We start from the raw sequence: 276,265 nt of genomic DNA, 5'->3' as shown, positions 1-276,265 counted from the left end.
AGATAGCTTGAAAGAAGGAGAACACTTGGGATTTCAGTTTAATTCACAGGAAGAAACACGGACACTGAAGTTGATTTACTCAAGGAAAATAGACTATTCACTTTGCAAGAGAATTTACTCCAGAACTTATTGAATGAGGAGGAGCTCTGCCGACTCCAGTCATCCAATGATGTGCAAACAAAAATGCTGTTTCTTGCTTCTGATTAGGCATTCTTTAGAAAGTGGAATCTCACCACATTCACTAAATTCTGAGACAGGTTCCTTTGCAAAATGAACAGCCTGTATTTGTTTTTAGTATATCAATTTCTGCATCGCTGGCAAAATCCATATTTTCTGTACGTAAGGATTGGTATGCTGCAAAACTTTACATTTGTATTCTTGGTTTTAGATATCCTTTAACCACTTGCTCAGTTTTACTGCTACAGGGCCGCAGCTCTGCGCAAGATCATATAATTAGTATAAATCAGTTTACATACCCTGGCAGAATTTATGATTTCTTGGCCATTTTTCAAAGAATATGAATGATAACACAAAAACGTCTTTCACTCGTGATTACTGTTTAGCTGAAGCCATTTATTATCAATCAACTGTGTGTACTCCCTCTTCCTTTTTTTTTTTTTTTTTGTCATAATCACTACCCAAATGACCCTGATCAAAAGTTTACATACCCCAGTTCTTAATACCGTGTATTGCCCCCTTCAACATCAATGACAGCTTGAAGTCTTTTGTGGTATTTGTGGATGAGGCTCTTTATCTTCTCAGATGGTAAAGCTGCCCATTCCTCTTGGCAAAAAGCCTCCAGTTCCTGTAAATTCTTGGGCTGTCTTGCATGAACTGCACGTTTGAGATCTCCCCAGGGGGGCTCAATGATATTGAGGTCAGGAGACAGAGATGGCCACTCCAGAACCTTCACTTTATTCTGCTGTAGCCAATGACAGGTCGACTTGGCCTTGTGTTTTGGATCATTGTCATGTTGGAATGTCCAAGTACGTCCCATGCACAGCTTCCTGGCTGATGAATGCTAATGTTCCTCCAGTATTTATAAAGAAAAGAGAATGTTGGCACTTTATATGAGGCAACGACTATTATAGTACATCTGTCTCCATCCCTGATATTTGTAAAACAAGGGGGGAATGGGGAAAGGGGGATAGTGGGATTTTATATGAAACACACCAATGAGGTAGAATCAATCAGTATTAGTAAATAAAATATTTATTAATACAGATGAGTATAATGCAAGGTAATAAAGTACCAACTCAGTAGATAACATAAAGAATTATAATAAACATGATTGGTAAATCACATATGAAAAATAATTGCATATTATAACATTATTCTACGTAATTCATAATAGAATAGCAATATACCCAAATATGCACAAACATGATTGGTAATATATAACTGATTCACGATTCAAACAAGTGGAAAAAAAAAAACACATGGTAAACACCTGATTGCTGTGACATAGCATCGGTAAAAGCTTGACGTGTTTCGTGGATAATTTCCACTCATCAGGAGCAGCTGTACACTGGATATGCCTGTAATAAAGTATAAATTAACTAGTTTTCTACCTGCCCATAGACATATGACGTCCGCAGATCTCCCATCCTGGGCGGGCGTCGTATGGTGTCCTTGACTTCCCAGCAGTATTGGGGTCGCGTGCGCCCTCCGCTTCAGAGGAGCCGATGCGCATGCCCGCCGTGCACTTGCGATTGCTCATTACAGAGCAGGACCGTGGATCTGTGTGTGTAAACACACAGATCCACGTCCTGTCAGGGTAGGGGAGATAGATCATGTGTTCATGCCAAGTGTGAACACCGATTGGTCTTCTCCCCTAGTCATTCCCCTCCCCCCACAGTTAGAATCACTCCCTAGGTAACACATTTAACCCATTGTTCGCCCCCTAGTGTTAACTCCTTCCCTGCCAGTGACATTATTTTTATAGCACTGATCGCTATGTGAATGGTCTCAAAATAGTGTCGTGTCCAATATGTCTGCCGCAATGTGACAGTCATGATAAAAATCGCAGATCGCCGTCATTATTAGTAAAAAAATGTAAAATTCCATAAATCTATCCCCTATTTTGTAGGCGCTATAACTTTGGCGCAAACCAATACACGCTTATTGCGATTTTGGGTTTTTTTGTTTGTTTTTTTTTTTTTAACCAAAAATATGTAGAATACATATCGGCCTAAACTGGGGAAAATTAATGTTTTTGTTTTTTTTAAATTGGGATATTTATTATAGCAAAAAGTACTATTTATTTATTTATTTATTTATTTATTTATTTTAATTTGTTGCTCTTCTTTTGTTTAAAGCGCAAAAAATAAATGGTAGAGGTGATCACATAGCACCAAAAGAAAGCTCTATTTGTGGGGATACAAATTTCATATGGGTACAGTGTTGCATGACCATGCAATTGTCATTCAAAATGTTACAGCGCTGAAAATTGGCCTGGGCAGGAAGGGGGCAAAAATGCCCTGTTTTGAAGTGGTTAACCATAAATAGTAGTTACTATAACGGGAAGAGAGGGAACAAAAATCCTATAGTCCCAACACTCTTACCTATGGGTAGAATCTAGGTAGATATTTTTTTTTTTTTTTTTTTTTCACAAATAATGTGGTGTTTTTATTTAAAGAATAAAGACATACAGATTTTATACATTGACAGTGCAATTGTGTCAAGTCCAATATCTAGAAGAAAGTCCATGCAGTTAACAAGTATTACAATCCGTACATGTATATTGTTATAAAGTCTAAATTTGATCAGTTGCAACCCATGCAATATCAAAGGCCCAGACATTAGGTCTATGTAAAGGAGAAAGTATAATATATAAAGATCAGTCAGGTAACACGTCTCATGTGGCTGCATTTCCCAGCCACATGTCAAAAATGTTGCCATATTTGGCAGGGCATCCCCTATGAGTATAAATCTCTTTCTTGTATGGTAAGACATTGTTTACAGCCAAGATCCACTCCTGGAATGTCGGTGGTGTGGCCTGGAGCCACTTTCTTGCTATGAGTAGTCTAGCGATGAACATTGTCTCCTGAAGAAATATTTTATGGGATTTATCTGAGTCTGGATCAGGGAATACCCCCAGCAGACACTGTTTAGGACACAATTTCAGAGGGGATCCCATCTCATCATGGATAAATTTCACTATATGGGACCAATGGTCTTGTACTGCTGGGCAAGACCAGAGAAGCTGGAAAAGGGTACTGGACGGACTATCGCACCGGGGGCATAGTGGGTTTTGGTCAGGTTTGTATTTAGCCAATCGGAGAGGGGTTAGATAAGATCTATGCATAATATAGAGTTGTGTGAGATGGTCCGACAGTTTTGTGGAGACCCTTTTGCAGGTATCTATTGCATCCTCCCATTCATCATCCTCCAGCTCCCCCCACCACATCTCCAGACCAGCAGTCTTTCCGTTTATATGCAAGGGTAGTCGCTGTAGGGAGAAGTAGTAAATTGTAGAATCCAGAAATACGTTTACGAGAATCTAGTCCCATTATAATATATGAGATGTCTAGACGTTCTATATTGGGGGGAGTGTTACCAAGCTGGGCCTGAAGAGCATGACGGAGCTGGAGGTAACGGAAATGCATAGAGTTGGGGAGGCCAAACTCCACCCCAAGTTGTTAAAACGATTTTAAAGCGCTGTCACAGTAGATATCTGACAGGTACTTTATCCCTTGTTTAAGCCAAAGGGCATGGTCCGGTACAGTTAGCAAGGGTTATCCCATAGGGGTGTGTGGGTGGTATCTGCAGTCTGCGCCCTGTTATCTTCCATATTTTACAGTGGTGATACAATAGACCCTTACAGTTACCTACCCATATGTACCTGTAGTGTCCCTAAACAAAATCTGAAACGGATGAGTAATCTCGCGGCTATGGGGAGAGCATATCAGGGACAGGTAGCGATCCTTCTCATGTTTATTGATATGAAAAAAATGGGACAGCTGCGCCACCAGGTAATAAAGATTAAAGTCGGGCAATGCCACTCCCCCCCAGTCAGTGGGGTTTTTCAGTGTTTGCCAGGACAGCTTGTGTCGACTTGTCCCCCAGACAAAAGAGTTGAGGAGAGAGCTTCAATAGATTTGAAGACCTTAAGGGGTAAATAAGCCAGAGCATGCCAGAAGACATACAAAAACTTGGGGAGGAGAACCATCTTAATCAGGTTTACCCGACCCATTACCCCAAGGGGCAATTTGGCCCACGTTTGTGTTTTGGATTTTAAATTCGCTATTAGGGGTTCTATATTTAGCCTGGTGAAGTCTTCTGGCGAGCGGGTGATCACGATCCCGAGGTATGTCATAGAACTAACTCTAAGGAGTGGGGAGGGGACACTGAAGTTCTGTGGGGACACTTACATCAATAGGGAAGATCTGGGATTTATCCCAGTTTATCTTCAGGCCAGAGTATCTACCAAAGTGTTGAATAACTTCAAGGGCAAATTGTAAGGACAGGCCTGCGTCTAAGTACAATAGCATATCGTCCGCATATAAGCTAATCTTTTCTATCAGATCTCCTCGTCGCAGCCCGCAGACTCCTGGATGCGTCCTAAGTATGGAGGCAAGAGGTTCTACTGCAAGGGCATATAACAAAGGGGACAAGGGACAGCCCTGGCGTGTACCCCTAGAGAGAGGGAAGGGGTCAGAGACTTTACCATTGACCGGGCGCTGATAGAGGAGTCGGATCCATTTGATGAAATTTGGTCCGGGTCCGAATCTTGCAAGGCATTCCCAGAGGTAATCCCACTCAACTGAATCGAACGCCTTTGCGGCGTTGAGAGAGACTACCACCCATCTTGTCGTGCTCAGCCTGCATATTCATGTGAAGCCTATGCAGATTATATGCCATGTTTTTAGCTGGCATGAACCCAGTCTGATCTGGGTGGATCAATGTAAGGATCACAGTATTTAGGCGTATCGCCAGAATTTTAATATCTAATTGGAGAAGGGAAATTGGGCGATACAATTCTGGAAATTCTAGGTTTTTACCAGGTTTGGGTATTAACACAATATAGGCCTCTCCCATAGAGGAGGGTAGAGAACCATGTTCAAATATAAAGAACAGCTCATGTAGCCTGGGGATGAGGGTCTCCTTGTAAGTTGTGTAGAATTCAAGAGGTAGGCCATCAGAGCCCGGTGCTTTGGATGGATTAAGCAAGGATATCGCCTTTGTAATTTCGTTTACAGTGATAGGAGCCTCCAATAACTCATTTTGGGAATGTGTGAGCGTGGGCACTTCTATATCTGCCAGAAAGGACATTATCTCTTCCGTGGAATTATTAGTAGCTGAGGAGTATAAGAATGTGAAGAAAGAGCGAAATTCGTCGACCACATCATCAGGGTCAGTCAGCAACTCGCCATCAGCAGTGCGGCGGGAGACCACCGTGGGGGGGGGTTTGTGATCTAGGTGGGTTAGATGGTGGGCTAGAAGACGGCCCGCCCATTCTCCACATTCATAATGCCTCTGTTTGGTATAGTATATTTTCTGCTCTGCCTTCTCAAAGAGAAGATTTACTACCCTTGTTTGTAGCTTTAGTTGATCTGCAGTAGATGTTGAGGGACTATCAGTAAAGTGTTTCTCTGCATCCGCAAGAGCCTGCTCCGCCTGTCTAAGTACTGGAGAAGAGGTCTTCCGATATCTAGCTATACGATGAGACAGGACCATACGGGCATGGGATTTAAATCAGTCCCACATCACATCAAGTGGTGCAGTAACTATTAGTCTGGAAAAAAAAATCCCATTCAGTAGCAGCCTCCCCCAATGCGGGGACAACCGTCAACCAAAATGGATTGAGTCTCCAGGTGTAAGTTGTGGGGAGGGAGTTTAGTCGGAGAGTAATCCAGTATGGGGCATGTTCAGAAAGAACACGTGAGTTAAATCCCACCTTTCCTAGTAGGGGAAGAAGGGTACGAGAGATTAGGATAAGGTCTATGCGTGACATGGAATTGTGTGGTTGAGAAGCATGAAAATGCCCTGTCTTGGGGATATCAGTCTACCAGGGTGAGGTCAGAGAGGAGTCTACCAAATCTAGTGTATAAGCGAGGGGGATGGTCGTGAGGTGTTATGGAGAGTCTGTCCAGCTTGCCATTCACAACATTGTTGAAATCGCCTAGCCAAATCGCAGGGACAGTAGGGAATTGGGACATAAAAGCTTTACCTTCGGTGATAACATTAAATTGGAAGGGGGGAGGTATATAAATTGCCAGGATCAATAGTTCTAGGCCATTTAGTTTAGTGTGTAAAAATAGGAATCTACCCTGAGGGTCAGATCTAAGTGTTAACAACACAAGTGCCATTTGGAGTTGGCCCGTAAGATGAGTCTCCACTAGCAATATGAGGTCCGCCCGTTGTGCTTTAAGGTATGATAAGACTGCATTCCATTTAGACTTTGCTCTAAGGCCACGTACATTCCATGTAATACATTTCAATTCAATCATGGTGGCAAGCAATAAATCTCTGTACCCAGCGCCTGGAGACCCACAAATCGCAGGTTGCATCGCCTGAGACGATTTTCCATATCGTCCTGTTTAGCTAACACCATATTCAGTTGGTGTTGTAAGCGTTCAGTGTGAACCTGCAATGGCGGTAACTCATCCTCCACATGGCTGAGGCGGGCCTCCGTCTCCGTGACCCAGTCCCTGAGTTTCTGCAGATCTTGGCGGATCAAGGAGACATCTATTTTCACCTCTATCTTACTGGTCAGGGTATTTTTACAATCGGAGATAGCCTCTAGGACTCGCGCTGGGTCTTCTGCAGCTGCGTCTGGAGGGGAAGAGGAGCCAGCGCCATTTTCCTCCCCAGCCTCCTTGTCCACATGTTTGTATTTGGCCAGCTTTACAGCCGAATCAGTGTTTTTTTTCGGCGGCGACATGATCTCCGTGGGCAGGGGAGTCAAGGTATCCGACAGAGGGTGAGTAGTGTGCAATGATCAGCCCCAAGATATAAGGATTCGGATATCGGGCAAGCAGGGCTCCCGTTCAGTGCTTCCTACACCATGCCGATCCAGGCCACGCCCCCAGGTAGATATTATTAACGATTGGAGGCACTGTGGGAACATCCCCCCGGGAGCTGAGGTAATGGCACTGCGGCAACAGAACAGCAAAAACCACCGGTGAATGAACATCTCATAGAACACGGAGTTCCTCCAGTATTGTTTGGTAACATACTGCATTCATCTTGCCATTCATTTTGACCAAATTTCCTGTGCCTTTGTAGCTCACACATCCCCAAAACATCAGCAATCCACCTCTGTTTCACAGTAGGAATGGTGTACCTTTCATTATAGGCCTTGTTGACTCCTCTCCAAATGTAGCGTTTATGGTTGTGGCCAAAAAGCTCAATTTTGGTCTCATCACTCCAAATGACTTTTGGCAGAAGATTTGAGGCTTGTCTCTGTGCTGTTTGGCGTATTGGAAGTGGGATACTTTGTGGCATTTGCGTAGTAATGGCTTTCTTCTCGCAACTCGACCAGGCAGCCCATCTTTCTTTAAGTGCCTCCTTATTGTGCATCTTGCAACAGCCACACCACATGTTTTCAGAGAGTTCTGTATTTCACCTGAAGTTATTTGTCGGTTTCTCTTTGCATCCCGAACAATTTTCCTGGCAGTTGTGACTGATATTTTAGTTGGTCTACCTGACCGTGGTTTAGTTTCAACAGAACCCCTCATTTTCCACATCTTGATTAGAGTTTGAACACTGCTGATTGGTATTCTCATTCCTTGGATATCTTTTTATATCCCTTTCCTGTCTTATACAGTGCAACTACCCTTTCGACAATTCTTTTGCTTTCCCCATGACTCAGAATCCAGAAATGTCAGTGCAGCACTGGATGAAAGATGCAAGCATCTGTCAGGAGTCCAGAAACTCATTGACCTTTTATACACACACAAATTACGAGCAAACAGATCACTGGGGAGAATGGTTACCTTTAATAGTCATTCAAAACCCGTGCTGTCAACTTGTGTGCATGTTATCAGGCCAAAATCACCAGGGTATGTAAACTTTTGATCAGTGTCATTTGGGTAGTTTCTGTTGTCATTACTATTTAAAAAAAAAAAAAAAAAAGGAGTAAAACATAGTTGATGGATCTTCCAGAGGTCAAGTGGTTAAAGAAAAATGGTAGTTTTAAATTGAATTCTGCAACACGCATACAATGTCTAGCAAACATATAAAAATACTGGATCTTCTATTTAGAAACCACTATCTGTCTTATGGGGGCCTAGTGAAGGGGGGTACTGCAGTGATTTCCAAAGGATGGCACCACGGTCTCCAGCAAATCCCAAATTACACAAACGTCTTAAAAATCACCATTAAAACTTTAATATATATTTAATTTAGCATGCCTCAAATGTGGGGGAAGCTTTGGTTTTGTTTTTTTCACCTGTTGATCTCGACAGTATGGCTGGCTATACATTATACTTTTTTTTTTTCCCCCTTTTTAGATTTACCAAAACCCTATAATAAATATCAAACCTAAAACACTTATCAGGCAGGCCCTTGCACTACATAGTTGAAGGTAAATTGAAAGAAAATTGTATAATGTATGGCCCAGCTGAAGTTTATATTTATTTTATTAACCTTAAGACCAAGCTGTCCAGCAAAAGTGGTATCTCGAGGGTTGAGACAAACCATTTACACTGACAGGGTTTACAATGGTCAGTTTTTATTTAATGTAAAAACCTTTTATCCCAAAAGAGGGGAAAAAATGCTGTAACTCAACAAGTTATCTAGAGTTCAGCTTTGTTAATCAAGCCCATAAAAATCTGCTAGTAAATCAAAAGCTACCCTCTCCCTATAGTAATAATGATGCTGTCCAAGGGTGTCTATGTAGCTCCTCCATCCAGAGTGGAGACAGCCTAAGAACAGGAAGTGGATTACTGGCTGCATTACCTGGTGGGGGGAAAAAAAAAAAAAAAAAAGCTAAATACAGCTGAAGATGAGGTAAGCTACGTTAAAAACTTGTTACAAGAATTTGTCACAAGCAGGCTTGCATGTAACAAAGGCATACAATGAAACAGTTGTGACATTAACAATTTATTGGCCTATGGGACTAGAGTGGAGTTTACATCTATGGTATGCAGAATGAACCTCAGGGGAACATAAGGGAGGGGCATGTGTCATTGTTCTCTACCAGCCAGTTTAAAAGGTCTTTGTCAATGAAATGTATTAAAAATCAGTTTAAGATGCTTCGGAGATCATTTAGAATTCATTGAGAAGGTGCATTTGCCCAGGTTCGAGAGATTTGCATTCATTTACACTCACCGGCCACTTTATTAGGTACACCTGTTCAATTGCTTGGTAACACAAATTGCTAAAGTGGTCAATCACACGGCAGCGACTCAAACAGAGCATCAGAATGGGGGGGGGGACTTGGACATGGTTGTTGGTATCGGATGGGCTGGTCTGAGCATTTCAAAAAATGCCTTGTTAATGTCAGAGGAGAATGGGCAGACTGGTTTGGGATAAAAGAAAGGCAACAGTAACTGAAATAACCAACTGTTACCACCAAGGTATGCAGAATGCCATCTCTGAATGCACAACACATCGAACCTTGAAGCAGATGGGCTACAGCAGCAGAAGACCACACCGGGTGCCACTCCTGGCAGCTAAGAACAGGAAACTGAGGCTACAATTCACACAGGCACCACCAAAATTGGACAAAGAAGATTGGAAAAACTTTGCCTGGTCTGATGAGTCTCGATTTCAGCTGTGACATTCAGATGGTAGGGTTAGAATTTGGGGTAAACAACATGAATCCATCCTGCCTTCTATCAATGGTTCAGGAGATCTTTTCTTGCCACACTTTGGGCCCCTTAGTACCAAAAGAGCATTGTTTAAACGCCACCTGAGTATTGTTGCTGATCATGTCCATCCCATTATGACTACAATGTACCCATCTTCCGATGGCTCCTTCCAGCAGGATAATACACCATGTCACAAAGCCCAAATCTTCTCACCACTGGTTTCTTCAACATGACAACATGAGGTCACTGTACTCCAATGGCCTCCACAGTCACCAGATCTCAATCCAATAGAGCACCTTTGGGATGTGGTGGAAAGGGAGATTTGCATCATGAATGTGCAGCCGCAAAGCTGCAGCAACTGCATGAGGCCATCATGTCACTATGGACCAAAATCTTGTTGAATCTATGCCACGAAGAATTAAGGCAAAAGGGGTGCAACACAGTACTAGCAAGGTGTACCTAATAAAGTGGCCGGTGAATGTATATTTGTATGAGAATGCAAAAGCTGCTTGAAGCAAACAAAAGCCAGTTGACACCGGCCCTTAAACATGCTTTCTCTACCCAATGTACTCATGTGAAGTTAACTGCCAGCCTCTGACGACTCTATGTCCAGCTGCCAGGCCTAGAAAGTTTTATGCTGGACCCATACAGCCCAAGTAGTTTAGATTTAAGTACCCTATCATAGTAGCTGATAGACACAAAAGTCAAGGTTTGTTTTACAAGTACTGCTGGTAAAAAATAAACACTACGTATATGGAGTGTCCTATTATACACTTTCTGAAAATCACATGCACAGGAACAGCACTGGGGTGAAAACTGCCAAGAATGAAAAATATCTGCTGAATGAATTTGCTTCCAGTGAGTTTCTCATTTTTCAGTACAAAGCAAATCAGCCCCAGAAATCCAAAGTGGATTTAGCGTGGCCATCATTTCTCACCATTGATATGCATAGACTTGTCTGTGTCATTTAGTTTTAATAACAGATCACCAACAAAGATAGATGTGCTTTTACCTCCTGTGGACTATGGGATTACTGCATTGGCAATAGCCAGTATGAAGACAAAATACCAGACAAACCACTAAGATGACTGGGTGAAACAAAGCTACAGTTCAGGCAGATTTTGGAGCTGGGGATCAAACATTTAATAGTTGTTTATAGGCATAAGCACCAGACTACTACTAAAAACCAGAGGGAACAGTTACTGTGACCGTGCGCTGAGCCGAATTATTACTTGGGCAATGCTGATATATGAAGCACACTGGTGATATTTTTCTGTTGCATATTGAATTTTAACCACTAGGTGGTGTAAGTGCATGGCGAATGTCAGTGGATGTGGAAGATATTGGTAAGGATAGTAGCTGGTTAGTGCACACTTCACCATTTAGATGCTGTTCCTTTAAAGAGAGAAGAACATAAAAAGTCATTAATTTTTTTAATGTATTTTATTACAAATACCAAAATATAAAGAGGGTACACTAAATGCTTGTGTGTCGCTGTATCCATGTGGTGATCAAATCTAGGAAAACAGAAGAAAAAAAAATATTTAATTTGCGAGAAACTGTGCAAAAGAACGGCCTTTCTGATCTAAGAACATATTTTATTGCCTATAACATATAGTTAGTTCCAAACTGGGCTCCTGGGGTTGTTTTTTGGCTACACAGACTACCCAATACAGAATACATTTTTGGAATAATGACAAAACAGTCTCAGAGACCAGCATGATTTATATAGACTGTTCACTGAATGTAGAGTGACAAACCTGAAAATCAAGGAAAGCTATTTTTTTTTTTTAATTATTATTATTTTATTTAAAAAGTAAACATATCATGAAAGAGCTACCATTGATGTGCTACTTTTGAAAATGCTTAGTTGTCTGGCGTTGTCCACTGGCTATCATACTTTGAGACATTGCCCTGAGACAATTACACCGATCATAAAAGTCAGACGAAAGTCTCATGAAGCAACCCAATCAAAGGAAGAGGGTCACATGACAACCAGGCAGTTGGAATTTTTATAATTATAGGTCAGCAAATGGCAGCCACAATTTCTTTTACAATTTGTTTGTTAGGGTGTGCATGTCTGTGCTTGGACTGTAAAATCTAACTTTTCTTATCCGTTTATTTTACCTAAAACACATGTAAAAGCCATGCTGCCTATCTGAATTACTGAAGTAGGAGAAAAGGCGCAGTACACACTGTGTCCAGCAGGGGTCAGCATAGCATAATGCTTTTTCTGTAGGTATTTGGAAACCCGTGTTTATATTTTGCTTGAATGGAGGAGAAGATTCGGACGCCGCACACCGGATGTAGTCAAAAAATTTTCACTTTATTGAAAAAATGGGATCATCAAAATAACAATACTGTCATGCAGAAAGTACAGATAAGCTGACGCGTTTCGCACTCAGGACTGAGTGCTTACTCATAGTCAGTGTCAGCCTGAGCGGTGGAAATATTTTCTTTATATTTTGCTTATGTAGGGTTCCATTTGCCATTATAGAAGATATTTACACACATGGCGGATATGAGCCCATACTAGGCAAGATTTGAGCAGTGAATAATGAAATTCCACTACTGATCAATATCCATTCATCGTACTGTACTGCAGGGATAGAATTATGGGCTTCTATTTCTATCACTACCATCTGTCGCAGCCATCCTACATCCTACACTGATCTAAGCACTGTCGCCAAAACGAATTTTAAAATCTTGCTTGATCTTGAAACTGGCTTCCTAAAAGTAATTTGTCATCAGAGAAACTTGAAGCTGCCATTGCTAGCCTCTCGTTTTAAAAATTCTAGTTGCCTGGCTCCAGTGCTGACCCTCCTGTTTAATACTTTAATGCGTATGTAAAGCCAAAACTTATTTGGATGGAGTGTAGAAGGGTTAGAATCCATCAGGTTTTTATTTGTCCCTGCTAGCGAGATTTATCCTTTGTATGTTTCTCGTGTTGACCATTGTCTCCAGTAAAGAAATTGTCACTGGAACAGGAGGTGAGGGAAAATCTTTCAATGGGGACACCTGTTCCAGTTACAGCTGTCCAATAGGGTATATCCTTTTGCTTTTAAGAGATCTCATGGACATGAATTGAAGGGAAATCTCCAACAGTACAGAGACGAAAAAAAAAAAAAAAAAAAAAAACATTTCATCATCTCCCCTAGTGGGTCATGTGCATGTATGTAGAGGACAGGAGAGCTTTTAGCTGTCACGTCATTAGCAGTAAGCTTACATGAGTTCAGGAGGTAGAAGAGGTGGGCTGTGTAGGCTGTTCTTTGTCCTTTGAGCAATTCTTCTTACATCCCTCAGTGCATTTCTTCTTGCATTCATCACAGTGGTGGTGACAGTGCCTGGTGAAAAGAAAGGTCACAGTATACAGGAATAAAGTTTTGATCTTTTTTGTTTTCCCTTTTCCCTTTTCCAGTGTGCATGTGCAGTAGAACCCTATAGATTTCTATGGGGCTGGGAGATAGATCAGGCTCTTGGCCCCATACAAGTCTATGAGGCTGCTCGTGTTCAGTGAGATATCCAGAGGTTGTTTTTGGGAAATAGATGTACGATTGCTGCAGAGGTTGAAGGGGTGGGGTGTCAGCCTGTCAGTGCTCAGACCATACGCCACACACTGCATCAAATTAGTCTGCATGGCTGTCATCCCAGAAGGAAGCCTCTTCTAAAGATGATGCACAAGAAAGCTTGCAAACAGTTTGCTGAAGACAAGCAGACTAAGGACATGGATTACTGGAACCATGTCTTGTTGTCCACTGAGACCAAGATAAACTTATTTGGTTCAGATGGTGTCAAGCATGTGTGGCGGCAACCAGCTGAGGAGTACAAAGACAAGTGTGTCTTGCCTACAGTCAAGCATGGTGGTGGGAGTGTCATGATCTGGGGCTGCATGAGTACTGCCAGCACTGGGGAGCTACAGTTCATTGAGGGAACCATGAATACCAACATGTACTGTGACATACTGAAGCAGAGCAGGATCCCCTACCTACTGCAGGGCAGTAGTCCAACATAATGACTCCAAGATGACCATTGCCTTGCTAAAGGAGCTGAGGGTAAAGGTGATGGACTGGCCAAGCATGTCTCCAGACCTAAACCCTATTGAACATCTGTGGGGCATCCTCAAAACGGAAGCTGGAGGAGCTCAAGGTCTCCAACATCCACCAGATCCGTGATGTTGTCATGGAGGAGTGGAAGAGTGCCCAAGAGGGTTAGGGCAGTGCTGGAAAATAATGGTGGCCACACAAAATATTGGCACTTTGGGCCCAATTTGGACATTTTCATTTAGGGGTGTACTCACTTTTGTTGCCAGTGGTTTAGAGATTAATGGCTGTGTGAGTTATTTTGAGGGGACAGCAAATTTACACCGTTAAACAAGTTGTACACTCACTACTTTACATTAGTAGCAAAAGGGCATTTCTTCAGTGTTGTCACATGAAAAGAAATAATAAAATATTTACAAAAATGTGAGGAGTGTACTCTTTTGTGAGATACTGTAGCTTAAATTGTTTGACCATAGGAGATAAAATTATGCCACCTACTTTTGATGTTTTCCAAAAAATCCTGGACCGAATCCACAACCAATGCCAGGAACAAAACCAGCTTGAAACATTTTATCCATACCGGTGTTTTGAAACTTTTTCTGGCAAGCTCCCATGTATGAAATCTTTCCGACAGCAAAACCCAGGACACCCGCCACTGTACATAAGGGTGACAATTCATTGTATTACCATTGAGTGCTCTATAAAATGTGCTTTAAAACATGGGACTGCACGTGCCCACACAGAAGGTGAACTAGACATTACACTAGAACAGTGATGGCGAACCTTGGCACCCCAGATGTTTTGGAACTACATTTCCCATGATGCTCAACTACACTGCAGAGTGCATGAGCATCATGGGAAATGTAGTTCCAAAACATCTGGGGTGCCAAGGTTCGCCATCACTGCACTAGAATGTCAGCAGGTAAGATCTTTAACAGATTTGGTCATAACACAGGAGACATACAGTGTATAAGTCCAGCTCCCAAATCGACAACAAATGTGGTCAACAAACAACAGCCTCTACCATCTTAGGTCATCTAAACTGATATTGGATGATCATTAAAAATATTTTGGAATATTGTGCACTTATCTGAGAATTAGATCTAAAGCGGAACCCCAAGTACATAACAAAATCATTGCAATTGGCATTTTCTATTAAAAGCTAGTTTAGTACAACAAAAAAAAAAACTTTAAGGGCAAGTTCCCATCAGATGCAGTTCCGTGCGCTTTTTTTCTGCACAAAATGCATGCACAGCTTTTTCCATGTATTCCAATGGCTCTAGTTCACACCATGCAGTCAGTTTCTGCACTGGAAACTGACTGCATGCTGTGAACTAGAGCTATTGGATGTGCACTGTGCATGCATTTTGTGCAGAAAAAAAAAAAAGTGCACGGAACTGCATCTGGTGTGAACTGGCCCCAAGGAAGTATAAGTTGCCAAGGTAGTGTTGCCAAACACTGCTCCTGAGGAAATCTGGTTGTAATGAAACATGCTGAGCACTTGTCATACTGGTGCTCAGCACAATTTCATAAGAGTTTGCTTTTATTAAATTTATATTTAAAAATAAATAAGTAAATAAAAAAAATTTAGATTTATATTGCTCACACCAATTGTTTTGTGAATGATGGTATGGGCACTACTAAGAACCCAGTAAACTTTATTGGACTATAGTGGAGGAAAAGCTGAATAATCTCGGAGATCAACTCCCTATCTGTGAGGGATACATTGGGTGGAGTGGAGATCGTGAAAGGGAGAAATTGAACAGTTGAGTCCTGAGAAAAAGAAAAGGCGTTTGGGGAGTGAATAGACATTCATTTGAGTCTGACTCATCCTTGAGGTGAGCAGATTAAATAGCTGGTGGTGGTTTCCACAAGCAATAAGAATTATTGAGAAGTACGGTAATATGATAATAACACTGGAGCACTACTATCAAGATTGATATTGATTTATGGGGCATTATGAATTTTTTCTGAATTTGAATTTTATTGTATGTATACATAGCACTGAATTATCACTATCTATCTATCTAAAAAATCCAAAAACAAGGGATTGCGGCACAAACCGTATTTATTTTGAAATCTTCAAAAGGACATCACCACGACATCCATAATAAACGTTTTCGGGCTATTGTAGATAACGCCCTTCATCAGAAGATCATTATCTACAATAGCCCGAAAACGTTTATTATGTATGCCTGATTTTATGGATGTCATGGTGATGTCCTTTTGAAGATTTCAAAATAAATACGGTTGTGCAGCAATCCCTTATACACACACACACAGGCTTTTTTTCAGCGGGAACGCAGTTCTGGCACCTCCAGCACTGAATGTATTCTATGGCAAGGTGTGCTGGAGGGTCAATTGATGCTGACTGCTGGGGGATCTATTGTCACTGGGGATCTATTTTTTTTGTGGGGGTCTATTGTTGCTGGGGTGGTATTTTGTTGTGGGGGGGTCAATTGTTGCTGGGAGGAGGTCTGTCTTTGTGTGTGGGGGGATCTATTGTTGCTGTGATGGGGTCTGTTGCTGTTTGGGTGGGGTCTATCAAATTCCATACAATTTAGTAGCACAAAATGATGCTTGGTTCTGTACTCTCTAAAAGGGGTGGTACTTGGAGGTGGGTAGGGGATGGAGCCAAGAGACAGTGGTCGGAGGTGGATAGGGGGCAGAGACGAAGGGTGACTCATAAGGGGGGAGTTCCTGCGCCTATTCTCTGAGAAAAAAAGCCATGTATGTATGTATGTATGTATGTATGTATGTGTATATATATATATATATATATATATATATATATAGTGATGGCAGAAAGTATTCAGACCCCCTTAAATTTTTCACTCTTTGTTATATTGCAGCCATTTGCTAAAATCATTTAAGTTCATTTTTTTCCTCATTAATGTACACACAGCACCCCATCTTGACAGAAAAACACAGAATTGTTGACATTTTTGCATATGTATTAAAAAATAAAAACTGAAATATCACATGGTCCTAAGTATTCAGACCCTTTGCTGTGACACTCATATATTTAACTCAGGTGCTGTCCATTTCTTCTGATCATCCTTGAGATGGTTCTACACCTTCATTTGAGTCCAGCTGTGTTTGATTTTACTGATTGTAGTTGATTAGGAAAGCCACACACCTGTCTATATAAGACCTTACAGCACACAGTGCATGTCAGAGCAAATGAGAATCATGGAGGTCAAAGGAACTGCCTGAAGAGCTCAGAGACAGAATTGTGGCAAGGCACAGATCTGGCCAAGGTTACAAAATAAATTCTGCTGCACTTAAGGTTTCTAAGAGCACAGTGGCCTCCATAATACTTAAATGGAAGACGTTTGGGACGACCAGAACCCTTCCTAGAGCTGGCCGTCCGGCCAAACTGAGCTATCGGGGGAGAAGAACCTTGGTGAGAGAGAGGTAAAGAAGAACCCAAAGATCACTGTGGCTGAGCTCCAGAGATGCAGTCGAGAGATGGGAGAAAGTCAACCATCACTGCAGCCGTCCATCAGTCGGGGCTCTATGGCAGAGTGGCCCATCGGAAGCCTTTCCTCAGTGCAAGACACATGAAAGCCCGCATGGAGTTTGCTAAAAAAAAAAAAAAAAAAAAAAAAAACCTGACGGACTCCAAGATGGTGAGAAATAAGATTCTCTGGTCTGATGAGACCAAGATAGAACTTTTTGGCATTAATTCTAAGCGGTATGTGTGGAGAAAACCAGGCACTATTCTTCACCTGTCCAATACAGTCCCAACAGTGAAGCATGGTGGTAGCAGCATCATGCTGTGGGGGTATTTTTCAGCTGCAGGGACAGGACGACTGGTTGCAATCGAGGGAAAGATGAATGCGGCCAAGTACAGGGATATCCTGGACGAAAACCTTCTCCAGAGTGCTCAGGACCTCAGACTGGGCTGAAGGTTTACCTTCCAACAACAACTCCATGACTGTTCTTGAATGGCCCAGCCAGAGCCCTGACTTAAACCCAATTGAGCATCTCTGGAGAGACCTAAAAATGGCTGTCCACCAACGTTTACCATCCAACCTGACAGAACTGGAAAGGATCTGCAAGGAGGAATGGCAGAAGATCCCCAAATCCAGGTGCGAAAAACTTGTTGCATCTTTCCCAAAAACACTCATGGTTGCATTAGATCAAAAGGGTGCTTCTACTAAATACTGAGCAAAGGATCTGAATACTTAGGACCATGTGATATTTCAGTTTTTATTTTTTTTAATAAATCTGCAAAAGTGTCAACAATTCTGTGTTTTTCTGTCAATGTGGGGTGCTGTGTGTACATTAATGAGGAAAAAAAAATGAACTTAAATGAATTTAGCAAATGGCTGCAATATAACAAAGAGTGAGAAATTTAAGGGGGTCTGAATACTTACCATCCCCACTATATGTTTTTTTTTTTTTTCACTGTGGATTATACAAGGACTACATGAGGACACATTTATAGGATTCATAACGGAGCCATCATTGCTTATAAACTCACAAGTACTTTTTAATACTTCCCTTTTTTTCTTTTTTTTTTTTTTGATAACCCAGTTTAGTAGCTAATTTTGCTTGAATTTGGATTATAGATAAGGGGTTTTTTTTAGTGCAGAGGTTTACTCTAACTACACTAGAATAAGAGAGGGGGAATCTCTTGAAAGGGACACTTTTTCAATGACATCTGTCAAAGGTGGGGTCTGCTGTTTGGGAAAGTTTCTTTTCACTTCCAGTGGTGCCTTCCTGGGGTAGGAAGCTGAAAGAAATCTCAGAGACAGCAATAGGAATTTAACAGAGATTCTAACCCTTTCACACTCTATCCAAAACTAAAAGAAACATTTTGTCTAAAGTGCAAAACAATAAATAGAAAAGTATCACAGACAGTACTCAATTGTCTAAAGTTCGAATTTTAAATGATCAATAATTACCGTTCCTTGCTCATTAATGATCCTATAATATAGAAAAATCCACCACTCCAGATTATGAGCAGTATTCAAAATAGATATTTTGACATAAGAAATAAGGGCATATTGAAAGCAGATCTAGCTACTGGAAAACGTAGAAATTGAAATCTGCATGTAATTGTATACTTACAAGCAACTTTTGGCAAGGATCCAAACCTTTTGTTTGCCGACAGATACCCTGTAAAAAATAAACAAACAAACACCACACAAGACAAAATGAGCTACTTTTCATTACGGAATCCAGACATTAAAGCCAGAAATCACTTTGTAAGTGCTTACATTTTTTTGTAAATATTTTATTATATCTTTTCATGTGACAACACTGAAGAAATGACACTTTGCTACAAATGTAAAGTAGTGAGTGTACAGCTTGTATAACAGTGTAAATTTGCTGTCCCCTCATAATAACTCAACATAGCCATTAATGTCTAAACGGCTGGCAACAAAAGTGAGTACACCCCTAAGTGAAAATGTCCAAAATGGGCCCAAAGTGTCAATATTGTGTGACCACCATTATTTTCCAGCACTGCCTTAACCCTCTTGGGCATGGAGTTCACTAGAGCAGTGTTTCTCAACTCCAGTCCTCAAGGCGCACCAACAGGTCATGTTTTCAGGATTTCCTTCAGAAGAAAAGGCTGTGGTAATTACTAAGGCAGTGAAACTGATCAAATCACCTGTGCAAAATAGTGGAAATCCTGGAAACATGACCTGTTGGTGCGCCTTGAGGACTGGAGTTGAGAAACACTGCACTAGAGCTTCACAGGTTGCCACTGGAGTCCTCTTCCCCTCCTCCATGACAACATCACAGAGCTGGTGGATGTTAGAGACCTTGCACTCCTCCACCTTCTGTTTGAGGATGCCCCACAGATGCTCAATAGGGATTAGGTCTGGAGACATGCTTGGCCAGTTCTTCACCTTTACCCATGCTTGACTGTAGGCAAGACACACCTGTCTTTGTACTCACCTGGTTGCCGCTACACACACTTAACACCATCTGAACCAAATATCTTGGTCTCATCAGACCACAGGACATGGTTTCCGGTAATCTATGTCCTAATGCCACGTACACACGAGCGGACTTTATGGCAGACTTTGCCCGGCGGACAGGATTTCGTCGGACAATTTGATCATGTGTTGGCTCCAGCGGACTTTGTTTGCTCAAAAGTTGGACGGACTTAGATTTGAAACATGTTTTAAATCTATCCGACGGACTCGAGTCCGGTCGAAAAGTCCGCTCGTCTGTATGCTAGTTGGACGGACAAAAAGCCATGCTAGGGCAGCTATTGGCTACTGGCTATGAACTTCCTTGTTTTAGTCCGGTCGTACGTCATCAGGTACGAATTCGACGGACTTTGGTGGATTGTGTGTAGGCAAGTCCGTTCATTCAGAAAGTCCACCGTAAAGTACATCGAAAAGTCCGCCGGGCAAAGTCTGCCGTAAAGTCCGCTTGTGTGTACGCGGCATTAGTCTGCTTGTCTTCAGCAAACCATTTGCAGGCTTTCTTGTGTATCATCTTTAGAAGAGGCTTCTTTCTGGGAGGACAGCAATGCAGACCAATTTGATGCAGTGTATGGTCTGATAGGCTGACCCCCCACCGCTTCAACCTCTGCAGCAATGCTGGCAGCACTCATGTGTCCATTTCCCAAATACAACCTCTGGATATGATGCTGAGCATGTGCACTCAACTTCTTTGGTCAAACATGGTAAGGTCTGTTCTGAGTGGAACCTGTCCTGTTAAACTGCTGTATGGTCTTGGCCACCATGTTGCAGCTCAGCTTCAAGGTCTTGCCAATCTTCTACTAGCCTAGGCCATCTTTATGAGAGAGTGAGAGCAATAACTCCAAATTTAACACACCTGCTCCCCATTCACACCCGAGACCTTATAAAACTAACGAGCCACATGACACTGGGTAGGGAAAATGGCTAATTGGGCCCAATTTGGACATTTTCACTTAGGGGTGTACTCACTTTTGTTGCCAGCTGTGTAGACATTAATGGCTGTGTTGAGTTATTATGAGGGGGACAGCAAATTTACACTGTTATACAAGCTGTACACTCACTACTTTACATTGTAGCAAAGTAATTTCTTCATTGTTGTCACATGAAAAGATATAATAAAATATTTACAAAAATGTGAGGCTGTACTCACTTGAGAGATACTGTAAAAAAAAAAAAAATAAATTTTTCTTCACAAATTTAGGCCAATATGTATTCTGCTACATATTTTTGATAAAGAAAATTACAATAAACATATATTGATTGGTTTGCACAAATGTTATAGCATCTACAAACTATGGGATATATACTGGAATTTAAATTTTTTTATACTAGTAATGGCGGGGATAAGTGACTTATAGCAGGACTGTGATATTGCGGTGGACAATTGGACACTGACACTTTGACAGTTTGTTGAAACCAGTGACACGAATACAGAGATCAGTGCTAAAAATATGCACGGTCACTGTACTAATGACACTGGCAGGAAAATGGTTAAACGTCTAGGGCAAACAAAGGTTTAACTGTGTACTTAGCTAGTGTTTTTTAGTGTACTGTACAGTGCCTTGAAAAAAAGTATTCATACTCCTTGAAATTTTCCACATTTTGTCATGTTACAGCCAAAAACCTAAATGTATTTTATTGGGATTTTATGTGATAGACCAACACAAAGTGGCACATAATTGTGAAGTGGAAGAGAAATGATAAATGCTTTTCAACATTTTTTACAAATAAATATCTGAAAAGTGTGGCGTACATTTGTATTGTAATTTGTAGAACCACCTTTCGCTGCAATTACAGCTGCAAGTCTTTTTGGGGATGTCTCTACCAGCTTTGCACATCTAGAGAGTGACATTTTTGCCCATTCTTCTTTGCAAAATAGCTCAAGCTCTGTCAGATTGCATGGAGAATGTCTGAACAGCAATTTTCAAATCTTGCCACAGATTCTCAATTGGATTTAGGTCTGGACTTTGACTGGGCCATTCTAACATATGAATATCCTTTGATCTAAACCACTCCATTGTAGCTCTGGCTGTATGTTTAGGGTCATTGTCCTGCTGGAAGGTGAACTCTCCAGCCTTTTGCACGCTCCAACAGATTTTCTTCTAAGATTGCCCTGTATTTGGCTCCATCCCTTCTTCCCATGAACTCTGATCAGCTTCCCTATCCCTACTGAAGAAAAGCATCCTCACAACATGATGCTGGTGTTGAAACTATCTTTCATAGTTGGGATGGTGTGTTCAGGGTGATGTGCAGTGTTAGTTTTCAGCCACACATAGCGTTTTGCTTTTAGGTCAAAAAGCTCAATTTTGGTCTCATCTGATCAGAGCACCTTCTTCCACGTGTTTGCTGTGTCCCCCACATGGCTTCTCACAAACTGAACGTCTTATGGCTATCTTTCAACAAAGCCAATTTTTCTTGCCACTCTTTCATAAAAGCCAGATTTGTGGCGTGCACAATAGTTGTCCTGTGGACAGATTCTCCCACTTGAGCTGTGGATCACTGCAGCTCCTCCAGAGTTACCATGGGCCTCTTGGCTGCTTCATGGTCTCCTTGCCCAGCCTGTCAGTTTAGGTAGACAGCCATATCTAGGTAGGATTGCAGTTGCGCCATACTCTTTCCATTTTCAGATGAAGGATTGAACAGTGCTCCGTGAGATGCTCAAAGCTTGGGATATATGTTTAATTTAACCCCGCTTTAAAAACTTCTCCAGAACTTTATCCCTGACCTATCTGGGGTGTTCCTTGGCCTTCATGATGCTGTTTGTTCACCAACAAACCTCTGAGGGCTTCACAGAACAGCTGTATTTATACAGAGATTAAATTACACACAGGTGGACTCTATTACTAATTAGATGACTCCAGAAGGCAATTGGTTCTACTAGATTTTAGTTAGGGGTATCAGAGTAAAGGGGGCTGAATACAAATGCACGCCACACTTTTCACATTTGTAAAAAAAATTGGAAAACCATTTATCATTTTCTTTCAACTTTGTGTTTGTCTATCACATAAAATACATTTATGTTTTTGGTTGCAACAAGACAAAATGTGGAAAATTTTCAAAGAGGTATGAAAACCCCTTCTGCCTTTACAACCACTTTATCTTATTGTATTCTATGCATTAAAGTGGTTGTATACGCTTATTTTCAATTTTTTACCTACAGGTAAGCCTATAATAAGGCTTACCTCTAGGTAAAATGAATATCTCCTAAACCTGTACGGTTTAGGAGATAATCACTTTGCATACAGCCTCTGATGTCAGCGGCGCATGCGCTGTGAATGCCCGGCAGATACTGCCGGACCTTGCCGGGAAGAAGACTCCTGCGCACATGCGCGGGACTGAAGTAATAGCGGCTCCAGCCACTCACAGCGCCGGAGCCGCAAACCCGGAAAAAACGCAGATGGCAAAATGTCAGCTCCCTCTGCGTGGACCGGGCTGCGATACGGGGACCGCGTTCTAAGATAAGCATTTCATAATGAGCTCTAGTGCATACTAGCTCATTATGCCTTTGCAGGGGTTTTTATTTATTTATTTTTTGTGACATGTGTGGGTATACAACTGCTTTAAGATAAAAAGACTTCCGTGTGCAGCAACCCCCCTCCCCCATACTTACCTGAGCCCATCTAGATCCAGCGATGTTGTAGGAATGTCTCGGCTGCCCAGGACTCCCCTCATTGGCTGGGGCAGCAAGCCCTCCAGGCTGGACTGAACCTCTACAGGAAAAGACCCCCCAATTCAGTGTGCTCAGAGGATATATCTCCCAGCAGCCTTCAGGGCCCTGCTACCTGGGACTGGCCGGGGCTGAATAATATTAATGCTGCCATCTGCAAAGCTCCATATGTGTAATCCAGAATGTTCTACTCATTTCTGGAAAGCAGAGGGAGCCATCAGTCTGGCAGCAGCTGAGAACACTGAACAGACCTAACAAATTAATTGCAGCCACACTGGATATGGTGAGGCAAGCTAAATTTACCTCCGCACAAGTAGGATTTCTCATGCGATTTGACAGTTCAAAAATTGCATGACAAGTCGCAGCCCATTGCTAGCAATGGAACCAAAGAGGTGCAACTCAAGTCGCAGAGACTTTGAAAAAGGTTCCTCCACTACATTCCTGCGATTTCATTGCATTAACTTGTTAAATGAAATTGCAAGCCGCAGTGAAATCACGTTGATCTGTGGTTTTGAAATTGTGCTGAAGTAGAGCGATTTCAAAGCCGAACTGGTGTGAACCAGGCCTAACTAAAACACACGCAGCTTCACTGAACACAGTGAACCAGCACTAAATCTAACTAATCCTAGCACCTATCTAGGAAGGTGCTACAAACAGCATAGCATGTAGTCCTATTTTCATTCATTCTTTGCCTCATTCATGCTCTTTTCGCTGGGTGAACGGCTATCCAAATTCTTTATAAATCAACCCCCAAGAGAATACTTCACCCCCTCCTTCTCATCACTATAACATAAGGGGGATATGTTCTGTGGTCTGGCATGGCTGATAACACAGAGATAAAACATCGAGAAGAATGTACGGATTTATTAATTCTTTGATTTTGGCCAAAAATATACTTATGAGTGATAGATACCGCCTGTTAGTCAATGTGTGCTTGACACCCCTCCAAATACAATGACGACGTTTTATTGCACATGATTTACTGACCTTTGTAAACGAGGCCCTGAGTGGCAAGCATGCTACCAAGAGACAGAGGCAGAGCTGTTAAGAAAAAGGAGGGATCTATGAGAATTAAATAGCCACAGGAATGTAATATAAAACAATGAAATGTAATTTGCACAATCATGCACTCACCAGTATGGAGTACACTCTACAGCTCACCTGACCCCTACCAGTTGGTCTGACAATCGTTAGGTTTTACCCCCATAAAATAATCCCCCACAAGTAATTAAATTAGAACTAAATAGCAAAAAATAAATAAAAAAAATTCCCCCCCATTTTGGATGGTGTAAGGGAGGGCTATACCCCCCCCCCCCCTTCAGCTTTATTTTGCCATCTGTGTCTCACTTAAGCTGGCTATACATTATACAATTTTCTTGTACAAGTTTCCTTTAGATTTACCAAAACCATATAATATGAGGTCAAATCTAAAACACATTCAATTTTTATGCAGTCAAACAGGCTCTTGCACTACATAGTTAAAAGAATCTAAAGAATATGTAATACAAGAATTGTATAGTATATGGCCAGCTTGAGGAGATTTTTCTTCACTCCCATCAGCAAAATAGGAAGTAAGAGGGAATCCCTCCAAAGCGAGTTGCCACCAATGGAAGATTTCCCATATATTTCTGTTCTGATAACAACCTAAAATTTAGGATTCTCTTTCACTTTTAGTAATTACGGTTAACAAGAAAAAGAGAGGGGGTGAATCCCCCTAACAGGGACACAGAGAGCCATAAAAACCTCAAAAAAAAAGAAAAAAAAAAAAAAAAAAGAAGAGAAAAAAAAAAAAAAGGGAAGAGTTTTGCCTTTAGTTACACTTTAACTGTCAGTAACTGGAATATTACCCCTGGCTGATCTGACCATTAAGTTTGTTGCTGAACTTGTCAACTATGCATTAAAACATACTAGATCACGTGTGTGAATTACCTCTGTACCAAAAGCTTTCCTCTTTGCATTCCTTCATGATTTTTTTAATTTCATGCCTTTGTTCAGGTGTAAAAGGACACTTCTGTGCAGGAAAAAAAAAAAAAAAAAAAAAAACATCCAATTAATACACAATGAATTCATAGTATGTAATCATAGTACATTGTGCTATTCTTTGCAATACTGGCATATGCTATAAACACATCATCTCCCCGAGTATGTAAAGGATAACAATCTTTGGCACAATGTTGCACCCATCTTTAGGGTGTAACATGATGCAAATGAGGCCCCACCACCCCTCAGGGGTTCTTCTACCCCACAGCCACTTTTTAAACCCGTGTGGCTGAGCTGGGCCTGTGAACTAGTAAACTACAACCTTATTCCTAGACCATCGACACTTCCACTGAAATCTCGTACCTCGGTATGGACAGAGAGCTGGAGGAAGAATCTGCAGGAGTCGGGCATTGGACCCACAATTCACTGCAATGCTTTGCAGGCTCCCATGAAAAAATAAATAATAATAATAATTTTTCCCTGCAAAATACGTTGCTTTATTTTTTAAGGATGGACTTTAACCTTGTTCCACCTCCTATGCTTCTGTGTAAAAATTACATTTTGGAAGACACATTTTCCTAATGACTGAATCCAAAACACACTTTATCACACTGTATAATCCACAGAGCTAGTACAGATAGTATAAATGGTATGTTGTATTGTTAGAAGGCAGTGTTCCTTTGTGATGAGGCAGATCATAGGAGATCCAAGCCTATATACCAGTGATGGCGAACCTTGGCACCCCAGATGTTTTGGAACTACATTTTCCATGATGCTTAACTACACTGCAGAGTGCATGAGTATCATGGGAAATGTAGTTCTAAAACATCTGGGGTGCCAAGGTTCGCCATCACTGATTTTATATATTATATATATATATATATATATATATATATAATCTCATTAGGCTCGGATGCATCTTGCTGCATGTTAGATGGCTGCTTGTAGCAGAAGATATCACTTAAAGAGGATCTTCACTGCATCTTCTGAGCACCACAAACCAATAAACACGATTTAAGTCATTTTTAATGTTCAAAGCAAACTCCTCCATTCATCTGTCTTCATGCTTTATTTTGTTAAGAAATCACTTTTATATCCTGTAAGATGGGAGTCAGAGGGGAGACATTATGGAGTGGGGAGGGGTTCTTTTTGTTGTTTTTGTTTGTGTCTTTGTCTCATCATATGTTTGTTAGTAGGGGTGATTGAAAGGGAAAGAAATAGATACCGTATTATGAATATACTATTAGACTATTAGGCTCCATTCACACTAGCGCGTTTTTTGATGCATTTTGCATTTTGCAGAAATGCACGGGAATTTTTTAACATGGGTTCCTATGGAACATGTTCACATCAATGCCTTTTTGTTTCTCTGCATTTTTGGAAAGGGTCAGGGACTTTTTTTCATGCAAAATGCAGCGTTTTGCATGTAATACAATTCAATGGACAAGCATCAAAAACGCATGTGCACCGTTTTTGCAGCGTTTTTGATGCGTTTTTGATGCGTTTTTTTTTTTTTTAATTTTTTTTAAGACTGTAAAAAAAAACAGTAAAAAAAAAAAAAAAACGCAAAAAGCAAATCGCAGCAAAAACGCCGCAAAAACGCTACATAAACGCTGCTCAAAAACATGGCAAGCATGAAAAAAAAAACCTCCAAAAACGCCCAAAAGCAACATGCATAGGTGTGAATCGAGCCTTAGAGTCCTTAAATGCATGACCAAAGGGAGATGAATACTTGGAGAAATAAGCGTGTTTATGAATAAAATGAACTTAAGATTTGCAATGTAATCATTATCTTGTTGGAGGTGGTATGTCTATTATGTTATTTTGATGATGTACGGAACATGTCTTGAGATTCTCTTTGTGAAATAAAGAAAAGATTTAAAATTCAAAAAAGGGGAAAAAAAAAAAAAAAAAAGGAAATCACTTTAAAAAACCTCCTAGCATCTCTGGCCATGGCCATCTTGAGTAGGGGCAAATGATTCATGTAGAGTTTCATTCCTGGAATTCATCTGCCCTCAGCCCAAGCATGCACGCAGGAAAGCGTGTTTTCTGCTTAGAAACACCTCTCCTGAAGACTCGTGGGATGTATGACATAATTTGCTAAGGCAAGAAACCAGGAAGTAAGTGAAGAAATGTAAATGAAAAAAGTTTAAAACAAGCAAATATGATATACTTTCCTATCCATTTACTAATGCTAGCAGCATAAGGGTTAAAAATATTCAATGTTGATTGGGAGAGTGAAGTTCCGCATTAAGCTGGGTATACATCGTTCTTTTTTCGTTCAGTCTGGGAGGCCAAAACAAACAATGAACGCATTCCCCCATCCAAACAAGCAAGAGATGGAAGAAATCCTCCCAGTTGTGATATTTTAGTCCATATTTAAACTGCCTATATGTGGCTCATATTTCATCCGATCCAGTGAAAGGGTTGAAAAATCAAGCCATGGGTGGCCCTGCCAACTAAACCCAGCTGTCCATACTTTGAGAAATTAAAGGAGCTGGGTGAAAAAAAAAGACCACTTCAATCAGTATCAGTCACTGTTTGGGTATTCAGACAGCCCGGGATGACGGCTGTCAGAATACAATGGCAAGCAGTGGAAGATGCTTTCATTCATGCTTAAAGGACAAGTAGGGCCAAAGCTTATTTGGCTTCTCCTATGGATCACAGGAGTGCACTTCTGTGACCCATTTTCAGCGGATGGAAAGATTCCGACTTTATAGTCGGGATCCACCCAGATGCCTGGACCGACAGCTGGCTCAGCCTCTCAGCTGCTCTATCCGCTTCCCAGCCCAGCTCTCCAGAGAGAGCTGGAGGGGCAGAGCAAAGAGCTGGTGACTGACAGTCACGGCTCTCTGCTCAGAGCGGAGAACTGAGTCATCAGCGGTGTTTGATCACTCAGTTCTCAGTGCACAGCTGGCGGGGGACAGATGCAGCATTGAATCTATGTTGCATCCACCTAGGTAGGTTTTTATTTTTTTAATACCCCACACTTCTCATATTTGGATTTTTCACGCTAAATAGGCAGGGCTGAATGAGAGCAATCTGTAAGTGTATTGTTAGCTTTACACAGCCCTGGTCAGAATGTAGCAAGGTCCCAGGCCTCCTCTAGTCTAATGAGAACTTTTAGAGCCAAGAAATGCTGACATACTTCCATATAGAGTGGGTTGTAAGGCATAGTGGTTGTAATGCAAGTTAGATTCATTGGGCACCAGACACTTCTTGAATGCAAAGAGATTTTTATTTCTCTCAACAGAACTTTGGGAGAGAGGGTTAGGGCCAGGACACATTTAGGCAGTTGCAATATTAACCGGCAGACTCAGAGACTTCAACAGGAGGACAGCCATGCAGGGAAAGGCATCCAGCAAGACACCACATCTGCATGTGTAGGAATGCTGTCTCCTATGGCAACAGTCTTTACATAGTAGGTGGATTTGAAAAATGACACAAGTCCAGCCTGTGTGTGTGATTATATGTGAGTATTCATTGTGAAAAAGAAAAAAACAATCAGTGCCAAAATAAAATTGCTAACTCCTATAACAGGGTAAATGTGTGAAATCACCAATATATGTGACTGCACAGCTGCTGAACACTTACAGTGATACACCAAATTCTATATTGTTTTCTAAATAGTGCAGCACTGTGTCTCATTAAATAATGTGCATACAAAATTTATATTAAACATTTCATGATCAAAAAAATATTTTAAATTCAAAAAGTGAAAATGTCAAAAAAAAAAAAATTGAAAAAAAAAAAACTGTTCATCTGTGTCAAAGCTTCCAAAACAATCACTGCTGTGGACCAATATCCAGTGCACACCTCCACCAGCTAAAGTGCCTGCTCACCTCAAAGATGAATGTAAAAGCATAGACAAATCACTCCTCGTGTCCACCACAATGGATCAACTTTCACTCTCCAATGGTAATGCTACAGTCTCCAGACTGCTCCTCTGTGTGGGTAATCAGCGTTTGTATTGCCATCAGACAAACATTCCTTCACTTTCTCATAAGTGGTCAATCACGCTATTACTTCCGTAGGTTATGAACATGAAACAACAAACACAAGTGCCATAGTGCTCTCTGTTTGCATGTTTATTAAAAGCCACCAAAACAAATCCACTTACAAGATAAAAACTTTAAAACAGCAGGTCTCAAATCATCACTTCATTCACCGCAAATCTACACTCACGATGCTTCAGATTCGGCTCCTCCCCTCTAAACGCGTGTCGGCATCTCATTGGCCTTCATCTACGATCTTCACTGTAGTATCTTTCTCAAGCATCACCCCTGCTTCTCTGCTCGGTCCCTAGCTTGGCACTCCAGATACTTATCAAGCTTCACCCCACTGGCCTGCTCGGTCCCTGGCTTGTCACACAAGGCTGCTCTGCAAGCATCACACCAGCTGGCTGGGACCCTGGCTTGATACCTGCTGAAGTTTCCAGATTCTTCACCGTCCCCGGTTGGTGAGAATTCTGCTCCGGTACTTGGTTCAGCCACTCACTGTGCTCCCTGGTAATAAGGTGGATGGTCCCCCAGTGGTGACAGCCTCCCCTCTACCTCAGACCATGACAGGCTCCTCGGCCAGCAGGACCGTCACTTCTGGCGAGACTGCAAGCCGCAATCCCAACCCCGCGCCGCTTTCCTGCTTCTGGATAGGCCCTCAGACATTCTAGCAACCAGATGTGCCTGGGATAGGCCCAATCTCCAGCCTAGCAGCCCGGGCAGTACAACACATCCACCCAGCTGTGTCTGTACGATCTGCCTGATTGTCCTGTATTTTTGATGATCCAATTTTTATAATAAAGAAGATTTTTCAACTTTATCCGGTGTGCGGCATCCAGATTTTCCTGTTCTAAACCCCAACACATCCACCCAGACAGCCGTCCAGGTGGCACAAAACACCAATAACCTGACTCCACCCAAATATATAAGGTCAGGCCAAGGGATTTAAGAAAACCCCTGCCCATTGGCTGAGATACCTCATATACCCATAACCTGACCTTGCATTTCCCTTTGCGTATCTAATGCTACCAGGTACCCAGCCACCTAGCAGCAAAAGAGAGAAGTGTAGCAATTACAGACTTCATGTGAAATCAATTGATCCCTAACAATAGGCCAAGGTAGCTATACCTGGCAGGTAAATTTAGGAGCAATCCTGCCTGAACACCAGGGTGCTACAAGAAGAAAATCCAAAAAGGGCCATCTTTATGTATACTGTAAAGCTCAGCTTTGGGAAATCTGAAATTCCTTCCTTGCTAAGGGTTAACTACTTGTTTATTCTAGGAGCGAGTAAAGCCTGGTACACAAGGGCCGAATATCTGCCGGTGTTCCGTCAGATTAGACGACCTGTCAAAACTTGTAACGGAAGTTACAGTCGGTCACAGCCATCTTGGTACACCCCGCACTCGCCCACACTAAGGCCCCATACACACCATTCGATTTTTTGCAGATTTTTGTCTTCAGATTTACCAAAACCGTGTAGTGCAAGGGTCTGCCTGACTGCATACAAATTGAAACGCTTAAGGTTTTGATCTCATATTATATGGTTTTGGTAAATCTGAAGAGAAAAACTTACAGAAAATCTAATAGTGTGTATGGGGGTCTAATTCTGAAGTCACCAAGCGGACATCTTTTTACACCCACGGAAATCTTGCATTTCACACTAAACTGAGCAGTTATCGTGAAATACAGTATTTGGAAGTCCATGACACGGTTTTTAATGTTAAATTTTAAAAGCAGCAGTGTTCTGTCACATTAGCAGGCTTGCCGCTGCTCTTAAAAAAAAAAACAAAAAAAAAAAAAACATCAAAACAGTGTCACGGACTTCAAAATACTGTATTTCACAATATAAGCTCAGTTTAGTGGTAAAAATAAAAGTGTGAAATGCAAGATTTCAGTGTAAATAGATGTCCGCTTGGCGACTTTAGACTGTAGGCGAGTGCGGGTGTACCAAAATGGCCGTGACAAAACGTCACTTCCATTACGAAATCTGACAGAACACCGGATCAACAGAAACTAGCTGACATTCAGACCTTGTATACATCAGCCTGTCTGAAAGTATCCATTGGATTGCCAGCTTCTGTGGAATGGGCATGCTGGAAAACCAGGCTATTGGCATCCACTGAGCGCTTATAGCCAATGGCCCCCTGTCAGAACACAATAGCTCAGCGGGGAGATAGTACAGCAAGCTCCTCAGTTTTTTCTCTTCAGCCCGCTGGCTTAAATTAAATAAATATCTGCTTTCCAGGTCAGTATTTTGCACCAGTGCACGCAAACAAATACTTATATTTAATAGATTTTGCCTAAATAATGTACACGTGTGTAGCAGGTGTCTCACTCTATATCCCACGACACCACCAAGCTGGCCGGAACAATATACACAGGCTTTCCAGCTTGAGTTAGGGAGAGCTGCCTGCCAGCAGCTGCAAGGGGGATTTTCACCCTCGGTCCTTCTCCCTGTTCACTGACTGAGTTTGATGTAATATGAGCTGACACACACAGAGCTGTGCATTCAGTAGCCTATCTTGTGCCCCTATTGGCAGGAAGAAATAAGCCAATTAAAAGGCGCAGTTACAGCAGCCAATCAGAGAGACTGTACTAAGCTGCAGGAAGCAGCTACAATGGATTCTGGGACATGCAGTTCCCTCAAAGTGGCTCTGTAGCCTGGTATTCAGGAAGGAACTACAAAATGCCTAGTATGCTCTGCTGACAGGAAAGTAAAAGACTCCATTTTGCGTCCTGAGAAAAAGTTCAGTCAGCGAGGAGGGAGTAGAGAGACCAGACATTAGGGAGAGGTTCTGTCTCTCAGATGATCTCTCTGCGTGGATTCTGGCCTCCTCCGCCAGTCGGGACATCCAGTCTGAGATAACTGCATAACGAGGCGCACCTGCACCGACGGTGAATCGTTCCAGTGTAAGGTGACCAGTCGGGTTGCCAAGAGAGCCTGTCTGTTCCAGGACATTCATTTGGGCCTTGATCACATGATTGGGTGAGAGGGCATTTTTTCCCCATCTGCAGGGAACACTACACTACAGAAGGAGTTATTTGAACACTGTATACAGAAAACATTGCTGGTAGTCATTTTGCTGACACTTGTAGTACCACAGGGATAAGGCTATCCATTTATGGGGCACTGTATACAGACACCATTGTCCTCTCACCTTGAACAAAATCCTGTCTGTTTCACTTGATAATCTGGGCCAGTTGTGTTGTTTGGCCCTACTACCCAGGAGTTAAAGTGCACCAACAAAAGTGGCTAGCTGAAGACACGAAAGCTTATCTTTTCTTCAAAAGGACTGAAGCTGTTAGTACCATATGGATCCGCACACACATATTCAGGGCTCTGCATATGCATTGGGTGTGTGGGACAGTTTATAGAAAGTTAAGCCATTACTTGTTGACTTGAATAGGTGTGTAAAGTTGGGCCTGTGGTGTCAGGGGACAGTAGAGAGAGGCCTGACACAAAGGGAGACATTCCTCTGCTCTCCTCCTGCCTGGACTTATAGAGCCAATCTGGGTAAAGATAACCAATCTAATTTGATGTGCCATATTGTGCTTTATTTACCATTCAAGTGTGCCTCTGCTCTTGGGGACATTCTCAGGTTTGGGATCCCCTGAAAGCAGCTTAATTATCGGATCAAGAGCTATATTGCTCTTAAATCTCAGTTATTGATCTCTAGTTGATTACTTGATTTTATATATATTGTTACTGTCTGTTATTCTTCCACAAAAATATTGCAGTAAAAACAATTTCTGCATTTTATCATAACCTGTGTGTTTCTCATTGGTCATTGCAGTAACACTATTGCCAGGTGTGCCAGAGGGGGCTGAGGCTGTTATTAGGGTTGAGTGGCAGAGTAACAGACTGAAAATACTTAAGCAGCCCCTTCGGGGGTATCGCTACACAAGTGCAACACAAACACCTGAAATTACTTCCAGTAATGCTCAAACATCAGTACTGTGTGCGCGAGAGGCCTGCAAGCACTCCCCGGCAGATGGTGCTCTCCCATGCTCCTGTGGTAGACTGTCCTTCTGCATCATTGCATCCAATGCAGGGCCATGTTAGCATGGGGGAACTGCATGCCAATTGTATTGTACTGTGAGTTCTGCGCCCCTCATGGCCAGAGGCAAACCACTTCCCACAGTCCCCACACATGGAAGGATAAAATCCTTTCACCTGGCAGTTCCGGCACGGATTACAGAGTCATTTTGAGGGGGAACAGCACTGAGCATTGATTTGCCTCCATCAGCACTTCAGTACGCACGCCTTCCACAATTCAGCCTTAAAGCAAAGAAGGGAGCCACTGCACATGCTCTGGCCAGGCCCCTAAGACTGGTTCAGTTCTGCAGTGGGCCTTAAGATAGGGACCCTACCGCTAGGTAGGGTGCATCATGCGCCAGACCAAGATTCATCTATGGAAGCTCCATCACCAGCCACCAAACATTTGCTGTCTTCTCAGAAACCAGACCACACAGGGACAGTCCATCCAAATCAGGGACAAGGAAGGGAAGGTATGGCTTACATGACTCGTTTACATATTTCCAGTAGACAGAGAAGATTTGTTCTGGGATGTTGGGAGAATGCCAGATATATAGTTATAGAAAGATCTAAACACTAATGCCCTGTACACACGACCGTTTTTTTATGTCGGAATAAACGCTGAAGGTTTTTCAGACGGAGTTCCGACAGAATTCCGCTCAAGCTGTCTTGCATACACACGGTCACACCAAATTCCGACCGTACAGAACGCGGTGACGTACAACACGTAGGACAGGATTAGAAAACAGAAGTTCAATAGCCAGTAGCTTCCGTCTTGTACTTGCTTCAGTGCATGCGTCGTTTTTGGTACGTCGGAACAGCATACAGACGAGCGTTTTTCCCGATAGGAATTGGTTTCGTCTGAAAAATTTAGAACATGTTCTCTTTCTAGGTCCATCAGAATGTTCGACGTAAAAAGTCCGATGGGGCATACACACGATCGGAATATACGATGAAAAGCTCCCAGACTTTTTCTGTCGGACATTCCTCTTGTGTGTACAGGGCATTAGGCTTTATGCACATGGACCCTTTTCAGATATCCAATGTAATATAATTTTCCCACTTGGGAGAGCACAGGTGTCTGTAGCCTATTGCATTAGGGTGTGCACCCCAGAGCACAAACACATATGCGTGTATATCAGCAGAGCAGTGGACGGTGTCTGAATGTCAGTTTTAAAATGCCTCATGGGACATGTAGTTTTGCAAAAGCTGGAAGGCCGTAGTTTGGAGATCCCTGATGTCTTACTTTTGAGACAGAGAAAGAAACTGAGGACAGAGATTCCCCAGTCCATTTCTCTGCAGCAAACAGTTTACTATACTTCAGTTAAGAATAAAGACAGGAGCGATCAGTAGAGATTACTCACCGTGTTCATTCAGAAAAGCAGGCTGGTTAGTGAAATATTTACCAGCATCTCCCCCACTCAGGAGAGGATAGATGGGAAGCAGGGGAACGACACACCCTGAACGCACATCTATGTGGCAGAGACAGCTGTAGCTGTACAGCCGTCCATATTAAATGGCTATTGGTGGGTTTTATGCTGCAGTTGTATAAATCCCAGAATCCTCAAGGGCCACACTTTGGAATGTACACCTGTGCATGTGAGCAGGTTTACGGAAGCATGGCATATACATGCATACAGCCCGCAATTTACATTGGATGCCTAAAAAAAAAAAAAAAAATCATCCTTGTGCACGTGGCCTAAAATGTATAAACATAGCATGACTGGTGTTGCTGCGATATTAGGATGTTGAAGCAAGACATCTCATCACAAAATTAACTGTAATTTTTCAGATGATGCATAAAGTTATGGATCACAGCCCTGGAGGGACAGGTGGTTTGCAACTCCTCTCTCCGTGTTAAGCTGGATACACACTATTAAAGTTTTGTTGTTTGATTTCCTTTAGATTTACCTTCAACTACGTAGTGCAAGGACCTGCCTGATTGCATACAATAGAAAGTGTTTAGGTTTCACCTCATATTATATGGTTTTGGTAAATCTGGGAAAACAAAAAAAATTGTATAGTGTGTATCCAGCTTTAGGAATAAGCAACCTAGTGGTTAAGAATTAAAGTAGTATATTGGCGCCGGCAGCTGTCTGAATACCCGAACAGCAGCACCTATTGGCTGCAGCTCTTGGTCGGTTGACAGTTTGCTGTCTGGTTCAATGTCAGGTGGATGGGTGTCAACAAGGCCACCCAAAATTTTGTCCAATTTTTTTTTTTGGAAGCGGCTGAAATTTACTCAGTGTATGGCCAGCTTTATGACGCGTCAGATTATGGTTGAATGCTTGCCTTTCAGCTCTGTGTATAAGGACACTAAAACACAAAGGACGCTTCACACCCTTTACTACAGTGAGCTGAAGTGTGTAAAAGGTAAATACATAACATGAAGAGGCACCGACTGCATTTAACCCAGTTCCCGCATAATCATTGTACTGGTTAAACATTTACACCAAATGGAACAGCTTGTTTCCAGTTTTCTAAAATATACACTCTATGAAGCTAACTAAAATATAATATAATATATTTCAATAATAACAAATTAAAAAAGGGGGAAGAAGGAGAGATCGGGACTGATTGGTGATATTTTAAAAAGATAGCATGCACTAAGCTATCACATAACACAAAAATGTTAGAGTGGACCTTTCAAACTGTAAGGGTCGGTTCACACTGAGGCAGCACGAATCACAGCGCGACTGCCTCAGGCGACCCAGGACACGACTCAGCGGCGACTTGCAAAACGACTTCTGTATAGAAGTCAATGCAAGTCGCCCCTAAAGTCGTACAGGAACCTTTTTCTAAGTCGGAGCAACTTGCGTCGCTACGATTAGAACAGTTCCATTGCACAGAACTGGACGCTGCTTGTTAGGCGACTAGGTCGCTTGACAAGTCATCCCAGTGTGAACCGAGGCTAAGGCTAAGGCTGAGTTCACATATGCGCACGTAGCGGCTCTCAGGAGTCTGGTGCATCCTCGTTCACAGTTTCAGATCGAAATTCAGCTTGAATTTTTGGCTGAATTCATACCTGAAACGGACCATAAGACGCACAGGACTCCTGTGCCAATCACACCGGAGCCACTGCGGAGATCGTGGAGAGCCGGTCACAATTTCCTGCTGTGAGAATTGGATGTGAGGAAAGCCGGATCCAATTCGCACTAGTGGGAACCCAGCCTAAAGCTCAGTTCAGCTGAGCGTACATGTATACGCCTTTCGGAGGTACAAAGGCAAGCTGAAGTTTAGGTTTGGCCTTTTTGCATTACTTTTACTTTCCCACTCCCCCCCCCCCCCATCTTCCCCTCACTCAGCTCCATACCACACACGGGGAAGGATCTGATCGCCTCTGCCGACGGCTCCGGTAAGCTGCGGAGGGCACCGGGAGGCCCCTCTCATGCCACCGATAAAAGTGATCTCGCGGCGAATCCGCCACAGAGATCAATTTTATCTGAAAGCCAACCGTCCACTCTTAAAGAGGATACTGGGGTCATAAGAGGGCGTGGTCATGTCATCCTATGACCATGCCCCCTTATGACCTCACAGTCCCAGCATGCCCCGGGACTGTGATGTCATAGGGGCGGGGTCACCACCTATATAAGTCCGTTGCAGAGCGCACAGAGAGCATTCCGGCTGGAGAGAGCGTTGTGTCAACATCTCTGGAAGAGAAGAGGGAAGAAGACGATCCAGAAGTCCGGGCCACCGCTGGCAAAAGAGCGCCAGAAGATAGCGGTGGAGCCGGCAGTAGATGCGGATGCTGGAGACCCCCGAGCTGCCTAATAAATTACTTTAAAAATCTGTGTACTGTGTTTTTTATTGACACTTTTTTCCCCTAGGTGAATGGGTAGGGGTACGATGTACCCCATACTCATTCACATAGGGTGGGGGGCCGGGATCTGGGGGCCCCCTTATTAAAGGGAGCTTCCGGATTCCAATAAGCCCCCCGCCCGCAGACCCTGACAACCAACGGCCAGGGTTGTCGGGAAGAGGCCCTTGTCCTCATCAACATGGGGACAAGGTGCTTTGGGGTGGAGGGCCCGCAGGGCGCCCCCCTCCCCACAAAGCACCCACAACCCATGTTGAGGGCATGCGGCCTGGTACGGCTCAGGAGGGGGGGGGGCGTTCGCTCGTCCCCACCCCCTTTCCTGACCGGCCAGGCTGCGTGCTCGGATAAGGGTCTGGTATGGATTTTGGGGGGACCCCCACGTCGTTTTTTTGGCGTAGGGGCTTCTCCTTAAAATCCATACCAGAACGAAGGGCTTGATATTCCCCAGAGGGGAATTCCCTCTCACGCCTGCCGCAGTAGGAAAATGTGTTTTTCCTATTGCAGCTAGCGCGAGATGTACAGTACCCTGCCGCTGAGAACCAGCGCGATCCGATCGCGCTGGAAACATTCTCACGGCTGCGTACTGTAGTTTGTACAAAAGTCCGATGGCTTTGTGTACACACGATCGGACTTTTGTTGCAGGAAAGTTTGTCCGTTCACACAGTCAACAAAAGTCCGATGGAAACTGAAAAAGTTTGTCCGATGGAGCGTACACACGGTCGGATGTTGCTCCAAAACAGCTAAATTTGCATGTTTGTTGTCAAAAAGTCCGATCGTGTGTACGGCCCTTTAGACTTAAGCTGGCCACACGGATTGAAATTCAGCCGGTTCAGAAGGAAGGAACTAAATCAAGTCAGTTTTTTTGTTCAACATGCTGGTATGGGCAGCTTTACCAAAACTATCTACCAAACTATCTACCAAACTATCTACCAAACTAAACTACCAAACTAAACTACCAAACTAAACTACCAAACTAAACTACCAAACTAAACTACCAAACTAAACTACCAAACTAAACTACCAAAACTATGCAGTTGTTTAGGACAGACCTAAACAACTAATTGCATTTGAATCAAATAAGGTAGGCCCTTTGCATTGTATACCGAATGATAGCTCTATAGCAGAGTGTATGTTGTAAGGTTACCCCTGGTATGGATTTTATGGGGGACCACCACGCCAAAATAAAAAGTTGTGTGGGGTCCTCCCTAAAATCCATACCAGGCACGCATCCCAGGAAAGGGGGGGTGAGCTTGATGGGGACAAGGGCCTCTTCCCAACAACCCTGGGCAGTGGTTGTGGGGGGTCTGCGGGCAAGGGGCTTATCGGAATCTGGAAGCCCTCTTTAACAAGGGGGCACCCGGAATGAGTATGGGGCATATTGTACCTCTATTCATTCACCCAAATAAAAAAAAGTGTCAAAAATAAATGAACAGCTCAGTTTGACAAGTCCTTTAATAAAAATAAAGAATGTCCTCTGTCGTAGCTCCAACGGTTCTTCTCCCTGGGTTGATAACTTCTTCCTCTGATTCTCCCTCTCCAGAAAAGTAAGAGGGGAAATCTTCCAATAGGACACTTGTTCTGGAGACCAGGGGGTCTCCAAGGAATTCCTTTAATTTGCAGAGATTTCCTCACTTCCTGTTTGAATACAGGACAGGAAGTGAAGGGAAATCTCCGCAATGGGACACAGATGGAGAAAAAAAAAAAATTAAATCTGACAGAAAAAAAAAAAAAAAAAAATTGCCTTTAGTGCTACACAAAAATACTGGCTTCCACCTAAATTGGTTTGCTGTGTGTAGGAGTGAGTCAAAGTTCTAAGCAAAGCGTGAACTTCCAGATCCTGTGAAATCTACCTACTAAAGAACACGTTTTAGGAGACTTGTGCATATGAAAACATCAGAAAAAAAAAAAAAAAAGGGAAGAAGGATATTCGAAAAACATCCTATAATAACCATAAACATAGCCATTTTGATCTCATATTCCTATGAGAGTCTAGCATAATCAGAATTGGTATCAACATTTTAGTTTACATTGTTGCATTTCCTAATCATCTAATTTGTCCATAAACTTGAATCATAATCTAAAAAAACAGGTAAAACAGAAAAAAAAAAGAAAGAACAAGACAAAGTGTTTCAAGTTTTAGTATTTTAGCCTCTTCATTTTCCCTCACGTTCCGGTATAAAAATTAGAGAACAATAGCACATGACTGCACGTTTGCACTCACATAGAAACTACGTGTGTGAGTGCAGGCTTGTACAAGATTGTCATGACTTTTTAAGTGTGGTTTGTTTTTCATAAATTTTGACATGACATTTTAGACTTTAACTTTTTTTTTTTTTTTTTCCCCAGTACATCTAAGAAAAAAAAAATCAAATGTATGCACAAGACTTTATATGCAGATGGCATTATATGTATGATACAAAGTGCTGTTCACATTATTGTAGTGACTTGTTACTAGTTTAGTAACAGCACAGGAGCGCATAGACCTTAGAAGTTTCTTTATCTGGCTAAAAATGATCTAAAATCTGTGGGGTACCAGCAGACACGGTGACTGTCCAGTCGCTATTGATTGACCCTGATAAATCAATGTCAGAGGTGTCTGTGGAACTTAATCGCCATCTCTATCCGACAGGCTAAACACAAATAGTTGCACAATGTAATCAGGTTTAGGAAGCATTCAGGTGATTAATGGCAGTCAGCTTTTGAATGCATGCCCAACCGTGCCTTTAGGTCTACAGCGCCCGATTGTGTGTGTCCCCCCCCCCCCCCCCAACTATAGATCTAGGTTTAGCCCAAGCATGTTTAAATTCACTTACCATTGACTGACTCTCTAAATTTCATTACTTTAAGGCCTCATTTACACGAGTCTGAGACCCACAGTCCATGAGTGGGCTGTGTGTTTATGCGGCATCGGCCACCAGGTACAGTGTACAAGCAGCCCATGTATTAGGGTGCAGCTTGCCCCAATTTGAAAGGTGTGCAGCCCTAAAAACGCAGACCATGTGCATTTGTGGCCACACACCTGTATGTCTATCAAATTAGGACAAGCGACTATGTCTGAGCAGCCGCTGTGTCCCCAAAGACTTGAACAGGCTGCCTGCACACAGCACTTGGCGACTCAAGTCGCATAAACACATGGCCCATTCACACATTACAGGTCTCAGCGCCTGTGTGAATGAGGCCCAAACATCCAAAGACAACAACAAGATGCAGATAAGCAAATGAATCCAACGAAGAGTTTTAGGCTGGAAAGGCCATTTTTTCAGGCAGATTTCAAAATATATGTGAAGTAAGCCTATTTGTCTAGTCTACTTTGTACAACTGCATACAAATAGAACGGAGCATCTATAAAAAGTAATACTTACTTTAGGGCCCTGGGGTGCAGGGTCTGTTCCCTGGGATGGTACTTGCTCTGCCATACTTCTAGTAGATTCGAAACTATGAAACGATTGTAGGACAATAAAAAGACCTTTCCTTGTGTTCTGCTAATGGTGAGCTACAGACTGATTTTTAAACTCTGGCAGCTGCCTGTGTTTACATGTGGGAAGTGAAGGAGGCTGTCTACGCCCAGTTCTCAATGACGCTTATAAACCGAGCTGGGGGCCTGACAAGGGAAATGCCAGCAATCTATAACTAATACCTATAGGTGGATTTAAGCCTTGTACACACGATTGGATTTTCGGCAGGGAATTGTGTGATGACAGACTGTTTGTCTAAAATCCGACCGTTAGTACGCTCCTTCAGACAATTGTTGTCCAACTTTCCGCCAACAAATGTTGGATGGCAGGCTAGTAAATTTTCGGCGGACAACAGTCTGTTGTCAGATTTTCGTATCGTGTGTACACACGTCTGTCACACAAAAGTCCAAAGTATAAACACGCATGCTCGGAATCAATGCTCACCAAACAGGACACTAGCAGAAGGGGCCCAAAGGGTGGCGCTCAAGAACTGAAATCCCACGTAGTACATCACTACGTTTATGTTTGTTGGCCAACAATTGTGTGCCATTAGTATGCAAGACAAAATCCAGGCACACGCCCTTCGGACAAAAGTTTGACGCTTTGTCTGCTGAAAATCCGATTGTGTGTACGAAGCTTTAAACTGGCCATACGATATACAATTTTCTTGTTCAATTTCCTTTAGCTTTACCTTCAACTATGTAGTGCAACAGGGCCTGCCTGATTGCATACAAATTGAAAGTGTTGAGGTTTGACCTCATATTATATGGTTTTGGTAAATCTAAAGGAAAACTGTACAAGACAATTGTATAATGTATGGCCAGCCTTAAGCCTGGTACACACTATAAATTTTTTTCATTCAACCCAGTGGACTGAACAAAAAAAAAAACTGAAGAGCTCAGGACGAGCTGCTGTACTAACAATCCAATGTCAGTACAGTGATCTCCCCCGCTGAGCTATCGTGTTCTCACAGGGGGACAGCCCCCCCGCCAGAACACATTGGTCAGTGCTCCCAGCCATCGGCTGAGAGCGCTGATCGGTTGCCAATGGGCGGACCTTTTCCAGTCATGCCCTATTCTATTGAACCGCTCAATATTTGTCCCATGTATATGGCCCTTTAAAATATATTTGTTTGCCCTTTAACCACTTGCCACCCAAGCCAATTCTGGTTATTCTCTCCTACATGTATAAATCATCATTTTTTTTTGCTAGAAAATTACTCAGAAACCCCAAACATTATATATATATATATATATATATATATATATATATATATATATTTATTTATTTAGCAGAGACTCTAGGGCAGGGGTCTCAAACTGGTGCCTAAGGATGAGCTCCGGCGTGTTCACACAGCCAATGTGCAGAGCCCACCAGGAAGTCGGCATTGCGCTGCGCTAATCACAGGTAGTGAGACATTTCCCGATCTCTGCAGCCGCACATCGGGACAATGTCTCACTGCCTGTGATTATCACAGCGCAGTGCCGACTTCCTGGGGGGCTCTGCACATTGGCTGTGTGAACACGCCGGAGCTCATCCTTACTGGTGGCCCTCCAGCTGTTGTGAAACTACCCCTAGATCCATGAGGCATTGCAAGTCTGACAGTTACAAGCATGACTTCCACAGGCAGAGGCATGATGGGACTTGTAGTTTCGCAACAGCTTTAGGGCCGCCAGTTTGAGACCCCTGCCCTAGGGAATAAAATAGCGGTCATTGCAATTTTTTATGTCACAGTATTTGCGCAGCAATTTTTCAAACGTGATTTTTTGGGAAGAAAATTCATGAATTAAAAAAACTAAAAAAATAAAACACAATATTTACCCCAATTTTCTGTATAATGTGAAAGATGATCTTATTCTGAGTAAATAGATACCAAACATGTCACGCTTTAAAATTGCGCACACTTGTGGCATGGTGCCAAACTGCAATGCTTAAAAATCTCCACAGGCGACGCTTTAAACATTTCTACAGGTTACCAGTTTAGCGTTACAAAGGAGGTCTAGTGCTAGAAATATTGCTCTCACTCTAATGATCACAGTGATATCTCACGTGTGGTTTGAATGCTTACATGGGCAAACGTGACCTACGTATGCGTTCGTTTCTGCGTGCAAGCATGAGGGGATGGAGGTGCTTAAATTTTTTTATTATTGTTTATTTTATTTTTATTTTTAAACTTTCCCTTTAATTTCTAATTTTTTGATCACTTTTATTCCTATTACAAGGAATATAAATAGGAATAGGGCATGACAGGTCCTCTTTACAGAGAGATCTATAAGTCCCCACATCTCTCCAGCAGAAAAAAAATAGCAGTGTTTACAACTGCCGGCACCAGAAGTGATGTCATGATGTCACTTCCGGCCTCCAGGGGTCTGACCTCCAAGGGTGGACCATCTGTTCCATGGCCAGCTCTATGGTAAACCACTGCCGCCACTGGATTTATTCTCCGGATCCCCAATCGCATGGGAGAGACCAGAGGAGCACCGGAGGGTGGCGGGAGGGGATGTAAATGAAATCAAGCAGTTAAACAGCCATTATGATGGCTTTTACATTGCAGGGAATCGCCTGCTGAAAAAAAGATATCTGGATGATGCCTGCAGCTGCAGTCATTATTCAGATATCTCCATCTCAAGTCCCTGACATCATATGACGTCAACCTGGGGGATGTAGTTAAAAACGTAATTAAAATGACTTTAGATATGGGATCAATTCAATTTCTCTTGTTGCGGTGTTATTATTTTACAACCACACCATCTCATATATTAATTTGCAGCGTGTACCTCCCACCGTTTCATTACACGTGCGAGGGACAGCAGCAGCACTCAGCTCCACTGCAGGCAGCCTGTCAAAGTCTATGGCTGACTGCAGCTGGATGGGGCAGAACATTGTACCAAGTGGCACACAGGGCCCTGTGTGTATAGAAACAAAGCTTACACTTTATTTACCTTTCTGCAGACATGTGTTGCAATTCACTGATGTGTGTTGTGACGCATTTGATGTGCTGCGCTACAAAAAGATGCAGTATGTCTGTACTTTTCCTCAACGCACACCAACACATTTGCTTGGTGTGAAGTGGGCACATAGACAGAAAAAGCATTTGCTGCATCCTTGTATTGAACCTGCATTGATCAATTCAGATGAATGTAGTTTGACATACCACGTGCGAATAAACCCTTATGCCGCGTACACACGGTCGGCTTTTCCAATGGGAAATGTTGGATGTGAGCTTGTTGTCGGAAAGTCAGACCGTGTGTATGCTCCATCGAACATTTGCTGTTGGACTTTCCGCCAACAAATGTTTCTTAGCAGGTTCTCAAATTTCCCGCCAACAAAACTTTGTTGTCGGAAAGTCTGTGGTGTGTACACAAATCCGTCGCACAAAAGTCCACGCATGCTCAGAAGCAGAAGTGGCCGGTCTTGTAAACTAGCATTCATAATGGAGAATTAACATTCGTGACGTGGCAAATTAGGAAATCTCCAAATGCAGCGCACATTCTCTTCTTCTTTAATGGGATAATAATGAAGCGGCTTTGTTGGTGATACTGATGGAGTTATTGCAAATGAATTTTCAAAGGCTTTTTTTTCAAGTGATTTCAAGATTAATAATAATAATAATAATAATAGTGCAAAATAAAAAACGCAAAAAGAAAAGCGCGAATCAACACTCACCAAACTTCTACTAACATGAAATTAGCAGAAGGAGCCCAAAGGGTGGCGCTAAAGAGCTGAAAAAACACGTAGGACGTCTAGTACGTCACTACGTTCATAATTGTTGGCCAACGGTTTTGTTGGCGGAAAGTCCGATCGTGTGTATGCGGCATTACTTCCAACTTTGCTCCAACAGTGAGAATGTGGATAGGGAAAGACAAGACGGGGAGGTGATTACCTGCACCTTTTCTCTGACAAGAAAGCCCAGTGTAAAACACAGCTTATGGAATGCAGGGATCAGGAGTAGAATACACAGCACAAGATACAAATACAAAGGTCAGGTGCATGTAACATAGTGCCATCTGCTGGTCAGTGGGAGGAAAAAAATGTCCTGACCTCAGTAAAACAGCTGGCATTAAAGATGCAAAGGCATTGTCAGTGAAAGGAACAAATAGAAATACCCATGGTCAGTGGGTGTAAGGATTCACCATCAGTAACTGCAGTGGAAAAAAGAATTCCATCAGCATCAGTGGAGGAAGAAACCACCCTCCAGCATCAATATCAGCGGGAGGAAGAGTCCCCCCTCCCAGCATCCACAAGAGGAAAAAATCACCCCAGCACTAGCATCAGTAGAAGAAAGAATCCCCCTTCCAAGGCTTTGTTTGTCAGTGGGAGAAACATGCTCCCAGCCGACTTCCCAGGCATTGATGGTCAGTGAATCAATCCCACTCCCTCCCTTCTTAGGCATTGGTGGTCAGTAAACCCCCCATTCTCAGGTATTGATACATATGGGGTTTTCCCTTCTCCACGGTCTCCATGGCAATAGTAATCAGCAAGAGGTATAGCAGTAGATCGCCTACTAACCTGCATGCTGCTCTTTGTCGCATGGCACTGCCTGTGCTATGACCACACCACCAGAACTATGTGCATAGGCTTAGTGGTCTCCAAACTGCGGCCTTGAGGCCGGATGTGGCCCTTTGCTTGCCTTTATCTGGCCCTTGAGGCATTATTCCTGCCACTGACACCAACAATGGGGCACTATTGCTTCCACTGACACAGACGATGGGGCATAATTCCTTCCCCTGACAAGAAAAATAGGGCACTATTCCTCCCACTGACACCAACTATTTCTCCCCCTAATGCCAAAGATTGGGCATGGTTTACTCCCACATTTTGGCCCCCCTAAAGTCTGAAGGACAGTAAACTGACCCTTTCTTTAGAACATTTGGAGACCCCTGGAATAGAACAAAGAACCCTTTGTTTGGAGGAGGAGTAAAGTCTTCACTTTTTTTAATCTAAAACATTTCTTCCATGAGGCAAATTCAGACTTTCGCTATAGATGGCACCCCTTAAGGTCAGTACTGTTTCTTGGCTCCAAGCCCTTGTGGATACTAAAAAAATCAGGCCAGGCTTTGGATAATACTATTTTCTCAGGGTTTGTGAACAGCCTTATTTTTTAAAGTTAGCTTATAGATAAAATACATTTTTGTTGCCCTTTCAGTGTAGGTTTAAATTAGATTTGTGCAAGAGTAGAATAAAGATATATACCCTTTTTGAGATCTACTGTCAAATAAGGGTTAAAGTAAGGTATGGCAGCTATGAAAAGGGGTGTTGGCTCAAGACATGGGCTTGGCAACATAGGGGGCAATTTAAAACAAACCTTTAACAATGTAAACTGTTCTAAGCTAACACAAGCATGACAAAGTTAACAAATATGACTTGTTGGGACATACCTTTACTTGCTTGCTTTAATATGGAGGCCTCCAACATTGTCTTTGCGGAATATAATCCCCGTCTACATTCCTTTAAGCTAATTCTTGTGCCACAACAGCCATTCATCAATCAAGGCATTTGCCACAAATATGTTAGCTGGGAACATCATTCATTGGTTTACTTTGTGAAAATTGGGGATTTTACATGTTATGCATGCAAATGATCTGCTAAAAATAACCTTTTTTTCTTCCAATTTGTATCAATGTATTAATTGCCAGAATAGATTGACAGACATATAATAACAACATTACAACATGTAACCTATTGATCAGCATTAGATCACAAATGTTAATTCTTCTTCCTTCTATCATTAGGAAGAGCTCTACACATCATATTTCCTTTGCCACAATGTTCTAGGCCAATACAAAACCCTCTTAATTTACAACACACCGATATTGATGTACCTGCCTTTTGGATCACTGTCTTCAGCAGGACAAAAACCAGACATGGACATTCCAGCAGTACAGGTTAGGGCTGCGCATATGGAAAAGCAAGGAAGTGTATGTCACTGGGCAGCATAAAAAAAATTGTGTAGCACAATGCTGTTGTGTTATTCAAGGCCATTTTTAATTATGTGGCAAAGGGGGGCTTGGGCTGAACCCAAAAGATAGAAGGGTCACCAACATTTTTTTTCCTAATATTTATATCCAAGTTGCTGAAAGAGTTTGAGAGATATTAAGAAGAAGAAGAAAGTTTGAGGTAATAAATGAAACCTTTATTGAGAGAACATGGACGCTACCATTGCTGACATGAATCTTCTAAAAATGTTAATTGCCTGGTTGTTATACCAATCCAGTGGTTTTAATATTGCCTAATGCCTTGTACACACGGGCGGACTTTTCGGCAACAAAGGTCCGACAGTCTTTCCGACGGACTTTCGACGGACTTTTGATGGACTTCCGACGGACTTTCAAACGAACGGACTTGCCTACACACAATCACACCAAAGTCCGACGGATTCGTACGTGATGACATACACCGGACTAAAATAAGGAAGTTGATAGCCAGTAGCCAATAGCTGCCCTAGCGTCGGTTTTCGTTCGTCAGACTAGCATACAGACGAGCAGATTTTTCGACCGGACTCGAGTCGGACAAATTTGAAACATATTCCAAATCTAAAGTCCGTCAGATTTTCGACCGAAAAAGTCCGCTGCAGGTCCGATGGAGCCCACACACGGTCAGATTGTCCGCCGGATTCAGTCCCTCGGACCAGTCCGGTCGAAAAGTCAGTTCGTGTGTACGCGGCATAAGACTCTGATCTGGTGTAAGTATGCAGGTCAGGAGTTCTGATTTCATTTTGACCTTTTAATCTGCATGCTAATTTCATCTCTGGGAACTAATTGAAGATTGTGACAGCTAGGCGAATAGTATTTTAAGAAGGTTGCCTGTTTTATTTTGCGCAGGTTTCATTTACAATAGAACTCCAGACACACAACTACATACAGAGGGAACATATGAGAACTATTTACCTGACAAAGGATTTGTCAGTTTGTGCAGCCTGTCTTGTGATTCAGGTACCCTTGCCAGCCATCACAGCTAGATCCTTTGATCTCTATTGCAACAGCAGCACAGCCCAATCAAGAATAAATCCTGGGCCTGCTGACTGGACATTGAAGGAGTAGCAGCAAACTATTTTTATGCTCACTTTCTTTCCTCCTGGTAACCCATATATCCTGTAACATAAATGGCTTTCTCCTACTTCTGTCTCTCTCTCTCCCAGTCTAAACAAGACGCTGAAATAAAGACAAATGTAGGTAGTAACATGAACTAAATTTAAAATTGCTTGAAATAAAAGACATAAAGAAGATGGCATTTCTTACTTCCTTTGTAAATGTTAGACGCCTGGCTGTTTCCATCACTGATCTGGAATGAGCACAGAGATCATGAAGGTCAGTGTCAGGTCAGAACGTGTTCCAAGTCAGTGCTATAGATATTGAAGTCACTGGGTCATCAAGGACTTAATGACAATGTCATTGACCAAATATGATTATGTTGCCATGTTCGATCAATGTTGTCACCAATACCCCCTCTTCTTTGACATGTTTGGCTATAGGGCATGGAATTCCACAGCCACATCTGATTGGGACGGCGACCTGCTATCATGTGACAGTTTCCCAGGGGCTTGGGCTGAACTGAGTACGACCTGAACCTTAGCTCCTCCTTAGTCATCAAACATGACAGCCAGCTAATTGGTAGTTTCAGAAGAAGTTACAAGTTTACTTTTGCAGTTGTGCTACTTTCTTGAGAGATGTCTTCTAGGACATGAATGTCTTTACATCTATAAAGGCGGGTCATATATGCTGATCATTGCTTGGGCATTGGGGCTACAGCCAGCCTGTTTCAAAAATACCTTAGTTATACACTTATAGCTGCACTAGATGGTCAATAAAAAACAATCTATATACACCAAACCTTACATAGGCAATTGTGTATATATAAAATAAAAAATACCTTATTTAAAAAATACAGAAGCTGCATACTGCCTATTTCTTTCAATTGCATCACTGGTTGTAGTTTAAAGATAACTTATAGTCACACTTCACTCTGGATTTGTAAAAACGTATTACTTTCATTGCATCATTCCAAAGACAAACCTTATGAAACCAGAAGCAATGAGAAGGACAAGAGGACAGCATACACTGCTATTATTAGTAAGTGTTTTCTCTTATCACTGTCAGTGCTAGCAGTAATTCTTTATACCAAGCATGACAGGAGACACTGCAACACCAATGTATTGTGTCACTGTCCTAAAAACCACTCCATTACTTTTGTAAATGTATGCTTAGAATATTTCTTCCCCAAAGTATCACTGTGTCAAACAAACATAAGAAAGCAGGTCCTGCAAAAGTAGAGGCTTTATACTCACCTGTTCTGTTCCTCAGATTTTTGTTCTGTTCCTCTGTTTGTTCTGTTCAAAAGCAAAATAGCAATGGCCACCTGGATTTTTATATTCCACATGTCTGGAAGTGTCGGATGTCCACATCCCCTGCCATGCAGAGGGGACATGGACAGAGCCCACTCTACTCTATGAGCAGCCGGGAGTAAACAGACCCCACTGTTTACACCCGATTACTGTTTGAGTCTGCCCAAATGGAAAAGGATGCAGTCCTCCATTTCTTCTAGTGGGCCTAATCAGATCTGGAGGTAGGCGGGTGTAAACAGACACAAGTCCGTTTAAACCTGCTGGTCCATAGGATTTCATGGACTTTCTGTTCAGGTCCGCCTGAAAAACTGAGAGGCGAACCTGATTGGACCCTTCGTGTGAAAGGGCCCTAAAGGATATCTAAAGGCAACACTTTTGTTTTAGTTTTGGATACAGTAAGGAAAGGTTACAGCCCCTGTCATTTTTTTTATTGCTATTTGTGTCTCTGCTGTAGAGATTTGCCTTCTTGTGGTCTGTCCTGGTGACCATTGAAAATGAGGGAAAATCCAAACATTTAAGTTGTTACTGAAACCATGGAGGTCAGAATAAATCTTCAAGGGGTACACCTGTTGACTAGGGACTAGTTCATTCAAGGCCCCTGAAGATGCACTCTAGTGTGAAACGTGCGTAGGGAAGCTAGACACGCTGCGCCTCCATGCTGGATGTCTCGGTGGCGGCGATATATATGAGTGTTAGCGTTTTGTGGCACATATCTTTATTTACTTTTATGTCATTTTTGGTTATGTTTTTATGAGGCTCTTACTGCATTGGACCTTGTCAGTTTTTAATAAATACTACACCATATGGCACCTTTTGTCTATGATTTATGACATGTGATGAATGAGAGCCTCAGCGCTGTGCTCCCTGGAGAATATTGGAAGGATACTAGCACGATCTGCATTACTGTTGGAAGGATCTCTGTGACACCTGCATTGCTGTTGGAAGGGTCCCTGTGACACCTGTATTATGTTTGGAAGGATCTCAGTAACGCCTGCATGGTTAATTCACAGTAGCCTTATTGCTACTTAAAGTGGAGTTCCACCCACTTTTACAACTCTTCAGCATCCCTCACTAAACTGTGCACTGTAAACGAATTGGATATTTTTAAATTTTTGTTCTCAGCACCTACTGTATATCTGCTGTATTTATTTTTCACTTCCTCCTCCCTGGCCGCGGCCGATCGCATCATTTCCTGTTTGCAATGCCTTCTAGGAAGGGGCGGCAACTTCCTCTGACACTGCCGTTGCTATGGAAACCTGACCTGAAACCTATTACACTGCTTGTGCTGCACTGAGCATGTGCGAGATTTGCAAGGATGAGATCTAGGAAGAAATACAGTCTGGCTTCAGATGCCCAGACTTAAGATGGCCACGGCCTGCTGTAAGTTTATAAAATAACAAACTACTGCTATAAACTAACAAAACAGACATTAGTTTACAGACTAACTTTACTAGAATACATTAAGCTTGTGTATTATAGGGGTATTTTTATTTAAAAAGTATAATTTTGGCCGGAACACCACTTTAACCCTTGGGCAGTATATGTGACGGTGAATGCGCACTACATGTGGGTGGTGGTTGGAGTGGTGATGGCTTTCACTGGTGTTCATATGTCTCACACTGTTTTGTGACTGACACTGCATGCATGGTTGTGGTAATATGGTAATTTCATACAATATTACACTATATAGTCTTTTTTTCTTCCTATGCCATATCTGGAGTCCTAAAGACCATAAAGAGGTTCCAGTTATCCTGGAGGTTATGGATAACTGGGTTATTGCTGCACTTAAGTGAGCAGCCATGATTTCTGGTGAGTGAGAGATTCAGCCATTTTGGGAGGATTTGAAGACCGTTTGCATTTTAGGAATCACAGTTTATAAAACGTTTTATTTAACTTTTTAGCGCTGATAAATTTTATACACATTTGTGCCACGAAGGTTACATATATATATATATATATATATATATATATATATATATATATATATATATATATATCTCACCTTATTGCCAGCAGCTGTAGGATAGGTGTTTAGCGCTGACTATTTTTGTTGTACATTTCACTAGATCATACTAGCCAGTAGCCACACAGGAAAACGTATCGCTTTCCTATGCACGATGGTTCTCATGCTCAATGGAGTTCAAGTGGTGGTACCTTATGTTTTTACACTGCAAGGCACTTTTTAGTTTTGAACAGTTTTTTGACAGTTCATTCATCTCTTCACACTGCAGTAAGGCGTGATAAAGAACTGTGGAGTGATCCAGAAAAATGTATTTATTTGTTTATTATAGTTACTAAATAGCGCCATTTATTAATGCAACACTTTACATATATACTGTATTGCACATTCACATCAGTCACTTAGTTTACAATCTAAGGATCCTAACTCATATTCATACACATACTAGGGCCAATTTAGACAAATGCAATCATGTTGCATTTTTCCACAGAGCAAATCTGTAGCTGCCTTCTTCAAATCAGTGTGAACAGAGCACATAGAACACAATAGTATTCTATGTGCCCCTGTGGAGACTGATGCTTTTCTAGTGCACAATCTCTGCACAAGTCTGAGCAAGCACTAAAGGCTTTTTCAGGTAGGTGGCAGTGTGTACCGTCCACTGAAAAGTGATTGGTGGTTTGCTTTTCAGAGGCAGGTAGAGCAGCAGCTGCCAGGTGTTCAGGAGGTGATCATGTCACCTTCTGAATATGTTTATTTTTTTTCAGTCCCAAGGGAGATTATGTATCAAAATACCATACCGCAACGGCAAGTCGAACATTTGGCTTGCGGGTGTGGCACCCTCCCATTGGCCGGTGCCATCCGTCAAACCCTGCAAACCAAGTTAAAATTGCCGTGGCAAGTGTACAGTTTTATCCGGCTGCAATAATAGAATTTAATTGGGTGCTCAGGGGGCAGTAAAACTGTGGCTCAAACACCTGTTTTTACAACCCTCTGGCCTTCTGTGTGAAAGAGCTTCTTAATTTGGAAGGATATCTTCACGAATTCAAAAAAATATGACACAGGTTTTATCCATTCTCTACTCTATCTTAAATAATAATAAAATTAAGTGGTGGCTTTAGTAACATCATATAATATATTTAATAATGGGTAATGTGAGCGGGACAACTGGGTCCACAAATCAGCGGAAATTGTGTTACATTTATATAGTAAACTGTTTTTACACTGTTACGCCCAATACGCCCACCTGGGCATATTGTTCATCCTCGATTCGAGTTTAAGTCCTGGTTTACATTGGTGCTTTTGACATGCGATTTGACATGTTATGTCAAATCGGCGGCAAATGCTGGCATGGGATTGTAGGTCGCACTATATATTCATAAATAAGTACACTACAACAGGTTGGTGTTGAAAATGGCCGCGGCACCTTTATTGGTGTTAGAATTAAAACAAATAACTTTATTCAAATAAATAATGAAATATCAATAAATATTCTTTCAAATTCAAACCAGTTCTAACTCGCTCAGTCATAGGACTTGAGCTATAAATAAATCATTTAAATAAAACCAAGTCCCCACCAGCCGGGTTTTGAAAACAAAACCAGGCTACCCCAGCACCGCGGCCTGTTCGGTGCAATTTTGAAGACCTAAATTGAAAATGTCAAGACCAACATCTGAAAGATGTACGCCATCTTGTCTGTAAAGACCGGGAAAACCTCCTTCCAAATCTATGTGACGGAAGGAAATCCCCCCAATTGATTAAACATTTTTCAATTGAATGATTAATTCTCCGTCTTATCTTTTCCAATGGTCTGCTGTCTTTAGAGTACAACCAATGTAAGCGAGAGACCATCTCAGAGAAAACAACACAAGTATTTGGAAACATTACTCTTAAACAATGCAAATCTTGCTCTATTAGAAACATTAAATCCAAAGTTTTTAATCTACCCACATCGTTACCTCCAATGTGTAAAATTATCATAGTTGGATAAGGCCAAGAATAAAACAATTCAGAAATATGAAGAAAAAGATTAGTCCATTGTAAACCACAAATTCCTTTCCATAAAATAAGAAACTTATCAGAAGGTAAAGATAGGTTGGAACCACAACAACGCTGTGAAGCTCTCTTATGAGCCCAATAAATGTATGAATGGCCAAATATCCATATGCAAGATTTGGCACCTAGAATCAAACAGACAAGTTAGGTTGGATGTAAATGTTAAATCTACTAGACTCCCATCTACCCAATCTCATATTGACCTCATCACTCAAACCCAATCTAGTAGCTTCTGTAGCAGCTCCAATTCTGAAAGAATTAGTAGAAAATTTAAAAAGCGAAAGGCCTAAATGAGAAAAACAACGTCTTAATACTGCTGAAAACTGAAATTTTGTCATATGGGGAATCAATATGAACAAAAAATTGCTGACCTGAAACTGGTCTGACAGCAAGGTATTTTTTTAGAATTAATAAAGGACAGAGGATGGAGTCCCCAAAAGCAAATAGATTGAGCCATTGACCTTTACCTGATCTATCTGTTTTGGATTTTCTGACAAAAACAAGGACCTTATCTTCCGACAAAGACACTTCTGATAAAAACAAACCTTCTAAACTGTATTTGTTATTTGGTAAAATCTCAGATATACGAAAAGATATACGAAAAGCCGCAAAAAACATCAAAACAAAAGCAGCATGAAATAATATAGCCTCATACTCTGAGATGCAAACAAAAGGAGTGGCCAAACACAGCTTTGATAATATCTGGAGTCAAGTTTTTTCTTCCGTAAACTCTTTAAAGCTTGTCTAACAGAAAAGAAACAAGCTGGAAAATTATTCAGCTTCAAGAAAAAAGAGACTCCAGCTAATATTTTATTAATGTGGTTAAAGGAAAATTCCGATTGAATTAATGAACACAGAAATGCTAAAATTGACCTCTCAGAAGGTGGTAGACCCGTAGAGCCCAATTCTTTATTGAAAGTCAGCCACCTTTCCCATGCAACTGAATAATCAGTCCATGTTTTAGGAGCGATTGAATGCTTAATAACCTGAATTACTGGATTTAAATTAAATCCCAAAGATGACTCGGGCAACGGTACCCAACCAGATCTGCATGAGGCAATAGCTGTCTGAAGCGAGCCATCTGGAATCGAGATAAGGCATCAGCGATGACATTAAGATTGCCTTAATCCAAACGTTTAATTTTAAGCATAATAGAACTAAATAACGCAAGAGTTTTATGACTAATACAGATTTTGAAGAAAGGCAGTTTAAAGCAAATAATACACCTCTATTATCTGTATTGATAATAATTCTTTTGTTAGTGAGCTGATCACCCCAAATTTCCAAAGCAACTAAAACTGGAAAGAGTTCCAGCAAAACTATGTTCTTTGTAAATCTGTTAGCAATACAAAGGGGGGGCCATGAGCCCGAACACCAATGTGAACGAAAAATCGCAGCAAAACCTTGAGAACCAGCAGCGTCTGTGAATAATTCTAAATCTGATGCGAAAACAAAGTCTTCCTGGAAAAAAGATCTGCCATTAAATTCTTGTAGAAATTGGGACCATACCAGTAAATCCTCTTTAAGAGCACAAGTCAACCTAATGTGGGAAAAAGGGGATTTGAAGCCTGACATAGCCAAGGATAGCCTTCTAGAAAATATTCTTCCCATAGTCATAATGCGGGTAGCAAAAGCCAGAAGACCCAGAAAAGATTGAAGCTCTTTTAATAAGATCTTTTTTCTGCGCAGGAAGAATGAAATGAAGGATTGTAACCTATAAATTTTTTGAGCAGGTAATTCAAACTGGAATAAGTGCGTATCAATCTTAATGCCTAAAAATTCAATGATTGGAGATGGGAAAGTAGTTTTTTTCATTGCTAAGGGAATGTTGAAGTATTTTGTTAAAAGGAAAAATAACCTGAGGATTTAGGTGCATATTAAAGAATTCGGTGGGCCAATGAACAGGAAGTCATCTAGATAATGAATAATTCCAGTATGACCAGATTCAAATTGTAGTACCCACTGAAGAAAAGAAGCAAAAACTTTGAAATAATAGCAGGAAAATTAGCAGCCCATTGGAAGGCATTTATCATAGAAAAAATTAACCTTCAAAACAAAAACCCAGTGAATTGTAAGATTCCGGGGCAATGGGCAATAATCTAAATGCTGATTGGATGTCTGCTTTTGCTAATAAAGCACCCCGACCAAACTTTTGAATGATTTGGATAGCATCATCGAACGTAGCATACTTGACCGAAGTCGATAATGGATCAATTTCGTCATTTAGAGATTGACCCACAGGAAACGATAGATGGTGAATGAGCCGGTAGGAATTCGGCTCTTTTTTAGGTACTAAACCCAATGGGGAAACTCGAAAATTAATAGACGGTGGTGAGATAAAGGGGCCAGCAATCCTATTGGCTGCAATTTCTTTTAATAATTTATCCCTAACTATTTCAGTATGGAGAGAAACTGATTTTAAATTTTTTGATAAATGACAGCCTGGACCTGTAAAAATAGGGAGTTTAAAACCTGTTGCAAAACCTTCAATTAGTAATTGAGCTTTCCCCTTGTCGGGGTATAACATTAACCATGGATGCATTTTGATTAGCCTCACAGGCGTGCAGGCCTTTTGTATGATCCCTGAGGACTTGATTGCTAGATGTTCTTTTAAAGCATCTTGAGACTGGGTGGCTACCAAAACAAAAAGAACATTCATGACGATAACGACATGATTTCAACTATTTGCATTAATTTTCATTAAATGCGTAACATGTTCCTTTTTAATAAACTGATGCTAACGCATTTGAGGTCAAGTTTGACTGGGGCTGTGGTCTGGTACATATCGGCTTCTGTGGGATAATTAAGTTTAACCATAGCCCCACATCTTTGTTACCCCATTTTAATTTAGGATATATTGCAATTTTTTGACGGAAAGATTCATCATAACTAAAACCATCCCAAACCACCGAAACTTTTATAAGCTTCCAGAATATGTTCCAAATATTGAAAAAGCCCAGTACATTTCTCTGGATGCTTCTCCCCCATTATTGCAGAGAATATACAAAATGCCTGCAGCCAATTAAAAAAGGATCTGGAAACAGGACGGCGTCTATCCTCCGTACTATCCTCAGATCTTTTATCCGTTTTTATGAAATCTTTCGCAATAGGTAATAAAGATAATAAATCCAAAAATTCGCCTTTCCATATTTTTTCTTTAACTGTTAAAGGCAAATGGAATCCTAAAGGAGACATTTCACAAGGAAGTACCTCCTTGAAACATGTCTCCGAAATAGAATTAGGAATGCTTACCGGAATGCTTGAATTTATAACAACAGGATTAATATTAGCAGAATTACCAGACCAAACATTAACTGGAGAAGGAGATAAATTTGTGGACGCAGATGTAGGATTATTAGATATATGCTCATTAAATTTATTTAATGAAACTAGTAATTGGTTAATTAATTCCTTTTGAGCAAACTCACCGACTGGACTGTATTCAGAATGACTGCATCTGACTGGAATCTGTATACCTGGCGCTGCTTGACTAATATCACCTGTAAGGGAGAAAAGAGACATAGGGGCTCTCACAGCATCCAGCCTGGATGGCCTGGATGCAAGTGATGCCACATTTGACTGAGGTATCTGCCTGGACTGACTACCAGCATACTGTGGCGACTCCTGTATTGTAGGTAAAGCCAAGCTTGCAGTGGGAGAGTCCGGAGAAACATCTGTTAAACTAGGCAAAGCTGCTTCATTCCTGGGCTGAGTTTCCCTGAGTGGTGTGGATGAGCGGTGTGTTCTGCCCCTGCCTCGGCTATTGCGACTTTCAGAAGGGGATAAAACTCTCCTACTTCTTTTCCCCCGCCTGTTGCCTCTGCTAACCCCTTGCACTGACTCCGCTTGCTCAGTTATAGCCGCAATTTTATCTTCACTCACCACTGCTGTTTCTAAAAAAGAACGCTCTGAGGGTAAGCTCCGCTGAATGCTGCGAGCCGGTGAGCGCTGTGCTGAGTCAGAGGCAGCTGGCTGAGATTCACAGAGCGGCTCCATAGCTCGCTGTTCCGCTACATTACCCACAGGAGTGTCCGTTTCTGAGAGAGCTAAACACCGCTGGAGCCATTCGTCGCCTCCTCCAGCTTCAGCCCTTTCAAGGACTCTTCTTACTAGAGACTTCATGCCCAGATACAGCCCAAGCCAGCCAAGTTAGCGCAGCGGAGCTCAAGCTTAAGCCGCCTCTGGGCAAGTGTGAGCAGATCTGTCACGCAGAGGCTTATATAGCCTCTCAGTCTGAGGAAAAAACATTTTTCCCGCTCCTTGCCTCGTGACCAGCCCACCCTCTTTTTTTTTAGATTTTTTTTTTTTTTAAATAAAAACTTTATAATTAATTTTCTTTTTTTGGCGATCACAATCCCATGATGCGGGCGCTTTATTGTGCCCACTATTCAATGGCACCGCCCTAATCGGTGTGACGCCACACTTGCGGCGCCAAACCGATTTCAAAAAGTAGTTTCTGTACTACTGTTTGCAATTTCGGGGTGCGATTTCCATTGACATCTATGCAGAAACCCGCACAGATGTCTGTAAAATCGCAGCCGAAATCGGAGGCTTCATTCCCACAGCTCAGTGTGAACCTGGGCTAAACACAGTTAGTATATCTACTAAAACTACCTACTACTTGTGAATTCTGTTTTAACTTTATAAAGTCGGTTTGCAAACCTCACTAATAGAAACATTACCTAAGGGTTTCTATACTAAAGCCCCTTTCACACGAGGCGGACTCCGCTTCCACAGAGTCTGCCTCGGTCCGCCAGCTCAGCGGGAGATCTCTCCGTTGATCTCCGCTGAGCCGGCGGATGACAGGTCCCTCTCTGCTCACTGAGCGGGGAGGGGCTTGTCAAGCGCCGCTGCTGCCTATGGAGGGATTGGACGAAAACGGATAGCATGTCCATTTTCATCAGATCTCACCCGATCTGATCCGCCAAAGACGGATGCGAACGCAGGGGCATCCGTCTGCTTTTAGCGGATCGGACCGGTTCGGATGTCAGCGGACATGTCTCCGCTGACATCCGTCGCTCCATAGGCTAACATGGAGCGCCCATTCAGGTCCGCCGTCAAAACTGACAGGCGGACCTGAACGGTACGATTGTGTGAAAGGGGCCGGAACTTATGTTACAAGAAACACTGTGTTGAAAAATGATAAGAAACCTTTAATTCTACCTGTGCTTTGTTTATTTCAGTTTGTTTTCTATATACTTTTATTTTATTTAGTATTTCACTACATTAATTTACTCTGGAATACTCTGGAATTACTTTATAATTCTCTTTGAAAATAAGAAATGTTAATTTAAAAAAAACCCAAAGGGATGTTTGCTTTAAAGTGACACTAAACTGGTTAGCAAAAAATGCTAATTTTCAGAGAGAATTGTCAGAATTGGCCCAGACAGGAACTAGTTAAGCACTTCACACTAGAAAAGCAATGCTTTCATGGTCGTTTATCAAGCATTCTTCAAGGTTTTTCAGCGCTTCATAAACACAATGAAAGCACGTCATACACACATCATAAAAGCTATAAGCGTGTTAATGAGGAGCGTTAATGAGCACTGCTTTGTTCTTCATAATCATCACACATATGAATGGGCCCTTACCTTCTCCTGAGATGGACCAAGGACTATGGGATTTGTAGTGAGCAGAGAGCAGTACACATGACCACAACTAACATGCCCTGCTCATTCCAAACAAACAGAAGTGCGAGGGAAAAGAAGAGGTTCAGGAGCTCACAGAGGACATTCTAAAGAGGTAGTGGATGTGTATGGATTATTTTTAGAGAATAAGGATTTTGTTTAGTTTAATTTAAGTTTGTCTATGTTTGCAGGATATGGAATTCATGGAAGAGGAGCTGTGCTGCTGAGGTATACAAGCTATTTGAGATGTCAGTGGGTACAGGCAGAGGTTGTGTGCAGGTCATGTGTCCTTCTCCCCTTCAGAAGACTCACAGTGGAAATAGAAGTAGAATTAAATGCAAAACTAATTAGATTTGCCTTCACTTCCTGGCTCAAAGCAAAAACAGGAAGTGAGAGGTAATACCTCCAAAAAGAGAATCCCTGGTTGTCACCAGAACTAGTAACCCCTATTGGAAGGTTTCCCCTCTATCCTGTTCTGGTGACAACCCAAAATTTGGGATTTTCTTTCACACTCAGTGATAAAGGTAAACAGGATAAAAGGAGAGAGGGGAACACAGACAGCAATAAAAACCTGACAGGTGTTGTAATCTCTCCACTCAAAACTAAAAAAAAAAAAAAAAAATTTACTTTTAGTTATACATTAAACAAAGGGGGATCGTTCATGAAAAGTAGAAAACACTTGTGCAAAAATGAGCTGTTGCCTATAGCAACCAATCAGGTTTCTTCTTTCATTCTCTGTGTGCATGAAAGAGATTTCCGTGAGAACTAGTTCCAAGTCATGTTATCAGCAGAGCATACATGCATTCGTTGGGACCAGCAGGAAAAGTGCAAGTCATGCTGCCTTGTAGTGTGTAGGGGGTGTGAGTAGGAAGTGAATACAGTGAAGGACAATATTTTCTGCAACTCTTGTAAAGAAATGAAAACCCATAATTATATATCCTCACCTGAAATAACCCGATCGCTGTAAACAACATAACACTGTGATCATGATATACAACCTGACAATATTACATCTTGAATAAGGACCACACTGTTATTAGAATAATGTATAACCAATTGATATTGAACTTAAAGGGGAGCTCCGCCCAAAAGGGGAAGCTCCTCTTGTCTGCCTCGTCCCCACCTCTGCTGCCACATTTGCCACTTTTTTTTGGGGGGGTACCTGGTTTTGACAGGTACCCGCTCCCACTTACAGCCCAGTTTGCCATGGCGAACTGAGCCAAACATTCGCCCTCCTTCCCCCCTAGCCTTCTGGGACACTTCACAGATCCCAGAAGACTACGGCCCATTCACAAAGCGCAGAGCACTTCGCGCATGTTTCCCTTAGTCAAGATATCGACGCCAGGACCTGATAGCCGATGGACGATTTGGCTCAGGTGAGGACACCGCTGGATGCCTGGACAGGGAAGTGCCTTAATATTCAAAGTCAGCATCTACAGTATTTGTACTTTTTTGGTGTGGGGTTTGGAGTTCCTCTTTAAAGTCCCCTTAATGCTGGCCTCACTGCCCCTCACCAGCGCCGTCATCTCTGAGGGTCTGGGACATGTGGAGATATGCCAAAGGGACCTCTTTACCTGTGCCATCTTCTCACATGTGTGCCAAAAAACCCACACGTATGCAGATATGCTGAAGGTCTCTGTTGGTTGCCGAAGGCCAGGCAAAGCCCTTCAACACATCAGCACAAATAAGTAGAAGACCCCTTAAAATGTTTTATTGATTTAACTGTGGGAGAAGGAGGTGGGCTGGTGGGTGGAACAAGTAACGTGTTCCCAGTGCTGCAGTTGCTCCCCACTCACCCCCCCCCCCCCCCGGTGGGCAGCAGTACAGCTGCTTTAATAATTCAGGCTGGGGGATGTGGAAGTAGTGCGCCCTAATATTAGTGCATGCTTTTACCTAATATTAGTGGTCAGTGTGAAAAGATGTGCCCTCCTGTATTGGCGTTCAATGAAACAAAGAAAAATCTCCTTAAATTGGCGGGCAGTAGGAGAAGAGTCCCTTTATATTGATGGTCAGAGGAAGGAGTGCTCACTTAAACGGGTCAGACACAATTAGTTTATTTTCATTCAGCCAGCTGGGACATGGTATTCTAACAGCTGATTGGATGCAGCCGCTGATCAAGGAACATTTTCCAAAATGTCCCTTGACAGAAGTCGATCAAACTGTCAACTGTTTAGCGGGAACAGCCACACACTGACGGAAATTAATCTGGTCCCTGCTGAATTTTTATAAGTGTATGGCTAGCTTTAGATTGGTGATCAGTGGGATAGGAAATATTGCTTACATTGGTGGTCAGTAGAGAAGGTTCCTACTTACATTGGTGACCCTATGAGAGAAGTGTCTACTAACATCACTGGTCAATTCAAGAAAGTTTATTGGTTCCAATGCTTGAAACAGGGGAAATAAAAATTTAAAAAAATACTAATATTGATGCTGGCTATGGTGGGTGATGTGCTGCTGGAAGTTGATTACAAAAATACTCAACCCAGAAAAAAAACAGGGTCTTGATGCCCACTGGGCTTAGGGTCTATGATGTTTACATGCCCTGATCAAATTTTGTTGATTTATTTCCTAATGTTTTCTTATTGTTTTACAGCAAGCTTAAATCGCTTTAGGAAGACAGAAGTGCAAAAGGAGGTCTTTGTAGACCATTCAAAAACACACATTTGGAGACATTTAATATCGCTGTGGCCCAAGCTCCCATATTACCTAGAGCAGACAATGCTTTATACCAGGGATATGCAATTAGCGGACCTCCAGCTGTTGCAAAACTAGTCCCATCATGCTCTGCCTCTGGATGTCATGTTTGTGGCTGTCAGAATCTTGCTATGCCTCATGGAACTTGTAGTTTTGCAACAGCTGGAGGTCCGCTAATTGCATATCCCTGCCTTATACTGTACAATGGTAAGCATTTTAGAAAAACTAACCTAACACTTCACTGGATATTTCTTCAGATCTTTTAACTCCTGCCCATGGTAAGTGAACGTTAATCACATAACACACACAGGTGAATGAGCCAATACCAGGCAAAAGCTGGTATACTGTAGTTATAAAAGAAAGATAATTTCCCATTGCCCGCCCTTGATAAGGTTATATTTGTCAGGGCTTGGCTGCTGATTTATTTCTTTGAAAATCCGAGCTGTAAAATCAACCTTTGTTCCTGCTAATTTGTTCCTTTGTTGGCACAGGTAGAATCTACCGGGCATTTGTCAAACTGTCTAAAGTCTGGTTGCTGCTCTTCAAAACAGTTCTTATTATGGGGGTGTTATGGGGGTGTAGGTGAGATTAACTTTTCTTGCATCTGAAGAGCATTTTTTCATGTCTTTATGTTCAAATCACATTTTTAAAAACAACTTTCCAGATTTCAAAATAGAATAGCTGTCTGAGTAGTGTCAAATAAATAATGTAAAATGTCTCATGTCATGAAAAAATGGTATGGATTTTTTTTGCATAGGTACATTGATCCAGCCTGGTAGTGGGGAATCACTACAGTTACCACCGCTATCTTCCGTGTCCCATACTGAGCGGCTGCCCTGCTTCATAGTGAACACATGGGGGCACACAGACGGCAAGGGCACAAGTCACATAATTTTTTAATTTTTAATTTTAATTAATGGAGGGTGTTCTTTGATTGGACAAGAGAAGAGAAGAGGCAGGGTGGTGATGTCACAATCTCCACCTCACCCAATCAGAGAACGCTTTCCAGAAGACAGTGTTTTTGCAGTGATTACTACAGTGATTATCCGCTTCCCACGCTCCCACAGGTATGGCATATGCATTCCTACATTGATCCACACCAGATCAATGTAACTGCAAAGCATTCATACCTAGAAATCAGCTTTAATACTGTTTGAGTTTATAAACCAGAAAAAGAATAGAGATAAGGCATTTGGACACTTTTCTGACACTCATTTACAGCATGCTAGTTCAGGGTCTGTGATTTGAAAGTATTGAAGCAAGACACAGCCAGGCCACTAGAATTTTCAAAGATTGCCAGTAATGGCAGCCCCCATTTTGCTGGCAGATTCACTTTAAAGTGGACATTGCTCTAGCTATCCCTTCAGCAAAACCCTCTTAATGGAGCATTCTATGCATTAGAATAAAAAGCCTTCTGTGTGCAGCAGCTCCCCTAATAAAAAAAAAAATGAACAAAGTATAGGAGAGTATTCTCGCAAGATTTAGGATCCTCAGCATTCCAGGATATCGATGGTTCATGATATCTCCTTTGCTGGGTGAAAGCCAGAGTATTAGTTAAGTACTGTATCTTTTCAAACTTTTCTCTGCAGTTTTTTATTGACAGGTGAAATGCAGAGAAATTTACATTTACTGATGGCATTTAAGTGCAAGGTCCACTTCATGCACAGCTATCAGTTTATGAGTTAAATATGTAAAAGCATCTCTCTTACACAGCGGGAGGGCTTTTTTTGAACTTCCAAAGGGAGGCAATTTTTGATCCCCCTAATGTGGGTTTTCTAGAGTATGTCTGGATTTTAGATTTTCATTATATACTCAAATATAGGGATCTGCTGCCCTTTACTGTTTTCTACCAATATCACAGTGTTCTGTATAATTATGTATCATTATTTCCTGTCTCTGGGAGGCTGGCTTTGACACCCCAGAAGGGGAAAGTGGAAGTGACAAAGGGAAAGTCTCAGTCACATGTACCGTCCATGCTGCTTAATTCAGGCCAGAAGTCATTACTAGACAAGTCCCATGTTTAATAGTTTACTATTATTGCCCATTGCTTCTGGGTGTATATACAGTATCTCACAAAAGTGAGTACAGCCTCACATTTTTGTAAATAATTTATTTAATCTTTTCATGTGACAACACTGAAGAAATGACACTTTGCTACAATGTAAAGTAGTGAGTGTACAGCTTGTATAACAGTGTAAATTTGCTGTCCCCTCAAAATAACTCAACACACAGCCATTAATGTCTAAACCGCTGGCAACAAAAGTGAGTACACTCCTAAGTGAAAATGTCCAAATTGGGCCCAATTAGCCGTTTTCCCTCCCCGGTGTCATGTGACTCGTTAGTGTTACAAGGTCTCAGGTGTGAATGGGGAGCAGGTGTGTTAAATTTGGTGTCAAATAAAACCAAAGAATTTCCAAGCTCAACTTACCAACCAGCCTGCGACCAACCGAATTAACCTGTCTAACAGTATGCATTAAAAGCAGGGGTTTAGTTGCACATATTTGCAAATACATGCGTAAGCTGCAGGCCACGGCAAGGCACCCTGTATCCTGCAGTCCCTAGCTCTAACTTTGAAGAGTCTCCACAGTGGGAGCACATGTATTCTGATGGATAGATGAAGGGCAGATGACTGCAGGGAGCCCAACCCTTCTTAAAGACGCAGGAAGACACTGAACACCAAGCACATTGCACAATCGCAGCAAAGGTGTCAGTGCGTTGCCTGACCAATATGTCAACAATACAAAAAAAGGAAAGTGGGGGAAGATGGTAGTTGCGCTGTGATGAAGGGGAAGGTGGGGGGAGGGGGGAAGCTACAAAGATGACTAAAGTGGCAAAGTGAACTAAAACAGAGATGGGCCAATGCATATATGAATCCTACATGCTAAAGGAACATGGTGAGGATGCAGTGCAGTGCAACGTTGCTGATCAATATGACTATAATGTTGCAGGCAGACAAAGCCTAATATATAAAGGTAATAGTGAAACAGTGACTTGCTTGAATATAGCAAAGAAAAAGTGCATATACTAACACAAATAGGATAAATAATGACACAATGCAAAAAAAAAAAGAAAAATATGATGCAAAAAAAAAAATTAAATAATATACAAAAATATATATATGTGGGCTAATGCCCCATTAGCAAAAACGTGCCAAATCCTGGTGGACTACAAGTGACAAATCCCTAGGACAAACATGAATATTAGTCCTATCATCCAGTCCAAAAGATGCGTGGCCCGTCTCTGTTTTAGTTCACTTTGCCACTTTAGTCATCTTTGTAGCTTCCCCCCTCCTCCCCTTCATCACAGCGCAACTACCATCTTCCCCCACTTGTGTCTCATTTGTCCTGCTTTGGATCAGTACTTAGGGGACGCAGTAGCGGCAATTGATGGGCACTCTGGCAGCATCTGATGGGGCACAGTAGCGGCAATTGATGGGCACACTGGCAGAAATTGATGGGCACAGTGTCAGCAATTGATGGGCACAGTGGCTGCATTTGAAGGGCACAGTGGCTGCGTTTGATGGGCACAGTGGCTGCATTTGATGGCACAGTGGCTGCGTTAGATGGCACAGTGGCTGCATTTGATGGCACAGTGGGAGTGTTTGATGGGCACAGTGGCTGCGATCCCCTCCCTTCAGAGACTGGGCCACAAGGCAGTATTCCAACATGATAACTACCCCAAACACACCTCCAAGACGACCAATGCCTTGCTAAAAAACTGAGGGTAAAGGTGATGGACTGGCCAAGCATGTCTCCAGACCTAAACCCTATTGAGCATCTGTGGGGCATTCTCAAATGGAAGGTGGAGAAGCGCAAGGTCTCTAACATCCACCAGCTCCGTGATGTCATCATGGAGGAGTGGAAGAGGACTCTAGTGGCAACCTGTGAAGCTCTGGTGAACTCCATACCCGAGAGGGTTAAGGCAGTGCTGGAAAATAATGGTGGCCACACAAAATATTCACACTTTGGGGCCAATTTGGACATTTTCACTTAGGGATGTACTCACTTTTGTTGCCAGCGGTTTAGACATTAATGGCTGTGTGTTTAGTTATTTTGAGGGGACAGCAAATTTACACTGTTATACAAGAGGCATGGAGGAGCTCAGCTTTGAGTAAAGATTAGAGGAACTGAATTTATTCACTCTTGAGAAGAGGAGAATAAGGGGGATATGATCAACATGTTCAAATATATAAGGGGTCCATATAGTGACCTTGGTGTTGAGTTATTCACTTTACGGTCAACACAGAGGACAAGGGGGCACTCTTTACAACTGGAGGAAAAGAGATTTCATCTCCAAATACAGAAAGGTTTCTTCACAATAAGAGCTGTGAAAATGTGGAATAGACTTCCGCAAGAGGTGGTTCTGACCAGCTCAATAGATTGCTTTAAGAAAGGCCTGGATTCTTTCCTAAATGTACATAATATAACTGGTTACTAGCATTTATAGGTAAAGTTGATCCAGGGAAAATCCGATTGCCTCTTGGGGGATCAGGAAGGAATTTTTTCCCCTGCTGTAGCAAATTGGAGCATGATCTGCTGGGGTTTATTGCCTTCCTCTGGATCAACTGTGGGTATAGAATTGGGTCTATTGGATTGTACGATATTTTTTTTTTTTTTTTTATGGTTGAACTGGATGGACTTGTGTCTTTTTTCAACCTGACTAACTATGTAACTATATAACTATGTAACTATGTAACAAGCTGTACACTTACTACTTTACATTGTAGCAAATTGTCATTTCTTCAGTGTTGTCACATGAAAAGATATAATAATCTGTGCTACTGTATACATGCATTAGTCACCTTCTAGTATATCAGTAGCAGTATCAGTCTTCAGAAGTCTCGCTGTAGTAAAAGGGTGGAGACTGTGATTTTAATGACACCATCATGCTAATGGGTGCTTGGGTTCCATGAGAATAGTGGTGAGCTGTGAAAATAGTGCCATCCATTTGGTTCACATATATTGGATTGATTTAACATGTGCTTTTACTACTCTGCTTGTGAAAGTTTGTAATCTTTATTATTGCTGAATAAAGCATTCAGAGAGCACTATGAGAGTTTTTTTTTCTTTCTTATTGATGCATATGCAGTGATAAGTATTATGCAGAGGAAGTTTTGTTCTGGAAAAACTAAAAACAACACTTGATCTGGATGACTGAGTAGTATTTCATCCCTGTGGGGATACAAGCGTGTTCCTTGCAGAGGTCATAATATGATGGTGAGCAGGTTGTAGTGACACTGGTGATCAGGCTGTACTTCACAGTGTGTAATTTAAAGGAGTATGCACATCTTGTGTACTCACCTGGATTGGGACTTTATTATTTTATTGTGCACATATATTTGTGGAATGTTCACAGGATTTTGGTTATCTAACACTTCATATGTGAACTCTGAGATGTGGTTTACACAGTAGCACATTTGTTGCATTCATTATGATTTTTGCCTTAGTTTTCACACAGTGTTGGTTCGTAATATTTACAGCTTCACCATTATTTTTATATCACTTTATTATTTTTAAAACATTTTGTGAATTGAGTTTAGCGACGGTAGCGCTGCACTACATATTTTGTTATTGGTACACACAGGAATGGCGAGTTGTTACTTTCAAGGTGTGATTGTGAAAATTGCACAGTCTGACATTTTATATTTAGTTTTACACACTAGAGTGTTGCGAACACTCAGGTATGATTATTTTATAGCAGAAGAGACATGGCATGCCTCTTTTGCAAAAAACAGCCTGCCTGTTTGAATTTTTTTGTATTTTTTAATTCAGTTCACACTCCATAATCTCTATATAAAATGTCTAAAGACATGATGCAGGGGTTGTTCTGTAAAACAAAAGATCGTATCCACGAGGCCTGCTTAGATTGAGCAGAATATACAGTATGTGAACAAGGTGACTATCAGACGCGGCATATATTATGTGCCCTTTCTAGAGGGTACCTTATATGCATTTATATTTACAAGTTTATACTGACTACACTGTACTCTATACTAATACTGGGGTTTTAAAAATCTCTGCCAGAAATTTTTGACCCTGGAAATATTCCTGATTTTAAAAATTGGTTAACATTTTAATTAGTTATTATCAATCAATTTTACATTAAGTTCTTACACTCTGTTTAGGTGTGTTTTCTTTCTTTATTGATATTTTAAAAAGTGCATTTAAAGTGTTGTTTAAAGTGTTTAACATGTTAAACATGTATTTCTTAAACCAATCTAATAGCTGTTTGCTGATATGATTGTTAAGTACCATGGTCCTCTGATATGGTATAGCCAGTAAATACGTTTATACTCCCAAAATTATTAGGGCCCGTTCACACCTATGCGTACATCACATATCGTCCGAAGAGTAAACCTTTAATCACAAGCTGATGGCTGCAGTAGCAGCCATCAGCTGTAAAAAGAAGAATAGGCTGCACATCACGATTGTGATCCAAAATACTTTATTGGGACATCCCAGAGTAACACCAAAAGAGCAGAGTGCACGGTAGATGCATTTCATACTGTTATAAGTGCTTAATCATTACTCAGGTAAGTCCAAATGATGTTTCTTATATAGCCCCGCCTTCACCTACAACAGATGTTCCGGGGTATTCATTATAGACTTCTTGTTACTTTTAATTCACATAAGAAAACGTGCATATAAAGTACATCACATATATCCACATACCATACAAAGAGAAAAAGAGAAAGAAAGACCCCCTTAAAGGAGAAGTCGAGCCTGAGCTTGTTTGGCTGGGCTTCTCCTATGGGTCACAGGAGTGCAATTCGTTTTGCACTCCTGTGACCCATTTTCAGCGGAGAGCGGTCTGAGAGCTGACGTCACTGCAATCAGTCGAGGCAGAGCGTCATCCCGACTCTGGAAATCTGGATCCGCCAGGTGCCTGGACTGATGGCAGTCTCAGCCTCTCAGTGAGCTGCTGAGATGGCCGCTCCCCACCCCTCTACAGTTTAGCGCTCCAATGAGCGTGGAGGAGCAGAGAGGAGAGATGCTGACTGACAGGCAGCAGCTCTCTGCTCGGGTAGGTGAGAGAACTGAGCCATCGGCGATGGTCGGTGGCTCTGTTCTCAGTGCAGAAGTGGCAGGGGGACAGATGCAGAATCAGCCGATGTTGTATCCACCTAGGTAAGTATGAATCCGCAAAAAAACAAAACATACTTCTCTTTTAATATTCAATATAGCCAAATAACGTATAAAAATACATAAATATAGTATTATATCAAATATGTAAACCATTAGGAGGAGAACCAACCGGTGAAAAGAAAAGAGATAAGGCCCTATATAGAACTATAGATAAATATTTAAAAAAAAAATCTAAAGAAACTAAGAAAATTTCCAAATCAATCTAAGGAACATAAACGTATTATAGGTAAAACCAAAATAAATAGATCAAAGCTGATAAATATATCCAATAATGAATCTCCAGCCAACCCCCATGAACATTGAGCATGTCCGGAACACAGCAATATAGCAATTTGGATAGTTATAATTCACAAGGTCTCTAGTCCTTGCGCTGGTAAAAGAGGACGAAGAATAAATAAATAAGTAAATAAATGCATGTATATACATACACATACTGTAAACAACAATCATATACATAGCATCATAATAATATCATAATACCACATCCTCTCTTGGTGTGCATGTTTGAGGGTGACACAGAAGATGCCCCCCAGTCAAAGAGAGTAAAGCATATCATTATTCGTAAAAATGACTCACATCCCACTCGAAATTTAACCCGCGAGGGATGCGAGTCTGGAGGTGAAAAATCCAGTATACTTCTCTCCGACAGAGGAATCTAAAAATGTCACCCCCTTTTTTGGGAACCTCGATTTTATCAATAACCTGCACACGCATAGCTGATATATTGCCATCATGACACATATTGAAGTGTTTTGCCACATTGGTCAATTGATTTTTTGTCACACTGTAAATATGCTCAATGAAACGATCACAAAGGCGTCTAGTGGTTCTACCCACATAATGGATGTGACAAAGATCACAAGTAAGCAGATAGACCTTGAAGTTCCCCTTAAAATGTATCCACGTAACTGATTTCATTATGTTTTTGCTATTATTAAAAAAGCTAGGGGACAATGAACGACCCAATGTAGGGGCCCTCTCAGGTACCACATTGATGCCATTCCCCAGAATGTTGGCACAGATCTCATCTGAATAAAGCATGGGCAAATGTTTGTTAATGATATTCCTTATCCCCAAATTCAACACTGTATGGGGTAGAAAGGGTAAGTTTAGTTTGATGTAAATTATTGCCCTGGATCCTTTTTTCTAATAAATCTTTTCTATCCTTACCCCTAGCAATGGCCAGGGTCCTATTGATCATCCATTTGGGATATCCCCTATTTAGGAACCATTGATATAAGGAGGTTGCTTCTAGTTCAAACTGTTTAGCATCACTACATATCCTCCTTACCCGCAGGAACTGGCCTACAGGTATGCCCTTGATAGTATGTCTCAGTATGCCCTGATTGTGCCAATAGGAGAGAATTGCCCAACAAGAGCTTTCTATATAGAGTAGAATTGACCTTAGAGCTGACTTCTGTAAGACACACATCTTAAAAATGAATTTCCTTTACATTCACTTCACCGATGAATGCCAGATTTTTATTGTTATAATTCAAATAATCTAAAAATTAGTAGCAGCCGTCAGCTTGTGTGGGTTTTGTTTAGCAGACTCCCTGCCTCAAAGTGAAGGTGATGTGGCAGATCCATAGCTGCTGATCACTATCACAGATCTGGCAAAGCTGTGCCTTCCCCCTCCTCCTCCCATGGTTCCTGGGTTCTCCCACTCTAACTGGAGCCTGGGAACACAACCGGAGCCTGTGTGACCGAGGCAAACTCATGCCTCAATCTCAAATAAACACAATGAAGTGATGTCACTCCCAGGTTCAGATGCACCTTTTCCTGCCCAGTACAGCCAGGGGACACATCTAAACAAGTCGATCTGTGCTTGGTTAGATGGTGGGAAGGGGAAGGGAAAAATTGGGGTCTAGTAGATCCCTATTGTCTCCATAAAGAGTACCTGTCACCTGCCCAATGCTATCACAGAGGGGTTTATTAAACCCTTGTGATAGCAATCAAGTAAAAATAAATAGAAAAAAATGAAAGAAAAAGTAAAAAAAAAAAAAGATAAAATATCTAAAAATTGAAAAAAAAAATTGCCGTAACCCCCATTGCCCCGCACACCTGCGCAAACGCAAGCCCAGGGTGCGCACGCATGTAAACCATGGTCACACCACACTTGTGACATATTGCCACGAACGTCAGAGTGAGAACAATAGGTCTAGCAAAAGAGCTCCTAGTTAACGCTAAACTGATGAGCTGTAAGGACTTTTAACCACTTGGCGACCAGCCGCTGTCATTATACTGTGGCAGGTCGGCACGTTCCCGCTAGCCGTCATAGCTATACGTCGGCTCCTTTAAGTGGGATAGCAGGCGCCCCCGGCTCCGCTGCAGGGGTGCCAATGCTCGTGGCCGGCGGTCATCAGGATCGCGGACACGAGAGGCAGAACAGGGACGTGTGTGTGTGTGTAAACACACAAATCCCTGTTCTGTTCTGAGAGGAGAGACAGATTGTGTGTTCCTAATAGCTAGGAACCGCGGTTTGTCATCCCCTGTAGTCAGTCCTGTCCCCCTACAGTTACCCTGTTTCCCCGAAAATAAGACCTAGCATGATTGTCAGTGATGGCTGCAATATAAGCCCTACCCCCAAATAAGCCCTACCCTGTTTCCCCCCAAAATAAGCCCTACCCTGAAAATAAGACCTACAAAGACTTTAACTAGGGCTTATTTGGGGGGTAGGTCTTATATTGCAGCCATCACCAATAATCACGCTAGGTCTTTTTTTCGGGGAAACAGGGTAGAACACACAGTCAGGGAACACAGTGTTAATCCCTTCCCTGCCAGTGACATTTATACAGTAATGAGTTCATTTTTATAGCACTGATCACTGTATAATTGTCAATTGTCCCAAAAATGTGTCAAAAGTGTCTGATGTGTTCACCATAATGTCGCAGTCACGATAAAAATTGCAGATCGTGGCCATTACTAGTAAAAAAATAATAAAAATGCCATAAATCTATCCCCTATTTTGTAGATGCTATAACTTTTGCGCAAACCAATCAATATATGCTTATTGCAATTTTTATTACTAAAAATATGTAGAAGAATACATATTGGCCTAAACTGAGAAAAAAATTAGCTTTTTTAAAAAAAAAATGGGGATTTTTTATAGCAAAAAGTACAAAATATTGTGTTTTTTTTTTTTCAAAATTGTTGCTCTTTTTTTGTTTATAGCGCAAAAAAACAAAAACGCAGAGATGATCAAATACCACCAAAAGAAAGCTCTAATTGTGGAAAAAAAAGGATGTCAATTTTGTTTGGGTACAGCGTCGCACAACCACACAATTGTCAGTTAAAGCGACGCAGTGACGTATTGCAAAAAATGCTCTGGTCATTGAGCAGCCAAATCTTCCGGGGCTGAAATGGTTAAAGAGTCACCTATGGAGATTTTTCGGCAGCATTTTTTGGCGATATCGCGGGAGCACACAATTATAAGACACTAAATTTTTGGTAGCTATTTACTCGATGTGACCTCCTCTTTTATATTTTAACCAAAAATGGGTATTATATTGTGTGTTTTTGCAATACAATTCTTTTTATTATATTTTTTCCTAAAAATTTGCGTTTAATAAACAGTTGCGCAAATGTCACGTGACATAAAAATTTGCAACTATCACCTTGTTTATTCTACAGGGCCTCTGCTTTCAGAAAATATATAATGTTCTGGGAGTTTAAGAAATTTTATTGCCAGAAATTAAGATTTTTACATGTATGCGAAAAAAGAAAAAGAAAAAAAAAAATCGCTCTGGAGCCAAAATGATTAAAAACACATTGGAAATTATTGGATTTCTACTTTTCATGCAATAAAAAATATTTAAAGTTTTATTAAAGGAAATGGACAAATGGGAATAGGCCTTAAAATATTGCAAACAATGAAGTCAATTTCATAAAAGCAGAATACATCATTCACTTTGCACACAAATGCAGTAAAACACATTATAACAGCATATGTCCAAAGTCTGATACATTTTGCTGATGTGGTGTCAAATTCCATACTTATGACAGGCAGCAAAACTGATGAAATACTATGAAAGAAGATTTTCGCTGTAGATTGGTTTGCAAATCTTGCTGCTCTGCTGCCACCTAGTGGTTACTATGGAAAAGATTGATGGCAAATACTTATTGAGGTTAGTTACCTTGTGTTTAAAGGAAGGCTAAACTTCAGTTTAAAAAGAAGTATATTTTAAACAATAAATAAACAAACGTATTTTCAAGTATGTATTAACTCTATAAAGTACCTTCTATTTCTCTCGGCCTCCTCCAAATCTGCAAATTCCTTTTTTTGGCTGATGTTAAATAATTACCTTCCTTGTAGGCGTGCTGCCCCATTTCTTTACACTTGATCAGCATTAAGGATGAGCTCCAGTGTATTCGCACACTCCACGTGCAGAGCCCGCCAGGAAGTCGGCACGGAGCTGCGCTAATCACAGGCAGTGAGACATTTCCCGATCTCTGCAGCCGCACATCGGGAAAATTCTCACTGCCTAGGTTTCTAAGATCACATCTAATCCACATACGCAGATGTAAGCCTGAAGACACACGACTCATCTTCCTGGTCACCTCTTTCGTTAACCCCCCATTACCTGGAGAATCTCTATACATAGGCAGCATATGTTTTCCATGATCCAGGTTAGCACTGTGGGAATCCATCCAAACATCCGAGGCCCATGTCACTGGGGGGGGGGGTCATCTGGTGTGTGCTACATGAAGGTAATTTTCTCTCACTGCCAGTAGGGCGATTCCTGTCCCCTAATCACTACATGTTCTTAAGCCGACCTTATTTGCACCGTTAGTTAAAGCGGTAGAAAAGTCCACTTTGCAATTTTTACCCACAGGTAATTTTATAATAAAGCTTACCTGTAAGTAAAATATCTCCTAAACGTGCACCGTTTAGGACATATTCTAGTGAGCAGCAGCTGGTGACGTCACTGGCGCATGCGCTCTAAAGGGACAGCAGAATGTATACTCATGCCTTCCCTTCAGAGCTCAGTGCTGCGTCCATGACTTCTGCATGCATGTGTGGGAGTGATGTCATGGTGGCTTGGCCATTCAAGCGTCCAGAGCCCGCGAACCCGGAAGGAAGACCAAGTGAAGATGGAATGCCTGTCAGCAGTGACAGGGCGTCGCTGGAGGGATCTGTTCTTTAGGTAAGTCTGACATAATGTGCTAGTATGTGGTGCCTTCTAGCACGTTATGGCTTAAACCTGCAGGGAAGACCTTTTTTTTTATTTGTTAACTTTACTACTTACTGTTTTAACATTTGAACTCTTTTTCTCTCAATAGTTAAAATGAACCTGTAAATTATTAAGCACAACACCTTGGATTTGCTTTACTTGCACTTTTTTTAAGGATATGTTTTAATTGAGTTTGTAAAAAAAAAAAAAAAAAATACAGCACAAGATTGTACAAAACCACAAAACAATAAAGCTAAAAAGAAACACCACAAGATGTCTCCCATGTCTCATTAATGCACAGCTGGTGAGTGAAAACGACAAAAAAGCAGGCTTTTCAAAACGGGGCAAAATTAGTGCTGCAGTGTAGAATAAAACTTCACAAAGTGAATACTGGAGCAAGAGATGACAATGTAAACGGGCTAGACACCCATTTACTCCAAACTTTATCAAAAAGAGCAGACTTCTTTCTAAAGTTCAAAAAACTTTAGGTAAGCTTGAACAAAGGAAGACTATCATTAATCAATTTTAACCAGGTGGGCAATACAGGGAGCAGCGTTTTTTCCAGGATAAAAGTATGTTTTTTTTAACAAAATACTGTACGTAGCAAACTTTTTACATACTTGAATGCAGTTAGATCACCAAAAATACCAATAAATGGTTCTTATGCTGTGTACACACGGTCAGACTTTTCAACAGCAAAGGTCCGACGGAACGAATCCGCTGGACAATCCGATTGTGTGTTGGCTTCATCGGACCTTTGCTGTTGAAAAATCAGACGGACTTTAGATTTGGAACATGTTTCAAATCTTCCCGCCGGAGCCAGTTTCTATCGGGAAACCCGTTCCTCTATATGCTGGTCCGACGGACCAAATACGACGCAGGGGCAGCTACAGCACCTGCCCACGAGAATGTTTCCAGCGCGATCCTATCGCGCTGGCTCTCGGCGACAGGGTACTGTACATCTTGCGCTCGCTGCAATAGGAAAAACACATTTTCCTATTGCAGCGAGCGCGAGAAAGAGGCAACAATGTCCCTTAGGTCTGGTATGGATTTTATGGGGAACAGCTACAGCACCTGCCCACGAGAATGTTTCCAGCGCGATCCTATCGCGCTGGCTCTCGGCGGCAGGGTACTGTACATCTTGCGCTCGCTGCAATAGGAAAAACACATTTTCCTATTGCAGCGAGCGCGAGAAAGAGGCAACAATGTCCCTTAGGTCTGGTATGGATTTTATGGGGAACCCCCTATGCCAAAAAAACGGCATGGGAGTCCCCCCAAAATCCATACCAGACCCTTATCAGAGCATGCAGTCCGTCCGGTCAGGAAAGGGGGTGGGGACGAGCGAGTGCCCCCCCTCCTAAACCGTACCAGGCTGCATGCCCTCAAGATGGGGGGTGGGTGCTTTGGGGAAGAGGGGCGACCTGCGCCCCCCTACCCCAAAGCACCTTGTCCCCATGTTGATGAGGACAAGGGCCTCTTTCCGACAACCCTGGCCGTTGGTTGTCAGGGTTTGTGGGCGGGGGGGCTTATCGGAATCCGGGAGCCCCCTTTAACAAGATCCCGGCCCCCCACCCTACATCGTACCCCTACCCATTCACCTAGGGAAAAAAGTGTCAATAAAAAAACACACTAGACAAGTTTTTAAAGTAATTTATTAGGCAGCTCCGAGGGTCTTCTTCCAACTTCGGGGGTCTCTTCCGACTTCGGGGTTCTCTTCTGACTTCTCCGCTCTCTCCGTTCTCTTCTCTCGCTCTCCGGCCTCTTCTCCCGGTGTCCGGTCCTTCTCCCGCTCTCCGGTTCTTCTGCCGGGCTCCTCCGTTATCTTCTGCTCTTTTGCCGCTCTCTTGCTAGCGTTGGGCCGGTCTTCTCCATCGTCTTGTTCCCTCTTCTTCTGATGTTGACACAACGCTCTCTCCCGCTGTAATGCTGTGTGCCCGGCAGAAGAACCGGAGAGTGGGAGAAGAACCAGAGAGCGCGGAGAAGAACCGGATACCAGGATAAGAGGCCGGAGAGCGGGAGAAGAGGCCAGAGAGAGCGGAGAAGTCGGAAGAGACCCTCGAAGTCGGAAGAGACCCCCGAAGTCAGAAGAAGCCCCTGGAGCTGCCTAATAAATTACTTTAAAAACCTGTCTAGTGTGTTTTTTTTATTGATACTTTTTTCCCCAGGTGAATGGGTAGGGGTACGACGTACCCCATACTCATTCACATAGGGTGGGGGGCCTGGATCTGGGGGCCCCCTTATTAAAGGGGGCTACTGGATTCCGATAAGCCTCCCGCCCGCAGACCCTGACAACCAACGGCCAGGGTTGTCAGGAAGAGGCCCTTGTCCTCATCAACATGGGGATAAGGTGCTTTGGGGTGGGGGGGGCGCAGGGAGCCCCCCCTTCCCCAAAGCACCCACCCCCCATGTTGAGGGCATGCAGCCTGGTACGGTTCAGGAGGGGGGGCGCTCGCTCGTCCCCACCCCCTTTCCTGACCGGCCGGGCTGCGTGCTCGGATAAGGGTCTGGTATGGATTTTGGGAGGGCCCCACTTCGTTTTTTTGGCGTAGGGGGTTCCCCTTAAAATCCATACCAGAAGTAAGGGCCTGGTATGCTCTGCGCTGGCTCCCGCGACGGGGATCGTGAGGTGTCAATCTCGCTGATAAAAGCGGTGAGATTGACTTTCTTTTCTAGTCCCGTCGTACCTCATACTGTTCAAAATGAACTGGTATATAGTGAAATGAACCACTGAAGGTCAGATATGTTGCCTTCAAAAGGTTGCCAACATCCCGGATAGGTACAAAAAATAAGACCCTTCGGTTAGGGAGCTTATATACCCCCCAATATAATGGGACTTTGTAGGCGAACCATACGATTGAATTAGATAAAAAATATTTTATTTATTTGAAAAAGCATAAAAACAGAAAACATTGGACATGAATCTCAACAGTAGTATTTATACAGTAGATTTTGCTTTCATATAACAATTTTGTATACTTCCATTTATAATAGGATATTTTCTCTAAAGGCCTGACATGTTTCAGGACGATGTCCCTTCTTCAGAGGCGTATTGCAGAGAGAAAAATCGTATATGTAGGAGATACATTCAGTGAGAAGTTATTCAAGAATGAAAGATATATGCATAGGTATGCACAGGCATCCAATTTTGGATGGGGCAGCAATTTATATCTTTTAGATAAAAAACACTGGCTGTCGGCTGACCAACCAGTGTAGAATAATGGTTATCCCTCGGCTTCAGGAAAGACCTCGCAAAGGCCCCCAGGTGAAAGGACAGCCCTGGTGGGTCGCAGATTAACTTTTTGGAAGCAGAAATGATGCACGCTGACCTCTGAAGAAGGGACATCGTCCTGAAACATGTCAGGCCTTTAGAGAAAATATCCTATTATAAATGGAAGTATACAAAATTGTTATATGAAAGCAAAATCTACTGTATAAATACTACTGTTGAGATTCATGTCCAATGTTTTCTGTTTTTATGCTTTTTCAAATAAATAAAATATTTTTTATCTAATTCAATCGTATGGTTCGCCTACAAAGTCCCATTATATTGGGGGGTATATAAGCTCCCTAACCGAAGGGTCTTATTTTTTGTTCAAAATGAACGGACTTTAGTCCGTGTGTGGGCAAGTCCGTTCATTCGGAAGTCCGCCGTAACTCTGTCGATAGTCTGTCGGGAAGGCCGTCGGACCTATTCTGCCGGAAAGTCCAGTCGTGTATTGGCAAGTCCGTTCGTTCAGAAAGTCCGTCGGAAGTCAGTCGGGAAGACCGTTGGACTGGTCGTGTGTAAGCGGCATTAGGGTGCAGGATATTGGGAAATATCCTGCACAAATATGTCGATATCGGGGTGAGCTCCCGTGAAGCTGGTTTTACATCAGTTACTAGGTTGAGGTTGAGTTTTCAGGCTTATTGCCTATTCACCATGTTACCTGACTTTCATTTTTTACCTCCCGTATTCTATGTTTACTTGCATGGCTGTTTATTATCTAACTTGTATATTGGTCAAGTTGTGATAACAGAGCTGAGGTTCTATAATTATATCCGCAGATCTACTGCTTATTTCTTTGCTCGCTTGTATATTCCGTGTTGGATATTTTGCTGTATACTGTGACACAGATGTTCTGGAACTCTTTTCTGTGCTGGTTAATAAACTTTGTCTTTGATTAAATTAAATGTATTATATTACTCCATTACTTCCTTACAACCTATTAAAAGGTCATTTGGTGCATTTTGGCTGAAGAACGTCTGACCTACATATGCAACTTATACAGCAGAGCCCCTCATACACAACCATTGAAAAGGGCTGAATTTTTAAACTAGAAAATGACTTTTAGGACACTTCTTACACACATAAATGGGCATTCGCATAACTTTTTTCAGGGGGGGGGGCATCATTTCAAGGTCACTTATGCTTAGCCGCCTTTTGACAATGTCATGAAGGGGAGGGGCTTAGTCATTATCACATAAAGCACAGGCCAGGCCAGGGTCCCCATATAGATCCCCCTTTAGAGCAGACCAAGCCAGGGTCCCCCATATAGATCCCCCCTTAGAGCAGACCAAGCCAGGGCAGGTCCCCCATAGAATAGATCCCCCTTTACTTAGTCTTCTTGCTCTTACCTTTTTTTCACCTCACTGTGCCCATCAATGCAGCCTCACCAGTGACCATCAAATGCAGCATACCAGTGCCCATAAAATGCAGCCTACCAGTGCCCATCAAATTCAGCACCATCAGTGCCCACTAAATGAAGCCTTATCAGTGCCCATCAAATGCAGCTTATCAGTGCCAATCAAATGCAGCCTAACAGTGCCCATCAAATGCAGCCTAACAGTGCCCATCAAATGCAGCCTCACTGTGCCCATCAATACTGCCTCACTGTGCCCATCAATACTGCCTCACTGTGCCCATCAATGCAGTCTCAGTCTGTGCCCATCAATGCAGGCTCGGTCTGTGCCCATCAATACACACTACATCTGTGCCCATCAATACACACTCACCAGTGCCCATCAATACTGCCTCACTGTGCCCATCAATGCAGCCTCACTGTGCCATGCAGCCTCATTGTGCCCATCAATACTGCCTCACTGTGCCCATCAATGCAGCCTCGGTCTGTGCCCATCAATGCAGACTCAACAGTGCCCATCAATGCAGCCTCAAAATGGCCGTCAATGCAGACTCACCAGTGCCCATGAATACTGCCTCACTGTCCCCATCAATGCAGGCTCGGTCTGTGCCCATCAGTACTGCCTCACTGTGCTCATCAATGCAGACTCACCAGTGCCCATCAATAATGCCTCACTGTGCTCATCAATGCAGACTCTCCAGTGCCCATCAATATTGCCTCAGTCTATGCCCATCAATGCAATCTCGGTCTGTGCCCACCAATGCAGTCTTGGTCTGTACCCACCAACGCAGTCTTGGTCTGTGCCCACCAATGCAGCCTCGGTCTGCGCCCATCAATGCAGACTCGGTTTGTGCTCACCAATGCAGACTCACCAGTGCCTGGATCACACAGCGGGTTTCTTCTGCTGTGTCACGGAGCTTGCGTCTGAATTCTTCAGGTATGCTGTAACAAAGTCCCGCCTCCTAAACCTCCTGTTCCGTCTTTAACAGGAGGAACCACCAGGCTAGGAGGCGGGACTTTGTTACTGCACTGCTGAAGAATTTAGACGCAAGCTCCATGACAAGAGGAGGAGGAAAAGGAGAGGGAGCTGTGGCATCACTAGGGTTGGTGCCACCTGGTGCGGTAAAACATGGTGTCACCGCCCCCCGGCACTAAGCAGACCAGTGCGTCAGTGTGGCTCTCCCCCCTTAACCTGCCATAATGGATGGAGCCGGGGTGGGATTGGGGGGGGGTGGATGGAGCCGGGATCAGATCGGGGTGGTGGATAGAGCCAGAATGGGATCGGGGAATGGGTGGAGCTGGAATGGGATCGGGGAATGGGTGGAGCCGGAATGGGATTGGGGGGATGGATGGAGCTGGAATGGGTTTGGGGGGATGTATGGAGCCAGGATGAGATCAGGGGAATGGATGGAGCTGGGATGGGATCAGGGAATGGATAGAGCCAGGATGGGATCAGGGGAATGAATGCACCCGGGATGGGATGGGGTGGTGGATGTAGCCAGGATGGGAAGAGGGTGTTGGATGGAGCCAGGATTGGATCGGGGTGGTGGATTGAGCCGGCGTTGGATCAGTGTGTTGGATGTAACTGGATGGGATCAGGGTGTTGGATGGAGCCGGGATGGGATAGTGGGGGTGGATGAAGCCAGGATGGGATCGGGGAATTGATAGAGCCGGAATGGGATCAGGGGAATGGATGGAGCCGGGATGGGATGGGGTGGTGGATGGAGCCAGGATGGGAAGGGGGTGTTGGGTGAAGCTGGGATTGGATCAGGGTGGTGGATTGAGCAGGGATAGGATCGGGGTGTTGGATGTACAGGGATGGGATCGGGGTGTTGGATGGAGCCGGGATGGAATCGGGGGGGTGGATGTAACCCGGGATGGGACTGGGGGGGTGGATGTAACCCAGGATGGGATTGGGGGGTGGATGTAACCCGGGATGGGATTGGGGGATGGATAGAGCCGAATGGGATCTTTGATTTGGGGGGGTTAGTTGATATGTGCTAGGAGTGCTTTGGGAGAGGAGAGGAATTGTGCTGGGAGGGTTAAACGTCAAGTCTGCCCTCTCCTGCTACTTCTAGCACAAGTCATTTTAACCCAAAACAAAACACCCCCTAGTACATATCCTCAACCCCCCCCTCCCCTAAAATTACTCCTGGCAGAATGGATGTTACCTGCCAATGCCCCCCCATCATCATGCCCCCTCTTCTACAAAACCCATGTTATTACATACCTTAGCCCCGGGCAGGTGCTGTGGCATGGTGTCCCTCTTCCTCCCAGCCTGTGTACTTGAAACATCAGAGCTGAGGAGGAGGTGGATGCAGCCAGCCGGGAGAAAGATAAGATTGCGGCATGTGGTACGACCGGACCCCAGGCACCTTTGTCTCCCCACAAGTCACTCCCTCCTCCCCCACTCTCCCATCACTCACATTGCATGCAACTGAGAAGATCCTGGAATGGCCAGAAGGGAAGGAGGGAGCCGTGGTGCCGATGCCAGTCTGAGCCTGGTGTCACCCTCTGGCGGGTGTCACCGGGGTGCGGGCTGCACCCCCTAGCCTCTGAGAGGGAGAGGAGGACTCTGCACTTAGATTGGCCCTGGGTGCCGCTGCAGCCACAGCTCAAAGTGGCCCCAAGGCAGATGGCCTGCTGATCCCTGATTTCAGGGGGAGCACTTGACTCCCCTTGCGGACGCCCATGGGTCTGGGGCTGCATGAGTGCTGCCGGCACTGGGGAGCTACAGTTCATTGAGGGAACCATGAATGCCAACATGTACTGTGACATACTAAATCAGAGCATGGTCCCCTCTCTTCAGAGACTGGGCCATGGGGCAGTATTCCAACATGATAACGACCCCTAACACACCTCCAAGATGATCACTGCCTTGCTAAAGAACCTGAGGGTAAAAGTGATGGACTGGCCAAGCATGTCTCCAGACCTATACCCTATTGAGCATCTTGTGGGGCATCCTCAAATGGAAAGTGGACATCCACTATCTCCATGATGTCGTCATGGAGGAGTGGAAGAGGACTCCAGTGGCAACCTGTAAAGCTCTGGTGAACTCCATGCCCAAGAGGGTTAGGACAGTGCTGGAAAATAATGGTGGCCACACAAAATATTGACACTTTGGGCCCAGTTTGGACATTTTCACTTAGGGGTGTACTGTTGACAGCGGTTTAGACATTAATGGCTGTGTGTTGAGTTATTTTTAGGGGACAGCAAATTTACATTGTTATACAAGCTGTACACTCACTACTTTACATTGTAGCAAAGTGTAATTTCTTCAATGTTGTCTCATGAAAAATATATAATAAAATATTTACAAAAACGTGAGGGGTGTACTCACTTTTGTGAGATACTGTGTGTGTGTATATATATATATATATATATATATATATATATATATATATATATATATATATATATATATATATATATAACAATATAGGTTGACTCATAAAGAAAGAGATCAATAGACAAATTATTTTACAAACTGTTGCATGTTTTTGTTTTTATTTTCAATACAAGTCAATACAATTCAGCTTAGTTCAATTCTGTTCCTGGTTCATCCTATTTATTGAAGAGGTATTAAACCCAAAAGCAAACATTTATTATATTGCAGCTTATCAATTCTTAGATGTGATGGCTACATGTTTCCTTTTTTAGGCGTTTTTCTTCTATTTTCATCTGGTGATCTGCCCAGCAAATCTGTTTTTCAACAGAACAAGTTCTTGCAGCTACAGGGATGAGATAAACCATTTAAAAGGGCTCTTTCAAAGCTTTTATTTATTTATGTAAATCCATTATCCCAAAAGAAAAAAAACAGTTTTCTGTGACTGTGTAACTGATTATAAAGTATTAGCTGGAGTTTGGCTTCAATTTGTTTAGTGTATTTAAACCTTCTAGTACTTCTAACACTCCCTTCCCCCAAACTGACAATGCTGCAGTCCAAATCTGCTCCCTGAGCTCCTTCATCTAGAGTGGGGGCGCTCTAATACAGGTGGTGTGTTACTGGCTAGATCACCAGGTAAAAACAGAGAAAAAAAAGCCTAAAAAAAAAAAAACGTATGCAGCCACTACATGTGAAGATTGGAAAGCTGCAATATTTTGCATTTTTGGTTTTAGGTTTAATACCACTTTTAAAGAACCACTATAGCTCATGATGACCATACAAATTAGGATAAATGTCCAAACACCAGTTCCGCTGGTCAAGGATGGATAGTCCTATTTTTTTTCCTTGCAAGACAGCATGTCATGTTATCAGAGACACTGGATGTGATAAATGCAGATTGGTAATGCTGTCAAATAGTGTTGCAGATTCAATTTGTCAGATCAGTGCAATTTATCAAGTGACTACGCAGTTTGAGGGTTTGGGTAAAAATTATTTAGGTGGATTGTTTAGGTAGGCCCTCATAATATATAGCAGTTGTAGGTGTAGGCCACCTAAAATCCTCTGTATAATTACAGCTCACCTCTAGCACACAGGGAAATTATGTTAATCTAGAGCCATCCATTACACGCTAAATGGGTGGTGTCCATAGAACCAGCTTCCATCTTTGCACACGTACAGCATTGGAGTGAAATTTAACAACAAATGGGATAACTGGGCAGCCCAGGTTGGCTCCTCTGTTTGATAGTAAAGATTTAGTCCAGCTGAAAATATCTCTAAATCTGTCATTTAACCTGAGTACAAGTCCAAGGGGATCTGGAACCAGATTTGGTATAGTAGATAAATTAGTTCAATTCTAGTGGGAAATAGGAGGCACATCCCTATATAAGACACAGAAAACAACAGAAGACCCTCTAGCGGGACTTCAAAGGGCAATGACTCCAGAAAAAGGCGTATGCAAAAATATATAGATAAAAAGTTACAAATTTAGTAATGCAAAATTTAAAAATAGACACAACTTTTGCTGTATCGACATCTTACAAAATAACAATTGATATAACATGTTCATGATGATATAAAAAAACACTCATTTACATCACTCATGTATGAATCGACAGAGTGATACTCAACGCGTTTCAAGGTCATGTGTATTCCTTTTCATCAGGAGAAAGTGGTATGAATATTATATGATATCTACAATTCATAAATAAAAGCAATAAGTAAAGAATATATGCATACATATAATTAGACAAAAGTTTTGTCTTCAGACAAGCAATATATACATTAAGTACATTGTCTACTCACCATATAGAAGCAGGTGTCTTGATATGTCACATCAAGAAATTTTGTATGAAAAATAGGGGGGGGGGGGGGAGATATGGCTGTGCTAGCCTCACAGCGCCCAAGGAGGATGGAGATGGGCACGGCCAACCCAGCGACGGCCAAAAGGGGGGGCAAAAGAAGGGAGAATCCCGACCAAAGACCAGGCAGTCCGCACCAGAATGAAGATGTCGTAAATCTGACAATAAGTATACAAATAAATTAGTGGATGGTAATATATGCACATATAAATGACATGCATATACAAAATGTGTACAAAGCCCCAAAGCCACTCAAAGAGAAGGACAAAGGGAGGGAAAGGGAGAGAAGGAAATTAAGGGAAAAGGGGGGGGAGAAGAATAGGAAGGGGGGAGGGAAAAGGGGGGAATGGGGCGGTTTTGGGAGGGGAAAGGAAGGGAGGGAGAAGGAAAAAAAGGGAAAAGATGATGGTTTTGTATTCATTTTATGGGATTTGGGTTTGCCCCCTTGTTTGGATGGGCCTTTTTAGGTTATCCTTTTAAATGTTTGACTTTGGAGGTTTTGTATAGCTATTGGATGTTCTTGTGCATATTGATAGGTCTTTTGAACATGATATATGCACAGATTGTATACGCATTAGACATGCATTTTTTATAACAACTCACCGTCTTCCACCTCCCACTATAGATATAACTTACTGACTAAAGATATCCATACTCTCAAAGGCGATCCTCCAAGCAACTCCTTCAGTGGAGATTGTTCCCCTGTAACATCAACTCTGAAGTAAGCTGATTTATACATTCTTTTACAGTGGAACCTTGGATTACAAGCATAATCCGTTCCAGGAGAATGCTTGTAATCCAAAGCACTCGCATATCAAAGCGAGTTTTCCCATAGAAGTCAATGGAAATGAAGATAATTCGTTCCGCATTGACTTCTATTGCATTCAATACAGCATGTGGCCAGAGGTGGGGGGGCGCCGGAGAGCCTCGGAAATACTCGGGTACAGCCTGGCTGAACTCGGAAACCTGGGAAAGGCTCGGAAACACTAGAGAACTGAGTATTTCTGAGTGTTTCCGAGTATTTCTGAGTGATTCCGAGTATTTCCGAAAGGCTCCGAACCGTTCCGAGTTTCGCTGGCGCCCCCGCACTTCTGGCCAAGTGCGGTACTGCACACCACATTAGCTTGAATTCTGCTTGTTTTGCGAGACAACACTTGCAAACCGAGTCAGGATTTAAAAAAAAAAAAAGTTTCTCGTCTTTCAAAATGCTCGTTAAGCGCGTTACTCGTTAACCAAGGTTCCACTGTATTTGTTTTATTCTCTCATTTTCAACTCTGATATTATAGATTATTAATGTGCATATTTATGTACATTGCCTTTTATATACCAATATTTTACTGTCTTTATTTGTAGACTAGACAGACTAACAACAAGTCCTTATCTTTTCCCTCCTCCCTTCCTATTCTTCTCCCCCTTTCTTCCCCTCCCCTTTTCCCTTCCTTTCCTTCTCTCCCTTTGCCTCCCTTTTTCCTTCGATTTGAGTGGCTTTGGGGCTTTGTACACATTTTGTATATGAATGTCATTTATATGTGCATATATTACCATCCACTAATTTATTTGTATAGTTACTGTTAGATTTACGTTGTCTTCATTCCGGTGCGGACTGCCTGGTCTTTGGTTGGTATTCTCCAATCTTTTGCCCCCCCTTTTGGCGGTCGCTGGGTTGGCCGTGCCCATCTCCATCCTCCTTGGGCGCTGTGAGGCTAGCACAGCCATATCTTCTTGTTTTCCCCCCCCCTTTTCATACAAAAATTCTTGATGAAGAGGAATAACGCATGACCTTGAAACGCGTTGAGTATCACTCTGTCCATTTATGTCCATTAGTGATGTAAATGAGTGTTTTTTTTTATCTCATCATGAACAACATGTTATATCAATTGTAATTTTGTAAATTGTTGTTACAACAAAAGTTGTGTCTATTTTTAGATTTTGCATTATTAAATTTGTAACTTTTTACCTATCTATTATTGCATACACTTTTTTTATGGAGTCATTGCCCTTAAAAGTCCTGCTAGAGGGTCTTCTGTTGTTTTCTGTGTCTTATATAGGGATGTGCCTCCTATTTCCCACTAGAATTGAACTAATTTATCTACTATATCAAATCTGGTTCCAGATGCCCTTGGACCTGTACTCAGGTTAAATTACAGATTTAGAGATATTTTCAGCTGGACTAAATTTATTATCAAACAGAGAAGCCAACCTGGGCTGCCCAGTTACAAACCAGACTGTTGGAATTCTTATTTCCAACTTACATTAAAAAGTAACTAATTAATTAAACAAATAATAACTAAAAAATAATAATAAAAAAAAAAAAAATTAAAAAAAAAAAAAGTAATTAAAAGTAAAAGTAACTGGGCTGTAAATGTAATCTTGAAATATTTTTTTACTTACATTTGTTATATGTATTTTTTTTTTTTAACAGACGGAGCATCAACAACTCAAAATGATGTCATCTCACTGTTCCTATAGTGTGTACGCGAATACCCGGCTGTCCCTGCAGTCATCAACTCTCCACCAGACATTCCCTCCTCTGTTCCTGCAGTGCATGTGGACACCCCTGTAGTGATTGACTCACCACCAAACACTCACTCTACATTCTCTTCCTCTCTTCCAGTGACAGCAGAACCTCCACGTGAAAGCTTGCCATTGATGTCTCCTAGCAAAAGAAACAGGACTAAGAAGGATGCAACATCTGAAAATCCTGTCAAATGGATTTGTTCTGCATTCTTTTTCTCTCTTGCAGGGACAACGGGACCTCCACATGAAGACCTGGCATTGGTGTCTGCTAGCCAAAAAAGAAAGAGGATTTAGAAGGACGCCACATCTGAAAATCCTGCTACAAGGATTAAAAAAGATTTTTCTACAGAGGGTCAACAGAAAACATCCCATCAAGCTCCACGTCATCAGCTGAGAGGAACGCCTTCTACATGCTAATCAGTAAGGCCAGGTTCACACCTATGCAAATTAGATGCAGGTTTCCCCACCAATTCGCATAGCTGGAGAATGTGACTGGCTCCCTATAGAGCCGGTTCACATATCTCCGTTGCGGCTGCGGAGCGCACTGCACAAAAACGCTGTGCGTCTTTGATTCCGTTTCAGGGCTGAATTCAGGCATAGTTTTGGCCCTGATTCGTCCCTGAAACGGGGAACAGGGACGCACAGTGCTCCTTTGTGATCCGCAGCGGGTTATAGTGTGAACCCGGCCTAAGACATTTTACTTTTTCTATTACCAATAGTACTTCTACAGACAGGTGTTTTCTTTGCATATATTTATGAGTCTATTATAGGATAAGTTCACCTTTTGGAACATTTTACATGTTCCACCTCTATTTATGGTGGAACATGCAACATGTTCAAGCTCCTGCTGCCTCTCCACCTGATCAACCCCACCCCCACACTCAGTGTGACAGCGGGCAGAGCATCTATCTTCTCCAGACATCCACTGTGACAATTAAAAAACAGTGCCTTATTGTGGGGCTCCACCCATAAGGCTACATCATTCATTCACAGTTTGATGTGAATACGTGAACTACAAGTACCATTACCCATCGCGGCAGATGGCTTGTGGTTTTGAATGAACTGCAAGGGCACTAATGAGAAAGTAATATGGAGGTACAGGCTAAAAGCTGCAGGGCTTGTTTGCAAAAGAGAAAAATTTTGCAAGCTACCCAACGTATCAACCAAAAAAATTTAATAAAAAAAAAAAAAAAAAATTATATATATATATATATATATATATATATATATATATATATATATATACACACCAGACCAGCTGCCAACACTGATCACAAAGCCGCACATCCACTATCTCCTGATCGGCTGCTAAAACTTCATTAGAGCCCGAGTGCCTTCAATGTCCTTGCCCCTACCTTACGCGTGTCGACACAGGGTCACGCGTCTTCCTCAGGGGGATCTCAGAGAGTGAGAGATAGTGGATGTGTGGGTTTGTGAGACACACATACAGCCTACATGTTTGTTACAGTGTGGTGCGCTGGAAGCACCTATACTATGTGAGTACCCTGTACGTTTTTATTAAACATTTGCAAGTTTAAAAACAATTCAAGCACTATTGGAGTCTTTTCTCTTCATATACCCCGTTGCTGACAACTGAGGAGGAGATTGCAGGAGGAGCATAGGAGCCAGCTGATCTGGATTTATCTCATTGAGCCCTGAGGTAGATCACAGGTGTATTTTGACCCAACTTAGCTGGGGGGGGGGTCACACTCCTAGAGGTGAGCCTACACCCATCTGGGGGGATCACGAGTGAGGTGACCTGGCGGTGGTTGAACGTTATTATTTCCATATATGTGATCAAGTTATTCATCAATCACTTGTGGGAGATTTGTGCTGCACATTTATATGGACTTTGTTGCACTTTATCTATTGCATGAATTTTGATGTATGCACGTTTTTTCAATTATCTGTTGATGTATATGATTAGGGACTGAGTATTCTGATTTATATGCAGATTTTTTGCTGATGATACAGTGCAACACTTTGTAAGAAAGCACTGCAGGGCTTGTTTGCAGAAGCCTGACATTGCAGCCTGATCCACTGATCATGGGTGTAATGCTTTCCAGTCTCCTGCAGTGGACTATATTACTATTTTTGCACATTTAACACTGTGTCATTTGGGTGTGGAGTTTATATGTATATTTTGTACAATTGTATATGAATTCTATTTTTATTGTTTATTGAGCATATTGTGACACCATAGGTGTGTGCAGCCTATTGCATTAGGATGTGCACCCCAAAGCTCAACACACACAAGCCTTTCTATGCAGCCTCAACTGCATGGGACAGTGAATGAATGGGAAGTGCTCTGTGCTGAGCGGCTTCCTGTTCATACACAAACTGAAGCATAGTAAACACAGCTGACTATGCTTCAGTTATGAATGAGCACAGTGCGTGAGTGTGTTCATTTAGAAAAGGAAGGTAATGGTAAATAACATATTTACTAGCCCCTTCCCCCATTCTCCAACATGAAACACCCCCTGTAGCAGCTGGGGGGAGAGGAAAGGAGGGAAGCCAGTAGAACTGCGGGGGGGGCAAGGGGGAGGCCTGGGTAGTAGGGGGAATTGGCACATAGTGAACCCATTTAAACTGAGAAAATGTACAGTTTTAGGAAAAAAATTAGGTAATTTTGAAATTGATGGCAACACATCTCAAAAAAGTTGGGGCAGGGCCATGTTCACCATGGTGTAGCATCCTCTCCAGGGTGGATTTGATTTAAATCAAGTCATGATTTAAATCACTAATAAAAAGGTTGAGTTAAATCATAATTTTTATAGAGCAACTTTAATGGGACGGCTGGATTCCCGCTAACAGGCGCTGCCACGATGGATCTGAAATGACAGGTGCTCTTTAAATGACTTATTCTTGCTGGTAGTTAGAATTTTTAATATTTGCAAACAAAAGTAAGGTTTCATATTTAGAATAATAATCTGTCAGGTTAGTAAAACCGCGATATCAGAACCGATTCAATCATACAGTTTGTAGTGTACATAGATTTGCAAAACAATGGAATAAAGGAATATTTCGAAACTTTGTTTTATCTCATGGTTACTGTGAAATTGTGTGAATGCATCAATGCAGTGTATGTTATCTCAGTTTGCAGAGCTTGGATTCAATGAATTTACCAAAAATTTAAATATTGCAGAATATACAGCCTCATGCTACATAACTAAGCTCTATTTCATGCGGAATAAACTAAATTATTATTGTATCTTAAATAGAAAACTATCTTTAGATAAAATCTGATTTAAAGTGGAGTTCCACTCAAAAATGAAACTTCTGCTTATCCGTCTCCTCCTCCCTCCAGCGCCACATTTGGCACCTCTCAGGGGGGTTAGGGGAAACAGGTACCGTGCCCCACTTCCGGGAGACAGAGCCACGGTGCCACCTCTCTGAAGTTCGCCCCCCTTCTCTTTCCTCCGCCGCCGGACCAATTAGAAAGTGCAGCACGCTTTGCGCATGCACAGTAGGGAACCGGCTGTGAAACTGAAAGGCTTCACTGCCGGGTTCCCTTACCAGGAATGGCAGCAGTTGCTTCACCTCACAGCCGATCAGAAGATCGGCTGGAGTGCCGACATGGCTGGCTCCCTGGACAGGTAAGTGTCCATATATTAAAAGTCAGCAGCTGCAGTATTTGTAGCTGCTGACTTTTTTTTTTTTTTTTTTTTTGAGGGGGGGGGGGGGGCTGGACCTCCTCTTTAAATTAAAAAAATCTAATTTAAAAAAAAAAAATCAGATTTTTTTAGATTTTTAGAAAAAAAATCAATTTTATCCACCCTGATCCTCTCTTTTAACAACACTCTGTGAACATCTGGTAACTGAGGAGTTTTTGGGAGACGAATGTTGTCCCATTTTTGCCTGATAAAGGATTTTTACTGCTCAACAGTCCTGGGTCTTCTTTGTCATATTTTTGCTTTCAAGATGCACCAAATATTTTCAGTTAGTGAAAGGTCTGCACTGCAGACAGACCAGTTAAGCACCCCGGCTCTCCTACTACGAAGCCATGTTATTGTCATTGATTTAGAATGCGGTTTAGCATTCTCCAGCTGAAATATGCAAGGCCTTCCCTGAAACATTTGTACATGTCACCACCTTGCATGTAACACTGCTGATCAAGTACCCCACCTTGTCACTGAAGACTTTACCCACGGTGCGTTGGTCTGTCTTATCTCTGTCTATCATCGCCTCTCCTATCCTTGCCATTTAGTTCCCTAGTCCTAAAATATTCACCACTTATTAGCAACTACTATACGCTAGGATGTACTTTAATAAGTAATATCTCAGCAGCGTTTTTTAAAATTAAGACAACAACAATGTTAACTCCATTTGATAGGCCGTAAGGAACAACCAATTATTCTTGATTGGACAATATCCCTTTGACTGCCTTTTAAGATTTTTCATTGGCGCTAACCACCGAAAAATACACAATAAGAAGGGAGCGTGGTTAACCGTCCAATGATCGTCCAAGATGAAGCTACGTCAGTGAACCACGGCGAAACGTGTTGACGTCACAACGCTGCCCGGTCCATGCGTTACGGGCTTAGAGGAGAGTGTACGGCGGCTAATCGTAGCAGGGATTCTTTGATCGCAGTGGGCTCCAAGAGCGGCGGATACCATACGGACATCACACTGACTAAGGAACTTTATAGTACCGGGATTACCGCAGCCGAAGTTTACCGAGGAGCCACTATACTAGCACTGACGGTCTTGCCCACCAGCCACCTAAAGGACTCCCAATGTGGGACAGAGGAAGCACTGACACCCAAGCTTAGAGGATCACACCGCCCAGGAGTTTTGCAGCTATGATTTAGATGGTAACGTACAGCCACTTTAATGTGATTGATCATTTTGCAAGTTACAATACCACACTGCATAGCGTAACCGTCTCCAATAACATCCACTAAGATGTCCTGATTAAAAACCTATGATCCTACTTTCTGCTTGATATTTGTCTGAATCAGGAACCTGTATACCTTGGATAAGGATTGACAAATGACTTACTAATCGCTATTCAGCCACCATTCACACACAGGAGGATCTGTTATTACCCCCCCTCTTACCTGATTTTGAATAGTATTCAAAGATAAACCCCGGTCCAAAAATGTGAATATGCTTAGCACTTTGTTACCCAGGTCCATCATAGGTGCCTCCTCTTTATTGCACCCTCCACCCTTAATTGCATTATGCCACGTATGACCGTAAAAATATGAATTCAAATGATATAATACAATTAACCTAGGGGTAACTATACACCACTTTTTGGCTAATTGACGGCCCTTAATGGTCACCGAGGCATAATACAATACGCCCTGACCGGGCAGCTTTATATGTTGTCTTTTGTAATGTTTGTCCTGTTTGTCTTGTTACTAGCGGCCGCACATATATATATTATAGTTGTGTCCATTTATAGTATTTGATCTTTAGATGCGATTTTATATGTTAAGTTGATTGAATAAAACTGAATTATTTTAATAACCAAGATCTTTGACTACATTGTTGCACAGAGTAACCCCTTTCAAAACCCACCTCTACAGGGTTTACCCCTTCCCCCAACTCCCCTCCTTTTTTGTAATAGCTTCCCTGAAAAGACATTGTCTGGATGGGAGTATATGCTGATCTAAAACCTGGATATATCTTTCAGCATTAATGGTGCCTTTCCAGATGTTCATGCTGCCCATTTCATAAGCATGAATGCACACCCATACCATTGGAAAGGCAGGCTTTTCAACTGAGCACTGATAATGAGCTGAAAGGCCCCTCTCCTCATTAGTCCGGAGGACGCGGTGCCCCTGGTTGCCAAAAAGAATGTCAAATTTAGATTCATCTGACCACAAAACAATTTTCCACTTTGCAACAGACCATTTTAAATGAACTTTGGCCCAGAGAAGATGGTGGCATTTCTGGATCATGTTCAGATACGGCTTTTCTTTGCATGATAGAGCTTTACCTCGCATTTTTGGATGACACAGCGAACTGTGTTCACTCACAGTAATTTTTGGAAGTATTCCTGAGCCCATGCAGTAACGTCCATCACAGAACCATACCTGTTTTTAATGCATTGTTGTCTAAGGGCCAGAAGATCATATGCATCCAATATTGCGTTTTGGCCTTGTCCCTTGCGCACAAAAACTTCTCCAGATTCTTGGAATCTTTTGATGATATTATGTACTGTAGATGAGGATATATTTAAAGTCTTTGCAATTTTATGTTGAAGAACATTATTTTGAAATTGATCGACAATTTTCAGATACAGCTTTTCACAGACTGGTGAACCTCTGCCCATCTTTACTCCTGAAACACTCAACCTAATAAGTTACAAAATGTTCTTCCTGCTCTTCCTTGTTAGTACCACTTTACCAGCTTTTTGTTGCTCATTCCCAACTTTTTAAAGACATGTAGCTGCCAATTTCAAAGTTACCTTATTTTCTTCTTAGAAATTATACATTTTCTCAGTTTAAACATTTGATATGTTTTCTATTTTCTATTGTGAATAAAATATGGGTTTATGAGATTTGCAAATCATTGCATTCTGTTTTTATGTAGATTTTACAAAGCGTCACAACGTTTTTGGAATCGGGGTTGCACTGTGAGAGTCACGATAAAGGTTGATACAGTATATGATCATAGGCCCCTAGATCATAATTTTTCAGTTAAGGATCAGCCACAATAGGTTGCTCATTGAATTTTATGAAGATGTCTTATACCTGTGATTTTATCTTTCATCAATTTTGTCAAATAAAACGTTTTGGCTTTTAATATATACACAGCAATCAGCCATAACATTATCGCTGTTAAGGCATGGACTCTACTACCTCTGTAGGTATGCTGTGGTATCCGACATCAAGCCATCAGCAACAGATCCTTTAAACTCCCTGGCGGTATGATTATGTCAGATTTTTTATGCTGAATGCAGTACAATTGTTTTGAATGGAAATTTGGCATTTTATATTGTAGGCCTGTAATTCTTAGGAATAACTCACTTAAATCTGTCCAAACCAGAGTCTAGTAGACATCCTGGGTATGATAAAAATTGAAACACAAAATCATAAATTATAATATAATAAATAACTATAAATAATAACAAGTAATAATATAATAATAATACATTTTATTCAATAATTTTTAGTCAATAATATAATCAAATCAAAAACACTGAATTTTTTAAGCATCCCGGGTATGATAAATTTTGAAACATGGGACTGCACAAAGTCCGACGTGATAATCAGGAAAATAGAACCTGGTTTCCTTTTGGATTTTCCTTGCACTGTCATCACGATTTGAGCAACAAACCACACACATCCTTGAGGGTGCTGACTTTTTTTCAGATGGTGGGATGTGGTCCATGAAGTGACGACCATTCATGCGTTCCGGGTTGACAACGCCAGCAGCACGACGTCCATATTCACAGCCGTTGGTGTTTGGTGGTGCAGAAAGATCAGTTCTGCAACTTTCCAAACAAAGTCAGCATGGACCACAGGCTTGCCACTCTTTTTTCTTAGCAGAATGTAGGCATTTCACAAGCATTGCTCAAGAAATGCCTGAAGATCTTCTTGTAAAACTTTTTTTTTGTTTTCTTATTGCTGGATAAAATGTCATTGCCTGGTTGGCTCTGTCAACACCTCCCATGGTGTTGTTGTAGTCTATCACTACCTATGGCTTTATGATGTCTTTCCCACCTTTTGTGTGTACCATGACAGTGGAGATGTTATGGATTGTGCTCATTAGGCACACATCTTTTTGCCATCATTTTGCCTTTTTGCCAGGCAACCATTTCTCCTGTCCTGAGCTTCTTATTACCAGATTGGCGGCATGTCACACTGGTTAGCCCTAACGGTTCCATATGCATCCGTTTTGTTCTGTAGAAGGAACTCAAAGTTCAGGAGATGTGTAAACATTGTCTGTAGTTACGCAATAGCCCTGATTTAGCAATGGCTCAATCAGTGAAAGAACGGAAGATGTTGCCATTCCATAAATACTATATTTTGGATTGAATTTGGTTCCTTTCCCAGTGTATAGGACAGAATTCCAAATGTAACTAGTGCTCATTTCACATAGCATAAAGGATTTTATGCCAAATCGTACTCTCTTTAATGCCATGTATTGTATCCAGCTGAGCCTTCCCTTGTAGGCCATTAGACTTTCATCTATGCTGATGTCTCTATCAGACACATAGCTCTGTTGGAAATTCTTCTGAATCATTTGATATACCTCCCAAATCTTCTTGAGTTTTGGTGCTGGATGAGTAGTTTCATCAAATTCTTCATTATTTTCAAAGTGCAAATACTTCATTATCAGGGAAAATGTGTACTCCGACATGACCATGCCAAAGAATGGAGTGGTTAGCAATTTATTGGTTGTCCAATACCACTTCTGCAAGGGTTTCCCCACCACTCCCTGAAGAATTATTAGGCCCAGCAATTTCCAAATGTCCTCTTTGGTCACTGGTTCCCACTTTCTGCTCCTTGAAAACCACTGATGCGTAGCAGCTTGTTGCTACTGGTACTGGTTTGTCTCCGTAACTATTTTTTCAATAACCTCATCAGTCAAAAATAGTTGGAGGCATACCAAGGGGTTGTCATCCTCAACATCCACTTTGATACCAGCTGCTCCAGTAAATGGGAATCTTGGGGGAGCTGCATGATCCATACTGCAGTCAATAGAGCACCAAGTCCACACATCACTGAGCTCAGTTGCAGGATCGTCGCTGAAATCACTTTCTGTGTCTGATGACGAATTTCCGCACGAATCGCTATCACTCAATTCTGCAAGTGATTCTGTATCGCTATCGCTGTTTTCCAGCAGGTCATAAACCACTTTTGGGGTAGAGGCACGCTTTTCTGATGCCATGGTCGTTATCCAGTTTCCAGGCAGAAAGTACAGTAAAACTGCAGGTAAGGGCACTGGACAAAGCACTGGGGGCAAACTGAGGTCAAATTATTTGATACAGTAATGTAATCCAATAAGATTACAATGTATTGTGTGTATTGTGATTTATACATTTTGAATTCGCCGCCGGTTCCACCCCCCTGCGTAGTGATGCTCACAGGGAAAGGAAGCCAGAACACACAGAGCATCGGGCGGAAGATCTGGCCGCGGGACACAGTGGGAGTACATCGCAGGATCACGGGGACAAGGTAAGTCAGCTCTTCCAGGATCCAGCGATGCAATCCCGAGTGTGGCTCAGGGTTACCGCTAATGGTACTGAATTTTCACCCCGAGCCACATTTGGGAATACCGCCAAAGAGGTTAAGTACTGTAAGTTGCGGGGTGGGGCCTCCATGGATCTGACTTGTTTTTTCAGCACATTCCACAGATGCTTGATTGAATTAAGACCTAGAGAATTTAGATGCTTAGTCAACATCTCGCACTTGTTGTTGTGTTCCCCAAATAATTCTTGAATTCATCAGGCCAGGCCACATTTGTCTATTGCTCCGTGGTCCAGTTCTGATGCTGACGTGCCCATTGTAGGCACGTTTGGCTGTGGACAATTGTCAGCATGGGCACGCTGATTGGTCTGTGGCTACGAGTCTCTAAAATCCTTATGCTTGCTTATTTTTTTTGCTTTTAACACAACGTCACGGACAACATGTTCACTTACTGCCTAATATATCCCACCCACTTTCAGATGTCATTGTAATAACATAATCCCTGTTATTCGCTTTCACCTGTCAGTGGTCATAATGTTATGGCTGATTGGTGTATGTGTTCATTGCTATTTGAGGGACAACATCAGTGAGCTTAGGTTCATACCAATGTGATGCAGGAAACGCTGCGATCTGTGTGAGTTTCCCGCACCGCATTCCAATTGCACTGCCTTTGTGATTCACTGCAGGTGTCAATACAAAGTTAACTATACTCCAAATGCAGGTTGCGTACATAACAACCATGCGATCTGGTTGCGGTGTGGCTCCAAAAAAGGTGCATGCATGCCTTGCAATTTGAGCCTACTGCACTGAATCGCATGTGAATTGCACAAGAATGTGGTGCAGTTCCCGTGCGATTCACATGCAGTTCATAGTGAACCAGGGCTAAAGGTCCCATTTTTTGGCATGTTATTGCACTGTGCATTTGAAGTAATTTGTGCCAGCAGTAGAGCAGTTTGTCCCCCAACATTGTTGGTTGCTAGGATGCTGGTGGCCTTGAGGCTGCCAGTGTCCCAGCAACCAATGATAATTGGACACATAGGGGGAGATTTACTAAAACTGTAGCACTCAGAATCTGGTGCAACTGAGCTTAGTCGCCAATCAACTTCTAACTTCAGCTTGTTCAATTAAGCTTTGACAATAAAACCTGGACGCTTACTGGTTTCATTGCAAAGCTGAACCAGATTTTGCACTCTCCCAATTTAGTACATGTCCATCACAACGTCATCAGTTGCTAGGACTTTGGTGGCCGCCAGTATCCCAACAACCAATAACACTTAGCCACACATCATTGGTTGCTAGGACTTTGGTGGCCGCCATTGTCCCAGCAACCAGACACTTAGCCACACAATGTCATTGGTTGCTAGGCCTCTAAAGGCTGCCTGTGTCCCAGCAACCAGTGACACTTAGCCACATGTCATTGGTTGCTAGGACTCTGGTGGCTGTCAGTGTCCCAGAAACCAATGACACTTAGCCACACAACTTCATTGGTTGCTAGGACTCTGGTGGCCACCAGTGTCCAAGCAACCAATGACACTTATCCACACGTCATTGGTTGCTAGGACTTTGGTGGTTGCGTGTCCCTGCAACCAATGAAGTTCAGCTGCATGATGTTCTTGAGACATTTGAACAACACAGCCTTTGCGACAATTTCATGTACAGGTTTCTGACATATATTTGAATTGGTCGGATTTACTGACATTTGTCCTATGGTGGTGTTTAAGAATTGAAGAGAGTTTTCCTGGACAGGAGTTTAAAGATGGTGGTGCAGAAGCAGAGTGATGCAAGGAGAACTTTGGCTTCCAGGAAGACAACTCTGGGCTCCATAAAGTGGTCTTTTTATTATCATTCAGGGACAATTATTGGACAGGTATGGGGACATTCTTCCCGATAATTATACACAATAGGGCTGATTTACCAAAGGCAAATACTTTGCAAGAGCAGTTGCATTCTGCAAGGGCATTTGTTCCAGAGCTTAGTAAATGAGGGGGAAGCTCTGCTGACTTCCATCATCCAATCACGTGCAAGAAAAATTGCAGTTTCTTTTTTATTATTTCCATGCATGTGATTGGATATTTTTTGCAAAGTGAAGCATCACCTCATTTACTAAGCCCTTGTCTTGCCGAGAAAGTTCCCTCGGCGGATAAGTTCCCCCCTGTACTGCGCAGCGCCTGCGCAGTACGAACTACTGTCAGCTGCTGGAGATAGCCGAAGCTCAAACTTTTCAATCAGCTGTACACGGCGCCTGCGCCCTAGGTCCAGGTTCCTTCCTCACCATCCAAGTGGACCTAGAGGGGGGAATCAAAAAGAGCCGAGTGAAGCGAGGCCGTGCCCGAAGCGCGGCGAGCGAAGCGAGCCCACGAGGAGCCCTCTTACAGGCGCCGTGTACAGCTGATTTTCAGCTATTCACCTTCGCCAAGCAGAACTTTCTTGGCAGAACAGCCCTGGAGCAAAACTCTTGCAGAATGCAACTTCTCTGGCAATGTGCACAGGCTATATGTCTTTAGTAAATTCCCCCATTGAATGTGAATTCATCCCTGCTACTAGTAATTCATCACACACACACTCTCAGACACCCCTGACAAAAACAAGAGGGCGGGACTCACATCCCCGCCCACTTTCCCTACCGACCAATAACACGGCTTCCACAACAGCTGCTAATGACGTCACCTCAAGTTAGTCTAGGGACCTTTATCAGAGGAGCGTCCATCAATGGCCGATTTACCAATAGTTTCATCGATTCCTGACTACTTGTGGGCGGTCCGTCCTTAAACCCGATGATGACGTCATCCAGAAATTGGCTCCCCTATCGAAACAATAAGATCCGCCCCGGGTTCCCGCAACCTTTCTAACCCCGCCCCGTTCACCCGCAGCCAATCGGGGAGACAGAGGGGTGGGGGCACTGGAACCGTCCGCCAATCCGAAGCAGCGGAGGGCCGGGCTGAGCGGTGTGCGTGTGTCCTGCGAAGTGAGTGCGGGTCGAGGAGCTGAAGTGGGGGGACCGGCTGCTTAGTGGCTGTGTGTCTGCGTCACACGAAAATGCACTCGGATGCTGTCAGTAAGTACAGGCCGCGGCCGGCTCCCCTCCACCCGCTGCCTGTCATTGTAGGGGGACGTTGTAGTATGTAGCTCCGAGTCCTGAGTCTTACAATGGGGGGAGAGGTTGTGCGGCTGCTGCGTAATAATAGCGGCCGCCATGGCCGTCTGCCGCTTCTCCCCTCCCCCCCTGTGTGGGATATGAAGCTGGCATCCTCACCCTCCTCCACCCCAATGACTGCCTCAGGGTACCTCCTGGGGGAGGGGCGAGACAAATGGCAGATGTTAGTGCGCCTCCTGGTGGCGGGGTGCGGAAAGGCTTCTGCTTCAGGTGTATGGGATGGTACTGGTATTATATATGATATACATGCTATGGTGTCTATGGAGGTCAGTCTGCTCTGATTTATATACTGGAACAAGGAGTTAATTCAGTAGGACAGTGTAAATGGTGCCGATATACAGGGGGGCCACGTAAATGGTGCCGATATACAGGGGGGCCACGTAAATGGTGCCGATATACAGGGGGGCCACGTAAATGGTGCCGATATACAGGGGGGCCACGTAAATGGTGGTAATCTACAGGAGGGGCCTCGTAAATGGTGGTAATCTACAGGGGGGGCCTCGTAAATGGTGGTAATCTACAGGGGGGCCTCGTAAATGGTGGTAATCTACAGGGGGGGCCACGTAAATGGTGGTAATTTACGGGGGGCCACGAAAATGGTGGTAATTTACGGGGGGGCCACGAAAATGGTGGTAATTTACGGGGGGGCCACGAAAATGGTGGTAATTTACGGGGGGGCCACGAAAATGGTGGTAATTTACGGGGGGGCCACGAAAATGGTGGTAATTTACGGGGGGGGGCACGTAAATGGTGGTAATTTACGGGGGGGGCACGTAAATGGTGGTAATTTACGGGGGGGGCACGTAAATGGTGGTAATTTACGGGGGGGGGCCACGTAAATGGTGGTAATTTACGGGGGAGCCACGTAAATGGTGGTAATTTACGGGGGAGCCACGTAAATGGTGGTAATTTACGGGGGAGCCACTAAATGGTGGTAATTTACGGGGGGCCACGTAAATGGTGGTAATTTACGGGGGGGCCACGAAAATGGTGGTAATTTACGGGGGGGGGGCACGTAAATGGTGGTAATTTACGGGGGGGGGGCACGTAAATGGTGGTAATTTACGGGGGGGGGGCACGTAAATGGTGGTAATTTACGGGGGGGGGGGGCCACATAAATGGTGGTAATTTACGGGGGGCCACGTAAATGGTGGTAATTTACGGGGGGGCCACGTAAATGGTGGTAATTTACGGGGGGGGCCACGTAAATGGTGGTAATTTACGGGGGGGCCACGTAAATGGTGGTAATTTACGGGGGGGCCACGTAAATGGTGGTAATTTACGGGGGGGGGCCACGTAAATGGTGGTAATTTACGGGGGGGGGCCACGTAAATGGTGGTAATTTACGGGGGGGGGCCACGTAAATGGTGGTAATTTACGGGGGGGCCACGTAAATGGTGGTAATTTACGGGGGGGCCACGTAAATGGTGGTAATTTACGGGGGGGGCCACGTAAATGGTGGTAATTTACGGGGGGGGCCACGTAAATGGTGGTAATTTACGGGGGGGGCCACGTAAATGGTGGTAATTTACGGGGGGGCCACGTAAATGGTGGTAATTTACGGGGGGGGGCCACGTAAATGGTGGTAATTTATGGGGGGGGGCCACGTAAATGGTGGTAATTTATGGGGGGGGGCCACGTAAATGGTGGTAATTTACGGGGGGGCCACGTAAATGGTGGTAATTTACGGGGGGGCCACGTAAATGGTGGTAATTTACGGGGGGGCCACGTAAATGGTGGTAATTTACGGGGGGGCCACGTAAATGGTGGTAATTTACGGGGGGGGCCACGTAAATGGTGGTAATTTACGGGGGGGCCACGTAAATGGTGGTAATTTACGGGGGGCCACGTAAATGGTGGTAATTTACGGGGGGCCACGTAAATGGTGGTAATTTACGGGGGGCCACGTAAATGGTGGTAATTTACGGGGGGGCCACGTAAATGGTGGTAATTTACGGGGGGGGCCACGTAAATGGTGCTGATATACAGGGGGCCACCTAAATGGTGGTAATCTACGGGGGGGGGGGCGGCGAACATAAATGGTGGTAATCTACAGGGGGGGGGGGCGAACGTAAATGGTGGTAATCTACAGGGGGGCAGGTAAATGGTGGTAATCTACAGGGGGGAGACGTAAATGGTGCTGATTTATGGGGGGGCCACGTAAATGGTGCTAATCTATGGGGGGCATGTAAATGGTGCTAATTTACCGGGGGGGGGGCATGTTAATGGTGGTAATCTACAGGGGGGGACACGTAAATGGTGCTGATTTATGGGGGGGCCACGTAAATGGTGCTAATCTATGGGGGGCATGTAAATGGTGCTAATTTACCGTGGGGGGCACGTTAATGGTGGTAATCTACGGGGGGGGGACACATAAATGGTGCTGATCTATGGGGGGGGGGGGGCGCGCAAGTGTTGCCAATCTAGGGATGCCTTGTAAATGGTGCAGATCGATCTCAAGGAGGACCATGTGAATTGTGCCCATTTAGGAGAGCCTCATAAATGATGCCGATCTAGGGGCCTTGTAAATGGACTGATAGTTATTGGGCCAATCTATGGTATTGTGTAAAGGGACTGATCTAGGGGGGTACTAACGCATACCAACTTAATCACTGGTCCCTGATGTAGGCTGGAGTCAGTCAATGTCATCCCTCTTTTTTGTTCTTTGTCTCCATACACATTGATTGTAGTCAACTCGTTTTTGGGTTCAGATTGTGGGGGTGCATTGACATCTCATACTGCATTAAAGTCAGTTTGTGTATAACAGGTGGTGAGTATTGCATCCACTTTTCTTCTGGGTAGCTATCGCTGCAAGTAGCGCATATCTGGTCTTATTTCCCTAGTCGTCTTTAAGGACAGCTACCCAGGAGACAGTTGGCTTTGCCTTTCATAGGAAACGAAAACAAAAAGATTGAGGCTGGGTTCAGACATGCTGAGACCGCAGCTCACATCAGGGGGTCTGTTGCAAAATTTCTGCCTGAATTTGCAACTGATTTGGAGCTAAAGACACACAGGACCCTTTCCAGTCTGAAAGTCCCTTCCACCCTTCTTGTCCTTGGTTTCATTGTGTATCAGACTGTCCAGGTGTACACATCGTAATCTTTATTGTTTACTTGAGTCTGGTGATTGCGGCCATCAGTCCCACCTCTTTGTAGTTTGTTTCCACCACACTGTGTCTTATCTTCTTACCTGAGGATTTCCCTTTCTGATAAGCTGGACCTCATCCCCTGCAAAAGTGTTGGGATCAACTCCGGCAGCCTTGCTGGCTGTGTTCCGTGTGTTCTCACCAGCCTATGGATTATGCCTGGAGAACAAAGTAGTGCGCCTTGCGTGACTTGACCTTGGTGGTCCCTAGTCAGAGGCTAGATAGTGCAGACTGGGGTGAAAGATGGCTCTTTCCTAGCTGCTACATCTTTTCTATCTAAGATAAGTCTGTGCATTTTGGGTGAATATTGGGATTTTTCTGTGCAGCATTCTTGGCTTGTGCTTTAGTTTAAGCAGGCATAGCCCTCCTTTTTATACTTGGTGGATAACATTTTTAAGCCTAAGAAGACTTGTAATGTGGTACGTGTAATTTTAAGTTTTAAAACTTTTATACACCCTGACCTGGTAGCAGTTCTCAGGTCCACCCTCTTACAGGGGAGCCCAGCACTGCTTTTTAAATTACTTTTATATAATGAAAACCTTGCGCTCAGTTATTATAGATATCAGACTGCTGCAATATACAAATTCTCAATACTGGAATTAAACCATAATCTTAAAGTGCACTTTCTCTTTAAATATCAAAATTATAAATTCGTACCAGTGATTGAAAGACTTTTCAAACTATGTACACAATTCACAAAGGTGGAAAACCAATTAAATTCCGTATTTTATATTTGTCATTGACTATGTGAATCAATACCCATAATTGATAATTATAGGTGCAAAAACCATATTTTAAATACAAATGTATTTATTATAAAAATGTTTATATTAATCGATTAAAAAAGCTTAAGTTCATATTAAGTATCAGGGTGGATAAAAATCAATAATTCAATAAAATCTGATTATTTAAAAAAAAAAAAAAATGCTTTTGGCGTAAAAATCGATCTAAAGATAGTTTTTTTTTTTTATTTAAGATGCATTAATAATTTAGTTTATTCAGCATGACATTGAGCTTAATTATGTAGCATGAGGCTGTATATTCTGCAATTATTTACATTTTTGGTAAACTCATTCAATGAATGCAAGCTGAGCTAGCATGCACTGCATTGATGTATTCACACAATTTCACAGTAACCATGAGATAAAACAAAGTTCAGGAATATTCCTTTATCCCATTGTTTTGCAAAACTATGTACACTATAAACTGTATGATTGAATCAGTTCTGATATCGCTGTTTTATTAACCTGACAGCTTATTCTAGATGGAAAACCACTTATTTTGTTTGCAAATATTAAAGATGCTAACTACCAGCAAGAATAAGTCCTTACATTTAAAGAGCACCTGTCATTTTCAGATCCATCATGGCAGCACCTGTTAGCAGGAATCCACTCACCTGCTGCCACCACGTCCCTCACCTTGTTATGTCACTGCCGCATCACCAGCCGCCCCATTAAAGTGAATGAGACTGTTGGTGAGTCAACAGCGGGTCAGAGGAGGATCTGCATAACTATGATTTTAATCTAGTCGATTTAAATCAAGCCTTTTTACTAGTGATTTAAATCATGATTTAAGAACAATTTCAGAGACCTCTGTGTGGGTTCCTGCACAGATCTCTATTCAAATTGCCTCCAAAGTCTCCAAAAGTAGTGCAGGAACTACTTTTGGGAATCGGTGCAGCGCCGCAAAGCCGGCGTCGCAACGATTCAGACTGTGCCGTTGCCGGCAATAGCTGACGATTTGACATGTCAAAGCCGCTCGATGTGAACGTGGGCTTAAAGTGGTTGTTAAGCCTTTCTAACCTGTATACACCATCAGCACTGCCTCCTATTGTATAGGGCTGCAACTAACGATTATTGTCATAATCGATTAGTTGGCCGATTATTGTTTCGATTAATCGGTTAATAACTTTAAAAAAAAAAGTGTGGTGTATAATTTAGTTAATATGTAAAGTTTAAAAAAAAGGCAATTTATTCTTAAATATCTCTATGCAGTGGTGAATATAAGTAACCAACTATATGGTTAGGGAGCAAAATATCTAATCCACTCTGAGAATAACAGACAGAAGAGAGATACTGTATATACTATTAGAGGAGATATACTGTGTATATACTATTAGAGGAGATATACTGTATATACTATTAAAGGGTGAATCTGGTAAATATCATCAGACTCAGAGATCTATTTTTTATTTTAAAAAAACAAACAATGTCTTCCCCGACAAATGACAAAAAATGTCATTTTAAGAACGTTCGTTCAATTTTCTAATTGTTAGTGGGGTCAAAATCGAATTGTCAAAGGATCTGCGGGAAAAGGTAGTTGAACTGTAAAAAAAACAGGAAAGAGATATAAAAAGATATCCAAGGAATTGAGAATGCCAATCAGCAGTGTTCAAACTCTAATCAAGAAGTGGAAAATGAAGGGTTCTGTTGAAACCAAACCACGGTCAGGTAGACCAACTAAATGTATTTATTTAATTTATTTACAGTAGAGATTATTTGCTCTATTTGTACTATAAAGAGCTCATTTTAGTTTTTTTTTAACCCCATTATGTTATAGGCCGATTAATCGATTATGAAAATAGTAATCGATTAATTTCATAATCGATTAGTTGTCGATTAATCGATTAGTTGTTTCAGCCCTACTATTGTAGTATCCCCCTCTGTGATTTATAAAAATAAATGCTGTAAATACCTAATTTCACTGCCGAGATTGTGATCACATGACTGGCCAGCTTTCTCCTTTCCTGCTCAGAGATGCAGCAGGCGGGGCTGAGATCCCTCTGCTGATGTCAGTCTGGAGGGGAGGAGGAGAGCCAGTCGGTCATGTGATCGCAATCTTGGCTCTTAAATTAGGTATTTACAGCATTTATATTTATAAATCATTCACAGAGGGGGACACTGCAATAGGAGGCAGTGCTGATGGTGTATACAGGTTAGTGTTATGAGAACAGCAGGAGGGGGGAGGGGCGGCTCACACAGAGAGGGGAGGGGGAGGAGGACACAGGAGCAGAAAGGAGAGCAGATAGCAGGCTGCTGATGATGGAGGCATGTAAACTGACCACGGTGTCTGGTCTCAGCAGCCATGATACACCGCGGTCAATTTACAGAGGGGTGGGCAGAAACTGGCAGGATCAGCCAGGTTTTTTTTTTAGCTGTTACAGGGGGCCAAATGTCACAGGACAAGCACTGTGTCATATAACATGCTTTAAAGGAGCAGGATCTATGTCTGTTGTTATTTTTTTTTGGGGGGGGGGGGTTAACAAACGCTTTAATTGTGATTTAATCGACTTGTTTTAAATCAGATTCACCCTATTAAGTATATACAGTATCTCACAAAAGTAAGTACACCCCTCACATTTTGTAAATATTTTATTTTATCTTTTCATGTGACAACACTGAAGAAATGACACTTTGCTACAATGTAAAGTAATGAGTGTACAGCTTGTATAACAGTATATATTTGCTGTCCCCTCAAAGTAACTCAACACACAGCCATTAATGTCTAAACTGCTGGCAACAAAAGTGAGTACACCCCTAAGTGAAAATGTCCAAATTGGGCCCAAAGTTTAAATATTTTGCGTGGCCACCATTATTTTCCAGCACTGCCTTAACCCTCTTGAGCATGGAGTTCACCAGAGCTTCACAGGTTGCCAATGGAGACCTCTTCCACTCCTCTATGACGGCATCACAGAGCTGGTGGATGTTTAAAGACCTTGCGCTCCTCCACCTTCTGTTTGAGTATGCCCCACAGATGTTCATTAGGGTTTAGGTCTGAAGACATGCTTGGCCAGTCCATCACCTTTACCCTCAGCTTCTTTAGCAAGCTTGTGTGTTGCATGACCACGCAGTTGTTATCAAAGTGTGACGATGCTAAAAGCTGAAAATTGGCCTGGGCAGGAAGGGGGCAAAAATGCCCAGTAGGCAAGAGGTTAAAGGGACAGCACACTTTTTTGTTAAGATTACTGCTTCCTTAATGGACCTTTTTAAATTCTAAGCAGGGGGAAATGGTTTCTGTCTTTTCGCTCCTTCAGACCAGTTATCTCAGATCTAGGGCACTCTATATTGTATCAGATCCTCAGTTAGGGACACCTAGCCAGGTTACTTTTGAGATCCTAGTCTCAGGTTTAGAGGAAGAAGAAGATTTGACTCTTCCATGAGATGGCATATCTGAGCAAATTGAAGGTTTCATGTCTGCAGTCTGTACAAGATGTAACATATGGGGGTTTACCAGGGTGAAATGCTAGGAATTTCCTTCCATCAATCTCTTAATCATGTGTTTTTTGCTTGTTTTTTGATATGGGACATGGCACACTCTCAGGTTCTAAAGACATGGATCTATCATTTGAGAATTCTGGCCTAAGTCAGATTGACAGAAGAACTGAATCTTTGCTTAGAAGAGCTTGAGATGCTTCTACTTTTTGTCTAGGCCCTGCTTTGGCTTTCATCTGGTTAGCAATAAACCTGAGCATTTGGGATTTGAGTCTTAACAGTCTTTCCCCCTTGGTACTGCACCTGACCATAGCCATGCATCTATTGCTTTTGGATGCTTAAGCAGTAGATTTTTCTAGTTTTTGCTGCAGTCAAATTGGCTAATGCTACAGCAAGAGCAGCAACACTCATCATTTTTGCTAAAAGGGCAATATTGCTTAAAGCCTGGCAAGGTAACCTGACCTAAAAGGCCAGGCCCTGTGGAACCCCATTTTGTTGTTCTGGCTAAGACTGTTTCTTTTTTCTTTGTGGAAAGGAAATAGAATTTCCTTCTAAAGATGAAGGGTTTCACACAAAAAAAAAAAAAATATCTATCTAGCTAGATAGATAGATAGATCAGCAGAACAAGTGTTTTGTTTTATCATATTTTTTCTGTTCGAGCCAGTACACTGAAAAGAAGTCTTTTGACCAAAAAAAGAGGTCTACTTCCAAGAGAGCCCAACCCCCCCAAAACAATCAATTGATGCTAGGCCAGGGGTAGAGGTAAATCTCTCTTTATGTGTAATGGGAGGACATTTAAAATATCCCTTTTATGTCTTAGGTCATATAAAAACGGTATTGTTTGGACTTTTATTGTCCTCCGCCCCAATATTTTAATTTTTATTCTATCATAAATCTTCCAGGAGACCGAGGGAACCTAGGGAAAGCAGAAGCTCTTGAGCATCATATCACATCTGAATGAGGAACGGGTCATTCTGCAGGTTCCAGAGGACCAGCTATTGCGGGGGTTAGAATCCCACATTATCCTTTTCCAAACACCCTTATGGGGAATTTAGAATGATTTTTAATTTTGAAGAAATTTCTCATGGGCTCACTGGCTGTGATTGGCAGAAGCCAATGGCTCCCACTGCTGCCTCAGCCAGTGAGCAGTGATTGTCTCTGGAGAGTGGAGGCTCTCATGCACGTCGCTGGATCGCGATGGGGCTCGGGTAAGTATTGGGGGGGAGCAGCACAGAGAAGGTTTTTTTGTTTACCTTTTATGCATAGAATGCATGGAGGTAAAAAACCTTGAGCCTGTTGAACCATTTTAACCTCTTCTTTTTGGGTTTGTGTTTCCAGTTGAAGGCTTACCTAGAAGACTCCTAGAAAGACTTAAAGAAGAACTCCATTTTTCTACACCCTTTACATAGTATGTTTGGGCCAAGCTGGCCAAAATGAAGGATGTCCCTCACTAACCTGTGAGGCCGCTGGATGTGCGGTATAAACTGTATGTAGCTCGGGCCACATACAACGTACCGAACATACCGCACTGTGTTTCGGGTGCAAGCCAAGACTTTGTCTCATACCCAGAACACAGAGTAGTCTACCGCAGCGTTGCCCAGCCGCACACAGCAAGCAATGTATTCTGTCAATGAATAAAAAGCTTTCTCTGATTGGCAGAGGTTGTGAAATCAGCCGCCTCTCTGACTTGGACCAAATGAACGAGTTCTTCTTTAACTATAGTTTTCATACATCTCTGAATGTTGCTTAGTGCCGGTTCACACAGGGGCGGCACGACTTGCAGGTCGCCTCAGCGAGGCGACCTGCAAACGACTTCTGAGGCGACTTGCAAAACGACTTCTGTATAGAAGTCTATGCAAGTCGCCCCAAGTCGCCCCCAAAGTAGTACAGGAACCTTTTTCTAAGTCGGAGCGACTTGCGTCGCTCCTATTAGAACGGTTCCGTAGCACAGAACGGGAGGCGACTTGTCAGGCGACTAGGTCGCCTGACAAGTCGCCCCTATGTGAACCGGCACTTAGAGAAACATGTTGGTTATGTCTGATTTTATATAAATGCATAAAATCTAAGCGTTTGCCAAGAACCACTCACATTTTTGTTTTGTTTTTGTCGTAACATATCAATTGGTTGTTTTTTGCTTACTGGGGAGTCCCAAGGTATTGTGTATGGACATGGATAACCCATGCCAGTCTTGGTCTTTGTTTCAATAGATTTTCAATGATAGGAAACTGAAATTGGCCGCATATTTGCCATCCTGTCATAAGATTTCCTGTTTCTGTCAGTTTTGTATCTGGTTTGCAATGTGTGTGGTTAAGACCCCTTTCACACTGAGGCGCTATAGCGTTAAAAATAGCGACTGCAAAGCGCCCTGAAACAGCGGCTCCATTTACTCTAGTGTGAAAGCCTGAGGGCTTTCACACTGGAGCGGTGCGCTGGCAGGGCGCCAGAAAAAGTCCTGTCAGCAGCTTCTTTGTAGTGCATTAGGAGCGGTGAACTCACCGCTCCTAAAGTGCCCCTGCCCATTGAAATCAGTGGGCAGCACCGCCGGCAAAGCGCTGTGTAACAGCGCTTTGCGGGCAGTTTTAACCATTTTCTGGTCGCTAGCGGGGTTTAAAAGCACCCCGCTAGTGGCCGAATAGCGTCACAAAAACGATGGTAAAGCGCCGCTAAAAATAGCGGTGTTTTACCACCGACGCCCGGGGCGGCTCAGTGTGATAGGGCTCTAAGTTTGCAAACAAATCCAATCTGAATTTCCTGTTGGATTATTTAATGTAATGCAGGGCACTAGACAGTGTAGTGCATTACCTGATATTGTGTTAACGCAACACAGTGTGAACCTGGCTTTAAAGTGGAACTAAACCATTGATTAAATCCTCGTGCATGGCTGTATTAGACTCATACAGGTCCTTGCTGGCAGCATGATCATATTGTCTGTACTGAATGTGAACTCGTACAGATATAAACCCACCCATGTCAGTAGTGGAGATACATGCATTCTGTGCTGCCACTTATTCACTATTGAAGTAACCACCCCCGTTAAATGAGTCACTCATGTGGCGCAGGTGCAGAATGATCTTAGCCATTAGTCATTCATAATGACTGAAGGTGGCGATCATTCTGCTCTGTGGCTGCAAGGATGACTTATTCAAGGGAAGATGTAAGCATCAATAGTGTATAAGCAGCGGCAATGCTACAGAATGACCTCAGCCTTCAGTTATTCAGAAGAGCTGAAGGCCAAGGTGCGTCTGCGCCCCCTCTGCTGCTGTTGCTGCCTATACCTTGTTAAAGTTTGATCTTGCGGCCTCCTGGGACCTACAATGTGTCCTAGAAGTTTCTGGTGGGAGGATGGGGTTCTGAACTTCTGCTAAAACTAGGTACCTGCAAACCCCCCCCCCCCCCCAATATGGGGGTGGGGGGGTTGGGAGGAGGAGAAAGGGGTGGAACTTCCCCTTTTTGGGTGAAGTTCTGCTTTAAATGTTTTCTATTGGGCCCCAATATCTCCCCTTGCCCTACAAAGTAACTAATCAAGCACATATTGTGCTTGGTTAGCTGCTTCCCTGCTGTAACAGCCAGGGAGCGACGGCTCTTAAAATCAGAAGTGATAAAATCATTGTCCGCTTTAACCATGAACTTGTAACAACCACTTGCTGACGTGATGTTTTTAGATGTATGTCGGTCAGCAAGTGGTTAATAAAAGTTGGGGGAAAATATATATTTACTTTTATAAAAATTGGCTCTACTTTAAGGGAGTGTTTAATTGCTGTGGGAAAAACTGGCAGCTCTTCCTTCAGATGATTTCACAATCTCTGTGGATTTTTAAAAATTTTTTTTTTTAAGCTTAACTCTGGAAACAAAAAAGTCCCCCCTCGCAGTGCTTTCACAGTAAAGGTTGACTTCTAGTTTATATCTAGGGGACCCATGAAAAGCACTTCCTCGATCCTCATCTCCTGCAGGCTCCTGCTTGCTTCTAGCCTGGCCCTGGCTGCCTCTTATTCCCTGCACTCCAGCGGTCTAAGGTCCTCTGACATCATTAAGGCTGATTCAGGGCTCATAGCCCTGAATTGGATATGAGGATGTTGAGGGATAGTCCACTGCTGGAATGGAGGGGAGCGCCATTTGCCAGGGGAGCAGAGGATGAGGTAAGTAAGAGTGCTTTTCACATCCATTGGACTAAGCTAGCACATTTTTAGTTTTCCAGATTTTCGCTTGAGTTGTCCTTTTGTCTTCTGCAAAGTGGAGGTAATTGAAGTAATTTTTCAAAATGCACCTCAACAAAAGAGACAAGAGGATCCATTGAAATGAATGTTCTTTTAAAATTGTTTTCCTGTGGTTAAATACATTCATTTTACTGCTGAAAAAACAAGTGTGCGCCCTCTTACCATGGCCTTTATACCCAGCCAAGTTCTAAGGATTTTTTAATTTTTTTAATAAAGTCTCATCAATGTGATTCCTTGGAAGTGAGGCAAGGCAGCTTATGGCAGTATTAAACGCAAAACCTAAAATGTAATATATTGCAGATTACCAATCATTACATTAGTTTTATTTTCTCTTTTTTTTTTTTTTTTTTGTCCCCTCTGGTTCACCTGGTAATGTGGCCTGTAACGCACCTCCTGTATTAGTAAGACACAACTCTGGATAAATGAGCACAGGAGGCACAGCAGACAGCAGCATTGTCAGTCTTGGATAGGATAGTGTTAAAAGTATTAGCAGATTTAAATACAGTAACAAATTAAAGCCAAACTCCAGCTCAAACTTTATAATGTTACCACAAACGGTTTGTTTTTTTTTTTTTTTTTTTTGTTTTCCTTTTGGGATAAAGGTTTACATGAATAAATAAGAGCTGATCATTTTAACCACTTGCCGACCGCAATATACATACATGCATGCATGCATACATACATACATACATACATACATACATAGCGGTTTGCAAGTGGCTTACTGGGGTTATGGCTGAAGCTACTCCAGGTACTTTTTTTTTTCTCCACCCGGTGGTTGGCTTTCTTATGAAAGTGGTCAGAGTGGCTCATTAGCCACTGAATCTCTTTCAGAAGCAGTAGGAGGGGACATCTTACCGCTGTTTCTCGGGGTTACTGGTCTCGCCATGCCAGAGAAATGATCTGAAAGTGCGACCGGCTGGTAGGGCTGCACGATTCTCAATAAAATGAGAATCAGGATTCTCACGGCGTAACATCTTTCACATTATACAAAAAAATTTGGCTAACTTTTACTGTTTCATTTTTTTTTTTTGTTTAAATTCATTAACCACTTGCCCCGGGAGATTTGGCTGCTCAGTGACCAGGCCATTTTTTCCGATACAGCACTGCGTCATTTTAACTGACAATTGCGTGGTCGTCAACAAAATTTACGTCCTTTTTTTCCCACAAATAGAGCTTTCTTCTGGTGGTATTTGATCACCTCTGCGGTTCTTATTTTTTACGCTACAAACAAGAGTGACAATTTTGAAAAAAACACACTACTTTTTTAAGTTTTTGCTATAATAAATATCCCAATTTTTAAAAAAAACAAATACATTTTTTCCTCAGTTTAGGATGATATGTATTCAACTACATATTTTTGGTTAAAAAAAATCGCAATAAGCGTAGATTGATTGGTTTGCACAAAAGTTATAGTGTCTACAAAATATGGGATAGATTTATGGCATTTTTATTGGACACTTTTGACACATTTTTTTTAAAACCATTGACATTATACAGTGATCAGTGATATAAAAATGCACTGATTACTGTAGAAATGTCACTGGTAGGGAAGGGGTTAACACTAGGGGCGATTAAGGGGTTAACTGTTCCCTAGGTGTGTTCTAACTGTAGGGGGAGGGGACTGACTAGGGGAGGAAAGAGATTGGTGTTCATACTTAGTATGAACACACGATCTGTCTCCTCTCCCTTGAGAGAACAGGGATTTGTGTGTTTACACACACAGATCTAGTTTCTCGCTCTCACGAGTGATCGCGGACGCCTGGCGGGCATCGGCTTCGGGCACACGCTGCGGCTGCGCGCCTCCTACAGCGTCTTAAAGGGCCAACGTACAGTTACGGCGGCTTGCCCAGGGAAGCCATTCTGCCGCAGTATAACTGCGGCGGCCTAGTCGGGAACCGGTTAAAGTATATTTTCTCCCACAGAGCTGCGTATGAAAGACCGCTGCACAAATACAGTGTGACATAAGATATTGCAACAACCGCCATTTTATTCTATAGGGTCTCTGCTAGGAAAAATTTTTTTTATATATATAAATACATAATTCGTCTATAAAGTCTTTCAGGCTGGACAGACCGAGATTAAAAAAAATGTCTCTGCCTTTCCAGCCGCGTCCCCGGCAATGTTTACTTCCGCTGGCCCGGATGTGACGTCCATAACGTTGCGCCCAGGCCTCCGAGGGTCATAGAGATGACTGGGGACCATCTGGTCACCAGAAATCTCTATGCTCAACTTCTGATCCATTCTCTGGCAAGCCAATCGCACGGGCACGCCGGTAGTAGCACTGGAGGGCTGGCGGGAGGGGACTGAACTGCCACTATGATTGTTCTTACAGTGCACAGAACATTGGCTGAAAAAGATGATATCTGAATGATGCCTGTAACTGCAGGCATCATTCAGATACCCCCACTCAAAGTCCAGGATGTCCTTCGCCTGAAAGTGGTTAAACTGAAGTTTTATTCCTTTGATCTAAAAGAACTGAGAGATGCATTGTATCTCTTCTCTATCTCTCAGCGCTGAGGAATGTTAATAAACATTTGCCGGTGTTCTATCGATATGTGCCCTCCGCCAAAAAGTGCCCGCGCAGGACGGAGCCGCACTCCAGCTGATTTGGCGATCAGCTGGAGTGACGTGACCATGGCGCATGCACACATCACAGGAGGCATTTTTCAATGGGAGAAAGAATATGACGGACACTATTAAAAGCTATTCACTGAGTGGAGGGACGCCGTAGTTGTCATATTGTGCCTCGCTGTTGCGGGGCCGGGCTTCAGTCAAGGTCACCTTTTGCCAGTGTTGCACGGCGGCTTTAGTGTCTCGATCAGCGCCTGTTGCCTGTGTCTAAGGGCGGGTTGCAACACAGTCAAAACCCGCCCTTCAACACAGCAGAAGCCGTCCTGCAGCAGCGAGGCATAATGTAACTACGGTGTCCCCCTCCGCTCTGTGAATAGCTTTCAATTGTGTCCGTGAAATTCCCTCACCCGTCGAAAAATGCCTCCTGTGATGAGCGCATGTGCTGTGGTAAAGTCACCTTAGCTGATTGGGAAATCAGCTGGAGTGTGGCTCCATCTTGCACATGCGTGGGAACATTTCGACGGAGGGCACATATCGATAGAACACCAGCTTTTTTTTTTTTTTTTTTTTTTTTTTTGACAGCTTGGCTCTGCACTGTTTACATAGAATCGTGGAAATAGTGGATTAGGATCGTGAGGGGGGTTTGAATCGAGATCAGAGGCCAACAAAGACTAGATTGTCTCTGATCACCTCATTGGCCTTGGAGGACTGAAGCAAGGCCATCACGCCACTTCCAGTCTAGGGCGGAAGTAAACAAATTTTTTTTTTTTTTTTCATCCCTTATTTCTATTACAAGGGATATGCACATTCCTTGTCATAGGAACACAACTGATTAAAAAAAAAAATTAAAGGGACACTCTAAAAATATAATTTAAATAAAAAATAAAATGTAAAGCTTCCCATCCTAAGTTGTGCAAAAATATGTAAACGTTGTTCACACCACACGTGAGGTATTGCCACGAACATTGGAGTGAGAGCAATGATTCTAGTGCTTGACATCCTCTGTAACTCTAAACGGGTAACCTTAAAAATTAAAGCGTTGCCTATTGAGATTTAAGTATCGTTGGCTGTCACCATTCCAGGAGTGTGTGCAATTTTAAAGCGTGACATGCTAGGTATCTATTTAATATACAGTATGTATATATATTATTCTTTAAAGTGTATTTTGAAGATACTGTGCAAATACTGTGTGTGCAATGTTCGCCATTTTATTCCCTAGCGTCTCTGCTAAATTTACAGTGGATATAAAAAGTCTACACACCCCTGTTAAAATGTCAGGTTTCTGTGAAAAAAATGAAACAAAGATAAATAATTTCAAAACTTTTTCCACCTTTTTAATGTGACCTATAAACTGCAACTCAGTTGAACAACAAACTGAAATCTTTTAGGCGGAGGGAAGTTGAAATAAAAACCTAAAATAATATGGTTGCATAAGTGTGCACACCGTTAAACTAATACTTTTGTTGAAGTACCTTTTGATTTTATTACAGCACTCAGTCTTTTTGGGTATGAGTCCATCAGCATGGCACGTCTTGACTTGTCAATATTTGCCCACTCTTCTTTGCAAAAACACTCCAAATATGTCAGACTGTGAGGATATCTCCTGTGCCCAGCCCTCTTCAGATCTCCCCACAGATTTTCAATCGGATTCAGGTCTGGGCTCTGGCTGGGCCATTCCAAAACTTTTTATCTTCTGGTGAAGCCATTCCTTTGTTGATTTGGATGTATGCTTTGGGTCATTGCCATGCTGTAAGATGAAGTTCCTCTTCGTGCTCAGCTTTCTAGCAGAAGCCTGAAGGTTTTGTGCCAATATTGACTGGTATTTGTAACTGTTCATAATTCCCTCTACCTTGACTAAGGCCCCTGTTCCAACTGAGGAAAAACAGCCCCAAAGCATGATGCTGCCACCACCATGCTTCACTGTGGGTATGGTATTTTTTTGGTGATGTGCAGTGTTGTTTTTGCGCCAAACATATCTTTTGGAATTATGGCCAAAAAGTTCAACCTTGGTTTCATCGGACCGTAACACATTTTCCCACATACTTTTGGGAGACTTCAGATGTGTTTTTGCAAAATTTAGCCGGGCTTGGATGTTTTCCTGGGTGAGAAAAGGCTTCTGTCTTGCCACTCTACCTCATAGCCCAGACATATGAAGAATACGGGAGATTGTCACATGTAACACACAGCAAGTACTTGCCAGATATTCCTGCAGCTCCTTTAACTACTTCTGGACTGCACATATACTGCAGCAGGGCAGCCCGGCTGCGCGAAAAAGTGTACCTGTACGTTGTTTGCTTCTTCCGGGTCTGGGGCACCCGCTGCCTGCGACCTGCTCTGATTGTACACCCAGCGGTCGCGGTCGTTCCTCAAGGCAGATGGCCGTTCTGTCAGTGAGGAAGAGCCCCTTCCTTGCCAGTGTCCTTTATACAGTGGCAGCGCATTTTTTAAAAATTTTTTTAGAAGTGATCAATGTATTGGTTTCACTGGTCCCCAAGAAGTGTCACTTAGTGTCAGCTTTGTCTGCTGCAATGTCGTAGTCCTGCTAAAAATCGCTGATTGCTGCCATTACTAGTAAAAAATATTTTTTAAAAAGTCCATAAATCTATCCCATAGTTTGAAGAAGCAATAACTTTTGGGCGAACCAATCAATATTCGCTTATTGGATTTTTTTTTTTTTTTTTTTACACAAAAACATGTAGCAGAATACATATTGGTCTAAATTTATGAAGAAATTAGATTTTTTTTTTTTTTTTTTTTTTTTGTTATTGCGCAAAAAATAAAATACCACCAAAAGATAGCTCTATTTGTGGGGGAATAAAAGAAGAAATTTTGTTTGGGTAGAGCATCACACGACCGCGCAATTGTCAGTTAAAGCAACGGCCCAGTTCAGGAAGTGGGTGACACCTTCCAGGGCTGAAGTGGTTAATGTTGCTCTAGGCCTCTTAGCCTCCCTGACTAGTTTTCTTCTCGTCTTTTCTTCAATTTTGGAGGGATGTCCAGTTCTTGGTAATATCACTGTTGTGCCATATTTTCTCCACTTGATGAGGACTGTCTTCACTGTGTTCCATGGTATATATAATGCCTTGGAAATACTTTTGTACCTTTCACCTGACTGATTCTTTTTAACAATAATATCCCTCTGATGCTTTGGGAAGCTCTCTGCAGACCATGGCTTTTGCTGTAGGATGCGACTAAGAAAATGTCAGGTAAGACCTACTAGAACAGCTGAACTTTATTTGGGGTTTCACACTGGGGCGGTGCGCTTGCAGGACAGGAAAAAAAGTCCTGCAAGCAGCATCTTTGGGGCATTGCGGGAGCGGTGTATATCCACTATACACCGCTCCCGCAGCGCCCTGCCCATTGAAATGATTGGGCAGTGCCACCAGATGGGCGCTTTTAACCCTTTCTTCAGCTCCTAGCGGGGGTCAAAGGTGCCCCGCTAGCGGCCGAAAAGCGCCGCTATAACAGTGCTGCTAAAACTAGCGGCGCTTTACCGATAGCGCCAGCACCGCCCCAGTGTGAAAGTACCCTGAATGTGATTGCTTAACCACTTAAGGACCAGCCTCGTTTTGGATTTTAGGTGTTTACATGTTTAAAACAGTTTTTTTTGCTAGAAAATTACTTAGAAGCCCCAAACATTATATATTGTTTTTTTTTCTAACACCCTAGAGAATAAAATGGCGGTCATTGCAATACTTTTTTTTTTTGGCACCGTATTTGCGCAGCGGTCTTATAAACAGCTGCTGCCGTTACCGAGATATCCATCTTTAAAGTGATGACGTATATATACAGTGGCTGGTCGTTAAGTGGTTAATTCTGAACACAGCTACATCTCCAGTTATTAGAGGGTGCACACTTATGCAGCCACATTATTTTAGTCTCTTTATTTTTAAATGTTCTGAAATGATTTATCTTTGTCTACTTTTTTTACATCGCAGAAACCTAACATTTCAATAGGGGTGTATAGACTTTTTATATCCAATGTAAATATATAATATTTGGGGTTATAAGTAATCATCTAGCAAAAACTGATTTAAACTTGTAAACAAAGTGCCAGAAAAGGCTTGGTCTTCACCCCTGTCAGTGGCAAATGGTTTGGCCCATCCATGTAAACAAATAACATTCTACTGGAAAACTTGTAATTTAAAAAAACATACTTGCTGTCTGGATCACCAGATGAAGATACAGTGAGGGAGAAAAGTATTTGATCCCCTGCTGATTTTGTACGTTTGCCCACTGACAAAGAAATGGTCAGTCTATAATTTTAATGGTAAGTTGTTTTTAACAGTCAGAATAATATCCAGAAAAACGCATTTCAAAAAAGTTTTATAAATTGACTTTTGCATTTTAATTAGTGAAATAAGTATTTGATCCCCTATCAATCAGCAAGATTTATGGCTCCCAGGTGTCTTCTATACAGGTAATGAGCTGAGATTAGGAGCACTCTCTTAAAGGGAGTGCCCCTTATCTCTGCTTGTTACCTGTATAAAAGACACCTGTCCACAGAAGTAATCAATCAGATTCCATTCTCTCCACCATAGCCAAGACCAAAGAGCTGTCCAGTGATGTCAGGGACAAGATTGTAGACCTACACATGGCAGGAATGGGCTACAAGACCATTGCCAAGCAGCTTGGTAAAAGGGTGACAACAGTGCGATTATTCACAAATGGAAGAAACACAAAATAACTCCATCGGTCTGGGGCTCCATGCAAGATCTCACCGCATGGAGCTTTAACGCTCATGAGCAGTGAGGAATCTGCCCAGAACTACACGGGGGAATGTTGTCAATGATCTCAAGGCAGCTGGAACCATAGTCGCCAAGAAAACAATATGTAACACACTACACCGCGTAGGACTAAAAACCCGCAGAGCCTGCAAGGTCCCCCTACTCAAGAAAGCACATGTACAGGCCCGTCTGACGTTTGCTAATGAACATCTGAATGGTTTAGAGGAGAATTGTTGTGATCAGATGAGTCCAAAATCGAGATCTTTGGCATTAACTCAACTTGCCATGTTTGTAGGAGGAATGCTGCCTATGACCCCAAGAACACCATTCCCACGGTCAAACATGGAGGTGGAAACCTTATGTTTTGGGGATGTTTTTCTGCTAAGGGGACAGGACAACTTCACTGCATCAAAGGGACGATGGATTGGGCCATGTACTGTCAAATCTTGGATGAGAACCTCCTTTCCTCAGCCAAGGCATTGAAAAGGGGTCGTGGATAGGTATTCTAGCATGACAATGACCCAAAACACATGGCCAAGGCAACAAAGGATTGGCTCAAGAAGAAGCACATTATGTCCTGCAGTGGCCTAGCCAGTCTCCAGACCTTAATCCCATAGAAAATATGTGGAGGGAGCTGAAGGTTCGAGTTACCAAACTTAAACCTTAATGACTTGGAGAGGATCTGCAAAGAAGAGTGGGCCAAAATCCCTCCTGAGATGTATGCAAACCTGGTGGCCAACTACAAGATTGCCAACAAGGGTTTTGCCACCAAGCATTAAGTCATGTTTTGTGCAGCAGCCAATTACTTATTTCACTCATTTAAATGCAAATCCATTTACACCTTGAAATGTTTTTTCTGGAAATTGTTGTTATTCTGTCTCTCACGGTTAATGAACCTACCATTAAAATTATAGACTGATCATTTCTTTGTCAGTGGGCAAATGTACAAAATCAGCAGGGGTTCAAATACTTTTTCCCTCACTGTAGAATAGAGAAATTCTAAAAGAAGAAAAATGAATGTAGCCATCACATCTAAGAATTGGCAGGCTGAAATACAATAAATGTTTGTTTTTGGGTTTCACAACTTGCCGACCGGCCACAGTACATATATTGTGGCAGGTCAGGTTTATTGCGTGAAACAATGTACCTGTACGTTATTTTGTGCGCTAGAGAGCGGGGCGTGCGCGCGTGCTGACTAGCCAGAGGGGGAGACAATCAGCATGTCCGCCGGCCACCAGTGATCACTCCACAGAGAGGCAGAACAGTGATCTGCCTATGTAAACAAGGCAGATTGATTTTCTGACAGGGAAGAAGAACACAGTGATTTTGTGTTCCTGCTAAGCAGGAACACAGATGTCGGTGTTCATCCATTGAGTCCATCCCCCACACAGCAAGCATCCCCTAGGGACACACTTAACCTTTTGATCACCCCTGGTGTTAACCCCTTCCCGGGTCATTAGTACAGTAACCATGCATATTTTTAGTGCCGATCACTGTATTAGTGTCACTGGTTGCCAAAGAAGGTGTCAGATGTCCAATTTGTCTGATGTAATGTCGCAGTCCTGCTAAAAATTGCTGATTGCCGCCATTACTGGTAAAATAAATAGAGAAATATACCATAAAAATCTCCCATAACTTTTGCGCAAACCAATCAATATATACGCTTACTGGGAATTATTTTTCTTTTTTTTTTTTTTTTTTCTTTTTTTTACCAAAAATATGTAGCAGAATACATATTTGCCTAAATTGATGAAGAAATTTGATAATTTTTTATCTATCTATTTAATTTTTTTGGTGTTTTATAACAGAATGTAATATATATGTTATAATTTTATTAGGGCTGGGAAAATTATAGATTAATTCCTCGATTTAATCGTTAATTTTTTTTGATCGATCAAAATTCTTTTGATCGATACTCACCTCTCTGCCGGCTTCCGGGTCTTCGGGGAGTTCCGTCGGAGATCCGGTGACGTCACGGACATCGACGTCACCGGACTCCTCTCCCATCCCCCAAGTGCCTCCGTCTGCTAACGAAGGGGGGAGGAGTCTGGTGACGTCGATGTCCGTGGAATCATAAATTGAGGAAGACGGATACTAACGATTTGATTGATCTCACTGGTCAAAGTATTCAGATAAACATCTATGTAAATCCTGGACTTGGCTATGAAAATCAACATATCTGAGGGCTTTCCTGGCTGTAAGTCAGTTTGACGATGAACTGACATTGATTGGTTATCCAGCAATCAAACCTTTATGATGAGGGCACTTTTTTTCCAAAGAGCTGACACTTTGCTGTCTCAGCAGGTGATGGATGTCTCTGGCTCTCCATCGGTCCCCCGGATGCACAACGGTGCTATTTAAATAGACTGTAGGGTGACGCCATATCCCCGCCCTGCTGAGGAAGTTCTGATTGAATGTAACGCGTGCGGGGGAGGAGCTACGCATGACGTCAGCTAAAAGTAGTTGGATCTGTATGTGTGTTAATCATAATTAGTCGATTAATCGATTTTAAAAAAAATCGATTAATCGAACACGAAAATTTTAATCAGTAACAGCCCTTATATATATATATATATATATATATATATATATATATATATATATATATATATATATATATATATATATATATATATATTTTTCAAAATGGTTAATTTTGTTTGTTTTTTTTTGTTTTTTTTTATAATGCAAAAAATAAAAACCGCAGATGTGATCAAATACCACCAAAAGAAAGCTCTATTTGTGTGGAAAAAGGCAGGCAGTTCCGTATTGCAAAAAATGGCCTGGTCATTAAGGGGGTGAAAACTTTTGGGGCTGAAGTGGTTAATACCACTTTAAAAATTCTTTAGAAAATTGACCTCTAATACCTGAAGTATAATGGTTTCTGTTGTGCTTGGTTGCAGTTATAAACAGAAGTGGGTAGTATGTTTGTTTAGGATTGTCCATGGTTGGTGCTAGCTGTCTACAGTGTTTGCTTATGTAAATTTTTAGAGTAGTTGGGCTCAGTGCTCGGAAGCTGTATTTGTCTGGTAACTTTAAGGTTAACCTGAGATCTAGTGCTAAACTTCTTCTTTTTTTTTTTTTTTTTTTTTTTCCCCAGATGAAGGTACTATTGTGCAGTTAACATTTTGCTACCTGTCTTTTAAAAATGGCAGTACTTCTGACTAAAAAGCATACAAGCCAGTATTGCCATCAGGGCCGTCTTTATTATTGACTGGACCCTGGGCAAACATTTTCTTGGGCCCCCTCTTCTATGCAATTTCGCTCTCCACATGCTCTGAGACATACAATAAATAGCAGCTAGACTCAAAATCAGTTTACTGAATAAGATCAGGCTAGCATTGCGATTGGTTGTCAGAGGTTACAGTGTATCGTTAATGCTCACTGACTGGCTGCTAGAGGTTACAGCACACATTATGGCTCACTGTCTATTTTCTAGAGGTTACAGCACATGACTTCTGCTTGTTGATTGGTTGCTGGAGATTACTGTACATCAATCCTGCTCACTTACTGATTGTTAGAGGTTACTGGACATCTATACCACTCACTAGCTGGTTGCTAGAGGTTACTGCACATTATTACTGCTCAATAATTGGTTCCTAGAGGTTACTGCATATCCTTACCGCACAATGACTGTTCATTACTGTTATAAAGGGAACATCAAATGCATTGGAAGATGCACCCTTGGACTTTGATGGCAGAAGTAAGATATAAGAAATCAAAATAAATAAAAGAAAGGCACAAAAGTGCCAACTTTATTGAATACAAAAATGGTTATAAAATGTATAAATATTATATCACATATAGACATGATTTAAAATGTATTGCAATAATGCATCAATGAATAAACATAAACAAGAAATAATTAGTACATGTTGACCCAAACTAATAGTCAGAAGATCACTGGCCAGACTGAAAGGAGGTTGGCCAGCTGAATTCTCTAGACATATAAACCCGACATGTTTCGGAAATTATTTTTGCAGTGGTATGCATATTCCTTCTTCAGGGGTAGTTATAGAGTGGGTAATTATGTTCTTGTATGTCACAGATTCACTGCAAGTATAGCAAGAGATGCTGGACAATACAAAAGATTATACATGCTGTCTGTAACATCCACACACTGGCACGATAGGATTAATAAAGACGTGCATCCACAGCCCATTAGTCAAGACGTGTTTACAAAAGACGCCTGACAATCGCCAACTGGTTGTGCACTTCAAAGAGTAGGAACATGGGAGATGTGGACACCAAGTGAGCAGCTGGCACACATTATGGCTCACTGTATATTTTCTAGAGGTTACAGCACATGACTTATGCTTGTTGATTGGTTGCTAAAGATTAATGTACATTAATACTGCTCACCTATTGATTGTTAGAGGTTACTGGACATCTATACCACTCACTAATTGGTTGCTAGAGGTTACTGCACATTATTACTGCTCAATGATTGATTCCTAGAGGTTACTGCATATCCTTACCGCACAATGACTGTTCATTACTGTTCACATGCACCAAAAGTCAGGGTGCTGTGGCACCATGTTATTTTGAAGAAGGGTTCCACCTCCAATTTGCTTACCTTTGCAGAACAGGCTGATGTTTGGCTTAATGACTATAGTTGTGGGCAGGACTTTCAAGCATTCAGGGAGGCAGGACTTTCAAGCATTCAGCAGAAGTGATGGTAGATATCAGGGGGACATGATGTACATATGAATGGTGCCTCTATTTACATATCAATGCTGTGGTCCACGACTATTTACATATCAATGTAGGTTATTTACATGTAAACACAAGGTCTGCAGGTGAGACATCTGTACATGGCAAAAGGGCAGAGCTGTGCAGCAGCAGCAGAACTTTACACTGAGATATTGGGACACAGCACGGGACTAAAACTTCAAGGGATAAGGGAATTTAAATGGGGATAGTTGGCAAGTATGAGGAAGCTGCTTTGGGCCCCACAACAATGATGGGGCCCAGGGCAGCTACCCCTTTTGCCCTGCCTCAAAAACGGTCCTGATTACCATATCACGTTATTATTTTGTGTGGTCTAATTTTGAGTCTCTGGAGAACTTTGGCTGTTTCATACAATTGTAGACTACAGAGAATCTGTTTTGCGTTGGACTTGCTGGTCTCCTTGACATAAGGCTTCATGTACACTGCTGCTGGTAAACGGAGATTTAGGAGCAGTTGGGCATTTTTTTCAACTGCTCCTGAACTCTCCTCTATGTTATCTTATCAGTACATGTACACAGGGTCGTTTACAGTCGTTTCTAGGCAGTTGAGTTTAGAGGCTTTTTTTGGAATGCAAAAAAAGGGTTCAGAAGCTGACCCGCATTTAGCCACGTTTCGTTTACAGGCGTTTTTCATTTTTGGCTATTTTTTTTTTTTTTTTTCTTTTTTAAACTCTTCTAAACGCAAACGCGGCATTTAAATGCGGCAAAACTGCCGTTTTAAATGTGGATTACTATCTGTCAAGCTGCACTGAAAATGAATGGAGAGGAGACAGCGGCTCCTCCCCATTCATAATTGAGACATCGTGAACAAAGGTTACGATGTTTCAGTTATGTGATCACTGACTCTGTTCATTCGGAAAAGGAAGGAGCCGGATTTACTGGCTACTACCCCCGCTCCATCCTGATAGATCGGAGACAACAGCATGGAGGAGGAAACGGAGCATGGAAGAGGACAAGGAGGGGACTGGAGGAGGATACGGGGACAGTCAGCGGTGATCGGTACAGTGGGGCAGTTACAAGCAGTTCACTAAAGCAGCTGAAAGCCACGGGAGGGGGGGTGGTCCGGGGAGAAGCGGCTGTCAGGCTTTAGTGAAATCTATACAGGGTGATCGGTGCTTGTAACTCTTCTCCCCCCCCCCCCCCCCCCACCGCACCGATCATCCCTAACTGTCCAGGTATTGGGTGAAGGATCGGAGCATTTGCCCGAGTGCAAGGCATCGGGCAAATGCTCAGTACCGATACTAGTATCGGGACAACCCTAATAAGTTTTATACTATGCTTAGAAACCATGTTCTTAAAACATTAAGGGCCAGTTCACACCAGATGCCGCTCCGTCCGCTTTTTTCTGCACTAAAAATGCATGCGCAGTGTTTTCCATGTATTCCAATGGCTTCAGTTCACACCTTTACAACCACTTTAAAATGTCAGTAGATTACAGATAATCCCCAAAAGATTGATTTTTGGAAAGTAGACAGTCTAAGGTATTTTAGTAAGAGTCATGCAAGAAAGATCCCTCAATATAATGGGATTATCGCGGCCCAAAAAGGAAAGGTTATGTGTAGACAAAAAGTGTATATATAAGTATAACAAATTTATTAGTACGTTTTAAAAACCGACATACAAGAAAATGCTGGTGTGCAATAGAAAAAGGCCATAGGTACATAACAAAGATGCGTATATTAGCATGATGGTATAAGCATATTACAGCTGAATGACAACTGCTATGAATCGTGAAATCCCAACGCGTTTCGAAATAGATTCCTTCTTCAGGGATTTGATAGAAGCAGGGTAATTGTTCTATAAACAGATATGTAATAATCTACATCCTCAAAAAAGGTGTAAATATATATTGTACATGTCTTTGTAATTTTGCATTATAGTATACACACACACACACTACACTTACATGTCCTAAGATGGTATAGAACAGTGATGGCGAACCTTGCCACCCCAGATGTTTTGGAACTACATTTCCCATGATGCTCACCTACACTGCAGAGTGCATGAACATCATGGGAAATGTAGTTCCAAAACATCTGGGGTGCCAAGGTTCGCCATCACTGGTATGGAGCGTACGTACACCAGTCAACATAGATTTAAAAGCCAAATGTGTCATCCATCACCCCAGATTGGTTCCCTGTATCTGACCCAAGAAGCGGACCGCAGCCTCATAATATTGCCACCCCCAGGTCTGAATGAGGCCGTGGCCCATGCACGCCGGGCATTAGCCTATAAGAGGACCAAGAAGAGTAATGGCAGGCACGAGAAAAAGCCCCTTTTTTTAAAGAGTGTGGACAAACATGGTTGGCTGAAAAATATTAAATATGCAGTACAGAGATCATAATACACATTAAAGAGGACACCATGAACATCCATATGTATGCAGCAACAAATATGTACTTCTAAAAAGCATTGCGGCGATACAACATGTCTAATTGGACAGGAACGACAAGGACAGGAATGGGAAAGAAAAGTTTACAAAGAGAAATAAGAGAATTATCCTGTATATTCTGAACCCCTGGATACAAAGCCGTCCAAGAATGGTTTATAATCTGTGGCCTCGTTGAAGCCAGCCAGCCACCGCAATGAAAGTTGCCTAGAGTTTTGCAAGGGTCACCCCTGCTGGTCCACCTGTATTCGCTATGCACCAGGCGATTGCAAATAGATTTCACGCGCCTGTAAGTGAAAGTAGGGCGATCTGGTAAAGGGTCAATAGAGGGGTCAATGTTGAGCAAATGCCAATATTTGGAGATGATATCCCTACCTGCGAATGTTGATTGCTATAACGCATAATAATGCCTAATCGTTCGGGTTTTTGCGAGTTATGTAGTACTAAATGTCTTGGTTTCGAGAGGACTCTTTCGTATCCTTTTTCAAAAAGGTGGTAGAACAGCCATCAGCAAGAAGTCTTTCTCTAAGTTTGTCCGCGTCCTCTTTAAAAGTATCTGTCATCATTGGAGCAATTTTTCCTAGTACGCAAATATTGGCTGTAGAGAATTGAATTTACAAGAGGTTTGGGATGAAAACTGGAGGCATTGCCCGTGGTGGGTTTATGGTATGATCTGCTAGACAATTGTCCGTCATGTTCCTTGGATATTGTAATATCCAAGAAGGAAATTGAGAAACTATAGTGAACTTGAGGTTAACCACTTAAGGACCGGGCCTATTTTTCAGATTTGGTGTTTACAAATAAAAATCTTTTTTTTTTTGTTTTTTTTTTGTTTATTTTGCTAGAAAATTTAGAACCCGAAAAAATTGTATATATTTTTTTTCTCTCACCCTAGAGAATAAAATGGCGGTCGTTGCAATACTTTCTGTCACACCGTATTTGCGCAGCGGTCTTACAAGCGCACTTTTTTTTTTTTTTGGGAAAAAATACACTTTTTTTAATTTAAAAAGTAAGACAACAGTAAAGTTAGCCCATTTTTTTTCTATATTGTGAAAGATAATGTTATGCCGAGTAAATTGATACCCAACATGTCAAGCTTCAAAATTGTGCCTGCTCGTGGAATGGCGACAAACTTTTACCCTTCAAAATCTCAGGTTACCAGTTTTGAGTTACAGAGGAGGTCTAGAGCTAGAATTATTGCTCTCAATCTAATGGTCATGGCGATACCTTGCCTTGTTTATTTTACTTTTTATTTTGTTATTTTGACATTGTCCTTTTTAATAAAAAAAATTGGATCACTTTCATTCCTATTACAAGAAATATAAACATCCCTTGTAATAGAAAAAAAGCATGATAGGAACTCTTAAATATGAGATCTGAGGTCTTTTTGACCCCAGATCTCATATTTATACTAAAATGCAATAAAAATATAAAAAAAAAAAATTCCTCCTTTTTAGGAGCATTGGGCAGAAGTGACGTTTGACATCGCTTCCACCAGTCAATGCTATGGAGCCGAGTGGAAGCCATCTTCCCCTCACTCGGCAGCCAGCCAAGCAGGGGAAAGGACACGAGCATCTCCGCCACTACCGGTTGAGACCAACGCAGCGCGACGGGAGGTGGGCCCTCTCCCACCACCGATTAAAAGTGATCTCGTGGCAAATACGCCGCAGAGACCACTTTTATCTGAGAGAAGCCTGCCCGTTGAATAGGCTACCGGGGTTATGGCAGCTAGCTGCTACCATAATGATACCCCTCTTCAAAGTGCCACCGTGTAATGACGGTGGGCGGTCCATAAGTGGTTAAAGTCGTTGAAGTTCATTGCCTGTATGCATTGTTGTAGCATATCCTGGGGCCTCCCAAGAGTCTTCAGGAGGGGAGGAGAAGAAGGGGTTTTCTCAGCTAAGCAGACTCTCCTGCCTGCATGCTTGAGTTGAGGATGGATTCCAGGAAGTAGATGCTACATGAATCATTTGCCCTTACTCAAGATGGCCAGGGCCAAAAATGCTAGGGGGTTGTTTTTCAAAGTGATTTCTCAACAAAATAAAGCATGGAGACATGGGAGGATGGGAGAGTTTGCTTTGAATATTAACCACTTAAGGACCGCCTAACGCCGATTTACGTCGGCAAGGCGGCACGGGCAGGCAAAATCACGTACATGTACGTGATTTGCCTCTCGCGGGTGGGGGGTCCGATCGGACCCCCCCCCGGTGCCCGAAGCGGTCCCGTTCTGTTCCCCGGCGATCCGAGATGAGGGGGAGGCCATCCGTTCGTGGCCCCCCCCTCGCGATCGCCGCCGGCCAATGGGAACACTCCTTTGCTGCTGTATGCTAAACAGCAGCAAAGGAAATGATGTCATCTCCCCTCGGCTCGGTATTTTCCGTTCCAGCGCCGAGGGGAGAAGACATCAATGTAAGTGCACAACACACACACACACAGTAGAACATGCCAGGCATACAAAACACCCCGATCCCCCCCCCGATCGCCCCCCGATCCCCCCCCAATCACCCCCCCCCCCTGTCACAAACTGACACCAGCAGGTTTTTTTTTTTTTTTTTCTGATTACTGCATAGTGTCAGTTTGTGACAGTTACAGTGTTGGGACAGTGAGTATCACCCCCCTTTAGGTCTAGGGTACCCCCCTAACCCCCCCCTAATAAAGTTTTAACCCCTTGATCACCCCCTGTCACCAGTGTTGCTAAGCGATCATTTTTCTGATCGCTGTATTAGTTTCGCTGGTGACGCTAGTTAGTGAGGTAAATATTTAGGTTCGCCGTCAGCGTTTTATAGTGACAGGGACCCCCATATACTACCTAATAAATGTTTTAACCCCTTGATTGCCCCCTAGTTAACCCTTTCACCACTGATCACCGTATAACCGTTACGGGTGACGCAGGTTAGTTCGTTTATTTTTTATAGTGTCAGGGCACCCGCCGTTTATTACCTAATAAAGGTTTAGCCCCCTGATCGCCCGGCGGTGATATGCGTCGCCCCAGGCAGCGCCAGATTAGCGCCAGTACCGCTAACACCCACGCACGCAGCATACGCCTCCCTTAGTGGTATAGTATCTGATCGGATCAATATCTGATCCGATCAGATCTATACTAGCGTCCCCAGCAGTTTAGGGTTCCCAAAAACACAGTGTTAGCGGGATCAGCCCAGATACCCGCTAGCACCTGCGTTTTGCCCCTCCGCCCAGCCCACCCAAGTGCAGTATCGATCGATCACTGTCACTTACAAAACACTAAACGCATAACTGCAGCGTTCACAGAGTCAGGCCTGATCCCTGCGATCGCTAACAGTTTTTTTGGTAGCATTTTGGTGAACTGGCAAGCAAGCACCAGGCAGCGTCAGGTTAGCGCCAGTACCGCTAACACCCACGCACGCACCGTACACCTCCCTTAGTGGTATAGTATCTGATCGGATCAATATCTGATCCGATCAGATCTATACTAGCGTCCCCAGCAGTTTAGGGTTCCCAAAAACGCAGTGTTAGCGAGATCAGCCCAGATACCTGCTAGCACCTGCGTTTTGCCCCTCCACCCGGCCCAGCCCAGCCCACCCAAGTGCAGTATCGATCGATCACTGACACTTACAAGGCACTAAACGCATAACTGCAGCGTTCGCAGAGTCAGGCCTGATCCCTGCGATCGCTAACAGTTTTTTTGGTAGCATTTTGGTGAACTAGCAAGCACCGGCCCCAGGCAGCGTCAGGTTAGCGCCAGTACCGCTAACACCCACGCACGCAGCATACGCCTCCTTTAGTGGTATAGTATCTGAACGGATCAATATCTGATCCGATCAGATCAGATCTATACTAGCGTCCCCAGCAGTTTAGGGTTCCCAAAAACGCAGTGTTAGCGGGATCAACCCAGATACCTGCTAGCACCTGCGTTTTGCCCCTCCGCCCGGCCCAGTCCAGCCCACCCAAGTGCAGTATCGATCGATCACTGTCACTTACAAAACACTAAACGCATAACTGCAGCGTTTGCAGAGTCAGGCCTGATCCCTGCGATCGCTAACAGTTTTTTTGGAAGCTTTTTATTGAACTGGCAAGCACCAGCGGCCTAGTACACCCCGGTCGTAGTCAAACCAGCGCTGCAGTAACACTTGGTGACGTGGCGAGTCCCATAAGTGCAGTTCAAGCTGGTGAGGTGACAAGCACAAGTAGTGTCCCGCTGCCACCAAGAAGACAAACACAGGCCCGTCGTGCCCATAGTGCCCTTCCTGCTGCATTCGCCAATCCTAATTGGGAACCCACCACTTCTGCAGCGCCCGTACTTCCCCCATTCACATCCCCCAACGAAATGCAGTCGGCTGCATGAGAGGCATTTTTATGTGCTCCCGAGTACCCCTACCCAACGAACCCCCCCAAAAAGATGTTGTGTCTGCAGCAAGCGCGAATATAGGCGTGACACCCGCTATTATTGTCCCTTCTGTCCTGACAATCCTGGTCTTTGCATTGGTGAATGTTTTGAACGCTACCATACACTAGTTGAGTATTAGCGTAGGGTACAGCATTGCACAGACTAGGCACACTTTCACAGGGTCTCCCAAGATGCCATCGCATTTTGAGAGACCCGAACCTGGAACCGGTTACAGTTATAAAAGTTAGTTACAAAAAAAGTGTAAAAAAAAAAAAAAATATATATAAAATAAAAAAAAATAGTTGTCGTTTTATTGTTCTCTCTCTCTATTCTCTCTCTCTATTGTTCTGCTCTTTTTTTACTGTATTCTATTCTGCAGTGTTTTATTGTTATTGTTATTGTTATTGTTATTATGTTTTATCATGTTTGTTTTTCAGGTATGTAATTATTTATACTTTATTGTTTACTGTGCTTTATTGTTAACCATTTTTTTGTCTTCAGGTACGCCATTCACAACTTTGAGTGGTTATACCAGAATGATGCCTGCAGGTTTAGGTATCATCTTGGTATCATTCTTTTCAGCCAGCGGTCGGCTTTCATGTAAAAGCAATCCTAGCGGCTAATTAGCCTCTAGACTGCCTTTACAACCCGTGGGAGGGAATGCCCCCCCCCCCCCCCACCGTCTTCCGTGTTTTTCTCTGGCTCTCCTGTCTCAACAGGGAACCTGAGAATGCAGCCGGTGATTCAGCCAGCTGACCATAGAGCTGATCAGAGACAAGAGTGGCTCCAAACATCTCTATGGCCTAAGAAACCGGAAGCTACGAGCATTTTATGACTTAGATTTCGCCGGATGTAAATAGCGCCATTGGGAAATTGGGGAAGCATTTTATCACACCGATCTTGGTGTGGTCAGATGCTTTGAGGGCAGAGGAGAGATCTAGGGTCTAATAGACCCCAATTTTTTCAAAAAAGAGTACCTGTCACTACCTATTGCTATCATAGGGGATATTTACATTCCCCGAGATAACAATAAAAATGATTTAAAAAAAAAAAAAATGAAAGGAACAGTTTAAAAATAAGATAAAAAAGCAAAAAAATAATAAAGAAAAAAAAAAAAAAAAAAAAGCACCCCTGTCGCCCCCTGCTCTTGCGCTAAGGCGAACGCAAGCGGCGGTCTGTCGTCAAACGTAAACAGCAATTGCACCATGCATGTGAGGTATCGCCGCGAAGGTCAGATCGAGGGCAGTAATTTTTGCAGTAGACCTCCTCTGTAGATCTAAAGTGGTAACCTGTAAAGGCTTTTAAAGGCTTTTAAAAATGTATTTATTTTGTTGCCACTGCACGTTTGTGCGCAATTGTAAAGCATGTCATGTTTGGTATCCATGTACTCGGTCTAAGATCATCTTTTTTATTTCATCAAACATTTGGGCAATATAGTGTGTTTTAGTGCATTAAAATTTAAAAAAGTGTGTTTTTTCCCCAAAAAATGCGTTTGAAAAATCGCTGCGCAAATACTGTGTGAAAAAAAAAAATGAAACACCCACCATTTTAATCTGTAGGGCATTTGCTTTAAAAAAATATATAATGTTTGGGGGTTCAAAGTAATTTTCTTGCAAAAAAAAAAAAACTTTTTCATGTAAAAAATAAGTGTCAGAAAGGGCTTTGTCTTCAAGTGGTTAGAAGAGTGGGTGATGTGTGACATAAGCTTCTAAATGTTGTGCATAAAATGCCAGGACAGTTCAAAACCCCCCCAAATGACCCCATTTTGGAAAGTAGACACCCCAAGCTATTTGCTGAGAGGCATGTCGAGTCCATGGAATATTTTATATTGCGACACAAGTTGCGGGAAAGAGACAAATTTTTTTTTTTTTTTTTTTTTTTTTGCACAAAGTTGTCACTAAATGATATATTGCTCAAACATGCCATGGGAATATGTGAAATTACACCCCAAAATACATTCTGCTGCTTCTCCTGAGTACGGGGATACCATATGTGTGAGACTTTTTGGGAGCCTAGCCGTGTACGGGACCCCGAAAACCAAGCACCGCCTTCAGGCTTTCTAAGGGGCGTGAATTTTTGATTTCACTCTTCACTGCCTATCACAGTTTCGGAGGCCATGGAATGCCCAGGTGGCACAAAACCCCCCCAAATGACCCCATTTTGGAAAGTAGACACCACAAGCTATTTGCTGAGAGGTATAGTGAGTATTTTGCAGACCTCACTTTTTGTCACAAAGTTTTGAAATTTGAAAAAAGAAAAAAAAAAAAAGTTTTTTCTTGTCTTTCTTCATTTTCAAAAACAAATGAGAGCTGCAAAATACTCACCATGCCTCTCAGCAAATAGCTTGGGGTGTCTACTTTCCAAAATGGGGTCATTTGGGGGGGGTTTGTGCCACCTGGGCATTCCATGGCCTCCGAAACGGTGTTAGGCAGTGAAGAGTAAAATCAAAAATTCACGCCCTTAAAAACGCTGAAGGCGGTGATTGGTTTTCGGGGCCCCGTACGCGGCTAGGCTCCCAAAAAGTCCCACACATGTGGTATCCCCATATTCAGGAGAAGCAGCTAAATGTATTTTGGGGTGCAATTCCACATAGGCCCATGGCCTGTGTGAGCAATATATCATTTAGTGACAACTTTGTGCAAAAAAAAAAAAAAAAAAAAAAAAGTGTCACTTTCCCGCAACTTGTGTCAAAATATAAAATATTCCATGGACTCAATATGCCTCTCAGCAAATAGCTTGGGGTGTCTACTTTCCAAAATGGGGTCATTTGGGGGGGGGTTGTGCCACCTGGGCATTCCATGGCCTCCGAAACTGTGATAGGCAGTGAAGAGTGAAATCAAAAAGTTACACCCTTAGAAATCCTGAAGGCGGTGATTGGTTTTCGGGGTCCCATACGCGGCTAGGCTCCCAAAAAGTCCCACACATGTGGTATCCCCGTACTCAGGAGAAGTAGCTGAATATATTTTGGGGTGCAATTCCACATAGGCCCATGGCCTGTGTGAGCAATATATCATTTAGTGACAACTTTTTGTAAATATTTTTTTTTTTTTTTGTCATTATTCAATCACTTGGGACAAAAAAAATAAATATTCAATGGGTTCAACATGCCTATCAGCAATTTCCTTGGGGTGTCTACTTTCCAAAATGGGGTCATTTGGGGGGGTTTTGTACTGCCCTGCCATTTTAGCACCTCAAGAAATGACATAGGCAGTCATAAACTAAAAGCTGTGTAAATTCCAGAAAATGTACCCTAGTTTGTAGACGCTATAACTTTTGCGCAAACCAATAAATATACGCTTATTGACATTTTTTTTACCAAAGACATGTGGCCGAATACATTTTGGCCTAAATGTATGACTAAAATTGAGTTTATTGGATTTTTTTTATAACAAAAAGTAGAAAATATCATTTTTTTTCAAAATTTTCGGTCTTTTTCCGTTTATAGCGCAAAAAATAAAAACTGCAGAAGTGATCAAATACCATCAAAAGAAAGCTCTATTTGTGGGAAGAAAAGGACGCAAATTTCGTTTGGGTACAGCATTGCATAACCGCGCAATTAGCAGTTAAAGCGACGCAGTGCCAAATTGGAAAAAGACCTCTGGTCCTTAGGCAGCATAATGGTCCGGGGCTCAAGTGGTTAAAAACAAATTAAATAGTGTTTTTGGTTTGTGGTGCTCAGATGCAGTGAAGATCCTCTTTTTTAAGTTGAAAGTTTTTGCAAAATGAAGAAATAAAATAAAATGCGTGTGGTGTTTTTTTTTTTTTCTTAACTTTACATACCGTCACCAGCGCAGTATAGCATCATGATCTAATTGGTGAGGAGGTGATCAGGGATGCTGACTGATGATAGCATGTTATTAAAAAAAAAAAAAAAAAAAAAAAAAAACGTTTTCTTGAAATTTTATATTTAATATTTTAAATATTTTTAACTTAATATTATTACTCTTAGTATTTTTTTTTTTTTTTTAGAAATGATCAGGTATTTTTTTTAAATTTATTTTAAATCGCACTATAACGGGACCAATCACAGCAGCCCTTTACCATTTGATCTGCTGTGTCCAATCACAGCTGATCACATTGAATACAGACTTGCTGGTTATCAGCAGTACTTTCCTCGCTCGCTGTCACAGCGTGAGGAAAGGAGAGGCGGTAACTGGCAAATCTGACATAAACACTGATAATCACTGCTGCCTCATCAGCGCACATCAGTGAAGAAGAAAAGTTACTTATTTGCAAAATTTATTTTCATAATTTTCGGTATTTTTTTTTTGTTTAGTAAAAAATAAAAACCCCAGATGTGATTAACCACTTCAATACCAGGCACTTAGACACCTTCCTGCCTAGGCCAATTTTCAGCTTTCAGCACTGTCGCAATTTGAATGACAATTGCGCTGTCATGCTACACTGTACCCAAACAAATTTTTTATCATTTTGTTCCCACAAATAGCGCTTTCTTTTGGTGGTATTTGATCACCTCCTGGGGTTTTTATTTTTTGCGCAACAAATAAAAAAAGACCCAAAATTTTGAAAAAAAACAAGTTTTTCTTTGTTTCTGTTAAAAATGTTTTTAAATAAGTACGTTTTCTTCTTCAATGACGGGCACTGATATGACTGCACTGACGGGCACTGATGTTGGGGAATGATAGGTGGCACTAATGGGCACTTATAGGTGGCACTGATGGGCACTTATAGGTGGCACTCATAGGCGGCACTGGGCACACATAGGCGGCAATGATGGGTACTTATGGGTGGCACTGATAGGTGGGCACTGATGGGTGTTACCGATGGACACTGGTGGCACTGATGACAATGGGTGGCATTGCTGGGCATCACTAAAATATAATGGTGCCAATCAGTGCCCATTTGTGGGCAATGATTGGCACAGACTGGGCACATGTTGATGGCCATGGGGTACACACCTGGCCATCCACATGTTGCCCCCTTCCCTGGTGGTCTAGTGCGGGCATCCGAGGGGGGGAGGGGGGGCTGCGCTGATAAACAATCACCGCAGACCCCCCCTGTCAGGAGAGCCGTCGATCAGCTCTCCTCTACTCGCGTCTGTCAGATGCGAGTGAGGAAAAGCCGGTCAACGGCTCTTCCTATTGACATCGTGATCAGCCGTGATTGGACATGGCTGATCTACCAAGATCGGTGGAGCGGTGTGTCAGACTAACACACCGATCGCCGCGATGCGCGGCGGCATGTTATCCTGCTGGACGTCACATGACACCCAGTCAGGATAACTGAACCACCGCCCGGCCGTCAGATACCACCAAACAAAGCTCTTTCTGTTTAAAAAAATGCTAAAAATTCATGTGCAAAGCACTGAAGTTGTGTTTTTTTTTTTTTTTTTTGTTTTTTTTTTCACATATTGGCACCTCCGTGTATTCTGTGTAAACCCGTGTTGTGCATCTGTCACAAATCACATCAGGGCTACATAAGAGAAGGGATTTTTTTGAAAATAAAGCTTTGTTAGTTAAAATAAACTGGCTCCTAACTTTTTTAGGCTGGCTCCTAGATTCAAAGCAAATTTGTCAAGCCCTGGTTTACTTGCCTTCAAAGCAAGTGTCATTTCCCTCTGCTGTCTAGTTCCTCTGCTATCAGCATGAGTCACTTCTTACAAGTTTTCCTGACACCAAGATAAAAATGGTGACCTGAGGGATCTCTAGATTGACAGCCTCAACTCCTGATCCTGAGTGCTGTGTGAAGGGGGGTGTCCCTTCTCTCCAATCAGCTTTAAGAGCTCCTGTGCAGTGTGTAACTGCAGCTCCCCACCCCTGCTTTGTGGGCCTGTGAAAAATCCCTTATATCTCAAGAGTTTTGCAAAGATGTACAGGACACATTGCTGCAACTAAACAGGTACAAATTATGTAGGAGGACTTGTTTCATCTCTGGGTCTATCACTTGAGGCCAGTCACTTCAATGGTTTACAACCACTTTAAAAATCTGTTGGTGGTATCCAAGGATTGTGTGTCCTAGTTGTACCCCATCACCTGCCAGCTGCCTAAAGATGATCAAACTTGGTAAAAAGATCGTTAACAGAGTGTGTGTTTTTTTTTTTTGTGAGTGTTAAGCCTCATACACACGGTACAACTGTTGGCAGGGGACTGTCTGTTGACAGACTAAAGTCCTAAAATCTTAGTTATTAGTACGCTCCTTTTGACAATTGTTGTCCAACTTTCGGCCAACAAATGTTGGATGGCAGGCTAGTAAATTTTCGGCGGACAACGGTTTGACTTCAGTTTTTCGTATGGTCGGTACACAAATCCATCACACAAAAGTTGAAAGTACAAACACGCATGCTCGGAATCAATGCTCACCAAACGCAAAAATAGCAGAAGGGGCCCAAAGGGTAGCTCTCAAGAGCTGAAATTCCTTGTAGTACGTAACTACGTTCATGTTTGCATGACAATTGTGTACTGTTAGTATGCAAGACAAGATCCTGGCACATGCCCTTAAGACAAAAATCAGACGCTCGGTTGGCCAACAATTGTACCGTGTGTACGAGGCTTTAGGGTATGGATCTGTGGTGGTGAAGTCCATGATGGGATTTGTGAAAGTGTGCTGGTTAAGAGAAAATTTAGCTACATAAAAAGGCAAATCAGATGACTGAAGATAAGTGCTGCCTATGAAATATTCTGTAAACTGTAATGCAATACTTTTGAATTGTAAAAAAGAACTGAGGTTAAACTGACGCGTGTGTCTTTTTTTTTTTTCTTTCTTTTTATTAAATAAAAGTGAAATAAAAATTAACATGAAGTCTTCATTAAAAGTTACTTTTTGTTTTAATACCATTTAATCAGTTGTTGATTCTTTTTTTCATTGTAATATCAAAACCCACCTTTTTTTGTCCGTTATTCATCATAAGAGCCTGAATGCACAGCTGCCTTTCCCTTGTTTCATTAGACCATAATGCATTAAGGTAACTTCTATCTCTGATCTTGGCACTCACTGGTAGGTGTGGCTGATGAAAGTGGTTAATGGCCTTTCTTATTCTTTGGTGGTAGTCTTCCTTTAACCAGTTCATATCCGCACGAATGATGGCTACAGCGCGGACCTGAATTCCCGGGAGGCCATCATATGACGGCCTCCCCTGTGCACGCGCCCTGTGATCACCGAGTCACTGAGACTCGGGTGATCACCGATCCCGGCCCTGGCCCCTTACCATGTAATCAGCTGTCAGCCAATGACAGCTGATCACATGATCAAAACAAAAGCTCTGTGATCGTTTTTTTTTTTTTTTTTCTCCTCGCGCTGACAGTGCGAGGAGAAAAAAAAGCCGATCACCAGCTTATCAGCAAGGGACATCAGTCCCGAAGAGGAGGAGGCAATAGTGCCTCATGCGTGCCACCGGTACCCCCTGCCTGTGCCACCTGACATTGGCCACCAGTGCCACCTATCAATGCCCACCAGTGGTGCCAATCAGTGCCACCTAGCAGTGTTGCCTATCAGTGTACCAGATCAGTGCCCATCACTGCCACCTATCAGTGCCGCCTCATCAGTGTACAATGAAGGAGAAAAATTACCTTTTTTAACATTTTCATAACAAAATATAAAAAAAAAACATTTTTTTAATAAAATTCGGTCTTTTTACATTTTTTTAACAAAAAATAAAAACCGCAGAGGTGATCAAATACCACCAAAAGAAAGCTCTATTTGTGGGAAAAAAATGATAAAAATTTAATTTGGGTACAGTGTTGTATGACCGCGCAATTGTCATTCAAAGTACATCAGCGCTGAAAGCTCAAAATTGGTTTGGATAGGAGGGGGGTTTAAGTGCCCAGTAAGCAAGTGGTTAAGTGAACCTGTAAGATTAGAAAAATGGTAACTGCCTTTATAGACTTGTTATAAAAAAGGGCAATCATCCTGATCCTGGCTTCCTTGCCTATTGAATTACTGTTTAGGAACAAGTATGCAGCCTTTGAAGTCTGAATTCCTGTCTTGTGTGCTTGCTCCTGGACACATATCCATTAGGTAGTACGGACTGGACACCATTTTTAAAAAATGTAGGAGTCAGGTCTGAAGTGTTGGGAACCAGCAATTTTGCAGCATTAATCAACTTTAAAAAGTTCTCTTCCAGAACAACCATGTTTTTAGTGTTAGATTGGAATCTATGTCAACTTTTTATTTTCATCCCTGTTGGGTAGAATCGCCCTCTACAGTCAACCTGATGGGCCCCCCCTGCATTCAGTGTCTCCCCATGCACTTTAATCTTCTGAGAGTACCTGTTTCACCCTGCCCATACAGTTTCAGTAATACCCATCAAGCCCCAACTGTACAGTTCAAGAGCCCCAGTCTTTCCTAGGTGTCATCTCTTCTCTTGTTACCCAGCCCATAGTCAAAAACCAAAGATAAAACTACTCTGTCTGCTCTCCACAGTCTGGTGCTACAGTCAGTTGGGAGAAGAAGGCCTTTTATTGTGCACCCGTCTGTACAGAAATTCAATTAAAGCAGTTATAAACCCCATTCGTGAAATTTGAACTTAGCACATATATCTGTAGTGCTTTGTCTCCCTCCAAAGCTCTAAGTGTTGTTTCTTCTGACAAGTTCGACACATGAGCTAAAAATTTGGGTCAGGGAGGGAGCTTAGGGGGAGATAAGCACGGAGCTTGTCTATTCAGAATACAGCTCTGCATGTTCCTTCTTTCCTCCGCCTATGTAAAGGGGGGGGGGGAGGGGTGTATATGTGTTCTTTCCTCCAATCAGCTCTCACACAATGTAAGTGCAGACTCCCCACCCACCCCTATATACTTCTGAAAGATGAAAAAATATTAACACGATCTGCACTTTTCAAAGGGTGTAGAAAGGAAAAGACAGCTGATATACAAGTAAAACTTATGTAGGAGGATTTGTTTCATTTCTGTGTAACGTCTGAGGCTATTTACTTCACTGGGTATGTGTAAGGGTTTAAAACCACTTCAACCTCCCTGGCGGTATGATTATGTCAGATTTTGGATGCTGAAAGCGGTACAATTGTTTTGCATGCAAATTTGGCATTTTATATCGCAGGCCTGTAATTCTTAGAAATAACTCAATTTAATCTGTCCAAACCAGAGTCTAGTAGACGTCCCGGGTATGATAAAGTTTGAAACATAAAATCATAAATAATAATATAATAAACTATAAATAATGATACATTTTATTCAATACATTTTAGTCAATAATACAATCAAATCAAAAACACTGAAATTTATTTTGTCCAAATAAGGGTGCAATATTACTGGTTATATTGTTTCAGTAAACATCCCGGGTATGATACATTTTAAAACATGGGACTGCACAAAGTCCGACCTCAGAATCAGGACAATAGATCCTGTTTTCCTTTCAGATTTTCCTTCCACTGTCATCAAGCTTTGAGCAACAAACCACGTGCATCCTTGCGGGTGCTGACTTTTTTTTCAGTTGGTGGGATGTGGTCCATGAAATGACGACCAGTCAGGCATTTGGGTTGACAACGCTAGCAGCATGACGTCCAGCTCTATTCACAGTGTTTGGTGGTTCAGAAAGATCAGTTTGGCAACTTTCCAAAGTCAGCATGAACCACAGGCTTGTCACTTTTTTTTTAAGCAGAATGTAGGCATTTCACAAACATTGCTCAAGAAGATGCCTGAAGATCTTGTAATACTCTTTTTGTTGTTTTCTCATTGCTGGATAAAATGTCATTGCCTGGTCTGCTCTGTCAACACCTCCTATGGTATTTTTGTAGTCTATCACTACTTGTGGCTTGATGATGTCTTTCCCACCTTTTGTGTGTACCATGACAGTGGAGGTGTTATGGATTGTACTCATTAGACACACATCTTTTTTGTCACACCATCGCAGTGCCATCATTTTGCCTTTCTGCCAGGCAACCATTTCTCCTGTCTTAAGGTTCTTATTGCCAAAGATTGGCGGCATGTCACGCCGGTTAACTCTAATGGTTCCATATGCACCCATTTTGTTCTATCGAAGGAACGCATAAAGTTCAAGTGTAAAAGTTGTCTGTAGTTACACAATAGCCCTGATTTAGCAATGGCTCAATCAGTGAAGGAACAGAAGATGTTTCCATTCCATAATTACTGTATTTTGGGTTGAATTTGGTTCCTTTCCCAGTGTATAGGACAGAATTCCAAATGTAACCAGTGCTCGATTCACATAGCATCATGGATTTTATGCCAAATCGTGCTCTCTTTGATGCCATGTATTGTAACCAGCTGAGCCTTCCCTTGTAGGCCATTAGACTTTCCTCTATGCTGATGTCTCTATCAGACACATAGCTCCCTTGGAAATTCTTCTGAATCATTTGATATACCTCCCAAATCTTCTTGAGTTTTGGTGCTGGATGAGTAGTTTCATCACATTCTTCATTATTTTCAAAGTGCAAATACTTCATTATCAAGGAAAATTTGTACCACTTCTGCAGGGGTTTCCCCACCACTCCCTGAAGAATTATTAGACCCAGAAATTTCCAAATGCGTAGCAGCTTGTTGCTTTTGGTACCGGTTTGTCTCCGTAACTATTTTTTCAATAACCTCATCGGTCAAAAATAGTTGGAGGTATGCCAACGGGGTTGTCATCTTCAACATCCACTTTGATACCAGGTGCTCCAGTAAATGGGAATCTGGGGGGCACTGCGTGATCCGTACTGCAATCAATAGGGCACCAAGTCGCAGGATCGTCGCTGAAATCACTTTCTGTGTCTGATGATGAATTTCCCCACGAATCGCTATCACTCAATTCTGCAAGAATCGACTCTGATGAGGACACCGCTGGATGCATGGACAGGTAAGTGCCCTAATAATAAAAGTCAGCAGCTACAGTATTTGTATGATCATAAACCCCGCCCCACCTCCCTATATTTGAAACCCCTTAAAGAGGTGGGAGGGACATTGGCTGTATGTTTGGGGTCCTTGTCCTGCTGTAGAAGAAATTTGGGGCCAGTCACACTCCTTCCTGATGGTATGGCATGATGGATAATAATGTGCCTGTATTTCTCAGCATTGAGGACACCATTGATCCTGACCAAATCTCCAACTCCATTTGCTGAAATGCTTAGAAGGAAACCATGCTTCACGGTTGCCTGCAGACACTCCTGCCACAGCCAAATATTGCACATTTTGACTCATGACATTTTTCTGCACCCCAATTCCTATGTTTTCGTGAATAAATGAATCGCTTAGCATTGTTTTCACGTCAGAGGTATGGCTTTTTGTCCACAATTCTTCCATGAGGACCACTTTTGGCCAGCCTTCTCCAAACAGTATATGGGTGTTGCTGGGTCCAGCTTGTGTCTTTCATTAGCTGCAATAAAGTTGTTGTAAACCCCCTCATTTACCCAGTGAAGTGAATAGCCTCAGATGCTACACAAAGATGAAACAAATCCTCCTTCATACTTGTTTGTCTGCAATCTTCCAGCACTACAGAGGAAAAAGATTTGAGGTACTTATTTCAGATGATTGCAAACAGTGTAAACTGGGCAAAAGTGAATAGAATTCATCACTATAGAGATCACCAGCAGGGGGAAGGGGTCCTAATTCCCCTATATATAGTGGATATAAAAAAGTCTACATACCCCTGTTAAAATGTCAGGTTTCTGTGATGTAAAAAAAAAAATGAGACAAGGATAACTAATTTCAGAACGTTTCCACCTTTTTAATGTGACCTATAAATTGTACGCAGTTGAAAACCAAACTGACATCTTTGGGGGGGGGGGGGGGGGGGGGAGTAAAAATAAAAAACTAAAATAATGTGGTTGAATAAATGTGCACGCCCTCTTATAACCAGGGCTGTAGCTGTGTTCAGAATTAAGCAATCACATTCAAACTCATGCTAAATAGGAGTCAGTACACATCTGCCATCATTCAAAGTGCCAACCCCAAATAAAGTTCAGCTGTTCTAGTAGGTCTTTCCTGACATTTTTTTTAGTTGCATCTTACAGCAAAAGCCATGGTCCAAAACATCAGATGGCTCTCATTGTTAAAAGATGTCAGTCAGGAGAAGGGTACAAAAGGATTTTCAAGGCATTACATATACCATGGAACACAGTGACGACCGTCCTAATCAAGTGGAGGAAATCTGGCACAACAGTGACATTATCAAGAACTGGACATCCCTCCAAAATTGATGAAAAGACAAGAAGAAACCTGGTCAGGGAGGCTGCCAAAAGGCCTATAGCAACATTAAAGGTACTGCAGGAATATCTGGCAAGTACTGGCTGTGTTGTACGTGTGACCACAATCTCCTGTATTCTTCATATGTCTGGGCTATGGTATAGAGTGGCAAGACGGAAGCCTTTTCTTACCAAGAAAAATATCCAAGCCTGGCACGATTTTGCAAAAACGCATCTGAAGTCTCCCAAAAGCATGTGGGAAACTGTTGTGGTCTCATGAAACCAAGTTCGAACTTTTTGACCATGATTCCAAAAGATATGTTTGGCGCAAAAACAACATTGCACATCACCAAAAAAACACCATACCCACAGTGAAGTATGGTGGTGGCAACATCATGCTTTGGGGCTGTTTTTCTTCAGCTGGATCAGGGGCCAGCATGACCACAACCCAAAGCATACATCCAAATCAACAAAGAAATGGCTTCACCAGAAGATTAAAGTTTTGGAATGGCCCAGACCTGAATCTGATTGAAAGATGCCCTTGCAATCTGACAGATTTGGAGTGTTTTTGCAAAGAAGAGTGGGCAAATATTGCCAAGTCAAGATGTGCCATGCTGATACTCCTACCCAAGAAGACTGAGTGCTGTAATAAAATCAAAAGGTGCTTCAACAAAGTATTAGTTTAAAGGTGTGCACAGTTATGCAACCATATTATTTTTTACTTCCCTCCACCTAAAAGATTTCAGTTTGATTTTTTACTCAGTTGTACAGTTTATAGGTCACATTAAAAGATGGAAAAAGTTCTGAAATGATTTATCTTTGTCTCATCACAGAAACCTGACATTTTAACAGGGGTGTGTAGACTTTTTATATCCACTGTAGATCTTTTGTGAGACCTCTTTTAGAATACTGTGTCCAGTTCTGGAGACCTCACTTACAAAAAGATATTGATGAGATAGAACAGGTCCAGAGACTGGTAACAAAAATGGTGAAAGGTCTGGGGGATAAAACATACAGTGCCTTGAAAAGGTATTCATACCCCTTGAAATTTTTCACATTTTGTCATGTTACAACCAAAAACGTAAATGTATTTTATTGGGATTTAATGTGATAGACCAACACAAAGTGGCACATAATTGTTAAGTGGAAGGAAAATGATGGATGGTTTTCAATTTTTTTTTTTTACAAATAAATATCTGAAAAGCATTTGTATTCAGCCCTCCTGAGTCAATACTTTATAGAACCACCTGTTGCTGCAATTACAGCTGCAAGTGTCTCTGCACATGGTTTTGCACATCTAGAGATTGAAATTTTTGCCCAAATTTTTACCCTTGCAAAATAACTCAAGCTCTGTCAGATTGGATGGAGAGCGTTTGTGAACAGCAATTTTCAAGTTTTGCCACAGATCCTTAATTGGATTTAGGTCTGGACTTTGACTAGGCCATTCTAATGCCCCGTACACACGGTCGGACTTAGTTCGGACATTCCGACAACAAAATCCTAGGATTTTTTCCGACGGATGTTGGTTCAAACTTGTCATGCATACACACGGTCACACAAAGTTGTTGGAAAATTTGATCGTTCTGAACGCTGTGACGTAAAACACGTACGCCGGGACTATAAACGGGGCAGTGGCCAATAGCTTTCATCTCTTTATTTATTCTGAGCATGCCTGGCACTTTGTCCGTCGGAATTGTGTACACACGATCGGAATTTCCGACAACGGATTTTGTTGTCGGAAAATTTTATCTCCTGCTCTCCAACTTTGTGTGTCGGAAAATCCGATGGAAAATGTCCGATGGAGCCCACACACGGTCGGAATTTCCGACAACACGTTCCGATCGGACATTTTCCATCGGAAAATCCGACCGTGTGTACGGGGCATTACACATTAATATGCTTTGATCTAAACCAGGGGTGCCCAACCTTTTTGCAGAGCGAGGGCCACTTTAGCATCTTTGTAACCGGTTGTGAGCCACAATGAGCGGAGCGGGCAAATTACAGGTCTGTGTCCACTTTGCATATGCAGAGCAAACACAGACACGGCCCTCTCCACTTTATGGATCCTCCAGTCCTATCCACCCAGATGGAAGGGAACGGATCCCATTCTTTTTTTTTTTTTTTAAGTGGATCAGATTGGAGATAGGTGGGTGTAAAGGGACACAAATCCATCTATATCTGTCGCTCTATAGAGGTGAAAGGAGGGTCTGATTGGGTCCGTCCGAAAAATGGATAGGCGGATCCGATTGGACCGATCGTGTGAAAGAGGCTTAAGGCTGCTTTCACACTGATGCACTGCTGTTTTAGCTGCACTTCAACTGACCTTAATATTCACTTCCAACTCAGCATTCCTACAGGTATCGCTGGCTACTGCTATCCCCCAGGCGGATATGGTTGGCGGCTGCTGCTGTCCCCCAGGCGGGTATGGCTGGCGGCTGCTGCTGGCTGTCCTCCAGTGCTGGTTATGCTGGTGCTGCTGGCAGGTACTGCTGGTGGGTACTGCTGGTTGGTACTGTTGCAGGCCCTGCTGGTGGGTAGCCCTGGTGGATGGTACAGCTGGTGAGTATCCCTGGTGGATGGTATGGCTGGCACTGCTGGTGGGTATGCCTGGTGGATGGTACGGATGGCGGGTATCCCTGGTGGATGGCACTGCTGGTGGGTATCCCTGGTAGTTACTGCTGGCACTACTGTTGGGTATATGGTGGATGGTACGGCTGGCGGGTATCCCTGGATGGATGGTATGGCTGGCGGGTATCCCTGGTGAGTATACCTGGTGGGTACTGCTGGCACTACTGGTGAGTATCCCTGGTGGATGGTACTGGCACTGATGGTGGGTATCCCCGGTGGCTGCTGTCCCAGATCCCACTTTTCCGGCCTGCCATCAACGAGCATCAATGTGACAGGAGTGCTGGGGGATGCATGCGGCTGTAGTAGAGAGCAGAGCCGATGCTTCCTGTATTGCTCTTGTCAGAGGTGGAGTACATTTCGACATCACTCCGCCTGTTACAGGAGCCAGTGTTATACAGGAAGCATCGGCTCTGCTCTAGCGCTGACTCCTTTCTTCACACTGTTCTCAGGATGGCGGGTCGGAAACCCGCAATCTGGGCTTGCCGACATCCCAGAGCAGGAGATGGGGGACCACATCAAAGGGCGGGCCAGCGGTTGGGTACCCCTGATTTAAACCATTCCATTGTAGCTCTGGCTGTATGTTTGGGGTCGTTTCTCCTGCTGGAAGGAGAACCTCCGCCCCAGTCTCAAGTCTTTTGCAGACTCTTAACAGGTTTTTTTCTAAGATTGCCCTGTATTTGGCTCCATCCATCTTCCCATCAACTCTGACCAGCTTTCCTGTTCCTGCTGAAGAAAATGATGCTGCCATCACCATGTTTCACGTTGGGGATGGTGTGTACAGGGTGACGTGCAGTGTTAGTTTTACACCACCAGGGTGAATTTGATATAAATCATGATTTAAATCACTAGTAAAAAGGATTGATTTAAATCAACTTGATTTTAAATCAGAATGTTTAAAGAGCAAATGTCATCTCTGTCCCGCATCGGCTTCTCCTCTAACCTGCTATTGACTCACCGACAGTCCCATTCACTTTAATGGGACGGCTGGTGATGCAACAGTGACGTAACAAGGTGAGGGACGTGGCGGCAGCAGGTGAGTGGATGCCCGCTAACAGCCGCTGCCATGATGGATCTGAAATGACAGGTGCTCTTTAAATATAAGGACTCATTCTTGCTGGTAGTTAGAATCTTTAATATTTGCAAACAAAATGAAGGTTTCCTATTTAGAATAATAAGAGTCAGGTTAGTAAAACAGGGATGCTTGGTATATTTTTTTTTTATAACCTAACAATGCTTTAAACTTCTCCACAACTTCATCCCTGGCTTGTTTGGTGTGTTCCTTGGCTTTCATGATTCTGTTTGTTCACTAAGGTTCTCTGACAAACCTCTGAGGGCTTCACAAAACAGCTTTATTTATACTGAGATTAAATCACACACAGGTTGACTCTTTTTTACTAATTAGGTGACTTCTGAAGGCAATTGGTTCCACTAGATTTTAGTGAGGAGTATCGGGGTAAAAGGGGCTGAATACAAATACACGGCACACTTTTGAATTATTTGTAAAAGAATTATGAAAACCATTTATCATTTTCCTTCCACTTCACAATTATGTGCCACTTTGTGTTGGTCTATCACATAAAATCTCAATAAAATACATTTACGTTTTTGGTTGTAACATGACAAAATGTGGAAAATTTCAAGGGGTATGAATACTTTTTCAAGGCACTGTAAAGCGCCACTTCAGGAACTTAATGTTACTAAACCCACAACAGTAAAATCAGTCTGTATATGTAGCAAAGAATGCTTGATATACTCACTGTGGAACCTAAAGGTATAATCCTCTGCATTGTGTAAAGTCAGTTTGATCCTGTCTTCGTCTATTGTCCCAATCCATCTCCTGATAGTAGAGGGCCTTTGGAGTCCCTCTGGACATGCTCTGTTTGGTGTGTATTGCTAGAGCGTTTTTTTTTTCCCTGGGAGAGTGCCTGTGATCAGCGCAGGGCCAATCAGTACTGTACAGACAGAGGGTCAGGGGTTCTGCAGCCTCATAGTACAGAATGAGAACACCTCCAAGCTTTAACCAGACACTGATAAGTCATAAAACTGCTATATATTGCTGATGAGAAAAGGTATTAGCAGTTTATATTTACAAAAACTATTGCATTTCCGTGTTCTGTGTACTGTGGGAGGCCAGATATAGTGAATGCAGGGTCATGGGTTTAGTAACACTTTAATATATAAAGTCTGGAGGAAAGAAGGGAAAGGGTGAGACAAGTTTAAAACCTTTAAATACATCAAGGGGGTGAATAAGGTTCAGGAGGGCAGTTTTTTCATTATGAAACCAAAATCAAGAACACTGGGGCATGACATCAATTTAACTAGAGAAAAGTTCAAAAGTAATCTTAGTATTTTTTTACTAAAAGGATATTTGGTGCTTAGAATAAACTTCCTCTCAGGAACCATAAACCAGGCAGAGACAGAAAATGCAGTTAAAATCACACCTTTTAATTTAATAGCAAAAATAACAGTTCAGGAACGTAGTCAAAAACAGAAGCCATGGTTTGGAAGCCAGAGTGGGTAATCAGATGAGCCAGGGTCAGGGAACCAGAAGTCAGCATTGTCAGGAGCAGGAATCAGAAGAGAAGTCAGCCAGGCCAAGTCATACACTGGAGATGTTGACCATGTGAAGTCATGAGCAAAGCTGCTTAAATATTCAAAAGGGGCTGGCTGTAGGCTGGACTAATTAGGCAGATAATGGTAACCAGGTGAGTCACTGTGGAAACAATGAGTGGCTGGTAATTAACTACTTGCCCACTGGGCACTTAAACCCCCTTCCTAACCAGACCAATTTTCAGCTTTCAGTGCTCTCACATTTTGAATGACAATTACTCAGTTATGCAATACTGTACCTTTATGATATTTTTGTCCCTTTTTCCACACAAATAGAGCTTTCTTCTGGTGGTATTTAATCACCACTGGGTTTTTTTATTTTTCTATAAATGAAAAAAGACCGGAAATTTTGTAAAAGAAATTAATTTTTCTTTGTTTTGGTTAAAAATTTTTGCAAATTAGTAATTTTTCTTCATAAATTTTGGCCAAAATTTTATACTGCAACATATCTTTGGTAAAAATAACCCAAATCAGTCTATATTATTTGGTCTTTGTGAACGTTATAGAGTCTACAAGCTATGGTGCCAATCACTGAAAATTGATCACGCCTGATGTACTGAAGACCTATCTCATTTCTTGAGACACTAACAAGCCAGGACAGTACAAATACCCCCCAAATGACCCCGTTTTCGAAAGTAGACATTCCAAAGTATTTAGTAAGAGGCATGGTGAGTTTTATGAAGTTGTATTTTTTTCCCACAATTCTTTGTAAAATAAAGATTTTTTTTTTATATACAAAATTGTCATATTAACAGGTTATTTCTCTCACATGGCATATGCATACTTGCAACTACACCCCAAAACACATTCGGCAACTCCTCTTGAGTATGTCTGAGACTTTTACACAGTGTGGCCACATACAGAGGCCCAACATGCAGGGAGCACCATCAGGCGTTTTAGGAGCATAAACTACACATTTAATTTCTTGACTACCTCTTACACTTTTGAAAGCCGTGGAGCACCAGGACTGTGGAAACACCCCAAAAATTACCCCATTTTTGAAAGTAAACACCCCAACGTATATTCTATGAGGCATAATAAGTCTTTTGAACATGTGATTTTTTTCCACAAGTTTTTGGCAAATGTGGAAAGAAAATGAAAACGCATTTTTTTTTTTTTTTTTTTTTTTTTTTTACACAAAGTTGTTCATGTATAAGATATTTCCAACACATAGCATATCTATAGCAAAAATGACACCCCATTCTGCTACTCCTACTGAGTATGGAGATACCACATGTGTGAGACTTTTACACATCCTGGCCACATACAGAGGCCCAACATGCAGGGAGCACCATCACGCATTTTAGGGGCATAAATTTCAAATCTAATTTGAATACCTATTACACTTTTGTGAGGCACTGTAGTGGCATTGATGTGGCATGGATGAGAACTGATGTGGCACGGATGAGCACTGATATGGCATGGATGAGCATGAATGAGCCATGGATGTGCCAGAATGAGGATGTATGAGCCAGGATGAGTGAACCATGGATGGGGATGGATGAGCCAGAATGAGGATGGATGGAGATTGATGAGCCAGAATGAGGATGGATGGGCACAGATCAGCGCTGTGGACACTTCATATCCAGCCCACAAGGGCTCCTGGACCTGCTCCCTCCTCTCCTTACACACTAATGATCGGTGAGAGGGGGGGAACTGAACTAGACATGCGCCGGTTTGTTGACAAGTGATCGCTCCGTCATTGGATGGAGCAGTCTTGTGGTAAAGGGCCACTGCCATTGGCCCTTTACCACGATCTGTGATGCGGCGGGTACGTAAGACCCCACGGTCACATGCATTCATAGGTACGCGCGGGAATTGGGATTCTGGGAGGACATCATTGTACGCCCTCCCAGAATTAGTCAACCACGCTGCAGCTGTCATTTGGCTATGGCCCGGTCGGCAAGTGGTTAACCGATGGCTGAACAGCCTCTGTGCACTGAAAGAAAAAGCTGTTAGTATATAGCAGGAGCCCAGCCCTGACAATTCCCCCCTTCTCCACGACCCCTCCCCCTCAGGGGGGCACCAGGCTTGAGGGAAAAATGTCTATGGAAAGGAGGAGGGCAGGAGCATGTATGTCTAGGGATGAGACCCAAGAGTGTTCTTAAGGCCCGTAACCCCTCCAGTTTAGATAGATTGTATTTCATATTCCTCATGGTTGTCAACTTAAACTGGGCGAGGGTGTGGTACCAAGGTGGTAGAGCGGTTGCACACCAAAGGCTGTAATAAGGAAACATGGAATATGTTGCAAATATGCATATTTGAAGAATGATCTAATCTGTCACTGGGTTAATATGCGGAAAGGCCCAATATACCGAGGCGCCAGTTTTAGTGATGGAACACAGAGTCTGAGGTTATGATAGGACAGCCAGACCCTTTCCCCAATTTGGTAGGAGGGCACAGGTAGGCATTGGTAGTCAGCATGGAGTCTGTACCTCTTGCTGGCGCATTGCAAGGATTCTTGGACCTGTACTCAAGTGGAGCGAAGTTCCCGAAGATGTTCCTGTAACGCAGGAATTCCTTGCGGAAAAAAAATGTCAGGCAACATGGATGGCTGGAACCCATAGTTTGCCATAAATGGAGATAATCAGGAGGATGCATTGATGGCGCTATTGTGAGCAAATAGCAAATACCTCTGCCCAAGGTAACAGGTCCAACTAGTTGTTATGGCGATTAAAAATATAGCAACGTAGGAATTGCTCCAAGGCTTGGTTGACATGTTCTGCAACCCCATTGGACTGCGGGTGATATGCTGACTTTGCACAAAAGCCTTGCCAAAACCTGTACAAAAACTGGCTACCCCTATCCGAGATGATGAGAACTTTAGGTAACTCATGTAACCATAAGACCTCCCAAGCAAAAATTGATGCCAGTTCTTTGGACATAGGCAATTTCTTTAGCAGAATACAATGCAACATTTTCGAAAACAAGTCAACCATCATAAGAATAACTGTGTTGCCCTGGGAGTTGGGTAAATCCACAATAAAATCAATAGACAAGTGGGTCCAAGGCCTCTCTCCACAGGGTATAGGTTGTAGGAGACCCACTGGAAGGTGTTGGGGTGTTTTATTCTGAGCACACATGGGACAAGCGGCTACAAAGGTGGTTAAATTAGTGTGGAGACTAGGCCCTCAGAATTGTTGAGGCATAGACCATATTAGTTGATTCTTCCCTGGGTGTCCTGCTGCTTTAGGAGAATTGTAGATCTGGAGCAAAGCGGTGCAGAGATTCTCGGGGACAAAGCAGCGGTCATGAGGTTTTTCAGGAGAATGGATCTGAGAGGCCAGAATTCTCTCATCCAAAGGTAAAGTGAGACTAGTGCAAATAGTGGCCAAAATGTGGTCTGGAGGTTTTACAGGAGTAGGAACAGGCTCCATCTTGGAAGAGGAGGAAAACTGCTGTGACAATGCATCAGCCCTTATATTCTTCGTACTGGGTCGAAATGAGACTGTAATGTCTTTGAATGTAATTGAAGCTTGACAGAAAAAGGGTCACTGTGCCCTTCTGGGAGATAAACGTTTTGCCTCAGACAAAAATGAGAGGTTCTTATGGTCAGTTAAAATGAGAACTGGCACCGAAGTACCCTTGAGGAGATTCTTCCATTCCTTAAGAGCTTAAATGATGGCTAATAATTCTTTGTCCCCAATCTTGTAATTGCATTCTGCAGGAGACAATTTTTTAGAAAAGTAGCCACAGGGATGCATAGATCTCTCAGAGGTAGGACGTTGAGGCAGGAGAGCGCCTACTCCAGTCTCCTGGCACCGAAGTACCCTTGAGGAGATTCTTCCATTCCTTAAGAGCTTAAATGATGGCTAATAATTCTTTGTCCCCAATCTTGTAATTGCATTCTGCAGGAAACAATTTTTTAGAAAAGTAGCCACAGGGATGCATAGAGCTCTCAGAGGTAGGACGTTGAGGCAGGAGAGCGCCTACTCCAGTCTCAGACACCTCAACTTCAAGAAAGAAGGGTAACATCGGATCAGGATGTGCCAGCACAGGAGCTGAAGCAAAGTGGTCTTGAGGGATCCAAAGGATTTAATGGAGTCTGGGGACCAATTCTTTGGGTTGCTGTCCTTCCTGGTCATATCAGTCAGGGGTTTGACCAGAGAAGAGAAATTACAAATGCATTTTTGATAATTGGCAAAGCCAAGAAAACATAGGTGTCATCTTTAGTGTTGGAACAACTTGTCAGAAGTGACACATGCTGATAACAGAGGAACAAAGCGCCAGAAATGACACTGCGAGCTTTGGAGAGAGACCAGAAAACGCTGCATGTGCTTTGTTCAGATTTCATGACTGAGGTTTACAACCACTTTGTATCCTCGTCCAACCACTGCTTCTACAGTCCTCAACATTGCCTGTTTTCTTTGTGCTTCGTTAAAAAAGCTTGAACCCCCAGTCTGCTTTGAAATCTTTGCCTGAGAGGGACCATGCTGATGCAGTAGAACCACCTTGTGTCTTGCTGCTGTGCTCAGCCTTGCAATGGCGTATGTGGCCTGTGACACAAAACTGTCTTCCACAACCTCACCTTTTTTTACACTGGGGGCGTTTTTCAGGCACTTTAGTGCTAAAGATAGCACCTGAAAAAAAGCCTCAGCTGCAAACCTAGTGTGAAAGCCCGACTGCTTTCACACTGGGGCGCTGCGCTGGCAGGGTGTCACAAAAAGTCCTGCAAGCAGTTTCTTTGCAGCACTACATACATCGCTCCTATAGCGCCCCTGCCCATTGAATTCAATGGGCAGCACTGCCGTACCGCCTGCAAACCGACTGCTACAGCGGCATTTTGCGGGCGGTTTTAACCCTTCTTCAGCCGCTAGCGGAGATTAAAACCGCCCTGCTAGCGGCCCAATAGTGCCGCTAAAGCGGCGCTAAAAATAGCGCCGCTTTACCGCCGACTCCCGGGCGCTTTCAGTGTGAAAGGGCTCTAAGTGGCAGAGTTTGTCTGTTCCTTAGGGCCCTTTCACACTGGGGCGGTTTGCAGGCGCTATTGCGCTAATAATAGCTCCTGCAAACCGACCTGAACGTGCCGCTGCTTTGTCTCCAGCGTGAAAGCCCCGAGGGCTTTCACACTGGAGCGGTACGCTGGAAGGACGGAAAAAAAGTCCTGACAGCAGCATCTATGGAGCGGGGAAATCAATGGGACAGCGTGGCTGTACCGCCAGCAAAGCGCCTCTGCAGAGGCGCTTTGCGGTGGTTTTTAACCCTTTCTTGGCCGCTAGCGGGGGGGTAAATCGCTAGCGGCCGAATACCGACGGTAAAGCGCGGCTAACAATAGCGGCACTTTCCCGCCAATGCCGACCCCGCCCCAGTGTGAAAGGGGCCTTACTCGGTTTTAATACTCCTACACAGCAGTTTCAGTTAATGTCTGTGGTTCAACCTACATATGAAATTGATGATAAATAGCACCTACTTGGTATAATTGGCTAATCTTACACCTAACTCTAATCCTACAAAATCCCTGTAGTGTAATGCCCCGTACACACGGTCAGATTTTCCGACGGAAAATGTGTGATAGGACCTTGTTGTAGGAAATTCCGACCGTGTGTAGGCTCCATCACACATTTTCCATCGGATTTTCCGACATACAAAGTTTGAGAGCAGGATATAAAATTTTCCGAAAACAAAATCCGTTGTCGGAAATTCCGATCGTGTGTACACAAATCCGACGCACAAAGTGCCACGCATGCTCAGAATAAATAAATAGATGAAAGCTATTGGCCACTGCCCCGTTTATAGTCCCGACGTACGTGTTTTACGTCACCGCGTTTAGAACGATCGGATTTTCCGACAACTTTGTGTGACCGTGTGTATGCAAGACAAGTTTGAGCCAACATCCGTCGGAAAAAATCCTAGGATTTTGTTGTCGGAATGTCCAAACAAAGTCCGACCGTGTGTACAGGGCATAAAAATTGATGCTGATTTGGAGTCAAAGGGTAGTCACACCAAATATTGATTTGATTGAGATTTTTCTTCTGTTCACTCACTTTGCCTTTCGTTAATTGAAAAAAATAGACAATTAATATATATATTTTTGAAAGCATTCTTGCTTTACTCAATTAGATCTCACAATGAGCCGCTACCTAAGATCTTAACACTGCGCCACAGAGAAAACCAATATGAATAGAGCAGCCACTTCAAAGAGAAACGTATGATAAAACAGATCTACCAAACATAGGTTAAAAGGTAAATAGTGGCGCTAGGTAAAGCAACAACACATACATAAGTATTACACACTCAGTGAGTAGTAATGTGTAAACATAGGAAAAAATAGTCCATATGCTATGATAATAAAAAAGCAGAGTGGTATCACTGATAGAAATTCAGTTGATGATATATACGGTGTTGGATCAGAATATCAACTGAATTTCTATCACCGAGCTACCATTCTGCTTTTTTATTATCATAGCATATAGACTATTTTTTCCTGTTTACACATTACTACTCACAAAAGTGAGTACACCCCTCACATTTTTGTAAATATTTTATCTTTTCATGTGACAACATTGAAGAAATGACGCTTTGCTACAATGTAAAGTAGTTACTGTACAGCTTGTATAACAGTGTAAATTTGCTGTTCCCTAGAAATAACTCAACACACAGCCATTAATGTCTAAACCGCTGGCAACAAAAGTGAGTACACCCCTAAGTAAAAAATGTCCAAATTGGGCCCAATTAGCCACCCCCCCCGCCCCCTGGTTTTTTGTGTCTCAGTGTTACAAGGTCTCAGGTGTGAATGAGGAGCAGGTGTGTTAAATTTGGTGTTATCGCTCTCACTCTCTCATACTGGTCACTGGAAGTTCAACATGGCACCTCATGGCAAAGAACTCTCTGAGGATCTGAAAAAAAAAATTGCTGCTCTACATAAAGATGGACTATAAGAAGATTGCCAAGACCCTGAAACTGAGCTGCAGCACGGTGGCCAAGACCATACAGCACTTTAACAGGACAGGTTCCACTCAGAACAGGCCTCGCCATGGTCGACCAAAGTTGAGTGCACATGCTCAACATCATATCCGGAGGTTGTCTTTGTGAAATAGATGTATGAGTGCTGTCAGCATTGCTGCATTTTAGAAAATTGAGCATAGGCATCTTTATGCACTGCAGGTACCTCTCAATAGTTTGTAGAAGGCATTTGCATTGCAGTGTAGAATAAGGTTTCTTAAGTCTTGAAAGCAGATTTTGCTGTAGATACTCCACAGCTACAGAGGTCAACGAGGGCTTGGTTTAGAGCTAATTTATTACTTAACAATATAAATATGTGAATGTCCATAACCTGGACTGACTTAAATCAAGTGTGTAGGAATTCTGAGGATGAACAGCTCCAAGAAATGTTGTCTTCTCAGTGCACTACCTTTTGCTGAATAAAATGGTGGAATCTCTATTGGTTTGACTGTTATTTTTTTTTGTTGGGGGGGGGGGGGGTTAAGTAATTCTGACTTTACTCCAAATGTACCTACTTTATACTGCCCTTGTTCCAGACCAGTGACTTAAAATATTGAAATCATTCTGTTTTTCTTGTATGAAGAGAAGCATTGTATCCATGGTAAATGCAGCCTGCAATTTAATATGGGTAGTGTATAATATAAATATAAATATATATATATATATATATATATATATATATATATATATATATATATATATATATATATATATATTATACATTTTTTTTTTTTTAATCTGATTTCAGATTTTCAGCTGAACTCTCATCTATCAACACTGGCAAATATTCACAAGATATATCACACGCTCAACAGGCTGGTAATAAAAACGAATTAAGAATAAATTCAAAAATACATTGCTTTTTTTTTAGTTTGTAGTTTGTGTCTAATTTATTAGATTCTCTGCAGCAGCTTAGTATTAAAGGATAAGTTCACCTTTTGGGAAAATTATTAAATGCACATATTTTTGCAGGAACAAAATATGCATACTTTTTATTAATGGGGTTGTAAACCCTCTGCGTTTTTCACCTTGATGCAATCTATGCATTAAGGTGAAAAACCACCTTTACTGCAGCAGTGCCCCCAAGGCCCCTTATACTTGAGCCCTGTAATTCCCGCGATGGGAACGAGCACACCAGCTCCGGCCGGTGTCTAGTGTCCTGATTGGATATATTGATAGCAGCCCAGCCAATGGCTCCCGTTGCTGTCAATCAATTCAGTGATGCAGGCGCCGGGGGTGGAGCCGAGCCTTGCTGTCTGTGTCAACAGACGCAGCAGCAGAACACTGGAGTGCACTCGCACAGGTGTCCCGTAGGAGAGCGCTTCTCCGACGGGACACTCGAAAAGAGGAAGGGCCAGGAGCGATACAGAGGGACCCCAGAAGAGGAGGATCGGGGCCACTCTCTGCATAACCAAGTGCACAGCGGAGGTAAGTATGACATATTTGTTATTTAAAAAAAAAACCTGAAACTTTACAACCCCTTTAAGTAGCCTGGAAAGCATTGCATTTGTGATCAGTGGGACAGGGTTCAATGCCAGACTCCTGCAGACAAGCCCTGCAGCTTTCAGCCAGTACTTACATACAGGCTGACTGTTTTACAAGCTGCAGGGCTTGTGAATGAACTACGAAGCCGCTCATTAGCAACCTCACAGTTCATTCCAAACTACAAATCGTCAGCCGCAATGGTAGTTTGTGCATTCACAGGAAACTGTGAATAAATGATGCTCTGTGCACACGGCCACGTAATGTTCAAATGGTGACAGCAGGTGAGGCGAGAAGATCCCCCCCCACCCCCCCTCGCTATCGGGTCGCAGCTGCTGAAACATGTTACATGAACCAAAAGGTGAACTCATCCTTTAAAATTAAATTGTGTTGCAAATACACTTAAAGTGGAAGTCCATGTACAATCTAAAATCCCTGCATCTATAGCCACCAGGGATCTAACACTAACCTCTCTATCCCTGTAAAGAAAAGATGAGTATACATACCTTTTTGGAAGCCGCTCCGACCCGAAGCGCCGGAAGCTCTGCAGAGGACACTGACGACAACGGCTGTGAAATTAATGGGAAGTGACGTCACCCATAGAGTTACTATGGGGCTTCTGTTGTCTTCCGTCTCCTCTGTACCTGCCTACACAGAGAGGCCGTGGCTGACAGCTCACCGTGGGATCCGGTCGGAGTGGGTCAGATTGGCTTACAAAAAGGTATGTATACTCGTTTTTTTTCTTTACAGGGATAGGTTAGTGTTAGAGCCCTGGTGTCTATAGATGCAGAGATTTTAGATTTTGCAATGAATTCCACTTTAAGCTGCAGTTCATTCTGTAAGTAGGATAAGGTTAGGTTAACTAGATGAAGTTTGTGCCATTTTCATCTGATTTTTAATGGCTATTCAGTCTTTGTTACAGCAAGCTCCTGCATAGAGGCAAAGTGTCACACTGCATTACTGCATGGATTTGCAAGAAATGCACAACGCACACCAAAGATTCAAATTTGGAATACACATGGCTCTTATATTTGCTTATTTGGAGTTCAGCTTAAAAGTGAACATTAGATCAATATTATAAAAGACCTGTTGCTGCAAAGGTACGTAGAATGCCAAATCTCTGTCTCATCGAGGCCCCTGTAAAAAAAAATGCACAAAAGGACAAAAGGGAAGTACAAATTTAAAGTAAAAATATCTCCATTAACCCCTAGGTCTTAGAGAATACATTTGGCATTCTGGATGAAATTTGCACTTACTACATGAATGTCAAAGGCTTGTGCAATATCATTCGGCTTTTTCGTGAGTGCAAGCTTGCGGTAAAAAGGGCTGTTGTGAATTTAACAGATTTTCTTCAGTTGTGTGCCTTGTCATGTAATGTTGAAAGGAAAATAGGCTCTCCTAAATTGAAAGGTGAACTTTAACTTTATGCTTACCATTCTGCTATACTGAATAAAATATGTGACTTTTAATATGCAAGGTGCAACTACAGAAAGAATTGTACAAAACCATATACTAAATGAATAAATACATCAGATGCACAATCTCTTTAAATATATCAAAGCATTAATATAGACATATACTTTTGTAGTGAATAATACTACCGCGCATCAAATGATATAAAGTGCAAACATTATAAATAGTGCAATAAAAAAGGCCAAAAATCTTGTGAATAAGCTGTGAGGATGCTCCACCTCATAATGTGCAATCAGGTAGTGGAACACGAACTGGACACATCAGCTCCTTACCAGATTCATACGACCTCCCAAACATGAGGTTCTGAGTGCTTAATAGGAAAAGAGTCTATGCCTCAAGGATGTGACATGGTCCTTTAAAGTGCCTTCACTGAAATGCAGCCTGTATTCAAATATTACATGGACAATCCAAGGCACATGGGGGGAAATAATTAAACTATTCTGCTGTGTTATGTATAAATTGCACCGATGTTCCTTGTAAAAGAAGAGATATTGACAATTATATTTCAGGGGAATATCTGGGGTTGCCCTGAATATGTAAAAGTAGCTTTAGTAAAAATTACATGAGAATGGCAGGTGTATGTTTCATGATATCTAGCTTGTGCCTATCTGATCTTTTAATTTTTTTTTTACTTTACTTTTTTTTTCTTCACAGAATTTGACTGAAGACGTGGGCCAAGACGATCACCAAACAGGTAGCCTTTATTTTTACTTCAAGGGAGCAAAGAAAATGATTATATTAGAGTTGAGTAATTACTAGGTATTAAGTTGAATTATGGGCTCTCATAAAAAAAACAAAAACATATTATATATATATATATATATATATATATATATATATATATATATGTATATATATATATATATTTGCTTCAGCAATTAAAGTTTATTTAACCTTGTAAAAAAAAACCCATTCAGTTTAAAAATAGAAATGAAAGGCATACATTTGTGTATAGATGTATGTAGCAATAACTCTCGGTGGAGCTGCTGGTTTAAGCGGGCCTGTTACCTTCACTCTCCTTCCCTCTGTTTCACCGACACCGGGTCTAGGGTTCCGTTGAGTTTACCTCTGGACGATACACGCACCAACACTTGAGTACGTTTTCAATGCTTTATTAAACAACTTACTAAGGAAATAGCAGGAAAGAGGCAGAAGGGAAACTGCAGAAGAAACTCAAATATCTTCCTGTAAGGTTCTTGACAAATGTCCTGGTAGAATTTGGATATTACAATAGAATGCGCTCCCCTCGTGAGACACACTCTTTGCTCGCCTGGATAGGCCTCTCTCACTTGCCTAGCAGCCAGTACGTAGCACGAACAAAAGTCTCTGCCACAGACTTGTTTGGGGATAAACCTATACAATCCTCTGCCACAGGATGTATTGGTCTTTCTGCAATGAACGTCAGTCACAGTGCTTGAACCTTTAAGCCAACCCGGCAACACTATGCTGTATAGTTACTTTAAGATACGTCCTCCAACCGAGTCACCAGGCCCCTCTCCAGACCAGCACTCTGCATGATCCTTCCATGACGGGTCCTCCCCTGGGATCTCCCCGGTTGTCCATCTTCTTCACTCTGGATAGACAGCTCAGGACCATTCCTCGGCTGCTGTGGTATGCCCCAGACAAGCTTCTGGGCCCACCTCTGCGCCGTAGTGACGTGGGCCTCCGGAACGGAGGACCACGAGATTGCTCTCTAACGCATACCTATCGGCCAGGAGGGCCAGCAGGTGGCTGTAAGACGTACCCCACAATATGGCGTCTGTCCCATAAATACCCTCGCCCAGAATGCAACTCGGAGGACCACCTCCACCGAGTTGTCTCCGGGACAGAAGAGCATCCATACGCTTCGACACGTTGCCTTTCCAACACTGACCAGTGATAACAGCGACACCCACCGGTCAGTCCGGAAACACACACAAAGTCAACCAAGCTGAAACAGAGGCAAACTTAACCTTCTTAACGAACAAGTTACTAAATTTACCTAACATATGGTAGATCGCAAATCTACCAGCGCTACATGTAAAAAAACAGAAACAAAAAAAAAAACATTATCAACACTTTTTTGCCCTTTTCTAAGTGATCACATTCCCTCTGTTCTCAGCTGCATGAGAGCTTGGTTAGAATAAACAGCAGCACACTGAATTTCCCAGCGAATGGCTGTACAGGGACGATGTGTCAGGACAAGTCTGATCATTGGAGGAGAACACACTGAGTTCTCAGCATAAATTGCAATGCGTGGTGCTGCACTGTTAGAGGTAAATAATGAATGTTGAATGAAAGGAGTGAAGTAAATAACACTAAAGATGAATCCATTAGACATAAACACTGTCCTAGTCAGTACATAAGTACCTAAGATGTCTAGATGTATAAATACATGGTAAAGATAGCTCACAAAAATGATAAATGCTCAAATAAGAAAGGTGAAAACAATCCTAAATCACGGAAAAAAAAAAAAACTAAAGAAAATCACTACTTGCTGATAGTGACCATATAAATAATGTGACTAAATGGATAATAGGCTTAATATAGTCCATAAATTGATTGAATATAAAAGTCCTGGAATCAATCCAGTATAGATGTCAAAAGTGATAAATGCTTTCACCGTGCACAAATAAAAATAAAGAAAAATGTGACAAGTGTCTCTTCTTTCAGTGCAGTGACACCTCTGTGCTGATGATCAGGGACGTAGATAATATTTTGTTCTGGGGGGGGGGGGGGGGGCTGGGGGGTGTCAGCAGCAGGTAAGTCTTTTTAAATAACACAAATTGCACCAAATTCATATTCAAGTATGGAAAATTGAACCTAATTACAGTTTTGCCTTCTTCCAGTTTTTATGAACATTGCCCAGTGAGGTTGGCGATTGTCCAGTCTAAAGCCTGGTTACTGGCTGAATGAAAAAAACCTGAAAGATCAGTGTACTAACACTTGCTGTGCTATTGTGTTCTGACAGGGGGATGCCCCCCCTCCCCCCCCCCACCAGAACACAGTGGACAGTGTTCTCAGCCATTGGACTGCCTAGCACAGAGTGGTGCACTGTAATAGCCAATCTTACTGGGCAGGTGCAAAGGGCACCACCTTGTGGAAGGCAGCACACTAACTGATTTTTTGTTAACCCAGCATACCAGGCAGGAGAAGTTGTACTGTGCAGAGTCCATGCATATAGAACATAACTCATAACTTTTGAGCTTGAGAATGAGGGGCAAGACAGGGAGGCAGTGAGCTGCGGCACATGTGCTGCGTTTTTCCAGCATTGCAGTGTGATTTGGAATTGCGGGAACAATCATGGCGATTCTGCCCACGATCCCAGATCGCTACATGTGCCTAACAGGCTAACACAACAGCAATCATGGAAGACTCAGCCCAGCGCCTCAATCACCAACTTTGCCAGCAGTTGCCACAATCTCAGATACCAGTAGAATGACTGGAAGAAATTCTGCAGCACTGTAGTTTTAAGCTAGCCTGACTGAGGACACAAGGGAAAGAGGGACACGCCTGGTGACCCGGGGTGGACTGGGTCAACGGACAGCAGCAGCACTTCAGAACATCATCCATGTCCATGTGGCAGGCTGGAAGCTAACCGCACCCTTGAGGGTCAAGCTTCTCACTCAAGTGGCAGTCAATGGTGGGAAGTGGCACTGCAAGGAGGTGGAGCCAATGGAAATGGAGAGGATCGTGGGCAGGTAGGCGCCAGCCACTCCCACTCTGCTCAGTGCTGCCTCCTGTCCTGGTGGCTGCGGCTGGACAAGTCAAGAAGACATGATCTTATATAAAGGAGCCTTTTTTCTATTACAAGGGATGTTTACATCCCTTGTAATAGGAATAAAAGTGACGCTTTTTTTTTTTTTTTTTAAAAAACATTGCAAATGCGCCTCGTCTTGACAAGCTCGCATGCAGAAGCGAACGCATACATGACTAGCGCTCACATATGAAAACGGTGTTCAAACCACACAAGAGGTATCGCCGCGATTGGTAGAGCGAGAGCAATAATTCTAGCCCTAGACATCCTCTGTAACTTAAAACATGCAACCTGTAGAATTTTTTAAACGTTGCCTATGGAGATTTTTAAGGGTAAAAGTTTTCGCCATTCCACGAGCAAGTGCAGTTTTGAAGTGTGACATGTTGGCTATCAATTTACGCGGCGTAACATTATCTTTCACAAAATTAAAAAATTTGGACTAACTTTACTGCTTTCTTATTTTTTAATTCAAAAAATGTATTTTTTCCAAAAAAAGTGCGCTTGTAAGACCGCTGCGCAAATACGGTGCGACAGAAAGTATTGCAACAACCACCATTTTATTCTCTAGGGTGTTAGAAAAAAAATGTATAATGTTTGGGGGTTCTAAGTAATTTTCTAGCAAAAAAAAACTATTTTTAACTTGTAAACAACAAATCTCAGAAAGAGGCTCGGTCCTTAAGTGGTTAAAATTATATGGACCCTGGACAAACATTTTCAAAATCCGTTTACTGCGGCAGATCAGGTAGTGATTGTAATTTGGTTGCCAGAGGTTACAGCACACATTACGGCTCACTGATTAGTTGCTAGAGGTTACTGCACATCATTTCTGCTTGCTGATTGGTTGCTAGAGGTTACTGCAGTGTGAAAAAATACCAGCCCTCCTGGGAGACATTTGAAAACAAATTCTGTTAAAGGGGTTGTAAGCCTACATGTTTTTTCACCTTAATGCATCCTATGCATTAAGGTGAAAAAACACCTGGCAGTGACCGGCCCCCCAGCCCCCCCGTTTTACTTAACTGAGCCCTAGAACTTGACCCATGGGGATGCGCTGTCTTTCTGCCTGGGTTTCTCGGCTCTTGATTGGATAGTTTGATAGCAGCGCAGCCATTGGCTCCCGCTGCTGCCAATCAAATCCAATGATGCTGGCGCCGGGGGGCGGGGCCGAGTCCTGCATTCGGCCTCTATGGATGCCGAATGCTGGACTCGGGAGAGCGCCCACAAGGTAACCCCCCGGAGAGCGCTTCTCCCAGGGGGTTATCTGATGTGGGGAGGAGCTGCAAGAGCTGCCGAGGGACCCCAGAAGAGCAGGTTCGGGACCACACTGTGCAAAACAAGCTGCACAGTGGAGGTAAGTATGATATGTTTGTTTTTTTTAAAGAAAAACAAAAAACAAACCCTTACAGTCACTTTAAGCATGTCGTAGAGAGGAGTGACAAGTCGCACCCTATTGCCGGCAATGGCCATGTTCAGATGCCGCACCAAATTTAGTTCCTGCTCTACTTTTGTCGATTTCAGGTGCGACTTGCATAGACCTCTGTGCAAGAAACCGCACAGATGTTTTCCAAGTCACACCTGAAGTTGTGCTCACATGCGGCTTTGAAATTGTGCGATTTCAGCTGAAGTTGCACAATTTTAAAGCCGCAGTCAATGTGAACGGAGACTCAAAGAGGATGATTAAACAGAACCACCCCTTGACCACCTGCCTCTAAATGAACATAGCTGCATCGCTGACTACACATTGCCGTGACATCGATGCTTAGCTTCACGGTGCCGCAACTCAACATGTCAAGTTTCCCATTGATGTCGCCGCAGCCACAAGCCAAATGCACAGATAATCAGAGACTGCGGATGGATTACAGGAGATAACCAGAGACTGTGGATGCAACTTACTACAGGAGATAACCAGAGACTGCAGACGGACTACAGAAGATAACCAGAGACTGCAGACGGATTACAGGAGATAACCAGAGACTGCGAATGCGACTTACTACAGGAAAAACCAGAGATTGCAGATGCGACTTACTACAGGAGATGATCAATTAGTCATTTTTAAAATTCTAATTTTCAGCAATGCACCCCCTGTATTCAGCAATACAGGGGGTAAACAACACTGTAAGGGAGGGTCTAGCATAACAGTGAGCTACAAGCAGTGTAAATGGTCAGAAAGATCTACCTGGCCAGCCGGGCTCACCTCCCACTCTCTGGTCCAGGAGCGGGGCTCCCAGCAGTCCAGGGGCAGCGCTCTCAGCGCTCCCACTTTGTTTCTCTGCTCCTCTCAGCACAGACAAGCTGCTTGGGCCCGGGCAGTGCACGGTCAGAGCGTCAGTAGAGCTCCGGCCCCGCCCTCCCCCCCCCGCTGACTCCCTGCTGACAGAGCCTCCCTTAGCCCAAGCTGAGCCTGACAGCCGGGGTAGCGTGCTCCTGTGGTCGAGCAGTGTAACACCAGGCCAGACACAGGCAGCACACAACAACAGCGTGTGTGTCAGTGCCGTGTGCGGTGATAGCGGCACCACTAGTTAAAGTACACATAACTTTACTACTTGTTCTACAATCTGCACTTACGCTCTGGGGGGGGTACAACCCCCCAAACCCTCCCCTTATCTACGTGCCTGGTGCTGATTGGCCTCTCACCTTACTGCTGTAAGGTAACACCATAAGGGAATGATCTGGTGAAGTTCCAATGACTTCAGTTGACCCTCCTATGGTTAGCCCAGCTCTGGTAGCTCTCTTGAGTGGATAGTTCTGGCTACCTCCTCTGGGTCTTCCTCTCTTTAGCCTAGTAAGTATCTCTCTAAGTTGAATATGGCTCTTCTATGATAGTCTTGTGGTCTGGGGATCCTTCCCAGACTTATCCGTGTGATATATAGAAGAGAAGGATTCCCAAATAGTGTAGTAACGTTTTGTAGATTTATTAGATGAAAACAGCTTCTTTTACTCAGATTGACACAAGCAACATACAACAAGCATCACTTCCGGTGTGCCTGTCAATCAATCCCGACACGTATTGTCATGTCCACGTGACTTCATCAGGGATTCAACTTCACCAGATCATTCATTTATGCTGTTACCTTACACTGAAAGAAGAGACCCTTGTCACATTTTTCTTTAATTTCATTTGTGCACGGTGAAAGCATTTTATCACTTTTGATATTATTTATACTAGATTGATTCCATGACTTTTATATTCAATCAATTTATGGACTATTTTTTGTCTATTATCCATTTAGTCATGTTATTTATATGTTCACTATCAGCATGTAGTGATTTCCTTTTTAGTTTATTTTTTTTCCCATGATTTAGGATTGTTTTCACCTTTCTTATTTATGAATTTTTGTGAGATATCTTTACCACATATTTATACATCTTACGTACTTATGTACTGACTAGGACAGTGTTTTATATGTCTATTGGATTCATCTTTAGTGTTATTTACTTCACTCCTTCACATTCATTATTTACCTCTAACAGCTCAGTACCACACATTGCAATTTATTCTACATTCCATTGGCTACGGATTTAGCCTATCGGTGTTTGCGGCGGTTAGTTCTTACAGTGATGTCGCGGGTGCACTACTTTATACTTTTCATAGAGTTCCCTGCATAGCTAGAGAACTGACCACTGTGTGTTCCCCTGTTTAGTGTGGTCAGTATTTATTAAGAAAGCAGAGGGACAGGCAGGAACACCAGGGATTTCACACAAAGGAAGCAATGCAAAGAGAACAGGATACATTTTCATATGAGCACATAGTACAGCAGGCACATATCAGGAATATGAAATGTTGGATGTACAGTACATATTCTTTAATTTAAGTGCATCGATGTTACATTTTGTCTTGGTCCCCCTACAAAGTCCCACAAATACTTGTTACAATCAGTAAAGTCCACCTAATGCAGCATCCTCTCCTCTCTCTCTACACTGTAATGAAACTAAACTTCCCATCATGCTTTGGGAATTGCAGTGAATGTGGGAGTGGATACTAGGCCTGTACATGACATGAATGTGAACATCATACCAAGTGAATGGTACTCACTCCCCAGCAGCTATGGGGTTAAGTCTGTACAGCCGCCCAGTTCCTTCCCCTCTTCTCCTATGCTTATACAGAAAGACTGTATAATGCTTTCTCTCTCCCCTGTGTATCTCCGGTGATCTGCATATTTAAGTGTTCTTGCATAGCAAGACCACTTACTGTTATCTCACATATATATATTATTCTTATTATAGCCAAATTTACCACCCTAACTCCTCCCACAGCTTTTACACTACATAGACAGTAATATACCGAAACATGCGGATTGTTCCCGATTGGTGTGCTATTACTTTGTGGAACGTTTCGCCGAATGGTTCACAAAATATTGTCATTTTTGCGGCAAAATTGGTCCCATAGGAATGAATGGCGACATGTTCAAAACTAGAATGGGAGGTGACAAAAGCTGACGACCCCATGATCAGCCAAAACATTATGACCACCCCATGATCAGCCAAAACATTATGACCACCCCATGATCAGACAAAACATTATGACCACCCCATGATCAGCCAAAACATTATGACCAGCCAAAACATGACCACCCCATAATCAGCCAAAACATTATGACCCCCCCCAATCATCAGCCAAAACATTATGACCCCCCCCCCATGATCAGCCAAAACATTATGACCACCCCATGATTAGCCAAAACATTATGACCCCCCCATGATCAGCCAAAACGTTATGACCACCCCATAATCAGCCAAAACATTATGACCCCCCCCCATGATCAGCCAAAACATTATGACCCCCCCATGATCAGCCAAAACATTATGACCACCCCATAATCCGCTAAAACATTATGACCACCCCATAATCAGCCAAAACATTATGACCACCCCATGATCAGCCAAAACTTTATGACCACAGCCAAAACATGACCACCCCATAATCAGCCAAAACATTATGACACCCCCCCCCCCCCCCCCCCATGATCAGCCAAAACATTATGACCACCCCATGATCAGCCAAAACATTATGGCCACCCCATAATCAGCCAAAACATTATGACCACCCCATAATCAGCCAAAACATTATGACCCCCCCCCCCCCCCATGATCAGCCAAAACATTATGACCCCCCCATGATCAGCCAAAACATTATGACCACCCCATAATCAGCTAAAACATTATGACCACCCCATAATCAGCCAAAACATTATGACCCCCCCATGATCAGCCAAAACATTATGACCAGCCAAAACATTATGACCACCCCATAATCAGCTAAAACATTATGACCACCCCATTATCAGCCAAAACATTATGACCATCCCATGATCAGCCAAAACATAACCACCCCATGATCAGCCAAAACATTATGACCAGCCAAAACATGACCACCCCATAATCAGCCAAAACATTATGACCCCCCCCATGATCAGCCAAAACATTATGACCCCCCCCCCATGATCAGCCAAAACATTATGACCACCCCATGATCAGCCAAAACATTATGACCACCCCATAATCAGCCAAGACATTATGACCACCCCATAATCAGCCAAAACATTATGACCCCCCCCCCCCCCCATGATCAGCCAAAACGTTATGACCACTGACCACCCCATAATCAGCCAAGACATTATGACCACCCCATAATCAGCCAAAACATTATGACCCCCCCCCCCCATGATCAGCCAAAACATTATGACCACCCCATAATCAGCCAAAACATTATGACCACCCCATGATCAGCCAAAACATTATGACCAGCCAAAACATTATGACCACCCCATATTTAGCCAAAACATTATGACTCCCCCCCCCCCCATGATCAGCCAAAACATTATGACCACCCCATGATCAGCCAAAACATTATGACCACCCCATGATTAGCCAAAACATTATGACCCCCCCCATGTTCAGCCAAAACATTATGACCCCCCCCCCATGATCAGCCGAAACATTATGACCCCCCCATGATCAGCCAAAACATTATGACCACCCCATAATCAGCTAAAACATTATGACCACCCCATGATCAGCCAAAACATTATGACCACAGCCAAAACATGACCACCCCATAATCAGCCAAAACATTATGACCCCCCCCCCCATGATCAGCCAAAACATTATGACCACCCCATAATCAGCTAAAACATTATGACCACCCCATAATCAGCCAAAACATTATGACCCCCCCATGATCAGCCAAAACATTATGACCAGCCAAAACATTATGACCACCCCATAATCAGCTAAAACATTATGACCACCCCATTATCAGCCAAAACATTATGACCATCCCATGATCAGCCAAAACATTATAACCACCCCATGATCAGCCAAAACATTATGACCAGCCAAAACATGACCACCCCATAATCAGCCAAAACATTATGACCCCCCCATGATCAGCCAAAACATTATGACCCCCCCCCCATGATCAGCCAAAACATTATGACCACCCCATGATCAGCCAAAACATTATGACCACCCCATAATGAGCCAAGACATTATGACCACCCCATAATCAGCCAAAACATTATGACCCCCCCCCCCCCCCATGATCAGCCAAAACGTTATGACCACCCCATAATCAGCCAAGACATTATGACCACCCCATAATCAGCCAAAACATTATGACCCCCCCCCCATGATCAGCCAAAACATTATGACCACCCCATAATCAGCCAAAACATTATGACCACCCCATGATCAGCCAAAACATTATGACCAGCCAAAACATTATGACCACCCCATATTTAGCCAAAACATTATGACTCCCCCCCCCCCCCCATGATCAGCCAAAACATTATGACCACCCCATGATCAGCCAAAACATTATGACCACCCCATGATTAGCCAAAACATTATGACCCCCCCATGTTCAGCCAAAACATTATGACCCCCCCCCATGATCAGCCGAAACATTATGACCCCCCCATGATCAGCCAAAACATTATGACCACCCCATAATCAGCTAAAACATTATGACCACCCCATGATCAGCCAAAACATTATGACCACAGCCAAAACATGACCACCCCATAATCAGCCAAAACATTATGACCCCCCCCCCATGATCAGCCAAAACATTATGACCACCCCATGATCAGCCAAAACATTATTGCCACCCCATAATCAGCCAAAACATTATGACCACCCCATAATCAGCCAAAACATTATGACCCCCCCCCCATGATCAGCCAAAACATTATGACCACCCCATAATCAGCCAAGACATTATGACCCCCCCATGATCAGCCAAAACATTATGACCAGCCAAAACATTATGACCACCCCATATTTAGCCAAAACATTATGACCCCCCCCCCCCCCCATGATCAGCCAAAACATTATGACCACCCCATGATCAGCCAAAACATTATGACCACCCCATAATCAGCCAAAAGATTATGACCACCCCATAATCAGCCAAAACATTATGACCCCCCCCCCCCCCCATGATCAGCCAAAACATTATGACCCCCCCCCCCCCATGAACAGCCAAAACATTATGACCCCCTCATGAACAGCCAAAACATTAAAACCCCCCCATGATCAGCCAAAACATTATGACCGCCCCATGATCAGCCAAAACATTATGACCACCCCATGATCAGCCAAAACATTATGACCCACCCCCCCACATGAACAGCCAAAACATTATGACCCCCCCCATGAACAGCCAAAACATTATAACCCCCCCATGATCAGCCAAAACATTATGACCGCCCCATGATCAGCCAAAACATTATGACCACCTCCATGATCAGCCAAAACATTATGACCCCCCCCCCATGATCAGCCAAAACATTATGACCACCCTATGAAAAAAAATCATTTAAAAAAAAAAAAACATTTTTGAAAAAAATGTTCAGCTCTTTCAGCTAATGATGGGACTTCTTTAACTTTTTTACTACTATTTATACTTTTTAAAATATTAAGCTTTTTAACAATTTTCACAGTTACTCCAGCCACTCCAACCACACAACAGTTACTCAAGCCACTCCACCCAGTTACTCCGCCCACTCCGGTTGTAGACTACTGTAGGTGGAGGAAAGAACACTTCACATAATTTCCCCAGAAATTGTAGCTTTTCTGGTTAATACTGATCTCTGAAGTCTGGGTTTTCACAGTGCCTTCTTAATATCACTAGTGAGATCTGTATCCCCTGCCTGCCTGTGTGATTGCCCAGCATGTATGGGGTTAAATGGTTTGAGGGAACTTGTCAGCTCTGACTGAAAATGTGATGGGAGGAGGGGAGCACTGCCTCTGTGGGAGGTTCATACTGGGTTTCTCAAACTTGCTGGTCCACCCACTGCAGTTGGCAGGAATTGCTGGCTGAACTAAACTACAGGAGGGACGTGACAAGACCAGTGGATTGCAAGGAATAGCAGCCTGTGCTTTTGCAAACAGGAAACCACAGACAATCAACCCCATTATTTAAAAAATACACAGGCTGTTTCTCAAAAACTACAGTGGCAATCAGAAAATGGACTACATATTCTAGAAAGATAGGAAAGCAGCATTAACCACTTCAACTTTGGAAGGATTTGGCCTCTTAATGACCAGGCCATTTTTTGGGATACGGCACTGCGTCGCTTTAACTTACAATTGCGCTGTAGTGCGACGTTGTACCCAAAGAAAATTGATGTCCTTTTTTCTTTTGGTGATATTTGATCACCTTTGCGCTTTTTATTTTTTTGTGCTAAAAAGACCGACAATTTTTATATATATTTTTTTGCTATAATAAATATCCCCCACATGTAAAAGAACAAATTTCTTCATCAGTTTAGGCCAATATGTATTCTTCTACATATTTTTGGTAAATAAAATCGCAATAAGCGTATATTGATTGCTTTGTGCAAAAGTTATACCATCTACAAAATAGGGGATATATTTATGGCATTTTTATTATTATTATTATTTTTTAACTAATGGCGGTGATCAGCGATTTTTAGCGGGACTGCGAGATTGCGACAGACAGATCGGACACTTTTTTGACACTTTTTGGGACCATTGAAATTTATACAGCGATCAGTGCTATAAAAACACACTGATTACTGTATAAATGACACTGGCAGGGAAGGGGTTAACACTAGGGGGCGATCAAGGGGTTAAATGTGTTCCCTGTGAGGGGACTGACTAGGAGTACAGAGAGATCGCAGTTCCTAATCACTAGGAACAGACGATCACTCTGTACTCCCTTGAAAGAACGGGGATCTGTTTGTTTACATTGACAGATCTCCGTTCTGGCTCTCTGTGGAGCGATTGCGGATGGCCGGCGGACATCGAGGGCACCAGCCACGCGCATCGTCTCCAGCGCCGCGGGTTTACTATATCTATTGAACAAAGTGACGTACACCTACAACGATTCACGCAATAGAGCCGACCTGCCGCCTTATATCTGCGGCGGTTGGTCAGCAAGTGGTTAAAACTACTGGTTAAAAAAAGTTTTCTCCCAGAGTTCTGCTTTAAGCCTCAAATGTTCATTGCTTCTCTTAGTAAAACTAGGTCACTTTAAATTATTCTAGAAATTGTGATTAAAGGTGTTTCAGTGTGGTGCATTCCAAAAAAAAAAATGTGCTTATTGCATCTTTGGTGTGCTTTCCAGCAAAATGCAGCTTCCACAGTGATGAATGTTAACTTTCATATAAGACATCTGCAGCTGCACTGCATGCAAAATTCAGATGTTTTTCCTTATGCTTATGCCTTGTACGGGTTCACATTTGATGTGACTGCTTTCTGAAAATTGAAGCAAACGAGCAGAGATGTTGCTGTTTTATTCAGAATCTTTTATTTTACTGGTTTCCTATTACAAAATAAAAGATGAATCCTCATTGGTTGCACTGGGACTTTGGTGAAAAAAATTGATAGAAGATCCACCACCTTATATTCTTAAAGGCTTACCAAAGAGATTGAACACAGATGGGTATACACCCACTGGGTCAGTCAAGCGTTCCAAGGGATCAGGAAGCTTGCAATGATGTGTTTACAGGAGTTTGTCCAAAAAAACATCAGTGATGTATAGAAAAGGAAACAGCAGAGCACACAGCGTAATTCCGTAAAAACTCATCGCATGTTTATTGAAGATAAAAAAATATCACTCACATTTCTGAAGATAAAAATGCGCTTTGATAGAAAACAATGGCAGTATCAGTGGCGTCAGTATCTCCATACCGATGCGTTTCGTCCTATGGGACATCATATGGGGTATTTTTTTGCATGAGTTGATCTTTTGCTGTGACAGCGCGGTATATGTATATATATATATATATATATATATATATATATATATATATATATATATATAATATACCCTTTTTTTCCATCCTCCATATTCTTCCTTCCTGCTCCAGTATTTGTGACTTAACCCCGCAATGCACCTTTCTTGTGTAGTACCAGTGTAGCACATATCAGATGTCTGATGATTATAGAAGAGGAACACAATACTTGCTAAATGTGAACCTTTCCTTGGGTTATTGATGATAATTCTTTCTTTTTCAGGGAGTCTGCGTTCGTGCAGCACTTCAGACTGTTTTAGTAAGACTATGCCACCAAGGAAAAAGAGGAGACCTGCAGCAGGAGATGACCTGTTGGCTAAGAAAAGTAGACATGATGGGTAGGTATTTGCGATCAATTGTTTTATCTTCTGTTTTTAGTCATTTTTATTTCATTTTAATGGAGGAATGTTTAGAAACATAATGGATTGTTAAAATAAATAAAAGTGTGTGTACATCAGCAAATTATACTTAAAGGGGTTGTAAAGGTGAAAGTTTTTTCACATTAAAGTGGATGTAAACCCAATGTCATCCTTTCTAAACTACTGCCATAGGGGTTATCTATAAGGATATACATGCCTCCTGCATGTATCTTTACCTGTCAAATGTCTCCCCTCTGTCTGTCATGAGAGCCGAAAAACTGCATATTCTGTAGGTGGGTCTGTTGTCTGGAGCTCGGTGGGTGGAGTTCTGATGTCAGTAGACTCCCCGCCCACCTCTACACTCCCCTTGTTAATATTCATTTTCTCTGTGTATTTCTAACACTGAACTTCTGCTGAACTTCTGCTATGATCTCTAACATCCAGTGAAAAGACAGAAAAGTAACCACATGACTTCAGCATGCCAAATCATGGTGAGGTGTGGAACAGCCAATCCTTGCAGAGCTGCTGAAGAAATGAGTGGGGGAGGGAATTTAAAAATACTGCAAGTCTCTTAGGCTAATACACGAGATGTAAATCACCTGTCACTCACAGCAAGGGGGAGGATTTGACAAAGTTTTTCTCAGTCTGTCAAGAATTGTCTCACTGAACAATAAAAGGGGATTGCTCAGAGATGGATTAACTCTGTGTGGCAAGACTGGGCTCAAATGATAGCAAATCTTATACTCTACAGTATGATATATATAAAAAAAAATATTTTTCGGGTTTACATCCACTTTACTGCATTCTATGCATTAAGGTGAAAAAACATCCGACAATACCGCCCCCCCCCAGCCCCCCCGTTTTACTTACCTGACCCCTCGAAAGTCCCGTGCTCGCCCCCGACATGCTCTTCGCCGCTCAGCCTGGCCGTTGATTGGTTACAGTGGATGGATTGAAAGCACGCAGCCATTGGCTTGCTCTGCTGTCAGTCACATCCAATGACGCGGCATGCTGGAGGGCGGGGCCGAGTGATACAGTGATCGGCTATGGCCGCCCAGTGGCGTAGCGTGGGTTGTCAGCGCCCGGGGCAAGGCAAGTAATTTGCGCCCCCTAACCTGCGGACTTTTAGCACTCCCTGAGTCCTGTCCCTTCCCTTCCTACAATAGTACTAACCAACCTGATTCCTATACTGACCACTACACTGTCCACTATACTGACCACTACATTATACTGTCCACTATATTGACCACAACACTGACCACTATACTACACTGACCACTATACTACACTGACTACTATACTACACTGACTACTATACTGTCCACTACACTATACTGCCCACTACACTGACCACTATACTGTCCACTACACTATACTGACCACTATACTGTCCACTACACTATACTGCCCACTACACTATATTGTCCACTACACTGACCACTATATCGTCCACTATACTGTCCACTATACTATACTGTCCGCTATACTTACCACTACACTATACTGACCACTATACTGTCCACTACACTATACTGACCACTACACTGACCTCTATACTGTCCACTACACTATACTGACCACTACACTGACCTCTATACTGTCCACTATACTGACCACTACACTATACTGACCACTACACTGACCACTACACTATACTGACCACTATACTATACTGTCCACTACACTATACTGTCCACTATACTGACCTCTATACTGTCCACTACACTATACTGTCCACTACACTGACCACTACACTATACTGACCACTATACTGTCCACTACACTATACTGTCTACTACACTATACTGACCACTATACTGTCCACTACACTATACTGTCCACTATACTGACCACTACACTATACTATACTGTCCACTACACTATACTGTCCACTACACTATACTATACTGTCCACTACACTATACTGTCCACTATACTGACCTCTATACTATACTGTCCACTATACTGCACTGACCAATTTACTGTCCACTACACTATCCTACCTACAGTATTCCTATACTGACCACTACACTGCATGACTCTAGCTGCTCTTCTACTCACTCTCTCTCTCTGGCTGGCTGCTCCCTCTTCCCAGACCGTGTCCCCCCCCCCGGAGGCCAGCAACACGACTCTCATCACGAGGGAGTCTCACCTTTTCTTCTTTGTTTTCCATCGGTCCGGAGGGGAGCAGGAGGAGGAGGAGACAGCGGCGGCTCACAATCTCAAATTTTTGTGTCCCCCTGCGCTCCGCCATGTTCAGTCTCCGGCGCCTTGTGATTGGGCGTATGGGGTCATGTGCAGTGGCGGGGCTGGCCTGTTAACGCTCGTGCTTGCTCCTGGAGTCCCGCCTCCGCAAATGACCCCATTTACCCAATCACAGGGTGCCGGAGACTGAACATGTGCAGAGGCGGGACTCCAGGATGTACCGCGATCGTGGACAGGCCAGCCCCGCCACCGCAAATGACCCCATACGGCCAATCACAGGGCGTCGGAGACTGAACATGGCGGCCAGAGCGTGGGGACACAGGGCAGTGAGTTTAGGAGGAGGCAGCCAGTAGTCACACAGTGGCACGGAATTTCGCCCCCCCTAAATGTTGCTCCTAGGGCCGCGGCCCCCTCCGCACCCCTCACGCTACGCCACTGTGGCCACCGGCTGTATCACGGGAGCGTGCCCGCAAGCACTCAACACCATGCGAGGGAGCTTGCATGAAGGTGTTGAGTCCTTGCGGGGGGGAGCCGAGACAGCCGCCGAGGGACCCCAGAAGACCAGGTTCGGGGCCACTCTGTGCAAAACTCGCTGCACAGTGGAGGTAAGTATAACATGTTTGTTATTTAAAAAAAAATATATATATCTTTAGTGATCCTTTAACCACTTCAGCCCCGGAAAGATTTACCCCCTTCCTGACCAGTGCGTTTTTTGCGATTCCGCACTGCATTGCTTTAACTGACAAGTGCGCGGTCGTGTGACATGGCTCCCAAACAAAATTGATGTTGTTTTTCCCCACAAATAGAGCTTTCTTTTGGTGATATTTGATCACCTCTGCAATTTTTATTTTTTGCGCTATAAACAAAATAAGAGCGACCATTTTGAAAAAAACGCATTATTTTTTACATTTTGCTATAATAAATATCCCCCAAAATATATAAAAAAAAAATTTTTTTCCTCAGTTTAGGCCGATATGTATTCTTCTACATATTTTTGGTAAAAAAAAATCGCAATAAGCGTTTATTGATTGGTTTGCGCAAAAGTTATAGCGTTTACAAAATAGGGGATAGTTTTATGGCATTTTTATTAATAATTTTTTTTTACTAGTAAGGGCGGCGATCAGTGATTTTTTTTTGTGACTGCGACATGGCGGACACATCGGACATTTTTGACACATTTTTGGGACCATTGTCATTTATACAGCAATCAGTGCTATAAAAATGCACTGATTCCTGTGTAAATGACACTGGCAGTGAAGGGGTTAACCACTAGGGGCTGGGAGGGGTTAAGTCAGTATTAGGGATGTGTTCTAACTGTAGGGGGGATGGGCTGTGTGTGACACGTCACTGATCTCTGCTCCCGATGACAGGGAGCAGAGATCAGTGACACTGTCACTAGGCAGAACGGGGAGATGCTGTTTACATCAGCATCTCCCCGTTCGTCCTCTCCGTGAGGCGATCGCGGGTATCCTCGCGGCGATCGAAGCTCATGAAGCTCGCGGCAGGCGCGCGCACGGCGACAAATTCAAAGTAACATACAGGTACATTACTTTGGACAGCCGTGCCATTCTGCCGACGTATATCTACAGGAGGCGGTCAGCAAGTGGTTAAGTGATAATATTCACATTGACTTTTATTTTCCTTTATCCTGAGGTTAATTTTGTTGCTTGAAGGATTTGGTGTTTGCTGGCTGTTAGTTATGGTAGAGCACTAAGCTTGAAATAAAGATGCTTCTCCACATCAACAAGGAGGTTGGGATGTAGTCAACTGTTATTTGTCCATTGATGATGATAATAGTAATAAATTAATATATGATCGATGGTGCATGATTGTTGCAAATTAGTTTAATGTAATTGGTATGCCTTAGCCCCGGTTCACACAGGGGCGGCACGACTTGCAGGTCGCCTCACCGAGGCGACCTGCACACGACTGCCACGGCGACTTGCAAAACGACTTCTGTATAGAAGTCTATGCAAGTCGCCCCAAGTCGCCCGCAAAGTAGTACAGGAACCTTTTTCTAAGTCGGAGTGACTTGCATCGCTCCTATTAGAACGGTTCCATTGTACAGAACGGGAGGCGACTTGTCAGGCGGCTAGGTCGCCTGACAAGTCGCCCCTGTGTGAACCGGCACTTACATGTTTAAAATGCTTTAAATAAAGCTAGCTTGCAACATTTAGATGGCCCTAGTGTGGTTCTGTGTATATTTACAGAGGATGTTGGTCATTTGCTTTTGTGGACATTGATTCTGTAGTTTTTCTTTTATGATAAGACCTTTCTGCATGACCCAGGGATCTCTCCTTTTGCACTGTTACCATTCACAGGATGCTTTGCATTTTTTTTACTGAATTAAAGGTGTTCTCTCCTTTAAAAAATACCAGACGGACCCTTATTCATCTTTTGAACTGTCCCAAATTGGTGTGTTGCTTGACAGAAACCATACAAATTATCCTGGTCATATTACGGCTACCCATCATAGTACTAGTTACCAGATTTCTTTTTGTAGTATCGCACAAAACTGGCCCCACACTCCCATCTTTACAGCCTGGAAAAACTGGCCCCACATACATCACTGTTACAGTTCTTGTTGCAATAAATCTCGAAAGGGGTAATCAAAATATGGTGAAAATTACCTATACAGGGTACCGTGACCCAGAAAGTGTCATCCAATATCTTCTCTGGTAAATCCCACAGATAAGTTTGCATAATACAAGTTGGCTTATAGGGTACACTCTGTGTGTGTGTATATATGAATATATAATATTTATTATTTTTATATATATATATATATATATATATATATATATATATATATATATATATATATATATATATATATATATATATATATATATATATATATATATATATATATATATACATACAGTTGTGCTCAAAAGTTTGCTTACCCTGGCAGAAATTGTGAAATTTTGGCATTAATATGGAAAATATGACTGATCATGCTAAAAAAATGTCTTTTATTTAAGAATAGCAATTACATGAAGCCATTTATCATCACATAGTTTTTTGGATCCTTTTTAAATCATAATGGTAACAGAAATCACCCAAATGGCCCTGATAAAAAAAGTTTACATACCCTGGGATGTTTGGCCTTGGTACAGACACAGAAGGTGGCACACTCGCAGGTTATAATGGCAATAAAAGGTTAATTTCCCACATGTGTGGCTTTTTACATCAAAATTAGTGTATGTGTATAAATAGTCAATGAATTTGTTAGCTCTCACATTGATGCTCTAAGCAGGCTAGACACTGAGCCACGAGGAGGTAGAAAAGAACAGTCAAAAGACCTGCGTAACAAGGTACTGAAACTTTACAAAGATGGAAAAGGATATAAAAAGATATCCAAAACCTTGAATATGCCAGCCAGTACTGTTTAATCACTTATTAAGAAGTGGAAAATTAGGGGCTCTTTTGATTCCAAGCTAAGGTCAGGTATACCAAGAAATATTGCAGCCACAGGAACAGGAGAAATACAGGCTGCTCTCCAAAAAGTCGGTGTTGTTGGGCATATTGTAATCAGGAATTTTTGTGAAACTTGTACAGTAGAGGCTTCTTTCTGGCAACTTGACCATGCAGCTCTTTTTTGTTCAAGTTTTATCGTATTGTGCTATTTAAAAACAACCACACCATCTTTTTCCAGAGCAGCCTGTATTTCTCCTGAGGTTACCTGTGGGTTTTTCTTTGTATCCTGGACAGTTCCTGTGCCAGTTGTGGCTGAAATCTTTCTTGATCTACCTGACCTTGGCTTGGTATCAAGAGATCCCCAAATTTTTCACTTCTTATTAAGTGATTGAACAATACTGACTGGCATATTCAAGGTTTTGGATATCTTTTTATATCTCTTTCCATCTTTGTAAAGTTTCATTACCTTTTTATGCAGGTCTTTTGACTGTTCTTTTCTATCATCTCATGGCTCAGTGTCTAGCCTGCTTAGTGCATCCATGTGAGAACAAACAAACTCATTGACTATTTATACACAGACACTAATTTAAAAAGCCACAAATGTGGGAAATTAACCTTTAATTGCCATTTTAACCTGTGTGTGTCACTGTCTGTGTCTGTGCCAAGGCCAAACCTTTCAGGGTATGTAAACTTTTTATCACGGCCATTTGGGTGATTTCTGTTGTTATGATTTAAAAAGGATCCAAAAACCTATGTGATAATAAATGGCTTTATGTGATTGCTATCCTTAAATAAAAGACAGTTTTTTGGCATGATCAGTCATATTTTCAATACTAACGCCAAAATTTATGCCAGGGTATGCAAACTGTTGAGCACAACTGTGTGGTGTGTGTATATATATGTATATATATATATATATATATATATATATATATATATATATATATATATATATATATATATATATATATATATATATATATTTCTCACAAAAGTGAGTACACCTCTCACATTTTTGTAAATACTTTATTATATCTTTTCGTGTGACAAAACTAAAGAAATTACACTTGCTACAATGTTAAAGTAGTGAGTGTACAGTTTGTATAACAGTGTCCCCTCAAAATAACTCAACACACAGCCATTAATGTCTAAACCGCTGGCAACAAAACTGAGTACCCCTAAGTGAAAATGTCCAAATTGGGCCCAAAGTGTCAATATTTTGTGTAGCCACCATTATTTTCCAGCACTGCCTTAACCCTCCTGGGCATGGAGTTCACCAGAGATTCACAGGTTGCCACTGGAGTCTTCTTCCACTCCTCCATGACGACATCATGGAGCTGGTGGATGTTAGCGACCTTGTGCTCCTCCACCTTCCGTTTAAGGATGCCCCACAGATGGTCAATAGGGTTTAGGTTTGGAGACATGCTTGGCCAGTCCATCACCTTTACCCTCAGCTTCTTTAGCAAGGCAGTGGTCCTCTTGGAGCTGTGTTTGGGGTCGTTATGATTTTTGAATACTGCCCTGCAGCCCAGTCTTCAAAAGGAAGGGATCGTGCTCTGCTTCAGTATGTCGCAGTACATTTTGGCATTCGTGGTTCCCTCAATGAACTGTAGCTCCTCAGTGCTGCAGCCCCAGACCATGACATTCCCACCACTATGCTTGACTGTAGGCAAGACACACTTGTCTTTGTACTCCTCACCTGGTTGCCGCCACACACGCTTGACACCATCTGAACCAAATAAGTTGATCTTGGTCTCATCAGACCACAGGACAAGGTTCCAGTAATCCATGTCCTTAGTCTGCTTGTCTTCAGCAAACTGTTTGCAGGCTTTCTTGTGTATCATCTTTAGAAGAGGCTTCCTTCTGGGATGACAGCCATGCAGACCAACTTGATGCAGTGTGCGGTGTATGGTCTGAGCACTGACAGGCTGACCCCCATCCCTTCAACCTCTGCAGCAATGCTGGCAGCACTCATACCTCAGCACACGCACTAAACTTCTTTGGTCGACCATTGCGAGGCCTGTTCTGAGTGGGACCTGTCCTGTTAAACTGCTGTAAGGTCTTGGCTACTGTGCTGCAGCTTAGTTTTAGGGTCTTGGTAAACTTCTTATAGCCTAGGCCATCTTTATGTAGAGCAACAATTCATTTTTTCAGATCCTCAGAGAGTTCTTTGCCATGAGGTACCTTATTGAACTTCCAGTGACCAGTATGAGAGAGTGAGAGCGATAACACCAAATTTAACTCACCTGCTCCCCATTCACACCCGAGACCTTGTAACACTGACGAATCACGTGACACCGGGGAGGGAAAATGACTAATTGGGCCCAATTTGGACATTTTCACTTAGGGGTGTACTCACTTTTGTTGCCAGTGGTTTAGACATTAATGGCTGTGTGTTGAGTTATTTTGAGGGAACAGCAAATTTACACTGCTATACAAGCAGTGTAGCAAAGTGTAATTTCTTCAGTGTTGTCACATTTAAAGATATAATAAAATATTTGAAAAAAATGTGAGGGGTGTACTTACTTTTGTGAGATACTGTATATAAGCAGGGCACTGATCATCAGTACCCTGATAATCAGTGCATGCCCAATAGTGCCACCTTATCAGTGCAGCCTCATCATTGCCTCTTCATCAGTGCCCATGAGTGCAGCCTCATCAGTGCAGCCTCATCACCATCAGTGAAGGAGAAAAAATATTTATTTGCAAAATTTTCTAACAGAAACAAAGAAAAAGTTGTTGTTTTTTCAAAATTTTCAGTCTTTTTTCATTTGTTTAGCAAAAATTAAAAAACTCAGTGGTGATTAAATACCACCAAAAGAAAGCTCTGTCTCAAATTCATATGGGTACAGTGTTGCATGACCGCGCAGTTGTCGCTCAAAGTGGGACAGCGCTGAAAGGTGAAAATTGGCCTGGTCAGGAAGGCGGTAAAAGTGCCCAGTACGCAAATGGTTAAGATGGATGCCCGGCAAAAGTTTTCCTCCACACCAGAAATGCTGATTGATGCCTGTGCGTGCCACCCTGATACATGAGCCAGAGAGCAACATTTTCATTCACTTGACATTGCACTACAATCAGTGCTTGGGTGGCTCTAAGAAGTCTTGCACAGTTGATTACAGCTTCTTTCATCTGTAGCATAGGGAAATCGCTTTGAGCACCAGCAACCTGGCACACACACACTGCACATCCTGTTGCCATCTATACATTCGTGCCGGGGCATGCAGCAGGCACAGCTCCATATACAGCAGGTTATATTGCACTGCTGACTGGAGTGGTATGAAGGTGGGGCAGGCAGGTACATGCTACACTTGTAAAGTGCAGATAGGGCTTCATCCTTCACAGTCCTTCAGAACAAGCTGCTTGTGTGCACCCCCGGCGATCAGTGGTGCGTTGTGAGACGCTCAGACCCACCACATCTCCGATCACGATAAAGGCTCTTTACCATGTGATCAGCTGTGTGTCCAATCACAGCTGATCACAGTGTATATAGGAAGTGGCAACATTCCTCTTCACGCTGACAGCATGTGAGTAGAGGAGAGCCGATAAGTGGCTTTTCTCACAGGGGAGATCTGCACTGATCATAGGGCAATGAATATCATTGCAGCCCCATCAGCAATACCTGCCCGTGCCCATCAGTGATGCCAATCAGTGCCTATTGGGAGTGCCCATCAGTGCTGTATACCAGTGCTTTCTATCAGTGACGCCTTTTAGTTCTCATCGGCGCTGCATATTAGTGCCACCTCATCAGTGCCGCCTCATCAGTGCATGTCAGTGAAGGAGAAAAATTACTTATTTACAACATTTTAAACCACATAAAAACTTTTTTCTTTTTTTTCAAAATGTTTGTATTTATTTTGTTAGTTTAGCAAAAAATAAAAAACTCAGTGGTGATTAAATACCACCAAAAGAAAGCTCTATCTGTCTCAAAAAAATGATAAAAATGTTGTTTGGGGGGCAGCATTGCATGACAGCACAATTGTCATTCAAAGCGTGACAGCGCTGAAAGCTGAGAATTGGCCTGGGCAGGAAGGGGGTGAAAGTAACTTGTATTGAAGTGGTTTAAAACCAAACTCCAGGCATAAATAAAAAAATAAACAGCCATGCGTGGATCACAATTCCATCAGTTTAGCATGGACCAGATGAATTTTGATCCATGTATGGACACCTTGATTGTAGAGGACAATCTTAATGATTGACCTCAGTACAATCTACAGACCTCTGTACAAAGTACAGACAGGGCTGTGAGGATTTGAAGAATGGTATACATGTGTGTATGTGTCAGTTTTAGTGGGAACTAGGGATGGGCCGAACACCCCCCTGTTCGGTTTGCATCCAGAACATGCGAACAGACAAAAATTTGTTCGAACACGTGAACACCGTTAAAGTCTATGGGACACGAACATGAAAAATCAAAAGTGCTAATCTTAAAGGTTAATATGCAAGTTATTGTCATAAAAAGTGTTTAGGGACCCGGGTCCTGCTCCAGGGGACATGTATCAATGCAAAAAAAAGTTTTAAAAACGGCCGTTTTTTCGGGAGCAGTGATTTTAATAATGCTTCAAGTGAAACAATAAAAGTGAAATATTCCTTTAAATTTCGTACCTGGGGGGTGTCTATAGTATGCCTTTAAATTAGCGCATGTTTCTCGTGTTTATAACAGTCCGAGAGCAAAATTACATTTCTAAAGGAAAAAAAAGTCATTTAAAAGTGCTAGCGCTAGTTCCGGCTATTAACTACTTGACCACTGGGCACTTAAACACCCTTAATAACCAGACCAATTTTCAGCTTTCAGTGCTCTCACATTTTGAATGACAATTACTCAGTCATGTAACACTGTACCTATATGAAATTTTTGTCCTTTTTTTCACACAAATAGAGCTTTCTTTTGGTGGTATTTGATTACCGCTGGGTTCTTTATTTTTTGCGCTATCAAAGAAAAAAGAAATTTTTCCTCTTTCTGTTATAAAATTTTGCAAATTAGTAATTTTTCATCATATATTTTGGCCAAAATTTTTACCGCTACATATCTTTGGTAAAAATAACCCAAATCAGTGTATTATTTGGTCTTTGTGAAAGTTATAGAGTCCAAAAGCTGTGGTGCCAATATCTGAAAATTGATCACACCTTAAATACTGACGGCCTATCTAATTTCTTGAGACCCTAACATGCCAGAAAAGTACAAATACCCCCCAAATGACCCCTTTTTGGAAAGAAGACATTCCAAGGTATTTAGAAAGATGCATGATGAGTTTTTTGAAGTTGTCATTTTTTCCCACAATTCTTTGCAAAATCAAGATTTTTTTTCCACAAAATTGTCATATTAGCAGGTTATTTCTCACACACAGCATATGTATACAACAAATTACACCCCAAAACACATTCTGCTATTACTCCCGTGTATGGCGATACCACATGTGTGAGACTTTTACACAGCGTGGCCACATACAGAGGCCCAACATGCACGGAGCACCTTCAGGCGTTCTGGAGCACCCAGGCCAATTCTGACATTTCTCTCCTACATGTAAAAATCATAATTTATTTGCTAGAAAATTACATAGTACCCAAAAACATTGTATATGTTTTTTAGCAAAGACCCTAGAGAATACAATGGCGGTTGTTGCAACTTTTTATCTCGCACGGTATTTGCGCAGCAATTTTTCAAATGCTTTTTTTTGGAAAAAAAAACAGTTTTGTGCTTAAAAAAAAAAGAAAACAGTAAAGTTAGCCCAATGTTTTTGCATAATGTGAAAGATGAAGTTATGTAAATAGATATCTAACATGTCAACCTTCAAAATTGCACACGCTCGTGGAATGGCGCCAAACTTCGCTACTTAAAAATCCCCATAGTTTATGCTTTAAAATGTTTTAGTGGTTACATGTTTTGAGTTACAGAGAAGGTCTAGGGCCAAAATTATTGCTCTCGCTCTACCAATCGCAGTAATACCTCACATGTGTGGTTTGAACACCATTTTCATATGTGCGCGGGGCACACGTATGCGTTCGCTTCTGCATGCGAGCACACGGGGACAGGGGCGCTTTAAAAAATTTGTATTTTTTTTTATTGTTCATTTTACTTTATTTTTGTTTGACGCTTTTTTCCCAAAAATAAATTTTTTGATCACTTTTATTCCTATTACAAGGAATGTAAACATCCCTTGTAATAGGAATATGGCATGACAGGTCCTCTTTACAGTGAGATATGGGGTCAATAAGACCCCACATCTCACCTCTAGGCTGGGAAGCCTGAGATAAAAAAAATAAAAAAACGATTATGACTTTGATCGTAGTGGTGAGTCAGTACAAGCACCTGAGGGCGGTGGGAGGGGGGGGAGTCCCCTCTCGCCTCCTGTAGGAATGATCAAGCAGTGGAACAGCCGCTATGATCGTTCGTATGGTGTAGGGAATCGCCGGCTGAAAAAGCTGATATCTGAATGATGCCTGTAGCTGCAGGCATCATTCAGATATCCCTGCATAAAGTCAAGGACGTCGTATGATGGAAAGTGGTTAAAACGCTTTTTTTTTTTTTTAACACAAAGTTGTCCATTTATACAATATTTCTAACACATAGCATGTACATCCCAAAAATGACACCCCAAAATAGATTCTCCTACTCCTCCTGAGTATGGCGATATCACATGTGTGAGACTTCCACAGCCTGGCTACATACAGAGGCCGAGTACAGCCGAGTATGACTGAGCATGGCCGACTATGGCTGAGCATGGCTGGGTATTGCAGAGTATGGCAGAGTATGGCTGGGTATGGCAGAGTATGGCTGGGTATTGCAGAGTATGGCTGGGTATTGCAGAGTGTGGCAGGGTATTGCAGAGTATGGCCAGGTATTGCAGAGTATGGCCAGGTATTGCAGAGTATGGCCGGGTATTGCAGAGTATGGCGGAGTACGGCTGCGCATGGCTGAGTATGGCAGGGTATTGCAGGGTATGGCTAAGTATTGCAGGGTATTGCAGAGTATTGCGAGGTATTGCAGGGTATTGCGGGGTATTGCAGAGCATTGCAGAGTATTGCAGGATATTGCAGAGTATTGCAGAGTAATGCAGAGTAGTGCAGGGTATTGCTGAGCATGGAGGGATGGCTGAGCATGGATGGATGGACGGATGGCTGGATGTGACTGCATTTGTCACAGAGCAGCGCTGTGGGCACTACACATCCAGCCCAGAGCGCTGCTGCCATCCGATCCCTCCCCCTTGGTACCGATCAGTACACAGAGGGGAGGGAGGAACCGGCATCATGACATGACGCCGGTTTGTTTACATGTGATCGCACCGTCATTTGACGGAGCGATCGCATGGTAAACGGCCTTGATCTGCGCCGGGTCCAGTCACGGACGTTCTCGGGTGCGCGCGCGAGAGCGGGATTCTGGGAGGACGTCATAGTACGCCCTCCCAGAGTTAAGCAACCGCCCTGTAGCCGTCATTTGGCAATTGGCTGGTTGTTAAGTCGTTAATGAATTGTCGGTCCCGACAATACACATAAAACTCATTGAAAGTCATTAAAACATTTTTTTTAAAATGCGTGGGGGTCCCCCGAAATTCCATTACCAGACCCTTCAGGTCTGGTATGGATATTAAGGGGAACTCCGTGCCAAAATTATAAAAAAAAATGACGTGGGGTTCCTCCCAAAAATCCATACCAGACCCTTATCTGAGCATGCAACCTGGCAGGCCGCAGTAAAAGAGGGGGGGGGGGGGACGAGAGTGTGCCCCTCCCTCCTGAACCGTACCAGGCCACATAATCCAATAAATCCATGCTCCTACTCCAGAGATGAAATCCAATTCTCGATCTCCAGCGATGGATGATCTCCAGCGAGGAACACTCTCTTTTTGTGAAATGGTAGGGGTACAATTGGTACCCCTTACCAATTTGTATGGGGGGGGGCGGGATCTGGGTGTCCCCTTTGTTAAAGGGGGCTTCCAGATTACGATAAGCCCCCCGCGCGCAGACCCCCAAAACCACCGGGCAAGGACTTTTATGTGTATTGTCGGGACCGACAATTCATTAATAGCCGGAACTAGCGCTAGCACTTTTAAATGACTTTTTTTTCCTTTAGAGATGTCATTTTGCTCTCGGACTGTTATAAACACGGGAAACATGCGCTACTTTACAGGCATACTATAGACACTCCCCAGGTACGAAATTTAAAGAAATATTTCACTTTTATTGTTTCACTTTCTGGTACAATGTTTTTATTGAAAAAAAAAGAAGGGAAAAACCCCAGATAACGAATTCCCACGCAGGGGATATGTACAAAAACATAAAGAAGAGGTTTACATAACGGTACATAATGAAACATATTTTAAGGGTGTATTATATCAACTGACGTTGACCTACCAGTCAGGGCCGGAGGTCAGTGCGCTCTGTCCAGGCCATGGGGCCCAGGGGCTGAGGCAGACAAGGGTGAGCAGAGTTGTCTGCAAATCAGGGAAGAGGGTGACAGACAAACACGAGGAGAGAAAAAAAAAAAGGAGAAAAGAGAAGGGGGAAAGAAGGGGGAAAGAGAAGAAGGGAAGAACACATATACTATTACGGGGGGGAGGGGGGCTGGATAAGTGTAGGGTAGAACGTCGGGCGAAGGGCCCAGGAAGAGAGGAAATGGGAGGAGGAGGGAAGGGGGTCCCCCAGGCTGGAGGTTAGTTCAAAATGAATTTACAAACCTAGGCTAGTTGGATTTAGGTTGGGGAGTGTGTAGGACCACCACGGGGCCAATACCTTAATAAATTTTGCATGGGAGTCGTGAAGGATGCTGGACATTTTCTCGTGAATCATGAGGGTCGTCAATGAAGTCTTCACCTCTGCGAATGAGACAGAGGGTTTTTTCCAAGCCCTCGCTATTGTTCGTTTGGCGGCGATAAATAAGTATGTAGCTAGTTTCTGTTGATGAGAGAAAAGGCCCGGGAGCGGGCAATGAAGTAATGCAAATTTGGGGTCTTTGCGGAAGTGGACATGAAATAGGGAGGAAAGTAGACCAAAGACCCTTGACCAGAAGCCTACAAGACGAGGGCAAGACCACCATGTGTGCAGTTCATCTCCTCTTTGACCACAACCTCGGAAGCATCTATCATTGCAAGATGGGTTTGATTTGGCGATGCGGGCTGGAACCCAGTACCAGCGCAGGAGGACCTTATAGGCCGCCTCCAACGTGGCAGTGTTAAATGAGCATTTTGCTATACTGGACCAGGCTTTACTCCAATCTGCTAGATCTATGGGGGATAAATCGCGTTCCCATTTAAGCACATAGGAAAGGGTAGTGGAAGTGTTGCCAGCAGTTAGTAAGGAGTATATCATGGAAATGGTGCCTCGAGCACCCGCGCATTGTTGGCAGAATTGCTCAAAGGCAGTCATTTGATATGGGAAGGAGCCTAGGCGCCGGAGGGAAGTTATCCAGTGTCGCAGTTGGATGTAGCGGAAAAGTTCAGCAGGTGGAGCATCATGGGTCTCTTGAAACGAGGACCACGCAGGGAAGGCGCGGGTACGAAGAAAGTGACGAACCAGGGAGAACCCATGTGCAGGCCACCACGAAAAAATATAGGGTTGTTCTAGGCCCGGTGGGAACATAGGGTTATTCAAGAGGGGGAGCAGCGGTACGAATGGGGGACATAAGTTTGCCTGAGTATCGAATCGAATCGAGTCCCACAATTTTGTGCGTCATGAGAGGGCTAGCAGAAGGTGGTCGCATTTTAGGGGGTAGCCACAATAAGGCCGAGATAGGGACAGGCGCGCAATTGGGTACCTCCAGGAGAACCCATAGGGGGATATCAGAGGTCGCGTGGAGCATGGTGAGTTGGGAAATTTGGGCTGCTTGGTAGTACTTTGCAACGTCCGGAACGCCTAGTCCACCCCGTAACCTATGAGCATAGAGAGTGGAGCGGGAAACTCTGGGGCGTTTGTGTGCCCAGATAAAGGAGAGAAGTCTGTTCTGTAGTAGCCGCAGATAGAAGGCAGGGACTCGGACAGGAAGGGTTCGAAAGAAGTAAAGAATCTTTGGGAGAATGGTCATCTTGACCGCATGGATACGACCGATCCAGGATAAGGTGGGAAATCGCCACGAAGCCATGAGGGCCGTGATGGTACGCAAGAGTGGGTAATAGTTGGCGGAGAAAAGGGAGGCGTAAGAAGGGGTCAACTTAACGCCCAAGTAGTCCAGGGAGGAACTTGCCCATCGGTAAGGGAAGGAGGATTGGAGATGTAAGACTAGGGGGCCTGGGAGAGTGACGTTCAGGGCGGTAGTTTTGTGTGGGTTAATACGGAGGCCAGAGATAGATGAAAATCGGGTTAGAAGGGCCTGGAGATTTGGTAGGGTGACGATGGGGTTGGTGAGAGTTAGGAGGGCATCGTCAGCGAACATATTCAGTTTATAATTGTCACCTGCATAAGGGATGCCCGTGATATTAGGGTCTGCCCTAAGGGCTTATTGTTTCACTTTAAGCATTATTAAAATCATTATCCCGAAAAAACGGCCGTTTTTAAAACTTTTTTTTGCATTGATACATGTCCCCTGCACATTAATGTGCAATAACTTGCATATTAACCTTTAAAATTAGCACTTTAGATTTCTCCCATAGAATTTTAAAGGTTGTTCTGCGGCTTTTCGAATTTGCCGCAAACAACCAAAATTATTCGCTGTTCGACGAACGGGCGAACAGCCAATGTTCGAGTCGAACTCATGTTCGACTTGAACAGATAGCCTATCCCTAGTGGGAACTTCTGCTAATGTCGTGCCAACTGATAAGTCATATTTAAATTGTGTGTAAATAATCTATGTTTAAAAAACTGACAACGAAAATGTAATATAGTTACAGTTGTCTATGTCTATAACATGCGTATGTATATTTATGTCTTTAGGATGTATAAAAAATTTGATTCCTCCAGAATAAGAGCAGAGGAAGAAGCTTTCTCCAGCAAGAGATGCCTAGAATGGTTCTATGAATATGCAGGTAGGTCATAGTGTACTATATGTTTGATTGTCCCATGCCCTGCTTTTATAGGTCCCATCTTAACTCCTACGCATTTTATTTCTTCTGTATATGTGCTCTGGCACTTTCAGTTGTCTTATTACATGCACCCTATGTAATTCCTCCTGAGCATGTGGTGGAAAATGCATAAGCACAGTTTACTTTTAGTGACAACAATGTCAGAAAGGTAAATCTCAACTTTTCCTGTAAATGTTGCAGTTGGCCTCACCTACTGAGCCTTCAATGTGATGGGCAGCCTCACTGACCAGTAATAGAGCAGATAATGAGATTGGGATGAAGCTCACCATTTTCAGGAAAAATGCAAAAAGTGCAAAGATCCAATCACGTTGTGAGTACTGCCTGTCTGCTGGCCATCTCCTTTCCACAACTTCCCGAATTCTGCCTGCATGCAAGCAGTTATTCCTGTACAGTCTCCGCCCCCTGAAACCCCTCTTCTCTGCACCTCTGTAGTTCAGAAGGCAGGCTCTGTGAAATGTAGACACATCAGTGCTTACATGGCATAATGAAAACTTGTCACAGAATTCAAGGAAATAAATGTGTGGGGATCTTCACAATGTACATTTACAAACCTCAATCATTCAGATTAATAGGAGTAGGATAGAAATATTTAAAATACAATGTGGAAATGAATATAATATCTTACATTTTGACAACTGATACGTTATAAAGTGGTGGTGAACCCAAAAATTTGTATATTGCTGCTTATTAATCCTTAATTGTGGTGGCTGCATACCTTTTCTTTTTATTCAGGCTTTTTATCCTTTGGACATCAGCATTGTCAACCTGAGGAGAGGGTAGTGTTAGATGCACTAGCAGATTTAGATAAACTTGAGTAAACTTCAGCTAACAGCTAGCTAACAAGTTACAGCAACATTTTTTTTCCTTATGGGATAAAGGTTTTACATAAATGATATTAAATAATATGATATAAAAAACTGACCACTGCAAGCACCCCTGTCAGTGTTAAATGGTTTGTCTTACCCCTCCAACTGCCACTTTTTTTGATAGGGTGGTCTGTTGAAGGAAGTTTAAACATTACAGACCTACTGACTGGACCAGTTTAAAATGTAGCCAAAAATAAATCTAATGCAGCCCCTCCTTTTTTTATGAATTAAAAAAAAAACAAAAAAAAAATGTGGTAGAAGCACATTCGTAGCGGTAGCACATAAGATTCATTGACCGTTGAGTACAGCGTAATTATGGTATGTACAGTACATAGATAACACAAAATAGGCATAGTAATTGATAGTACCTAGTCAACAGGTGAGTGGTATGGAGGAAAGGAGAGGAAAGGATGGCAAGTGCGGGGAAAGGGGGGTTGGGGGAAGAGGTGACAATGAGGGACAGAGCCATCCAAAATTATGATCTTAAAGGTTGGACTCGACCGATGGTTTCCAAACTTTATGGACTTTTTTTATTGTGTCAGTCTGTATAGCCGTAAGTTTTCATAAAACATGACCTAGGAAATCTGGTGCTTGACTTCTGCAAAGGACAGTTTCACAGGCTTCCAGGCTCTAGCTACAACCTTTTTGGCTAGATGTGCTGGAACAAACCATCGGCATGACACCCTTGTAAGCAAAGCGGAGAATAGACTGGGATAGCATGGGAGATCCTCAAAGGGACCAGATACCACTTAAAGGAGGAGTTTTTAATTGGCCTCTACAGCCAGCACATGAGCTAAACTTTTGGCTGCAGTGGTCCAAATCTGGTCCCAAGTTTCCAGTGGGACAACTTTACCAATATCAGATTTTCATTTTCACACATAAGGAGGGAAATTGTTCTACGTTAATTCTAGGACTACAAGAGTACACAAGTGAAATTAGACCAGGGTCGTAGGGGTTATCCAAAAGGGCACCTTTAAACTGTGTCACCCTAGGACAGGATGTTACTTGAAGAACCACCAGGTGAAAATAAATTGAAAATCATATATTGCTGGATCTTATGCCCCAGATAATTACAGTGAGGGAAATAAGTATTTGATCCCCTGCTGATTTTGTACGTTTGCCCACTGACAAAGAAACAATTAGGCTATAATTTTAATAACGAACCTCTGCTGTACTGGTGGGATGTTTCCACCGATTTCCAGATAGTGCTTCACAGCAGCCAATCCCAGTGTGTGTGGAATACAAGTGTATAAAAAAAATGTATTTTTGGGAAAAAAGCGTCAAACTAAAATAAATAAAGTAAAATGAACAATAAAAAAAAAAAAATTTTTTAAAGCGCCCCTGTCCCCGTGTGCTCGCATGCAGAAGCGAACGCATACGTGAGCCCCGCGCACATATGAAAATGGTGTTCAAACCACACATGTGAGGTATTACTGCGATCGGTAGAGCGAGAGCAATAATTTTGGCCCTAGACCTCCTCTGTAACTCAAAACATGTAACCACTAAAACATTTTAAAGCATCAACTATGGGGATTTTTAAGTAGCGAAGTTTGGCGCCATTCCACGAGCGTGTGCAATTTTGAAGGGTGACATGTTAGGTATCTATTTACATAACTTCATCTTTCACATTATGCAAAAACATTGGGCTAACTTTACTGTTTTCTTTTTTTTAAGCACAAAACTGTTTTTTTTTTCCAAAAAAAAGCATTTGAAAAATTGCTGCGCAAATACCGTGCGAGATAAAAAGTTGCAACAACCGCCATTGTATTCTCTAGGGTCTTTGCTAAAAAAAACATATACAATGTTTTTGGGTACTATGTAATTTTCTAGCAAATAAATGATGATTTTTACATGTAGGAGAGAAATGTCAGAATTGACCTGGGTGCTCCAGAACGCCTGAAGGTGCTCCGTGCATGTTCGGCCTCTGTATGTGGCCACGCTGTGTAAAAGTCTTACACATGTGGTATCGCCATACACGGGAGTAATAGCAGAATGTGTTTTGGGGTGTAATTTGTTGTATACATATGCTGTGTGTGAGAAATAACCTGCTAATATGACAATTTTGTGGGAAAAAAAAATCTTGATTTTGCAAAGAATTGTGGGAAAAAATGACAACTTCAAAAAACTCATCATGCATCTTTCTAAATACCTTGGAATGTCTTCTTTCCAAAAAGGGGTCATTTGGGGGGTATTTGTACTTTTCTGGCATGTTAGGGTCTCAAGAAATTAGATAGGCTGTCAGTACTTCAGGTGTGATCAATTTTCAGATATTGGCACCACAGCTTTTGGACTCTATAACTTTCACAAAGACCAAATAATATACAGCTTGGTGAAAGGGTGACAACAGTTGGTGGGACTATTTGCAAATGGAAGAAACACAAAATAACTCAATCTCCCTGGTTCTGGGGCTCCATACAAGATCTCGCAAGGTCCCCTTACTCAAGAAAACACATGTACAGGCCTGTCTGAATTTTGACAATGAACATCCAAATGATTCAGAGGAGAACTGGGTGAAAGTGTTGTGGTCAGATGAGACCAAAATCAGGCTCTTTGGCAATTAACTCAACTCGCCATGTTTGGAGGAGGAGGAATGCTGCCTATGACCCCCAAGAACACCATCCCCACCATCAAACATGGAGGTTGAAACATAATGCTTTGGGGGGGTTCTGCTAAGGGGACAGGAGAACTTCACTGCATCAAAGTGATGATGCACGGGGTCATGTACCGTCAAATCTTGGGCAAGAACCTCCTTACCACAGCCAGGGCATTGAAAATGGGTCGTGGATGGGTATTTCAGCATGACATTGACCCAAAACACACAGCCAAGGCAACGAAGGAGTGGCTCATAAAGAAGCACATTAAGGTCCTTGAATGGCCTAGCCATTCTCTAGACCTTAACCCCATAACTGGTGGCCAACTACAAGAAACGTTTGACGTCTGTGATTGCCAACAAGGGTTTTGCCACCAAGTACTAAGTCATGTTTTGTGAAGGGGTCAAATACTTATTTCACTCATTAAAATGCAAATCGATTTATAACTTTTTTGAAATGTGTTTTTCTTGATTTTTTTTGTGGTTATGCTGTCTCTCACTGTTAAAATAAACCTACCATAAAAATTATAGACTGATCATTTCTTTGTCAGCTGGCAAACATACAAAATCAGCAGGGACTCAAATACTTCTTTCCTTCACTGTAAAGGCTAAATTGGCCTTTAAAAAAATATAATGCATGCATATATTTTTGCAGCATGTATGTATGTATGTGTGTGTATATGTATATATATATATATATATATATATATATATATATATATATATATATACACACACACACTATATTACTAAAAGTATTGGAACACCTGCCTTTACACGCACATGAACTTTAATCGCATCCCAGTCTTAGTCGGTAAGGTTCAATATTGAGTTGGCCCACTTTTTGCAGCTATAACAGCTTCAACTCTTCTGGGAAGGCTGCCCACCTGTGTTGCCAACCTACCAGACTGAAATTCACTGACCCTTCACTCAAAATTTACTGGCACAGCCACGTTTTTACTGGCATTTTCTAAAAGTTAAAAAAATTACAGTTTTCAGTGCTAATGTGAGTACTTAGGCTACAAACAAGTACAATATGCAGTTAGCAATGTGGTTTCTGGTAGATATTAAGGTAAAAAAAAACATATTTCTTATTTTCTTATTATAATCCATCAGATTTTGTCAAGTATGTCCAACTGGAGAGATTTCCCCTTCATTTCTGTTCCATAGCCACCACAGAAAGTGAGGGGAAATCCCAGGTAGCCACCAGGATTACAAGATTTTATGTCCCCAATTCTAAAGACCTCCTGTCTCTATCAATCCATCCCTCTTTCACCTCCTGTCTCCATCGCTGCATCCCTCCTTCACCTCCTGTCTCCATCCCTCCTTCACCTACTGTCTCCATCCCTCCTTCACCTCCTGTCTCCATCCCTCTTTCACCTTCTGTCTCCATCCCTCCTTCACCTCCTGTCTCTATCCCTCCCTCCATCACCTCCTGTCTCCATCCTTCCCGTCTCCATCCCTCCATCCCTCCCTCACCTCCTTTCCCGTCTCCATCCCTCCTTCACCTCCTCTCCCGTCTCCATCCCTCCTTCACCTCCTCTCCCGTCTCCATCCCTCCTTCACCTCCTCTCCCATCTCCATCCCTCCTTCTCCTCCTCTCCCGTCTCCATCCCTCCTTCACCTCCTCTCCCGTCTCCATCCCTCCCTGTGTTGCAGGTCCATCCAACCTCTTCACCCTCCATCACTTCCATCCCTCTGTTACCCTCCCTTCTTTCATTTTTCCATAACTCCATCATGCCATCCTTTTATCTCTTGCTCCATCCCACCCTCCATCATACTGTCCATCCAACAATCCTGGTGCCTGCTATCCCTCCACCCTTTCTATCCTTCATCACTTTCATCCCTCTATTATTCTGTCTTTCCCTCTATCTTTCCATAACTCCACCCCTCAATCCTTTGCTCCATCACTCAATTTCTCTGTCTCACTCACATCCCTCCACGCCTTGCTCCATCCCATCATCCATCTCTTTGTCACCCAATCTATACCTCCATCCTTTACTCACTCCTCACTCTTTCCATCTCTCTGTACATTCACCTCCCCCATCACTCCACTATTCTGTCTTTCCATTATAAACAAATAAAAATAGTTCAGTGTGCTTCCACACCAAATTTGCTCACTACTTAATAAAAAAATATATGAGTTATAAACACCTTAAGACCATCAAGCACAATAAATAATCAAATCTATAATGATTATACAGCATACACACACACTATACAACACCAGCACTTTTTATCTACAAAATCAGGCTGATCTATGATATTGCTGCTGTCTCCCCTCTCCTGGCATGCTGGGATTTGTAGTGCCACAGCCTGACACATGAGGTGGTCATGCAGGAGAGGAGGCTGTGCCTGGTGAGCAGGTAATGGATAGGGAGGTGTAATAGAGATTGGGGGAGATCTCAGAAAATGTCCTCCCTTTAGAAGCAGAGCAGTTCACACACAAAAACGATCTACTGTAACAGCATGAGACAGAGGCCTGCTACAAAGAGCCCATCCTCTCCCCCCTCCTCCTCCTGTCCACCAAGATAAGCCACCAACAGGACTGCATGTTGCTCAGCTAGCTTACCTTCGGCTAGGCTGAACTCCCTCCTCCACTGCAGACTGTCTCCGCTCCTTCCTATACTAGCATCTCCTGTGATGAACTCAAATAAGGTGCGCTGGGAAAGGGTACAAGTAGCTTCACTCAGAGTCAGATCATCGGAGACTCTCGATCTGAGCCAGCTCCAGCCAGGAACTGCACATGCAGTCGAGCTGAGAGCATCACTGGCTGAAAGCGTATTTTTTCACTGGCAGGTTTTTCACGTTACGGGCTTTTACGGGCATGGAAAAATTGCCCCAGTTTTTACTGGCTGTCCATAAAAGCATGGGCGGTTGGCAACACTGCTTTCCACAAAGTTTAGGAGTGTTTCTATGGGAATGTTTGACTATTCTTCCAGAAACGCATTTGTCAGGCACTGATGTGGACGAGAAGGCCTGGCTTGGAGTCTCCGCTCTAATTCATCCCAAAGGTGTTCTATCGGGTTGAGGTTAGGACTCTGTGCAGGCCAGTCAAGTTCCTCCACCCCAAACTCGCTCATCCATGTCTTTATGGACCTTGCTTTGTGCACTGGTCCAAATCACTTGGTGGAGGGGGGATTATGGTGTGAGGTTGTTTTTCAGGGGTTGGGCTTGGCCCCTTAGTTCCAGTGAAGGGAACTCTTAAGGCGTCAGCGTACCAAGACATTTTGGACAATTTCATGCTCCCAACTTTGTGGGAACAGTTTTGGGATGGCCTCTTCCTGTTCCAACATGACTGTGCACCAGTGGGTACTGGTGGGTCTCCTTACTGGGTCTCCCAACACGCATAGAAAAATGGTTTAGATATACTTAATTCATGACCTACCTTAATTGAAAACTGCATTATAGAATAACCAGTAAATCTAGTGATTCGGGAAGCTGAATGTCTCTGGATTTCTTGTTAACCTTGAACTTGGTTCTGCATTCGACTCTTTCCTGAGTATCCAACCGTTCTCTTTATTATGATGAGCAACCTTATGGACCAGTGGTAGGCTTTGAAGACAGAGGTGAGTTCCTATGTCAGCTTTTACGAAAGAGATCAGATCTGCAGACAACCTATACTGCCTGTATCTCTCTGACCTGCCGATCACTTTCACACACAGTTTTGCCTAATGATAATCTGTTTATATGCATTTTTTGCCACCTGTTCAGTTTAAAGTGATTGTAAAGGGATTTGTTTGTTTTAACAAACATGGTATACTTGCCTTCTCTGTGCAAAAGGTTTGGAGAGAGCAGCCCCAATACTTCCCTTCTCAGATCCCCCACTGGCGCTTGTGGCTCCCCACACTGCTGAGTACCCCCCATAGTAAGCCACTTGCACTCATGCAGGCTCGATTCTGAGCCGGCTCTGTGCGGTTAATGGGCAAACTATTCATTGCAGATTACAGTGAATGACTTGCACAAATGTGCATTGGGATTTTGGATAGATCTTTTAGAACAATTATGTGTCCAGGCATTTCTTCAGTTATTTTTTTTATGAGAGTTTGAACCTCATTCAGGCTATTACTGTATGCATCTTCCTATCTTGATAAAAACTGCTCATATTAATTCTTGTTTAGATAGAAATAGGAAGTGATGTCAAATCTCCATAACAGGGCAAGGAAAACAATAAAAACCCAACAGAATTGCTAATTTTTCCCCCCACAAAGAAAGAAACAGAATAAACCTTTATGGCTGGAGTAGAGCCTATAACCACTTCCCGCCCGGCCTATAGCAAAATGACCATAAAACAAAATTGCAGCGCTAATAATGAATTACAGTATCTCACAAAAGTGAGTACACCCCTCACATTTTTGTAAATATTTTATTATATCTTTTCATGCAACAACACTGAAGAAATTACACTTTGCTACAATGTAAAGTAGCGAGTGTACAGCTTGTATAACAGTGTAAATTTGCTGTCCCCTCAAAATAACTCAACACGTAGCCATTATTGTCTAAACCACTGGCAACAAAAGTGAGTACACCCCTAAGTGAAAATGTTAAAATTGGGCCAAATTAGCCATTTTCCCTCCCCGGCGTCATGTGACTCGTTATTGTTACAAGGTATCAGGTGTGAATGGGGAGCAGGTGTGGTAAATTTTGTGTTACCGCTCTAACTCTCTCATACTGGTTACTGGAAGTTCAACATGGCACCTCATGGCAAAGAACTCTCTGAGGATCTGAAAAAAAAGAATTGTTGCTCTACAAACAGATGGCCTAGGCTATAAGAAGATTGCCAAGACCCTGAAACTGAGCTGCAACACAGTGACCAAGACCATACAGCGGTTTAACAGGTCAGGTTCCACTCACAACAGGCCTTGCCATGGTTGACCAAAGAAGTTGAGTGCACGTGCTCAGCATCATATCCAGAAGTTGTCTTTGTGAAATAGATGGATGAGTGCTGCCAACACTGCTGCAGAGGTTGAAGGGGTGGGGGGTCAGCCTGTCAGTTTTCAGACAATACGTTGCACGCTGCATCAAATTGGTCTGCATGGCTGTTGTCCCAGAAGGAAGCCTTATCTAAAGGTGATGCACAAGAAAGCCTGCAAACAGTTTGCTGAAGATAGGCAGACTAAGGACATGGATTACTGGAACCATCTCCTGTGGTCTGATAAGACCAAGATAAACTTATTTTGATTCAGATGGTGTCAAGCAGGCAACCAGGTGAGGAGTACAAAAAGAAGTGTGTCTTGCCTACAGTCAAGCATGGTGGGTGGGACTGTCATGGTCTGGGGCTGCATGAGTGCTGCCGGCACTGGGGAGCTACAGTTCATTGAGGGAACCATGAATGCCAACATGTTCTGTGACATACTGAAGTAGACCATGATCCCCTCCCTTCGGAGACTGGGCCGCAGGGCAGTATGCCAACATGATAATGACCCCAAGATGACCACTGCCTTGCTAAAGAAGCTGAGGGTAAATGTGATGAACGACCAGACATGCCTCTAGACCTAAACCCTATTGAGCATCTGTGTGGCATTCTCAAATGGAAGTTGGAGGAGCGCAAGGTCTCTAACATCCACCAGCTCCGTGATGTCGTCATAGAAGTGTGGAAGAGGACTCCAGTGGCAACCTGTGAAGCTCTGGTAAACTCCCTGCCCAAGAGGATTAGGGCAGTGCTGGAAAATGGCAGCCAAACAAAATATTGACACTTTGGGCACAATTTGGAAATTTTTACTTAGGGGTGTACTCACTTTTGTTGCCAGCGGTTTAGACATTAATGGCTGTGTGTTGAGTTATTTTGAGGGGACAGCAAATTTACACTATTATACAAGCTGTACACTCACTACTTTCCATTGTAGCAAAGTGTCATTTCTTCAGTGTTGTCACATGAAAGATATAACAAAATATTTACAAAAATGTGAGGGGTGTACTCACTTTTGTGAGATACTGTATAACAAATAGTCCCTATAAAGACTATATAATTGGACTATTTGTTATAATTTATTATTAGAGCTGCAATTTGAGGGTTGTGTATTTTCTCTATTGCTAGCAGCTGTGCCTTGGTGTAGCGCTGATCATTTATTTATATTTATCCTATAGCAAAATGACGGCCAGGCGGTGGTTTAATTGTTCTGCGTGGACGTCATATGACGTCCTTCAGAACAAGCCGCTCGTGCGCGCCCCCGGGGGCATGCAGTGCAGTGATTGGTGATGCAGTGTTTTCGATTGGACACACCGCATCATCGATCACGGTAAAGAGCCTATGACGTAGGCTCTTTATCATGTGATCAGCTGTATTCAATCACAGCTGATCACAGTTTAAATAGGAAGTATCGGTTATCAGTATCCCTCTTCTCACGCTGACAACATGCGAGTAGAGAAGAGCTGATAAGCGGCTTTTCTCATAGGAGAGATCTGCACCGATAATAAGTGCAATGATTATCATTTTTTTTTGTTTGTTTAGCAAAAAATGTAAAACTCAGTGGTGATTAAATACCACCAAAAGAAAGCTCTATCTATCTAAAAAAAAATATAAAAAATTTGTTTGGGTACAGCATTGCATGACCTCGCAATTGTCATTCAAAGTGTGACAGCGCTGAAAGCTGAAAATTGGCCTGGGCAGGAAGGGGGTGAATATGACTTGTATTGAAGTGGTTAAAACCAGGCATAAATAAAAAAAAAATAGGATTAAAGCCAACGGTGTATGGATCACAATTCTGCCAGTTCAGCAGGGACCAGATGAATTTTAATCCATGTACCTTGGTTGTATAGAAGACATTCTAACGATTGACCTCTGTACAACCTGGCTGTCGGGTTTTTCCCAAATAATCTGTGCCGCATACCGCCATCAGAACATAATAGCACAGCTGGTGTGATTTCCCCCATCTATCCTTGAATGTGTAGATGGGAGAATCAGATCTTTTTTTTTTTTTTTCTTTTCATTCAACCCTGTGGTTGAACGAAAAAAAAAGATGAATGTGTGGGCTGTCTAATACATGCATCCGGTTATTCTCATTGCATCATAATAGCCCAGGGAGTGTAATTAAGTTCCTGGCTTTCACTTCCTGGGCTCTTCTAGATCGTTCCAAGAACCTGTTTACCATCTTGCTTCACAGTCGCTGGCTCTAACTATCGGCTGTAGAAGCCCAGGTCCTGAAGGACAGAGGGATTCGGTTACTTTTATGCTTTTTAAGGCTAGGAAGTCGACTTGCTTGGTGTGAGGCCCAGAAGTTTCACCCTAGAAAGTTCTCTGTGGGACATATTGGGGAATATTTACTAAAATTGGAACACTCAGAATCTGGTGCAGCTGTGCATGGTAGCCAGTTAGCTTCTAACTTAACTGCTTGCCGACCAGCCGCCGCAGTTGTACTGCGGCAACATGGCTCGGCTGCATGAATGAATCGCAGTCATGTTACGTCGCTTCCTTATTTGCCCACTAGGGGAGCGCATGCCCCCTGCTCGCCCACGGAGCTGATGCGAGTGCCCGACAGTCGCGATCACCGCCGGGCTCCCGCGATCACACCGAGAACTGGGATCTGTGTGTGTAAACACACAGTTTCCGGTTCTCTGAGGGGAGAAGAGACAGATCATCTGTTCATACAGAGTATGAACAGCGATCTGTCATCTCCCCAACACAGTCTCCTCCCCCCTTCAGTTAGAACACACACTAGGGAACACAACCCCTTGATCGTCCCCTAGTGTTAACCCCTTCCCTGTCAGTGACATTTTTACAGTAATCAATGCATTTTTATAGCACTGATCGCTGTATAAATGGCAATGGTCCCAAAAATGTGTCAAAGTTGTCCGAAGTGTCCGCCATAATATTGCAGTCCCGATAAAAATCGCAGATCGCCGCCATTACTAGTAAAAAAAAAAATTTAATAATAAAAATAACTTTTGCGCAAACCAATCAATATGCGCTTATTGTGATTTCTTTTTTTTTTTTTTTACCAAAAATATGTAGAAGAATACATATCGCCCTAAACTGAGGAAAAAAATCTTTTTTTTTTTTTCAAAATGGTTGATCTTTTTTTGTTTATAGCGCAAAAAATAAAAACCGCAGAGGTGATCAAATACCACCAAAAGAAAGCTCTATTTGTGGGAAAAAAAGGACGTCAATTTTGTTTGGGTGCAATGTCGCACGACCACGCAACTGTCAGTTAAAGCGACGCAGTGCCGAATTGCAAAAAGTGCTCTGGTCAGGAAGGGGGTAAAATCTTCCAGGGCTGAACCTGTTAAAGTAGTTGTAAACCCTTACATATACCCAGTGAAGTGACTGGCCTCAGGCGATATACAGAGATGAAACAAATTCTCCTATAAAAGTTGTACCTGTTTTATCTGCAGTATTATCTTCTCCACAGCCAAAATCGAGATTTTATAAAGCTTGTCTGAGTTTTCAAAAAAGGGGGGGGGGGGTGGAGAGCTGAAATTACACACTACAGAGCTCAATAGGGAGAGCTCTGAGAGCTAATCGGAGATAAAGGACACACACGTTCACAAAGCAAACAGGTACTGAGCCGGGGCTGTCAATCGCAAGCTGTGTGCTGGAGATCCTTCCCCTGTCACTATTTTTCTCTTGGTGTCAGGAAAACTTGTCAGAAGTGATTCATGCTGATAGCAGAGCAAAGAAGCAACAGACAGAAGTGACACTTAGGGGTTTATTTACTAAAGCAGGAGAGTGCAAAATCAGGCTCACTTCTGTATAGAAACCAATCAGCTTCCGGGTTTTTTTGCCAAAGCTTAATTGAACAAGCTGAGGTTAGAAGCTGATTGGTTTCTATGCAGAAGTGAGTCTGATTTTGTACTCTCCAGCTTTAGTAAATAAACGCCTTAGTCCTTTAAATTGAGACGAGTATACACTATAGAGGGATATGCTTTGTTTATGTCTGATGTTTACAACCACTTTAAGCTTGTTCAATTTAAGCTTTGAAAATTAAACGTAGAAGCTGATTGGTTTCTATGCAGAGCTGCACCAAATTTTGCACGCTTTAGTAATTCTCCCCCATTGCGTCCTTTCTCTCTGTGGTCTGGTCCAGTACTTGGCCTCAAGTACAATTAACAATCAGATCCCATCTTTCAAAGGCTTCTCGCTTCTATATTTGTTGGTGAGGGCCTTAGTTCAGTGGGTTTCTCATATTGTTACTCCTGTGCATCCTCTGTTGACTCTGTGGAATCTCAGCCTGGGTTTATCGGAAACCACCTTTTGAACCTATAGGGGATGTTCCACTCCCTGCCCTTAGGGTAGCCTTCCTCTTTACCATTACTTCTACTAGTAGGGTTGGAGGCCTTAGGGTGTAAGGAGCTGTTTCTTGTGCTACACAAGGATAAGGTTGTTCAGTGGCCTAGGACCACCCTCTTGCTCCTGGTAGTTTTTTCCTTTTGCCTTAACCAGGTCATTGTCTTACCGCCCCTCTGTTCTCATCATAAAGAAGTTGCTTTATGGATATGGTTCGGACACTGAGAGTCTACCTCTGTTACAGCATCCATCAGTCTTGACTCCCAGTTTTCTTGACTGAGTTCTCTCCTAAGGGACAGACTGCTTCTCGTTCTACCATTGCTGGGTGGATTTGTGAACTAATTTCGCTAGCCTATGACCTTAGGTGGAAAGATCCTCTTTTTTCCTGTGAAGGCTTCATGGGCCTTCCAGCAGCAAGCCTCTGTTTCTCAGGTCTGTAAGGCTGCCACTCTAACTAACTAACTTCTGTTCACACATTTGCTAAGTTTTATTAGGTGGCTCTTTTGGCTGGTTTCAGTTGCAAAGTCTTTTAAGAGGCACTGTGTGTGAGCTAATTCCTTGTTTTTGGTTGGGGTTTCAGGCCTGTTAGCTGTTTGCTGTGTGGCCCACTTATTCTGGGATTACTTTTGGATGAACCATTGGCCTTAGAGTTACCCAAACCTTTGTCATGTGATGTATAATTAAGAAAATAGGATTTTTTTGTATTACCTGTAAAACCCTTTTCTTGAAGTGTCACGGGACACATGACTCGCACCTCTGTGTCTAATCATTATATTGGTTGCTGCAGAAGTGAAGGCATGCTGGAAGAGGGCTATGCAGGGCTGGATCTCGGCTTTTTTCAAATGAGCTGGAGGTGGAGTAGAACCCATTGGTCTGAGAATTAGCCAATCCTATAGGCTACAGATAAGTAAAATCTGAATTTCATATAATTTTTTGAGACAGAGCTTTCATTTGTTGATATTTTAACAACACCTGTTTTTTTTACTATATAAGGGAAATGAAAAAATAATCTAAAGAAAACACATGAAATAAATAATATTTCTTCATAAAGTTAGTCCAAAATATATTCTGTATTTCTTTGGTTTAAAAAATAAGTGTTTTTTTTTTGGTCTATGCCAGGGGTCTCCAAACTTTTGAAAGAAAGGGCTAGCTTACTGCCTATCAAACTTTAGTGGGGCCAGACTGTGGCCAGTGGGAGTAGAAAATGCTGTGGCATTGGTGGGAGTAAACAATGCCATAGGTTTGGTAGCCAGTGGGATTAAAAAAAATTGCATCATTAGTGTTAGTGGGGAGAATAGTGGCCCCATAATTGGTGTCAGTGGGATGAATAGTACCCCATTGTTGGTGTCAGTGGGAGGAATAGTGCCCATCTTTGGTGTCAGTGGAAGGAATTGTGCCTCGTATCAATGGAAGGACTAGTGCCCCAAGGGCCGGATAAAGGCAAGCAAAGGTTCAAATTTGGCCTGCGGGCGAGAGTTTGGAGACCCCTGAATGCAGAAGTCTGCAAACTATGGTGCGTATATTTGAAATTTATCAGCCCTAATGTTCTTAATACTTTTCTTATTTCCTGAGACCCTTAAATGGCAGGATAGTTGAAACACTGTGGTATCCTTGATGAAAAGAGGGTGAAATAAGATCCCACGCTGTCCTTCTGTTGCTGCCTATCTCTCCCTTTGTAAATGTGAAAATCGAATATATAACCTGTTCCTCTCTCACACAGTTTGTACGACTTCAGCCCATACCTTGCACATTTACTAAGGACATACTCTTTTATATTATATATTTGCCTGCAAAGTATATCAAGGACTCCTCAATACAGATTTGCTTCTGTAGTGTATACATTTCTGAAATTTTGGGGGAAAAAATTGATGAGCGGCCTAATTTTGTAAAGCTATATAGGTAGTAGTTTACATAGCATTGGTTTATACGAGCATACATTATTTTGCGAAGGCTATCTTATGCGGAATCAGGCACTGGCATTGACTGTAAGCAGGCTCTGGTATGAATTGTAGACAGACCCCAGTATGTACCGCAGGTAGGCACTGGCTCTGACTGTGATCTGGCATTGGTTTCCGACTGCGATCAGGCACTGGTTTACAGCTGTAAAGCAGTCTCTGGTAGGGACAAAAGGCAGGCCCTGGTATGTGCTGTAGGCAGGTACTGGAACACGCTGTAATGTGGCACAGTTTCTGATAGTGATCAGACACTAGTACCGAATGTAAGCAGACTCTGGCACATGCTAGACTCTGATCGGGCGCTGGTTGTGACTGTGATTAGACGCTGATACTGGTTGTAAAACGCTGCTGTACAGTGACATGCGATCCTTTCCAGTGCGCTGCAATAAAATGCACGCATGATCGCATACAGTTATCCTTATGCCAACTTTTCTGGCTGTTTATATTTAAACAACCCCTTGCATGCCGTTCCGCTGTCCTTTTTTTTTTTTTCTTGTTTCTTTCTTTTTGTAAAACCTTTCTGAGGTTTTCTACCTTTTAAAAGTAAAAGGTGGTAAATCAAATGCTGAGCATTACATGCTTTTGCAGTTTAGATCACACTACACAGAAAAAGACCCTAGTCAGAACTCCCTTAATGTATTCCTCGCTGCTTTTGTATAACCAGACCATACATTACACATCACCTAATGCAATGACAGTATGTCAGTTGCACATACTAAAAAATGACACTGCATTCATACATGGAGAGCACTGCAGCAACAGAAAGTATACCGTTCACTGCTGTTCAGAGTATTCTTTCTTCATTTGCATTTCTTAATTTTTTTCAGAGGACCTGCAGAGAATTGCACCCACTACCAGTAGACTGTGAGTGCAATGTCATGCTTTTCTGCCTGTACCTGACTGGCTGTCAGTTTGAAAGCTGGAGAAAGTGCCATTGAACTACAAGGGCGCTCATCACTACAATGATTTATGAGTGTGGAGCCCTGCACAGTCGTGATGATTTTGAAATGTAACAGCAAGTGCGGGGAAAGGATCCCTTGTCCACTGTTACAGGAAGGAGGATTGGGAGTGTGGGGGGCAGGAGATGTGGGTGGAATAGTGCCCATTTTTGGTGTCAGTGGAAGGAATTGTGCCTGTGTGTGGAGTATGTTATACGTTATACCCTAAATATGGGTAGAATGTGTAACGTGCTCCAAAAAGTTAACTTATCCTTTGATATAAACAGTTTATTTACCCAGCAGGATTGTTCCTCATTGTGGTGCTCATTCCCAGCATTGTCCCTGGCTTTCTGGCATAGTGTAAACATTAAGCCAGAAGTAATGCAGCAGAATTCAGAGGTCAGTAGTAATAATGCAGAGTTCAGGGGTCAGTAATAAGTAATGCAGAGTTTTGGGGTTAATGGAAATTAACACAGAGTTCAGGGGCCAGGGGTAAGAAATAGGGTTGGGGAGAGTAGTAAGTAACGTAAGGTTGAGAGGGTAGTATTAAGTAACGCAGAGTTCAGGGGTCAATAGTAAGTAATTCAGAGTTCAGGGATCAGTTGTAAGGCAGAGTTCAAGGGTGAGGCGTAATGCACAGTTTAGGTGTCTTGTGTTACTAACACAGAGTACAGAGGTCAGCCGTAAGTAACGCAGAGTGTAAGGGGTCAGCAGTATATAATGCAGAATGTAGAGGTCAGCAGTTAGTAACAGAGTTCAGGGGTCAGGAGTAATTACCGCAGAGTGTAGGAGGCCAGCAAATAAGTTTAGGGGTCAAAAAGTATGTCAGTGTGCCACATGATGTGGTTCCTACTCTTTACTTCCTTGGGCCCCATTTTCATCCATTTGACTACCCGCAGCCACTTCTGCACCACATGATGGTCACTCTGGCAATGGCCGAACACTGAGCATAAACCTCCACCATATTGCCAGAGCCCAAAGCTTAGGAGTGGAGGTCAGTGTTCTAATGCCCCGTACACACGGTCGGATTTTCCGATGGAAAATGTCCGATCGGAGCGTGTTGTCGGAAATTCCGACCGTGTGTGGGCTCCATCGGACATTTTCCATCGGATTTTCCGACACACAAAGTTGGACAGCAGGAGATAAAATTTTCCGACAACAAAATCCGTTGTCGGAAATTTCGATCGTGTGTACACAAATCCGACGGACAAAGTGCCACGCATGCTCAGAATAAATAGATGAAAGCTATTGGCCACTGCCCCGTTTATAGTCCCGACGTACGTGTTTTACGTCACCGCGTTTAGAACGATCGGATTTTCCGACAACTTTGTGTGACCGTGTGTATGCAAGACAAGTTTGAAAAAATCCTAGGATTTTGTTGTCGGAATGTCCGAACAAAGTCCGACCGTGTGTACGGGGCATAAGTCTTACCCTAAAGTTCCCAACAAAGTCCCTCAGTGGAACAACAGGGAAGATAAACACAAGAGTAGAGGCTTGCTTTATTTGATTAACTTGCATTCGCTGCTGCTTGGGATAGACTTCTCAAAATGGGGACTGTCCCTGTTAAACAGGGACAAATGGTAACTTTACCATAAAATCCTTTTCTTGGAGTCCACCTCTGTGTTTATGATCATTTTCTGTACAAAAATCTATTATCAACAGCTCTTTGGAAGGTTTGATCTTATCACAAGAAGAATAAAAGCAATGGTGTGTAGTGGTTCACTTTCCACAGTGCCTCTGTTGTGCTGATCTGTCCTGAGCAGCTATAAAGATATGACTCTGGATAGAATTTTTCCCATAGACTTCTAGGGAACTTTCAGTTGGTAGAACTGGTCTTTGAAAGTGAATCATTTTAACCCTCCTCTTCCGCACCTTCACCACCCCTCTCCTCCTGACCTCTCCAAGCCATGTAGTGAATTTGCTCTAGAAAGGTGTTTTTTTTTTTTTGGTTTTGTTTTTTTGTTAGTTTAATGTAATGCTTTGCTGCTCAGTTCTGTCTTTTACGCTTATTCTGGACAAGTCTTTTAACAGATCTTTATCTATCTGTTCAGGAACTGATGATGTAGTTGGTCCAGAAGGGATGGAAAAATTTTGTGAAGATATTGGTGTGGAACCAGAAAATGTAAGGCCAGGGTTTTTTTCTTGACTTGTTTCAAAGTTATATAATTAATAGAGTTTCAAAAACACTGTTCATCAAGTTTAACCTCTACCAACCCCTGTAGTTTTACAGAGCCAGGTAGAGCAAAACTCCCCTGCATTGGCCCTGGCTCTATTCTCTGCATGCTTTCTAAAGGCATCCTAAGAAGAAAAATTAAGTGTGGGATAGTTTTATTTATTTATTTATTTATTGCAAAAGAGACTTTGTATGCTACTTGCCAAAAAATTTGATTTAAACAAAAAATCGCGCTAATCTCGAAAGTGATATAAAACTTAAATCATAATGTGACATGATACATTCTGTGTATAGATAATGTCATATTTTTCAAGCTATGAAAAAAAGGGAAGACAGTTCAAAAAATGTGCAGAAAATTAATCCTCGTTGTTAATATGCAGAAATCCAAAAACTGATTAAACAGGGATTCCACCCCCCAAAAAAAAATCATGCAGAGCCTTCTGTGACACCCAGCACTCTGTGATCAGGGATGCTTACCAGATGGTAGGGACCATTGCTAGAATGGTCAGACGGGCAGGCAGAACAACCTCTGCAGGGTATAGAAAACCAGAGGGCCCCTGGGACACTCTGGTAGTAGGATGGGTCGTACAGTGTGGTCAAACCCACATTGGGATATCCAAACAAAATGTAAGGTTTATTGAATAAAGCCAAATGGCTACTTACAATGGGAAAAAGCAGTAAAGCATGGATAATCGTTTGCCGGCAAACACAAATTCTTTCACCCGCATTTCTGGGGTCACGTTTTGGAGCTTTCTATTTGTATGGTTTACCTTCTGGTTCCTGCTGGTTTGGATATCCCACTGTGCCTGCCTGTCTGACCATTCTAGCAATAGGCTTAGATTGTAAGCTCCCAGGAGCAGGGCCCCTCTTGTATTGAATTGTATTGTTACTGTATTGTCCCTTTTTATATTGTAAAGCACTGAGCAAACTGTTGGAGCTATATATAATCCTCTATATTAATAATATTGTACATGTGTGGTTTTATTTCATTAGAAAAAAAGGTTACGTTTTAAGCCTAAAGTAGATCAGATTGGTGGGTAAAAGACATCCCAATTTTTTGTTTTGATACTGGCAATAGACTGAGTACAAACATTTGATGATGAAGTGACAACTGGCCTTCAACACAGGGAAAGGAAAAGGTTGGCTTGTATTGCACATATGTTTTTCAGTAAGCTGAAACATAGAGCATTTTAGCAATCAGATGTGCTTGCTATAGTCACATATTGCCTAATCCTTGCCAACAGGCTTTTGGGTAACAAACGTTTTATGTGTGATTTCACTTGATTCTCTACCTCTCTAAGTTTTTAAACTCTAAATTAGTGTATGCGCATTCTGTTAAAAATAAAGCACCAGCAAAAACAGGAGTACAAGGAAACCGCTTTGATCCCTAAGGAACAAAATGATTTTCACAACCTCCCAGAGAGGTACAGAGAAAATAACAATATGAGGAATAGACCAGTATTCGTTTACTGGTCATCAAGGATCTTTCTCACCCTCTACTCTCTCCCTTCCCCTTCCTCTTATCACTTGTGGCCCGTACACACGATCCGAATATCGTACGAAAATGGTCATCTGAGGAAGGATCGTGCGATATTCGAATCGTGTGTACACTGCTTTCGACAGCCAATCACGACCGTTCATCCGATATTATTCGATCGGACATACCCGAAAAATTTCCTCGTACGATTTCCAGATCGTACGATTTTCGTTTAGTCTGTATAGTTGTCGTCTGAAAATACAATACAAATACATTACAACACATGACATCACTTCCGATTTTTTTGTCTGTCGTACGAGAATTTTCGTGACTTTATTTAGCTATTCAATTTCTACTTGCGACTATTAAGCGAGAAGGGTCGTACGATCTGCCGTACGATATTCGGATCGTGTGTACAGGCCATTAGTGATATGTACATTATTGTATCATACTTGCATGTGTATTGTTTTTATGAAGACTATTGTGTGCCTAGGGTGACTGTTGTGTTTTGAGAATCTAATAATTGGTTCTCTACTGGTTTTCTAATGTGGCAATGAAGTCTCTGTTACACGTTCAGACACTCATTAGCTTGTATTTATTCTTTTCCCACAGGTTGTTATGCTTGTTTTAGCCTGGAAATTAGATGCACAGAACATGGGTTACTTTACATTACAAGAATGGTTAAAAGGAATGACTTCCCTACAGTAAGTAGTTGTCAAATAGTCTTAATATGTTAACATGTCATTGATTAAGCTAGCCTACCATTTTCCCATAACTTTGTTTAGGCCTTCTTCACACGGCCATTTAGCACTGGATTCCAGCAACAAGAAACAGCAGATTCATGCAGCTGGAATGATAGGTGCATGCCATCAGCGGTGGCCTCTCAGCCTGTACGGCTAGAGACAGGTGTCCATGTCAGAATGCATCTGACTGCGTCCAGGCTCAAGCACCCATCCCTAACCACAGGTAGTTGCATGGTGTGCAGCTACATGCAAATAGCAATGGCTGCTGTCAGTCTGTCAATACCTAGTACAGGCTGAGCGGCCGCCACTATTCGCATGCACTTGGCCTTCCAGCCGTAAGATTTTGCTGATTCGCACCACTGGAATCCGGTCAATGTGGCTAAATGACTGTGTGAAGGAGGCCTTAATGTTGCTAGTATGCTAGTTTCATTTCACCCAACTTAATCATGTTGGGAATAATTTCCTAACATTGATAATTTAAACTATTGTTTTACCTGTTTAAGTGCCAGAATTCATTTGTAATGAATGAAAATTGCTAGTATGTTGATGACAACTTTCATGCTAATACTGTCTTTGCTGACACATCTCTGTTCCTGTGTCACTGCCTGTACCTCAGTTTTCAGGAACAAACACATACTTTACAGAGAGATTCCTATTCTAAATCTAGCTTTTTTTTTCTTGTCTGTCCCGAATCTTAGCTGTTTTGGTTAGAGTGGGGAAGGATTAGAACCCCTGTCAGTTTTTTTTTGAGTTAAGTTTTTTTTATTGCTGCCTTTGTCTACAGTGCAGAGATTTCCCCCTCATTTTATGCCTCTGATGTCACCAGTTTTTGCATCAGAATGTAAGAGGAAATCTCCATAACAGGAACCCAGATGTAGTATTCTGACCAGTTCGAACCATTACCCGCTATCTAGAACCTTGACTCTTTTTTTAATTTTTTATACACATTTACAATTCTTTTTATACACATTCTAAAATGCACATTTGTGGCCTGGTTCATCAAAGTAAAAAAATACATTAAAATAGATTTTAGGTCATGCAAGCTTAATATAATACCCATTTTTGTAAATTATAAAAGATGAGACTGCATCAAGTAAATTAACACCAAATATGCCAGGCCTCAAAATAATGTAAATAGACGAAAAGGAAAAGGTCTGATGTCACCCGCAAACCACCTCCAAAATACAGGAAATTGCCCAGGACTTTATATAGAGGTTAATGCGGTTAGCCAACAATTGACAGAGTAAATGCAGTGTCAAAATTTAATAAAATTGTCATGCAAACATAAGCAATACAAATCATAGCCAAGCCACTGAAATGATACATACAGTAAAAAATGTAATTACACGTATCATTGTAGAAAATGTAAATAGCAAAGTACACAGGCATGAAAAGCAAGACCATGCTCACTTCTTCAGGGGTAGATGCATGTGTAGTACATCTGTAGGGGGGGTATAATGATCCAAATAAGTATCAACACAGAGATGGTATCGTGACAAATAGTCAAGAGGGTCCCCTGCCTCCTCAGCTACCGAGGCGCACGCTCATTACTGCTGCCTCTGGGTATTCAGCATTTCGTAGTCTGATCCAGCCTCTGGTGAGTTTAGAGCAGGGGTCTCAAACTGGCGGCCCTCCAGCTGTTGCAAAACTACAAGTCCCATCTTTCCTCTGCCTGTGGGAGTCATGCTTGTAACTGTCAGCCTTGCAATGCCTCATGGGACTTGTAGTTTTGCAACAGCTGGAGGGCTGCCAGTTTGAGACCCCTGGTATATATAGGGTCCATGCGTTTTGGACCCTCTTGACTAATTGTCATGATACCATCTTTGTGTTGATACTTATTTGGTTCATTATACCCCCTACAGATGTACTCCACATGCATCTACCCCTGATGAAGCCAGCATGATCTTGCAAAACGCGTAAGATTATTTTTCATGCCTGTGTACTTTGCAGTTTCCATTTTCTACCATGATACATGTAATGACAATTTTTACTGTATGTATCATTTCAGTGGCTTGGCTTTGATTCATTTTTTTTATGTTTGCATGACAATTTTAATACATTTTGAGACTGCATTTACTCTGTCAATTGTTGGCTAACCGCATTCACCTCATTTAAAGTCCCAGGGCGATTTCCTGTAGTTTGTAAAATAATGTAAATAAGAAAAAGTCATGGCCTCCTAACCCCTTCCCAGGTCTGGCATCTCCAGTATGTTACATATACAACTTTATTCTCAAAAATCCTGTATAAAGGACTTCAACTGACAACTCCTTAAAACGAACATGTACAATGTAAATTCACACTCCAACAAACAATCAAAAATTAGTAGAACTGTGTCCTCTAAAAAGAATGTTTATTAAAATATATACAGATTAAAATATCCATGGTAACTACCCAAATGACCCTGATCAAAAGTTTACATACCCCAGTCCTTAATACCATGTATTGCCCCCTTTAACATCAATGACACCTTGAAGTCTTTTGTGGTATTTGTGGATGAGGCTCTTTATCTTCTCAGATGGTAAAGCTGCCCATTCCTCTTGGCAAAAAGCCTCCAGTTCCTTTAAATTCTCGGGCTGTCTTGCATGAACTGCACATTTGAGATCTCCCTAGAGTGATATTGAGGTCAGGAGACTGAGATGGCCACTCCAGAACCTTCACTTTATTCTGCTGTAGCCAATGACAGGTTGACTTAGCCTTGTGTTTTGGATTATTGTCATGTTGGAATGTCCAACTATGTCCCATGCGCAGCTTCCTGGCTGATGAATGCAAATGTTCCTCCAGTATTTTTCGATACCATACTGCATTCATCTTGCCATCAATTTTGACCAAATTTCCTGTGCCTTTGTAGCTCACACACCTCCAAAACATCAGTGATCCACCTCTGTGTTTCACAGTAGGAATGGTGTACCTTTCATCATAGGCTTTGTTGACTTCTCTCCAAATGTAGCGTTTATGGTTGTGGCCAAAAAGCTCAGTTTTGGTCTTATCACAAATGACTTTGTGCCAGAAGGTTTGAGACTTGTCTCTGTGCTGTTTGGCGTATTGTAAGCGAGATACTTTGTGGCATTTGCGTAGTAATGGCTTTCTTCTGGCAACTCGACCATGCAGCCCATCTTTCTTCAAGTGCCTCCTTATTGTGTATCTTGAAACAGCCACACCACATTTTCAGAGAGTCCTGTATTTCACCTGAAGTTATTTGTGGGTTTGTCTTTGCATCCCGAACAATTTTCCTGGCAGTGGCTGAAATTTTAGTTGGTCTACCTGACCGTGGTTTGGTTTCAACAGAACCCCTCATTTTCCACTTTTTGATTAGAGTTTAAACACTGCTGATTAGCATTCTCAATTCCTTGGATATCTTTTTATATCCCTTTCCTGTTTTATACAGTTCAGCTACCTTTTCCCGCTGGTCCTTTGACAAATCATTTGCTTTCCCCATGACTCAGAATCCAGAAATGTCAGTGCAGCACTGGATGAAAGATGCAAGGGTCCGTCAGGAGTCCAGAACCTCATTGGCCTTTATACACACACACTAATTATAAGCAAACAGATCACAGGTGAGGATGGTTAACTTTAATAGCCATTCAAATCCCTTTGTGTCAACTTGTGTGCATGTTATCAGGCCAAAATCACCAGGGTATGACAATTTCTGATCAGGGTCATTTTGGTAGTTTTCTGTTATGATTTACAATGAGTAAACACAGTTGATTGATAAGAAATGGCTTCAGCCAAACTCTAACCGTGAGTGAAAGAAACGTTTTTGTGATATCATTTAAATTCTTTGAAAAATGGCCAAGAAATCATAAATTCTGCCAGGGTATGTAAACTTATGAGCGCAACTGTATATTGGGAGATCTATAGTAAGTAATGACTACTGTTCACAGATAGCTATCAGCTAAAAAGATCCCAGCTCAAGCAATAGCTTTGTTAATGGTGTGGGATCTATATAAGCACAAGAGGGACTGAGACCAATTCAGCAGAATTCTCTCCCATCTCTATAGAATCATGTAAATCCTTATAAGATGTCACTGTGTGTTAAACAGGCACAACAGTCCCCAATTGTGGGAATCGTGATGTAGTGGGACCTCATGGTTCTGTGTAGACTTCCCATGCTCCTTTGGTAGTTTTATAGCTGGGAAGAGCACACTAATCATGTGACGATACGGTTAGTGGTCATATGGTGACTTTGTGTGTGTCCAGCGATGATTACCACAGGTAAATGCTGGCTGTGCAGAAAGCTGTGAATAGCTGCTGCGACCAGCAACCTGTCATTATAATGAACTGGGCCAGTGGCTGCCCCTAGCTGCTCAGAATTGCAGTAGAAATCAGAAAATTCCTGCTGCCACAATTTGCACTGGCCTAAATGCTGGTGTGAATGTAGCCTTAAGCCCCGTACCCATGGGCTAAATATCTGACATTTGGTCAATGTGTACAGCAGCTGGTCCAACAGGAATCGGCCAAACGTCCGGCATTGTCGAAGGAGCATAACCGAAAAAGGTCTGCCGATCAGCATCCAATCAGCGTTCTCAGTCAATGGCTGAGAGTACTGACCAGTGTGTTTTGACAGGGTCCCCCTATCAGAACACAATAGCTCAGTGGGGAAGATTGATGTACTAACATCGGATTGTTAGTACATGTTCTCCTCCCAAGCTTTTCAGGGTTTTTTTTTTGTTTTTTTAGTTTAACCCGCTGCATTGAATGAAAAGGAACTGATAGTGTGTACCAGGCTTTAGGACAGGGGTGTTCAACTCCATTTCATTTTGGGCTGCATCAGAATTCTGGTCGCCTTCAAAGGGCCGGTTCTATTTGTAGCCCCCGCCATCAAAAGTCAAGAGTTCCCCATCCTCCCTTACGTCACAGTGCACCCCCTTACCTTGTGCTGCTGCGGAGAAGTAGCTGGGGGCAAAGCTGGGAAGCAGAAAATGCAGGGTCTGGAGGAGGACCAGAGGAGGGTTGGAGTCAGCTGCTGGAGTCTGCTGAATGCTGAGACCAGGGGAGGCAGAGACGAGTGGTTGCTGTCGCTGCACAGACAGGTGCAGGATCTGTGGGAGGAGTTCTGTCCTATTCTCTGCTGCCGACTGCTGAGACAAAGTGGGGGTGGGGATGAGGAAGGTGCAGCAGCTGCAGGAGAGAGTGTGAGGGCCACATGAAATGGCCTGGAGGGCTGGAATCGGCCCACAGGCCTTGTATTTGACACATGTGCTTTAGGATATTCAGTCTCCATAACAAGATGGGATGCCACAAAGAAAGGCGATACACCTCTGAGGAAGCTGGGTGGGGCTAGGAAAACTGGACAGGTGTGATGTTAGAACCACATATGCAGTGGTGAGGAAATTTGCTTATTGACCTCGGGGCATGAACCTCTGCCATTAAAGGAACTGTGCTGAAGATTGAACTACCTATGGCCAGCCTTAGAGTTGCACTGAGAGGAACAGCAGGGCACAATCTCTTTGCAGCACTATCAAGCAGGAAGAAGACCCTTCATATGGATGTGAAAATGTCTGCCCCTTGTACACACATTACAGACCATAAATACAAATAAATTTTGAAATCATTAATACTTATGAGGAAATCATCCGATTTGGTATTGTATTAAAAAAAAGTGTCTGTATAAAGTTAATAATGATTATGTCTATTCCAGCAGCCATATTTGCTCATTACATATACAGTGGATATAAAATGTCAGGTTTCTGTGATGTAAAAAAATGAGACAAAGATAAATCAATTCAGAACTTTTTCCACATTTAATGTGACCTATAAACTATACAACTCAATTGAAAAACAGGGGGGGGGGTGGGGGGGTAAAAATAAAAAAATAAAATAATGTGGCTGCATAAGTGTGCAGACCCTCTTATAACTGGGGATGTAGCTGTGTTCAGAATTAGGCAATCACATTTAAACTCATGTTAAGATATAGCATATACAATTGAGACACAAGTCATATTGTAATTGAATGTTATTAAAAATTACCTTTCCTTTTTAATCTGCAGCCTCTGCAATTTTCTGTAAATGCAATATGGCAACCTGGAGGTGTTCTGTACACAGAATGTGTACTGAACGGCCCCCAAAAACATAATTTCCTGCTTGTGTAATTGGCTCATCGATTTTCCCAAAAGTCTACACTAAGATACAAGTCAGATTTCAGGCATCCCCTGCTGCAACAAAAAATTCATTTTTGATGAGCTACTCCCAATAGGAACATGTTTAGCCACTTAAGGACCAGCCTCGTTTTGGATTTTAGGTGTTTACATGTTTAGAACCCTCAAACATTATATATGGTTTTTCTTCTAACACCCTAGAGAATAAAATGGTGGTCATTGTAATACTTTTTTTTGCACCGTATTTGCGCAGCGGTCTTAAAAGTGCACTTTTTTGGGAAAAAATTCACTTTTTTGAATAAACAAAATAAGACAACAGTAAAGTTAGCCCAATTTTTTTTTATATTGTGAAATATAATGTTACGCCAAGTAAATTGATACTCAACATGTCACGCTTGAAAATTGCGCCCGCTCGTGGAATGGCGTCAAACTTTTACCCTCAAAAATCTCCATAGGCGACGTTTAAAAAATTCTACAGGTTGCATGTTTTGCGGTACAGAGGAGGTCTAGGGCTAGAAATATTGCTCTCGCTCTACCGGTCGCGGCGATACCTCACATGTGTGGTTTGACCACCGTTTTCATATGCGGGTGCTACTCGCGTATGCGTTCGCTTCTGCGCACGAGCTCGTCGGGACAGGGAAGTTTTAAAAAAAAAATTTTTTTATTTGTATTATTTATTTTACAATATTTTATTTATTTTTACACTGTTTTTTAAAAAAAAAAATGGTGTCACTTTTATTCCTATTACAAGGAATGTAAACAGGAATGTAATAGAAAAAAGCATGGCAGGACCTCTTAAATATGAGATCTGGGGTCAAAAAGACCTCAGATCTCATATTTACACTAAAATGCAATTAAAAAAAAAAAATCATTTAGAAAAATGACATTTGAAAAAATGTGCCTTTTAAGAGGCGTGGACGGAAGTGACGTATTGATGTCGCTTCCGCCCAGCAGTGTATTGGAGACGAGTGAACACCATCTTAGCCTCACTCGTCTCCAGACACACCACACAGAAGGACGCTACCGACGGCTCCGGTAAGCGGCGGAGGGCATCGGATCGTGGCGGGAGGGGGGGGACCCTCTCCCGCCACCGATAAAAGTGATCTCGCGGCGAATCCGCCGCAGGGACCACTTTTATCTGACAGCCGGCCGCCGCACGAAAACGGGGATACCGGGGTTATGGCAGCTAGCTGCTGCCATAACAACGATATCCCCGTTCAAAATTTGGACGTACATCGTCGTGCGGCGGTCTTGAAGTGGTTAAAGGGATGCAGGCCCAGCAGATTTTCTCATTAGTGCCCTGCAGCTGCACAGCTAAATGATAATTATGAGACCACTCCCATTAGATTTATTTTCCCACATGAGCACAGAGAAACACAGAGGAATTTCTTCAGAATAACAAAAGGTAAGAACCTGGAACAAAGTTTGTTATAATCCTTGCAATGTACATAGATCACCCACAGGGAAATGTTTTTTCTTAACAAAAGTGGAATTACGCTTTAAATAGGAGTCAGTAAACCCCAGCCATCATTTAAAGTGCCTCTGATTAACCCCAAATAAAGTTTAGCAGTTCTAGTAGGTCTTTCCTGACATTTTCTTAGTCGCATCCTACAGTAAAAATCATGGTCCGCAGAGAGCTTCCAAAGCATCAAAGGGATCTCATTGTTAAAAAGTATCAGTGAGAAGGGTACAAAAGAATTTCGAAGGCGTTAGATATACCATGGAAGTGAAGACAGTCATTATCAAGTGGAGAAAATATGGCACAACAGTGACATTACCAAAAACTGGTTTTCCCTCCAAAATTAATGAAAAGACGAAAAGAAAACTGGTCAGGGAGGCTGCCAAGAGGCCTACAGCAACTTAAAAGGAGCTGCAGGACTATCTGGCAAGTACTGGCTGTGTGGTACATGTGGCAACAGTCTCCCGTATTCTTCATATGTCTGGGCTATGGGGTAGAGTGGCAAGACAAAAGCCTTTTTTTACAAAGAAAAACATCCAATCACAGCTAAATTTTGCAAAAACATCTGAAGTCTCTTGACCTTAGTCTAGGTAGAGGGAATTATGAACAGTTCCAAATACCAGTCAATATTGGTACAAAACCTTCAGGCTGTTGCTAGAAAGCTGAACATGAAGAGGAACCTCATCTTTTAACATGACAACGACCCAAAGCATACATCCAAATCAACAAAGGAATGGCTTCACCAGAAGAAGACTCAAGTTTTGGAATGGGCCAGCCAGAGCCCAGACCTGAATCCGATGGAAAATCTGTGGGGTGATCTGAAGAGGGCTGTGCACAAGAGATGCCCTCGCAGTCTGACAGATTTGGAGTGTTTTTGCAAAGAAGAGTGGGCAAATATTGCCAAGTCAAGATGTGCCATGCTGATATACCCAAAAAGACTGAGTGCTACAATAAAATCAAAAGGTGCTTCAACAAACTATTGGTTTAGGGGTTTGCACACTTATGCAACCATATTATTTTATTTTTTTATTTTTACTTCCCTCCACCTAAAAGATTTCAGTTCGTTGCTCAACTGAGTTGTACAGTTTATAGGTCACATTAAAGGTGGAAAAAGTTCTGAAATGATTTATCTTTGTCCAATTTTTTTTAACAGGGGTGTGTAGACTTTTTATATCCACTGTATAGTCTTTTCTTAGCCGTGCTGATAATCAGGATATGATTTTTGCTTAGGCTTCAGATCTCATATGAGGGCAGTTTTTATTTATGACATCAAAAGTGGTAGCTTTTAGCCACAATAATTTTGTGATTTGTAAATGCTGACGCCTGCTAATGATTAATGTAAAGTACATAATTTAACAATATATCAGCTTTAAACTACTGTTTTGTCTTTGTTTTTTAGATGTGATACCACTGAGAAACTTCGAAACACTCTGGATTACTTGAGATCCTTATTAAACGAGCCAACAAACTTTAAACTTATTTATAGATATGCTTTTGATTTTGCACGGGTAGGTAAGATTTACTGCCAATAGCTGAAAATAATTTATTTCTAACATCACTAGATGTCTTGTTACTCAGCTTCAGAATTCTCCTGACATTGCTGCCTGGGTATTTCAACAAAACACACAGATCTGCATTTTCAATGGTAAATATCACTGCCGTTTTCTAGTTTGACATTGACTTAAAGAGGTTGTAAACCTCCATGGGGAAGTTGTACCTATAGGCAAGCCTACAACAAGGCTTACCTATAGGTACTGTAAATATCTCCTAAACGTGCCCCGTTCAGGAGATATTTACTGTTCACTGCGCTAATGATGTCATCGGCGCATGCGCTCTGAAGGAACGGCCGCCTCTGCCATTTCTTCAGGCGAATGTGCCGTGACCAGTGGCTCCTGCGTGCATGCCCCGGAAGGAAGACCGGCGAAGATGGATGAGGCCTGCAGCGGGGACGATGCTGGCTTCTTTTGCAGGTAAGGGTCACATAATGTGCTAGTATGCAATGCATACTAGCACATTATGCCTTTAATTTGCAGGGAAGAAGAAAGGAAGAAAAACCCACCACTGTTAGCTGCCTCTTTAAAGTGTCACTAAACCCACATCATAAAAAACTATTAAAGCAGAAGTAAACCCATCCATAAAACAGTTACCTTTCCGGCACGTGCCGGAAATGTAAGACTCCCATTGGTTGTGCTCTCAACCAAACTGTCAAACCATCCAATGGCCGGTGTCATAACGGATCACATGTGCAGCATCATGGCAGTTGTAGATTAAACAGAGGCCAAGATGGCAGCTTCCTTGGCTGAAAACGATAGGAGGGTTTACTTCCACTTTAATAAATGGTGTATTACATGCTGTTAATACTCACTCTGTCACTATGAAATTTGTTTTCTGTATTCTGCAAAAAACCTGGTCGATCCTGCTGTTCTCTTAACCTTTTGTTCATGTCCCCAATTCAGCTAGGGATGTTGCAGCTGTGGTGGCAACTCTGCACATGCCCAATCTTCAGTGAGTTTTTATGCTGAGCATTTTCTCCCTATCACATCTGAGCAGCCCATGTGACTATAGAGTCACACATGTGGGCATACAGTATCTCACAAAAGTGAGTACACCCCTCATATTTTTGTAAATATTTTATTATATCTTTTCATGTGACAATACTGAAGAAATGACACTTTGCTACAATGTAAAGTAGTGGGTGTATAGCTTGTATAACAGTGTAAATTTGCTGTCCCCTTAAAATAACTCAACACACAGCCATTTCTAAACCGCTGGCAACAAAAGTGAGTACAATCTAAGTGAAAATGTCCAAATTGGGCCCAAAGTGTCAATATTTTGTGTTACCACCATTATTTTCCAGCACTGCCTTAACCCTCATGGGCATGGAGTTCACCAGATCTTCACAGGTTGCCACTGAAGTCCTCTTCCACTCCTCCATGACGACATCACGAAGCTGGTGGATGTTAGAGACCTTGCACTCCTCCACCTTCCGTTTGAGGATGTCCCGCAGATGCTCAATAGGGTTTAGGTCTGGAGATACAGTCAGGTCCATAAACATTGGGACATTGACACAATGCTAATCTTTTTGGCTTTATACACCACCATGATGGATTTGAAATGAAACGAACAACATGTGCTTTAACTGCAGACTTTCAGCTTTAATTTGAGGGTATTTACATCCAAATCAGGTGAACGGTGTAGGAATTACAACAGTTTGTATATGTGTCTCCCACTTTTTAAGGGACCAAAAGTAAAGGGACAATTGACTGCTCAGCTGTTCCATGGCCAGATGTGTGTTATGCCCTCATTATCCCATTTACAAGGAGCAGATAAAAGGTCCAGAGTTAATTTCAAGTGTGCTATTTGCATTTGGAATCTGTTGCTGTCAACTCTTAATATGAAATCCAAAGAGCTGTGACTATCAGTGAAGCAAGCCATCATTAGGCTGAAAAAACAAAACAAACCCATCAGAGAGATAGCAAAAACATTAGATGTGGCTAAATCAACTGTTTGAAACATCCTTAAAAAGAAAGAATGCAGCGGTGAGCTCAGCAACACCAAAAGACCCGGAAGACCACAGAAAACAACTGTGGTGGATGACCGAAGAATTCTTTCCTTGGTGAAGAAAACAGCCTTCACAAAAGTTGGCCAGATCAAGAACACACGGCCTTGGCTACCTTGCTGCAACTCAGTTTCAAGGTCTTGGCAATCTTCTTATAGCCTAGGCCATCTTTATGTAGAGCAACAATTCTTTTTTTCAGAGAGTTCTTTGCCATGAAGTGCCATGTTGAACTTCCAGTGACCAATATGAGAGAGTGTGAGCGATAACACCAAATTTAACACACCTGCTCCCCATTCACACCTGAGACCTTGTAACACTAACGAATCACATGATATCGGGGAGGGAAAATGTTTAATTGGGCCCAGTTTGGACATTTGCACTTAGGGGTGTACTCCCTTTTGTTGCCAGCGGTTTAGACATTAATGGCTGTGTGTTGAGTTATTTTGAGGGGACAGCACATTTACTTACACTGTTATACAAGCTGTACACTCACTACTTTACATTGTAGCAAAGTGTCAATTCTTCAGTGTTGTCGCATGAAAAAGATATAATAAAATATTTACAAAAATGTGAGGGGTGTACTCACTTTTGTGAGATACTGTTTACACAGTGGTAAATGACAGCCTACTCCCTCCTCCTCCTTGCCTACTAATCATCTAAACACAATAGAGGTGGGATATTACATGTAGAATAATGCAGGCTTCACCTCCCTCTTATTTTATGATGCAGGCGTTTATTGGTCTTATTTATTTATTTATTTTTACTGTGTATTCCAAAGGCTGTTTGTTTTTGTTTTTTTATTTTGACCAGCAGCAGAGGACTATAAGCTCCTCCTGCTTATGTTTACCTGCAGACAGGCTGGGAAACATCTGGGTCATGTGACAGTTGTATATCGATTAGGAAAAAGGGTACTTTTATTAAAATAATTACAGTGCCATCATTCAATACCAAAATAGAAGGGACAAACAGTAAAGTAAAGTTAAACAGTGTCTTTAGTATGACTTTAAAAAGAATCTTATTCAGTATCAATGCAGTATGGACATGTTTTAACAGGAACGGAAAGAAAGACTTCTGTAAAATATCAAATACTGAATGTATGGTGATAAACTCATGTTAATTTGTGGTAATTAATCTTAACCATTTGCCAACCAGTCGCCGCAGTTGCACTGCGGCAGAATGGCATGGCTGGGTGAAACAACATTATGTTACTTCGCCCTGTGGCCACTAGGGGAGTGCGCACCCACAGAGCCGATGCGAGTGCCTGGTGGTCGCGATCACCGCCAGTCTCCCGTGATCGCTCAGGGCACAGGGAGAACCCGGATCTGTGTGTGTAAACACACAGTTTCAGGTTCTCTGAGGGGAGAAGCGACAGATCGTTTGTTCATACAGAGTATGAACAGCTATGTCTCTTCCCCTACACAGTCCCCTCCCCCCTTCAGTTAGAACACACACTAGGGAACACATTAAGCCCTTGATCGCCCCCTAGTGGTTAACCCCTTCACTGCCAGTGACATTTTTACAGTAATCAATGCATTTTTTAGCACTGATCGCTGTAAAAATGTCAATGGTCCCAAAAATTGTCCGACGTGTCCGCCATAATGTCACAGTCCTGATAAAAATCGCAGATCGCTGCCATTACTAGTAAAAAAAAAAAAATTAATAATAAAAATGCTATAAAACTATCCCCTATTTTGTAGACGCTATAACTTTTGCGCAAACCAATCAATATACGCTTATTGCGATTTTTTTTTTTTTTTTTTCTTACCAAGAATATGTAGAATACATGTCGGCCTAAACTGAGGAAAACATTTTTTTAGATATATTTCTATATATTTTTGGGGGATATTTATTATAGCAAAAAGTAAAAAATATTTAGTTTTTTCCAAAATTGTCGCTTTTTTTGTTTATAGTGCAAAAAATAAAAACCACAGAAGTGATCAATACCACCAAAGAAAGCTCTATTTGTGGGGGAAAAAAAGGACGTCAATTTTGTTTGGGTGCAACGTCGCACGACTGCTCAATTGTCAGGTAAAGCGACGCATCGCAAAATGTGCTCTGGTCAGGAAGGGGGTAAAATCTTCCGGGGCTGAAGCGGTTAAAGTGCACTTGCATTTTCGAAGTGGTGTTTTTTTTCAGTATGAAAATTAGATTTGTGTTGTAAAGGATGATAAGCCCATCTCTTTTACACATATATTTGTAAGGGATCTTTCTGAGGCGGTAACGCCTGCTCTGGAAAGATCGCTTTTCAAAGGGCAGTATAAGAGCGAGTGTCAGGTGTGTAGGAGGCTCTACAGCCACCTCCTGACACCTTTTTTTTTTTGCCAAAGTGCAATTTAAAATTGCAGGACCACGCTGCAACCACAAACGAAGCATTTAGTTCGCAGTTGCAGTGTGTCCTATTGATCTCAATGGGCAAGTTTGACAAGTGGTGCTGCTGTCATTCTGTGGCCCAAGTTAAAAATGCTGAAGCTGTGAAGCAAAGCATTGTGGCTGTGACATGTGTGCAGCCCTATTAGGCTGCGGCATGTCCACAGCCCTGTTATGCTGTAATGTTAGAATTGCAAGTGAGTGGCTGGGGGGGGGGGGGTGCAGTAAGACCATAACTCTGAATTATATTTAAATAGTACTCTATATCAAGCTTATCACTGTGACTATCGCAGAGCTAATTCCTTTGTGGACCCCTGCAGCTCTTACTATAATGTGCAAGCATGAACAGCATGCTTGCACATGATGGCACACTTGCCCTCTAATGTGCTCTCCTGTACTGCAAGGTCCACATGCCTTCTCATTGCTCCATCCATGACTGCTGACATATTCTGCAGGTCTTCTTCCAGATCCGCCATTGGGAGGACACTGATAATGTAACTACTATTTATTTATTTCAGGTACTTATATAGCGCCGTCAATTTACACAGCGCTTTACATATACATTGTACATTCACATCAGTCCCTACCCTTAAGGAGCTTACAATCTAAGGTCCCTAACTCACATTCATACATACTAGGGACAATTTAGACAGGATCCAATTAACCTACCAGCATGTCTTTGGAGTGTGGGAGGAAACCGGAGTACCCGGAGGAAAGCCACGCAGGCACAGGGAGAACATGCAAACTCCAGGTAGGTGGTGTCGTGGCTGGGACTCGAACCAACTACTATGGATACATATGTTGAGAATGGGCTTGGGGTGTACAGTAAAGAGAGATTAGTTAGCAGACACACATTTTCTTTCTCGTTCACTGAAGGACACAAGGTATTGAGAGGTTAGGTTGAACTACTGCCTACTAGAACTGCGCGAGTAATCATTAAAGCGTAATCTCGATTCAACTCCCCTCAGGATCTCTATGCAGAATTTGCCGATTCATTCATGTAACAAGTGTAGAGAGTTCTCTGCTCACACAGCAACATTGTCCAGCTAGTAGATAACTATAAACATTGTAACTTTTCGTTCTTAGATCAAAGGAATGAACGTCATCGGTAAATGAGGGAAGTTTAACCACTTAAAAACTAAACCTTTTTCTGACACTTGTTTCTTACAAAGTTAAAATCAGTATTTTTTGCTAGAAAATTACTTGGAACCCCCAAACATTATATTTTTTTAGCAGAGACCCTAGGGAATAAAATGGCTATTGTTGCAATATTTTATGTAACACTGTATTTGCACAGCAGTCTTTCAAATGCAATTTTTGGGGAAAAAACACACTACAATTAATTTAAAAAAAAACTATACTGTAAAGTTAGCCCATTTTTTTTGTATAATGTTAAAGATGATGTTACGCCGCAAGAATCACGATCTTTATTCTAAGCAAAAAAATTCTGATTCTCATTTTAGCCAGAATCGTGCAGCTCTACTGCCTACATGAGGATTTGGACATCGTCGGTAAAACCCTTCTCACTCTTAGCATGCCACTGTTTTTTACTAGAGTCCCAGAAAGATGCATACCTTTTTCTACTATGTAACCGTACAGCACAGGACACCTGCTGAATTCCCATATACCCTGGGTTATAGGTTGATACTATCAGGTGATTGGACACTGGCAAGCTTTTAAGGATCTACCCCATGAGTGTCCCCCCTATAACTGTACCCCATTCTGTGAGTCCTCCATTTTTTGCTAGTGTTTTAGGTGATGGACCTCTTCTTTACAGAGAGATCACTTTTTATTTAACTAGTTTATTATTTTATCTTCAGATTCTTTGATCAACTTTTCACTGTTTTCTAAAACAATATAAGCCGTGCAGCCAGATTAGTGCATCCTTGGTAAAACCTTGGAAACTGTACTAAGTCCCGATGCTGTGGGGACAGCCTGTACTATTGCCTTGGGCACTGGGTCCCGTGTAGGCACTCACCTCAGAACTTTGTGCAATGCCTGTAGATAGTGTGCAGGATGCCATACAGGGCCCTGGTTAACAGTAGGGTGGCCTACATCGGGGTTGCTACATACTTCTCCTTGGACACATTGTGGGTGCCCCATGAGGGAATACTCTTACCCCTATCAATTGCGGAAACTAGGCGAAAGGAAGCAACAGCAAAATCTCAGTGATTAATTCACTTTTGCCTGAAGTCATTCTTAGAGTTGTCAAACTTTAAATTATACAATTAAAAATAGTATCCACCAAAGCTGGCTATAGATGGAGCAATTGCAAGCAAAGCAAATTGCTCAATTCCCTAATCAACACAGTCGGTGTTGATGAGGGAATGGCTCCAGCAGAGCTATTGTGTTCTCCCAGTGATGGGGGCGGAGGGAGCCATCCCGGCCGGGAGAAACACAGTGATTATTGCTAGCAGCTATAGTGGCTGGCAATAATCGCATGAAAATTCTGACAGGCTGCTCAACTTGGTACAATCAGCTTGCCCATGGATGGTTTGAATATCGGCTGTTCCCTGATGAACCAGACAAGATTTGAATCGTCTATGGCCGGCTTACCATGTAGAATGTAGATAACAGCAGTCTACTGTGTATATATTTTTGTACAACTTTGTATTAGTTTCATTAATGCCATTTCATTTGAGGTTTACTAATGTTGTTGCTCTAAAGCAGCTTTGTTTTGAATTGGCTTTATATAAACGTTATGCTGATCTTTGTAGTCTTTCCAGTTTTGTTTTGAATTGTGTTTATATAAAAGTATTGCTGTAGTCCTTCCAGGTCTTTGCTGATATACCTCCCATTACTGCAATGTGGTTAGGCTTGAGATTTGGGGCGGACAGCTTTAAAACGTGTTGCCTAGATAATCCCATTTCTTCCACAAGTGTGACCTGTCAGTTCCCCTACAGCTCTTCAGGCAACGACAAATGCCCACCCCACCTTCTTTCCAAGGCCAAGAAGATTTTGTAAGTTAGTTCCAGGCCTCAATCTCAAATGCCAGACCCAAGCCAGGAGCCCAGTTTGATTTTAAATCTTAGGCTTCCAAATCATGTCACTCCTTGGAATTTGAATTTAATTCTCTTGGCACTTAAAAAATGACCAATTTAACTTATCAAATATATTCCTCTTTTTATTCTTACACACAAGGTTGCTTTCCTTCTCTCCATCACCTCTGCAATGTGGGTATGAGGTGGTGGATTTGTCCTGTAAAGAACCATTTCTGGTCTTGCACAAGGACAAATTGGCTTTGGCCTTTCACCTCAGACAGATCATTGTTCCTCTGTCCCTCTGTCCAGCTCCAGTGCATCAGAAGGAGATCTACCCTCATTATCTGAATCTAGTTCACACTGTACCTGTCTACTTTGCAGTTTTCACTTCCATTAGAAAGACACTCTTTGTCATCCTTGATGGTCCTTGAATGAGGGGAACCAGCTTCTCAGACCAATTTTTGGTTGCTCAGACAGAACATCATGTAAGCTTGGCAGCAAAGCTGCCAACTGGTCTTTTGTTCATATGTTCCCTAAGTTTTACCAGGATGTTCAGGTCTCATTTGATTCCAGTTTTGGCTATAAGCTCCTTCGGGTGTCTCTTTGAGCTCCAGGCAGCTTTAGGTTCTGTTGTCATTGTGTGGGCCTGTTAGTGTTTTGTTGCTATTGCCCACCCCTCAGTTGGATGGCTTTTGGGTCCCCCAATAGTCTATGAATCCTGTGTCCCTCTATGGACAAGAAAGAAAATCGATTTTTGTTCTCATAAAAAAAATTCTTGATGTTCATTGAGAGACACAGGTCACACATCCTATCCTCTGTATCTATAATCTGTCTGTAAACTGACATGGCGTGGAACTGGCATGTTGGGAGTAGAAGGAGTAACCGGGCTGGTCACTTTTTTGTTTCTTCTATTTTTTTACTTTACTTACCAGTGTCCAACTCCTCCTGTAACTGGCAGTATAACTGAATAGTCTCTGAATGCTGTGTCCCTCAATGCTTTCTAAGAAATTGATTTTTGCGATAAGTTCAAAAAAACTTTTTTCATTTATTTTTGTCAGAAGAATCTCTTCTACCAAAAATCTCTACTTTTTTTTTTTTATTTTAACTTTATTTTCTATTTTTGTATGTCGTCCTATTATTTTCCCTCACTTTTTGTCCCTGAAATTGCCAATATAAAAAGTTCTAACCCTTCCAAATGCCACTAAAAATGTGGAATTTGGAATTGTTAGGAACTGAGGGGAAACCTCCCCAAAAGCCAAATACAAACCTGACAAAGGCTCTAATCCTCCCTCGCAACTTCAACTTTCCAGTGATACTTATTTTGCTAAAGAAGGGAAGGGTTAGATCCTGTGTAATGTTTTCATTGCACATATTGTATTTATCTTTTTCCCTGTTGGGGCATCACCAAGACAGGAAGTGAAATCCCCTCATAATAGGGATACAGAGGCCAATAAGACTCTGAGCGTGATTGTATGTTGGCAATAGAAGGATCTTTTTTTTTTTTTTTCAATAAGCCAGAAGGTTAATCAAAAAAACAAAGCAAAAACCAAATGGATTCCCCCATCCACCTTGTCTGTGTGGATGGGGAAATCCATATTTTTACATTTTTTTCGATCAACCTGCTGGCTGATCTAAAAAAGTTCCCGTTGTGAATCGAAAATTCCCCATGAATCGACATGCTTTGATTTTAATATATTTGTAAGCAGATTTGTTAGTGTAAATATGTCTTGCATTTTTGTATGTAGCAGTGTGTTGATGAGCAGCCATATTTATGTACCCTCTGACCACTTCAGAGGCAGCTGGTCTCTAAGTGTTCCTTCTCTCTCACAGCCTCTGAATTGAAGTTGTGAGATTTTAATCACAAAGATATTTATGCAACATGGCTAGTGGAGGGTATGAATGCTGGCTTCGAACATAACATGACCAGCACACCAGGAACTCTGGTTAAATGGCTGAATGTTGTAGTGTAGTTGACAACATAGAGTTGGTGGCGGGGCCATGCTCTGCACACCAGAAACGTAATACAATTGTTTTGACATGGAATTCTGGTTTACCCAGATAAGGGAGTAATGCCAACAGAACATCCTCCTAACTGCTAGAAACAAGAAGCACAGAGGGCTACAAGCACCCCCTCACATCAACCTACTCTGTTTTTCTTGTCCCGACTAAGTAGAACAAACAGAATTCTAGGTGTTTTGTTTAAGGATGCCAAAACTGCTGATCTTTTAATAGCTTAACACACAGTGCGTCCAAAAAGTATTCACAGCGCTTCACTTTTTCCACATTTTGTTATGTTATAACCTTATTCCAAAAAGGATTAAATTCATTATTTTCCTCAAAATTTTACAAATAATACCCCATAATGACAACGTGAAAGAAGTTTGCAATCTTTGCAAATTTAATAAAAAAAAACAAAAAATCACATGTACACAAGTATTCACAACCCTTGTCATGACACTCAAAATTGAGCTCAGGTGCATCCTGTTTCCACTGATCATCCTTGAGATGTTTCTACAACTTGATTGGTGTCCACCTGTGTTAAATTCAGTTGATTGGACATGATTTGGAAAGGCACAAACCTGTCTATATAAGGTCCCACAGTTCAGAGTGCATGTCAGAGTACAAACCAAGCCATGGAGTCCAAAGAATTGTCTGTAGACCTCTGAGACAGGATTGTATCAAGGCACAGATCTGGGAAAGGGTACAGAAACATTTCTGCAGCATTGAAGGTCCCAGTGAGCACAGTGGCCTCCATCATCCGTAAATGAAAGAAGTTTGGAGCCACCAGGACTCTTCCTAAAGCAGGCCACCTGGCCAAACTGAGCAATCGGGGAAGAAGGGCCTTAGTCAGGGAGGTGACCAAGAACCCGATGCTAACTCTGACAGAGCTCCAGCATTTCTCTGTGGAGAGAGGAGAACCTCCCAAAAGAACAGCCATCCCTGCAGCACGCCATCAATCAGGCCTGTATGGTAGAGTGGTTAGACGGAAGCCACTCAGTAAAAGGCACATGACAGCCCGCCTGGAGTTTGCCAAAAGGCACCTAAAGGACTCTCAGACCATGAGAAACAAAATTCTCTGGTCTGATGAAACAAAGATTTATCTCTTTGGCCTGAATGGCAAACATCATGTCTGGAGGAAACCAGGCACCGCTCATCACCTGGCCAATACCATCCCTACAGTGCAGCATGGTGGAGGCAGCATCATGCTGTGGGGATGTTTTTCACTGGCAGGACCTGGGAGACTAGTCAGGATCAAGGGAAAGATAAATACAGCAATGTACAGAGACATCCTTGATAAAAACCTGCTCCAGAGCACTCTGGACCTCAGACTGAGGCGAAGATTCTTCTTCCAAAAGGACAACGACCCTAAGCACACAGCCAAGATAACAAAGGAGTGGCTACGGGACAACTCTGTAAACGTCCTTGAGTGGCCCAGCCAGAGCGCAGACTTGAACCTGATTGAACATCTCTGGGGAGATCTGAAAATGGCTGGGCACCGACACTCCCCATCCAACCTGATGGAGCTTGAGAGGTCCTGCAAAGAAGAATGAGAGAAACTGCCCAAAAATAGGTGTGCCAAGCTTGTAGCATTATACTCAAAAAGACCTGAGGCTGTAATTGGTGCCAAAGTGCTTCAACAAAGTATTGAGCAAAGGCTGTGAATACTTATGTACATGATTTTTTTTCTTTTTAATACATTTGTAAAGATTTCAAACAAACTTCTTTTACGTTGTCATTATGGGGTATTGTTTGTAAAATTTTGAGAAAAATAATGAATGTAATCAATTTTGGAGTAAGGCTGTAACATAACAAAATGTGGAAAAAGTGAAGCAATGTGAATACTTTCTGTATGCACTGTACCTTTTGATTCCCTGGTTTGCTTCTAGACTGAGGTTATTGAAAATGATCTATAATGGCATCCATGAGTGAGCGTTATCCACAGGGTAGATTTCCTGTTTTAGCTTTTATATGCATGGTAAGATTCATAGGGGTGCCTGGCTCCCACTGTTATTGATATATTGATATTGCTTTGTTTCAGCCATGTCACTTCTGGTCTGTTTGGTGTGGAGACAACTAGTGAATCATTTCTGTCATTTAGGATCAGGTTGGAGATCTGGATCTTCATGACAACCAGACACTGAAAGTAGGCTGGGGAAGGGAATGCTAACCTGTTTTGTGTGCCTCTTGGTATATTGGTATAAGGAGCAGTTCCTCAGTCAGGACCATTGTGGAAAAGTCACAGAAATAGTGTTACACATTTCAGCAACAACCGTTTTTAAGGAACAAAGAACTGTATTGTTTACTCTGGATTTGCAGCTCAATGACAATCCCTATCAAGCAATTGAATAGACATATACTGTAGGTAGTATTTTCTACAGAATATTGGGTAATATGCAGTCCACTGAAAGCATTGGTTAGCTGAACAAGACAAAACTAACTTGTTTCCTTACTTTTGTTAAGTCACTATTTATTTTATTATTATTATTATTTTTTTTTTTTTTTAGGAAAAAGATCAGCGGAGTTTAGACATGAATACAGCAAAATGTATGTTAGGACTCTTGTTAGGAAAAACTTGGCCACTGTTTCCAGTGTTTCATCAATTTCTAGAGGTATGATTGCCATTGTCATTTAGCTTAGGTTTTATTAAATCTTCCTTTAATAAAAATATTTAAAGCCAGCAGCTACTACACTTTTCTGAAAGACTAGTGTAATAACTGTTGGCTTGTGTTGTTGTTGTTGTAATTTTGTGAATAACGGTGCTGCTCTCCAGCCACCGTAATTCATAAGACAAGCTGTCAGCTACTACTGTAGTACTCTCTGCACTAGCTGGTGGCTGTTAAGGATTATGGGCTCAGTCTTTTCACAGTACAAAGAGAGTAGAGGAGAGATGGGTCTGAATACCAAGGAGGGCTGCAGATGTACAGAGGAGGCAGAGGCTCTGTATCTGTACTGCACCCTCCTCTCTTGTTTGCTGTCACTCAGACATCTGTCTCATGGCTCCAGCTTATTGAGCTGTGTGCTTGGATAGTGGTGAGGGAAGGGGGCAAGCTATCCAACCACGCAGCTTAGTAAGCACCATATAATTTTAATGACGATAAGTGCTGTGTGCACTGGGTCCCCTGGGGGATTTAACAAGGCTTTTTAACTTTTGATGAGACTACTTCTTTAAAGGTGGACTGCCCACAGAGCATTCCGTGAGACTCCAGTTTTATATTAGTGTCTTTAGGTGATGGACCTAAACTCTTCTCGAGAAGTATTTTTTCTTTTTTAAAACCATACAGTTTTTTTTTTTTTTTCTTTAAGTCAAACGAAGATCTCCCTGACAAGGTGGATCTCCATTACTGCCTTGGAACTTGGAATTTACTGGAATTGGAATGTTGTAACAGATGCAGGTCTTACAGGCTTGGGTGGCATGTACAACTCTGTGACAGTCCAGGGAACAAGGTCCCCAGAGGTGTAAACACCCCCTGTTCAATATCTTCTAACTGATAGCCTACAGAGCTCTGCAGCTTTGGACTTCCCTTTTACTAGGTCACCCACTCAGAAAGATTGTTCACTTTCCAGGAGTGGACATTTGGCAGTGGAATTCCCAAGCCACCAATGCCTATAACCAGGGGAGTGGTCTCTATACCCCAAGGTCTTTCAGAATCTCAATTGAAGGTGCTGAGAACCAGTTTTAGACATCGTAGCCTCCAGGTTCAACAACAAGGTTAACAAAATTATGGCCAAGACTACCGATTCAATTGCTTTTACAGCAGGTGCTTGGGTGATTTCTTGGACTCAATTCCACCTGTTTTGCTTTCATTCCAACTGCTGCTCAAGATAGAGGAGGAAAGGGTTCAGTTGATTCTCAACACACCAGATTGGCTCAAAAGAACATTGTACACGGGCATACTCATTCTCCTGGTGGATGAGCTCTGGCCTCTTCAAAACAGACCAGGCTTACTGGATCAAGGCACCCTGTTCTATTTTGCTTATCAGTCACTGGCTTTAACAGCGTGGCTGTAGAAACCCAAGTCCTAAAACATAGAGGTATCTTTGATTCTGGTATTTCCACCTTACTCAGGGCAAGGAAATCAAACTCCAACTAGATTTATCCTGGCACATGAAAGGCTTACTTTGCTTGGTGCGAGTTAGACTTTACATTCTAGGGGAATACTCTATCACTCGTAATTTGTCCTTTCTACAGTCTGGTCTTTACCAGTATCTGGTCCTGAGTACCCTCAAGGGACAGGTTTTTGCCTTAGCCATCCTTTTCCAGAAACCCCTTGCTTTTGCAATCTATTAACAGAACTTTTCTTTAGACAGTAGCTGTTATCATTCGCCCACGTCAAGCTCCTGCGTCACCTTGAGACCCCCTTTGAAATGATTCGAGACATTCCTTTGGAAGATCTTGTCTTTTAAATTATAAATAAATGCAAATCTGTGCGGGTGGTTTTTTTTTTTTAGTTTTTTTTTAGTTTTAGAGTAGGGAGGGATTAGAAAGCCTATCAAGTTTTTATTGTCAGTGCCCTCATTAAAGATTTTTGCCCTCTCTATTGGTCCCAATTGGCATTATCACCCAAAGTGAAAGTAAAAGAATTTCAAATGTTGGGTTGTCACTAGATCAGGAATAGGGGGGAAAACTTTCTTTCAATAGTTCCAGTGACCCTGGTATTAATGGTAACAAGAGTTGGAGAGATTTCCTGGGACTTCCTGTTTTGGCTATGTGATAAGAAGTGAAGGGAAATCTCCACCATGGGACACAAATGGCAAAAAATTACCCTCCTTTACTCTATCCAACATGGAAAAAGTTTTGACTTTAGTTTCACTTTTTAGTTGCCACCTTGGTTGTGGCCGTGTTTGTTAGGCATGTTCCTGAGTTAGCAGCTCTCTTCTAAAGATCCTTTACTTGTTTTGCACAAGGACAAGATGAGTTTGAGACCTAAACCTTCCTTTTTACTTAAGGTGGTCTCTTCTTTTCAGTTCAACAAGGACATCATCCTTCCTTCCCTTTGTCTTCCCCCAAAACATGACAAGGAGCTGCCTTACATTGCCTGGATGTTGTTTGGGGCCGGCATAGTCTGCTTGGCAGCCACAACCTTCTTTCATAAGATGAAGTCCCTTCTTTTTCTACCATGACTGTCCTCATAGAGGAATCCCTGCTTCCTGCTCCACCATTGCCAATTGGGTCAGGCAACTAATTTCCAAGGCCTGTGCAATTAAGGAATAGATTCCTCCCAGTGTTTAGAGAGGTTAAGATCCTGGTTGTGCTATTTGACAGGAGTGTCTGTATATAATGGTGGCTGAACAAAACTAGAATACTTTTTGGCAATGAAAAAAAATCATATCAAAGTGTTTCAGTTGTGGTTTGCTAGAGATCAGTTTTAAACTAGTTTGTGAAAAGTTAGTCATTTACATTTGTGGCATTCTCCTTGAAATTTGGCTTTTATAACAAAGCAGATGTTTGATACTTTATATTTCAAATTTATATAGAGACTACACATTGATGTTGGTTTGATAGGGTAAGGACATTTTTAGTGTTTTATTTGAGTGCTCTTGAAATCTGTGTATTTGTTACTTACTGTGTAAGTGTGTATTTTTCAAATAGACTCTGCTTCCCTCCCATAACTAACCTCCCAAATGTGTATTTGCAGCAATCAAAATATAAAGTTATAAACAAGGACCAATGGTGCAATGTTCTAGAATTCAGCCGCACAATTAATCTTGACCTCAGTAATTATGATGAGGACGGGGCATGTGAGTAACTCCATAAGTTTCCATTATTTGGGGTTCATTCTTCTTGATCCTTCAATAATCTCCTCTGTTTCTTCCACAGGGCCAGTATTGTTGGATGAATTTGTTGAATGGTATAAAGAAAAACAGATGGCATAACACTTTAACTATGCATAGCAGCTGAAGAGTCATTGTTAACACATTTGCATCAACCATTAGCCATAAATTGCTGTTTGTATGGAATTGCATGTTGCTTATTTGCACAGTGTAATATCCCTCCCGCTGGACCTCTGGGCGCATTTGCTGTTTGACTGGCCGTGCTTTACGTGTAGCATTGTTCTCTTTCCAGGCTGCTCTACATTTTGTATGGACACTACAGATTGGTGAACTTGCCAATGTCCTCACTGTGACTATGTGTATATTGCTGTTCATTTTTTTGTATATGCTTGTACATAGATGCTTCTGCTAGAGAACCTCTGCTGAAATGTATTGTAAAAATGACCTGCCATTTCTAGTCACTTTTTCTTTTTGAGGAACAAAACTGAAAAATCTAAATTTGTTGTTAGGAATGTCTGTTGACATTTTTTAGCATTTCTCGCATTGAAATGACAAAACATCTGTTCACAAGTGTATATGCACTGTTATTTTTGTAGCAGAATGTGACATTGCTCCTGTAAAACTTGTTTATGTGTACAGTTTTTCTTACAGTGTCTATGTTTCCAAAATTAATTGGAGTTAATTTAGTTGGCTGGACTAATATTTAAGCAAATACAGCCTATGGCACTACTAATTTCTAATAAATTAGTAAGATGTTTTGTAAGTGCACAAAATCAATGGAAAAACATGGTATTAATAGCTAGAATATTGTATGATATTCCTAACTACTCCAATTAGAATTAATTAGGGGGCCCACATTGGTACAGATGATTTTGTTGCTTGTTGTCCTTCAGATGAAATGATAGTCGGTGAGCCATTAGGGTCAATTCACACCACATGTCATACATTTTAGTGCATTTTCCATGGCAGCATTATGCATAGGTATGAGAAAAGCTACTGTTTGTATTAAGGCCTGTTAACACCAACACGTTGTGTTGCAGCACATTTAAAAAAAAAAAAAAAAACACGTTTTGAGTGTGTTTATCCACATTTTCCGTTTAAATCAGTCTTGCTACACCCTAGTTCAATATATATATTGCACTGGCAGAAATTGTGAAATCTTGGCATTGATATTAAAAACATGACTGCTCATGCCATAAAACTGTCTTTTATTTAAGGATAATGATCATAGGAAGCCATTTATTATCACATAGTTGTTTGGCTCCTTTTTTAAATCATAATGATAACAGAATTCACCCAAATTGCCCTGATCAAAAGTTTACATACCCTGGAATGTTTGGCTTTGGCACAGACACACATGGTGATACACACAGATTAAAGTGTCAGTTAAAGGTTAATTTCCCACATCTTTGTATTTTTAAGTTGCAATTAGTGTCTGTGTAAAAACAGTCAATGAGTTTGTTAGCTCTCACGTGGATGCAGTAAGCTGGCTAGATACTGAGCCACGGGGAGCAGAAGAAACTGTCAAAACACCTGCGTAACAAAGTATATGGAACTTTATAAAGATGGAAAAGGATATAAAACGATATCCAAACCTTGAATATGCCAATCAGTACTGTTCAATCATTATTAAGAAGTGGAACATTTTGGGATCTCTTGATGCCAAGGTCAGGTAGACCAATAAAGTTTGCAGCCACAACTGCCAGAAGAATTGTTCAGGATACAAAGAAAAACCCACAGGTAGCATCAGGAGAAATACAGGCTGTTCTGGAAAAAGACGGTGTGTTTTTTTTTAAGGAGCACAATACTTGAACAAAAATGAGCTGCATGGTCGAGCTGCCAGAAAGAAGCCTTTACTGTCAAAAACTAATGCCACAAAAAAGCCTGGTGAGGCGTGTCAAGGTATTGTCAGGTATATTGTAACCTGGCTTTTTTTTGGCATTGGCACATTAAAGGCTTCTTTCTGGCAGCTCGACCATGCAACAGGTATTGGCATGATCAGTCATCTTTTCAATATCGATGCCAAAATGTCACAATTGCTGCCAGGGTATGCAAACTTTTGAGTACAACTGTAAAATTTGTACTTTCCAGTAAAGCATGGGGACAGTATGTGGAAGGAGATCCTTGCTACTACACAAAGATATCCAAATTGGTTAGGCAATTTCATTTAAAGAGAAATTAGCAGTCTTAAATTGTTATAACTGTGCAGACTTCTGGGAGATTTTTGATTACCTCTTATTTACTTTTTGCTTACTTTGATTGACATTTCAGCTCTAGTGTCCTGGCAGCTGCCTACCTTCACACACTTCTAACACCTAAAAGTGCAAAATGGTTTTGAATAACAGAGTCCTATTTTGAAGAGCAATATAAAGGGATGTGAGACTCTTTTATTTTGGAAGCGTGGTGAGCTGAGGCAGTAAACATTGGAGTTCCTGTCAGACTTCAGATGACCTCTGATGCTCAAGCTAAAGTGTCAGTCCCACACAAAATAAACATTAAAAAGGGAGGACTATTAAATCATTCACACATAAGCCGGTACAGTGATAATAATTAAGTGCTGTATATTCAGATTCTTGTAATGTCCAGCTCCTGACTGATTCTCTTTACATTGGGGACACTCTGCAAGAGCAAGGTATTAAAATATCACTGTCTGCCTGCAGAGTCACTCCATAACCTGTAAGCCTCTTTTGGTTGTATAATCAACTTAAGAAAATGACATCAAGTGATCTGATTTTAAGAATTGAACATTTATTGTGTTGAATGGCTGGGCGTCAGTATGCCCAGCTACTGAAAGTTTTTGTTTCAGTTTGCATGGGCTGGGGGAACGATAAGTCACTGTAACAAAGTATCTCACCAGAGCAAGAGATAAGGGTATAGTTTACAAAGTGACACCTGTTCAGGTGACACTGACTGCAAAGAATAAACTGATGGTTTTTTAACTTTTCCCTTCTGTATCCAGAATTAGGAAAACGTTTTGTCCATACATATACTTTAAGTAATATGAGACAGGGTTCTACACTTTCTTATGTGGGCTCTGTGAGTGGAGGACATTACTCCAGGCCAGAGTGATCAGAAGATGTATATTTGCCTGCAAAAACCACTAAAAAGTGTGTCAGTCATATACTTAGAGTGGAGTAAGTCAACACTTGGGCTGCAGCAGGTAAAGACATCACCTATAAACCATAATCTGCTGACCTCACTGAGTCATCAGTAACATGACGTACACTAATAATTGTATCGCCTGACTATCATGTCTGTTGTCTCTACTTCGTGTAAGATCCGGGTACCCCCAGTCTGCCTTTGCCACTGACTTGGTTCAGTAATTTTGCAAGGGCACCCACTGGGTTTCCTGCTGCTTCAAAGCTTAATGACTCTGGTTGAACAAAAATCATGCTTGAAGTCATAGTTTGATATGAATCACCAGATATACCTTTCTGCCTTCTGTGGAGGGTTTTTGATCTTCCCAGTTCTTGCTGCCTCACCAGTGGCTTTCATAAAGTGCTTGGTGCTTTTATTTTAAGCCATCTCTGTATGTACAATTGGGCTGTAGATATCAGAGGATGTTCAAACTTGCATTCACATTATGACAGAAATGCTTGAATCATACAGGCATTCCTGTTTTTTGCATATTGAAGATAGATGCGAATCTCTCCCGGCACTTGCTTGTTTAGCGGATACTATTGTGCCAGGGCATTCTAATTTGTTCTATCACTCCCCTCCCTTCCACCTCCTCAAGATCTGTCAAACACCTTCATCTGAAGCTGTCAATAGACAGGCACCCAAAGCCAGCCAGATTAGGAAAAATCAGAAAAGCTTTAGCTCTTTTTAGGTTTTATAGCAAACAATACGCGTTTGTGCCTCATTTGTGGCAAGCTAAGAATTTAAAGTGAGATTTTTTTCTAATATAACAAATATGTCATACTTGCCTGTTCTGTGCAGTGATTTTGCACAGAGCAGATCTGATCCTCCTCTTCTGGGATCCCCTGCTGGGCTCCTGGCTGCTCCTGCCTTTTGAGTACCCCACCTCCCTAGCATGCCCCTTGCTAGGGGGGTACTCATGTGGGCTCGTTCTGAGCCTGGCTCGACCTCCCCCCATGGCTCCCGCTGATCTCACTTTGTCCAGTGAAGAGGGAAAGAGAGACCAAGATCAGACTCTGATAAGTATTGGGGGGGGGGGGCTGCGCCTAATTGCAGAGAATGTGTTAAGGTAAAAAAAAAAGCTTTAGCCTTTACAACCAATTTAAACTACTTCTCATTTACAGTGTGCTTATACTGGACTCAGGAAATATAAAAAAAAATGTCATCACCCCTTTTTTCTGTATTTGTATATGGTCAGTTTCAGCAGCCTGTAGAAAAACAGTGTAATAGTAATGTAATACCTCCAGAACAGAACCAGGTAAGAACCTGCAATAAAATGTGAAACCCTTGCAATATACAGCTATTTTAACAAAGATGGTGTTTTACTATAACAGAAGTGGAATATTGTTTTCAGCATCCTTCAACATAGCAACCTATAAAGGTAACGCCTATTGATTGTCTTCCTAGTAAGCACCCTTAAGGAAGATTCTCTTTAAAGGCTTGAAAGGCATAAAGGCACTGTCTATTCCAGTGTTTTCAAAACTAGTAATTGGGGACCACTAACTGGGTTAGTGGCACTTCTTTTACACTGTGATTAAATATTAGGCTGCAACCTGAAAATGGATGAACAGGCAGGATTTTTAAGGCACAAGAGACATGCTTGGTCTCTCTTTGCATTAAAGCCACTTACCTGCCTGTCCACACTTGCCATGCATAAGCTCACTGGACAGATTTGGCTATGCCAAATCTGACTGAGATCCACATGCGTGGGAGTGACGTCATCCCCGCCCGCCCAATGACAATGGCAGGTGATCGAGACCTGGAAAGCAGGTGCCGGAGGATGTCAACAGCCAGGCAGGGAGCTTGGGACGCTGGAGCCGAGGTGAGTATTGTTCCCCTTTAAGTTCTGAAAAACATGACTTGGTGGATGTCTTGGACTGGATTTGCAAAAAGCACTTCAAATAGTAATTTCCCAGGTCTTTTCTGTCATTTTCCATGTTGCCTTTATAAATTAGTCATACTCTCTCCCTTGTTACTTATTTTGCTTTACTTTGAATGGTGCTTGGTGATCTTGATTCCCCTTCTAAGTTTGGATCTTTTGAGTAGTACAGCCTATAAATCTAGTACTGAAGATATAATGAAACTTGAGGTGGTATATTGGAAATGCAAACACAAGCTGTAGCAATATACAGGAACTGTTAAAGCTTAGAAGGGGAGAAGGGAGAGGAATGGCCTTGTGGCTAGAGTTGACATTTTGATTAAAACTCTCCACTCCTTTGTTGATGCTCAAATGCATGTCATTGCAAATGCCTTCTCAAATGAAAGCATTCATTTTAATACGAAATTTGAAGTAATGCCTCGTCTTTAGATCATTTGATACTACTTGTCCCCACTAAGACCGTTTTTTTTAAATGGGGACACCTCAAGTGACGCCTACAAAATCACTAAAGGTACGCACATAAAATTAAGTGAATATACAGTCTCAGAGACAGCAGACACACAACAGGATGCAGTAATTTAGGTGTGGCCCTTAGTGTTATTCAACGTATCTCCTGTGAGCGCAGCCTGTTATTTAACACCCCCTGGAGGTGTCTTATTATTCAAACGTGACTTACATTTCTGATTGCTGCTTATGCATCATTATAAGAAAGAAGCAGAAGGGTCTGTGACATCATCGAACCAGCTAGAATATTGCAGGGAAAAGGGTAAGTTGAGTTTTGTTTTTTTTTGTGCTTTTGGGGAGGTGATTAGAATGAAGTGTTTGCACACATGTGGAGTGGGTTCTGCTTTAAAATACTGAAGCCAGAGGCAGCTAGGCCATGAGTACTTTTAGAAGTTGGTGAGCACCTTCTTAGTACAGGTTTGCTTTAGGTAAATGCAGAAAGAATGACTTGTGCCTTGCTTGATGACGTGAAGTAATGAAAAGAAAATCAGGATGACTGCACACCAAACTGAGCTCCAAATGCCTTTATTCCTCCCTTTGATAAGGCACAATTCGTGTGCGAAACATGTAAGCCGTTCCTCCCTTGCTTGTACATTTAGTGCTCTTCATGTTCTTCATGGTTTTATGCAAATAAAGGCATTTGGATCTCAGTTTGGTGTGCAGCCACCCAGATTTTCTTTTCATTACTGTTTCAGCTGCGACTGGGCGAGCACCCTCCAGTAAGGAGATCATGCTGTTGGAGTCAGCTCACCTATGAACAGCGTGGACCTTTTGTTTTTTGATTGGTGTGAAGACTGGGGCTAAGGGTCAAAGATGGGAGCTGTATAAGGTTAATCTGGCTGGTGTCCCAGACATATGTAAAAAGCCTACTAAAATCTATCAAGAACCTAAAGAAAGTATTGTGGACTGAGTTGCAGTGAGTATAATGAGCATATCTACTTAAGGAAACCTGATTAAAACAGGGTATACATGTTGAGTTTTTTTTTTTTTTTTTTCGTTCAACCAACCTCACAGATCCCCGGTTCCACACAAGCCATGTGAAGGAATCTCCCCTGCCTCGCTATTGTATTCTGACAGTGGGGGCTGCAAGCAATGATTGAATGCTGGTTTTGCAGCAGGACTGTTAGAAGCTGATCTAGCTTCTGTTGAACAGATAGGGTTACACACGCACCAAAGTTCGTCCGACTCTTGGATCAATGCACCAAAACTTACATATTTCAAAAAAGGAAGGACAAGCAACTTTCCCTAGGAGGCCTATTTAAGGCCTTGGTGCATCAGTGAGCATAGGGGTCTCAGAGCATACAGTACAGGTTCATATAGTACCCTGGTTACCTTACCCATCAGCAATTTACATATATTAGGTAGATATATTATTCTTGCATGCTCATTGAGGTGATGGGGTAAGTTCAACACATTTCTCTAGTCGGTTGAGCTTTCATCAGTAACTGTGAAAAAGGCTACATGAATAACCAGCAAAATGTTAAAGGGCGCTCCCCCCCCCCAAATAAAAGGGCAGTAGGAGATAAACATCATGTGAGCCTTAAGGTGGGTACATACTATAAGAAAATCTGGCAAACGATCGTCTGGTTTTCCTCGATGTTTCACATCAAGTGGAAACCAAGCATGGAAATGTATGAAAATTTTTGTACGACAAAGATTTTTTGTTGTTTATAGTTTCTGATCATGTGCAGGCTTTCCTATCTAAATTTAAATAAAAGGAAAATCGTTTGTTCTGTTCATATATGAGAAAATTTTGGAGTTTGTCCCTTCGGAAATTTTCGTTTGTAAATGCTGAATCAGATGTCGAAAGTTGTGTACACACTATACGAAAATTGAACAGTCGTGCCTCATTCCAATTTTCTTATAGTGTGCACCCTACTTTAACCATCATCAAGAGCTGAAGCACATTAAAGGGCTTTGACCACAATATAGATCCTTAGGTGTAGCACTCACAGTCCTGCCAATTCCTGCCCACTTTTTCCACCAAAGGGTTCTGCCTTTTCTGCTCGCATCAATTAACTTTGTCCAAGATTATTGCTCTGTGCACTAGTAGAATCTTTAGTGACAGGCAGTCCCCTTGTCAGAATACGATAGCTCAACGGGGAAGATAGCTGTACTAACATTGCATAGTTAGTACAGTGGCTTCTCTCAAGCTCTTCCGTTTTTTTTTCGTTCAGCCCTCTGGGTAACTAATAGTGTGTACTAGGTTTTAACCACTTGTTCAAAATCAGCAACAGAGTATGAAAGCCAGAGCCATTGCTGGCTTCCTGGAAATGTAAGTTTCTCCAGGACAGTGGATATTTTTTTAGCTCTGCTGTTTAGTGCTCATTTAGAAGATTTTCTACTATCAACAGCTGCTGGTTGATTCATGCCTGATCAATTAAATTCTGGACTTTTCTACAGTCAGTCAACGAGCATTGGTAGATTAATGCCGGATATATTAAATTCTGGACGTCCACCAAGCACAGGTTTTCCCAGTTCTCTTGGCAACATTCCTGCATTCCTGGCAATGACAACCTGATCTGTTTGCCAGCTATCAAGACTTCATAATTAAAGTAAATATATAAAACCAAAAGCATCAGGGCTAAGTGGTTAGCACTTCCGTCTGGCAGCACTAGGGTTGTCAGTTTGAATACTAACCATGGCACTAGCTGCCTGGAGTTTGCATGTTCTCCCTGTGCCTGAGTGGGTTCCCTCCCACACTTCAAAGACATGCTGGTAGGTTAATTGGCTCCTGTCTAAATTGGCCCTAGTATGTGCATGTATGAATGTGAGTTAGGGACCTTAGATTGTAAGCTCCTTGAGGGCAGGGACTGATGTGAATGTACAATATATATGTAAAGTTCTGCCTAACTTGTCAGCACTATACAAGTACCTGTAATAACTAAAATTAAATACATGCAAAAATGTAATATATTGCAGCATACCAATCCTTCAATGTGGTGGCTGCATTTGTTTTCTTTAGACTGTTTTCTTTTATTTTCACCTGGTGATCTGATCAGTAAGCCTGTTATTATTCAACTTCCTTTAACAGGCCAAGCTGTCTAACAAAAGAGGCAGTTAGTGTTGAGATAACCATTAAACACTGACAGGGCTGCTTGCAGTGGTTAGTATTTATTACTTTATGTAAAACGTCTATCAAGTTACTTATAAGGAAGAAACTTGCTGTAAGTGTTGAAACTGTGTTATCTGGAGTTCAGCTTTGGTATGTTGAGTTCAAAAGTTTGGGAAAGGGCCCATGAATAAGGTATTTTCTGGAAAAATTTGTTTGTGTGTATATACAGTATCTCACAAAAGTGAGTACACCCCTCACATTTTTGTAAATATTTTATTATATCTTTTCATGACAGCACTGAAGAAATGACACTTTGCTACAATGTAAAGTAGTGAGTGTACAGCTTGTATAACAGTGTAAATTTGCTGTACCCTCAAAATAACTCAACACACAGCCATTAATTTCTAAACTGCTGGCAACAAAAGTGAGTACACCCCTAAGTGAACATGTCCAAATTGGGGCCAAAGTGTCAATCTTTTGTGTGGCCACCATTATTTTCCAGCACTGCCTAAACCCTCTTTGGCATGGAGTTCACCAGGGCTTCACAGGTTGCCACTGGAGTCCTCTTCCACTCCTCCATGACGACATCACAGAGCTGGTGGATGTTTAGAGACCTTGCGCTCCTCTACCTTCCGTTTGAGGATGCCTCACAGATGCTCAATAGGGATTAGGTCTGGAGACATGCTTGGCCAGTACATCACCTTTTCCCTCAACTTCTTTAGCAAGGCAGTGGTGGTCTTGGAGGTGTGTTTGGGGTCGTTATGTTGGAATACTGCCCTGAGGCCCAGTCTCCAAAGGGAGGGGATCATGCTCTGCTTCATTATGTCACAGTACATGTTGGCATTCATGGTTCCCTCAACGAACTGTAGCCCCCCAGTGCTGGCAGCACTCATGCAGCCCCAGACCATGACACTCCCACCACCATGCTTGACTGTAGGCAAGACACACTTGTCTTGTACTCCTCACCTGGTTGCCACCACACAAGCTTGAAACCATCTGAAGCAAATAAGTTAATCTTGGTCTCTTTAGACCACAGGACATGGTTCCAGTAATCCATGTTATTAGTCTGCTTCTCTTCAGAAAACTGTTGCGGAGGGTGCATGTACGCGGCTGGAGATGGTGGACGCCTGAATCTTCAGCTCTGCTCCACACTGACATAACTCCGCACATAACAGTCCGGCCCGCACTTGCCACAGGCCCGATCTGGCTCCCCACACATCTGGGACCCGATCTATGCCCAGAAACAGACCATACCCTGCCTCACAGCTGCCACAGGAAGAAAGCCCCTGAGAGCTCACAGGCTGCCAAGATGGTGCTGCCGCTGACACAGCAGCAGCAACAGACCTCCTCATACATCCAGCCCAGGGAAGCTCTGCCAACGGCTGGGACAAGTGAGCTGGCGAACCCCGGAAGGGGATTTATTTTCTTCCCAAAACTCTGATATGGACAAAGCTTTCTGTGATGTAATGCTTAGCCAGGGTAACAAGAAAGATAGCCCTCCTCCTACACCCCTTCTCTCTGCTGCTCCACCACAAGAATATCCAGGGGACCCTGCCATAATAGCACGCTTTTTCTGCACTGTTAGACCAAGGGCTAGAGAGGGCGACTACACGCATTACGGCTGTTCTGAAACATGATTTCCAGGAGCTGGGAACTCGCATAGAGACCCATTGAGTCCAAGTTAGATGAGACTATCATCAGAACCAATCAAAATACCAACTGTATTGAGGCTGTACAACAGCAAATGGAGGAAGCCCTTAACAAGATTGGCGATTCGGAAAATCACTCATGCCGCTGTAATTTTAGAGTACGTGGTATCCCTGAGTCTTTCACGGATTCAATGGCAGTGAGCAAGGAACTGATTTCCCATCTGTTACCAGATCTTTCTTCACATAAACTAGAGTTGGATAGAGCTCACAGGGCTTTGACTGAACCCTGCACTGATGGTCTGCCACGGGACAGCATCTTGAAGCCACATTATTCGGTCAAAGAACAGGTGATGTCCAAAGCCAGAGAAATGGATCTACACCTTCGAGTGCATTCCATCCAAATCTTCGCAGATATTTCTCCCACTACTGTGCAAAAACACAGGGCACTTAAACCTTTACTACAGCCTCTTAAAAACATGGCATCAAATACCACTGGGCCTTTCCTTTCTGCCTGGCTTTCACCTACCAACGCAAAAAGCATAAATTTTCCAAGAGGGCGAAGTGGTGCTGAAGAAGTTGGGCCTAATTTCTGTGGAACCTAAAGGCTCATCGCGTCCATCGCAACCTCGTACTCCCCTGGACAGGTCACCCCAGTGCCCTCTCTCGCCAATCTGGCGCTCAACTAGATGCAAGGCCAAGCTGAAAGTAAAACCTCCTTGAGAAAGACTTTTCTGTTTCATATACCTACCTTTGTGACAGTTGTCACCCTTTTATTTTATTTTCTATGCTGATCCGTGGGTGGGATCAAAAGTTGGATCTTTTTAATGATCTTCTATATAACATTTTGACTTTACAGTTACGGAACTTCCTTCATTAGTTGGAGGCCAACTTTATGGGAACCCCCAATAATGAGTTGTCACCTTAACAATAACAGTGACAAGTTGACTCTCTGCTACACTTTATGCTACACTTTATCCCCTATTTTTTTTCTTACTGGAAAAGCTTGTGGGTGACCCGGAAGGCCGTTACCTACTGGTTGTGGGTCATCTAACTTTAATTTCATATTACACCCCAAACACAGGTCACAGGTCAATTGCCCTTCTTTTGGAAGCTTTTGCACAAGGCCTCGGAACTACAGGGCACTGTCCTGTTTGGGGAGGGACTCTAACGTAGCCCTAGACTTCATACTTGATAAGACGAGATGACTCTCATCCCCCAGAGGCATTTCCCAAAAAGCGGCTTTAAGCTGGCTAAAATGTTACATTATCATAATTTAATTCATCTATGGCGGGAACTTAACACATCCAGGAAAGACTATACCTTTTACTCGCATGTCCACAACACCTATTCTAGAATAGATCACTTCTTTATGGTCCCATCGGCGGTCTCCTTGTTTCGCCTTAGCAAAATAGTGGATGTGAAGTGGTCTGATCACTCAGCAGTTTGGACAGCATGCGACTTTCTACAATGTTTTTCAGGCCCGGCCCCTTGGAGATTGAATGACTCATTGCTTAGCAATCCCTCGATCTGTTTTGATATCAAACAAAATCTCAAGGAATACTTTGCTCAGAATGATCCTTTGGACACTTCTGTGGTAAATACCTGGGCGGCACATAAAGCGACTATCAGGGGACATTTTATTCAGATTGCGTCAAGGCTGAAGAAAACCTCTGATTCACTAATTAGCCAAAAAGATTGTGAGCTGTCCAACCTGCTGACCCAACACAAGGACAATCCTGATCTGGACCTGAGGGCTCAGATTGACTTGGTTAGACTGGAACTGAACCTTTGTTTAACAACTAGGGCAGAAAAATAACTTTAGATGCACACAGGCAAAATTTTATACCCGGCAGATAAACCAGTAACATTGTTAGCTTGCAGATTGGCTCCCAGACCCCGCTGCAGGACAGTCCCAAAGATTAGACAGCCTGATGGATCCTTTACACAAAACCCACAAAAGATATTGAATCTTTTCCATTCTTATTTTACCTCCTTATGTAAAGAGCCGGAGACCCTAAAACCAGGTGCTATAGATGACTTCATAAAAGATCTGCCTCTCCCATCCCTTTCTGACTCCCGTAGGGAGATAATGGATGGGGCTATCACTATAAAAGAGGTAATGTCTGCAATTAAACAAGCTCATGCTTCAATGACCCCAGGTCCAGACGGGTTCTCTGCCTCTTATAAAAAATTGCCCAGGTATTAGCGCCCCACCTGTTGGAATTTTTCACGGCCCTGCGGGATGGGTCTCACCTGGGGGGGACCTAAATAGAGCTAACATCTGTTTAATACCAAAGCCTGATAAAGATCACAGTGAGGTGGCGAATTATCGATCCATATCGCTTATTAATGTGGATTTGAAATTACTAACGAAAATTTATGCTAATAGATTTAATACCTTTCTAGCAAAATATGTCCATGTGGATCAAGCGGGCTTTGACAGGCGGCAGATCAGATCCGCAGGACCGTGGATATTATATCTTTACTTCACTCTAATTGGGATGGCTTAGGACCCAGATGGGGAATGCTGGACCTTCATAAGGCCTTTGCTTCCCTCTCTTGGGATTTTCTGTTCCACATTTTAAGGCAATGGAATTTTGGACCTAAATTCCTCTCACTATTATCTGTACTGTACTCCACCCCCTCAGCTAACATTGTAGCTTGTTGCTACAAATCGGACCTGCTACAAATTAGGACAGGAACCAGACAGGGTAGTCCCCTCTCGCCACTCTTATTCATAGTTGATATAGAAACATTGGCTGGTCTAATTCTAATGTACATGGTGTCTTAAGCAGAGGCAGAGATCATAAAAGCGCATTATTTGCGGAGGATCTTTTATTATTCATCATGGACCCTGTCACGACCCTACATAATTTGGCTTCACTTCTCTCTAAATTTGGAGCGGTATCAGGCCTGAAGGTCAATCAATCTATCTGTAAACAGGTCCTCCCCTAGCTAGCAGTGAAACTCGCCCCAGACGAATCTATCCTATGTAAGGCCAATTACGCCCCTCTTCTTTCTTCCACGACAGAAGATTTAAAGAATTGGCAGAACCATAGTCTTTCTTGGATGGGCAGAATAGGTGCTATTAAAATGATGACTCTTTCCAGAATTCTTTATTATTTTAGGTCCCTACCGATACCAACATTTTTTAAACAACTACAATCATTGATTTTAAAATTTTATCTGGAGCCAGGAAGGTTGCAGAGTGGCTCATTCTTCCTTGTATGTCTCAAAGGGACAGGGTGGATTGGGGGTACCACACTTTTTGTGTTACTATAGAGTGGCCCAGTTGGTGCAACTCTACCAAATATTTTCTACAACTTACCGCCCTGATTGGGTGAATCTGGAGGCGTAGGCGAGTTCTCCACTCCCTATAGACGTAGAGCCATTTTGAGCCCATCTCTTTCTCACTCACTGGGCCTCTGGGACAGGATGTGCAAAACGTATTCTCTGAGGTCGCCCCATACCCCAGTGGCCCTCATTTTCGGAAATCCGCATTTTCCCCAGGATATCTACAACAGTTTGCATGGTGAATTAATAAAGGTTTATACAAAATAGCACATTTCATAGATCATAAGGGAATTAGAAAACCCTCCTACTTTCGAGATTCTTTAGAAATGCCGCCGACTGAGTCATTTAGACTCTGCCAAATTATCCATTATTTACAATCACTTTGTCGAGACCAGGGGGACATTACTACTATAACATTTTACAAAAATAAATGCTTAAGAGGGCCTGGGACGTGGGGTAGTATTTCAGAGTTGTATGTTTTGCTAACTGACCAGGGCTCTAAACTTCCCTATCAATTATCTTGGGAGGCGGACCTGGGGGAGACTATTGACGAGAACATTTGGTCCAAGTGGTCGACCATGGTGCACAAGGGAATTTTGAACACTTCTCTGGTGGAGGCGAATTACAAAGTATTTTCACGATGGTACCTCGTTACGACGCGTATAACTAAAATCTACCCAGATGCATCACCTCACTGTTTCAGGGGGTGTGGTCCGGAGGGCACAATGCTCCACACCTGGTGGACATGCCCGAAAATCAAAAGATTTTGGATAAGAATTTTTAACTTGGTTTATTCAATGACTGGAGTTCATACCTAAAAATATTAAGCCAGCCTTATTTTCTGATCTTTCGAGTGAACTGCCCAGACACCTCAGGTTCCTCCATCTTTTTTTATCTTTTTGTCAGCTAAGATCACCATAGCGCAAGCGTGGAAAAACCCCTCTGATAAATTTAGCATTAGTGAAAAAAAAATTTCCTGGATCATGATAAATTAAAAATTAACTAGTATTCCTCATGACCAACAAAGTCGGTTTGAAAGGGTTTGGAACCCTTGGATTAGATATCTCCAGTCACCGTGAGGGGCGGGGGAAGAGGTCAGTAGTCTGAAGCATGGAAAATGATCGCACACCTTTTTCTTTTTTTTTTTTCTTCTCTTCCTCTTTTTCTCTTCTTTCATTCCTTCATACAAATTCTTACTTTGCCCCCTTTTTTGGGTTCCCACATGTTTGACAGTGGGCTCTAAAGTACATTAAGTCCAGCTTATACTTGATAACTAAGTTTTCTACTATGACTTTAAGCTGGGAAATCTGGTTCCACCACACGATAGTCCCTCTACAGGGAATTTCAATGTTTTGCCTTCCCTTTTTTTTTTTTCGGAATCATACCAGAATAGCCTTAACTTGTTATAAATGTTAATAATACTATCGTTAGGTATACAGTGAACAATTGTATCGATCAGTGAGTTCTAGGCATCTCATGACCCATTACTTTGTTTATGAGACAGGGATGGACAGGGTTAGTACCTTTTTGTTTTAATATAGTTATATAATGATCCATTCACACTCATCTGAGACCCACTATTGTAACACTGTTGTTGACATAATGCTTGTATCATTGAGATCTAGGGTTGCACCGATACTAGTATCGGTACTGATACCGAGTATTTGCACAAGTATCGGTACTCGCGCAAATGCACCAATACTTTCAGGCTCGGTTCTTTGACCTGTCAGTGGGTCTCCCCAGTGTTAAAGAAGTCCGGTAATTGGAGCTGTCAAAAAAAAGCAGCCGGCAATGTTTATTAACAACATTACTCAGCCCTGAAACACTAAAATAAAAAGAAACATTGTTTCTTTTTGTATATTTCTGTTTCTTCATCTGCAGTTCAAAGGGATGAACAAATGTTCCCCTGTTTAACCCCTTAATAACCCTTAATTTACTAATCAGCCATAACTCCCTATTCTCCTCCATTTAACCCCTTCCCGCTGACCGTACGCAGATATGCGTACTCGGCTTTCCGGGGTTATACCGGGATGATGCCCGCAGCTGCAGGCATCATCCCGGTACCGTTGTTTCCAGCGGGCGATCGGCTACCCGAGTATAACAACCGATGCGGCTTAAAGCCACTCGGTTATTATACCGGAGGAGCGGGAGGGGACCTCCCCCCCTCCCGCCGCTGTTACCGGGCCTCCCATGCGATCGGGAGGCCCGGTGTCCGATCGGGTACCTTCGGCAGCTGAGGGCGGGCTGGAACGAAGCTGTGGGCGGCTTCGTTCCAGCCTTCTCTTTGTAAACGCTGAAGCAACGTCATGACGTCACTTCCCGTTTACTTGGCTGCCAATGGCGCCGAATTTAAAAAAGTACACAGTATTCAGAATCGCCGTTTTCGGCGATCTGAATACTTTGAAGTGTAAAGGAGGTATGGGGGGTCTTTTAGACCCCCCATCCCTCCATAAAGAGTACCTGTCACCACCTATTACTGTCACAAGGGATGTTTACATTCCTTGTGACAGCAATAAAAGTAAAAAAAAAAACAATTTATAAAGTAAAAAATAAAATAAATTAAAAAAAAAAAATTTTTTTTAAGTGCCCCTGTCCCCACGAGCTCGCGCAGCGAAGAAAACGCATACGGAAGTCGCGCATGCATATGTAAACAGTGTTCAAATCACACATGTGAGGTATCACCGCGATCGTCAGAGCAAGAGCAATAATTCTAGCCCTAGACCTCCTCTGTAACTCAAACCTGGTAACCGTAAAAAAAAATTTAAAGCATCGCCTATGGAAATTCATAGGTACCGTAGTTTGTCGCCATTCCACGAGTGCGTGCAATTATAAAGGGTGACATGTTTGGTATCTATTTACTCGGCATAACATCATCTTTCACATTATACAAAAAATTGGGGTAACTTTACTGTTTAGATTTTTTAAAATTCATGAAAGTGTCCCTTTTCCAAAAATTTGCGTTTAAAACACCGCTGCACAAATACCGTGTGATAAAAAATATTGCAACAATCGCCATTTTATTCTCTAGATTCTCTGCTAAAAAAATATATATAATGTTTGGGTACTCTAATTAATTTTCTAGCAAAAAATACGGATTTTAACTTGTAAACACCAAATTTCAAAAATAGGCTTAGTCATGAAAGGGTTAATTATTATTTTCCTGATTGTTTTCTTTTGTTCACGTCTATTCTATAAACGATAAACAATTAAAACTTTTTTTGTTTGCTTTGTTAGTGAATATTTTTACATATATTTACACATTTCACATTGAAATAGCGCTAAATAAAAAAAATAAATTTATTTCATCTGTAAATAACTTTTCAATGTTTTGTACCATGGCAGCTGAAGTTAAAACAAAACAGTTGCGGTAGGTATCGGTAATTGGTATTGGCGAGTACTAAAAAAAAAGTATGGGTACTTGCACTCATTGTATAAAAAAAATGGTATCGGTGCATCCCTATTGAGAACCCTTGTTGTCAGTCAAAACTTGATTTCAATAAAAACCATTTGAAAAGAAAACTGCGGGCTTTCTTGTGCATCATCTTTAGAAGAGGCTTCCTTCTGGGACGACAGCCATGCAAACCAATTTGATGCAGTGTGTTGCTTATGGTCTGAGAACTAACAGGCTAATCTCCCACCCTTTCAACCACTGCAGCAATGCTGACAGCACTCATACATCTATTTCCCAAACACAACTTCTGAATATGACGCTGAGCACATGCACTCAACTTCTTTGGTCGACCATGGCAAGGCTTGTTCTGTGGAACCTGTCCTGTTAAACCTCTGTATGGTCTTGGCCACTGTGCTGCAGCTCAGTTTCAGGCTCTTGGCAATCTTCTTATAGCCTAGGCCATCTTTATGTAGAGCAATAATTATTTTTTTTCAGATCCTCAGAGTTCTTTGCCATGGGGTGCATAGGGAAAATAGCTAATTGGACCCGATTTGGACATTTTCATTTAGGGGTGTACTCACTTTTGTTGCCAGTGGTTTAGACATTAATGGCTGTGTGTTGAGTTATTTTGAGGCGACAGCAAATTTGCACTGTTATACAAGCTGTACACTCACTCCTTTACATTGTAGCAAAGTGTCATTTCTTCAGTGTTGTCACATGAAAAGATATAATAAAATATTTACAAAAATGTGAGGGGTGTACTCACTTTTAGGAGATACTGTAGATATACAGGTGCATATCAAAAAAATAGAATATCATCAAAAAGTTCATTTATTTCAGTAATTCAATTTAAAAACTGAAACGCCTATATTATATTGATTCATTACACATAGAGAGATATATTTCAAGCATTTCTTTCTTTTAATTTTGATTATTATGGCTTACAGCTAGTGAAAACCCAGAATTCAGTATCCCAAAAAATTTGAATATTACATAAGACCAATTAAAAAAGGGATTTTTAATACAGAAATGTTGGCTTACTGAAAAGTACATCCATGTACAGTATAGTATGCACTCGATACTTGATTGAGGCTCCTTTTGCATGAATTACTGCATCAATGCGGCGTGGCATGGAGGCGATCAGCCTGTGGCACTGCTGAGGTGTTATGGAAGCCCAGGTTGCTTTGATAGCGGCCTTCAGCTCATCTGCATTGTTGTCTGGTGTCTCTCATCTTCCTCTTGACAATACCCCACAGAATCCCAATAGGGGTTTAGGTCAGGCAAGTTTGCTGGCCAATCAAGCACAGTAATAGCATCATCATTAAACCAGGTATTGGTACTTTTGATAGTGTGGGCAGGTGCCAAGTCCTGCTGGAAAATGAAAACAGCATCTCTATAAAGCTGGTCAGCAGAGGGAAGCATGAAGTGCTCTAGAATTTCTTGGTAGAGGACTGTGCTGACTTTGGACTTGATAAAACACAGTGAACCAACAATAGCAGATGACCTGGTTCCCCAAATCATCACTGACTGTGGAAACTTCACACTGGACCTCATGCAACTTGATTTCTGTGCCTCTTCACTCTTCCTCCAGACTTGGATCTTGATTTTCAAATGAAATGCTAAATTTACTTTTATCCGAAAAGAGGACTTTGGACCACTGAGTAACTTTTCAGTCCTTTTTCTCCTTAGCCCAGGTAAGACGCTTCTGACCTTGTCTCTGGTTCAGGAGTGGCTTGACACAAGGAATGCAACAGTTGAAGCCCATGGCCTGGGTATGTTTGTGTGTGGCGGCTTTTGAGTGTTGCACCAGCTGTAGCACTCCTTGTGAATCTCCCCCAAATTCTTGAATGGCCTTTGCTTCACTATCCTCTTAAGGCTGCGTTTATCCCTGTTGCTTGTGCACCTTTTTCTACAACACTTTTTCCTTCCACCCAACTTTCTATTAATATGCTTGGATACAGCACACTGTGAACAGCCAGTTTCTTTAGCAATGACCTTTTGAGACGTACCTTCCTTGTGGAGGGTATCAATGACTGTCTTCTGGACAACTGAGAGACCATTTAAAGGCTCAGGAAATCTTTACAGGTGTTTTGAGTTAATTAGCTGATTAGAGTGTGACCTTATGAGTCTACAATATTAACTTTTTCACAATATTCTACTTTTCTGAAATACAGAATTTTGGGTTTTCGCTAGCTTTAATCCATAATCAAAATTAAAAGGAAAAAAAATACTTGAAATGTATCACTCTGTGTGTAATCTGTACAATATGAATTTCACTTTTTGAATTGAATTACTGAAATAAATTAACTTTTTGATGATAGTCTAATTTTTTGAGATGCACGTGTGTGTGTGTGTGATAAATAAATATATATATATTTAAGTTGCGTGTGAGAGAAGGAGAATGGAAGAAAGGGATGGGGAGGGCAAAGGTCCACTTAAAGGATTGATAAAGCTGCAATGAATAACATTTTTGTTTTTGTGTTTAGATATGCTTTAAGATCAGGCCAGTATTGACTGGGAATTCCTTGTTGAATATCGGGACGAGAGCCGTAGCTTGTCATATGTGCAACCCATTCTGTGTTTGGTTTCACAGAACTCTGTAGAATACCCAAAATACTGTCCCTAATTGTAGCAGAGTGTTGCTCCGGGTTAGAGCTGAGGCAGTTCTCCAATTATTCCTTTCGCTGTTGTCTCATCCTTTGGGTGAGCTGCACATCCTGTTCTTGCTATGCCAAGTGAGGGAACCATCCTTTTTATTGTACTAGAGCTTTTTTTCCTTATGACTGCAGCTATTTGGCTTATTTGTCTGTGCAGGGAGTGCTGCTGAGGTGACTGATAGTCTTGGTGTACTAGTCTGCAGAATGAATAGTCAAGATTTAACTATTCATGGTTTATACTTAGGGAGCTCAGCCCTAACACTGCAGCTGTTTATATTTGGGATCCATGAGTTCTGAGGAGCCTCCTTTACTTCTGGTACTCCTGCAGCTTCTGTTTAGCATGCCTTGCCCTTATTGTGAGATGGCCACCATGCAGCTGTGGGTGACTGGTTTAATCAGAAACCTATTTGTGCTGAATTTTTAGTTTTCTGTTATGGTGTTTTATGTCTCTGATGGTACACATCATACATCCACATGCTCGCGGGGGCTTGTAATGCTAATTACCGTTTTTTACAGCAAGTCCAGACACAACAACAGCTTATATTGATTGAGTCTGTCAGGAACCCTCTTCATATCTGAGGGTGAGCGGCATTCCCCTAATTTCTTATAGGAACATGCACTGCTGGGTGATTGTCAACTCTGTTGCAGGGTTCCTTTCTAGAGTGGAGATATAATTTACTTTTCCGTTGGCAGACACATCTGGGTTGAATTACTACAACTGGAGAGTGTAAAATCTGGTGCAACTTCCAGGATTTCTTGTCAAATTTAAAGTTAAGAAGCTGATTGGCTACTATGCACAGCTGCACCAGATTTTGGACTCTCCAGCTTTAGTAACTCAATCCCATTGATTTCATCTTCTAGCTCACGATTCCTCTGTGGATTAGTTTTTAAACATGGCCTCTATACCCTCTCTAATGGAAGAATTAATTTCACCCACATCTGAGCCCTTGTTTTCTTGTTCTTGTGGTTGTCTGATTACTCCTAAAATTAGTGGCTCGACGTCTCCTGCTTGTAATTTTACATTGTCTAACAATGGAGTAGGCTAGGAGAAGTGGCTGTTGTTTTGTATTTTAGTTGTGCTGGTCTGTTAAAAGCTTTCCAATTTAGCTATTGTGTACTCTTCTGAAAGTAGTCATGTGTGGGTACCCTGGTTAGTGTGCTGGACTGCAAAATTCTTGTTTCAAAAGCATTTGTGTTGTATGGTCTTCGGGGGACAACGTCTCTTCAGTTTGTTTCTAGATACTATTTATCTAGGATGCTACTGAAAGCTGGAGAACCCATCTTCCTCAGTTGAGTCCTGAAATACAACTAAGTCCAGAAGGTTTCTTCCAAAGGAAAAACATCAGACTTACTAGTCTCTGGAGTTTCCAGTCCAGGAGTCACCTTACCCACCACTTTTGTATGAGCGTCCTAGGCCTGATGATAGCTTCCTCTGAGATCTTTCAAAATTCCCCACTTTTACTTTGGATTTTTATTTCACTTTGTTCTGTCATGAGACAGGTCAATAAGGTTTCCAAACAGATTGATTAAGTTGGCACCGTGGACCAGATTCTCCCTGGCCTTGTGCCTCAGGAAGCCAGATCTGGAATCCCATATTCAGTAAGATCCTCACAATCAGTGACAACCCGTCAGGCTGGGGCAAAAGTCTTGGGAAGCCTGTTGCTGCAAAGAAATTTGGACGTCGTCTAAGTCAACATTCTCTTTTCCCTATCCTGAAACGTCATTTGCTTTGGCTGTTTCTGCATATTCGAATCACCCTGTTGGACAGTCATCCCAGAATTCAGTCAGACAAAACTAACGTTGTACATAAGTGGCATACATCAACCATCAGGGGGGGTCAAATGTCTCACCGAGGCAAAACGGGTAGTTCAGTTCTTGCCTTGGATTGAACCTTACATTTCCACTTTTTCTTCCCAGGTGTAGACAGGTGCCAAGTGGCGGTACTCAGCCAGCAGCACCTGGATCCAGGGAGTAGAGCAGGGATCCTCTAGCGAAAGCTCTGGATGCTCTACTGACTTGGTAAGCCCTAAATTTAAAACTTCTTCCATGTCTGCTTCTCAGGATTAGGATAGAGGGCATTCCTATGATCTTTAGTGCTTCGGATTGACCCAGGCAGATGTGGCACTCCATCCTTGTGTGACTCCTGGTAAACATTACATGGGCTCCTGTCCAAGGGATCCTATGTCAGTTGCTGACTTTAATGCCCAGATTCTGAGGGACAAGGGCTTTAGTTTTTTCTTATGCTAAAAGCTAGAAAGGCTACTTCCCATAGGGTCTGTCACTGGACATATAAAACATATTTTACCTCCCTTTTCTGCAGCTGGATCTCGACCAGAGTTTGTCATTCAGCATGTTCAAAGGCTAGAGAAATGTTTTTCATTCCTCCTTTATTTTGTACCTTTGTACAGGGAGTCTTCCATATAGCTCCTGCTGTTTGTTCCCGTGACTCTGTGGCATCTGAATCTGGTTCTCTTTGCATTTCATATATTACCATGTGTGATCTATCAGAGGCACGCCTCTCTCTACTCTCTTGTAGCTATTATCTCTAGGAGACAAGTGTCTGAACTGGTAGCCTTATCCTGCAAAGAACCCCCTCTGGTTTTGCTTAGGATAGAAGTGGTGTTGAGGCCCAAGATTTCCTTCTTGCCTAAGGTACTTTTGTTTTTTGTCTTCCACCTTAATCAGGATATTGCTCTTCTATTCCTCTGTCTAGCTCTGGGTCACAAAGGGAAATATCCCCACATTAGATGTGGTTTGGGCTATGAGCGTCTTTCAGTCTCTTTTCAGCAATTACTTCCTCAAGAACACAGTTTCCTTTTGCACTCAGTATGGACTCTGCAAGCGTACCACAGCTTTTCTGTCCACCATCTTTAGGTGACTCAATCGACCATCATCCAAACTTGTGGTCTTAGGAAATGGTGGAACTTTATCCATATCAAGTCGTAGTTCTCTTGCTCTGTGAGTGCCTCTTGCTCGCTTTGGCATCATGCAACTTTTCCCAGTTTGTGAGGATACCGCTTGGTTTTCTGTTTTTGTTTCTTAAGTTTTACTTAAGAAACTGATTCTCTCTTTCAATTCTCTGTGACGTATTGGAGTTAAATGGCAAAAACATAAGGGGCTAACTTAATAACACCGGACAAAAGGCAAACGTGTGCAGTCACCTGTGACAACCAGTGACATGACAAGTTTCGTTATTTAGCAAAAACCCAGTTGCTATAAGCATATTGGGTCACTGTGTTGATCAATCTCCTCAATGAATCATTCCCGTAAGTAGGTAATTATAGGTCATTTTTCTTTATTGCTCATTGAGAGACACAGGATTCAGAGACGATTGGATTATTCTGCTAACTAAAGGAGAATTTGGGCATCCTTGTCTCTGAATTCTGTGTCCATTATTGAACTCCAGGAAACGGTCTTTATGGTGAGTATAAAAGTCACATTTTTGTGTAATGTGTGCGTTTTTCATGCAACCTAATGGATATTGCAAACACTGTTTACGTAATTTTCCATTACAACCTGCTTCTATAAAGGACCAAAGTTCTGTCATGTTCGTGTATGCTTTAAAAATGTCAACATTTCAGAAGCAGAGAACAATTACTTGAATTTTTTTGCTCTGAAATACTGTATCCTGCCAATAACCACATGGAGAGAACTTCCTTCTTGAAAAGGAAACGTTACACCTTTATAATTGTTCACTGTAACCTTTCCCTCTTATCCCCTATAGCTGCTACAATAACTCCAAAAGCCTTAGAAGTAATTTAGCCTTATAACAATTTTTGTTTTCAGTGTAAATATGGAATTTAGTTTCATTCACCAGCAAAGCTGTCTGAAATCAAACCAAAATATGGGTTGATTTTTCTAATTTGAAAGCATCGTTTCTTCCAAAGCTGCTACGTTGTCATCGTGGAAAGCAGTTTACCTAAAATCACAAATGCTTCTGTGTTGAAAACCTTTCATTGTGTACACACTGTGTACGAAAACTGTGTAACTCAAAGACTGTTCTTTTATTTTAAATCATTAAGTTCTGTTTCCAAAAATTACCAACTGTACCCACAAATAAAATATATTTGTGATGATGACATGTCCCTGTTTATGTATTTCTATAATGTTATTACTTCTTTGTTTCCTTTCCCATCACTTGAAAACCAGGCCTTTTCAGGCACTTCAGTATTTTTCACTAGGAAATTTCTCAGAACCCCCAAACATTATATATTTTTTTTAAAGCAGAGGCCCTAGAGAATAAAGTGGTGGTGGTTTTTGTAATTTTTTTATGTCACACGGTATTTGCACAGGGGCTTTTCAAACGCAATTTTTTTGGAAAAAATATTTTTTTTTTGTAAAATATAAAAGATGATGTTACACTGAGTAAATAGATACCAAACATGTCACGTACGCCCGTGCATTGACAAACAGTGTAGCTTTTACTACCCATAGGCGATGTTTTAAAAAGCCTTTACAAGTAGCCACTTTAGAGTTACACAGGAGGTCTGGTGCTAAAATTACTGCCCTTGATATGACGTTTGTGTCGATACCTCACGCGTGGGACGATCGCTATTTGCGTGTGCACGGGACCTACGAGTGTATTTCCCTTTGCATGGGGGTAGGTGGGGGCACTTTCATTTTTTTTTTATGATTTATTATATTTTTAACCTGTCACTTTAAATTTTTGTATCACTTTTCTTGCTCTCACAAGGAATTTAAACATCTCTTGTGACAGCAATAGGCATGTGACATGTACTCTTCCTGTAATTAATTAAAAAGCGTTTGGCTTGAGTTACACCTCAATTAGTGTGTCTGTTATCTAAAATCTATTTAAAGTGGGGTTCCACCCAAAAAAAAAAAAATACATGAAAAATCCTAAAAAAAAAATACAAAAAAACATTTGGATATTTTTTTTTTTTTACTTACCTGTAAATGCCTGTTGCTAGGTGGTCCCTCGTAGTCTGCCTCTCCAAGTGCCTGGGCTGGTGACATCACTTCCCCCTTGGCACAGGAAGGGCTCAGCTCTGCTCCCTCCCTCCTGTCAATCATCTGGGACCCATTACAGGTCCCAGGTGATTGAGCGGCCAATCACGGCGAGCGGCGCCGCTTGTGCATGTGCAGTGGGTGCCAGGCTGTGAAGCCACAGCCCGGCGCCCACAGTTGCAATGCCGGCACCGCTAAACGGAGGGGGAGATGAGCGGGGCTTTGATCCCCCGCATCGCTGGACCCTGGGACAGGTAAGTGTCCAATTAAAAGTCAGCAGCTGCAGTATTTGTAGCTGCTGACTTTTAATTTTTTTTTTTTTAATGGACCTCGGGTGGAACTCCTCTTTAAAGCTTTATGTCCATCTAAGATTACCCTGTCTACAGGGTGATGATGCTGCAGTGCAATTTTAATGCAGAATAGACAGCACTGTCACCCTATTACATACAGTGCCTTGAAAAAGTATTCATACCCCTTGAGATGTTCCACATTTTGTCATGTTACAACCAAAAACTTAAATGTATTTTATTGGGATTTTATATGATAGACCAACACAAAGTGGCACATAATTGTGAAGTGGAAGGAATATTATAAATGGTTTTCCACATTTTTTTACAAATAAATATGTAAAAAGTGTGGCATACATTTGTATTCAGCCTCCTTTACTCTGATACCCCTAACTAAAGTCTAGTGGAACCAATTGCCTTCAGATGTCACCTAATTAATAGAGGCCACCTGTGTGTAATTTAAGCTCAATATAAATACAGCTGTTCTGTGAAGCCCTCAGAGGTTTGTTAGAGAACCTTAGTGAACAAAGAGCATCATGAAGGCCAAGGAACACACCAGACAGGTCAGGGATACAACTATACAAAAAACTCGTGCTAAGGTAATCAAATTGTGATAAATGAAAAAACTGCAGCAGCTGTGCAAAGGTGCTAGAACCTTATACCAGTGAGAAAAATATATAAAACAGCGCTAGCAGAAAATATATCAATCTAAACAATAAAATGACCTAATGGCTTGTGCCATAAGAATCAATACGTGAACATGAAATACACACAAAAATATATAGTGCTTGGTGCTCATATAATGATGGAATAAAGTGCAACAGTGCTCCAAAATCGCATTGTGTGAGGTGACCCCACTCACCAGAAATATTAGACCCTCAGCTTTGCAGTCTAGGGGTCAAAATAGGCTGTGATCTATTGATCTGGGGTATGAAGGATGGTTGCTCAGAGGTTTCTCCAGAGGAATTACTTTATATCAGAGAGGATTTGCCACACTCCATAGATGGGGAGACAGAGAGGACACTCATAGTGAAATACTGCTAAAATAAAGTAAAATTCATAACTTGGAGCTACTTACGCATTTCGTCCCTCCTCCAGGGCGTCAAAGGACATCATGTCCTTTGATGACGCACTTCCTGTTCACGCTAAACCACTGGCGCAATTTCCACCTTCATGGAATGCACGCCAAGCAGCGGCAGACTCGAATGTTTCTGATTCCTGTTTTTTGTTATCCTGTAAGTAGCGCCAAGTTACGCTTTATTTTAGCGGTATTTCACTATCAGTGTCCTCTCTGTCTTCCGATCTATGGAGTGTGGCAAATCCTTTCTGATATAAAGCAATTCCTTTGGAGAAGCCTCTGAGCAACCATCCTTCATACCCCAGATCAATAGATCACATGGCATCTCACACAATGCTATTTTGCATCACTGTTGCACTTTATTCAGTCATTATATGAGCACCAAGCACTTTATATATTTCTGTGTCTGTGAACATCTCACGGAGCACTGTTCAATCCATCATCTGAAAATGTAAAGAGTATGATACGACTGAAAACCTACAAAGACATGGCCCTTCACCTAAACTGACAAGTCGGGCAAGGAGAGCATTAATCAGAGAAGCAGCCAAGAAGCCCATGGTAACTCCCACAACTCAGGTGGAAGAATCTGTCCACAGGACAACTATTAGGCGTGCACACCACAAATCCAGCCTTTCTGGAAGAGTGGCAAGAAGAAAGCCATTGTTGAAAAGAAGCAATAAGAAGTCCTGTTTGTAGCTTGCGAGAAGCCATGTGGGGGACACAGCAAACGTGGAAGAAGGTGCCCTGGTCAGATCACAGCGAAATTGAAATTTTGCACAGCAAAACGCTATGTGTGGCAAAAAAATTAACACTGTATATCACCCTGAACACACCATTTCCACCGTAAAACATGGTGGTGGCAGCATCAAGTTGTAGGGATGCTTTTCTTCAGCAGGGACAGGGAAGCTGGTCAGAGTTGATGGGAAGATGGCTGGAGCCAAATACAGGGCAAACTTAAAAGAAAACCTGCTAGAGTCTGCAAAATACTTGAGACTGGGGCAGAGGTTCACTTTCGAGCAGGACAACGACCCTAAACATACAGCCAGAGCTACAATAGAATGGTTTAGATCAAAGTATATTCATGTGTTAGAATGGCCCAGTCAAAGTCCAGACCTAAATCCAATTGAGGATCTGTGACAAGATTTGAAAATTGCTGTTCACAGATGCTTGCCATCCAATCTGATAGAGCTGATGATGTTTTGTAAAGAAAAATGGGCAAAAAAGTCACTCTCTAGATGTGCAAAGCTGGTAAAGACATACCCAAAAAGTCTTGCAGCTGTAAGTGCAGCAAAATGTGGTTCTACAAAGTATTGACTCAGAGGGGCTGAATACAAATGCAGGACACAGTTTTCACATATTTATTTGTACAAAATCTTGTAAACCATTTATCATTTTCCTTCCACCTTACAATTATGTGCATAGGTGTGCGCAGCCTATTGCATTAGGGTGTGCACCCTAAAGCTCCAACACATATGCATTTGACATATTTACCGGCCTCTTCCCCACTCTCCAGCCTGAAACAACGGGAGGAAGGGGGAGCATGGGAGCACACGGGGGACCCGGGCAACAGAAGGAAGAGGAACAGGAAAAGGAGGGGTGGCATATATTAGTATATTAGATCCCCTATATATTCCTCCTGTGGCAACTGAATGTTGACAAAAGGGAGAGGAGGAGAAGCCTAGATTCAGATGCTGCAGGAGGAAAATACAGATCGGTTTCACTAAATTCCACCCCAGCCACCTCTCCAGTCCAGGTTCTGAAAGTTGGCAAGGAAGGATTGCATGATTAAGTCCGTATGACGAAACATGTCGGGGCGTGGCTACGCGGCAATCGTAGGAGTCTGATAGAGGGAGATCTGACGAGAGACGGAGCGGTGACCAGCTGAGAGTACGAACGGTGAACGGGTGAGACGATCGCCGGCGTCCACACTCCCTGGGTCCGCTGTGGCCGTCCCTGTTAATGTTACTGCGTGCTGTGGTTCAATTTGCTGTGATACAGTTCCATTTTGCTGTGAAGTGCTGAGTTGATTTTAGTTACCATGTGAGTGCATATGTATGGTTTTAAGCTTCTGATTAAGCCCGGGTTCACACCTATGCGATATAGATGCGGCTTACACCGCATCTAATTCGCAGGACATTTTAAAATACATTCATATGAATGTATCTGGTTCACATATGTGAGTTGCATTCGCACTGCGCATTGCACAAAAAACGTGTGCGTTTTTTGGGCATTGCGGTGCGAACTACAAGCCTATTATCTCCTATGGGAACGCATCTGATTCGCAGATGCATTGCGTTCTGAACAAGGATTTTCTCTTTCTCCTCACTACACCTCCCCCTCTCCCCCCTCCCTCCCCCTCTCCCTGCTCTCTAATCCTGAGCAAAAACGCAATGAATCCGTTGAACAGGAGATTGTTATCTCCCCAGTGAAACCTGAGCTTCAATTCGCACCGCACATGTGTGAAACCAGGCTAAATGTTTTAAACGGTATCACGCTATTTGGAGCATTTTTTCCCTTTTTTTATGTGGAGTCATATTCTCAAAGGAAAAGTGTATGGTACACTCAACAGCGGATATCGGTGGCTGCATGATAACCCCCATGTTAATGTGTTAAGGTGTTTTGCCGGCCAAACACGAGAGTGTGAGGCCTTAACAGCTGGTGAGTGAGCAATTCACAAGGGAGTGGAATCACGGCACTGAGGGGTGGTGTACACAGAATTACAGCATTTTGCAGATTGAAGACACTGGCACTTTTTGAACTTTGTTTCACCATTCAATTTATTGATCTTCATCATTCTAAAAATAGAAGTGGACTTATAATTTTCCAGCATTTTGGATTTCTTTTTCACCTATTTTTGTTCTATTATATATGTTTTGCACATGATTTGTGTACTTTGGATTTTTTCTGATTTTATCATATATTTGTATCATCACAATATTGTTTCTCACTATTCACGGGGTGTCACTTATATTAATACACATGTCATTTCATGTTTAAGAAATGTTATATTAGGATTCACATTCTCAAGTTATTTGTAGCAGTCACTATCACATTGATGTTATATGTGACAATTGATTTTCCTTATTCATAATCCACTTTTTACAATAGGGATTTGCTTCGACTTAGAAAAAGGTTCCTGTACTACTTTTGGGGCGACTTCAGGCGACTTGCATTGACTTCTATATAGAAGTCGTTTTGCAAGTCGCCGCTGAAGTCGTGTGCAGGTTGCCTTACAGAGTTGGCCTGCAAGTCGTGTTGCCCCTGTGTGAACCGACTCTTTGTGTTGGTCAATAACATAAAATCCCAATAAAATACATTTACATTTTTGGTTGTAACATGACAAAATGTGGAAAATTTCAAGGGGTGTGAATACTTTTTCAAGGCACTGTAAGTAGAAAAATAACAGATCTCCCCGATGACAGGATCAACTGTAATAAAACTATGTTACAGGAGGGATGGGGTATGCACAAAAAAAGCTTTTATGTTCATGCTAGTGACAGACTGCATTATACAGTATAACTTTTTATTTTATCTATAATTCCACTTTATTTTCTTGAAGAGATAAACTTTTCAGAAAAGTTGATGTGGAGAGGCCTGCCATGCACTGCTTACTGAAGATGAAGAGATCTGAAATGTATATTAAAGCCTATACTAATACAGTTTAATCAAATCTTATATAGTTTAACAGTAAACCCTTGAGTTTAAGCTTACATCTTAACAGCCATGTGATGGAACGCCGGATTTTAAACTTTTCTACAACTACCGAATTTATCTGTGTATAACACGTGCTGGCGTATAACACGCACACCAATTTAAGAGGGAAGTTTCAGGAAAAAAAACTTTTTTTTTAAATAAACCACTTTGAAGCAAAATAATGGTCAGTGAGCATCAATGCAGCCTGATTAGTGCCCATCTGCAGCCTCAATGCAGCGTAATCTGTGCCCATCTGCAGCCTGTTCTGTGCCCATCTGCAGCCTGTTCTGTGCCCATCTGCAGCCTGTTCTGTGCCCATCTCCCCCATCAATGCAGCTCACCATCTCATATGAAATCACTAAGCCTCCATCTTTTTTTTCGGCTCTCAGTCGGCAGTGACACACACAGTCCCGCCTCCGCCATCGGCATTGCAACAGCTCCTGTGATAGACAGAACACTGGTCCAATGCCGGTGGCGGAGGCAGCACTGTGTGTGTGTGACGTGCGAGCCAAGTGAAAGCCGAGTTAGAGTGAAAAATAGAGGCCCTAAGGCTGATACACAGACCAGATTTGATTGTGGAATTGAAGTACCAGGGCTCTGGTATAAGAAGTCACACACATATATACACTCCTGCTGTTCTGCCACTGGAGTCCCTCTGCGCAGCAATCTTCTATGCCACAACATCCGGAAAGAAACCCCTGATGAGATATTCCACTATGATCTTCCATGCTTGAGGGTCACTCTGTGGCCACTACTGTCTGGTGAGCGCTTTGACATATCACTTCGGGTGAAGCACGAATTGTACAGCGTTTGCACTTTATTGTCATGTGGTGATTGGAGTATATTTAAGAAGATTGCGTTTTTTTGTTTCATAACAATATGAGACAAATTATGAACTTTTTTGCACTATATTCACTTTAATTGGCATTTACATGATTTAATATTTTATTGTATTATGCACTGTTGCACTTTATTACATTATTGAGTTAACACGATTATTTCATTATTTGGATATTGCATTACTGATGCGCCAATCACTGTCTGTATAAAGCCGAGTTAGAGCCAAGCAGAGAGCCGAGTGGAGAAGAGATGATGGCTCGGTGATTTCCGGCGGCACTTGTCCCCCTCCTTCCCCTCCAAAGTACGCTGTAGGCGTATAACAAGCACCCCCGATTTCCCCCATATTTTCATGGGAAAAAAGTGCGTGTTATACGCCGATAAATACGGTAATTCACATTACTTAAACAATTTCAAAAACAAAAACATGAAACAAACACATCTTAAATATAATATTAAAACTGTACCCCTTTGTGGAAGACAATAATATTGTACAAAAGTATTGGATATGTGACATTAAATGGTAAAAAATGTAGCGCATGATGTACAAACATAATTAATATATTAATAATTATGAAGGGTATTGAAGTCCATATAACCACAAGTCCTTCAAAGCAGTGTGGTGACAGGCAAATCAATATGTGACAAACAAAATTCTAAAAAGCCAAAAGCAAAAAGGTAAGTGATATAGTGTCCAGCTGTGTGTAAACATGGCTGCAATCACTCCAGATGATGGATTTCCAACGGCTGGCACAGATCATATTGGTCAATAGGTAAGAAGAACATCAAACAGGAACAACATCAATGGGTAAGTGATAAATGCATACTCTTACCTGATCCAATGGACTCCCCTGTCAGCGACATGGAGTCTTAAAGGCAGTGTGCCCACAGGGCGGATAGGGAGATATCCAGGCAGTTGGAACTTCTGAGATGAACTCCAGGGATCACCGAGATGGATGGTCACTACTGGAACTCACGATTGGAATCTTGAAGTTGAGATGTACCACATATGGCAAAAACTGGACATTCACTCCCATCAGGATGATATGTGGAGAAAAAAAATTGTGCTTTCACATAGTGCAGGTAAAAAAAGGAATTTTTATTTCTAAAACACCAAAAGTATAAAAACATGATCACAATAAAATTAAGGGCAACATGGAGAGTGGTGTAACAGACCGACGCGTTTCGACCTAAGGGTCCTCTACTGGGGCATAAACCACCTACTCCGCTGCCAATGGCCAGTGGCTCACATAGTCAGATGGACCAATGCCATACAGCGTTAGGAAGATCGGCGGGTCAAGCAGCCAATCAGCAGATCAACCAAAAGGTCCGGTCTCTGTGGCTGCCGGCCCGCGTGTCAAACAAAGGGATATGACGTCACGCCAGTGGAACTTCTCTCTTTTAGCAAGACCATGTTAATTTCGGTGTCTAGGAGATCTGAATTATAACCCTTTTCGAGGAATCTGTTCTTAAGTATCTGAGCCTGGGATAAATAGTCAGAAGTTCTTGTACAATTCCGACGCAACCTGAAAAACTGGCTACGGGGAATTGCTTTCAGCCATTGATCCTGGTGGCAACTATCGACCGGAATATATCCATTCCAGTCACTGGGTTTAAAGTATGTTCTAAACTCCAAATGTTGTTCCACCACCAAGATCTCCAGGTCTAAGAAATGAACCGTAGAGGTACTAGCTTCATAGCTTAAAGAGATTCCTCTGTCATTAAGGTTAAGTGTAGCCATGAAGTTGTCCAAGGATACGCAATCCCCATCCCATAGGAGGAGGATGTCGTCTATGTACCTAGCCCAGAGAACTAACACGGGTCTCTGAGCGGCATAGACGACATCCTCCTCCAACTGGGCCATGAAGAGGTTGGCGAGACTGGGGGCAAACTTTGCCCCCATAGCCACGCCCCTCTTCTGCAGATAGAACTGGTTTTGGAACCAGAAATAAATATGCCGGGTGGCAAATTTCAAAAGTTGCATAATAAAGTTCCTTTGTAGGGAAGGAAGTCTGGCGTCTCTCGATAGATGGTTTTCAACCGCATCAAAACCCAGATTATGAGGTATGCACGTATAAAGTGCCGCCACGTCTGCTGTAACTAGAATCATCCCTTCCTGGAATTGTACTGACTCAAGTAATTTAATGGTATCTCTAGTATCTTTTAGATATGATGGGGTAGAGCGGACCAAGGGTTGTAGATAAAAATCCACGTATTTCCCGATCCGGGCCGTGACAGAGTCAATCCTGCTGACTATAGGTCGGCCAGGGGGATTGACAGGGTCTTTGTGGACCTTAGGGAGATAGTAAACGGCAGGGATACGTGGAACCTGGGGAACCAAAAAACTTTTCTCCTTGTTAAGAATCCCCAGTGCGTATCCCTCGTCGACTAACTCCGATAAGGCCTTTTTATAAACGGTAGTGGGATCAGTAGGGATGGGACTATATGTGTCAGAATCATTCAAGATTCTACTCATTTCCTTTAGGTAGTCTACTTTGTTTAAAACAACAATCCCACCACCCTTGTCGGCAGGGCGGATTATAAGATTTTTCCTCTCACATAATGATTTTAATCCAATCTTAATGTCAGGTTTAATATAAACCCTTTTCTTACGATCAGATAATTTCTCTAAGTCATCCAAAACCAGATTTTTGAAGACCTGAACAGATGGTGCTATGGTACCAGGAGGATTAATTGTTTTTTGGGTATGGCTCCCTTGGGCCCTTGATTCTGGGATGGCTCATAGGTTAATCTCCTATCAGGATAGACCGCTGGGGGGATGGAGGTCTCCATCGGCAGCGATTCGCCATTGGCAGAAGGGGGTAACCACCACATACGGTCTTCTTCTGCCAGTTAAAAACTAAATCATTATGTGAGAGGAAAAATCTTATAATCCGCCCTGCCGACAAGGGTGGTGGGATTGTTGTTTTAGACAAAGTAGACTACCTAAAGGAAATGAGTAGAATCTTGAATGATTCTGACACATATAGTCCCATCCCTACTGATCCCACCACCGTTTATAAAAAGACCTTATTGGAGTTAGTCGACGAGGGATACGCACTGGGGATTCTTAACAAGAAGGAGAAAAGTTTTTTAGTTCCCCAGGTTCCACGTATCCCTGCAGTTTACTATCTCCCTAAGGTCCACAAAGACCCTGTCAATCCCCCTGGCCACTCTACCCCTTCATATCTAAAAGATACTAGAGATACCATTAAATTACTTGAGTCAGTCCAATTCCAGGAAGGGATGATTCTAGTTACAGCAGACGTGGCGGCACTTTATACGTGCATACCTCATAATCTGGGTTTTGATGCGGTTGAAAACCATCTATTGAGAGACGCCAGACTTCCTTTCCTACCAAGGAACTTTATTATGCAACTTTTGAAATTAGCCACCCGGCATAATTATTTCTGGTTCCAAAACCAGTTCTATCTGCAGAAGAGGGGCGTGGCTATGGGGGCAAAGTTTGCCCCCAGTCTCGCTAACCTCTTCATGGCCCAGTGGGAGGAGGATGTCGTCTATGCCGCTCGGAGACCCGAGTTAGTTCTCTGGGCTAGGTACATAGACGACATCCTCCTCCTATGGGATGGGGATCACGTATCCTTGGACAACTTAATGGTTACACTTAACCTTAATGACAGAGGGATCTCTTTAAGCTATGAAGCTAGTACATCTACGGTTCATTTCTTAGACCTGGAGATCTTGGTGGTGGAACAACATTTGGAGTTTAGAACATACTTTAAACCCAGTGACCGGAATGGATATATTCCGGTCGATAGTTGCCACCAGGATCAATGGCTGAAAGCAATTCCCCATAGCCAGTTTTTCAGGTTGCGTTGGAATTGTACAAGAACTTCTGACTATTTATCCCAGGCTCAGATACTTAAGAACAGATTCCTCGAAAAGGGTTATAATTCAGATCTCCTAGACACCGAAATTAACAAGGTCTTGCTAACAGAGAGAAGTTTTACTCTAATAGAGCGTCCTAAAGCAACTTCAGACTCCAGATTTAGATGGTCCTTTATTACCACTTATTCTACCCAATCTAAACAGATTAGAGAAATCTTTAGAAGACATTGGAAGGTTCTTTTAAATGACAGACTGCTTGGCCCTTCTTTCCCGAACAAGCCGCTGTTATTTTCAGGGGTGCACGGTCCATTCAGGGGCAAGTTGTCCCAAATGTTATTGACCCCCCTAAAAAGGTTTCCTTTTTTCAGGACTGTAAGGGTTATTACCCATGTCGTAAGTGTAATGTATGTCTCCACAATGTCGGAGGGAGACAAAAAACCACTACATTTAAATCTACTGTTACTTCCCGTATATATCATACGAAACAATTTACCACCTGCTCCTCCCAATATATTGTGTATTTGCTCACCTGTCCCTGCCACAAACAGTACGTTGGTCGTACGATCAGGACTTTTTCTATCCGAGTCAACGAGCATGTGGCCCGGGATTAAAGGTGGGAAAAGCAAACACACAGTACCACGTCACTATTTGCAGTACCCAAATAAAGATCCCTCAGGTACACTATTTCAAGTGATTGATAGATTTGTCCCTAATTGGAGGGGCGAGTCGCCTCGAAACGTATTTGATATATGAGTTGAAGTCCTACTTTCCGTTTGGGTTGAACGTTGAGTGGGACCTCAACTCATTTATTAACCAATCTTAGAAATGTTTCCTTTTATTAGTTCCTTTTATTAGTTTCATTTTTCAGCCATATCGGGTTACATTTTGGATATGATGCCTATAAATTTTCAGGCACCTCCCATTTTCCATGCTTGAACCCCGAGTTCCATGCTCGGGGTCTCTTCAGTTTGGGTGAGTTTTTATTATTCCCCCATTCTTTGTGAGTCACTAGATCATGGAAATGTTTCTCTGTTTTTTCTCCCTTATTTTGCTGTTTTTTATTTATTGTGTTTTTGTTTCAATGTTTACATTCGGGGTATAGCTTTGAATGTTACAGATATTACAATGTCCCCCTTAGTTAGTTATATTGAATTTCTCTAGGGACTCATGATTTGTGTCTTATGGGTTAAGTACGGACTTGCGCTGGGACGCGCCACGTGACCGTGGTGATTGTTCTTGAGATCTCCCCATCCTATGGTCACGTGGTGCTTCTCTTACCTGTCACGTGACTCGGGACTGACGTTTGGCAGTCTTTTTGGCGTGACGTCATATCCCTTTGTTTGACACGCGGGCCGGCAGCCACAGAGACCGGACCTTTTGGTCGGTCTGCTGATTGGCTGCTTCACCCGCAGATCTTCCTAACGCGGTATGGCATTGGTCCATCTGACTATGTGAGCCACTGGATAGTCAGATGACCGCTCTGGTCCAATAATATGCAGTTTTTTTCTTCCCTTTCGATTGGTCTTGTATTTGTTATTTTATTTATAAATATTGGCAGCGTGGAGTAGGTGGTTTATGCCCCAGTAGAAGACCCTTAGGTCGAAACGCGTCGGACTGTTACACCACTCTCCATGTTGCCCTTGATTTTATTGTGATCACGTTTTTATACTTTTGGTGTTTTAGAAATAAAAATACCTTTTTTTTACCTGCACTATGTGGAAGCACAATTTTTTTCTCCACATATCATCCTGATGGGAGTGAATGTCCAGTTTTTGCCATATGTGGTACATGTCAACTTCAAGATTCCAATCGTGAGTTCCAGTAGTGACCATCCATCTTGTTGATCCCTGGAGTTTCCGTGGAATTCATCTCAGAAGTTCCAACTGCCTGGCTATCTCCCTATCCGCCCTGTGGGGCACACTGCCTTTAAGACTCCATGTCGCTGACAGGGGAGTCCATTGGATCCGGTAAGAGTATGCATTTATCACTTACCCATTGATGTTGTTCCTGTTTGAAGTTCTTCTTACCTATTGACCAATATGATCTGTGCCAGCCGTTGGAAATCCATCATCTGGATTACACACAGCTGGACACTATATCACTTACCTTTTTGCTTTTGGCTTATTAGAATTTTGTTTGTCACATATTGATTTGCCTGTCACCACACTGCTTTGAAGGACTTGTGGTTATATGGACTTCAATACCCTTCATCATTATTAATATATTAATTATGTTTGTACATCATGCGCTACATTTTTTACCATTTTTTGCACTGTTGTTGTCACACTGTACGTAGCTGCTCACTTCTTTTTAGTAGTTAGCGCAGTGTTTTTTGCACATTTCTTCACTATGATATGTGACATTACCAAAAGCATTCATGTGTTTCTGAACTGATAAATAATAGAATTTTTAGGTTTGGGAACAGATTTTGGTGGTGATTGCAGTACTACTAAATTCAAAAGGATATAAAAGAAAAAAACGGTATAGGTCAATGAACAGTTATGGAATGCTCACAATTTTTTCTTATTAATGCTTTCCTCTCTATAGATTTATATTAAAGTGTAACTAAAGGAACATCCGTAATAGCAGATATTGCAGGGAACCTTTCCACGCTTAATCCTGCTACAGCCTTATTAGGTATAAACCTTGATAAATATCCCATAATATACAGGACAATTGTGGTTCATATTTTAATAGCAGCAAGACTCGCAATAACCAGTCTGTGGAAATGTATTGATGCACCTAATCTATCTACGGTTATATCCAGACTAAATACCAAAGCACAATTTGAATTGATGCTAGCTTACAAGAACTACTCCACCACCACCTTTAGAAAGAAAAGTCACAACTGGTTATCTCACCCTAGAGCCTCTAATTACTTAAAGGAATGTCAATTATAACTTTAACCCTCAGATTGGAATACTCTGAACAATCATTTAAGCAATATGTCGGTGTAGTTTATTATTTCTGGTTTCCCTTATATATTTGTTTTCTCCTCTTCTAATATTCTTTCCCTAATTAAAGTTTAAATGGGCTGAATTATAGATTTACTTGGTGACCTCCCAGGCCTGAACCCATTAGGGCTAGGCATGTCCAGGACATCAAGAACTGAACAATTCTATACTAAATTCCTTTATAGTATAGATATTACTACCAATGTTGATTAATATATACGGCAATTTTATTTGTATTGTTTCTTACTTAACATAAGTAAAAATTTATTGTTGGAAAAGTGTAACGAAAGGCAAAAAGAGATTTGCTTTTAGTTACACTTTAATATCATACTGACATTTGTAAACGTTCAATAGGAAAATTCAGAACAGTGTTAAACCCATCTCTGATACCCACTAAATATGCTAGCTGCTCAGTTGTCTTGCTGACCCTCTGGATACAGTCATCTCAAGTGTGCAAGGTTATGACTTTACTTGCTGCATGCTTGTTTCAGGCCAATGACTCAGAGGCAACCCTGGCAGCTAGCATTACCAGGAGGAGGCCAGTAATGACAGTCCATATATTTCTCTGTAGACAAGCTTAACCCCTTGCCGACCGGCTCACACCGATATACGTCAGCAGAAGGGCACATACAGGCATATTAACTTACCTGTTCGTTATCCTTTAAGACGCGGCATTGTGGGCGCGCGCCCGCCACGAGCTCCGTGAGTGTGATCGCGGGTCCCGCGGATCGTCTCACGGAGAGGAAGAATGGGGGAATGCTGATGTAAACAAGCATTTCCCCATTCTTCCTAGTGACAGGACACTGATCACAGCTCCCTGTGATCAGGAGCGGTGATCAGTGTCGTGTCCCATCCCCCTCACAGTTAGAATCACTCCCTAGGACACACTTAACCCCCGGTAGCGCTCCCTAGTGGTTAACCCCTTCATTGCCAGTCACATTTACACAGTAATCAGTGCATTTTTAATCGCATTGATCGCTGTATAAATGACAATGGTCCCAAAATAGCGCCAAAAGTGTCCGATCTGTCCGCCATAATGTTGCAATCATGATAAAAAATCGCAGATCGCCGCCATTACTAGTAAAAAAAAAAATATTAATAAAAAAGCCATAAAACTATCCCCTATTTTGTTGATGCTATAACTTTTGCGCAAGCCAATCAATAAACGCTTATTGCAATTTTTTTTTACCAGAAATATGTAGAAGAATACGTATAGGCCTAACCTGAGGAAAAAAAATTTTTTTTATATATTTTTTGGGGATATTTATTATAGCAAAAAGTAAAAAATATTGCGTTTTTTTTTTCAAAATTGTCGCCCTTTTTTTGTTTATAGCGCAAAAAATAAAAACTGCAGATGTGATCAAATACCACCAAAAGAAAGCTCTATTTGTGGGAAAAAAAAGGACGTCAATTTTGTTTGGGAGCCATGTCGCTCGCCCGCGCAATTGTCAGTTAAAGCGACGCAGTGCCAAATTGTAAAAAATGCTCTGGTCTTTGGCCAGCCAAATGGTCCGGGGCTGAAGTGGTTAACCACTTGAAGACCAGGCCTTTCCTGACACTTTTTGTTTACATGTAAAAAATCTATATTTTTTGCTAGAAAATTACTTTGAACCCCCAAACATTATTTTTTTTAAATAATAATAGAGAAAAAATGGCGAGTGTTGCAATTTCTTATGTCACACAGTATTTGCCCAGCGTTTTTTTACCCACTTCAGCCCCGGAAGATTTGGCTGCACAATGATCAGGCCATTTTTTGCGATATGGCACTGCGTCGCTTTAACTGGCAATTGCGTGGTCATGCCACACTGTACTCAAACAAAATTGATGTTCTTTTTTCACCACAAATAGAGCTTTCTTTTGATGGTATTTGATCACCTCTGCGGTTTTTATTTTTTGCGCTATAAACAAAAAAAGAGCGACAATTTTGAAAAAAACACAATATCGTTTACTTTTTGCTATAATAAATATCCCATTAGCTGTCCCCTCAAAATAACTCAACACACAGCCATTAATATCTAAACCGCTGGCAACAAAAGTGAGTACAAGTGAAATAAGAGTACAAGTGTATAAGTGAAAATGTCTAAATTGGGCCCAATTAGCCATTTTTCCTCCCCGGTGTCATGTGACTCATTAGTGTTAAAAGGTCTCAGGTGTAAATGGGGAGCAGTTGTGTTAAATTTGGTGTTATTGCTCTCACTCTCTCTCTCAAGAACTCTCTGAGGATCTGAAAAAAGAATTGTCGCTCTACATAAAGATGGCCTAGGCTATCAGAAGATTGCTAAGACCCTAAAACTGAGCTGCAGCAAGGTGGCCAAGACCCTACAGCGGTTTAACAGGACAGTTTCCACTCAGAACAGGCATCACCATGGTCGACCAAAGAAGTTGAGTGCACATGCTTGGCGTCATATCCAGAGGTTGTCTTTGGGAAATAGACGTAGTGCTGCCAGCATTGCTGCAAGGGTTGAAGGGGTGGGGGGTCAGCCTTTCAGTGCTCAGACCATACACCGCACACTGCATCAAATTGGTCTGCATGGCTGTCGTCCCAGAAGGAAGCCTCTACTAAAGATGATGCACAAGAAAGCCCGCAAACAGTTTGCTGAAGACAAGCAGACTAAGGACATGGAGTACTGGAACCATCTCCTGCGGTCTGATGAGACCAAGATAAACTTATTTGGTTCAGATGGTGTCAAGCATGTGTGGCGGCAACCAGGTGAGGAGTACAAGACAAGTGTGTCTTGCCTACAGTCAAGCATGGTGGTGGGAGTGTCATGGTCTGGGGCTGCATGAGTGCTGCCAGCACTGGGGACAGTTCATTGAGGGAACCATGAATGCCAACATGTACTGTGACATACTGAAGAAGAACATAATCCCCTCCCTTCAGACACTGGGCTGCAGGGCAGTGTTCCAACATGATAACAACACCAAACACACCTCCAAGATGACCACTGCCTTGCTAAAGAACCTGAGGGTAAAGTTGATGGACTGGCCAAGCATGTCTCCAGACCTAAACCCTATTGAGCATCTGTGGGGCATCCTTAGATATTAATGGCTGTGTGTTGAGTTATTTTGAGGGGAACACAAATTTACATGTTATACAAGCTGTACACTCACTACTATACATATATTTCAATGCTTTGCAGCTTGCACAAGCTTATTGTGCTATCTTTATGAGCAAAATGATCGGGGTCTTTGGAAACCATTAAGGAGTACTTTTGCCTAAGGAGATCTTTGCATCCAGAGTATGCCAGGTGTCTTGATTATCCCCAGAGGGGACAACTACTGAATTTACTTGTCTATGAGGTGAACGGTTAGTGATACCAGTGGTGGTGAGCACTTACCTTTATCTGCACCTGGGGTGGAATACGGCTCTATTTTCTTCAGTCACTTTATGCATGAACTTTTGAGATATATATTCACTCTGTTTTTTGATTACACACATTTATTTTGGAATATATATTATATTTGTTGATTATATTGTTCTGAGGATTGGAAGCGCAGCACTGTATTTTGTATAATTATTGCTTTAGAGCCTGGAAGTGGAATCACTTAAAGTGACAGCAGCTTACTTACAATTAGTATTATTTATAGCATTCACATATTGTGCCGATTGATTTTTATTTGCATCTCATATAATACCTAATTGGTAAAATATAAAAGATGATGTTAGACCATGTAGATAGATACCAAACTTGTCACGCTTATTGCTCACACCTATGGAATGGTGACAAGCTATGTACATTTTATTATTCATAGTGACATTTTAAAAGCCTTTACAGGTTACCACTTTAGATTTACACAGGAGGTCTGGTGCTAGAATCACTGCCCTCAATCTGAGGTTCGCAGTGATACCTCACATGTATGGGATGATAGCTGTTTGCGCGTGTGGATGGGGGCACTTTAAAATTTGTTTTCATTTTTTTATTTTTACACTGTCCTTAAAAAAGTATTCACACCCCTTGAAATTTTCCACATTCTGTGATGTTACAACCAAAAACGTAAATGTATTTTATTAGGATTTTATGTGATAGACCAACGCAAAGTGGAACATAATTGTGAAGTGGAGGGAAAATGATAAATGGTTTTCCAAATCTTTTACAAATAAATATGTGAAAATTGTGGCGTGCATTTGTATTCAGCCCCCTTAGTTAATACTTTGTACAACCACCTTTAGTTGCAATTACAGCTGCACGTCTTTTTGGGTATGTCTCTACCAGCTTTGCACATCTAGAGAGTGAAATTTTTGCCCATTCTTCTTTGCAAAATAGCTCAAGCTCTGTCAGACTGGATGGAGAGTGACCATCAATTTTCAAATCTTGCCACAGATTCTCAATTGGATTTAGGTCTGGACTTTGACTGGGCCATTCTAACACAAGAATATAATTTGATCTAAACCATTCAATTGAAGCTCTGACTGTATGTTTAGGGTCCTTGTCCTGCTGAAAGTTGAACTTCTGCCCCAGTCTCAAGTCTTTTGCAGACTCTAACAGGTTTTCTTCTAAGATTGCCCTGTATTTGGCTCCATCCATCTTCCCATCAACTCTGACCAGCTTCCCTGTCCCTGCTGAAGAAAATCATCCCCACAACATAATGCGGCCACCACCATGTTTCATGGTGGGTATGGTGTGTTCAGGGTGGTGTGCAGTGTTAGTTTTCAGCCACACATAGCGTTTTGCTTTTAGGCCAAAAAATAACATTTTAGTCTCATCTGACCAGGGCTTTCTTCTTGCCACTCACCCATAAAGGCCAGATTTGTGGAGTGCCTGACTAATAGTTGTCCTATGGACAGATTCTCCCACCTGAGCTGTGGATCTCTGAAGCTCCTCCGGAGTTACCATGGGCCTCTTGGCTGCTTTTTTGATTAATGATCTCCTTGCCCGGCCTATGAGTTTGGGTGGACGGCCATGTCTTGGTAGGTTTGCAGTTGTGCCATACTCTTTCTATTTTCGGATGATGGATTGAACAGTGCTCCGTGAGATGTTCAAAGCTTGGGATTATTTTTTAATAACCTAACCCTGCTTTAAATTTTTCCACAATTTTATCCCTGACCTGTCTGGTGTGTTCCTTGGCTTTCATGATGTTGTTTGTTTAATAAGGTTCTCTAGCAAACCTCGAAGGGCTTCACAGAACAGCTGTATTTATATTGAGATTACACTATTTACTAATTAGGTGACTTCTGAAGGCAATTGGTTGCACTAGATTTTAGTTAGGGGTATCAGAGTAAAGGAGGCTGAATACAAATGCACCGCACACTTTTCAGATATTTATTTGTGGGGAAAAAAAATTGAAAACCATTTATCATTTTTCTTTCACTTCAAAATTATGTCCCACTTTGTGTTTGTGTATCACATAAAATCCCAATAAAATACATTTACGTTTTTGGTTGTATTGTGACAAAATGTGGTAAATTTCAAGGGGTATGAATACCTTTTCAAGGCACTGTAAATATCCCTGTAATAGCAACAGGCAGTGACCTGTACTCTTTACTGAGAGATTTTGGGTCTGTTAGACAGCTTATTGAAAGATCAAGTTGAAATTAAATAAAAACTGGATTATTCTACTGTTGTTGCCATGGTAATTTAAATTTACTTTTCTTGAGGGCAATTAAAACTACATTTTTTACGTTTAATTGGGCTTTGTGGTTTTGACAAAAAATGGAACTGAAAGTTTAATCATTCTACAAATTGCCACCTGTATGGGCAGCTTTAGGGTCAAGTACACATAGGGAGATCAGCAAAGAACATGTTAAAACTGTCAGATAAGCATAAAGACTGTACTGAGAAAACATCCATGATCACAACAGTTGACAGTTGTGGAAGTGCATAGCAAAGAAAACAAGAATGGCAGCAGGTACATTCATTTGCTGCAGTGATCGGCTGGTAGAGGGTGGAATGAAGAGGTGAACAGATGAAAAAGAAGAGATATTAAGCTTAGACTTGTCCTTAATAAACTACATTACATGATTGTCATGCACATTCTCTGTTTAACAAAAATGTCTGCTGAAACCCTGCTGAGATCTTTTAATTTACTCTATGTGTGCTGTTGGTTGATTGTTCATTGTGTTAAAAATCTCTTTTTGCTTACTGTCTTCCACTGAACAGGGAGTGAGAGAGTCTGAGACCCTCATTCCACCCCTCCCGCCTCCCGTTCCTGACTTACTAGGGTACTGTGAATTGGATGTTGGCTCTTTGTATAAGCTGGGAGGGGAAGGGTTGGGTGTGATTTAAATAGAAAGAGTAACAGTGATGGGGCTTTGAACCCCTTGTTTAAGAGTAACTGTGTTATTTTTTGTAAATCTCTTTATTTAGGACACAAAATACAGGTGAGTATAGGACTGATAAACAATTCACAAAAGTGAGGAGTTCATGTAAAAAAGAGCCCTATATATCCAACCTATTGTTGTATACGTTCTTACAAAACATAAGACCTGAACACGGATGTGGAAATACGGGGCAATTTAGGTAACAGCGATCACAGGTCAATTGGCTTAAGTATAAATCACACAAATAGGAAACATAACGCGAATACAAAGACACTGAATTTCAAAAGAGCCAACTTCCCTAAACTAAGAGCCTTGCTAGAAGGCATAAACTGGGATAAAATCTTAGGAACAAAGAACACGGAGGAGAGATGGGTTTGCTTTAAGAGCATATTAAACAAGGGCATTATCCAATGCATCCCATTGGTTAATAAATTTAAAACAGCGATCAAAAGTCCTGGATGGCTTAACTCCAATGTAAAAATGCATATAAAAGCAAAGGAGAAGGCCTTCAAAAAATACAAGGTTAAGGAATCATCATCAGCATTCAGACTTTAAAAAGAATGCAACAAGAAATGTAAGGGTGCAATAAGGACAGCTAAGATAGAACATGAAAGACACATAGCAAAGGAGAGCAAAAAAAATCCCAAGAAATTCTTTAAGTATGTAAACAGTAAAAAAGGGAGGACAGACCATATTGGCCCCATAAAGAATGAGGAAGGACATCTGGTTACAAAGGATGGGGAGATGGCAAAGGTATTGAATTTATTCTTCTCTTTAGTCTTCACGAGGTAATCAGGGGGTTTTAGTAACCAAAACTGCAGTGTTTATCCTCATGACACATCACAAGAAGCACCTCCATGGTTAACAGAGGACAGAATTAAAATTAGACTTGTGAAACTTAACATTAATAAATCACCGGGACCAGATGGCTTCCACCCGAGGGTACTTAGGGAACTCAGTCAAGTAATTGGCAGACAATTGTATCTAATTTTTACTGACAGTCTACTGACTGGAATGATACCAGCTGATTGGAGAAAAGCCAATGTAGCACCAATATTTAAAAAGGGCCTAAAATACATCCCTGGGAATTACAGACCAGTTAGCCTAACATCAATAGTATGTAAACTCTTGGAGGGGATGATAAGGGACTATATACAAGATTTTAGTCATGAGAACGATATCATTAGCAGTAATCAGCATGGATTCATGAAGAATCGTTCTTGCCAAACCAATCTATTAACCTTCTATGAGGAGGTGAGTTGCCATCTAGATAAAGGAAGGCCCGTAGACGTGGTGTATCTGGATTTTGCAAAAGCATCTGACACAGTTCCCCATAAACATTTACTGTACAAAATAAGGTCCGTTGGCATGGACCATAGGGTGAGTACATGGATTGAAAACTGGCTACAAGGGCGAGTTCAGAGGGTGGTGATAAATGGGGAGTACTCGGAATGGTCAGGGGTGAGTAGTGGGGTCCCCCAGGGTTCTGTGCTGGGGCCAATCCTATTTAATTTGTTCATAAATGACCTAGAGGATGGGGTAAACAGTTCAATCTCTGTATTTGCAGACGATACTAAGCTAAGCAGGGCAATAACTTCTCTGCTGGATGTGGAAACCTTGCAGAAAGAGCTGAACAAATTAATG

At 42.2% G+C, this 276,265-nt stretch overlaps 2 protein-coding genes across 4 annotated transcripts; one reads left to right on the top strand and one right to left on the bottom strand.

The window, feature by feature from the left end:
* Window positions 1–11,182: 11,182 nt before the first annotated feature.
* On the bottom strand, window positions 11,183–40,804 carry OCIAD2 (OCIA domain containing 2). Its single transcript, XM_073608462.1, has 7 exons — window positions 40,607–40,804; window positions 25,343–25,424; window positions 24,401–24,454; window positions 18,878–18,925; window positions 14,297–14,453; window positions 12,985–13,102; window positions 11,183–11,275 (listed from the first exon to the last, which is right to left on the bottom strand). Exons 1-6 carry the CDS (start codon window positions 40,658–40,660, stop codon window positions 12,991–12,993), a joined length of 507 nt encoding a protein of 168 aa, XP_073464563.1. The 5' UTR covers window positions 40,661–40,804; the 3' UTR covers window positions 11,183–11,275; window positions 12,985–12,990.
* Window positions 40,805–97,905: 57,101 nt separating this feature from the next.
* On the top strand, window positions 97,906–239,583 carry DCUN1D4 (defective in cullin neddylation 1 domain containing 4). 3 transcript variants are annotated; one of them, XM_073608458.1, is made up of 11 exons: window positions 97,910–98,273; window positions 153,742–153,812; window positions 156,603–156,642; window positions 170,167–170,281; window positions 186,785–186,876; window positions 204,557–204,627; window positions 206,768–206,859; window positions 215,852–215,960; window positions 227,865–227,969; window positions 230,997–231,099; window positions 231,179–239,583. In XM_073608458.1, exons 1-11 carry the CDS (start codon window positions 98,255–98,257, stop codon window positions 231,232–231,234), a joined length of 873 nt encoding a protein of 290 aa, XP_073464559.1. In that variant the 5' UTR covers window positions 97,910–98,254; the 3' UTR covers window positions 231,235–239,583. The 3 variants fall into 3 exon arrangements, with proteins under 3 accessions (XP_073464560.1, XP_073464559.1, XP_073464561.1); XM_073608459.1 differs by lacking the exon at window positions 153,742–153,812 and having other exon boundaries at window positions 97,906–98,273; XM_073608460.1 differs by lacking the exon at window positions 227,865–227,969.
* The last annotated feature ends 36,682 nt before the right edge of the window (window positions 239,584–276,265 follow it).

This window comes from Aquarana catesbeiana, linkage group LG01 (genome assembly GCF_042186555.1).
Source record: "Aquarana catesbeiana isolate 2022-GZ linkage group LG01, ASM4218655v1, whole genome shotgun sequence".
In the NCBI taxonomy this organism is placed as follows: Eukaryota; Metazoa; Chordata; class Amphibia; order Anura; family Ranidae; genus Aquarana; species Aquarana catesbeiana.
The sequence above is the reverse complement of the archived record's forward strand: the minus strand, read 5'-3'. Positions and strand labels throughout refer to the sequence as shown.

Excerpts from the sequence above, each read along its gene's own strand:
- OCIAD2 (XM_073608462.1), bottom strand. The coding sequence starts at position 40,660 with ATGGCAGAGCAAGTACCATCCCAGGGAACAGACCCTGCACCCCAGGGC. Across the intron at positions 25,425-40,606 it reads CTGCACCCCAGGGCCCTAAA|AAGTGTCCTTTTACACCTGA; the intron begins GTAAGTATTACT and ends TTTCCTGCACAG. Across the intron at positions 14,454-18,877 it reads ATCCTTGCCAAAAGTTGCTT|TGGCGGGTGTCCTGGGTTTT; the intron begins GTAAGTATACAA and ends CCTTATGTACAG.
- DCUN1D4 (XM_073608458.1), top strand. Across the intron at positions 186,877-204,556 it reads ATGGTTCTATGAATATGCAG|GAACTGATGATGTAGTTGGT; the intron begins GTAGGTCATAGT and ends CTATCTGTTCAG. Across the intron at positions 206,860-215,851 it reads AAAGGAATGACTTCCCTACA|ATGTGATACCACTGAGAAAC; the intron begins GTAAGTAGTTGT and ends TTTGTTTTTTAG.